The sequence below is a fragment of the Myotis daubentonii genome, chromosome 3 (genome assembly GCF_963259705.1).
Source record: "Myotis daubentonii chromosome 3, mMyoDau2.1, whole genome shotgun sequence".
NCBI classification, from domain to species: domain Eukaryota; kingdom Metazoa; phylum Chordata; class Mammalia; order Chiroptera; family Vespertilionidae; genus Myotis; species Myotis daubentonii.
Genome location: NC_081842.1, coordinates 130,705,504 through 130,993,861, shown reverse-complemented (window position 1 = coordinate 130,993,861; position 288,358 = coordinate 130,705,504). Strand labels below are relative to the sequence as shown.

The following is a 288,358-nucleotide window of genomic DNA, read 5'->3' as shown; positions in this document are numbered from 1 at the left end:
TGTGAGAACCTTTAGTCAGTGGTTCTCAACCTTCCTAATGCCGTGACCCTTTAACACAGTTTCTCATGTTGTGGTGACTCCCAACCATAAAATTATGTTCGTTGCTACTTTATAACTGTAATTTTGCTACTGTTATGAATCGTAATGTAAATATCTGATATGCAGGATGTATTTTCATTGTTACAAATTGAACATAATTAAAGCATAGTGATTAATCACAAAAACAATATGTAATTATATATGTGTTTTCCGATGGTCTTAGGCGACCCCTGTGAAAGGGTCGTTCGACCCCCAAAGGGGTCGCGACCCACAGGTTGAGAACCCCTGCTTTAGGTGAAGAAGCAAAGGCTAATTTAAATGACATAGTAAACAATCTAACACTAAAGTTCAGAACCCTAGGATTGCACAGGAGGAAGAAATCACAGAGGCTGAAACAGTTTATTCCCTTTCCCAGGAGGCTTCATGGAAGAGGCAGGTGGGAGAGATGAGTGGAATGTAATTGGACAGGAAAGAGGCAGAAACATTATGGAGCCTCTTTTGAATGCCATACTCTCTGACAGTAGCTCCACGTGCATAATCTCATTAATCCTGCAGAACAGACATTTGCATCCCGGTTTAAATATGAGAATAAGAAGGATTGGGGACATTAAGTAGCTTGCTCAGGTTTGTACAACTAGCCAGTTGCTATTAAGTAGTTAAGACTACTGACTCTGAATTCCAGGCCGTTTTGGATTTGAATCCCATCTCCTATACTGACTGGTGTGATTCATTTCTTTGTGATTCAGCTTTTTCACATGTAAACTGGGGGAAATCATAACAGCTACCTCATAGGTGTAGTGTGATGAAGAACTACTTACTGAGACAAAGAAACTAACATTCTTTCTGATATACTGTAGCTATTCAATAAATGTATATATAATATGTGTGTGTGTACATAGAAATTGAGAGAGAGAATTTGACTGAGATTCACACCTACGTTTTGTCTGACTCCAAAATTTATACTTTTTTTTGCTTGTATTACCCTGCAGAGAGTGCAGGTAGAAAATTCCAGACAGAATTAAGAACAAACATTTTGTCTGCTAAAGAAAGGTAAAGCCTTCTTCGTGCTGAAGTAGGGTTGGGTTGGTGAAGTAATGAAAAAGTGATTGGATAAAAGCAGAGGGAAGTCAATTATTCGGGGCAGAGGACTTGAAACTAGATGCCATAGGGACCCGGAGAGCCAGCTGGTTTGTGGAGGGGCAGGGGGTGGGGGAGGGGTGGGAAGATGAAAGTGCTGCCCTAAGCATGTATGGGGTAAGGGTGGGGTGTGGGAAGCCAGCTTGGGAAGCTGCCAGTGAAGAGTGAGGTAATGTCCTGCACTGGGGGGAATAATGAAGAGTCAAAGAAAGGACACATCGGGGGAGGCTGGTACTGGCGGCCCCACCTCCTGGGTGGTCAGAGCTGCCTTAGCTGCTAGCAGACTCTGCCCGTGACTGATGCCCCAGTGCCCTGGTTTCTCCACTGTAGGCCTTAAACTACAATTGGGGTGGCACTGGTTAGCAAAATTATACAGGTTTCAGGTGCACAATTCTACAACACATCATCTGTACACTGTATTGTGTGTTCACCACCTCAAGTCAAGTCTCCATCCATCACCATTTATACCCCCAAACCTCCTCCACCTCCTGCCACCCTCTCCCCTCGGCTATCACCACACTGTTGTCCGTGTCCATGAGATTTTCTCTTTTTACAGTAAACTTTAACTAAAAATGATTATGTCTTCATGAAAAGAAGAACTTAATAATGTTTTATTCTAGATAAATCACAAAATAAAATGAGTGAGAAAATATAGTGTACCAGAGAGTCTCTTACAGCGTAATATTTTGGCTTAAGCAAGCCTCACATACTTTTTATTTTATTTATTTTATTTTATTATTTTATTTTATTTTATTTATTTTATTTTATTTTAATGGGGTGGGGTGGGGGGGTGGTGGTAGAAGCCTCACATACTTTTTAAATGCCTACCTGTAATTTACTAAAGACTTAGGAAATTGACTACTCAAAAGACTTGACATTTCTGATTGTACATCCCATTTTCTAATACAGTAATACCAATGTAGACTGCTGGTTATATATACAGATTATTGTTATATTCAACCAGTCACTGGAATAAAGGAATTGTAATAACAATAGTAATAGTTATATCAAGTTAGGAAAGAGTATATCATAATTAAGAATATGGAATTGGAACCAAATTTGGTAGTACCCATAAACCTTTAGTGGTTCCAGTTGGTTTGTTCATGTAACCCATATTGTTTTTTTCATCTTGTTTGTTTTGCTCTGTTAGGTGTTAGGGGTTGAGTCCTGACCTTACTCCTCACTAGCTAAATAAACTTAGCATGTTACTTTAACTTCTCTAACTCTCAGCTTTCTCATTTGGTTGCCACAAAAGCTAGACTGGATAATATTTGTATCATACAGTATTGGTACATTTAAAATGCTCAGGCCTGGCTGGTGTGGCTCGGTAATTAAGTATTGTCCTATGAACCAAGAGGTCACAGTTCAATTCCCGGTCAGGGCATATGCCCGGGTTATGGGCCCGGTCCCCAGTGTGGGGGGGTTCCGGAGGCAACTGATCAATGATTCTCTCTCATCATTGGTATATCTATCTTTCACTCCCTTTCCCTTCTGCTCTGTAAAATAAAAATTAAAAATATATTTTTTAAAATACTCAGTAAATATTAGTACTTAAAGTTGTATCATACATTATCCTATATAATAAAGTGGTAATATACAAATTGACCATCACGCCCTCACACAAGATGGCCACCCCCATGTGGTCAAAGATGGCCACCACAAGATGGCCAGCAGGGGATGGCAATTAGGAGTGACCAGACCAGCAGGGGAGGGTAGTTAGGGGCAACCAGGCCCGCAGGGGAGGACAGTTGGGGGGGGACCACACCTGCAGGGGAGAGCAGTTAGGGGCAACCAGGACGGCAGTGGAGCTGTTAGGCATCGATCAGGCTGGCAGGGGAGTGGTTAGGGGGTGATCAGGCTGGCAGGCAGAAGCAATTAGGAGCAATCAGGCAGGCAAGCAGGCAGGCAGGCGAGCGGTTAGGAGCCAGCAGTCCCAGATTGGAGAGGGTGCAGGCTGGGCTGAGGAATACACCCCAGTGCACAAATTTCATGCACCGGGCCTCTAGTAGTTTATAAAAAATAAACTTGCTCACATATTTATTTCATTTGAACCTGTCAGTCCTGTGAAGTAGGCAGGAAAGGTGTTCTCATCTGACATTAAAAACTGAAGTTGAAAGAGGTGGTAAGTAACTTAACCAAAGTTAACAAATGGCAAATCAAGGACTCAAAGTCTGGTGCTCTTTCCTTGAGATTTTTCAGCTGCACATATCAAAACCAAGACGGTGGTAAGGAGCTCTGGCTTTTGTGAATTTGAGAGCAGGTCCCTGATAGCAGTGTTTCCTAGTGCCAGCCCAGACATGATAACAGTTTTCCAGTCTGTGTCATTCAGATTGTCAGGCTAGATGGGGAAATGAGAAATGAGGGCCCGTTCAGTGAGTTTTAATAGAGTTAAATTTATTCAACTTAAAGGACTGCCTTTTACTCTAAGGTTATAGTTTTCTTACTCTTTGGAGTTAACATATTCTTATGAAATGAGGACAGAACAGTTATTTTTTTTGTTAACACCCCGAGTTGATGTAATAGAACTTTGACAAATCACAACTCTAGTGTGATTTCATTATTTTATGTATTAAAGTTTAAGTTTACAGTGTTATTTAGTTTATCTCTTTAAAGCCATAAAACTAGGCCCTTGGATTTTTACACAATTTTGGTTTTTCTCTCTATTTTTTATTATCCAGGTCACTGATTTTTAGGTCTTGGCAGAAGTCACAGCCATTTTGAGAATCTGATAACTATGGATTCCTCTCACTACCTCAAACCCCCAGAAAGCACATACACAAATAATGATTGCTACAAATTGAGTAATTCACAAACTGGACGGTACCTAAAGACCTCAGGTGGTTCTGTTGGCAGCAGCAAGAACATCCCCAGGTGTGTTCGACTGGTGGGCTCAGACCACAACCTCAGTACCTGAGTTCTGACTAGGAGAGAATTCAGAGCCAAGACTCAAACTCTTTAGAAAGTCACAGAGGTAGAAGTAATTTGTAGAAGAAATGGGCTTAGAAATCAAGTTACAGAGGCAAAGGAAGGGCCCTTGGAGCTTAGAAGTGAGAAAGGTCAAGGTGATGCGCCTGGCGGGAGGAGGAAGGGAGGGGAAAGGCCCAGTGCTTCCTGGGGGAGAGTGCGCTGGATCCTCCTCCCTCCTGAGCGTGGTTAGGGTGGAAATCTTAGGGGAGGTCCCGGGGGAGGATCTCAATAGAATATTCATCCGCTTTCTAGGGGTGTCCTTTCAGGGTCTAGGTCTCCACTGATGGATTGTTGGCACCAGGGCAGGGGGTCATTATTCAGTGCAGCTGGTCCTGAGGTCAGCTGTGGTGTCGATTCTCTGGTTTGCTGGGCCTGGAGCTGAAATGCAACTGAGACCTAGATGTTCTCTCTAGGGAGGAAAGGTCAGGGGATCCAAAACAAGAGATCAGTGATAAGCTAGGGGAGAAAAGGTCACCCGGGGATGAGGTCCCGCCCTACAATTGTCCATTGCTGAGCATCTGGGGCTTTTCACCCTGGCGATCTTCTATTCCTGGCCCGTTGGCCTTGCTCTGCCTACCACAGTTCTAGTTGTTTGTTCATGTAGCCCAGTTTGTTTGTTTTTTTTCATCTTGTTTTGCTCTGTTAGGTATTGGGGCTTATCCAGGGGAGATTGGTTTTACAAGAGACTATGTGGAAGGGCCAGTGTCAGAACCCAATGTTTATTTGGAGGGTCCTACACCTTGTTAGGTTTTTCAGCTAAAACTGGCATTTGATGGACGATTGTAAAATATTTTTAGAATATATTATCTTGGCAAGGGATGGGGAATGAGGACTCATACAATTGGTGGTGAGAGTATAAATTGATGTAACTTTTTCAGAGGGCAACTGGAAATATCTATCAACATTTAAAATGCACATACTTGTATTTGTATCTTGAGACATGTATACAAATATCTTTGTTGGAGCTTTTCATATATGGGCAAACTACTAGAAACACATAAATATCTATCAATATGGAACTGGTTAAATAAATTATGGTATAGTCAAGATGGAATACTGTGAAGCCATGAAAAAGGATGGAGTAGCACTATTTATGACCAAATGGAATGATCTCCAAGACAGATCATTATGTGGAAATTCATTTGTAAAGGAGGAAGTGCACACAGACGTGGGCGTGGGTATTTCTGGAGCACACACCAGCAGCTGGTAGTAATGGCTGGCTTGGAGGTGGGGACTGGGGGGACAGGGGTGTGCAGTAGGAGAGATACTACTTTTTCTATTTATTATGATGCCTAAATAATTTTAATCAGGTCCTTGTACTATGTGTTTGATTTCTTTAAAAGCTAGTTTTAAAAAAATAATTTATGATAAAAATTACTATGCAATATGAGAAAAAGAGGTGAGATGACATTTAGATTAAACTGCCTAACTGAAAGGGGATGATACAAAATGAACAGACTTTCCTTTTTGCCTGTTCTCTAATGTGAGAACAAGGGGGCACCTGATGGAGTTAAGAACTGGTAAGTGAATAAATCAAAGGAAATAGTTTTTCACACAGTATGTGGCCAGTCTAAGGAATTTACCGCCACAGGCAGTCCTAGAATCAAATATTGTGGCTGGAATTTTTTTCTTTTTTGGAAGTCTGGTCACTTATGTCCAGTCATAACATTTGTAGTTATGCAAGAAAAGATAAGGATAATCAAATCTGATGTACAGGATGTAAGCTGATCATTGCAAAGGAAGGAATTTCTGCCCAACTCCTTTCTTTTTTGGCTTCTTCCAATGCCTCAGAATAACATTACACAATGAGCTAGGTCCGCTTTGAAGCATGGACAGTACTTCCTCTGAATCATTAGGTATTATTCATGGCCCAGGGAAGAATTCCAGAGCTGCCTGGGCAGCAAAGCTCTTACATCTTTTTTTGCACCCAGAGTGATGGCCCCTTCAGTTCCAACTTAAGCATTTTGGCAGGTCGGCCCTCCTGCTGAGGCACCACTCCCGCCATTACCAGGAAAGAACACGTTCAAAGGGAAATAATGGGTTTCAGTTCTTCCCCGTGGAGCCTGGGATCTTGTATAAGCAACAAACCCTAGATGATTGAGGGAGGGACTGACTAGATATTCAGGAAACAATTCATACTTTTTTCTCTCTCCTTCTTTGGCTCCAACTAGTAATGAATCCCTCCACTAGGGGGTAGACTGAAGACATAAGCCAGTGCTTACCCATCTCATTGAGCCCCATTTATAGGCTTAACATTACTTATTTTTTTAAATATATTTTATTGATTTTTTACAGAGAGGAGGGGAGAGGGATGGAGAGTTAGAAACATCGATGAGAGAGAAACATCGATCAGCTGCCTCCTGCACACCCCCCACTGGGGATGTGCCCGCAACCAAGGTACATGCCCTTGACCGGAATCGAACCTGGGACCCTTGAGTCCGCAGGCTGACTGACACTCTATCCGCTGAGCCAAACCAGGGCCAGGCTTAACATTATTACTGGTCATGTTTACCCACATGAGAAATACCTCACTCATGCTCTTCTTATGCTTAAAGATCAAGAGTAGAATGTATCAAATTGAACTGGATTCGAGCAAGTAAATGAGTATAGAATAGTATACTATGTCACTATGAGCAAGGTAAGTCACACTAAACAAAATCCACTGAGAAGTGACTCCATTCTGCCCTTCCTGTGGGATCAGATCAAGGCAACCTTAGTGTCCAACCACAGGAATGAGAGCACCCTCCATTAAAGGGATTTCTCCCACATTATGGAATCCAGTAGCAGGCAGCTGGGTTTGTTAAAGGTGCAGGACAAATGCGCTTCCCTTTTTCAGTGTTTTGCTCTGTAGAGCCTTTTCTATCAGCCAGCAGCTGGATGGCACGCAGAAAGCACAGTGACCCAGGCCATTCTGGTGCCAGACACAGGGACGTGCAGCTAGCGTTCCCCACAGACAGGATTCAAAACAGTGGGTCCTCCAAACTCTCTAAGGAAGGAGAAAGTTTGTTTCTATCATTGTTATTTGGCTGAATTACATGCTAGAAAGTTCCAGCTGAACTTTTGAAAAACATCCCTCATTACATTTCTTACAAGGTTATGTGCCACCTAACAACCAGGATACGTTCTGAGAAATTCATCATTAGGTGATTTCTTCGTTGTGTGAACATCATGGAGTGCGCTTACACACACTGAGATGGAACAACCTACTGCACACCTAGGCTACATGGTATAGCCTATTGCCCTGTAGGAGAAGACAGGTAAGTTTTCCTCTGCCCCTCTGGGTTGTTGGCTGAAACATCCTTGTAATAAATGACAGATTAACGCCAGAGAAACAGACCAAATAACATATTGACCTCCTGTATACCAGGAAAACTGAGTAACTTGTTAAAATGACAGAAGCCACCATCTTAAATACCATCTTCAGCTGAAAAACAGATGATATGGGGGTGGGGACAGTCAATTGTGAGAGGCTGCCAGAAAAGAAAAGCACACTATAACAAAGGTACATTTGTTATGCAGGTTTAAATCCTTGTCTTTTGCTTTGATGAGTTCCTAGAGATAAGGTCATCCGCTTCTTCCTGGTAGAGTGAGAGAGACTCCCTTACAAAGGAGATTCCCTGACAAGCCTAAGTGTCTTTTACAAGGGTAATCTTGATTTTCAGAGCTTCTCCCGTGTTTTCTGTTTCTTAAAATTAACCACCCTCAAATAATCCTCATACCACATAGACAAATTTTATTCCCTACAGCTCGTAGACAGGAGACCTGTAGAGCATGTTACTATATTGAATACTGTAGGCAATCATAACACAATGGTATTTATGTGATGCATTGTACTACCATGTCATGAGGACTATGGCATCACTAGGCAATAGGAATTTTTTAGCTCCATTATCATCTTAGGGATCACTGTCTCATATGTGGTCCTTTGTTGATTGAAATGCCATTATATGGCACATGAATATTATTCCTTTTGTTGCTATAGAAACCCACTGGCACCGTGTGCAATCTCAACTTCCAACACTGTTAGGGGACCCATTCCATGTCCAGTGTTGTCCAGTAGAACTTTCTGTGGTGATGGAAAAGTTCTGTATCTGTGCTGCCCGATAGGGAAGCCACATGTGACCACGGAGCACTTGGAATGCAGACTGTGCGACTGAGGAACTGAATGTACAATAGGATTTGATTTTAATTCACTATAAACAACAATGCCATTTGAGCTTTAGCATTTCTTTTGTCCTCAGCCCATTTTGACATTAGCATCCCAGCAAATATACAGAAGTGATGTAGCCATTTTCTCCCTTCCTAGGCAGAGCACTAGCTTTATGTTTTCTCATTGAGATTTGAAAGCAAGGCCCTAGCCGGGTAGCTCAGTTGGTTAGAGCACCATCCAGATATGCCAAGATTGTGGGTTCAATCCCCAGTCAGGGAACATACAAGAATCAACCAATGAGTGCATCAATGAGTGGAACAACAAATCGATGTTTCTATCTATCTGTCTGTCTCTCTTAAAAATCAATGAATTTAAAGATTTAAAAGCAATAAGATATCACTTTTCTGTTTCCAAATAGTTTTAGGAAAAATAGTAAGTCTTGTCACCATGCAAAGGCTATAGTTTTCACTCAGATCCTGACATGAGGCCTGCACTCATACCTAATACCTGAATGGCAACCTCAACAAAAACAATCGTGAAACCTCTTTTGCTAAATGGAATAACCTTGAGTAAAAATCTGAAAATCTAATGCTTGCATAGCCAAGATCAACATGGGGTACTGGGAAATTCCATCAGTATGCCAAGCAACTTCTTGGCAGCAGGGACCATATCTTTTATCTGTTTTCTTAGTTCCTAGCAGAAATGTTGATAAGTACTTCTGAAATGAGTGACTTAGTATGTGAATGGACAAATTAATATGGCTCAGAAGCGATGCTAACAACATAGCAAAGAAGTCTCCTATTAAAGCACTGAGTATGTATCTTTATTAGCAGGTGTGTTATAGAAACACACAATACAAGTAATAATGTGTTGGACTCATGGAACAACTAATATAAAGACTGCAAACTCATCTACAACTAGATAAAGAACTCCAAAGAATAAAAGGTATCCTACATTTATAAAATCTATGAGTCCAGAAAAAAAATGTCCACTTTCCACAGAATTTTTACTTCTACTTGACTTTATTTTTTTACAATGGCCTTCACCTCTTCCTGGCATTCCCTTTCATCTTGACCTGCTTTTTACCACTGCACTGACAGACATGGCTGCCTCCCTCCCATTACTCCTGCCCAATTTTTCCGTTACTGTGGTCAGGTGTGTGAAGTTACTTTGTCAACTAAATCACAGGGTCATTCCTTTTGCAGATAGAACAAGAGCCTGACTTTTCTGCTTTCACAGGATAACCTCAACTTTCCCTCGTCCCTGTCTGCTTTCTTCCTCGTTCTCATCCAGAGAGGTCATCAGTTTCTCCCCTGGTCAGCCCATCTCTGCCTTCAAGCCTTTGCTTTCAAGTTGTACCTGATATCCTATCATCTCAAGTGCTCCAGCCTCATTTCCTTCTTTCTTATTTTATTTTTTAAATGAATTAAAAAAATATTTTAATTGATTTTAGAGAGCAGGGAAAGGGGAGAGAGAGAGAGAGAGAGAGAGAGAGAGAGAGAGAGAGAGAGAGAGAGAAACATCAGTGTAAAAGAGAAACATCAATCGGCTGCTTCCTGCACACACCTACTGGGGATCCAGCCCAAAACCCAGGCCTGTCCCCTGACTGGGAATTGAACCAGCGACATTTTGGTGCATTGGACGACACTCATCCACCTGAGCCACACCAGCCAGGGACAGCTTTATTTTCTTCTTAGGAACAAAACATACTTGAAATCCTAACTCATGTACAAGCTTTCTCAATCAACAAAATCAGTGTGTTAAGGAAGAAAACTCAGAGCTCTAGGAAGTATGATAACTGATTTAAAATGTACTTGTGCCACTAGCTGGCTACATGATGTTGGGTAAGTTACTCACCCTGCCTAGGGTCACTACTACCTCTGTAAATGAAGAGATGACCCAAGTGATCCCTCCACATACTAAAATCTGTGGGATTAGGTGCACATTTGCTTCCTACTTCCTGTCAGAGCCCACAATAATGATATGCTCTCTATCAATTAATACTGCAAATATATTCTGTAATGAATTAGAAATAATTGTGTACTTAATTTATATGAAATGTATGATCTCCACTGCTATACTCTCAGCATATTACCATGAATGTATGTGTATTTAATTTGTGATGGTAATTAAACTTTTATGGGCACATTTGCTTCTGTTAATGGCAGACTTAGTCAATTCAGATCAACCCTCCTCAGAGAACAATTTTTTTAATTGGTTGAATACATGAGGCGCTAATAGGTTAGTGAATAATTATAGTGCCAAGATCTGGGAAAATAAAGAATTACAGAGAAGGAAGCATTTGGGCACTTTTCATTAGAAAGTGGTAGCTGAGAGACTGAAAGCTGAGCAGAGTGTTTGACAAGCTCATAGGCATAGGGCACCAGAAACTGAGCTTGGGGTGAGGTACGCAGGCTGGCGTATCTCAACAACATGGATCTGAAAGGCTACCACAGTAGTAAGAGTGGACAGAAATAGACCATCCTTCACATACATTGTAAATCATCCGTGAATTGACTCAGTCTCCGCTTGGATGAAGGTCACTGAGATTGCTAGTGTCCCTAGATGTCTGTACAGAGCAAACATATATTCCACTTTGGAGGAATATAGCATCATCCTAGGCCTTAACTCTCTGCAGATTTTCATATACAATGTCTATAACTCAATCTAATATAATCATGCCCAGGGAGTTAAGATAATGTGATTAATTCCTAAGAGAAACAATAACAGAATGGACTCTCTGGGGATCTAGATAATAGCATTATCTTACACAGACTTTAAAATAATTGATTAGTATAGTATTTAAAGAAATAAGATAGGGTTTATAGCACATTAGATACAGCTGAAGCAAGAACTAGTGAAGTGAAAGAAAAATCTTAAAATAATATCCAGAATAAAGCATGGAAAAATAAAGGTTTAGAAAATACAGAGGAGAGCAGGGAATATCATAAAAAATATAACATGTGAGTCTGAAATCCTGGAAGGAACGGAAAAAGAAAAGAAGACAGAGGAAATATATGAAGAGATAATGGCTGAGCATTTTTCAAAACTAATAAAAGACATGCCCAGCCAGTGTTGCTCAGTGGTTGAGCATCGATCTGTGAACCAGGAAGTCGTACATGCCCAGGTTCAGGCTCAATCCCCAGTAGGGGGTGGGCGTACAGGAGGCAGCTGATGGATGATTCTCATCATTTTTTCTGTCTTTCCCTCTTCCTTCCTCTCTGAAATCAATACATATATATATATTTTTAAATTGATAAAAGACATAAAGCATAGATTGCAAAATCATAAACCTCAGGTTAGATAAATATAAAGAAAAATTATAGTACAATTTTACTGAAAAATGAAGAGAAAGAGAAAAATCTTTATAGCAACCCAAAGGAGGAGCTGATTATCCTCAAAGGATCAACAATAAGACTAATAACTAACTTCTTTACAGAAATAAAAGACAGAAGAATTACCCCGTGTCAGTGTGGCTCAGTTGGTTGGAGCATTTGTCCCGTTTTGTTTTGTTTTGTTTTGTTTTAAAGAAGAAGAAAATCTCCAACTTTGGAATTCCATGCCCAACAAAGGAAATAACACATTTTCAAATGAACAACTTAGAGAATTCATCACAAACAGACCCCAAATAAAGGAAACACCAAATTTTTACTAACCCTCTTGATCCCTTCTAGGTTTCAAGCCCACAACCCGGGCATGTGGCCTTACTGGGCATGTGCCTTGACCAGAAATGCTCAACCACCGAGCCACACTGGCTGGGAAATGTTCTCTCTTTTTTCTTTTTTTCACAACGAGTGTTTTTCAAGCAAAAGAAAATGATTCCAATTCCATAGAGATGGAGGAAGAAATGAAGAGCAAAGAAATGGAGTAAATAAATGTGTAAATGAATAAATGTTCTTTATAAAGTGATATTAATGCTATTATTTTGGGGAGTTAAAAACACATAGAAAGATTTTTGAACATCTCAACAACCAAGAAGGGTATAAATGAAATTATTCCAAGGTCTCTTGAATTTAAAGCAAAGGTATTAATGATATTAGCTTTTGAAAATCAGCACATGTTGTAATCCCTGCTGCTAAAAGAATAGTGAAAGAATTAGAAACTTCCAGATTAACGGGGAAAAAGTATTTTAAAATATTGAGTCAATTCCCAAGAAGGCAAAAAAGAAAGGGGCGAGTCCCTACATTTGGCCCACACTAACGGGAGGGAATTACACCAGGGCATAAATACCTTTGACAGAACCTCGGGGGCCTCTTAGAGGCTGCCTACCACAGTGATTAATCTTTCACAAACTCTCCCAAGATAAATACAAGAAGGAGCACATCACAATGTGTTTTAGGGATCAGCATAAATTTGACACCAAATTCTGACAAGGATGTTACTAGAAAGAAAATTGTAAGCGAGGTTTTCATGAGCACAGATACAAAAACTAAATAAAATATTAACAAATCGCATGTAGCATATAGTAAGAGAATAATACATCACAACTAAGTTGGGTTACCCCAGCAATTCAAGGTTAGATTAACATTTGAATGTCATTACTGTAACAGTATAAAGATTCCAGAAATAGACCCATGTTTATTTATACAATTGATTACTGAACAGGGTTATATAGACAATTGATCACAGAGCTGTGGGAAAAGGACAGTGGTTCTGGGTGAGTTGAATATCAATATGGAAAAATAGAAGTTGGCCTTTACCGCCATGCCATGAAAAAAATTAATTCTAGGTGGACACAGATTCAAATGTGAAAGGTAAAACGACAAAGCCTCTAGAACAGTGGTTCTCAACCTGTGGGTCGCAACCCCTTTGGGGGTCAAACGACCCTTTCACAGGGGTCGCCTAAGACCATCGGAAAACACATATAATTACATATTGTTTTTGTGATTAATCACTATGCTTTAATTATGTTCAATTTGTAACAATGAAATTGGGGGTCACCACAACATGAGGAACTGTATTAAAGGGTCGCGGCATTAGGAAGGTTGAGAACCACTGCTCTAGAAAATAACTTCAGAGCATATCTTTGCACAGAGAAAGATTTCTCACACAGGACACTAAAAGCTTTGACCACAAATGACAAAATTAACATCTTGATCTTCTTTAAAATTCGAAATTGTTGCCCTAGCCCAGTGGTCGGCAAACTACGGCTCCTTGAGTGTGGCTCTTCAACAAAATACCATGTGCGGGCACGCACGTACAGTGAGATTGAAACTTCGTGGCCACACTCAAGGGGCCAAAGGGCCGCATGTGGCTCTCGAGCCGTAGTTTGTCGACCACTGCCCTAGCTAGTTTGGCTCAGTGGGTAGAGTGTCAGCCTGCAGACTGAAAGGTCCCAGGTTCGATTCTGGTCAAGGGCATGTACCTCCGTTGCAGGCTTGATCCCTGGCCCTGGTCAGGGTACATGTGGGAGACAACCAATTGATGTATCTCTCTCACATCGATGTTTCTCTCACTCTCTCTCTCTAAAAGTCAATGGGAAAATATCCTTGGATGAGGATTACCTAGAAAAAAACTTGGAAATTAAGAAAGTGGAAAGGTAAGCCACAGAATGGGAGAATGTGCTTATAACATCTATAACAGTGGTTCTCAACCTTCTTAATGCTGTGACCCTTTTATACAGTTCCTCATGTTGTGGTGACCCCCAATTTCATTGTTACAAATTGAACATAATTAAAGCATAGTGATTAATCACAAAAACAATATGTAATTATATATGTGTTTTCTGATGGTCTTAGGCAACCCCCAAAGGGGTCGCGACCCACAGGTTGAGAACTGCTGACCTATAACAAAAGATTTATAGCTAAACAAATTATTAAGAAAAAGCCATAAAGCCCAACAGAAAACTTGGGCAACCAATTTGACTAGTCAGCTCATAAAAGAGAATATTCACTTGTCCAGTAAACATATGAAAAGGTGCTCAATCACATTAGTCATGAGTAAATGCAGATTAAACCACAATGCAGTGCTATGATACACACACCAGAATGGCTGCAATTTTAAAGATTGACAGTACCAAGTGTTGGTCAGATGTGAAGCAATGGAAATTTATATAGTGTGAGTGGGAATATAAACTGGCACATTTTGGGAAAAGTTGGGCATTATCTACAAAAGCCGAACATGATTTTTCAAAGATCTAGCGAGCCTACTCCCAGCAGAAATGTGTGCCCATGTGTACCATGAGACATATACAAGACTATTTATAAGAGCCCCAAATTGGAAAGAACCATATCCATCAGCAGCCAGAATGGATAAATTGTGGTATGTCTATATACTGGAATATTTTACAGGCCCCTCTCCTCAGTGAACTAACTCAGCTACATACAATAATATGGATGAATCTCACAAATATAATGTTGAGCAAAACAAGATAGATAAAAAAAATTATATATTGTATGTGATTCCATTTATATAATGTTCGAAACAGTAAAACTAATATCTGGTGGTGATAGAACTCAAAATATGGTTATTTTTGAAGTGATTGGGAGAAGACTTAAGGTGGGATTTCTAGGGTGTTAGTTATTTTCTAATTCTTGACCCCTGATATTTATCCTATATAATAAAACCCTAATATGCAAATAGACTGAACGGTGGAACGACCGGTCACTATGACACACACTGACCACCAGGGGGCAGATGCTCAATTCAGGAGCTGCCCCCAGCCCACAGGTCCCAGGCCAGCCAAGGTGGGTGCCAGTGGGGGGGGCCCCCAATTGCCCCACCGGTCACCCCATAGATTGGCCCTGATTGCTGGTCAGGCCTAGGGACCCTACCCATGCACGAATTCCGTGCACCAGGCCTCTAGTATAGGAATATTCTCCCTGGATGATTCATTGGGCTGTACACTTTTTTGAAAGATAAAGATTATGTGTAGCCGAAACCGGTTTGGCTCAGTGGATAGAGTGTCGGCCTGTGGACTGAAAGGTACCAGGTTCGAGTCCGGTCAAGGGCATGTACCTGGGTTGCGGGCACATCCCCAGTAGGAGATGTGCAGGAGGCGGCTGATCGATGTTTCTCTCTCATCGATGTTTCTAACTCTCTATCTCTCTCCCTTCCTCTCTGTAAAAAATCAATAAAATATATTTTAAAAAAAAAAGATTATGTATATTTAAATGAGGACTTTATCATGTACTGAACTCTAGGCTAAAGACTAGAAATAGAAAGGTGAATTGGAGACAGTGCCTGGCTTCCAGGAATTTGGAGTCTAACTGTTGACAATGACTTATAGACAAATTGCTGTAACACAGTAATCTGCTAAGTGCCATCAAGGATCAATATACAGAATAAGATTAGGACCAGTTTTGCCTCATAAGATTAGGATTGATTTCTCTTAAAGAGTCAATATGCAAATTAGGTCTTAAAGTATGACTGGCCTTTGACAAACGAGGAAGATGGTTCGGGTTCTAGGAAGAAAGTGCATGAACATGAGGGAAGTTTAAAAGTACAGATATGTTCACTCAGCCACTAAAAAGATAAGAAAAGAAACAATCCTTACTCAATAGTGTTGCATTAGCGCTGAAGCTGATGACAAAGCGGCCCCAGGCATGAGTGAAAATAGAATCGAGGGAGAAATTTTACTTGTTAATCTTCAGCTCCATGCTTGGATCTTAGATATTCTTTAGAGTGCACTTCTTTTATGTATCTGGTAGTAGCCAAGCACCAATAGAGTATATGTTGATATTAAACCTTGTGCCTGTCTTTAGGGCTGTCCGCGCCTGCTGTCCAGATGCTCATGCTTCCCAGCGCGCAGCACAAACACACATCTCCATGGTTTCCTCTCTGCTCACACCACCACTGCTCACCCACGTGCAAGCCGGAACGTACCCTACCAATTCTCCAGTGGACAAGCAACTCCACTGAACTGATATTTCAGAGAATCCCTAGGTCCCCTGCTGTGGCCTCTGCTGTGCACGGGACACAGGCCTGTCTCTGTTGATGCATCGTCTCATGTGCATGTCGTCGTCCCCTTTGCCTACCACAATGGCTGACACCCCATGAGTGCTGAACAAATGCTTGTTGAAACCACATTAAATAAAACCCAGGTGGTAAGTGGCCCCAGTAGAGCAGCTGTGGATCAGGAGAGCTTATCTTCAGCCCGTTAGGGTGTGTACTGCCCAGGGGACCATTCATCATCCAAGTGAAGACACTAGGAACATGAAAAAAGGTGTTATTAGCACATGTGCCAGGGCAAACCCAGGTCTTCTGGAGGAAGCTCGGAAATATGGCCACTCTCGTATAACTCTGTCAACACAGGATTATTGCAAGTTGCCTCTGAGTTACCTAAGCAGTCCCATCCCTCCTGTGATCCCAATCCCATGTGACCTGGGAGTGTCTGGTATACATAGCACCACTCTGAGAGGGAGGAGGTTCCGGATGAGAGTAGGCTTCCACCCCCCATTTCCTCCAGAATCCCCATGTGATACAGCAGTATTCATGGCTGAGCTCTCATGTGGGCCCTCCAGTTCCTGTGCAATCACCCAAGCCTGGTGTCTGGCCAGGTGTGACCCATGCAGATGTGAGGGTCACTAGGTTCCTGTGGCCAGCATTTAGTTTGCAGCATTCTGCTGTTTGCAGGGATACACGTGTGTGAGGTACAACACGCTCTCACTCTCCCTGTGCTTCTGCCTCAGATACACAACCTCCCAGCACAAGGTTTCCATGCTGCTCCTCTGACTAAGGGGAAAGCTCACCATTTGTGTCTCATGGCAGGCACTTCCAGGCCCCAGCCAGGAGGGGTTCCCTGATGGCCTGGAGATAAGTTCAGGAGACAAATGTCTTGGTAGACTGGAGACTTCCTACAATATGGAGTCTGACAAAGGGGGAGATGAATGACAAAGATATAAATTTGCAATTAAAGAAAACAGTACCCCCAGCACCAAAAAATACTTTCCATGCTATGTAAGTAATACGTAAACATTGCAGCTGATTACCACTTGATAAACTATTAACTTCCCCCTTCTTTGATAGGAAGGCTGTGCAGTGAGATAAAGCAGGGGCGCGCTACGGAGGACAAACATCTCGGCATCCAACAAACTGCAAATTGTTTCTTTTTTTTTGTTGTTTTCAAGACTGGTTGCTATTTCCTCCGTGACTCCTGTTTATTAACGCGTTGACTCATCTAGAGTCCAGCGCCCTGTTTGCACACCAGAGAGATGGACTTGCACATCTGCCAAGTGGAGTCCGAGGGGGAGATAACAGCCAGCGACAACAATGGTCTTCCTCAGTCTGTCGGCCAAAAACTCTTGGCAGAGTGGGCTGAGCATAACTTATCATCACTGCCCCGAAAGATCTGAGGTTCTGGAAGCAGAGTGGGTGTTTGCCAGACAGAGATAACGGGCAGGATGCGACGGAGAGCCAGACGCGCACTCTGGAAGTCAGGGCTACACCTGGCAGGCGCTGAAAAGGAAAATGGGATGAAGCAGCCAATTAGCACATGGTTTCCTGGTTGCCCAGTCCTTGCTGTCAACACAAGCAAATGTTCTTAAGTGAGAGGACTGAGTTTGTCCTGGGTCGTGTAAAGAATACTTAATGGTTTGTGCCACAGGCAAGAATTCCTATAGCTATGGTTTTCTTTTTAATCCTCACCCAAGGCCATGTTTTTATTAAACTTTAGAGAGAGAGGAAGGGGTGAGGTGGAAAAAGAGAGAGAGAGAGAGAGAGAGAGAAAGAGAGAAACATTGATCAGTTACCTCCCAGGGATTGAACCTACAACCTAGGCATGTACCCTGACTGGAAATTGAACCCACAACCTTTTGTTGTACAGGACGATGCTCCAACCAACTGAACCACCTGGCCTGGACCCATAGCTGTAATTTTTTAAAGAATGTTTTAAATTGTAGTTGACATCAGGTGTATGTTAATGCCCTCTTGGTCCATCATGTTGTAGCAAATGGGAAGATTCCATTTTTTTAATATGTACCACATCTTCTTTATCCTCTTGTCTATTGATGGATACTTAGGTTGCTTCCATGTATTGGGTATTGTAAATAATTATTGTAAATAATATTGCAATGAATATGGGTATGCATATCTCTTTTTGAATTAGTGTTTTTCAATGTCTTTGGATAAATACCCAGAAGTGGGATTGCTGGGTGATATGGTAGTTCTATATTTAATTATTTGAAGAATCTTCATAGGTGTGATTTTAATCTTTTTGATTTATTTTTAAATTTTCATGTATTTTAGAGTAAGGTGGGGGAAGGAGAAAGAGAGAGAGAGAGAGAGAGAGAGAGAGAGAGAGAGAGAGAGAAATTTGTTGTTCCACTTATTTATACATTCATTAGTTGATTCTTGTATGTGCCCTGACTAGGGATCAAACATACAACCTTGGCATTCCGGGCCTACACTCTACCAACTGAACTACTCTGCTAGGGCTAGGTGTGATTTTTATTTATTTATTTTTATTAATGCAAGCAACCCTTCTTGAAGAAAGGATCTGTTCGTTTTCAGTTGCTCTTGTTAAAAACCACACGACTGTGTGCTGAGGTGAGGGTTTCATAGTCTTATAAATCATGTTCTCAATTGTTGACATATCCTTCGTTCTCAAAGGATGGCTCTCTAACCGAGAGGCGGTTGAATATATCTGAGACTTGACCTGCTTATTCTGAGCCATCTGAACAGCATCTGAAACAAGTATTAACTGCTCTCCTCGCCAAACATGCCTGAAGATGCATGGATGACGCACAGGGCTTTGTGGGCTTCTTCAACTCAGCCATTCGATGCATGAGACAGTTTCCGCTGTAAATTTGTGATGCAAATGTCCTTCATTGTCTCATAGAATGCTTTAGAATAATGGCTGAAACAACAACAAAGGAATGAGTGTTTTTGCAGTAAGTTCAGTCAATACTACACTATAAATTACTTAAACTATAAAGCCTCACACAAGTCCTGTACAGCATGTTGGTGTTAACAACCACCGTCACCTTGAGGGCCATGGAGGACAAGGAAGCTGAGTTCTGTTTCATAATTTTTCAAAGTCACAGAATTTGTTCTTCAACAGTGACTCAGAGCAGATGTCAAGGCTTGCTGAGTATTGGAATTTTGATACATAATAGATATTTACATAGTGATTTAAGATTCTGTCATGAATGCTCCCAAGTCAAAGCTAAGTAAGTTAATTGTGTGTCAATACAGTACATTCCCCCCTCACCTTATACATACTCCCACTCTGACAGTTATAAACTACTCAGTATCATCCCCAGAAGTATTTATCAGGCATCTATCATATTATTGTGCTAAGTCACCTAAAAAAAAAAAAAAACAACCCTCCAGATTTTACTTTTTCTTACTATGTGGCTGGGCTTGTTTTTATATGTTGATCATTCCAATTCTCTGAAGAGAGAGGTCTCAGCAGAATGTCTTACCTCAACAGAAGCCAGGTTTACTGCCCATCATACACATATTTTCAGTGAGGTTTTGGCGAGTGAAGGCGAGGCTTAGCTCTGGATTGCTCAGGCTTGGGTGAAGGCCACAGCCTCCTGTCATTAGTCTCTTGTGATGAGCCATCTGATCTCAATCATTGCCAGTTCCTTGCACTGCGCAGTTCACTAATTTAATACCGAGAACTCAAAGAAATTTCAAGGTCAGAGAGGCATAAAATGACTTACTTGTTATGGGGGGATCTTCAGGCACAGAGCCCTAAACACAGAATTCTGAATTGTGTGGCTCTGCCTCCCATGGGTCGGCCATCTGGAAGGCAGGTGGGCAGCCCACAGTGTCCGGGAGCCCGCGGGCTGTCTCCTGAGCCTCCTCCACAGAGCAGGACAGACCTAGTGGTGACAATACCTGCTCGCTCCATGGGAAGCCTGCAGTTTATGTGTATACATGTGAGACAAAGCTGATTTCTGTCTATGTACACTGTATTAATGTATGATTGGTGAAGAATTATTTTCCAAAATTCAGTTAATGTGGGAAAATTAGTCTTTTTTAATTTTTCAGAATGCTTACTGTGGAATAATCTAGGCCCCTGTCTTATCTCAACCACTTTACCCCCAATCTAGACATTTTATTACAAACAGTTATGTTTTGAGACAGTAATATTCTAGAACAGATAGCTGATTAAAGAAAAAGTGATTTTATTGAACACATTTAGGAAAAATCATCTGAAATTTAAAGAGAAGCAAAGACAATCTTAATTACTACAATATCACCATATTTTTTCAATTCTAAGATGCATATTATTTTTTACATGTTACATTTTCTGAACTGGATAGTATGTTACAAAACATATCTATATTTAATGTGGTAGTATTAATTTCCTTCCCCATCTTCCCCCCAAATCAGTGGCATCATAGAATTATAGAAATGAAGAGGTCAGGAAATAGCAGAGGTAAATTTTTCCACATTTCCTCAATCTGTAATTTTCCATATTAAAGTTTAAAGAGCCAGTGTTTTTCTCTTTGATTAAGTGATTGTCCTTAAAGCAGTAGCCCACAGGATGGTGGTCATCCTACTCTATATTTCTTGGGTAAAATGTAAGCAAAATTATTACCCACTAGAGGCCCAGTGCATGAAATTTGTGAAGGGGGGGTCCCTCAGCCTGGCCTGCACCCTCTCCAACCCAGGACCTCTTGGGGGATGTCTGACTGCCAGTTTAGGCCCGTTCCCACAGTAATATGGGACTGCTGGCTCCTAACTGCTCACCTGCCTGCCTGCCTGATCACCCCTAACCACTCTTCCTGCCTGCCTGATCGCCCCTAACTGCCTCTGCCTCAGCCCTGCTGCCACAACTCTGTCCAGAAGGACATCCGGAATGACATCCGGAAGGTTGTTTGGCTATCCAGTCTAATTAGCATATTATGCTTTTATTATTGTAGATTATGATATTTAGAATTCCTTATTTACTCAGAATGGTGAGAAATAAAATATAAAATGTGTGTAATACATGTGTCCATACTGCAGGCAATGTGTAAATGCTACATTTCCACCCCAAGCGGGTGTCCTGCAACTCAGTTCTGACACCAGCCACCTGGAGTTGGGGGTCACACTCCACAGGTGTCAGGGCTCAGTCTCACAGACTGCTGGTGTTTCAGATACCAGCCGAAAGTCTCAGGGCACCCCCATTTCTGACTGAATGGTTATAACTTTAAGGTTCCCATGCCCCTCTCAAGTTTGATAACTTGTAAGAGTAACTCATAGAACTCAGGAAAGCACCATGCTTATGATTGCAATTTTATTATAATGGATACAAATCATGAGCGGCCAAATAGGAGAGATGTACAGGGCCAGGTCTGAAGGGTGTGGAGACAGTGCTTCCATGTCTTACTTTGTGGAAGCAGGGGGTGCCTCCTGGCACATCATGTGTTCACCAACCAGGAAGCTCCACTGGGCCTCAGTGTCCAGAGTGTTTACTGAGATTTCATTGCTACTTAGGGTTGACTAAATCATTGGCCCCGGGATTGAACTCAGTCTTCAGTGCCCCTCCCTGGAGCTTGGGCTGGTCCAAAATTCCAACCCTCTAATCACAAGGCTGGCCTTTTTGCTGACCATCCCCCATCCTGGAGCATCTGGGTCTACCCTGAGTCATCTTATTAGCATAACAAAGACACCTGTCACTCTGGAAATTCCAAAGGTTTTTGAAGCTCTGTGCCAGAAACAGGGAACCAAGACCAGATACAGTGTCCATCATGCCAGGGGCCATAATGCAGATTTTATGTGAGGTTTTTATTTGTGTCTGATGCTTACCTTCCTGCTGGCTTGCTCACAGACTGCTGAGCCTCTGCAGGATGTCTTGCTGCCATCTGCAGTTCAGAAAATTCAAAATTATGCTCGGCTTCATTCACCCAAATTAGCTTGCCCTAATTTTCCATAATGATTCATAGAAACCACTGTCCTCCTGGACTTCAAAGCTCCACTTCTCAGATCCATCCTTGACTTTCTCCTGTTACCAAAATTTCCGGTAAATCTTGTCTGACCACATTATTTAGATCACTTTCCAGCCTTTCTCAACCTAGGCCTTCTGATAACGTGTTGAAAAAAACCCAAAAGCAAACAAGGTGGCTAAAATCCAGATAACATTAAACTCCATACCAGCGGTTCTCAACCTGTGGGTCACGACCCCTTTGGGGGTCGAAGGACCCTTTCATAGGGGTCGCCTAAGACCATCGGAAAACACACATATAATTACATATTGTTTTTGTGATTAATCATTATGCTTTAATTATGGTCAATTTGTAACAATGAAAATACATCCTGCATATCAGATATTTACATGACGATTCATAACAGTAGCAAAATTACAGTTATGAAATAGCAACGAAAATAATTTTATGGTTGGGGGTCACCAAACATGAGGAACTGTATTAAAGGGTCGCGGCATTAGGAAGGTTGAGAACCACTGCTCTGCACACTTCTTTACTTTGTTCATCCTTCCAGAGATTCTCGTATGTTCCCGCTGGTTGAGAATTTCTGGGCTGGATTATAGTTGAATCACAAATATGATTTGGTCATCCTCAGCCTTTCTGGAACAAAGATCATCAGTATTTCCAGAGAGCCTGTTCCCTGTGCCCTTGAAGGCACTTCACCCGATACCTTGCAATGCCGGTCTTGGGATTTAAACCTAAGCTAGGACTGGGTATCTTGGGCATGGCGGGGAGAGCTGGCAGACATTAGGTGATTACAGGTTGCAAACAAGCTAATATTCTTTTTCCTTTTCTCTTCTTTTCCTTGCTATCCTATTCTATAGACCCCACAAATCAAAATTCCCTGACCCACTTCTTTAGTGCATCCATTCACTCATTTGACCCTTCACGTAGTCATTCATTCAATAGCCTCTTGAGCGCCTCCTCTAGGCCCGGCACTGTGGCAGCGCCAGGATAGAGCAGTGGTTACGAAAGCACAGGCCCTGCCTCTGGAATCCCAGTCTAGGGGCAGGAACAACAGGCACGTAAACATATACAAGATCACTTCAGATTGTGTACGCGCTGTGGAAATAATATTAAATAAGCTAAGGTGACAGGCTGGGTGTTCAGAGAAGCCCTTTCTGAGGAAGCAGCATTTCCGCCAAACCCTGAATGACTGAGGCTTTGTCCCTCTCCTGCTTCCCAGCGGCAGCCAGGGGTTCACCTTTATTCCCATCTACAGGGGAGGAGAAGGGAGAATTCTAGGGTCACCCTGCATGGAAGCCAGGGGTATGCGGGCCTTGAGAACATGGGATTTAGAGACAAATAGGACCACAAAGGACCATTTGATCTTAACTCTGAAATGAGAGAAAGGGAACCAAAGTTTGTTCAGCTTGAGTTTGCTCTTAGTTCACACCAGGGAAACCCTCTTTCCGGAGAAAACCCTCGCATCCTTTTCTGAAAGTTCAGTGCGAGAAAACCGCATGGTCAAGTCGCTGTGTCCTCCTGCCTTGCTTCCCATAGTGTCCCCCTAAAGGCCTCGAGGGGCCCATATTGGTTTCTTGCTGCAGTGAGAGCTCAGGAATGAACCTCTCTTCTTCTGCTCTTTTAGATTCCGTGGCTCGCTTTCTCCCTCTCCTCCCTCCACTGGCTCCATAAATAAACCTTCCTTCTGTGTATTTAGGGTCGTGAGCGAGTCTATTTTCACAGCACACAAGGTCACAGTCAGCCTGAGGGCCCCCCTTGAGGAGTCCTGCACTCAGGAGTCTTGGTGGGGAGCGCACCTCTAGGGAGTACTGCCAACAGGCACGGCAGTGACAGTGAAATGTGCAGAATGTTTGTGGGTAGGGAGCACTCAGCAGGCATATGTTGCCTTTTCAGAGGCAGGCAACCCCTGGATGACTGAATGCCTTGTTATGAAGTCATGCAAGGAGGAAAAAAATCACTTTTGGACTGAAACCAACTGTGGGAACTTTCAACACTAAAGGCAACTTTCTCAGATATTTTATAAGTAGCTCTGTTTTATATCCAGCTTAAAGATAGCTTTTGTTATAGTTCTTAATTGTAACTCATTTGAAATACAGCTATATCAATTTCTAGTCATCTACTTGGATTCATTGGAACAATGATATGTTTAATCCACATGAATGTAATAGATTATAAAATACTTTGTGTACACACTTGTGTCTGAAATGTCTGGAAACTCATCTTGGCTTCCTATGCCTTTTCCCCCACCTAGCTCACACTCACTGTGCTCCCCACCACACTGGGCCATCACCTTGTATGGCCTGGTAAGAATATCCCTCCCTACCTCCCTCTCTCATTCTGTTCTCTGAGAAATAAAAGTGGAAAGAAACAAATTAAAAGTGCTCTCACTGGTGTTTCCTAGGGATAAGCTGGGGTTCTTTACAGATGTTTCACCTGCTAACTGCTGCTACGCCGATGGCTCCACCCAGTGTGAACCACAGGGGAAGAGAAAGTCAACAGAACACTGAGCTATACTACAGCCGGTTTTGTAAAGACTTCTTTAACGATCAGGAATAGCTGGCTCGTGGATAATTAAATTAAAAGTGGCCCAGAGAGAGCAATACTGCATTCAAGAGGATAACTAGTATCAGTGCAGGGAGTGGAAACAAACAAGCCAGCAATTCCCAAGGCCTCTCTATCCACAGGGCCTTAAGCCTCCGAAAACCCAGAGGCCTCTGGGATTCATTAGCTCCCGAAGCTCTGTTCCGGTATTGAACAGCTCTAGCAGATGCTTCTTTCTTTTATGGAGATGAAATTTCTCTCTGTCCCCTGGGGGAATAGTTGTGTCTCTTAGAGGGCATACAGAATAGGCCCAATTTTTCTTTGGCTTGAGAACACCATTCTGCTTATCGCTAGGTTAAACGCATTGATCTAATAGTAGTTTTCATACGAAGTTTTTTCAGTCCCCTCACCAGCCTCCTTTTCCCCTTCTGAATTCTTCCCAATTTCTCTCTGTCTCTCTTGTGCTGTTATGCTCTAAACCTCTTCTTTCAGTGTCCTCTCGCTTCTTGCTTTAATCTCGCCCTTCCCTTCCACCATGAACTCTTCTGGCCCCTTTTCCTCTGATGAAACTCTGGGGTATCCATTAGATGTTATGGCTCTCCTCCTTTTATAAAAACCACCACTTGTATTCCTAAAAGCATTGATGACATGTATGTGCAAATTGGAATACATATTCTTGGTGTAATTGGTAATTCATATGTATTTTTATATATTTTTATTGATTTGATATATATAAATATATGTATATATATATATATATATATATATATATATATATATATATATATATATAGAGAGAGAGAGAGAGAGAGAGAGAGAGAGAGAGAGAGAAACATCGATGAGAATCATTGATCAACCTCCTACTGGGGATTGAGCCCCAAACCTGGCCATGTGCCCTGACCAGAAGTCCAACTGTGACCTGGTTCCTGGATCAATGCTCAACCACTGAGCCACACCGACTGGGCAATAATTCATATGTGTTATTCTCTGTGTTTTCATACCCAGGAAAAGCAGTCTATAGCATAGTTGTCCTTCCAGACAGAACTTGCATAAATGTCCTATGATACACTAATGGTATTCTATGTTTATATTCAGTGCTCTTTGATTTGTTTTATATTCACTGCTCTGAAAGCTTTACATGGATATCCTCATGTAATTCAACCCTCACAAATGTACCAGATAGATGAAGCTAAGGCCTAGACCCAACACCTAGCTTGCCCAAGGCTCCACAGCTGCTATGGGAGAGCCAGGATTCAAATCCACCTTCACAACCACTGTGATATCCTGCAACCACCTCTGTGCTCTTTGACATGGTGTCTAACATAAATGCTTGTTGAATTACTAATAATAAAATTAATCAAAACCTACCTGCTTTCCAACTTTGCCCATTTTGAGTGTTCATCGGAATGGTTTTCAGCCAGGGATGGGGAAATACCTGCCGAGGGCCATACAAAGTTATCAACTTCAAAACTAGCCTGCTGTATTTGGTCAAACACTGAATTAACTCACCCCAACGCCTTGGCAGGGCCAGACCAAATGATTTTGGGGCCTTATTCAGCCCTCAGGCCAGTTTCCCACCCCTGTCAAAGACTCCCAAGTGTTTTTTAAGTCAATTCTCTGGGTAAAGATCTAATGATTTGGCTGCATTGGGCCACACATTTATTTTTTCAGGCTTATTCTCTTTTTTTAATTGTTTTATTGCTTAAAGTATTACAAAGAGTATTACATATGTCTCCTTTTTTCCCCCACCCTTGACAATCCCCTGGCCTCCCTTACCCCCCAGTGTCTTATGTCCATTGTCATGCTTATTCTTTTAACAAGGTTTGCAGTGTAATTATCACAAACACATCAAAATTGTATAAATGTGTTTTCTACTAGATGAACTGTAACAGCGTGCCTGCTTTTTGTGTTTTTTAAAATAATAAAGTTTATTGAGGTATAATTTACATACAATAAAATGTGTACATGTAATCATTTGATGACTATGACAAAAATATAAATCCATGTTAACCCCATACCAATCAAGGTATAGAACATTTCCATTAAATCATAGAGTTGCCTTGTGCCTCTTTTTACAACTGGTCTCCTCTTTTCCCCACCCAAAGGCAACCAATAATCTAATTTTCTCACTAGATCTGTCTTCTATCCCTAGAACATCACATAAATAGAATCATATATACATAAATGGTATCTTTTATAACTGGCTTCTTTCACTCAGCCCACTGATTTGAGAACCATTAATGTTGTCCTGTTCATTCCTTTTTATTGTTGAGTAGCATTTTATTTTATGAATGTGCCACACTGTTTATCCATTCACTCACTGATAGACATTTGAGTTATTTCTACTTTTTGGCTAATATGAATAAAGTTGTAAAAATATTCATAGACAAGTTTTTTGGTGGGCATATAATTTAATTTCCTTTTTGTGAAAACCTAGCTCAAGTGTGAAATGTCTGCTTAACTGCCAAACTGTTTTCCAAAGTGGTTGTATCATTTCATAATCTCGCCAGTAGTATACGAGAGTTTCAGTTGCTCCACATCTTTGTCAACACTTGGTATTGGTAGATGTTTTATTTTTAGTCCTTGTAGGGGGTGGATAATGTTTCTCTTTCTGGTTTTAAGTTGCATTTTCCAGAGGACTAATGATGTTGAGTATCTTTTCATGTTATTTTTGGTCATTTTAGGGGGAGGAAGTATCTCTCCTTTTAGTCGTGTGTGTGTGTGTGTGTGTGTGTGTGTGTGTATGTGTGTGTGTGTTGTTTGACTCATTAGTGACTAGTAAGAGTTCTTTATATTCTAGATATGTCCTTTGTCAGATTTATTTGCTATAAATATTTTCTCCTGGTTTGTGGTTTGCCTTTTTTATTTTCTCAACAGTATATTTTGTTTCATTTTATTTTTGCATTAACATGTTTTCATTTGAATTGAAAAACAATCATACCTTTTAAAGTAAAAGAAGTCTCATTTGACATTTATTTTATTTTGTTTTTTTATGAATAGGATTGACTCTGCCAATTAGATTATCTGATAGGCATTTTCTGAAAACGGACTAAACCTAAATCAACAGTTCAAAAGGTCTTTTCTCCCCAGTTTTATTGAGATATAATGGGCACATAAGTTTGAAGTTTGCAAAGTGTTTATTTGACATGTTTATAAATTATGAAATGATTATCACAGTAGTATTAGCTACCACCTCCATCCTGTCACCTAGTAACCACTTTCTTTTTTCTGATATTACATTTAAGATGTTAGCAACACCCAAGTATATGATGTAGTATTATTAGCTACTAGAGGCCCATTGCACGAAATTCATGCACGAGGTGGGGGAGGGGTGTACCTCAGCCCAGCCTGCACCCTCTCCAATCTGTAACATCCCTCTCACAATCCAGGACTGCTGGCTCCTAACCGCTCGCCTGCCTGCCTGCCTGATTGCCCCTAACTGCCTCTACCTGCCTGCCTGATCTTCCCTAACTGCCTCTGCCGCCCCTGCTAGCCTGATCGCCCCAACTGCCTTCCCCTGCCGGCCTGATTGCCCCCTAACTGCTTGCTCCCCGACACTGGCCTGATCTCACCCCTAACTGCTTGCTCCCTTGCCAGCCTGATTGCCCCTAACCACCTCTGCCTTGGCCCCCGCCACCGTGGTTTTGTCTGGAAGGAAGTCAGACGTCTGGACGATGTCCAGTCAACCCGGTCTAATTAGCATATTACCTTTTTATTAGTATAGATTATCACCATGCTGTACATTAGACCTTCAAACTTATAACTAGAAATCTGTGCTTTTTAAAACAATATCTCCCTATTGCCCCTATCACACAACACTTGGTAATCACCACTCTGCTCTGTTTGTCTGAGTTTGTCTTTTTTAGATTTCATATGCAACTGATATCATGCACTGTCTTTCTCTGTCTGACTTATTTCATTTAGCATAATGCCCTCAAGGTCCATTCAAGTTGTTGTAAGTGGCAGGATTTTCTTCTTTGATGTGACTGAATAATATTCCATTGTACATCCAGTCATCCATATCTTGGCTATTGTGAGTAATGGTGCATTGGACATGGGAGTGCAGATATCTCTAGAGATTCTGGTTTCAATTCCTTTGGACATATATAGCCAGAAGTGGGATTACTGGATCATATTGTAGTTCTATTTTTAATTTTTTGAGGAGCCTTCTTACTGTGTTCTATAGCAGCTATACCAATTAGCATTCCCATCAACAATGTATTAGGATTTCCTTTTTTCCACATCCTTTCCAACATTTGTTATTTCATGTCTTTTTGATGATAGCTATTCTAAAATGTTTAAAAAGCTAAATCCCTGCAGTTTTGATTTATGTTTTTCTGATGATTAGTGATGTTAAGCATCTTTTCATATACTAGTTCACCATTTATATGTCTTCTTTAGAAAACTTTATTTAGTTCTGCCCATTTTTAAATTGAGTTATTAGATTTTTTGCTATTGAGTTGTATGATTTATTTATATATTTTGGATATTCACTTCTTATCAAATATGAGATCTATAATCATTTCTCCCATTGTGTAGGTAACCTTTTCATTAAGATGATTGTTCCCTTTGCTGTACAGAAGTTTTTTAGTTTGATGTAGTCTCACTTATTTTTACTTTTATTGCTTGTGCTTTTGCTATCATATCCAGGAATTGCTGCCAAGACTAATGTCAAGGAGATTTTACTCTGTTTTCTTCTAGGAGTTTTATGTTTTCAGATCTTAAATGTAAGTCTTTAGTCCATTTTGAGTTCATTTTTTGTGTGGGACATATGATAGGGGCTGAAGTATAATTGGTGTTACATAAACTGCATATGTTTAAGGTATACAGTTTGATGAGTTTTGACATGTATAAACCATTGAAACCATAATCACAGTAAAAAAAATAAAGATTGTCATCAGCCCCAAAATAACGGTTACTTTTGAAAAACAAAAAATTATTTAAATTAAATTTATTGTGGTGGCATTGATTAATAAAATTACATAGGTTTCAATGATACATCATCTGTATATTGCATTGTGTGCCCACCACCCTAAGTCATATTTTTCTATCACCATATATTTGGCCTCCTTTACCCTTTACTACTCCCCCACCCCCTTCTCTCTGGTAACCATCATACTGTTTTATATATCTATGAGTTTTTGTGTGTTCGTTTTCTTGTTTGCTCATTTGTTGCTTTCAGTTTTATAAATGGTGCAGGAAAAATTGAAGGCCACATGCAAAAGAGTGAAACTAGACTACTGTTTTTTCTCACATACAAAAATTAACTGAAAATAGTCAAAGGCCTAAATATAAGACCTAAAACAATAAATTACATCAAAGAAAACATAAGTACTAAGCTTATGGGCCTTCATTTTAGAAAGGATTTTAAGAATTTGACCCCCAAAGACAAGGGAAGTAAAGGCAAATATCAATTAACGAGACTCTATCAAATTAAAAAGCTTCTGCACAGCAAAAGAAACTGCCAACAGAACAAAAAGGCAACCAACTGAATGGGAGTCTGTATTTTCAAACGTTTTTAATTTTGAAATTTAATTTATCAAATTTTTATTTTACGATGAGTTATTTTTATGTTCTTTTTAGAAATCTGTGAAAATTTTTGCCTAAGAAAACAAAACTTTTCTCCTATATTTTCTTCTAGAAATTTTGCATTCTTAGCCTGTACACTTAGGTCACAGAACAACCTTAAATTAATTTTTATTTTTACCCTACATGGATATCTAGTTGTTCAAACACCATTTGTTGAAAATGCTGTTTTTGCCCCATTGAACTCCTTTGTGACTTTGTCAAAAATTGACCATATATATGTGAATTCATTTCTGGACTCTATTTTATTCCACTGATCTACCTGTCTATCCTTACAATAATACCACACAGTCTTAATTACGGTAGCTTCATATTGAGTCTTCAAATCAGAGTATAAAGGTCTCTAACCTTTTCAAAATTATCTTAGCTCTTCTCTATTCTTTCATTTCTATATAAATTTTTTAACACATATTTTTTATTGATTTCAGAGAGAAAGGGAGAGGAAGAGAGATATAGAAATATCAATGAGAATTATTGATTGGCTGCCTTCTGCACACTCCCTACTAGGGATCAAGCCTACAACATGGGCATGTGCCCTAACCAAGAATTGAACTGTGATCTCCTGGTTCATAGATAAATGCCCAACCACTGAGCCACATGGCCAGGCATTTCTATTTAAATTTTAGAATGAGCTCATTAGTTTCTCAGAAGAAAGTCAGCTGGAATTATATTGGGGATTATGTTGACTCTATAGATCAATTTGGGAATGATTGCTATCTTAAAATATTCTATGGGCATGGTATATCTCTTTTACTTAAACCATCTCATTTATTTATTTAAATCTTTAAGTTTTTTCTAGTAGTATTTTGTGAATTTCAGTGAAGGGGTCTTGCATATCTTTTGTTAAGCTTATTCCTATTTTTATAGTTTTTTATCTTATTTTACTTTTATTTAGTGCTTTGTAGATAAAGCTAGATTTATTTCTTCTTTTTAAAAAATGTTTCAGTTGCCATTGACATTAAGTATTATTTTATATTAGTTTCAGGTGTACAGCATAGTGGTTAGACATTCACATAATTTATGAACTCATCTCCCTGTAATTCTAGTACCTACCTGGCATCATACAGTTATTACAATATTAATGACTACTAGTAACTAGAGGCCCAGTGCACATATTCGTGCACTGGTGGGGTCCCTCGGCCTGGCCTGCACTCTCTTATAATCTGGGACCCCTTGGGTGATGTCAGACTGCCACTTTTGGCCTGGTCGCCACAGGCCAGGCTGAGGGACCCCACCAGTGCACAACTCCCATGCACTGGGCCAGTTTCACCTGATCCCCACAGGCCAGGCCCAGGGACACCCCCCCCCCCCCACCGAGTGCATGAATTTTGTGCACCGGGCCTCTAGTTGGTTTATAAAATGAAATGAAACTGATTTCTGGATATTTATTTTGTATTCTACTATTTTACTGAATTCATTTATCAGTTCTAGTAATGTTTTGGTAGAGTCTTTAGGGTTTTCCATATATAGTATCACATCATCTGCAAATAATGAGTTTTACTTCTTCCTTTCCAATTTGGATGCCTTTTATTTATTTTTTCTTGTCTGATTGTTGTGGCTGGAACTTCCAGTACTATACTGAATAAGAGTGGCAAAAGTAGAGATCCCTGTCTTGTTCCTGATCTTAAGGGAAAGGCTTTTAGTTTGTTGCCTGTTGAGTGTGATGTTGGCTATGGGTTTATCATATATAGCCTTTATTATGTTGAGGTATGTTTCCTTAATTCCCACTTTGCTGAGAGTGTTTATCAAAAATGGGTGCTGAATTTTATCAAGTGCATTTTTGCTTCTATTGATATGATAATGTGATTTTTTCTTTTCTTTTCTTAATCTTCAGCTGAGGACATGGAGAGAGAGAGAGAGAGAGAGAGAGGGAGAGACTTTGATGTAAGAGAGAAACATCAATTGGCTGCCTGTCATACAATTCCCAATAGGGAATCGAACTGGCAACCTTTTGGTACAACAAAACATTCAACATATAAAAGGCTTATGATCTAACCTAATTATTCTGCCTTATTTATTAAAAGTTTTATATAATGGGTTGGCTAAAATAGAATTAGTGTTTTTCCTTAAGTTATATACCTAATACACTCTCTTACACAATTGTTTCAATTGCTAGGCTTGTTCTCTATGTAATTAACTATTTGAGAGTTTTTTTAATCCTTATACATAAATTAATAGTTTTCACAGACATTATTAATTACAGTATTTTATTCTTGCATAACGAACATACATTTATATATTAGCTGACTGATAGAATTTTAACCCAGAAAAAAAAAAGTTTTACTTTCATTAAATGAGTATTCAAATTTTACTAAAAAAAGCCTAGGTCAGTGATGGCGAACCTTTTGCGCTCGGCGTGTCAGCATTTTGAAAAGCCCTAACTTAACTCTAGTGCCATGTCACATATAGAAATTTTTTGATATTTGCAACCATAGTAAAACAAAGTATGGTTTTTTGATATTTATTTTATATATTTAAATGCCATTTGACAAAGAAAAATCAACCAAAAAAATGAGTTTGCATGTCACCTCTGACATGTGTGTCATAGGTTCGCCATCACTGGCCTAGGCGGTCCTCATGCTATCATGTCATGATGCCGTCATGCTGTCATAAGATGGCTGCGGGCACAGCGGAGGTGGGCCCAGCAGAGGCCGCTCCATGTGGCTTCCGCCAGGGTTCCCACAGCCCTGCACCTGCCGTGGAGGCGGGACCCCCGGCTCCGGCCTACCTCTTTGGGACAATCCATCGTGGAGCCCCGGATGGATGGGTGGGGCCTACCTCTTTGGGGCGATCAATCGCGGGGTTCCTGTACTGTGAGAGGGCACAGGCCAAGCTGGGGGACCCTCCCCCGTAAGTGCATGAATTTCATGCACTGTGCCAGCACAGCCAAGGGTTCAGTGAGCCTGAGGAGGGGCGGTGAAGGATTAAAGAAAAGACAAAGAGAATATAGCTGAGGCTTTGTGGATCTCCTGTGCCTGGATGAGGACACAGAGAAGGATCCAGCCAGCAAGCTGAGGCTTTATTTTATAGTCAGAGAAAAACAAGGTAGTGGTCAACATAGTTACAATGTTCTTGTGAGTTTCACTTCTTTTGGCAGCACTTGCTGCATCTCCCACAGCCCATTAGCTACCCAGGAAGGATCTAGGGGGCGGCCATAAGGTCAAGCTTAATTATGCTAAGAGAGCTCTGCCCACTAAGCTGGGACTTGTTTGTGGCTCTGCCACAGGTCATCTGAGGCTTAACTCTAGAGCCGCTCCCTACACCAGGCCTCTAGTATTAACAATAAATTGGACTGGCATGTCTTAGCATAAATTGATGTTTAGAAATTAGAGTCACATGGTCATTGATCATTCTCAAGGTAAGGTAAGGAAGACTGGAAATAAAGTATAATTCAGCCAACTGGACTTCCCTTTGCCCAAGGGCAAAGCTGAAGTAGAACAGCAGATCTGTGCCATTTTGAAAGCTGCAGCTGAAATTTGGCACATCATAATATTTACTTACATTTTTTTTCTAAGTAATTATTTACGGTGTTATATTCTGCTTTACCACTTGTTATTTTGAAGAATGTTCTTTTGAAGAATTTCTAAATAGTTCTTTTTATTTTATTTTAATTTTTAAAAATATATCTTTATTGATTTCGGAGAGGAAGGGAAAGAGATAAAAACATCAATGATAAGAGAAAATAGTTGATCGGCTGCCTCCTGCACACTCCCTGCTGGGGATTGAGCCCACAACCCAGGCATGTGCCCTTGACAGGAATTGAAATGGGGGCCTTTCAGTCCACAGGCCGAAGTTCTATCCACTGAGCCAAACTGGCTAGGGCAGTGATGGCGAACCTATGACACGCGTGTCAGAAGTGGCACACGAACTCATTTTTTTGGTTGATTTTTCTTTGTTAAATGGCATTTAAATATGTAAAATAAATATCAAAAATATAAGTCTTTGTTTTACTATGGTTGCAAATATCAAAAAATTTCTATATGTGACACAGCGCCAGAGTTAAGTTAGGGTTTTTCAAAATGCTGACACGCTGAGCTCAAAAGGTTCGCCATCACTCGGCTGGGGCAATAGTTCTTTTTTAACCAAAAGTTTTTTTACTTTGTAATTTTATCATATCATGATAAAATATGCATACTTTTACCTATGATTCATTTTTATATTTTATATATTTCTTATGGATTTGATCTGTTTTCATCTTATAAATTGAGCTGTCTAGGCTAATAGAAGTACGTTAAAATGTTTTACAATAATAGGTTTTGTAAAATTTTCTGTGTATTAAAAAATATATATTTCTATTGATTTTTAGAGAGAGAGAGTAAGGGAGAAAGAGGAGGGGGAAAAAGAGAAAATTGATGTGAGAACGGAATATCGAACAACTGTCTCCTGCACACCCCCCCCAGCAGGCATTGGGCCAGCATCCTGGGCAATCAGCAACCTTTTGGTGTATGGGATGATGCTCAAGCAAGGTTTAGCTTCTGTGTATTTTTTAAAACAAATTTTTCTATGTACGTTTTGATACTGTTATTCATGTATAAAAAGTTCATTCCACTGTTTTCTACCTATGTTACATGCAAGTTGCTTGAATTCTCTGAGCTTTAGTTCCCTCTTTTGTAACCTAGGGTGGGAAGGCTCACTTTTCTGTAGTATTTGTTGGAGAATTAAATAAAATAATTTGTGTAATGGGAAAGTGCACATTTAATACATCTTCTTTGTGTATTATGCATTTTATCAATGGCATTGTTTGTTGGCTGATGCATTTTGAGTTTTACCTGAGATCAAATTAATATCATTATCCCTGTTTTCTTTTGGTTTTAGTATGCCTGCAATATCATTCCCTATTGTTTTGTTTTATTTTTCTAATGTGGTAAGATATTCAAAATATGAAATGTACCATTTTACCCTTTTTGAAGAGTATAAATCATTGGTTTAAGTACATTCACATTTTGTGCAGCCACCAATCACCACCACCTGTTCCAGAACTTTTCATCTTCCCAAGCAGGAACTGTCCCTATTAAACACTAGCTCACCACTCTTCTCTCCATTCAGCCCCTGGGAACCTTTGTTCTACTTTCTGTAGCTATGAATTTGCCTCTTCTAGGTATCTCATACAAGTGAAATCATACAGTACTTGTCTTTTTGTGCTTATTTCACTTAGCATGATGTTTTTAGGGGTCATCCATGATGTAGCATATATCAAATTTTTATTTCTTTTTATAGAGGAACTAGGGGCCCAGTGCACGAATTCATACACCTTGAAAGAAACTGTGAGCTGTGAGGCTGTGGTGGGCACAGGGGCGGGTCTCAGCCCATCCTCCGCCCCCCACCCGGCCCCTCCCACCGCAGCCCCCTGTCCACTGTCTGCTGGCAGCCCCACTCCTGCCACTGCCGCTCCCTTGCGCTGACAGTGCTAGCCCCGCTCACACCCACTGACAGCGCAGAGCGATTGGGGCCAGCGCCAGCAGCGGGTGCAAGCGGTGCCTACTGCCCCGATCACTCCTCAGGAGCCGGGGGAGGTGGAGAAGCCCTCAGAGGTGATCAGAGTGGGCAGCTGCTGCTCGCACCCACTGATGGCACCGATGGGTGCCCCGCCTTGGTCTGGGACCCCTGCTTATCTGCTCCACCATCCGGCTACGACCAACACCCACCATGTTCCGCACTCTGTCACCTGCTGCCATTGCCCACCATGTTCCATGCACACCCCCTGGTGGTCAGCGCACATCATAGTGATCGGTTGTTCGCTTGTTCAGTTGTTCTGCCGTTCCGTCTATTTGCATATTAGCCTTTTATTATATAGGAACAGGATAATATTTTATTATATTTATACTAGAGGCCCAGTGTTTTTGTGCACTCGGGGTTGGGAGAGGAGGTCCCTCAGCCTGGCCTGTGCCCTCTCACAGTCTGGGACCCATCAGGAGATAATGACCTGCTGGCTTAGGCCTGCTCCCGGGTGGCAGAGGGCAGGCCCAATCCCTAGGTGCAGCCCCTGGTCGGGCTCAGAGCAGGGCCAATTGGGGAGTGGGGGCACCGCCCCCTGTCATGCACAGAGCAGGGCGGATTGGGAGGTTGCGATGCCACCCTCAGTCACGCTCAGGGTAGGGCCGATTGGGGGGTTGGGGCACCGCCCCCTGTCACACTCAAGGCAGGGTCCATAGGGAGGTTGCAGCGCCACTCCTGTCATGCACAGAGCAGGGCCCATCAGGGGGGTTGGGGCTCTGTACCCTGTCACACACAGAGCAGGGCCGATCAGAGGGTTGGGGCTCCGCACCCTGTCACACTGATCCCGGTGCTGGGAGGCCTCGCTGCTCTGCTGATCCCAGGGCCAGGACGCCTCTCGGCTCCCCTGATCCCTGGCCTGGAGGCCTCTCGGCTGCTGATAACCATGGCCTGTAGGCCTCTCGGCTCCGCTGATCACCGGGGCTGGGAGGCCTCTCGGCTCCGCTGATCACCGGGGCTGGGAGGCCTCTTGGCTCCGCTGATCGCGGGGCCTCCGACTCCGCTGATCACGGCGCCAGGAGCGGGCCGGGAGGCCTCTCGGCTGATCACCGGGGCCGGGAGGCCTCTGGACTCCACTGATCACCGGGGCTGGGAGGCCTCTCGACTCCGCTGATCACCTGGGCTGGGAGGCCTCTCGGATCCACTGATCACTGGGGCGGGAGGCCTCCGACTCCGCTGATCACCGGGCCGGGAGGCCTCTCGGCTCGGATGATAACCGGGGCTGGGGGGCCTCTAGGCTCCGCTGATCGTGGGGCCGGGAGGCCTCTCGACTCTGCTGATCCCAGGCCCTGAGGCCTCTCTGCCCTGCTGCTTCAGGGCTGTTTGGCTTCGCTCTGCTTGGAGCCTGAGTATGCAAATTAACCGCCATCTTTTAGCTTCTATAATTGAAACAATGTATCTTTTGGAGTTGTTGCTTCAGGAGCTCAGAGCCCCGCAGCTGCAGGGATCCTTGACTTTCTCCATCGCTGGGGCAACCAAGCCTCCTATTCTCAGCTGCCTGGCTGCCAGCCGCCATCTTGGCTGACAGTTAATTTGCATATCTCACTGATTAGCCAATGAAAAAGGTATCGGTTGTACGCCAATTACCATTTTTCTCTTTTATTAGTATAGGATTTTGTTTATCCATTCAATGTACACTTGGGTTCTTTCCACCTTTTGGCTTATTGTGAATTATGCTGCTATGAACACTAGTGCACAAGTATCTATTTGAGTCCCTGCTTTCAATTTTTGGGGTGTCTACCTAGAAGTTGAATTGCTGGATCATATAAATTTCTAGGTTTAGCTTTTTGAGGAACTGCCAAACCCTCCCCAGTAGCTGCTCCATACTTTTTATTTTTACCAGTAATGTATGGATCTGTTTTAGTTGTATCTCTTATAAGTGGTATGTAGCTGGCTTTTACTTTTTGTCCCCAACCTTTCTTTGATCTTAACTATACCAGTAATTTGGCAGGTATATAATCTTCTTACTTTATTAGGGCTTGCCTTTAATGTTTAAAAAGTTATTCTCTAGTCTCTATTTTCTGCCTCTAAAGTTTGTGATATTTTTTTAAACCTTTTATTTTTTAAAAATTTGAGATTTTAAAGATGCTTTTTGACCTACCCTCCTGCCTACAACTCTGTTTAGGATTGAAATATAAATTATTTTTGCTTCTTCGTTATTGCTATATGTACTTTCACCTCAAATCCAACCTTCTTTAATATAATCAGGAGTTTGAAATTGAGATTACTATTATTTTATAGTTTTTATAGGTATATTCATGTTAATTTTCACATTTGCCTTGAGTTTAGCAACCATTTTTTTTGTGACAGTGTTTTCCACAACTCTGTCTTTAACTGCCTTGGTGCTTACAGCTAATGCTTTTGGTCTCTAGTTTTCATCTTTTTTTTATTGTTTTATCTCTTAGTCAACTAGACTATACTTCCAAGTAATTATTTTCAAGAGGGAGTGAGTATGATGCATGTTTAAATCAGAGGTAGCTTTACCATGACACTCATAAATTTAAGCTTCAAGTCTTCTCACTTGTAGTGCCCTCCCAATACTCCGTCCCTTAAAGTTGAATTCGTAACGCTACATGTTTTAAAGAAGTTCCCCCAATTGTTTTAATTTTATGTCATTTATTAAATATATTTTTATTGATTTCAAAGAGGATGGGAGAAGGAGAGAGAGATAGAAACATCAATTATGAGAGAGAATCATTGATCGGCTGATTCCTGCAGGTCCGTACTGGGGATGGAGCCTACAACCTGGGCATGTGCCTTGACCAGGAATCAAACCATGACCTCCTCGTTCATAGGTTGATTCTCAACCACTGAGGCACACAGGCTGGGCCCAATTGTTTTAACTGTAGATTCCACAAAGCCTGGATCTGCCTCTGAGTCTTATTCATTAATCGCTGAGTATATTCATCTGTTGCTTTCACGTGGGAGATTTAGAGAGCTAAAATTAAAAAAGACAAAAACCCACAATCAAAAATATTTTTAATATATATTTTTTATTGGCTTCAGAGAGGAAGGGAGAGGGAGAGAGAGATAGAAACATCAATGATGAGAGAGGACCATTGATTGGCTGTCTCCGGCACTCCACTGGGGATCGAGCCCCAACCGGGCATGTGCCCTTGAATGGGGACCCTTCAGTCCGCAGGCCTACCCTCTGAGAGGGTTAACTTGAAATGCAGGCAGGTAGGGCAGGGGTCCAGTGGAAAACAAAGGCAGGTGAGACATAGCAGGGGCAGACATGGCAGTTTGAGCAGCCTAACTACAGGAACCAACCAAGCAGAAATAATAAAATGTTTTTGGACACAGAGCGGGAGGCATGGGAAACCAAGGAAGGGCCTGCAGTAAACAAGATGTAAGAATGCACAGAAACAGAAAAGTTCAGGATAGGAACCGAGAAAGAACACATAGAGACAGGGAAAGTTTAGGTCCACTGCTGGGCAGAAACAATGGAGGGAATTAATCAGGTGACGACCCAGGTAGACACAGAGCAGGCTTGTAGCAAATATATACCCCTGGACTACAAGGCTTTGACGGGCAGCCCACCATTGGGTCCCCCTCCCCTTGTGGGGAGTCTGAATCTGCTTGTAATAAATTTTCCACACTTTTGCTTAAATCTTGTGCTCCGCGCAGCTCATTCTTTGGCATTGCGAGACACGACCCTGGGGAATACACCTCAGCTCACCATTCCAGTTATCATATCCACTGAGCCAAACCAGCCAGGGCGAAACCCATCAAATTTTTAAATATATTCTGGGAAATATATATTTTATATCTGGAATCCATGTGAGTTTTTTTTATTCTTATAATTCAAAAATTTTGCTACACTATGCCACCCCACCACCACCACCAGTCCTAGCCCTGGGCTTTTTCTTTCCGTTGTTATTCTTTCTAAAGGATTGTAGAAAGACAGCCGTGGGTTCAGAATGGGAGACTTCATTCTGGCTGTCTGAAGTAGAAGAACCAAAGAGCTTTTGGCCAGTTTTTAGAGTCTACTTTTCTATTCCAAGTTTCAGTCAGTAGGATAGGGATGACATTTTGGCCTATCTTCCAAATATGGCAGAGCTGCCATCACTATAAGGAGCATGGCTTATTTTTTTCAGTCTAGCTCCACAAGGCTTATAATTTGTTGCAAGATCAGCCAGACCATTTTCTTAAATAACAGTTTTATTGACATATAATTCACATATCATATGACTCACCCCTTTAAAGTGTACAATTCAATGTTTTTTGTATATTCACAGATACGTGCAACCACCACCACAATCAATTTTAGAGCATTTTCATCATATCAATAAGAAACCCCACACCCCTTAGCTATCACCCCTATCCATTCAATCCCCCATCCCTAAGCAACCACTAATCTACTTTCTGCATCTATGGATTTGCTTATTTTGGAATTTTATATACATTATATCATGTAACACGAAGTCTTTTGTTATTGACTTCTTTAGCATAATGTTTTTGAGGTTCATTCATATTGTAGAATGTATCAGTACTTCATTCCTTTTTTGGCCAAATAACATTCCATTGTATGAATATTACCACATTTTTTTTATCCATTCTTCAGTTGGTAGACATTTGGGGTGGTTTTCCCCTTTTTCACTACTCTGAATAATGCTGATACAAGTTTTTATAGACATACTAGAGGCCCAGTGCACGAAATTCGTGCACGGGTGTGTGTGTGTCCCTCAGCCCAGCCTGCACCCTCTCCAATCTGGGACCCCTCAAGGGATGTCCGACTGCCTGTTTAGGTCCAATCCTAAACAGGCAGTTGGACATCCCTCCCACAGTCTGGGACTGCTGGCTCCCAACCACTCACCTGCCTGCCTGCCTGATTGCCCCTAACCACTCCTCTGCCAGCCTGATCAACGCCTAACTGCTCCTCTGCCAGCCCAATTGCCCTTAACTGTCCTCCCCTGCAGGCCTGGGTCCCCCGCAACTGTCCTCCCCTATAGGGCCTGGTCACCCCCAACTGCCCTTCCCTGCAGGCCTGATTGCCCCAACTACCCTCCCTTTCAGGCCTTGCCCCCCCCCCCCAACTGTCCTCCCCTGCTGGCCTGATAGCCCACAACTTCTCTACCCTGCCGGCCATCTTGTGGCCACATGGGGCGGCCATCTTGTGTGTTGGAGTGATGATCAATTTGCATATTACTCTTTTATTAGATAGGATGTTTTCACTTCTCTTGGATAGACACCAATGTGTGGGATTTCAGAGCTATATTCTAAATCTATGTTTAACCATTTGTTTTCCAAAGTAGCTGTACCATTTTACATTTGAACACACAGTTTAGAAGATTTCTGATTTCTTCACATCGTCATCAGCACTTTTTTAAAAAAATATATTTTATTGATTTTTCACAGAAAGGAAGGGAGAGAGATAGAGAGAGTTAGAAACATCGATGAGAAAGAAACATCGATCAGCTTTCTCTTGCACATCCCCCACTAGGGATGTGCCCGCAACCCAGGTACATGCCCTTGACCGGAATCGAACCCGGGACCTCTCAGTCCGCAGGCTGACGCTCTATCCACTGAGCCAAACCGGTTTCGGCGTCATCAGCACTTTTATCTGACTTTTGTTTATGGAGATTCTGTGGGTGAGAAGTTGTATCTCTTTGTGGTTTTGATTTCATTTCCCTGATGACCAGTGATGTGCAGCATCTTCACAATTGTTTATTGGCCATTTGTATATTTTCTCTGGAGAAATGTCTAGTCCAGCTGTGGGCAAACTACGGCCTGTTTGAAATGAATAAAACTAAAAAAAAAAAAAAAAAAAAGACTATACCCTTTTATGTAATGATGTTTACTTTGAATTTATATTAGTTCACACAAACACTCCATCCATGCTTTTGTTCCGGCCCTCCGGTCCAGTTTAAGAATCCATTGTGGCCCTTGAGTCAAAAAGTTTGCCCACCCCTGGTCTAGTCACATACACTGCCCACTTTTAAATTGGATTGTCTTTTAATTGAGTTATAAGAGTTCTTTCTATATTCTAGATACTAGTCTCTTATTAAACATGTGATTGAAAATATTTTCTCCCATTCTGTGTGTCAGATTTTCACCTTCTTGATATTTGCCGTGGCTGACGGATGAACAGATTACTCCGACACAGTTTGACTGTGGGGGAGAGGGCTAAGGGACGGCCTGACTGACAGCAGCCAGGCAGCCTCAATTACCTGCCTCATTAGCCTTTTATTGGAATTTTTATCTTTAGATACAATCAGGAGGGAGAGTAATCTTGGGAGGACACATGTGTATACATTGTCCTCTACACAAGAGTGTCCAGGGATTAAGCATAAGGATTCCAATAAATACCCGGGGGTCTGCATGTGCAGGCTTGTTTGGTAAGGTCAAGGAATAACTAGGGGCACCGCCTTCGACACTCCCCTAAGTTGGAATTCCGATAAACAGGGCAGGCGGCCTTCCACACACTTCCCTTTTATCAGAATGCCCTCCTTACAAACTTTCCAACCAAGTCTCGTGTGCTCCCCAACAGATATTGTCATTTGAAGTTTTTTATTTTGATGAAATCCTATTTACCTATTTTTTCTTTTGTTGCTTGTGTTCTTGGTGTCCTACCTAAGAACCATTGCCTAATTAGAGGTCATGAAGATTGAAGCCTATGCTTTCCTCTAAGAGTTTTAATTGTAGTTCATACATTGAGGTCTTTGGTCCATTTTGAGTTAGTATTTCTATGTAGTGTGAGGTAAGGGTCCAACATCAATTTTTTGCATGTGGAAATCCAGCTGTCCTGGTACCATTTGTTGAAAAAAACTATTCTTTTTATATTGAACTAGGGGCCCAGTGCACGAAGATTTGTGCACGGGGTCGGGGGTCCCTCAGCTGGACCTGCACCTTTGCCAATCTGTGAGCCCTCAGGGGAGCCCTCTCCAATCCGGGAGTTTCTGTCTGTCTTGCAATCATATGAACGAATTGTCTGAGACCCCCACCCAGTTTGGTTTGTTGCTCACAGAATAATAGAGGCTTTTTTTTTTTTTTTCTTTGCTTCATTGGTGGAGATTTCCTGGAAGTTTTGGGATATCTTCCCTTTAATTTTTCCTAGACACTCTGATTTTACTTATGTCTCTCGCCTTTGCTTTCCCTCCATCCCCCACTGCAACAGTAATTAGCTCTAGGCTCACTTTGCTCTAGTGTCTAGGAGATCCGTCTGCCACCAGAACTATGATTCCCAGCATTCCTGGTGCTCCAGTGCTCTGGGCTTCCGCTCCTGTCCTGGGGCTGCCATCAGAACTACTATTCCTAGAATTCCTGGTGCTCCCCACACTGGGAGCAACCTAGGGAGCCACAGCCCCCCAAGCCTCCGGCTCTCCTGCTCTGCTCTCCGCCCGGTGACCGAGGGAGCCACATCCCCCCAAGATGCTGGCTCTCCTGCTTTTGCTCTCCGCCCATCTTTGTCGGGTTAATTTGCTTATTCACCCCGATTGGCTGGTGAGCATAACGAAGGGATGATCAATTTACATGTTTCTCTTTTATTATGTAGGATTGACTTGGAATCTTTGTCAAAAATGAATTGACCTTAAATATAAGGGGCTATTCTGGGATCTCTATTTTGTTCAATTGATCCATATGTACAATCTTATGCCAGTACCACACAGTGTTGATTTCTGCAACTTTGTAATAATTTTATAAGTATAATAATCAGGAAATATTAGTCTTTCAACTTTCTTCTTCTTTTTCAAGATTGCCTGGCTGTTTGGGTCCCTCAAAATTCCATATGAACTTTAGGACCACTTTGCCTATTTTTGCAGTAAAGCCAGCTGCAATTTTAATAAAAGTGCATTCAGTCTGTACATAATTTGAGGAGTATTTCCACTTTACCACTATTACATTTTCCAGTCCATGAACATAGATCTTTTTCCATGCATTTATCTTTTTAAATTTCTTTCAGCAATGATTTCATTTTTGTTCGTTTGTTTGTTTGTTTTTGTTAATCCTCACTCAAGGATATTTTTTCCATTGATCTTCAGAAACAGTGGAAGGGAAAGGGGAGAGAGGAGGGAGAGAGAAACTTCAATGTGAGAGAGACATGTTGATTGGTTGCCTCCTGCACTACAGAAGCAGAAGCAGTTCATGTTATCTAAATTACAGTTTTGGGGTCTCCAGAACACTGAGTCAACAGGGACACGTTAACTGGAGCCCTCTGACCTTGGGATAACTGTGCTGTCCTTCCCAGGTAAAGGAAAATGTGCTTTCTAAGACCAGTATGACCACAACCAATGGGATAATCACAGTACAATCAATAGGGTATTCAATTGAATGGGGTGATTTATAAAATTCAGAAAATCAAAATAACTTTTCTATTGTTAAACAAAGCAAATAAGTACAGAAGCCAAACAGCAGGGTTAAAGTTAAACTATAGTTTCTACCTGAGATGATTGCTACCATACTTCAGTTTTTGTTATTTAGTGACTTTTTTGAACTAAATCTGTAAATTCTATATTCTTTGTTGTGTGTGGTCATTGAAATCTCCTTTTGGTTGGTTTATTGGACAAGTACATAATGATTGGACACACATTTTCTTACACACCTGAAACTATTAAGCCTCTCATTCTTTGCTGAGAGTTTCTGTGTGCATGTGGGGCATGCCGTCAACATGCAGACAAGCAGTTGACAACTCTGCCTTCGCCTCCACTTCTTGCTTGCATAGAGCTCCCAAGTTATTCAGAAGCAAGTGCTCAGTTCTTGACTGAGCATGCACACAGTCTTCTAGAGTCCCGGGAATTAGTTGGAGATTTTTGTAATTCCCTTTGGACATCTCATTCTCCAGCTTTTCCTTAGGTGTTTATGTCAAGCTGTTGTTTGCCCTACCAGTTACCGCCACTTCAGGCAGCTGTGATATTAAACAATAGCCACTGATTTTTTTCAGCAATTGCTCTGGCTTGTGGGTGGGGAAAGGGAAGGAAGCTGTTTACATTTGGTGAGCTCTGAGTCAGATCAAATGAAGGCACTCTGTGAGTGAGGTTTTCCAAGGAACTTCCAGGTATATCCAATAATGACTATTCTCTAGGAATGGGACTTTGGAGGAGCCCCAACCCCATCTGCTTCCTCCAGTGGCTGCAGGCTTCGGATTTTCACTGTGTTTGTGGGGTTGTTGGTTTGCAAGGCTATTGCAGAGGCTAGTAGAGAGGGTTGGGTATATGGCATGCTAAAATAACTCAAAATTTGCTATTGTAACTAAAATTCAAGCTTTAAAATAGGCTTCTTAGATCACTGCAAGCATTTAGTTAATTTCCAGAGTTTGGAAAAATGGATTTGGACAAATTTGGGGTGTTCTCACTGCTTTTATAGAGGGAGATGATTTTCAGAGATTTTTACTTCAGCACTCCCACCCATGTCACCTCTTTTAAAATCAGCCCTAGCTGGTTTGGCTCAGTGGATAGAGCGTCGGCCTGTGGACCAAAGTGTCCTGGGTTTGATTCTGGTCAAGGGCATGTACCTTGGTTGCAGGCTCCTCCCAGGCCTGATTCCTGGTCGGGGCTTGTGCAGGAGGCAACCTATTGATGTGTTTCTCTCACATCGATATTTCTCTCTGTCTTGCTCTCTCTCTTCCACTCTCTTTAAAAAATCAATGGAAAAATATCCTCAGGTGAGGATTAAAAAACAACAACACCTCTAATCAGATTATTTCCCAACATCCTTAATATCTTTCTAAAGGCTTCTTTTTACAGTTCAAATGTCAATCCCTGTGCAGGTCTATTGGGTTCTGCATGTTTGCCTCTCCTGCCCCTCTTACCTCACACCCTATTGCTCTCAGTTCTCTCACTACACGGCCACTCTGTCCTTTTCTCCCTTCCTTGAATATACCAGTCTGGTTCCTTCAGCTCATTCACCTCCTCGTAGAGGCTGTGCCTTCCCCACCCCGCCCTCACCGTCTTCATCACATCACCCTGGTTTGCTTTGTCTATGACATTTAGCACTATCGGAAAAGGCCTTGTACTTTCTTTATTGTACATTTGCTCTCTCCCTCACTAGACTGTGAACCCAAAGCCCTGTCTGCCTTCTTCTCTGCCACATCCCACTGCTTAGACAATGTTAGGTATTTACTGTTGAATAAATTAAAAGCTAAATCCTCAGTTTACAGGAAACAAAAAGAGACCTACTGCAGTTCTATTTTATTATTATTATTATTATTATTATTATTATTATTATTATTATTTTCATCCTCACCTGAGGATATTTTTCCACTGATTTTTAGAAAGAGTATAAGAGAGAGGGAAAGACAGAGAGAAACATCAATGTGAAAGAAACACATCAGTTGGTTGCCTCCTGCCCACGCCCTGAACAGAGCCTGGGCCTGGGAGGAGCCTGCAACCAAGATATGTGCCCTTGACCAGAATTGAACCTGGGACTCTTTGGTCTGCAGGACGACACTCTATCCACTGAACCAAACCAGCTAGGGCCCTACTGCTGTTCTTAAAGGGGATTAAAACTTTGCTTTTCTCCCCTAAAATTTCTAAAATTTCTCAAATCTGTCTTCTGGCTGTCAAAATAAAGTTAATAAGCTTTCTCTTTAAGGACAGTTTTTATAATTGTGTTATAAAACTAGTTATAGTCTACATTAATTATGCCCAATATACATTATTTTTTTAAAATAATTCTATATTATTGAAAGTATTACATATGTTCCCCCTTCCCCCCCATTAATCCCCTCCCCAATACATATTCTTAATCTCTTTTTATCTGGGCCTCATATCATCTGTTTATGTTAGAATTCAACTCTGTGTGTTACATAATTCCAAAGATTATTTTCCTTCCCGTAACACTACAAGAATATCACAGAAAATTCTGAAGAATTTGAGTCCCTAAAGTAGAAACCATAAGATATGAAAAGAAATTAAACTATAATAAGCTATGATTGTAAATTAGGCTCTTTGGGATGTGAATTTATTCTTCATTCTATCACTTAATATACTTAGTGCTAAATTATTCCCCCAGAATTCTTGTTTACTATAAGAAAACTCTCCACCTTTCCCTGTCATTTTTATGTTTTAGAACCATTTTTCCTCTTATGGAACTCTTTGCAGAGATGAAATGTCTGACATTATTGTGAGTCCTTTATTAGTATCCTAGTGGTGAGGATACCGAGGTGTGGCCCGATGACTCACTCTGTGTAACTAACTCTCATCTGCCCAGGAACTGAGCCATATCCATAAATGTAAGAGACCCAGCACCAGATGTCAAAAGGCAGTGTTTACTCAGGAAAGGAAATATGTCATTGAGTGATTAACTCCAAAAAGCAATGGCTAAACTTTTCAATCATCCGAATTCATATTAAAATGCCACTTTTCCTCTTTCCTTTGTAGTCAAGATTACTTACTAGACACTTGGGTTTTCAATGAGAAAACAGCCTGGGCACCTGTTCACATCAGCAGTTTCCTTTTTATGGTCAGTCTGTAAAATTAGCCTGGGAAATTCTGCGGTTAATAATTTCCTGCTCTGAGACGAGTTTTTGGACCTTCCCGGAATTGACCTGGGTGGGTGCCACTCAGGCAAACACTCCTGGAGCCAGGAGTACCTGTACACGTGGAAGGTGCGGGAAGCCAGAGCCACAGGGCAGAGGTGGCCCAGGCTGGTTGTAGGAAACTTTCATTTGTGGAACATTGGCCTCCCAAAGCTTTACTGTTTAAAAAGGAGACCAAACGGTAGCCCTGTCCTTCCATTGTGGATGAGTTGCAGGATGTTTCATCAACTTGGCACACACAGGGCTTTGGAGGCCCTGGCAAACTTGCTTGGTTGGTTGCAGCATGATGCTAACAGAATCTAAGGATGCCATCTGATTCCTCTCAGGTAGTTTCTTGGTTCAGGGAAAGAGAATCAAACTCAAGGCCACAAGCATTACCTTTGACCATTCACCTCAATCAAACCATTTAAATTCTGTTCACAATTATGTTCCTTGTTCCATAGGAGATAATGGGGAATTGCTTGTAGAAGTCACTTTCTAAATGCTATCCTCTTGGGTCGTCCAAGTTCCAAGTTTATTTCTAAAGAGAAATGTTTCTTAATGTGGAGGAAGGTATTTTAAAAACTACATAAACAGAAAATTAAACAGATTGCATGAAACATTTACACATTTTTTAGCTTGTTTATTTAACCAATATAGAGTATGTGCTTGGAATCAGATCCTAAGAATACAAAAGCCAGTAAGAAATAATTCCTGCCATCAAAAAACTTACAATGTAATTAATACCCAGTTCTGGTTATTTGGAATATATGAACTTCTGGGGAGGAAAACAGTACTATGAGGTCACATGGAATTCAAAAAATTCTGACACAGTTCTAAAAGTAAGCTTTTCATTTTTCTTCTTCTTAAAAACATCAAACCTATTTCTCTTGAGGTTGTAAAATATTTTTAAAATTTTATTTTTGATAATATGTACATATAATAATATACAACCATGCAGCATCTTTTCAACCAATGATGGACCACATAGACAATGGTGGTTCTATAAGATTATAAAGGAACTGAAAAATTCCTATCGCCTAGTGATGTAGCCGCTCTGACACCGTCATAGCGCAGCGTCACTCATGTGTTTGTGGTGCAAGTCATATGAAAGCATAGATATAGTTACGTAACACTTGATAATGATGATAAACTGTATGTTACTAATTTATGTGTTTACTATACTATGCTTTCATCATTATTTTGGAGGGTAGTCTTTCTACTTATAAAAAGAAATGTTTGTTGTAAACAGTGGGCTGTGTTACGACAGCAGCCTCATACATCTCATGCATCATTAGCTCTTATGCTTGATTAATCTCATGTTGGTTTCATGAATTTAGTGTAGCCTAAGTGCACAGTGTTTATGAAGTCTGCAGTAGTGCACAGTGATGTCCTGGGTCTTCCCATTCACTCCCTCCCTCCCTCCCTCCCTCCCTCCCCCACACAGAGCAACTTCCAATCCTGTCAGCTCCATTCATAAGTGCCCCATATAGGTGAACTATGATCTTTTATACGGCTTTTCCCAGTACCTTTTCTATGTTTAGATATGTTTTGATACACAAACACTTACCGTTGTGGTACAGTTGCCTGCAGCAAAGGAAACTAACACGCTGTACAGGTGTGCAGCCTAAGAGCAATCGGCTCTATCATAGAGCCCAGGTGTGCAGCAGGCTATCCATCTAGGTCCGTGGAAGTGCACTCTGTGATGTTTGCACAGAGAAACTGCCTCATGTCACATTTCTCAAAAAGTAGCCTCATCATTAAGCAGCACATGACTTGATACAAATTAGGTCCAGGCACGTTTAAAAAAGAATCTAAGTTGAGTATCCTATTTAAGAATATAGTTCTGGGAGCTGTAATTTTTATTAGTTTTTCAATCTTACATATTCACTGTAGAAAATTTAGAATATGCAAACCAAAAAGAAGAAAATAGAAAATAAATTATCCATAATCTAATCACACAGATATAACTAGATACTACTCAGATATATGTTTCAGAGTATGTCATTTAACCTTTTGTTATGTAGACAATAATAAACATGTATTCTGTCTATAACAATAATTAAAATCTTAGCATACTGCTAAGCCTACCCATGCAGTATCTCATTTAATAAAGAGGCCCAGGTTCTGCATATGCTCTGTGGCAGCTTTTAGTTTAATATATTGCGTGATACTTGTCTTTTCACTAAATATTCCAGTAAGGCATCATTTTAAGTGGTGGCTGCATGGTGTTTTAACCACAGATGCATTTAATGAAATTAAAAAATTTTTTTGAACGTTTTTGCTTTTATAATAAATGCAAGTGATGAGCATGTATTGTTTATAATAGCAAACAAGATGAAACAAAACCCACAAGCAAGAAAACATTTTGTAACCTCCAAGTTTATTTCCTTAGTATAAATTCTTAGAAATCATTCTGAAAACAAGTGCTTGAGCAAAATTAAGTCTTTTTATAGATATTGCCAAAAGAATATATCTTCTGAAATCAGTATCTATATTTCCAGAGCATAATGGACTTAATGGTAAGCTGATATTTTCCCATAACGTAAACAGTTATTCATCTAAGGCACACAGTGAACTATGCCACTCCTCTTGGGCGGTTCCTTCAGCAGCAGCAGCCTGTCAGTTACCAGGAACTCACCTGACTGGCAAAAACCTTGGGACATTTATTGGGCTCATGGCACCTATTTATAACACGGGGAGGTGATGCAATTGCCTTCCTTTCAGCTCAAATGAATGAATGTAAGTAAGTTTGTGTAAGTTTAAAAGTCTAAAGAAGGATTTTATAGGTTAAAACCTACACTGCAACTTTTTTTTATAGCCTCTTCCTATTACCATAACCTCCAAGTCCTAAGACAAGTAGCTGAAGAATTATCAAGAAAGATTAGAAGGAGGGGTAAATCTAGCCCAGCAATGTGGTCCTATTTGACCTTGTCTATCAGAGCTGAGGATTTATACCCTTTCAGGCTATGCACATCTTGAAACATACAGCATCCACCATCAGCCCTAGGAAAGTCCCTGGAAGGTTCTACATGCTCTCAACATTGGCACCATAGAGATTGCTTAGATCCCCTGTATGTTCTTGTCAATGTCCTACAACAATTGAGAAGTACAAAGATCATAGGTATGTGCGTAGCAAATAGTGGGGACCTTAGGAGGTCAATTCTAATACACCCTTCACACAAAAGGAGAGTTATTCGTCTTTTAAAAGTCCAAAGAAATTGCCAGTTTTTGGCTAAATATTGGAGAACTATGAAAATTCCACCTAAGGAGACAAAAAGAATAACAGTGGCCAGGCAAATTTGACCTCAAACCTTTCCCCAACTCACGTGCTTCCCAGTTCCCTCATTGGTTTGGATTTGATTGTGAGACATTCTCTGTGGTGTCATTTGGTACCCTATTTGTGACTTCATTTTGTCCCATAGAGAAAATGATGTAATGTAATTGGAAACTTAAAAAAAATATGTTTTCTCACATAAATACCAAGCATATAAGTTAAAAAACAAAACCCTAGTTGTTTGAGTCTCTTCCCCTGACCCAACAAAACAAACCCATGTGTGGATTCTACAAAAAAAGAAATTAACTGGTAAATGAATGGTAACAGCAGTTCCTTCTTTGCCAAATCAAACTATAAAAAATTAGTTATATATCAGCTGCACAGCAGTGGGCTTATCACTAGTTTGAGATATCCCACCATATTTCCTGTGTTAGTTTAGAAGGTGGGGAAGGAGTTGCATATTTACTTTGGTCTGCTGTGGGTGCTAGTTGAAAGTTCTATTTTGTTCCACATTACATTTCCTGCAAGTCATTTATAATGGGCTTCCTGAGTACATACTCTACCTACACATTTCAAAGAAGCACTTAGAATCAGCCTGGAATAGTTTTATAGGGAACAGCATTTTTAAGGCTAAAAGAACTTCTTATACATGAATGTTACATTCAATTAGTGTCATTTGACAAGTTTGTGATCTAAAAAATGATATTTTTTTTTGCCTTGCAGTAGAAATAAAGTTACGAATGTAATTTAAAGTAGGATTTTTGTTTGTTTGTTTTGGTAGAGTTACCTGGGCCCAAGGGAATATAATTCCTGGTATAATATTTTAAGTCTCAATATTATACACTGAGTTATAAATATTGATGCTGCTTTTCAAACAGGTTTTCAGTCTAAAGTATTACTTTTTGAAATTTGCCTAATCCTTAAGTATGATTTTTTAGTTTTCATATCATATGTTGGAATATATCCTCAATCTTATAAGGGAAGTTAATGATGATAAAATAAGCAGAAACTTATTATCTCACTAACTTTCAAAAAAAGAGCTGCATTCCATAAAACGAGATATGTCTGATGTGAAACCTATCAAAATGTAATGTAGATTCAGCTATTGTATTTAGTATTTAGCATTATCTTTCACTGGATTCAGTGGCCTTAAACTTACTGTTGTTTATAGCATATACACAGGGGTGGGCAAAAGTAAATTTACAGTTGTGAATATGCAAAACAGTTTATTTTTGTATTGTTATTTATTAACTATTATATTATTTATTATTAACCTAGTTTGCCAACCCCTGTATACATATATGTATATACATACATAAAATTCTTAAAATTGGGCACATTTTTTAAAGAGAACTGATTTTTATATACTCAACAAGAACATTTATTACTCATGTCCCAAATATTTATTATATGCCAAGCCCTTAGAAATAATTGTTTTCTGTTCGAAATGATAGTAACTGTGAAAAAGTCTTCATTGTGCTCTTTTCAAGGGCAATTAAGCAATAAAATGGCACTTATAGTTGCTTTAGTTACGGATGGAGGCTTCCATTTTATAAGCCATCTTACGCAAAGTTTTTATAATAGCAGAACATGTTTCATATAGGATTTCTAAATTCTTTATTACTTATTTTGGCCCTGTGTTTATTTGTGATGTGTGTGTGTGTGTGTGTGTGTGTATGTGATGTGTGTATATGTGGTGAGCATGTATGTATGTATGTGTGTGTATACACACATGTGCACATGTCTTGCTTTTCCTTCAGCTCCTTCATTTCCCCCACCAGTTCTCCATTGTGTGGCTTGGATTATGTGAAATTATATGCCTTTGAACATACCCAGTGGTGTTGCAAAATGCTTACTCATGACAGTTCTCCCTTCTCTGAAGGATTTTTCTTTCAAAGTCACTCTGTAAAAGATGTCTGTACTTGGCTATATTAAAACTAGGACTTTGCCCGGCTGGAGTGGCTCAGCAGTTGAGCATCGACCTATGAATCAGGAGGTCATGGTTCAATTCCAGGTCAAGGCACATGCCAGGTTGTGGGCTCGATCCCCAGTGTGGGACAGGTGGGAGCAGCCGATCAATAATTCTCTTTCATCATTGATGTTTCTCTCTCTCTCTCCCTCTCCCTTCCTCTCTGAAATTAATAAAAATATATTTTAAAAAACAAACAAACTAGGACTTCCAAGAGACACTTGGGTAGCTGAAAGATTAGAACTTATAAGTGGAGGCAGGGGTGGCACCAGGGCGGGCCGGAAGGCGTGGCCGGCCGCCTCGCCCAGGAACAGCACCACACGCTCCTCCTCGCAGTCCCGGCTGTGCTGCAGGACGCACAGGCTGTCGCTCACCTCCTCGAAGGCCTCCACTGGCTCTCCCTGGAGTGTATCCCTTGCTGGCAGCACTTGTGTGAAAGCGCTCATTCTCCCAGGTGACATCTCCAGGCACAGGAGGTGGGGTGGTGTGTGCTGCCTGCTCCTCGGTGCTGCTTCTCACAGGGAAAAGGAGAAGTAAACTAGAAGCAGCTTTCCCACCAAGCAAAGGCCCTTTTCTCCATTTAAAATAGAAGAAAGAGGACCTGAACAGACACTTCTCCCAAGAAAACATACAAATGGCCCACAGATACCGGAAAAGATGCTCGACATCCCTAGCTATTAAGGAAAATCAAATCAAAACTACAATGAGACACTACCTCACACCTGTTGGAATGGCTATGACCAAGACAAGTAATTACAAGTGTTGGAGAGGTTGTGAGAAAAAGGAACCCTCACTGCTAGTGCCACTATGGAAAACTGTATGGAGGCTCCTCAAAAAATTAAGAATAGAGTTACCTTGTAAAGGCAGGTGCTATGCTGAGCTCCAGTGTGTACTTGTGGCCAGGGAGTCCCGTGAAGAGAAAACCAAGATGAGAAGTGGATTTGCTTGGGAGGACTGTTGCTTTATCTCGTTGGAATAGAATAAAGTAATGAGCATGTGTTAATAGATTGCTTGCAATATTTTAAAAACTCAAAGAGTATAGAAATAGACTATGGTATTTTTAAAAAGGAATAATTTACCAGTTATAGGAATTTAATGTAGAAGTAACTAATTTGTTTTTCTCTTTGACCATAGGCCCATGATCCTTCATTATTTAGAAATTTAAAAAGCATTGAAAACAAAGAATTTTTTACAGAAGTTTTCAGCAAACTTATTTGATGGCAAAACACAACCTGAAATAATGTTAGGTTAGTCCTTATGTAATCTTTTACTTATACGTTTTTGTAAATGTACACACTGATAACATGCCACATAATACAAGAACCATTTTAACTTTTGGAAATCTGAAAAATTCTGATGTAACTGGAATGGTGTGCCTGAATATACATATTAAATTCATGAATAAAACAAATACTCCTGTGGCTCTTTATAGAGATTTAGTCAGTATAAACCCCAGTGCCTCAGACTGGTAACTTTTTTGAGGGCCTAATTCAATACAACATATGTTTACTGAATTGGTACTTTGAGGGGACTATCAAGATTAAAAGAAGTGATTGCTGCCCTTAAAAATTGGCATTATAGTGAGGAACGCACTTCCACTGAAGTTTAGCATAATTACATTGCAATCCATGCTGTAACAGGACTATAATCAGAGAGCAGAGACAGATGAGCCCCAGGACCTCTGTGGGAGGCAGAGTCTGGACATTTGGGGGAGGGTGAGAGGGGGGACTGTCTAAAGTCCTGATATTTTCATTCCTTTTTCTTTCTAAGTAATGCTTTGTGTTGTTAACATCCTTTCTGTGAGACCCAAGAGGACCAATGGAATTGGCATTCCCAAAACGTCCCGAGGGTGAGGAGACACACTGAAAGTGTGAACATTGGGAGATGGCAACCCAGCCATTTAGAATGATTAGCATTGTCAAGAGTCTTCCTAACCAGAGGTGGCGCTGTTGCAGAGGGGATGTCTCATCCAGATGTGGGGTTCAGGAATTATAATTGTCCTGGAAAGGGTAATGTTAAAGCCCCCGCTTCTTTGGTGGTTAATACTGAAATACATTGATTCTAAAGCCCCAGAAAGAGTAGTGGGTAGTGGAGAAAGAAACTGATTATTAAAACATGACTAAAACGTAATTAAAAACAGCTTTTCCACTAAATCCTAAAAGTGCTAGACCAAGCCCGGAGAGTGAGTAAATGAGAGACGTCAGGATTTTTTCCTCCAAAGCCTCATTTGTGTCAAAGGTACCTTATGGTTCTGGTGCCATTTGTTCCTTTGACATTGCCCCCTCTTCTTTGAATTCCACTGTTATAATTGCCAGCATGCAGTTCTATAATGTGGATATAATAGCACATCCAGAATGACAGTGGGCCTAGAGCTGCAGGCAGAGCAGCTCGGATCATGGAATGAAGGTGTGCGCCCTTCCGTGGGAGAGACCCTGCCATAGACAGGTGCCCAGCATTCCATCCGACGCAGAGCAGCTGCGAGCTCGGCGCGGAGGAAACACTCTCCTTTTGACCTGTGACAACGTCAGCATCTATGTGGCATGTCTGAGCTCTGGCGGCCTGACCGAAAAGCCCTAGTGATGAGCATCGTAGAAGGGAAAAGTGCATGAGGACGAAGAGCACAATAGCATATGCAGTCATTTAAACCTCAGCCTCCAGAGCCCAGGTTGTGCAAGCTCCCATGGAAAAGGGCTCTAAAAGGCACGTAACTCCATGCAGAGGGGGCTGCTGATCACGGCTCTGGGGACAGTGACTGGCTTGTTGGCATGGTCATAATTTCATTGTAGTGGCAGTTGCCAAACCCAGGGAGAAAATGGAGAAGAGAATAATCTTTATGGTATTATTTCCTCTCAGACACACAAAACTTGTCCACCTACTTGGCTTTGTATTCCTCTTAGTGTATGCCATCCACTGGCTGTCAAACTCATAAGATTTGTGGGTGGCAAGGTGATGTCATCTGTATTCAGCAGCTTGTAGTAATTTCCACTCCCAGCCCTGCTCAAAAGTTGAGATTATTGCAGTAAATGGGATCTGAGCTTACAGAGGAAAGCCTCACTTTTCTTTTCCATTGAAATTGCAATACTTTTCTCTTTAGCAGGATGACAATTGTGCTGTCACCAACATTACATCATGCTATCTCCCTTGAAATGGCATCATCTGAGCGTGTGAGCACAGCTGTGAAAACAACACATACTTTCCTGTGAGCTTTGTAAACCCTCAAGGCACACATTAATTAATGTGCATTTTTAAAGTACAGTAATATCACCAATGTAATGTCAGAGGTATGGCTGCTGCGAATGAGTCACAAGCAAGATTCAGGAGCTCAGAAGGCCTGGAGAGATGAGGCCTGGGCGCTGGGCCTGGGACCGGCAATGGAGGTCAGGCCTGGGCCTTGCTCGAGTGTGGAGGCATGCTCCTCAGAGCCCAGTGAGAAGCCAGCCATCTGTCATACAAATTCACCCCCAGACCTCTAGGTGTAGAGTCACCTCTGTCACCAAATGATCATCAAAAGGGGGACCCGGTGATAATTTCATATTCTGGAGACATTACTGCCCAGCTATCAAAATCTGGAGGGTCAAGTGCCTTTCATCTAGTGACCCCAAATCTGAGAAGCATCAACAAACTGAACAAATGTACAGTCAGTGGATGTTGTCAGGCAGCACTGCAAAGCCAAAGGGTTCTTGGTGTTGGAGTAAACTTCAGCTGGTAAGATGCTATGCTGATGGGCAGGAGAGGATGAGAAATGACTGGATGTGGGTTGAAATGTGAACCCACAAATGGCAAAAACAGCCTAACTCCGAGTAAATGCCCACCTTGAGGTTACCAGCAATGACTTCAGCTCTTCTCGCTGTAAGAAGTGCCCTCCTGACAGTCACAGACGCCATGAGTTGTGAGCAGTGCGGAGGTGGAGGGGTCTCTGCTCACACCTGGCACTGTGGCTGGGGCTCTCTTGGTAACTTTACTTAGCCTCTTGATTATCAGCCTTGTCATCCTTGGCTGTGCCAGAAAGTGTGGAGAGGAAAACAGAAGGAAGTTCGCCATGACGGCAGCATGGTGCCTCCTTCAGTGAGCTGTGCAAGGACAGGCTGAGCCCTCAGGTCAGCAGGCTCCATCGCCGGGACGCACGTGTCCCTCCACAATGGAAGGATACTCTGAGGCTCAGGCTCACCAAGTGAAGGGTAGACTTGGATGGTGTGTGCGTGGCTAGAGCCACTGTAACAAAATTCCACAGGCAGGAGGGCTTTCACAGCAGACATTTACATCCCACAGTTCTGAGGCTGCACGTTCCAGACCAACGAGCTGGCAGGTTAGTTTCTTCTGAGGCCTCTCTCCTGGGCTCGCAGATGCCTGTCTCTTCCCCGTGTCCTCACATGGCCTTCCCTCGGCGTGTGTCTGTGCCCTCATCTCCTCTAAGGACACCAGCCCTGGTAGAGGGGGGCCCACAAATGACCTCACTTGAACTTCATCACCTCTTTAAAGTTCTCAGTAACTTAGTCCCATTCTGAGGTACTGAGGTGAGGGCTTCAACATGAGTTTGAGGGGTTGGGGTGCACAAGTCAGCTCATTCATAACGGACACTCTGAGTCTGCACCTCCCACCAGCCAACCTCAGTCATGCTATTGGCCCGACCGGACAGGATGACAGAGGTGTAACGAGGAGGGACACTCCAGAGCCTCAAAGCTGGGACCATTCGGACTTGGTTTTAGAGCTCTCCTGCTGTGAGCCTTTTTTCTTTCCACTTAAAAATCAGCCTTTATTGTCTTATGCAAGGGACAAAGTTTAGATCTGCTATGGAAACTTTTTTTCTCGGAAGAGAGTGGATTTCTTCCTTCACTTCTTCCAAAATATGTTTCCAGGGTGCAGGGCGTTTCTTAAAATCCATATGAGGTCCTCATTATTGTGTCTGTTTTGCAGACACTTTGCCAGCAAGTCCTTGGCAGAGACAGTCCTATAACTCAGAAATTCCAGACTCGGCAAGCCCAGGGACACAGATGTAAGCAGTTGCCATGCCGACACTCTGCCTGACTGTGCGTAGCAACACCACACACCTAGGAACACCCGGGGCTCTTAGTCCGTCAGATAGGAGAGGGAGGATGCCACTGGGTGTGTTGGGATTTGGCTGGAACAACCGCAGTAACACCACTCTGTTTATGAAAAATGCAAAGAGATTTTTAATGGAGCACAAAAGTTAGTTACATCACTGGGGTTTGCCCATCATTAAATGCATTTAGTTTATTTTATATTATGTCTGACCCACATGTGTGAGGCTGTGGATTCTTCCATGTTTAGTAAAACACTGGCCAAGAAGGCACAACTGACTAAATACTCGATATTCAAGACCTAATTTTTAATGTTGGTCAAAAGGTACACGCTTTCACATTTATCCCATTATCTGTAAGCATGATGACCGAAGGCCTTAATGCAGTTTTAAAGTGTCTTAAATTTTGATCTTTTTTGCATACATAGAATTAAAAACAGGAAAAACAGAAAATAATGACATCTCCAGAAGAAATTAAATTTAGACTAAAATACTTTAAAAGGAGATTTTATTTCTATGAAGATATAATTTTACTAAAAATTTAAAAAGAGAAGTAGATGAAAATGTATTTGTGTATTTTTTAAAAATGTCTCTCAAAGTTTTCCATAAGGTTCTCTGTTTATAAACAACTTTAAAATTAATTTCATTGCCTTACATGCCAGAAATTTTGACTCAGAAAAAGGAAATTTGGATATGCTCATTAAATAAAGTAGGTCTATTGACTGAGGCATTATTCTTTGGAAGTTAAGAGGAGTAAACTGATGTTCTTTGGACACAAATGAGTGATGAGTCATTTTTTTTTCACAGATGGGTGCTAATTCACTTTGAATTGATGTACATGTAAGTGTTTCAATGCTACTAAATCAGCTATTTATAAAATAAAGCACAGCAAGGGCTGAGGAGTCTTTCATTGGAGATTGAAGACATTAACTTTCACTTCAACTTTTCAATTCAAAGCAAACAAATTCATAAGTAGATTCTCTTTAATCATGAAGACAAGGTCTAATTTGCAGTATATTTAATCTATAATGCAAAAAGAGAATGACAACTCTAACTTCTCAACTTCAGAAGGGCCATGTTGTTTAAAAGCAAAGGAAGGGAAGAAAACCCTGCTTTAATCCCCACGCCTAAGTTAAGTATGATTTTATTTAAAAAATTCTGGAACAGCTATAGACTGAATATTCATATTCCCCCGAATTTTACTAGCTGGAATCCTAACCCGCAACGTGATGGTGTTGGGAGGTGGGCCTTTGGAAGATGATTGGGTCCTGAGAGCGGAGCCCTCAGGAATGGGATCTGTGTCCTAATAAACGAAATCCCAGAGAGTGGCCTTGCCCCTTGCGCCGTGTGTGGACACAATGAGAAGACTGCTGTCCGTCAACGAGGAAGCAGGCTCTCACCAGACACCAAATCTGCCAGCGCCTTGATCTTGGACGTCCTAGCGTCCAGAATTGGGAGAAATACATTTCTGTTGTTTTCAAGCCGCCCAGGCTGTGGTGCTCTGTCCCAGTAGCCCAAATGGACGGGAGCTTTCAGGTAAAGAGGCTTGGCTTTTGCATGCAATTTCATTCATCCGTAACCAATTCCTAAATAATAATCTAAGAAATACAAAATTGGGAAAAACATCATTTACACAGAAAACAGAAAGCACATCATCAAAAAGGCAGAAATTAATCCCTCTTCACAGACATGGCATGACCTCCTAGGAAGGTCAAGTCCTGGTCCCCAGGAGTCTCTGGGCTGGGAGGGCTGTGTTCAGGAGGAAAAGGTGGGCGTGACTAGCCTGGAACATGCCCTGTGAAGTCTGGCTGGTGTGTGGACTATTGGCATCACCCAGGACGGTCAGCCTGGACTCAGACATCAGGCTGCTGTCATAAGTGAAGAACAGGGTTCTAGCTCTGGCAGCAAAGTTTCCCAACATGTAAAGGGGTGATATGCAGCCTGGTGAAGTTGGGCTGGCTGGAGACCTCAAAGAAGGAACCACTTCACTGAACAAGAGGCTGGTAGCTGTGGGAGCAGCGCCCCTGGATGGTGGCCAATCTTTGTTGACACAGTAACAGTCGAATACAAAAATTGAGCTGAAGAGACAGATATTCGTGTGGCGGCTTGGAGGCCTAGGAAGCCTGGTGCCAGGCAGAAGGGCTTCAATACAGATAGTAGAGCAATTGCAGAGGCCAAACTCCCTAATCTAGCCTGTGGCTCCAATGCTTTTTTTGCTATCTTCAGACTAGATCACTGGATTAGCAACAATCACTAAGCAAGAATAAAGCTAGTATGGTGTCTCTAGAAAGATTACCATGAAATCCTACTAGTAAGAGCCAGAGAAAGTGTATATTTTTGAAAAATATTTGTGGCAATAAACAATGAATTTCCCACAGTATATGCTCTTTACTCACAAGAACATTCAAGAAATATGCTCTTTATACCTTTTTTCCTATTTTGCATTATTTTTTACATTATGGTATATTTATGTGTGTGTGTATACACACACACACACACACACACACACATTTTGGGGACTCTATCTCTATCTATACACACACACACACATTTTGGGGACTCTATCTCTATCTATACACACACACACACACACACACACACATATGTTTTGAAGCTCTGATATTATGTGCTTAATTCTAAAACATTCTTCAACACCTCATTTCTTTCTCTTTATGGTTCGCTTCCATCTCAGTGTCACATTATTGACACCTCATCTTACAGTTCATCTAATTTTACAGAGAGCATAATTTCTTGAATGTTATTGAGAGTTGACTGCTTTGTCTCTTGGCTTGGTTGGTTTTATCTTGTTTGTGTGTGTGTCTTGTAATTTTTTAACTGAATGTTGGACATCATGTATAGAATAATCAACATTGAGGTAAATAGTATTTATATCTATAAATGAGCACACCTCTTCTGTTAGGCCATTAGTATTGGAGGTTGAGTAAATCTGCCATTAGTATCAGAAGTTGAGGTGGATTTGAATTTTGTTGTTGTTATGGTTACCTTCAGTGCACCACTGGCTTCAATTTCTCTAGCATTACCTTGTGTTTAGGATGGGGGTTAGGGCTCCAAGTGTTTTCCTCAATATTCCTGCTCCACCCTCAACTTTCAGTCTTTTCTCGGTACCAAAGAGGAGGAGGTCTCTCTCCAGGCTCTTACCCCCGCCCCATAAGCAGACTTCTCATTTATTATTTGGTGTTTGCTAGCCTGGTGGTGGGGAGGGGGAAAGAATGGGTCTTTGTTTTCCCAGTCCAGCTTTGGTCTTAGGCAGATCCACTCCTTTCCTTGTAATAACCACTATTGCAGTTTGGTACATATAATGGTTTGAATTTTGAAAAGCAGGGAAGTATAGCATGAGCAAAGGAGGGAAAGAGTTGAAAATGAATGCAACATCTAGCAAGAGCAGTAAGGAAACCAGCCTGCCCAGCAGAGTAGAGATGCAGAGATGAGTGATTCAGTTAGAACAACAGCCTGTGCACCGGAGGGTCATGGGTTCGATTCCTAGTTAAGGGCATGTACCTGGGTTGCAGGTTCAATCCCTGCCCCTAGTCAGGGCACATGCCGTAGGCAACCAATTGATGTGTCTCTCTCACATCGATGTTTCTCTCTCTCTCTCTCTCTCTCTCTCTCTCTCTCTCTCTCTCTCTCTCCCTTTCCCTCTTCCCCTTCCCTTCCACTCTCTCTAAAAATCAGTGGAAAAAAATATCCTAACTCCTCAGGTGAGGATTAAAAAAATAATAATAATTGTTTCATTAATTTAGCCAGCTTAAATTCCCTGGTCAAGTATAATAATTTCTCCCCTACATACAATCTTCTCTGTTGCCTCTCTCTGCCTTTGCTACTTCACTTGGCTAAATCCAACACTTTGCCTACTCTGTGGCAATATCACACAATAGAACATAGCTGGAGAAAAACAAAGTATGTCACAGTGACTTCAAGTAGGCCATCAAAGCCACCAGGTAATCATACCTGCCCTGGTGCATTCACCCTCTCCTTTTCTAGACCGCTATTGCAGACCTTTCCTCCCCTCCCCAAACTCCAATCTTCTTCCCCCGTCTCCAGTCTTAGCACATGTTATTGCTTCCCATTATGACGACAAAATGGAAGCAACTAGAAAAAGACCGATATAACCTCCTACCACCAACTACATCTACCCACCTCTCTGGATCTATGCTCACCCACTGTGCCTGCCCTCTCTCTCTCTCTCTCTCTCTCTTTTTTAAATTAAATCTTTATTTTTCAGATTATTACAGTTTTTCCTTTTTCCCCCTATAGCTCCCCTCCACCCGGTTCCCACCCCCACTCTACCCTCACCTCCCCCCCACTGTCCTCATCCATAGGTGCACGATTTTTGTTCAGTCTCTTCCCGCATCCCCCACACCCCTTTCCCCCCCCAAGAATAATCAGTCCACTCCCTTTCTATGCCCCTGATTCTATTATAATCACCAGTTTATTCTGTTCATCAGATTATTTACTCACTTGATTTTTAGATTCACTTGTTAATAGATGTGTATTTGTTGTTCATAATTTGTATCTTTACCTTTTTCTTCTTCTTCCCCTTCTTAAAGGATACCTTTCAGCATTTTATATAATACTGGTTTAGTGGTGATGAACTCCTTTAGCTTTTTCTTATCTGTGAAGCTCTTTATCTGGCCTTCAATTCTGAATCATAGCTTTTCTGGATAAAGTAATCTTGGTTGTAGGTTCTTGGTATTCATCACTTTGAATATTTCTTGCCACTCCCTTCTGGCCTGCAAAGTTTCTGTTGAGAAATCAGCTGACAGTTGAATGGGTACTCCCTTGTAGGTAACTGACTGTTTTTCTCTTGCTGCTATTAAGATTCTCTCTTTGTCTTTTGCTCTAGGCATTTTAATGACGATGTGTCTTGGTGTGGTCCTCTTTGGATTCCTTTTGTTTGGGGTTCTCTGTGCTTCCTGGACTTGGAAGTCTATTTCTTTCACCAGGTAGGGGAAGTTTTCTGTCATTATTTCTTCAAATAGGTTTTCAATATCTTGCTCTCTCTCTTCTTCTGGCACCCCGATAATTCGGATGTTGGTAGCTTGAAGCTGTCCCAGATGCTCCTTACACTATCTTCGTATTTTTGGATTCTTTTTTCATTTTGCTTTTCCGGTTGGGTGTTTTTTGCTTCTTTGCATTTCAAATCTTTGACTTGATTCTTGCAATCCTCTAGTCTGCTGTTGGAACTCTGTATAATATTCTTTATTTCAGTCAGTGTATGCTTAATTTCTAGTTGGTCCTTTATCACAACTTCGAAGGTCTCATTAGATTTCTTGTAGATCTCATTAAGTTTATTGGCAGTTTCTAGAGAATTCTTGAAAAACCTTATAACCGCAGTTTTGAACTCTATATCCAGTAGTTTGCTTTCCTCCATTTCTGTCATTTGTGTCCTTTTTCTTTGTCTCTGCATTTTTTATGCTTCCCTGTGTTGATAAAGTGGTTTTCTGTGCTAAGTGTCCTCTAGGGCCCAGTGGTTCAGCCTCCCCAATTACCTGAGGAGGACACTCTTGGATGCACCCTCTTGTGGTCTTTGTGCACAGCCTTGTTGTAGTTAAGCCTTGATTGTTGTAGGTATCACTGGGAGGAATTGACCTCCAGGCCAATTGGCTGTGAGAATCAGCTGTGTCTGCAGTGGGAGAACTTCTGTGCTGGAGACACCCCTCCGGAGCAAGACTTGCTTCAGTGGGGCTTTGGTGCTCACTGAGTCTGCCCCCTGAGTGTGTCCTTTATGGTTCCATGGAGCTGCAATCTGGATGGTCCTACTCTGACCACCGGGCACACTGGCTCCTGGATCTCTAAGGAGGTGCTAATCTAGCCTCTGCCTGAGGCTATCCAGCAGGAGCCAGCTGTGAAGCAATGCAAGTTGCCCTGGGGCCTTGGGCCAGCTGCAGTTTGTTAGATAATTATCAGATTGCAAAGGGCCAGGCCTTTCATATGCAAAAACCTCCCTCCATGGCTTGGGTGGGGCGCGGTCCCAGAGGGTCAACAGGGTGGAGCAAGCAGCTACGGCTGCTCTCAGTCCTGCCCTCAGTGTCCCGGCAATCACTGCAAGCACCTCTGAGAGAAAGCTGCCCTTGAGTTCCCACCGATGCCAGACAGTCCAGTTTCTCCTGTATGAGTCTGGGTCCCCAGAGACTCACCCGGAACTGGAGCTCAGAGTTTGAGACTCACTCCCGATTGAAAAAGACAACCGTGTCCTCAGCCGCCAGCCCTCTCGGCATGTGACTCTGTACCTCTGTATTTTACTTCCACACCGTAACTCCTCTGAGTCACGTTATGCTTTTCTCTTTCCTTCTAGTTATAGAATTTCCATTCATCCAGCCTTCCTGTGGTTCTGGATGATGTCTGTTCCGTCTTTAATTGTATTTTTGAAGTGGTTGTGCGAGGCAGCAATCTCCGGTGTTTACCTATGCCGCCATCTTGGTTTTGGCTCTGCCCTCTCTTATTATAGACAACTGTCCCTGCTCCTGAGGCCAGACAACCTCTCCTCCTATGTACCTAGTGACATCCCCCATGCTCACGCAGGACATAGCCCCAGAAAGCCTCCCTTCTCTCTCCTGCCACATCAATGTTTTCTTCTTTTCTGGATCAGCCTCATCAGCCTAGAAATGTGCTGATTTGTTTTTTCCTATTAAAAAAAGAAGCCACCCTCTTGGCTACATTCTCCCCTCTCATTTCTGTTGCATCCCTTGCCTTTTCTTGACAAGAGAAGTTCCTGGACATGTTGTTTATACTCATTGTTTCCAATTCCTTTCTCTCTGTCCCTCTTGAAACCACTTCAATCAGATTGTTACTGCTGTGTGTGCACCCAGACCACCATGATCAAGGTCACTGGTGATCTACACATTGCCAAATCCAGAGGTCAGTGTTAATGCTCATCACACCTGACCTGTCAGTAGGATGATGGGACACATTGGAGAGTGAATGGGGCGCTAGTAATGATTGCACCAAGTCCATAGGTATAAACTAGCATAGCCCAGGCCAAACCAAGATGTATCAGCACATTTGAAGTAACTGCTCACCCTTTCCTTGGAAACATTTCTGCTCTTAGCCTTCAGGGCTGCAATTATCAAGTTGTCCTCCTACCTCCCTGACTGTTCTTTGTCAGCCTCTTTTTTCTGTCCCTCCCCATCTTCTGGTCTTCTAAACAGTGAGGTGCCTAGGGCTCAGCCCTTGGATCTATTCTCGTCTCTACTCTCACTCAAACATTCATCTGATCCTATCTCATGGCTTTAAGTACCATCCACATGCCAATGACTCTCAAATTTATCTCTGGACCACACCTCTGCCTAGAATTCAAATATCCCACTGCCTACTCTGTGTATCTAAAGACACCTCCAATTGAATATGTGTAAAAAAAATAACCCCCCACATGTGTTTCCCATCAAAATTAACGACATCTCAGTCCTCCCTCTTGCTCTGGCTAAAAACCTCAAAGTCATCATTTATGCCCTTCTTTCTCTCTCAGCCCTCATTTGCTCAGCCAGCAAACCCTGTTGGCATTTACATCAAAACAGATCTGGAATCTGACCACTTCTCATTGCCCTGCTGCTTCCAACCTAGCGTGAGTCATCAGCATCTTCGGCTGAGATATGGTAATAGCTCCCTAATTGGCCTGCTCCTAACAGGACTTCTATGCCTGCACCCTTGGCGTTCCTCAGTACAGCTTTCGGAGCAATGCTGTTGAAATGGAAGTCAGAACCATCATGTTCCTGCTGAAAACCCTCCCACGATTTCCCTGCTCATCTATAAAAGCCAGTGTTCTCACTCTGAACTGCCTCCCTCTGTGCCCATTATCTCTGACCACCTCGTCTCATACCCCTTCATCCGTTCCACTGAGTCCTTTGCGGTTCCTGTTCCTTCAGCCGGGATCCCCTTCCTCCAAATATTCACATTTGCTGCTTCCTCACTTCCCTTACATCTGTACTCAAAAACCCGGATGAGCCCTTCTTAAAATCCAGTCCCATCGGGACCCCACACTTCCTGTCTCCTACCACTGACCAGCGTGGCATAGGTCTTCTGTATCCTGTCTGTTGTCTCTTTCTCCAGCGAGAATTAAAGTTCCAATATAGCAGGGTTTGTTTGTTTGTTTGTTTGTTTTTGCCTATTTCAATTGTTGCTGAATCTCCAGCACCTAGAATTTTGCTTGACACAAACTAGGCACTGACACATACCTGAGTGAATTTCCTAGTAACTAAGTACATGAAATGGAGGAGGGGACGTCGCAGCTATTGCAAGTGAAAGCAGACAATTATCTTCCCACCGGAAATATTCCTTAACTGTAATAAAGCCTTTTGCAAACTGTTCTTCAGAGCAATAATGACACAAGATGTACCTGGAACAAAAAGGAGTCTATGATCAGATCAGTTGGAAAACACTGCATATGATGCTTTTAGAGATTCCTAGGGTGCATTCACATATGAAAATCTCTGCGAAGTCTTTTGGCAAATAAACACATCTTTTCTTTCCTGCCCGCATGCCAGCTTCATCTGGCCATTCTCTTAGGCTCCCAGCTTCTTCGAACGCCTTTCCTGTGTTTGCAGGGCTTCCCACATCATATCCCCAAGTTAGAACTAGAGTGCAGATCACTCAGCCCTAATATGGTGGGGTTTCCATTGGAAGCCACCTTTGTGAAGCAGGTGTCATGTGACATCCATTCCTGCAAGGGTGGTGGCAGGGCAGAAGCTGTAGCGGTCACATCGGGTGGCCTGCAGCAGAGGTGGGCTAGGCCAAGTTTGCACCCAAAGGTGGTAGCAATGGCACCTTGATCTGAGCAGTATTATGGCATAATTTGGACATTATTCCTGACTGTTTTGTCTTGTTTTAACCCAGTGTCCTGTACACATGTTTGAGTCTTAAGGGCCTTTTCTTAAGAAAATACCTATTAACTTGCAGGGACATCAGCATCCCTTCGGTGTGTGCTCCACATTGTGCTCTGAGAGTCCTGCAGTGCCCCTGCTCAGGAACCCCAGGAGCAGAGGCCGACTGTGCACCGGGTAATACCAGTGCTTGTCAGCTCTAGGAGCCAGGCCAGGGCAGCCGTACTCCTCTCTGTACCCAGCGGACTGCCAACTACAGCCAGCGTAGAGAACCACTCAGGTAGGTAAACCATTATCCTGGATTCTGGATTTGGAAGTGTTCTGGGATTCAGGTGGCCATTAAGAGCTGGCCTCTAGGCACCACAAGAGAAGCTTGTCCTCATGCTCATAGGAACATCGCAGGCCATGGCCAAGGCCATCAACGCCAGCTAGCATGGCCAAGAGAAGGGTGGAGCTGCTGAATGAGTGAGTGGCCTTCACCCTCGGTGGGAGGACTGCTCTCCTGTTCTCAAACCGGGTGCTGACCGGCAAGCTTCTGCATCAGCACATTGGCCCCTCACCGAGAGGGTCTGTGGGAGGATGGCCCTAATAGCCTTCAGCACATGAGGCCTGGGAGACTGACAGGTGAGAAGGAGCATAAGAGTCAGCATGTGCGAGGACTAAGTGAGCCACTGTGAGGAAAGCAAGGGCCAGCTACCTGTGGACTTTGAGAAACAGCACAGTTTTCAGCTTAGTGGTCACAGTACATTCAGCAGAGGAGCTCTTCCTACTTTCCCTGGCATGGAGCTCACATGGATTTGGAAGACTGATCTCCCCCAACTGAATCTAGTATGCTACAGTGTGCTTTCTTGTGCTTATTGTTTAGGAGGAAGTGGACAGTGTTGTCCAAGGAAGTTGTGTGGGTAGTTATCGAATTCCCATTAGCCATTTTAAAACACTGATGATAGCTCTGTGGCTCGGGGTGACTTCAGGCTGGGAAGTCGCTCCAGTCTTTCCCTTTACATGTTCTCTGATGAGAGCAGCCCTCCAGCTCCGCCCTCTTTCTCAACAATCACGTTGAACAGTTACAAAAGCTCACGAGGAAGTATGGTTTCTCTCCTTGTAGACACCTTTTTGACAGGATGCAAACGTGTGCAGTGCCTGCCTAAAGCAGCACCGCCAGACCAACAATAGGTCAGGACGCACCTGTTAAAGCGGCTCAGATGGTGGCAGTTGGGTTTCTGTATGAACAAGTTCTGCAGGGCTCTCTTCCCCAAATGACACACACCGGCGTTCATTTTACCTTCAGCGAATGCCAGGGTTTGCCCAGTCACTAGCAGTTCCTCCCAGTTTGGTGACCATTGTGTTCACTGGGCTGAGGACAGCTTACACACAGGAGGCTTTGCCTTATTTGCTGGGGCCAGGGCTGTAATCGGCAGGGCTCTTGGTCAAGGAAGCCACTATCTAAAGGCAAACAAATGTGACTTTTCATCGATTCCTTCGTGTATTCATTCAACAGCCTACACTAGACACCGTGTTTACACACCTCGCCCCATGGCGTCTAGAGTGGAAGCCTGACACTAACCAAAAATTACACAAACAAGTGACTCTTCAGTTCAGGGGTACGAGAGAAAGGACAATATGGCAGCACCTTGGGGGCAGGGAGCTGAACCCTGCCGGGGGTTAGAAAAGTCTTCCCTGAGAAAGTTCACTGTTGTGCAATTTAACTTCTCTGTCTTCAGGCTGTGGCTCTAGCAGGGGCACTGGTAGCTGCTGTCATACAAAGCCACAGGTCTGACCCTCTGAGCCTGGGACTTGAGAGGAAGGTGAGCACAGCCAGTGGTGGGGCTGCGGGGGGAGAATGCTGAGCGGTTTGGGGGCATTTTTGTGGATAGACCATCCAGGAAAGGCAGGACTGTGACTGATGCAGAGGAGGGGAATGTCATTCCCAGCAAAGGGAACAACCAAGACTAAGTCACTGAGTCTTAGTGTAACCGTGGAGAGAGATTTGGGTAGAAAAATGGGCTCCTTCACCCAACACTTGTTGAGCATCTACTCTGTGCCAGGAGTTTGGGTTCCAGGAGATAGTGATGAATATGACAGGTATGTGTGGCCTTCATGGAGCTCACCAATGGAGAAGGCCCATTAACTAACTTAACACACAAATCTGCAACAAAACAGCATCAAATTGGGAAAGAAGTCGTGCGGTGGTGCAGCGATGGGGAGAGCACAGTGGGCAGAAGGAGGCTGCTCCAGAGAGATGCTTGGGGAAGGTGTCCCTGAGGAGGTGATGTGGAGGCAGGAGGCCTGAGGGCACAAGGAGGCCAGTCACAGGGGAAGACAAGAGAGGGAGCAAGCCCTGGGCACTGTAGGTGCAAAGGAGGGAAACATGTGGAGGGTACTAAGAATCATCCGAAATGGCTAGAACCTAGGTGAGCCGGGCTAGCGGTGCAGGAGGAGATTGTGTCATTCCCGAATGCCCCAGAAAGTCAAGGCAAAGAGCTGGGATTTTATTCAAGGTGACAAGGAAGCCACTGAAGGACATTAAGTGAAAAAGGAGGTGATTCAATTCTAGCTGCTATCGGAAGAACAGATGGGAGGGACACATGGATGGTAACATAGCAATTAGGAGACTATTTCAGATGACACAACGACAAGGGATATGGCAGTAGTGGAAGCAATCAGTCGGCTGGAGTTGGGTTTCAGAAATGAAAATGATTGAGCTTGCTGTTGTGGGGTGGGGGCTGGACTCAGGATTGAGACACAGCAATAAAAATAAAGGGGAACAAAGGACGTAACCAGTGTTTCTGCTTTGAGCAAGCAGCAGCCATTTACAGAGGTGGAGAAACTGAAGGACAAGCAGATTGCTGTGGGGAATCACAAGTTTGGCATTGGCTACACCTGTAAGATAAAGAAGTGGTGATACCAGGTAGATAGAGAAAGACTTCAGCTGGTAATATCAATTTTGGAGTCATCATATATAGACAGTGTCTAAAGCAGCCGTGGGCAAACTACGGCCCGCGGGCCGGATCCGGCCCATTTGAAATGAATAAAACTAAAAAAAAAAAAAAAGACCATACCCTTTTATGTAATGATGTTTACTTTGAATTTATATTAGTTCACACAAACACTCCATCCATGCTTTTGTTCCGGCCCAGTTTAAGAACCCATTGTGGCCCTCGAGTCAAAAAGTTTGCCCACCCCTGGTCTAAAGCCATAGCTATGAATGAGATCACTTAGGGAGTGAGTGTAGAGAGAAGAAAAGTGGGTTGGAGACTAAGCCCTAAGAAACTTACGTCTAGAAGTTAGGTTGAGGAGTGAGGAGTAAGGTAGGGGCAAATCTGAGAAGCTGAGGCTAGTGTTAATACAGATGCAGGTCTATAGGGGGCCAGTATTAACTGTGTTGAAGCTGCCAAGAAGTCTGGGAGATGAGGAGAGCAAAGTATTCTTCTGACTTGCCAATGTAGACATCTTTGGTGATGGGTGTATGGTGGGCATGGGAACCAGAATGGCATGTGCTAAAGAATTAATGGAAAGTGAAATGCAGATAATTCTTGTGAAAGGGTGAGGACTACGCCCTCCACCTTGCCCCAGGGTAAGGGCTATGCCCTCCATCTTACCTTGGCCATGTGCTCAGCAAGGTTTCTTCCCGGAAGCCAAGCCTCTGCTAGCCACACCCAGGACTTCTTTAAACTAACCAATGACAATCAAAGGAAGTTGCCATAGATATGACCACATCCTGTGAAACAAGACACCGACTTGTGCCTGGCCAATCGGCAGGGCCCACAGTCCTTTCTCCTCCCCTAACCCCAACCCCCTATAAAACCTCTCTCCACACAGAGTTTTCTCTCTCGGCCACTTGGCTTGCCCTTGTGTAGGTGAGTGTGGTGGACGGGGAGCTCAAGCTAGCTTGAAATGAAGGACTCTTTGCTTTTGCATCGGACTCGCTGGCTCCCTGGTGGGCCCTTGGGAATCTTGAAATCTGGGCACGGCATTTTGGGGGCTCGTCCAGGATTCCCAGGACCATCGAGGGACCCCTGATCCGAAGAGTCTGACTGACCGCGGTAGGTGTGTGTCGTTGTGTGTCGTTGTGTGTTCTGTTCTGTTCTGTGTGAGCTCATTTCTGGAATCTGTAAGTGCCTGAGGGGGTCTAGGCGGACGCGCCGTGAAAGACCACAGGCGGGGGAGAGTTGGAAGACGTTCTGCTCCCCAGGAGGGAAGAGTATGCCCCTCACCCCAGGAGGGATGGATATGCCTCTCACGAGGGATGAGTATGCCCCTGGCAGATTTGAGACGAGGCGGGTCGTTCCTGCCGGTTTGGCGTAACGCCATCGTCTAGTTGCTTCCATGGAGTTGGAAGGCTGTATTTTCGGGCCCTGTTTAGTGTTCTGTGTTTGTACTGGACGGACGTTATGGGATGGACTCAGACTGCTCCTTTGGGTATTGTGATTGATCATTTCAAGGAGATTGGGGGAGACTTTAGAGCTCCCTCAGGAATTGGGAAGTTGTTAGGAATTGAATGGATTGTTTAAACTCTGAATGAATGTCTGGTGAAAGTGTGTGAATGTGGAGGGAGGGGGCCTGCCTTCTCCCCTCCTTTGTGTGGCTATCTGAGTATGCCTAGTATGAAGTCTAGATGATAGAAGTTAATCTATTAATTGAAAATGCCTTATATTTTATTTGAAATGTATCCTTAAATGTAAAAGTATTGATTTGAAAAATGCTAAGTATTTAATTTTCTACCTAAGATTTAAAGCTCTGAAAGTTTAAGGTCTTTTTTCTTGCCGTTAAAAAGTTTAAAGCTACACCTTTTTTTAGTGGAGGGAGGGGTAGACACGCCCTTTCCCTAGCAGGCAGGTAATCCAATTCCCGCCAGCAGCCATCTTAGGAATGTTAGTTTGCATTTAAATGGCTACACCTTTTGCTAGCCGACCTTCCCAGAAAAGGTCAAGCAGCCAAAAGGTGGCTCCTTTGAAATCAGCTTTCCACCAGTAGTCCCTAGACAGAAAAAACATGGTTTAAAGTTCTGCAATATAATGTTGGCCATCTATCTTTTAGGGGTTTTGGTTTGCTCTTCCCTTGTTTATTGTGAGAATGAGGAAATCATCTTTTCTGTCAGAGAACAGTTTAGACAGCCACAATGTTGAGCTGCCTGACTTGGCAGCTGCCATGTTGGCCACATGGCATGCCGTGCCCCTGGGGGCCGCCATCTTGGAACAGCAAAGGCCCCTCCCTCTGACTTAGGATGGGATTTCAGGGGTGGAGTTTTAAGGCGGAGTTTTACTAAGGAAATGCAGATGGGGCAGAAAGTGTGCCTGCCTCTCAGATTTATTTAATACTATTTTAAAGAAGATATCTTTAATGCTTAATAAATCAGCAATCACGGTCTTAATATAATTTTAGTGATATGATAGACCAATGTTTTGAGCAGTTGGCTTTATAAGGGCCGACAATAGAGCTCGTATTTCTTAAAGGGCTTGTAGGTAGAGAATTGAAAAGCTTTTACAAATTCATAAATGCATCCGGGATTTCTGTGAACATGTAAAGGGAAAAGGCCAGTTTAAAAACGAGTTCGCATAGTTTTGAGCTGAACTTGACCTTTTGCTGTGTACAGAATAAAAACTGGAGACTGTTTTGGCCTTAAAAATGGCGGAGATGAACCTGACAAAGAAATACAGGCTGGTTTCCCAAGGCGACTTAAAGTAGCTCTTTTGAAATTTCCCGCCCTGAGGCAAGTACCACCAGGAAGTTGATAGTCAAGTTTACATGTGAATAGTTATGGGTTTGCTTCTCGAATTCCCCAGCAGGAAAATTGTGACCATTTTGAAATTTAGCAGCTATGCCAGGATAGCAGTAATCCAATTTCTAAAGTAAAGTACAATTATTTCAGGTAGAAACTGTGGTTTAAAAGTTCTAACTACCTGGAAAGCATGGCCTTTTTATGATAGGAGGAAAAAGAAATATTAAATGAATGGTAAACCAGTGAACTGGGACTGGTCACTGATGGTGGATTGTGAGAAGGGCTGGACGTGGCCTAACTTCTCCTCTCTTGGTACCCCTGAAACGTCAGAGGGTACTTCTGGCCTTGGTTTTCCAATGTGTTTACATTGAATGGTTTTTTCCTTCCTCTTTAACTTTTGGGGGATTGTGTGAATGGATTACTGATGTAGATTATCAAGAATCTCTAAGGGACTTGTCCTGTATCTGGAGGAATGGCTTCTAGATGGTATTCACCATCTCTGGGACTTCCGGAGGGAAGTCAAAACTCGGACTGGCTAAGGGTTCGAATCTGGCCTATCTTTTAAAAAGGTAGAAAAGAAGCATTCCTAGGCAGTTTTCTACTGCCTCTGTTCAGGGACTTGTTCTGTATCTCACACAACTGAAACTGATTTGTTGGTATTTTGTGGTATAAATGTGGCATGCACCTCAAAGTTCTTAATGGGGAATGTATCTAGTTATCGTGTCTACTTAGTCTTGATTTCCTTGTTCAATATGAGTACCATTTCTATCTGGATGAGACATAGGTCAAGAATTCTGTCCTGGGATGTGGGAAAGGGAGGCCCCCACATCTGTTCCTGTCAGGCCCCCATCAGGGGACTTGGGCGATGTTCCTGTTATCTGCTCAAGATCCCAAGACTGTAAAGAGGGCTCCAGAGGGTGCACGAGGACATTTGGCCGCGCCATCTACGAGACCGGCCCAACCCCAACTCCTCATCAGCACAGACCAGGAGATTGGGTCTACTGCCAGGAGACCCTCAAGCCATGTTGGAAGGGTCCCTACACTGTGGTGCTGACGACCTCCACCGCTCTCAAGGTAGATGGCGTCGCGACCTGGGTCCATCCGGAAAGACTTCATCACCAAATGGAGCATCAATCGAGATCAACGCAACCCGCTCAAGCACAAGCTATGGCGTGCTCGACCTGCCTGATGCCGGTAACATGACTCGCGATCACTCCTGTCACCAGGAGCCCCCACAATACTGTGTAATACACTTAGATAATGCCTGCATCTTCATGGACATGGCTCCAAAGAGACAAGGAGAATTTATAGGATCACATGTTTAATAGCAGAAGATTTGGCTGCCTAAAGTGGCCATGATATTTCATTATATTGATATGTTATATTAACCTTTGATTCTTTTGCAGGTTTTGAATGTATGTTGGCTGTCCTGGAAGGGAGCTGTGTGGGGTGACCCCCAAAAGTAAAGGGTGTCTAGCTGCCAAGAGGGCAGGTGCCCAACTGGGCAGGGAAGGGTGCCTATCAGGTTTTGGTCTCTGTTGAGAGACAGCTAACAGTTGGTAGCCTGTAATACTGTCTTGCAGGCCTGAGTCACCATGCCCATGTAAGGGGTAGTAAAGCTGGAAAAAGCCTGTTTAGAATAGAAGGTCTGAGGCATGGTTATGCATAGAAAGAAGGTTTTATACCAACAGTTACTATTTTGTTTTAAATCCATGAAAAGGAATTAGCAAGGAAAGTCAGAAAATCTTAGAGTAGATCAGTATGTTTTTCTCCTTATGTAATTCCTCCAAAATCTGGCAATGCTAAGTAAGTACATTTCTTTGCATATATCCAATAAGACTAATTCCTAATACTGGTTTTATTAATGGAAAACTTTGACTGGAGTATCATGTTTTAAAGAGCCCTGTCTGAACTCTAAAGACTTGAAACCGCTAAGAATGCCACGAAGAAAGCCTAGTATCCTGCTTGGGAGCCCTGAAGATGGCTGGCGCTGGAGTGTCAGGCCCATGCCCTACCATCACTGGCGGTTGGTAAGAGTAGAAGGGGAGCAGTAAAGATGCCTCTGCATCCCTGGGGAACCCCCACACACTCTGGGCCGCAACAAGTAGGAGGGCTACTGAGATGGGCCTTAAAGCCTGGAGCGTGGGCTCAGGTGGAGTTGCTACAGGTGAGGGATTCACCTAACTCAGCAGATACTGCAGGCAAGCCTGATGGCAGCTGGATGGCTTGGCTTCCTGGCCCTACAGGGCACATTAAGGTTCAACCATGAAATTCCAGCAAAGGTAGTCAGTTACCATTCTTGTTGTGTTTATGCAAACATCAGGACAATAGATAAATTAATCTTGATTTGGCTTTTTGATAGCCATGGAGGAATTTTAAGAAGAAAAATCCTATTTCAATAGAAGTTGTTAAATCTAAAATGGTTTCTTTCCCTTCCACTGGACCATTTGTTAAGCTTATAGGGATAGTTCAGTTGATAGTTCTGTGTGCCCAGTATGGGCCTCTAGCAACGGTGGAATAGAAATGCAGTCCATCTCATGATTGAGCCGGAAGTTCCAAGACAAAGGGGGGAATGAAAGGGCGAGGACTACGCTCTCCACCTTGCCCCAGGGTAAGGGCTACGCTGTCCATCTTGCCCCAGGGTAAGGGCTACGTCCTCCATCTTGCCCCAGGGTAAGGGCTATGCCCTCCATCTTACCTTGGCCATGTGCTCAGCAAGGCTTCTTCCCGGAAGCCAAGCCTCTGCTAGCCACACCCAGGACTTCTTTAAACTAACCAATGACAATCAAAGGAAGTCGCCATAGATATGACCACATCCTGTGTAGCAAGACACCGACTTGTGCCTGGCCAATCGGCAGGGCCCACAGTCCTTTCTCCTCCCCTTACCCCAACCCCCTATAAAACCTCTCTCCACACAGAGTTTTCTCTCTCGGCTACTTGGCTTGCCATTGTGTAGGTGAGTGTGGTGGATGGGGAGCTCAAGCTAGCTTGAAATGAAGGACTCTTTGCTTTTGCATCGGACTCGCTGGCTCCCTGGTGGGCCCTTGGGAATCTTGAAATCTGGGCACGACACTTGAAAGATTTTGCTATGAAGGGAAACTAAAGAATTGGGATAGCCCTGGCCAGCGTGGCTCAGTTGGTTGGAGTGTCATCCTGCACACCAAAAGGTGGCGGGTTTGGTTCCTGGTTAGGGCACACACCCAGGTTGCGGGGCCCAGGCACATGTGGGAGGCAACCAACCGATGTTTCTCCCTCACATCAATGTTTCTCTCTCTCCTCCCTCCCTCATGTCCTCTCTCTCTGAAAGTAATAAAATACAATACAAAGAATTGGGATAGTGGCTGGGGCATCATGAGGTCAAGGGGCTTTAAAAACATTTAAGTTAGTGAAGTATGGTAGCAATCATCTCAGGTAGAAACTATAGTTTAACTTTAACCCTGCTGTTTGACTTCTGTACTTATTTGCTTTGTTTAATAATAGAAAAGTTATTTTAATTTTCTGAATTATATAAATCACCCCATTCGATTAAATACCCTATTGATTGTACTGTGAATATCCCATTGGTTGTGGTCATACTGGTCTTAGAAAGCACATTTTCCTTTACCTGGGAAGGACAGCACAGTTATCCCAAGGTCAGAGGGCTCCAGTTAACGTGTCCCTGTTGACTCAGTGATCCAAAAACTATGATTTAGATAACATGCTGCTTCTGCTTCTGTAAACCTTTTTTTTATTTTCAAACCAGGCTCCTCATTCCAGACCCAAGGGCTATAGATAATGTGTTACTGTCAATTCAGTGAACCGGAGACCCAAAACTATAATTTAGATAACATGCTGCTTCTGCTTCTGTAAACTGCTTTTTTGCAAATCAGTTTCCTCATTCCAAACCTTGGGATGTAATCAATACCTTTGTGATCTTTGCCTATATAAATCTGGTGTTGCAGCCATCTTATCATTATGAGATTTGGGAGAGCAAAATGCCCCCTTATAGTCCCGGATTGCAATAAATATGACTCTTTAATTCGACTTCTTGAAGCATCCTTGTGTGATTCGCAGGGTACATTACAACATTAGGAGATACAAAAAGTATGTTTGTTCAAAGATGGACACGATCCAATAGAGAGCAGTTGAAATTAGTGCAGGAGAGAGAGCAGAGGGAGAGAGGTCTTTGAGCTGAGATGGTGTATGAGTTTCCCATGCCTGCCATAACGAACTACCACGAACTGTGGGACTTAAAACACACATTTATTCTCTTCCAGTTCTGGAGGTCAGAAGTTCAAATATAGTTTCACTGGACTAAAGTCAAATTATCAGTAGGGCCAAAGGCCCCTCTGGAAGCCCTAGGGAAGAATCTGTATCTTCGTTTTTTTCCAGCTTCTGAGTTGCATTCACAGGCTCATTGTCCCTTCCTCCATCTTCCGAAAGCAGTGAAGCATCTTCAAACCTCTCTCTTCTCTGGTCACACCGTCTGCTCATCCACAGTCAAGTTTCCTCGGCCTCTTTATTATAAGGACACTCGTGATTACACGTAGGGCCTATCCAGATACCCAGGATAATCCCCCACCTGGAAATCTTTCCTCTTTAATTACCCCCACAAAGTCTCCTTTGTCCTATAATGTCCCACTCAGAGGTTCCAGGGATTAGGACCGGGAATGGCTCTAAAACACCGCTGGAGGACTGGCCTTGCTAGGAGGAGGATAATTTCTATCCGTGTAACCAGAGGAAGAGGGGGAAGAGGCTCGTGCAGGGCTGTACAGATTTGGTGGTGAAAAGATGAGGGAGGGCATGCTTTTTGGCTTTAATTTCTGAGAGAATTATGAGGTCATATTGACAGCTGAGAGGGATGATGACTGAAGGAGAGTGGAGAGGGGATTGCATACAGTGGAAAAACAAACTAACTTTTAGGCTTTTCAGCATCACTGCAGGAGAGCATGGCAAGGTAGTCAGGTATGAGGATGAGAATCCATGGGATGTAATTTGATCAGGAGGCAAGGGAAGGTGAGACTGTGAGATGGTGGGATTGGCAGCTCACAGGTCATGATGAATGGATACTGAGCAAAGTGAACTGTAAGTGCAAGAGGTATTGGGCAGAGTTGGATGCCTTTAATCAGGATTTTGGAGACAGTGCAGTTTCTGGTGATGCCAAGTTCTAGGGTTTCCTTTTTTGGAGGGAGTCTCTGAAGGACAAATAGATGACCATCACCTAGATGTTGAAGACATCAGGAATGAAGACAGGAAAGGGTGGCCCGGAAGCAAAGTCTTCAGTAAATGGGGTGCCAGTGGGGGGAGTGACCTGGAAGAAGTTAGATGATGAACGTAGATAGATGACAGGGACCAGAAGAGCAGTAAATGCCACACCTAATGGCATCAATTAAATGGGAGCTGGGGGTTGGCCAGCAGGTGAAGAAATGGTTAGGGAGGAGCAACGGGGAGCAGGAAAGCTACCTTCTGCATTTCCTGGCTCTAAGGAACTCAGGTGTGAAAGAGTAGTTAACAGTTAGAGGGCTCCTATGTTTCTACATTTGTACGAAGGAAAGAAGTGGATGCAATAAGAATGTGTGCTAATCTTTTGTTGGAATTTCCCAACATCACAGTGGAATGGTTTGGGAAGTATGAGATTTGCGGGAGGATAGAGATGAGAGTCTGGCAATAGGTTAATGGAGAGGATCCCTGGATGTTTAGTAGTGAGTTTTATAAGGACACAAAACACATGGAATCACATCACAGAGTGCTGGAAGCTAATTCCAGCAGGGCATGATAAATGCAATAAGTTTTCAAAAGGTTGATGGGCTTCTATATTCAGCAGGGCTGAATCATATTACCTGTTGCTGGAATAGCAGAAAGCATTTCCTCAAACCTGAAGATCTACATGTTATTACCTGCTGCTGGCCAAACAGCTGAACAGCTGTAGGCATTTCCCCAAACCTGAAGATACATATGACTGCCTGCTGCCAGACAGCTGAGGGCAGTTCCCCCAACCTGACAATGCCTACTGTATACCAAGCTTACCTTTCGGTATGTATATCTGCTTTGCTATAGGCCAGAAAGCCCTGGGTCCGGAGATTCAGGGAGAACTTGGTTACTGTATCTAAGACTCCTCTGGCTCCCCCATGTATTCCAAATTTATATTTCTAGTCTCTTTATTAATTTACACGCAGCCCCTTTTCCAGATTCCTGAACCCTTCTAGAAGCTGAGAAAGACCCTGGCAACAGAGGACCTTGAGAATGTGTCTTACCTTGAGGTTGGGGTGTTGAGCAGCAAACTATCATGGTCAAAGGCAAGCTTGAGGAAAATTAATCTTGAAGAAAAGAGGTCCTTCCTTAGAAAGTTATTGCAACAGGCCAGTATTAAAGGTTCAGGGAATAAATTTTGAGAATACTGGAAGAAATGATAGCTCTAAGAAATGTGCTTGGTTTGAATTATAGCAGATAAGGGAAATGAGAGAGCGAGTGGGAAATGGTTCTCATGTTTCAAGCTTAAGTGGGGAGGAGAATAGGTTTTGAATGGAAAGTAATGGTTTTGGTATTGGGCAAATCATGGCTAAAGGTTCAGCGGTGGCTGAACCTGAGGCTGGAGACCTGTAATGACGGGTGAGTCAGTGGTCTCTTCCCCTGATGCCAGGCCTGGAGTCACTGCCTCCAGTTTCCCAGACTGAGGATAATCAAGGGCCAAGCAGGATCCAGGAAGCTAACCATGGATTGTCTCTAATTTAGTTTCAGACCCCAGGGCAGGGTCTGAGCCTTCAGTTACCACAGGCAATAAGGGCTGTGAGGTGTGAACTGTGAGGTGCCCAAGACCGGGGGATGCCTTTCAGCCATTTCACATCAGCCATTTCACAAGGGACAAGGTTCGGCCAGCGTAGGGATGCTGTCATTCATCTTTATAACTCTCCTACACCACGACGTAGGGCACAGTAAGACACACCAGCTGGTCTTGTGAGGAGGAGGCCTGCAGGACTTGTCTCCGAGAGGCAGCTCTGACTTTCCTCCCTATTCTCCCCCAAGTTAAGGCAGGGCAGGGATAACAGCAAGGATTCCATCACACCTTTGAGCTCAGACTCAGAATCACAGTCTCGCCAAACATTTGACTCATTCAGGTGCACACCCCACCCACTTTTGCTCAATTTCCCACATTCCGCTGACAGTCATCTCTTTTCTTCCCTTTGCCCAAAAGGCCGGGTCTCTGTATGCCAAGATTAACCGAGGCTGACATTCCCTGGGTGGCATTCCTGCCTGGTCTCCGACACTCCAACATTCACCCTCTGAGCAGAGGGGGCACTGCCTGGGTCTGGGGAAGCGCAGGGGCCCGGTGGGACTAACCCGCACCGTCGCGGGAAGTGCCGATGGCCTGGCACGTAGACCTCACCCGGGCACCAGGACCCCCACCTCTCCCGCCCCCGCTCTCGGCGCTGCGGGCGCGCGCACTCAGTCTGGGGCGGGCGCGCCGAGCGGGGCGGGGCGGGGCGGGCGAGGAAGGGGCGCGGCTTCGGTGGGCGGCGCGCGGGGCAGTCGGCAGCGGGGGCGCCGCGGAGGGGACCGGCCGCCGCGATAGGAACGTGCCAGCCCCGCCGCGATGCCCGCGCGCCCCGGACGCCTCTTCCCCGCGCGGCCCCGACTGCTGGCCCCGGCCGCGCTGCTGCTGCTGCTGTTCGGCCATGGCGGCGGCGGGCGCTGGGGCGCCAGGGCCCAGGTGCCGGGCGCGGCGGCGGATGAGCCCTCCGCGGTGTTCGGGGGGGACCCGGAGGACCCGCACACCAAGCACCTGTACTCGGCCGACATGTTCACGCACGGGATCCGGAGCGCCGCGCACTTCGTCATGTTCTTCGCGCCCTGGTAACTGGACGCGCCGTCTCCTCTGGCCCCGCCGGCGCGGGCCGAGCCCCCCAAACCCCGCAATCTGCGCTCCCGGAGCGGCGCTGGGCCGGGGCCTGGGGGCGCGGGGACCCCGGCGGGCCGCGGGGCGGGCCGGGGCGCTCGCGGCTGACGTGGCGCCGGGCGGCCGGGCGGTGCAGGAGGGGGCGGTCCCCGACCCGGGAGCCCGGAATAGGCCGTCCCTCCCCTGCCCAGGGCCCCCTCCCCCAGTCCCTGGACGCGGCCAGGGGAAGGGCACTCGTGGACCTTTGGGGCTGCTGGAAGCCTAGGGGCACCCCTCAGTCCCCTGCCCCAAACTTGCTGCGCCCGCCGGAGGCGGAGGCCTGACGGAGCGGCGGGACCGGGGCCACGTGCGGCGGCCAATGGCAACCGGGGGTCCCGCCGCGGACTCTGCACGCGCCGCAGGGCTAATCGTCTGCCTGAGGGTTTAATGGGAAAATAAGAACTCACAGAGGTGTGAATTCCTACTTTGTGTGCTCCTAGGGTGGGAAGGGTGGCCCAGGCAGAAGAGAGTTCCTGTGCCGCCCCGAGCCGCGAGACTAGTGCGAATTCTGGGGACGCCCCCGCAGCTCCAGTGGATGGCTGTGCTCTTGTGACCGGAGCCCACTGGCCCTCCGCTCAAGGCTGTCTTCTGGCTCCTCCCCTCTGCTCTCTTGGGGCCTGCTCATCCAGAAAGTGTGAGATGGCAGAACTCACCGCGTAGGAAGGACGCTACCTCTTGCCGTGGTTCTGGGGCAGGGGCTACCCTCAGAGACCCCTACCCTGGGAGTTGTCCTAGCGAAGGACTTCCTGTCATTCACACCGGCACAGGTGGCGTTTTTCTTCCCGGATGCCGCAGTGACGGGAAGTCCTCACGGGGCAGAGCAGAAAGCTAGTGTTTGGGCACAAGGCAGTTTGCAGGCTTTATTGCAGAATTTGGCCTCCTTCCCCAGTGTGGGGGAGAAGCTCATTGAGATGTGGGAAAGGGATGTAAGAAGGAACAGAGAGAAGATGCCTAAGAAAAACGGCCTATTCAGAAATTTTGCTGGCGAAGTTGGAGGAACTTTTTCCCCTTTCTCGACATATTCAAGTTATTACTGGGTTTTATTCAGTTTAGTTGGAGTTAAATCAACTTTCGGGGGCGGGTTTGAGTCACAGCTATCGTGTATTAACAGTGTTTCAAGTTCCCAAGAACCAACTGACTTGGATTTTTAGAACCACTGTGGTATAGAAAAATACATAAAATAATTATTCAGTATTAATAGTTACTTTGGGAAGGAGTATTCTTAGAGTAACTATTTCAATTATGTACAATACTTAATTGGAGCTAATTCCAGTGGAATAAATCTCTCTCTATTTTCTGTTTATTTTTTTGAAGAAAAAAAACTACGCAGACATAATAAGTCCATGCATGGAATGGACTTTTAATTTTGGAGAATCTGTAATACTCACCAGCTAGTCCTGGACTGAGTGAGGGAGAAGACTGGCAAATTTGAGCTCTTGTTATTAAGTAAATTGTTTTTTCATTTATGTGGTTTATAATCTTTTAGGTGGATGCCCCCAGAAAAAGTAACTTCAAGTTTTTTTTGTTTTTTTTTTAAGGACTAACCTTTCTTTTTTAAAAAATATTTTTTATTGACTTCAGAGAGGAAGAGAGAGGGAGAGAGAGATCATTGAGAGATGAGAGAGAATCATTGATGGCTGCCTCCTGCACGTCCCCCACTGGGGATGGAGCCTGCAACCTGGGCATGTGCCCTTGACGAATCGAACCTGGGACCCTTCAATCCACAGGCTGACACTCTATCCACTTAGCTATACCAGCTAAGGCAAAGTTTTTATTTTGCTTCTGAATAGTCTACTACAAAATATTTAAACAGATATGTGGGGTTTTCTATGATGACATTTAAAAGTTACACTTTAACAGCAGATTGGAACTCAGATAGAATATGCAGTGGGTTCTCCCCAATCCCTCATCTCATTCCAGTTTCAGTTTCTGTGGGATACTGGAAGCCCACATGTGATTTGAGATCAGGGGTACCCTGCAGAGAAAACATTGATCTTTGTATTTTTGCTCTGCACTTGACAGATATAGGGTAGCCCTGCTGTAGATTTTGTGCTAGTATCTTCTGTATGGCTGGTTTGCAGGTCACACTAAACCTGGTGGTGATGGCGAGGTGAAGGTTGGGGCCACCTCCTTGTGAAGACCAGGTAGCTTTGCTCTGCTGCATGGCCACAAGACGCCTTCTGAATGCAGCTGCTGTCTCAGAGGTTCATGCTGTAGCCAGAAGGGTCCCAAACCAGAAGTGCTAACTACATGGCACCCGTGGATCTATCACTGAGAAATTGCCGAACACTTAAGTATACCACAAGCATGTGCTAGATACTGGGAACACAGCTGTGAAAGGGATAATGCTGTCGTCCCGGCCCTTTTACTACATATACATAGATATAATTCCCTCACAATTATCTTTCAGAAAAGAGGGAATCATATTGTTTTGGAATATCTTATAAAGCAGGGATTCTCTTAGCTGCCCAAGAAAGAGCTGCTTAGGGAAGATACATTGGCTTAAGCACACTTTTTTTTGTGCTACCTTTAGGTATGTATTATAGAGATAATCTGTCAGGAAAGAAGAGACATTATCTTATTGAGAAATTATTTTGAGGATAAGCAAGCATCCTCAAAGCATTAAAGATCACTTTAGAAAGCAGCACAGCAAGCAGTTACACTGTAGATGTCATGCATGCACACTTAGCAGGTGAATGGGGAAAAAAGTACCATGTGCTGTAATGACTGTGCTAGAAGCTTGAGATAAAGTTTCTAGAATTCAGTCATGGCCCTGCAGACAGCAGACAATAAAGAAGATCAGCTATATGACAATAGACTTAGTTGATGGGAAAGATGCTGATACTGTTACGACATGTAAAGAACAGCACAAAGCAATAATTCCAAGTTAACATCATTTTAAATGATCGGTGATTTAAAAATATCTGTAGTTAAATTCATACAACGACTATTATAAGCATACATTTGATTACATCAAATTTAGAAGTGTGAGTGGACACAAACTTTTTTAAAGCTTCTCATTGGAGAGTATGCAGAATTGACTTAATTTTGGGGCAGGCTTGCATTTGCAGATATTGGGTATATGGTACAGGAGACCTGACTAAATAATAACGGGGCAATTATAGCAAAAAGTGCGAAGCTGCACCTGTAGAGGAAGAGAAGAGAATGGGCACCAAATAGCCTGAGAAGTCAGGGCTGGAGGAAGTGACACCTGAACTAAACCTGAAGGGCAAACAGCAATTAGCTAGGTCAGGGGTCGGCAAACTCATTAGTCAAATATCAACAGTACAATGATTGAAATTTCTTTTGAGAGCCAAATTTTTTAAGCTTAAACTACATAGGTAGGTACATTGTTATTAACTTAATTAGGGTACTCCTAAGGCTTAGGAAGAGCCACACTCAAGGGGCCAAAGGGCCGCATGTGGCTCGCGAGCCGCAGTTTGCCGACCATGGAGCTAGGTGGGTTTAGGGAGGAAGTGTTAGAGCGCATGTAGTGATTCCAGGGCAAGCCAGGCTCTGGCCCTTTCAGAAAACTGCAGATACTGCAGTGTAGTACAGGGGGAGACTGCAAGGGAAGGAGGCAGCTGGGGCACAGAGGTGAGGGGGGAGGTCAGTAGGGGCACCTCAAGGAGGACCTAGCACAGTACCTTGCTAAATTTGGATGTCATGATAAGAACCCTGCAGGGACTTTCAGGGGGGTGGGTTGTAAGCAGGGGAGTGAGGTTTTGTACTGATTGTGAGCTAACCCATCTCTGTTGTTGTGTAAAGAAGGGATCCTAGAGCCCCATTGCCCTGTGGAAATGGCTGAAGGGGGGCGAGGGCTGGGCATCCTCTGACCCTGCACTCAGCACACTTGTTACTCTCACCTTGTTGTAGGTGTGGGCACTGCCAGCGGCTGCAGCCTACTTGGAACGAACTGGGAGACAAGTACAACAGCATGGAAGATGCCAAAATCTACGTGGCTAAAGTGGACTGCACGGCCAGCTCAGACGTGTGCTCCGAGCAGGGGGTGCGAGGATACCCCACGTAAGTGGGAAGGGCACATGCTTCCCGTATCTTCCAGGTTTCCACTCCTTTTGGCCAGCTGCCTTTGGCCAAAGAAAGCCCAAGTTACATTTTTGGTACCTTCCTGTGTAGTTCTGAGGCATGAGGGGCTGCTAAATTTAAGCAGGCAGTCCCTGTTGTTAGGAAAGATGATATTTAACACCAGGTCTATATTAGGTGTCTTTTTGTACCTTCTATGGAAAAAGCCTTTGATTAATCAGTGTTGGGTTTTCCTGTTTATAGGAACATGTGTTTTCAAGATAAAAGTGATGATCTCTATGAGGTCCTGTCATGTTTGATGTTCACGAGGACATTACACAATTGAGTACAAATTTTGTCATCAATTTAGTATTGATTTTTGATCACTCTGTTATTCCTAACCATCTTCCTAGAGTATTTCCCATGTGACGAGCACAAGGCTATTTCTTTTGGACAGAAAGGTAACAAAGTGGGATACAGTGGTTCTGACAAGGAACATGACTTCCTCTCTTGACAGTTAAAAGGGTTTTTTGGTTTTAAGAAACTGAAACTGGCTTAATAAACAACAGATTCATTAGTAAGCTGTGAGGGAAGCTCTGAGACTCAGCTCCAAAGATTTGGGGGCCTGTTTTTGTGGGTCTCCCTTAAGATGTCTTTACCTCCTGGCTCTGTGTCTCCGCTGCCAGGTGGACTTGGCCCACCACTCACTGGCCCAGCTTAGACGGGTGTTCATTCCGGGAACAGTCTTGTGGCCAGAGAGGCAGGATCTCGCAGGAAAACAGCAGCCCCATTCAGACCACACGGCAGTGGAGAGCCCTTCTCCAAAAAAGGGAAGGTGCTGTTTCCAGGAGGACGGCGGGGGGATTGGCTGTTGCAGCCCCAGAAATGCTTGTTCACATTGATGGGTTAAGGAAAGTCTGTCTAAAACCTGAGCTTATCTCCCAACCTGAGAGTCAGGATGGAAACGCGGAAGGAACTCTGGGCTGGAACCTAGAAGCCAGGGTTGAATCCCAGCTCTACCATCTAGTTATCGTGTAACTCTGGCCACACTGGTTAACTTCTGAGTCTAAAGTAGGACACTGAGACTCACCCCACCCCCCTGAACATTGTTATGAAATAGCATGTGTGCAAACACCATTCTGAGCATACCCAGCAAATGTTAGGTTTCCCCTCACATTTGGAAATTTGGCATTTCCACATAGGACTCTGGAATTCTTGGTCTTTGGTGAATGCTCGCTAATCTAAATGCCATAGTTCAAGTCTGCATCAAGTCAGGTCAAATAGAGATAAAACTTCCCACCATGTGTACCTACCTAAAGGCACCAGTGTCCTGTGCATCATCACATTGCATTTAATGTAAACTCTGCTGGGATGGAGTGTCCCAAAGAAGCGGTCACTGACTCATGGGAGCAGGAGAGGAGATGGATGCTCACTTATTTGAGAGCCTGTGACTGCAAAGTGCAGGGGCCGCAGAGATGGTTGACTGTGGTGGCCACTCTTAAACAGCTGGCCATCTGTGGCCATGTGGCTGTTTGCACTACCAACCATGCCACAGGGAAGGCGAAACAACAGGAGCTGTCACAGGGCTGAGAGGGCGCACAGTAGGGGCAGCAGAGAGGGGAGTAGAGGTTCCACCTGGACTTGACTATATGAGCTATCTGTCTGCAACGCTCTTCACAGATTTTAAAAGATCCATGTTGGATCATGTGTCCAACATTATTAAGAATATAAGGTCTCCCAGATAAAACCATGCACTGGTTTTGTGTTGAAAAAAAGGTAAAGTGAGTTTACACTATGCCAGATGTGATTTGGGAAGGACCTTGCATGCCCATGACACAAAGGTGCCTGGGGAGAGTTTTGTTTCATTGAAGGCAGGAGGCAGATGTGTTGCATAAAATGTAGTCGCAGGAGGGCGTTCATAGGTTACCTGTTGAGCTTTTACTTCCTCTAACATGGTCCTCATCTCATAGAGATGTTGCAGGGCCTGAATCGGATAGCGGATGTCAACGCCTGAGCGTGGGGTGTGTGTGTTGGTACATCTGCTTTGTGTCATTCTTCCTGGCCCCTGTGACTGGAGGCGAGGATGGGAGAGGGAGGCATTGAGTTCTCGTGCCCCTGCAGGTGGCTGGCTGTGCCCAGGAAAGTGTTGAGGTCCTCCTGTGGAGCCGGAAAATAACCTTCATCACCTGGGAGAACGTGAGCAGGGGCAGGGCTGAAAGAGGCTCCTAGGGCTGCCGTAACAGAGTGCCACAAGCTGCTGGTTGAAAAGAACAGACATTTATTCTCAGTTCTGGAGGCCAGCAGCACAAAATCAAGGCATCAGCAGGGCCATGCTCCCTCGGAACCTGTCAGGAAAGCCTACTTGCCTCTTCCCTGCTTCTGGGTGTTTGCTAACAATCTTTGGTGTTCCTTGGCGTGTAGACGCATCCCTCCAGTCCTCCATCTTCACGTGGCCTTCTCTCTCTCTGTCCAAATTTCTCCTTTTCATAAGCACACAGTCATAGTAAATGAGAGCTCACCCTATAAGCCTCAGTTTAACTTACCTCCGTAAAAATCCCCTTTCTACATAAGGCCACGTTCACAGGTACTGCGGTTAGGACTGCAACAGATCTGATTTGGGAGACACAGTTCAGTCCATAGCACTATCTCATTGCTTGTAGCAGAACTTTTGTCACATTGTTTTCCACAGTGACCCATAAATTTGCTCCCCGACAGTCTCCTTGAAAAAAAAATAGATTACCGAAACTCCCAAATGCCCATTTGGAGGTCGGTGGTAGCAGAACAGTTTGGTCTTGTACCCTGCGGCTCTCTCTCCCTCCACAGTGAGAATTGAAGTCAGACTGAAAAGTCTGGGGAGGAAGCTCTAATTTTATTCCGAGGCTCTATGGACTTTAGGAAGAAACTCAGACTTGGGCAGGCAGAGAAGTTTTCAGTCCATCAAGAAGAGATTTTTAAAAAGTGCTTATTTTGTTTTTGCTCAAAGCACACCACGTTGGGAAAATATCACAGGTTGGGTTTTACTGATTTTTAAAATTAGCAAAGAAATGGGGAATGAGTTTGACAACGCCTGGTCCTTTCTGATATTTGAGGATCCTGAAGCTCTTTGGAGAGAGATGCTTGGAAGGGAGAAGGGAGGTGGAGAGGACAGTAGCATCTTCTAGTTCTCTGGGCCAAGCACATGTTTCCAGAGCTTTATATGGTCCCAGGCGTGGGTCTGGGCATTCTTTTCTTCTTCTTCTTTTTTAAAATTATTGTTTAAGTATTACATATAGTATTACATATGTCTCCCTTTTTCCCCATTGGCCACCCCCCAGCACATTCCCTCACCCCCCTAGTATCTGTGTCCATTGGTTATGTTTATATGCATGCATACATGTCCTTTGATTGATCTCTTACTCCCCTCCCTCCCCTGCCTTCCCTCTGAAGATTGACGGTCTGTTCAATGCTTCTCTGTCTCTGGATGTATTTTTGTTCATCAGTTTATGTTGTTCATTATATTTCACAAATGAGTGAGATCGTGTGATATTTTTCTTTCTCCGACTGGCTTATTTCGCTTAGCGTAATGTTCTCCAGGTCCATCCGTGCTGTTGCAAATGGTAAGAGTTATTTCTTTTCTTTTTTTTTTTAAAAAATATATTTTTATTGATTTCAGAGAGGAAGGGAGAGGGAGAGATAGAAACATCAATGATGAGAGAGAAGCATTGATCGGCTGCCTTTTGCACACATGTGCCCTTGGCCGGAATTGAACCCGGATCCTTCAATCTGCAGGCTGACACTCTATCCACAGAGCCAAACTGGCTAGGGCTGAGTTCTTTCTTTTTTACAGCAGCGTATTCTTTTTTTTAAATATATTTTATTGATTTTTTACAGAGAGGAAGGCAGAGAGATAGGGAGTTAGAAATATCAATGAGAGAGAAACATCGATTAGCTGCCTCCTGCACATCTCCTACTGGGGATGTGCCCGCAACCCAGGTACATGCCCTTGACTGGAATCGAACCCGGGACCTTTCAGTCCGCAGGCCGATGCTCTATCTACTGAGCCAAACTGGTTTCGGCCAGCAGCGTATTCTTAATTGTGAAATCATACTTTGGAGTTGCTTACATTGCTAAACTTCAGGAAGTCACAGGCATACTGGCCAAATCTAGTTAGATTTCGGCTTTTTGTTATGGTTGTAAAAGTGTAAGCTGCTGAGGAAGTGGCATGAATATTCTTTATTGGAGGCACACTAGGAAAGTCACCTAAGCCCATCGCAGGATCTTAGCTTCTGGGTGAGGCCATTAAGCCTGTTTTAATGTAAAGATTTACTGCAGCCAATGACTTCATTTTAAGTCATTTGGGGAGGTAGCTAGTCAAACCCACAGTTCTGATCGCTGCACATCTTACATTTTGACACTGCGTTTTGGGCATCTGCTAACAAACTCCAGGTGCATGCTGTAGAATGTAAGGGGTGTTTCAGATGAGTAGGCTTGCCAAAAAAGGCCTGTCTGTGTATTTTTCTGTCAGTAGCCACATTTCCCCCTCCGTCCTTGATACCTTCTACTAATTCTGTCAATAGAAGAATTAATCCTGCCCCCTCCTTCCTTGACACCTTCTACCAAGTGTTATCACGAGCATGCTTTCCCATGACCGGTGGCATGATACAGGGTCTGGAAGCATTAACTTGAGCCTCTGGCAATGTCTTTTGCTCACCTCTGAAGGAATGCTCCATACTCTGTCTGCAGATCTCTTCAGAGGCTAATATGTGTAGAAAAAAGAAAAGATTCCTTCTCTGTGGGGAAGTGAGTAACCACCGGCCATTGTCAAGGTTGTTCTTACACCTGGATGCTCATGCTTTGTAAGTCAAGGAGCTGTCACGGCAGCCTGGGAATACAGTGCTGTTTCTACTACAGTTCTCATTTTAAAAAATATGAAAAAGCAGGACATGCAACTACTAACGCTGGGAAGGATGGCAAACCCCTGGCAGGGAAAGCTTGAGAGCTCTGCACAAGCGAACACCTGCAGCCTGGGGTTTAAGTCACAGCTTTGGGCTTGATGTATCCACCTCAGCTTTATTTTTCTTGAATAAAATATAAAACTTTAAAAACTATAGGATTAAATGAATATATCATCTCCTAGATTATTTTTTTTTCTTTGCAAGTTTCATCAGAGAGTGGCAGATACTGCCTGGCTGTAGCCCACTGATCACTCACTTCCTGGCTGCCTCCCTAAACCATCTTGCTCCCTGATATGACTGACGGTGCTTTTTGCTCCGAGCAGTTTGGAGTGCTTTAAAAATCTGCTGTAATCCTGTGTTCTCCTTTCAGCTTGAAGCTGTTCAAGCCTGGTCAGGAAGCTGTGAAATACCAAGGTCCCCGGGACTTCCAGGCGTTGGAAAACTGGATGCTGCAGACACTGAACGAGGAGCCTGCCGTGAGTGCACAGAGGGCTCCCTCCCTCTCTTTCTTCCTACATTTTGGGGTAATAAAGAGGCCGGTTTAGGTGAAAAGTTAAGGATACTATTTTGAGACTACTTTTCACTTTTTTAGGACTCATTGATATAAGATTAACTTTTTTTCCTTCTCAAATTTTTTTATTGTGTTAAAAAACACAACAAAAAATGTACCATCTTCACTGTTTTAAGTGTACAGTTTAATGGCATTAAATACATTCATCATGTGCAAAAATCACCACCATCCTTCTCCAAAACTGTCTTCATCTCTAAGATGGAAACTCTGTACAATTAAACACTTAACTCCCCAACCCCCTCCCCCCAGCTCCTGGCAACCACCACTCTACTGTTTGTCTCTATGTTTTTAACTCTAAGTACCTTATGTAAAAGGGAAAAGATTAACTTTTAACAAACTTTTTATTATGGAAATATTCAAGCATGTACAAAAGTAGAAAGAAGAGTCTAGTGCCGTGATGTCCAACCCGTGTGCTGCAAGAATTTTTAAAACATGCAATAGCTGACTCTCCCAGTAGTTAGCTATGTGTGCCACGAGATGAAAAAGGTTGAAAATCGCTGGTCTAGTGAATGATGTCTCAGTGATGAGGAGTGTAATGAAGATGGTCCCCTGTGCCCATCCCTTGCTTCAACAAGTATCCCAGAGTGTGAATCCTTCCTTTTCTTCTCAACCCTCAGTCCGTAAGATGTTGCTGGCTTTGCTGATATTGTAACTTAATACTCTTAAAACTTTTAGTGTCTTAATTTCCTCCATACACTAAGGGTAATATCAGGAAGTTGTGGAAACTGGATGATTTCTGAGATATTTTTAAAAGACATTGCTGTGTGTAGAATGTTACTTACTAAAAAACATTTACAGTACTCTCCTCTTCGACGTTGGGAGTCTTAATTTTTTTATGAGTCATTATGATTGTAAATCATTCTTTACGTGTCCCTTCGAGCATGGTGCTGACTACTCAGTCCTCAGAGGCTCAGGGACCTTGGTGGTCTGTGGTGTTGTATTGGTGAGGGACTGGAAAGGTGGCCGGTATTCCCATCTGGATGTTTTTGATGAAAAATTTTAAGAGCAGCCTAAGTCTTTGAATGTGATTTCAATTTAAACACTTAACTTAGACTACTTTATTGTATCAGATAGGTGTTCACAGACTTAAAGGTTGTTTGTGCTCATGTGCGATTCCAGTCTTTGGGGGGCTCAGCTGCCACTGCTGTCATTTTCCAGGGTGTCTGTGTGGTCCTTCATGATGTGTCCCTTCAAGTGCGGTGCCAACTGTCAATCCCCAGAGGCTCGGGGGACTTTGGTGCCTCCTACGTGCACCTGTATCTCACATTTTATAGTCTATGAGTATATGGTGAAGAATGCTGGAATGCGGCATTGAATAAGTTGACCAGAGGCTTGTCTAATTTAAGTAACATGGGAAACCACAAACCTCACAGAGAGTAATTTGCATCTCCATCTTGGCAAGAGAGCTGGGTGAGCCAGGTGCGACTTTCATGTAGCTTTTAGCTTCAGATTGTTTTCTTTTGTGAGAATGTTCTCTGATGGGAGGAAGCTAATTTTAGAGAGGAGTTAATAGTTTCGAAAAGACTTTTAAAATAAACTTCTCACACAACATAACCCACAGTCTTCTACGTTGATGTTATTTAAGAAACCCGCAGCCAGTATCAGGATGGCAGAGAGGCTCATCTGTGGGCCAGTGAGCATCCCGTTCATGGAGGACAGCCATGTGCAGGCTGGGAGGGCCGTGCGTGGGGCCAGGGCCAGGCTCAGCGTAGATGTCCTGAGAAGCAGCGTCTTGTCTCAGTGTGGGAGGGCACGGTGCATGGAATCCACCCATCACCACCCTAGAATCACAGTTAACCCACTGGCCATATCTTAGTGCCTCAGAGCAATAGGGATCTCAGCCAACTGCTAGAAACAATGACTGTTCTTCCGGTAGAAGAGCTCATATATTCAAACTTTATATTGCACTCTGAAAACCTTTTCAGTTTGAACTTTGCTGTTTATTGTAAACAAGTTTTTTTAAAGTTGTTATCTGTATTTATATCTATGTAACTTTGATATATACATTTTTATATTTAGACAGGATAAATTTAGATTTTTCCTCTGAGTGTATGGCAATATTAAAGAAACTCAAAGAGAAGAAAACCTACCATTTCTTACAGTCTGCCCCAAATTTTACATTTCCGTGTTTACATCTGTATTAAACAGTTATAGTCATATAAACATAGTTCTTTTCATGAATGATCTTCTTATATAGTGATATTGTTTTATACTGATCACATATCATGACAATGGATATTTAGTTATTTATAATTTTCTGTCATCAGAAGTGCTGTAAGGAACATGTTTATGAAGGACATTTTTTTCTACCTCTCAGGAATGTGTTTAGAATATATTCCCAGACATAAAATAGCAAGACAAAAAATAAATAAATAAATAAATAAATAAATAAATAAAAGCAAGACCACTTTTATGGCTCTTGATCAATATTGGCAGATTGTTTTCTTAAGAATCTAGAGTGGGAAAAAGATGGTAGCTGGCAGGACGGAGGTGCGGGAGAGGGTGTGAGTGAGTGAGCGGGTGAAAGGGGAGTGTGTGGATGTGTGTGGTGTGGGTGTGAGTGAGGGACAGTTAGATCCTGCAGGAGTATCAGGGGCTGGCAGACCAGGCTCTCCTGGATGGGGAGCCCCTGCCATCATTGCAGGCACTACCTGGGCTGCTGGGTTCGGGCACGGAGCCCACACCATATTGAAGGGGAGAACAGCATCCTCTAGGACAGCCGTGGGCAAACTATGGCCCGTGGGCCGGATCCGGCCCGTTTGTGAAATGAATAAAACTATTGAAAAAAAAAGACCGTACCCTTTTATGTAATGATGTTTACTTTGAATTTATATTAGTTCACACAAACACTCCATCCATGCTTTTGTTCCGGCCCTCTGGTCCAGTTTAAGAACCCATTGTGGCCCTCGAGTCAAAAAGTTTGCCCTCCCCTGCTCTAGGAACTCATCATCACCATCACCCAGACTGGCCTTGGACACTGCTCAGGACCCTGCAGCCACACCAGCCAAAGTCCTGTTGCCTGGCCTGCATGCAGACTTGCAGACCTTAGGACGTCCACTTCCAAGGGTACATGGCTCCCACATCAGTAAGTGGGACTTCCCTGCCCTGGCTACCAACCTCCAGACACTGCAGTCGTGCTGAACCAGCATGCACGGGGTCCACTCCCTGCCCTGGCAGGTGGCTTCCCAGTGCTTCTGGGAGCTGCCCCGGATGCGTGTGCATCCAACTAAAGGTGCACGGCTCCTGTAGCAAAAACTCGGACTTACCCCGTGCTGGCTGCCAACCTTTGGACACCACAGTCACACTGAACCAACGCACATGGGGCCCCCTGACTCCCCGTCCTGGCAGGTGGCTTCCTGGTGCCTCTGGGAGCTGTTTGTGGGCACACAGGCATTCAACCAAGGGCACACGGCCCCTGTAGCAAAAACTCAGACTTCCCCCTCCCCAGTGCCAGCCCACAGACACCACAGTTGTGCTGCACAATCGCGTGGGCCCCCCTAGCCCGCCGCCTCAGCAGGCAGCTCCCGGTGCCTCTGTGAACCACTGCAAGGCAAAAGCATACCCAACCAAGGGCGCAGGGCTCCTGCAGCAGAAGCTGGATCTTGCACCTCTCCGGCTGCCAGCATCCGGTCTCCATGGTCGCACCGCTCCAGCACGCAGGCTCCCTGAGCCCACTGCCCCAGCGGACAGCTCCTGGGTGACTCTGTAAGCCACTGCTGGTTACGTGCATACCCAACCAAGGGTGCACTGCTCACGAATCAGAAACTGGGACTTCCCCCTCCCCGGCATCTGGACACCACAATACGCCACAATCGCGCCGCTCCAGCGTGTGGTCTCCAGGAGCACACAGCCCTGGCAGACAGCTCCTGGGCCCCTCTGAGAGCTGCCACTGGGCATGTGCCTCCCCAACCAAGGGCCCACGGCCCCCTCTGTAGGATCGATGACTTCTCCCTCCCGCCTGCCTGCTCTGGACATGGTGAGTTACTGAGGACTCGCCTCCTCGGACAAGGTCACATGGCTTCAGCCACAGACACCGAGACTCCCACATCTCCAGCTGCTGGCTCCTGGACCCCCTCGTGATTTTCAGAGGGAAATCACTTGGGCCAGAGTTCCACTGCCTCAACTGCAGACTATGGGACAACTGCTCCCCATGGTCACAGGCTCTGGGACCTCATAGTGAATTGCAGAGTGACGCTACCTCAGCAAGAATCACACAACACTGGCCAAAGTTACAGTACCTGAGCTGCAGGCCCCAAGACACCTTCTTCCCGGGCCATGGACTCCAGGAAATCACAGTGAACATATACCAATGAGACCTCAGACAACCCTTTCCATAAGAGCCGGAACCACTATCACATCCACAACAGCTTGCACAACGAAACCGGGGGTAAGTCACATTGCCAGACAATCTGTGGCGTGACTTTATCCACGAATGAGAAATCAACGTTCAAAACCCAATTACAACAGAAGAACCTAAATAGCACAAGTAGGGGGCTCCACTAGATCACCAAGCCCAGGGGATCCGAGAGACTGCACCACTGAGTCCCAAAAATCACCAACTACGTAGAAACACCCCCAAAAGAATCTGGATAGCAAAAACAGTTGGATCTAAGACAATTAAAACAATACAGCAAAAAATGGGGAGACAAAAAAACACACCAATACCCAAAGGAAAAAAAAGGGAATCACCAGAAAAAGAATTAAATGAAATTGAGGCAAGTAACTGGACAGAGAAAGAATTCAGAGTAATGGTTATAAGGATGCTTAAACGTCTGGAAGATAAAGACACACAATTCTATGAGAGTTATAAGGAGCTGAATGATTATGTCACCAACATGAGAAGGAATCAAGAGGAGATGAAGAATGACATAGCTGCAATAAAGAACACAATGGAAGGCTTCAACAGTAGAGTAGTAGAAGCTGAGGACCACATCATTGAGCTACAAGACAAGGTAGAAAAAAAACACGCAAACACAGCAACAACTGGAAAGAAAATTTAAAAAGTAGGAGAGCCTAAGAGAGCTTTGAGACAACATGAAATGAAACAACATTCACACAATAGGCATACCAGAAGGAGAGGAAACAGAACAAGGAATAGAAAACCTGTTTGAAGAAATAATAACAGGAAACTTTCCTGATGTTGGGAAGAAAAAAGCCACACAAGTCCAAGAAGCACATAGAGTCCCAAATAAGATGAACCCATAAAGACCAACACCAAGACGCATCATAAATTGGCAAACATCAACAACAAAGCAAGAATCCTAAAGGCTGCTAGAGATAGACAGACAGTTACCTACAAGGGATCTCCCATTAGACTGTCAAATGATTTATTAACAGAAACTCATCAGGCCAGAAGGGAATGGAATGAAATATACAAAGTGATGCAAAGAAAGGGAGGGAATCCAAGAATACTATACCCAGCAAAGCTCTCATTCAAAATTGAAGGTGAAATCAGGAGCTTCACAGACAAAAAAGGGATAAGGGAGTTTATCACCACCAAGCCAGCAATGCAAGAAATGCTAAAGGGACTGCTGTAAATAGAAGAAACAGAAAGGGAAGAAGGAACACAGGCATAAAGAATAAAAATGGTGACTAACAAGTACTTATCAATAATAACCTTAAATGTAAATGGATTAAATGCTCCAATCAAAAGACATAGGATAGCTGAATGGATAAGAAAACATGACCCTTATATTTGCTATCTACAAGAGACCCACCTCAGAACAAAGGACTCACACAGACTGATAGTGAAGGAATGGAAAAAAATTTTCAGGCAAATGGAAATAAAAAAAAAAAAAGCTGGAGTAGCAATACTTATATCTGACAAAATAGACCTCAAAGTGAAGGCCATAACAAGAGATAAAGAGAGCCACTTAATAATACTAAAGGGAACAATTAAACAAGAAGGAATAACTATGGTAAACATATATGCACCCAATATAGGAACACCCAAATACATAAAAAAAAAAAAAACCTGGAAGATATCAAGGGAGAGATCGACAGCAATACAATCATAGTAGGGGACTTTAATACCCCGTTGACACCACTGGATAAATCATCTAACAAAAAAATCAGCAAAGAAACAGCAATCCTAAATGACTCACTAGAGCAGATGGACTTAATCAACATCTTCAGAATATTTCACCCCAAAGCTACAAAATATACATTCTTCTCAAGTGTACATGGGACATTTTCAAAGATAGACCACATACTAGGACACAGGCAAAGTCTCTTCAAATTCAAGAAGATAGAAATCATATGAAGCATCTTCTCTGATCACAATGGCATAAAATTAAAAATCAACTACAATAAAAACATTGAAAAAACAAACACTTGGAGGCTAAATAGCATGCTATTAAACAGTGATTGGCTTACCAAAGAGATCAAAGAAGAAATTAAAAACATTCTGGAAACAAATGACAATGAAAACACAAAAACCCAAAATCTGTGGGACACAGTGAAAGCAGTCCTGAGAGGGAAATTCATAGCTCTACAGGCCTACCTCAAAAAAACAAGAAAAAATGGTAATAAATTATCTAACCCTGCAACTTAAAGAATTAGGAGGAGAGAAACAAGAAAAGTCCAGAGTAAGCCAAAGGAAGGAAATACTAAAGATCAGAGCAGAAATAAGTGACATAGATTCAAAAAACAAAACAATACAAAAGATCAATGAAACCAAGAGCTGGTTCATTGAAAGGATAAACAAGATCAATGAACCTCTATCCAGGCTCACCAAGAAACAAAGGAAGAGGACCCAAATAAACAAAATCAGAAATGAAAGAGGTAAAGTAACAACCAACCCCACAGACATACAAAGGATTGTAAATAAATACTACGAACAACTCCCCTCTAACAAACTGAACAACCTCAACGGAATGGACATATTCCTACAAAAATAAAAGCTTCCAAAACTCAGTTAGGAAAGATAAAAAAACACACCTGAATAGCCAATAACTACGGATGAAATTGAAATAGTAATCGAAAAACTTCATTCAAACAAAAGCCCTGGACCAGATGGCTTCATGGGGCAGTTTTACCAAATATTCAAAGAAGAACTAAAATCTATCCTTCTTAGACTATTCTAAAATATTCAAGAGGAAGGCACACTTCCAAGTTCTTTCTATGAAGCCAGCATTGTCCTAATCCCAAAACCAGATAAGGACACTGCAAAGAAAGAGAATTATAAGCCAATACCCCTGATGAACATAGATGCTAAAATCCTCAAAAAAATTCTTGCAAATCGGATCCAGCAATACATTAGAAAGATCATACACCATGACTAAGTGGGATTTATTCCAGGGATGCTAGCCTGGTACAATATCCGCAAAACAATAAATGTGATGCATCACATAAACAAATTGAGAGACAAAAATCATATAGTCATATCAATTGATGCAGAAAAAGCATTTGACAAAATCCATCCTTTCCAGATAAAAACTCTCAGCAAAGTGGGAATAGAGGGATCATGCCTCAATGTAATAAAAGCCTTATATGATTAACCTACAGCCAACATATTCAATGGGCAAAAACTAAAACCATTTCCCCTAAGAACAGGAACAAGACAAGGATGCCCACTCCTGTTCAACATAGTACTGGAAGTGCTAGCCATAGCGATCAGACAAGAAGAAGAAATAAAAGGCATCCAAATTGGAAAAGAAGAAGTAACATTGTCATTATTCGCAGATGACATGATATTGTACAAAGAAAACCCTAAAGATTCCATCAAAAAACCACTAGATTTAATAAATGAATTTGGCAATGTAGAAGGATACAAAATTAACACCCAGAAACCTATGGCCTTTTTACACACCAATAATGAACTCACAGAAAGAGAAACTAAAAAAACCCAATTTACCATTGCAACAAAAAAGTTAAGATACCTAAGAATGAATTTAACCAAGGAGGTAAAGGACCTGTACTCAGAAAATGACAGGATGTTGAAAAAAGCAATAGAGGAAGACATAAACAAGTGGAAGAATATACAGTGTTGCCCTAGCCAGTTTGGCTCAGTGGATAGAGCATCGGCCTGCGGACTGAAGGGTCCCAGGTATGATTTTAGTCAAGGGCATGTACCTTGGTTGCGGGCACATCCCCAGTAGGGGGTGTGCAGCAGGAGGCAGCTGATCAATGTTTCTCATCAATGTTTCTAACTCTATTCCTCTCCCTTCCTCTCTGTAAAAAAAATCAATAAAAATAAGAAAAGAATATGCCGTGTTCATGGATTGGTAGAATCAACATCATTAAAATGTCCATACTGCCCAAAGCAATCTATACATTCAATGCAATCCCCATTAAATTATCAACGGCATACTTCAAAGACCTAGAACAAACTCTCCAAAAATTCATCTGGAATAAAAAAAGACCCCAAAAAGCTGCAGCAATCTTGAGAAAAAAGAACAATGTTGGAGGGATCACAATACATATGTAATATGTAATATATCAAGCTATATTATAATGCCACTGTTCTCAAAACTGCCTGGTACTGGCACATGAACAGACCTATAGACCAATGGAACAGAACAGGGAACCTAGAAATCGACCCAAGCCATTATGCTCAATTAATATTTGACAAATGAGGCAAGAGCATACAATGGAGTCAAGACAGTCTCTTCAATAAATGGTGTTGGGAAAACTGGACAGATACTTGCAAAAAAATGAAACTAGACCACCAACTTACACCATACACAAAAATAAACTCAAAACAGATAAAGGACTTAAACATAAGATGAGAAACCATAAAAATCTTAGGAGAATCCATAGGCAGCAATATAGCAGACATATGTTTACCGATACAGCTCCTAGGGCAATGGAAACTAAAGAGAAAATAAACAAATGGGACTACATCAAAATAAAAAGCTTCTGCACAGCAAAAGAAACCATCAACAAAACAAGAAAGCCCACTGCATGGGAGAACATATTTGCCAATGTTATCTCCGATAAGGGTTTAATCTCCAAAATTTATAGGGAACTCATACCACTTAACAAAAGGAAGATAAACAATTCAATCAAATAATGGGCAAAGGATCTAAATAGACACTTTTCGAAAGGACATACAGAAGGCCAAGAGACATGAAAACATTAGCTCAAAGTCACTAATCATTCGAGAGATGCAAATCAAAACGACAATGCGGTACCATCTCTCACCTGTCACAATGGCTGCCATCAGCAAATCAACAAATGACAAGTGCTGGCTAGGATGCAGAGAAAAAGGAACCCTTGTGCACTGCTGGTCGGAATGCAGACTGGTGAAGCCACTGTGGAGAACAGTATGGAGTTTCCTCGAAAAACTAAAAATGGAACTCCCATTTGACCCAGTGATCCCACTTCTAGGAATATATCCCAAGAAAACAGAAACACTAATCAGAAAGGATATTTGCACCCCTATGTTCATAGCAGCACAATTTACAATAGCTAAGATTTGGAAACAGCCTAAGTGCCCATCAGCAGATGAGTAGATTAGAACAGTGGTTGCCAACTTTTCGGTCCTCGCGGACCACCAGTTGGCAACTGCTGGAATAGAAAACTGTGGCACATCTACACAATGGAATACTATGCTGCTGTAAAATAGGAATTCTTACCATTTGCAACAGCATGGATGGAATAGGAGAGCATTATGTTAAGTGAAATAAGCCAGTTAGAGAAAGATAAACATCACATGATCCCACTCATTTGTGGAATATAATCAACATCATAAACTGATGAATAAAAATAGATACAGAGACAAAGAAGCATCGAACAGATTGTCAAACTTCAGCAGGAAGGCTGGGGAGAGTTTTGGCGGGGAGGGGTAAGAGATCAACCAAATGACTTGTATGCATGCATATAAGCATAACGAATGGACAAAAGAATAAATAAATTTTAAAAAAAGAATCTAGAGTGGACCCATTTCTGTGACCTACTGTGGTGTTCCCCAGTGGTAGGACTGCACTGGTGACTGCCATAGAGCACAGGAAGGGGTCATGCCCCCTAGTGCCATAAATATCATTTTAATACTGAGAGCCCTTTGAACACCTTATAGCAGCATACAGAGTGTTTTGTTTCACCTGTTGGACTCACTGACTGTTCACTGGGCCGTCATTCTCTTGGGCTCCTCTGGTGGGTACTTAGCACTTGGAAGTTTTGACAAACCAGTAGCAGAAAGGAAAACTTCATGAGGTTTATGATTACAGCTCAGGACACCTTTGAGCTGTCAGCACTTTTAAAGCTTTCAGTGACTGAACTTGGGTATTCTCTTTAATAGAAATATGAACTGCCACACAATTGAGTAATACCCAGGTGTTGACAGCAAAATGGTATTTCAGTGATCTTGTCTTCATCGCAGCTATACTGGCCTCAAAAATTGACCAATTTAGAATTGTGTAGTAAGTAGTAGGGTAACTGCATAGTTACACACCTTGGTGTCTGCTCAGGTACTGGCAGAAGTGTCTTTTTTTAAAAAAAAAAAAAGTTTGTTGATTGATTTTAGAGAGAAACATCAATTTGTTGTTCCACTTCTTTATGCATTCATTGATTGATGCTTGTATGTGCCCTGACCAGGGATTGAACCTGCTACCTCGGCATATTGGGATGATGCTCTAACCAACTGAGCTACCCGGCCAGGGCAGGAGCGTCTTTCTTAAAAACCGACTTCTTGATGGGAGAAGATTTTACTTTGGGTGGCATACATGCAATACACAGATCTTATAACATAGAAACCCTCACCTGAAATTTGTATGATCGTATTAACCAATGTCACCCCAATAAATTTAATTTAATAAAAGGGGGGGGGGAGCCACTTCTTGTACCTTTGTTGTGTTCTGTCCCAAATTTAGTCATGTGAGTTAAAAGTACAGCTCCTGTTTGCCCTGTGGTTTTTCTCTTTGTTGCTTTGATTCATCTCAATTTACTTTCTCATCACCTACTTTTCTCTTTTATGAGTCCTTCAGAGTTTTAACTTCCTTCCCAGTTTTTTGTTTTTTATTTTTTACTGTTTGTGTGAATCAATGTCCATTCTTTCCTCGTGGTTTTTCATTCTCAATTTTGTCCATTTTGCTCTCTTTGTGCCTTTAGGTAGCCTTTCCTTCAGATCAGAAATTTTATTTGTGTTCTGTGTGAAATCTCACATCCCATTTCAAAGAACAGAGCAGAGTCCTTCAGGCTGACTGCTCTGTGTGGTTGGGTTTGGGAGCGCAAAAGACAGGGGGTGGGTTTGGCTGTCACCTGCTTCCCGAGGGGCTTCTGACTCGGAGGGGAGTCCTGCGCTGGCCTCCCCCCACACGGCGGCATCCCACACAGGTTCAAGGTGGCCAGGTGAGAAAGGCGATCTGCAGGAGGCTCTAGACCAGTGGTTCTCAACCTTCTGGCCCTTTAAATACAGTTCCTCATGTTGTGACCCAACCATAAAATTATTTTCGTTGCTACTTCATAACTGTAATGTTGCTACTGTTATGAATCGTAATCTAAATATCTGATATGCAGGATGGTCTTAGGCGACTCCTGTGAAAGGCTCGTTCGACTGCCAAAGGGGTCGCGACCCACAGGTTGAGAACCGCTGCTCTAGACAGACACAGGTCACCTCCTTGATGGCTCTCACTAAGTCTTCACAGACAACTCAGTGATTATATTTTTGTTTCTTCCTATTAGACACCAGAGCCAGAACCAGAACCGCCCAGGGCCCCTGAGCTTAAGCAGGGGCTGTATGAGCTCTCAGCGAGCAACTTTGAGCTGCACGTCGCACAAGGTATGGCAGGCGGATCTTATGGGCGTTCACAGTGGGATGCACCCTCTCAGAAACACTGACCATTTGTTACCCCTTCACTTGCTGGGCTTGTCCTTGCCACCTGAGGCCTCATAGAAAGCAGCATCTGGGACACTAACCAGTGAACTGCCACGCGGCCAAAAAGGAAACCATCCCCATTTCTTCCGTATGCGCTGGAGTAGTTATGAATTTAAGTTACCATAATTTTCGTTACAAACCCAGAGATGTCACTAACGAGTCTGATTTTAAAATTGGGCGACCAGAGTCGATATGCGAGGTTTGCGGCTATAGATGTGGGTGGCGTGTGGGGAAGGTCCGCCACTTGCATCTATTGGTGCTTATGGTATACAGAGGGTTATGTAAGGATTTCTCTCTTCAGGGACCATTAGCATCATTGTTTAATGCTCTTCCCCTTGGAAATTCCTCCTTTGGTCTCTGTCCTTAAATCAGAGTTTTAATGCTAAGCTAAGGCCTTAGGTGAGGGAATTTGGAGCTCACAGATTGTGAGTGACACAATTCCTACACTAGCTGGACAGTGCATCCTTGAACAAGAAAGTGTGTTTATATTCACGTTAATCATATACTTATTGACCTGAGCCAGAAATAAAACTTTCTCTTATCTGCCCTGACCAGGTGGCTTAGTTAGTTGGAGCATTGCCCCATGCACTGGAAGGTTGGGTTCGATCCCCGGTCAGGGCACATACCTAGGTTGTGGGTTCGATCCCCAGTCGGGGTGTGTACAGAAGGCAACTGATCGAGGTATCTCTCTCTCTTCAATGTTTCTCTCTCTGTCTCCCTTCCTCCCTCTCTAAAATCAGTTTTAGAAAAACCCCACAACTTTTTCTTACCTGTTTAAACTAGAATTTAGTTTATTTAGTGGAACTATTATAACATGTGAGTCAGAGTTCTTCACACTTAAAATCTTTTCTTAGACATATCTTGTTTTTGAAAGTGGCCTCCTAAATATGGAGATGATCTGTGTACAATTTCTGATGTTAATAATGTAAGTCCTCCTTTCTTCACACACTTCAGAAGAGTTGGCTCAGCAGTGAATGACTCGCCAAATCCATTCTCAAATGCTGCCATGGAGAGAAATCCTCCCCTAAGACTGGGTTGGAAATGTTGTGAAAGGGGCTTAAAATCGCATCTGGCCTAGTGACTTCGTGCTGTGGGGAGTCAGCCCCTGACTCAGTGCTAAATAACTTCCCCAAACCACTGAAGGTGAAAGGAACTGGTGCCTTCAGCTGTTTCCACTTTCCTTGGAGATGGCTATTTGTGCAAGCCCCCTGACAGTGCAGCTTTGAGGGGTTTCCCTGCAGGGGGTTCACTTTAACCTGAGACCAGCTTGGGCTCCCTGCAGGATGTGTTCCCCAAGTCACCTTGTTGGAGACCCTTTCCAGCAGCCAGCCTGGTCCCTCACTCTGCAAGCCATTGCTGAAGGCAGCCTTTGAGGATGCCGCCTGTGCTGCTGGCCTGAGGGTCTCCAGCCTCTGGTCTTACACCTTCCGGGGGACACTCAGATGGGTCCCTGGGCGTCCTCTCCATCTCACCACCCAGTGTCAGCACCAGAGCTGTCTGGAGAGATGGGTTCAGCCTGGAAGCTAATTTACTAATCTTTTGAAGCCAGTTTTTCACCATTTCCTTCAAACGCATCATTGCCATAGTGATGAGGCGCTGCTGTGAGCGATGACGTGGCCAGGCCACAGTTTAGCATTCATTGGCTCGTTTTCTCCCTGGCCGCAGCCTGATTTCAGTTTGATCTCAGCCCAGGATGATCAAGGTAGCACAGCCTAGGAAAACATCTTTTGTGACTAAATAATGAAGTTTGAGGATCTGATTTTTTTCCTTCTAGTCAGGAGAGTAATATTCAGTTTTTTAAACCTACTTTATTGTGAAATAAAACACAGATACAGGGAACAAATGTAAGGCTTAGTGATTTGTTATAAAATGGTCACCCTGTAACCATTTTTCAGTTCAACACAAGCTTCGCTGTCCCCATCCCAGTCACAGCCCCCCGAGGAGACACTGTCCTGACTTTTATGGAAACCACTCCTTGCTTTTCTTTACGGTTTCATCACCCAAGTGAGTGCTCCTAGATGCTATAGTTTAGTTTGGTCTTTTAAAAATATATCTCACTCAATTCTGTTTAATCTACATGTACCCCCAACATCTATTTTTCTTCCTAACATTCAGTTTGCTCATCACATAGATGGTTTGACCTGTAGAGTCCCTACAGTGTGGCCTTCACTGACTGTCTCCCCACAGTGTGGCCTTCACTGACTGTCTCCCCACAGTGTGGTCTTCACTGACTGTCTCCCCACAGTGTGGCCTTCACTGACTGTCTCCCCACAGTGTGGCCTTCACTGACTGTCTCCCCATAGTGTGGCCTTCACTGACTGTCTCCCCACAGTGTGGCCTTCACTGACTGTCTCCCCACAGTGTGGCCTTCACTGACTGTCTCCCCACAGTGTGGCCTTCACTGACTGTCTCCCCACAGTGTGGTCTTCACTGACTGTCTCCCTACAGTGTGGCCTTCACTGACTGTCTCCCCACGGTGTGGCCTTCGCTGACTGTCTCCCCACAGTGTGGCCTTCGCTGACTGTCTCCCCACAGTGTGGCTTAATGTGTCCCTGATCTCTCTATTCCCTGTGAACTGCTACTTGGATTGAGAGACATTAGCAGTTTTCGTTTGATGTTTTTGGGGGGTTGGGCAAGACTTCATAGCTGCTGAGTCTCTCTCTGATGTCACAGCCTAACAGTCACTGCCTAGAGGCGCTCATTTATTCTGGATACCAAATGCTGTTGCTCTGATTCAAGCATCCTGTCTCCATTTGTTGTTGTTAATCCTCACCGGAGGATGTTTTTCCATTGATTTTTTTTTTTTTTTAGAGTGGAATGGAGGGGGAGAGGTAGAGAGAGAGAAACATTGATGTGAGAGAGACACATCAATTGGTTGTCTCCCATATGCATCCCGACTGGGGACTGGGATTGAGTCTGCAACCGAGGTATGTGCCCTTGCTGGAATTGAACCCAAGACCCTTCCGTCTGAGGACCGATGATCTAACCCCTGAGCAACTGGCTAGGGCTTGCCTTATTTTTTTACCAAGAGAAACTTGCCTGGCTTATCAGTTGGTTATGCACGATAGGGTAAATCCTGATTCTTTCCCTTTATTTCCAGTTTTTCAAATAATAAGTTAGTTCCCTATTGTCTTCCAAAGGTGACAGATTAGTTTCTGCTTTGAGGATCGTTATGAACTCGTAGATGCAGACATTTTTGATGGAGAGTCACTTTTTACCAGTTAAACGGTTCATACTGGACTGAGCTTTGCAAGAGGACAAAAATGAGAGGCTTCCATTCCATCTCTGGTTAGGTGTTATGTAAATTACACTCCCTCTCCCCCTGTCTTTCCCGGCTCCCACGGAAGGCAACCACTTCATCAAGTTCTTCGCTCCATGGTGCGGTCACTGCAAAGCGCTGGCCCCGACCTGGGAGCAGCTGGCCCTGGGCCTCGAACATTCCGAAACTGTCAAGATTGGCAAGGTAAGCACAGCCCTTATTAAACTGGAAATAGACCGCTTTGGCTGGATTAATTAGCAGAGGAGCCCATTATTCATTCTGTGTGCGAAGTCGCAGACTTGATTTATGATTTCCATTTAGTGTGCCCCTTGATCATTCATTTCACCTTCACAGATGGCAGCCTGGTTTCGAGTGTGCTGGCTTTTCCACAGCCCAGAGATAAATTATGGCTTTGGCTCCTTTGTTTATTTTGAAGCGATGGCCAATTCAGAATTGGCAGCCCCTGAGCCCTTTCTGCAAAGATAGGGGCAGCGCCTTGGAGAATGTTCCCTGGACGTACTTGGACGCCGTCCACATTCGATCTCACCCAGGAGCTCTTTGCTGGAGGACCCTCCGAGCTCACACAGGCACCCGGGGACCCTCCGTGGGGAGCCCAGCTGCTCTGCTGCCTGGAACTCCTCCCAGCTTTTCCCACTTTGCGCAGAGCAGCCAGGAGTGATGTCTAACAACTTCCGTGTAACTGGATTTTCTCGAAATATTAGCCACTTCTGCGCCATCAGGCATTTTTAATCTCATCCATCCTCTGGCACCCAGCAGACCATCCCTGCCTGGGCTTCTGCTAATAAAAATCTCCTTGTCTACATTGCCAGGGGCCAATTTGTATACAGAAGTAATGCTGTGTCCAGGAACTATAGTTAATAAGATAGTCTGCTCAACAAGGTGAGATGTCAGAAGCATAAATTTGGGCATCAGATAGACCTAGCTGGCCAACCTGGGCAACTTTATGCCTCGTTCTTCCTCTCAGTGAGACAGATGAGGTCTAACCGATAGTCCTGAGGATGGAAGTGAAGAGCTTAGCACGGTGCTTGGCACGGAGCAGTGGCTAGTAAATTGTAATAGTTGTTGTTAGTTCAGTGGATTTTTCAGTGTTGCCTGCAACACTTTCAATAATACCTCCTAGAATGTATGGGTGTGATTACAATTTTATATTTATTGAACATTTCATGGAAGTCACTATAAAGTGATCTTCTTGTCCTCTGTCTCCTATGCCTTGTATCCTTACTCTGTGTTTTGAACTTTGATGGGAGATTATTTTGTTTTCAGTTTATGCCACTAGAGCAGACACAGTCTAAGTGACTGTGCTGTGGTCCTTCATCCCTGGGCGTACGAGTGCCTGGGTAAGACTGGGCTCAGAGCACGCACCCCGCCCGCCCGATGTCAGTCTGCAGCGTCCTGTGCTTCAGTCCAGCACTTTTAACTGCTCTCTGATTTCAGTTCTTTGTTAACGTAGCATTTCCAGCTGCCTTTATCGACACAGTGAGGAACAACTTGGTCCCTCAAGCTGATTTTAATACCAGTAGAAACGAAAGAAGTGACTTAGGATAAAATGTTTCATGAAAATGTTGATAAGGAGAATCTTATGAACATTTAAATGACAAAAAATCTGAAGAGCTGTGATAGTTGGTAAATTGAGTTTATAGAATTAGGGACATAGTCTAAATTTAATTGGACATCTTTTCAGTTTTATCTTTATCATATTCCAGGGACTTCTATTTGCAGTTGACTACTTGCTCCTTTTTAATTTTAAAACTCCATAAGTTTGAACTGAGAATGTATAAGCTGGCTGCCATTGTGACTGGTGGGCGTCCGTCACCGACGCCAGGCCTGCCCCTCCCTTGGGGTCAGGCCAGGCTGCCCTTCTCCACTGATTAACCTGCTCAAGGTATTGCTCTCTGAAAGTGCCGTTTTCAGTGAGCAACATCCCTCATGTCTCTAAAGTGAATGTGGTCACCCTGCTCCCTTGGCTCAGGTGTCTTTGGGGCCGCGTCTGCAGGGAAGGCCGCAGAAACTGCAGCCTGCTGGCCCAGAGGCTGCAGGTCAGGGGCGTTAGAATTTTTCTTTTTAAAGAAACCCCGAGGGCCATCGTCATTTTTGTCAGGACGGCTCACAGGTGCTGACTGGACGGTGGTCTTGTCTTGCAGGTGGACTGCACGCAGCACCACGAGCTCTGCTCCGGGAACCAGGTCCGAGGCTATCCCACGCTCCTCTGGTTCCAGGATGGCAAAAAGGTGCGTATTTGGGTCTTAGCCACAGTGGGCTGAGCTGTCGGGTGCTAAGCAGCCATGCGGATTGCCAGAATGGACGGTTTGGGCACCGGTTTAAAAGATACATGTAATGGAACAAAAATGCCTTTCTCTTAACTGATAAGATTTGGGTAGTGGGAAAAACTGCCAGTTGTTGTACTATTTTGAAACCTTTCATTTGGCTCAGGTGGTTACTAGAGTAACCCGAATCCACCGTCCTGGGTAACTGAGCTCTGGCCGTGGCCTCTGAGCAGGGTCCATGTGCCCTCGTTAAGGTTCCCGTTCCCGTCCCCGCCCCGGCTGATGGGCAGCCTCGCAGAGCGCCTGCGGCTGGCAGCCAGGCTGTGCTACGCAGCTCTGCAGAGGACAGGGCTGTGAAGCTCTCACCAGAGCTAACCCCTCGGCTTATCATCCGCGCTCTCCCATTTAGATCCGAGCCTGCAGGCACCGCACAGCTCACACAACCAGGGAAAGGCGTCTGACGGCAGGGTCCTGGTGGGCGAGGGCTCACAGGAGGTTTGAGTGGCTCAGGCACTTCAGTGTACTAACTCGGCCGTGTTTCTGTGTGGCCCTTATCTGGACAGGTGGACCAGTACAAGGGAAAGCGGGATCTGGACTCGCTGAGAGAGTATGTGGAACTGCAGCTCCAGAGTGCGGACCGCGGCACCCCAGAGACCACCCCACCCGTGGAGGCCCCAGTGGGTGCTGCAGAGCCTGAGGCCGACAAGGTGGGTGCCTGGGCGCCCAGCACCGCCCGCAGAGGGCGTTCTCTGGTGCTGGGGACACAGGACATGTGAGGACAGTGCTGAGCCATTCAGATGGCTGGTTACAGCTGACTTTTCAACATGAAACATGTTCTTTGACTATGTTTACATGTTTGTAAGGGGCAAACAGCAACATGGATGTGAGGAAAATCCCGAGATGGAGTTGAGATCTCTGGGAACCTCCTCCCTTTGATTCAGTTATCACTGTACTTGAGGGTATTCGCTCTGAAAGCTTGTCTGCTGCCTCGTGGGCCCACTGTCTGTTCATTTCCACAACGTGCTGCAGGCATCGTACTGTAGCCTGTGGCTTATAAAGGCCATGAACGCTGGATAGCAGGACAGCTGTGTGCTGGAATTGAAGGCGGGTGGCTGGAGGACATGAATTTGCTTAGGCGGTCTCTGACTCACTGAGGGCATCTTCATTCTCAGGCTTTAGAGTCATTTGTTCTGTGATTATCAAGCCCTTGTTATGTTTCAGGCACTGTCCTGGGCCACCAGGAAGCAAAAGCAAGACCATGCTGCTGGCTGTGCCGACTGTGGGTCTGGGGGGGCGCGCATGAGAGCACATGCATGCAGGTATCGCAGGGGCTCTGAGAGTGTGCAGGGCTGGCCAGTCACTGTGTGAGAGGAGGGGGCTGATAGGCAAGAAGTGTCATTGGAGAGGTGACAGGTGAATGGTGTTTGCTGGAGAGGTGGGGAAGGCATGCCTGGGGGAGGAAGAGTGTGAGCAGCAGCATTGCGCTGGGGCCAGTGGGCATTGCTTTGGCTGCAGGGTGAGGTAAAGAGGGGGGCAAAGGGTGCGGCCAGATGCAGAGGGAAAGAGTGGGGGTGGGGAGAGCTGGTTTGCAGAGGACTTTGTTGACCAGCCAAGGATTTTGAGTTTATTTATAGGGATCCAATGGAAGGTTTGCGTTTTAGAAAGATGACTGGCAACGGCTTGTATGAAGGAGATGGAAAACTGGTGTATTAGGTCATAAAAGAAGATGAGACCCCAAACGGAGGCTGACAGTGGGATGGAGGGCAGGAGTGCCGCCAGCACAGGGACTCCAGCTCTGAGCAGTTAGGACAGTGGGGTCTGCGCTGCCGCAGTTCCTGGCATAGCCGGTGGACGATGGCACCAAGCATGAGCAAGGGGCCCTGGGAGGGGTGTGGAGATGCCATCAGTTTTCAAGGTGTCGCTTTTCAAGGCTGTGTGGTGATAACTGTGGACAGTGTATCAGTCTGGAGCTAAAGCAGGCCATCCGCACTACGTCTATGTGTCTGGAGCTTTAGGTAGAAGCTATTGCCGAAGTCATGGGTTAGAATGAGATTTAAGGCGACTCAAAATAGTGTGGGGTTTTTTTATTTCCAGGAAAACAATGCTTGGATTTCCTAGCAAAGAGCCGTAAGGTCTGTCTGTCAACATATTTCCAAAGCAGAATACGTAATGTTGCTACTTCAGTTCACACGACTGTACTTCATAGCATGCCAGGTCTTACCTGGGACGTGGGGACACGGGGCAAAGGGAGGGGCGGGGTGCCCGTGCTCCCGGGGATAGGGCAGCGAGCCAGATGTGCCTGAACGCTCCCCGGTAACTCTCCAGCCCTCAGCATTTACAGCAGAGGTCACGGCGCGCTGGAGCCATCTGTCCCTGGGCCCCAGTTGTTTGGAATTGAAAAAAGCCAGTAGAAACCCCTACCCATCCTCTCAGGGTTGGGGAGAAGGGGCCTCTTCGTCCCCACAGCCCATCCCTTAGTTGGACTCTTGCAGGTTGGGTGTTAGTTAAAAGTTGAAGTTTTGGTTTAAGAAGTAAACAAATGATTTTGTAGTTGTTATGACCACATATGTTAGAGGAGTGTGTGTGTCATGGTGGTTAGAAAGGTCATCCCAAATTGAGTATAATTATATACTATGGATGTTTTCATCAAATACAGAGCGGCTTCTATTTATAATGAAGTTTTCCACCATTAAGTGGGCCTTTCAGTGAGTGTGGCGTCCTGTTTCTGGACATAAAGAAAGATGGCAGTGTTCTACAATGCCCCTGGCACTCGGCGCCTCCCGTCACCGACAGGCTTACTTGAGGCCAGACTCAAGCGGCGCAGCCCTGGTACCTTCAGCCACATGATAAATCACCCATATTCGTGCTCTCCTGAGAGAATCGCAGATGTATTTTTGGAGAAACAGGAGACGTGGTCCTCTAAAGAGCTGTCACGGTAGAGTCACTTTGGAGCAGACTGCACCGTGCAGCCGGAGCTCAGAGGAGCAGCTTTTACATTTACTTTGAATTTAAAAATGGAAAGAAGCCTGGTATAGGTAAAGCACATCGTTGCCTGTGCTTTTGTAACTGTTTGTAAGGTCCCTCTATGACATAGAGGAAGTCATTATTAATGAATCCCTGTGATAGAGAGTGTGGAGTCAGTGAGAGGAGCCACGGGTACAGACTTCAGGAGGCCCCGTAAGGGGTGACTGGGCTCTGGTCAGTGTGGGAGGCTCCGAGGCAGGGAGGTCTGATTCAAGCCCTGTCCACCTAAAGCTGACTGGTCCACACTCCCGGGCCCTGGGGAACAGCAGCTGCCCCGCACCCACCCTGGGCTGGGGTGGGGGGAGGAAGGTAGCGAGCACTGCACTGTCCTGTCACCTCCTCGAGGCGTCTCGTGGGCTCAGGATCCATGGATCTGTGATGAACCTCTGCCCTTCAGAGGCCACTGCTCTACCCTTTTGTGTCGTTTGTGAAATGCAGGTTGTGTAGGTAGTTTTGTGTGACCTTGGAGTAGGCATAACAGCATTCAAAATTATTGGTTTGTCTTTCTGCAATCCCAAAGCATTATTCCCTGTGCTGTAAGTGATGTATTTCACTGTGGCTTTTCCACCCCTGAAGGGCGCTGTGTTGGCACTCACGGAAAATAACTTTGATGACACCATTGCAGAAGGAATAACCTTCATCAAGTTTTATGCTCCATGGTAAGTGGCTCCTTAATTAGAAACTACTTTTCCTAGTGCACTTCAGTCCCTTCGTATTTTTCAGCTCATTAGCCAACCCTCCAGGCTCATCCTGGGGCTCTGTTGTAGGAAATAAGGAAATGTCATCTTTATGCTCCTGTGTTCAGGTATGTTCCAGTTTGGTGGTATTCATGACCATTTATGGAAAATTGGGTTAATTTATTTTATAGTTTGGTCTGCTTTTCCGAAAACATAATGGAGGAGAACTATGGTGGTCATATAGGACTTAAGTTGTGGTGCCTGTGTGCCTCGCCAAATAGATGGCTTGTTTTGGTTCCATAACCCATAAACATCTTGATGTACTTCTGCTCCTTAGTCTATTTTATTTATTTATTTTAAATCCTTTGTTGTTGAAAGTTTTACATATGTCTCCTTTTCCCCCATCGACCTTTCCCCGCCCCCACCCCCTGTTGTCTCTGTCCATCGGTCATGCTCATGTGCGTGGATACAAGTCCTCTCTTTTAGATGCCATGGAGAAACCCAGCTGAAATCCGAGCCTTTCCTGCCACACGGTGCTCAGGGACCAGGCAGACAGGGACTGTGTACGGGTTTGGGGACAAAGCACCTGTGTGGGGGGAGGACGAGAGGCCCAGAACTTCCCTGAACTACTGTAGCTCTGGGTGTTCTTTAATTCCTTGAAACGTAGCAGTAAAACGGAAGGAAATGAAACACTGCATTTGGGAATGCAGGGTGCTGGGAGTGCCCGTTCCGTATTTAAAAGCAGACAGGAAAGGTCACCACATGCCATTTTGCTCTTTAGTTTGTTTCATTTCGGATATTCGTGAAAAACCGTAATAGCAGAGATAAAAGTTAATGCGCCCTGCCTGGTTGGCTCTATTGGTTGGAGTGTTGTCTGGGCACCGAAGGGTCTCAGGTTCAATTCCTGGTCAGGGCACATACTTAGGTTGAGGGTTCGATCCCCAGTCGGGTGGATATGGGAGACAACGGATTGATGTTTCTGACATCCATGTTTCTCTCTCACCCTCTCCCTTCCTATCTAAAATCAGTAAAAAATATATATATATCCTCAGATGAGGATAAAAAAGAAAAGGTTTTGAGCACATGACTTGTACTGTTTTAATTCTTAAAAAATAGAAATGCTAGCCCAAGCCAGTTTGGCTCAGTGGATAGAGCATTGGCCTGCGGCCTGAAGCGTCCCAGGCTCAATTCCGGTCAGGGGCACATGCCTGGGTTGTGGGCTCGATCCCCAGTCAGGGGCGTGCAGGAGGCAGCTGATCAATGATTCTCTCTTATCACTGATGTTTCTATTTCTCTCTCTCCCTCTCCTTTCCTCTCTGAAGTCAATAAAAATGTTATATATATATATATATAAAAGAAACACTAGTAAATAATGCCTTTAAAACTATTTTCTATTTTTTTAAAAAAAGAAAGCTATATAGATCAGGTTTGAAGACAGCGGCTCCCCTTTTATTGCAGGGGAGCAGTTCTTGTAGTCAGAAAAGGGACACAGGAGTTTTGAATGATTTAGTGCTCACACCACATCACCGAAGCTTGAGGGGAGCTGTGAGGTTGTTTTGAAATGTTGAGACCATAAGCAGTCAAATCTAAAATGCTTTTAGCGTTCAAGTGACTAAAAAAGCAACGACGTTTGGAGTCCATTTTGTTCCCTGTTCGTTTCCTCCTGTTCACGATGCATTCGTAAACCAGTTGGCCCGATGTACGGATCAGGGACCTGGTTTCAAAACCCAGACTTGTTTTCACACCAGCTTGTTTCCATCAGGTTATCCAGGAGTCTGCTTCCGGCGGACTTTGCCGTCTTTGTTTAGGGGGAGGAGGAAGAGAATGGGAGAATTTGGTGTTTTATAAACTTCTGGGCCATTGTTGACAGCCTCATAGATAAATAAGGCTTGGCAGCGAAATGTCGGCGAGGGACCTCAACCTGGGACTTTAACAAAGCGGTCACTATTCCATTTCCAGGTGTGGCCACTGTAAGAATCTGGCTCCTACCTGGGAAGAGCTCTCTAAAAGGGAATTCCCTGGCTTGGCAGAGGTCAAGGTCGCCGAAGTGGACTGTACTGCTGAGCGCAGCATCTGCAGCAAGTACTCGGTGGGTACCTGTGGGTGAGAACACTTCCGGGGACGCCGGGTATCGGAGCTGATCCCGCGTGGAGCTGGAATGTGGTATCGTTGTCTCAGCCAGGATAACGCACTGCCCTCCTCCCTCAAGAAAGTGCGCTGCCTGTGTCCTTTTAAGGTGTTTTCATTTTTTACTTTGAAAAGGAGGAGATGCTGTGAGAGAAAGGCTTTCTCCCTGTTACAGGGGGCGGGAAGGGGGAGCGGGTCTCGGCCTTGCTTCTGGGCAGTAACTGAGACTCCACCCTGGGGAGCGGGGTACCCCTGAATGCACATTCTCACTGACAGTCAGCTGGCTTGTAGTCTTCATCAGAGATAACGAAGTGGCTTTTTATTTTTTTACCTATGCCAGCATTCTGAAGTCGATGGCTGAATAAGGCAACATTGGAATGTAGACTTCCTCCTGAGAGGGCATCCCCACCAGCCAGTCCTGCACTTGGATTGGTCCTTTAGCTGTTGCCTCCTTCCGAGCTGCTGGCACCATCTAACAGCCTACACGATTTGTGATTTGTACTGTTCTTTCGGTTGCTTTCCTAAAATACTTTTGAGGCTTCTGATATTTATCACCTCATCAGATTGAGAATAGATGACATTCTTTTTTTTTTTATCATTGGAAAATGCAGGCATTTTTTTGTGCCTTAAAATTCTCAAAAGAGGAAAGAGGTGAGCTACAGCTGAAAAATATATCTCCTTGAGGGTTTCGCTGCTACTCAGTATAGCCTGGGCACTATGGAAAGCTGGTCATAAACCCAGCCTCAGGCCCCATGCGGACTCCACCTGGCCCAGGGGCGCATGCACCAGGCAAGGACTGGGAGGCTCCACTCCGGGGAGGCATCCCTTTGACACTAATCGAGGATGTAATTTTGGATTGGAAGCTGAATAAATAGCCCCACGGCTTTGCTTGCTGAACTAGCTGGTACTTTTTAAATGGAAATTTAACCATAGACTTTCCTGGCCACAACAGGAGGTGTTTTTCTGGCTTTATTTAAGTATTTTGTATATGATTCAGACCAGTTTTCAAACTGAATTTCCTCTTTACAGGTACGAGGCTACCCCACATTGTTGCTTTTCCGTGGAGGCAAGAGAGTCAGCGAGCACAATGGAGGCAGGGACCTTGACTCGTTGCAATCCTTTGTGCTGCGCCAGGCGAAAGACGAACTATAAAAGCGCAGGTGACGCCGCCCTCCTGCGGGCTCCGGGACTGAGTGGAGGAGCACGCCGTGCAGACCTCGGGGAGTTTCAGGTGGTGGTTCCTCAGAAAGCTGTCTGTACTGAACTGGTGGTGTCTTCTGTGTGTGTGTGTTAGCCAACACACTCTACAGAATTTTTATTACGTTTCTCTAAGTAAATATGATCCCTTTGCAAACTAAGTATTTTCAGTGGCAATCTATCATCCCCTTTAACCTTCTCTTGAGGGAATCTAAATGGTTTCCTTTGAGACTAAAACAGTTGAGGAAAAGCGAATCGCTGGACTATTTTTGGCTCCTGAGTGACTCTGGTGAAACCATCATCCAAAGCACAGTTTTGAACTGCCCACAAGTCTGGAAAGGTAGTCGCATGGCGTACTGTCATTCCTCTGATCTCAAGGTCACAGCTAATCATGTGGTTGGTCTGTATCTTGGAGCAGATTTAAAAACAAACCCCCGCACCTCTGGAAGGCGCCTTACCAGCCACTCCTGGATTTTGTTTCTGTTAGTACTTCCCGCATCGCGAGAGGTTTGCCGTAACGAAAGCAGCGGTACTTTTGGCGTGTGCCATAATCTTACGTGTGTGTCGCTGTCTGTCAGATCCGTTACTGCTGTTCGAGGGATACTTCTGCCTGTTTCTCCTGGGTGAAAGGTTCATTAGTTATGTTAACATTAAGTCAGGATCCACGTGAAGATTTTTAAGATTTTAAGTCCATGTTTAAGATTTGCTTTCTCCTGTGGAAAATGTGGGCCTGGAAAGTGCCACGAGGCTTGTCCTGACTGTTCTGTTAACTCCTAGGAAGATCCCGGTGGTATCTGTCACCTGGGGAAAGGACTAGATGAGCAGGTCCGGTATCGGGCCAGGGGACTTCGGCAGCCCTGCTACAGGGCCCTAACAAGGCCGTTTCAGTTCTGCTCCTCGGTAGTCCTAGGCCAGGGGTGGGGAACGTCCTGCCCGAGGGCCGTCTAAAGGCCTGAGAAGTCATTAGGTCTGGCCCTGCCACGGCCTCAGGGGTGAGTTAATGTAATGTTTGACCAGATATAGCAGGCTACTTCTTAAGTTGAGAATTTTGTATGGCCTGTGAATGGTGTTATAAATAACCAGATGGCCCTTGGCCGAAAAAAAGGTTCCCCATCCCCGTTAAAGGCTCTGTACATCATCTGCCTTCATGGAGATTGCCCCTCTGCTGTCTGAGGAGTGGGATTAACTATACCTAAAGACCAAAGAAGGAAGTAGGCGGGGCTGAGTCAGAGCTGAAGTAGGCTGTGTTACCATCAATGCTAATGCTCTTATAAGCTCTTACAATTCATGCCTCTCTAGTTATTAAACATTTTTACCATCGCCCTTGGAAGTAACCATAGAACTAGGCTCCCTGTATGTTCTTTGCCATCAAGTTACCTTTCATAACAACCCCTCTGTCTACCACTCTCACCCCGCCTCCCGTGCTTGGGGGAGCCAGTCACTTGACAAAGTAACTGGTGGTAAGAATCTTAGACACAAGAAGCATCTGCTGTCTGCAGCAGATGACAACAGAGCAGGATCTCGACCAGCCTCTGCCTTAAGGAAATCTTTATTAATTGTGTGTGGATCACAGATGTTCTTGTTAAAAAACCAACTTTGCAGGAGAAGCACAGTCCTCACGAGTGGCTTCCGCTTTGCAGCTTTGCATCACGAGTCTTGTATTGAAAGAAAAGCAAAGTGGTACAATTTGTTTACACTCTGATACTTTCTAAATAAACTCTTTTTAAAAAAAAAAAAAAAAAAAAAGCCTGGTCTTTCCTTAAATGTTACAGCAAAACAGATATAAAATAGACAATAAATTATAGTTTATATTTACAAAAAAGCTGTAAGTGCAAACAGTTATAGATCATACATGTATTATTTAATCAGCTTAATATGAAATTGGTTTCCTAGTATATGATTGTGAGAAAGACATTTAAAAAATATTCTAAAATTAATCTGAGTCTTACTTTCTACAAGAGAAAACTGATTTCGATTCATCAACAGCATGGCCATCCAAACCCATTCCTAAAGGCTAGCGCCCCTCGCTCAGTTTATGTCCGTTGTTGGTTCTCACCTGTGACACGGAATGCTGTACAGAAAAGGGCAAGACCGGTTTTACTGAAGTAGATGAGATATGAGAGCCAGCGTTCCTGAAGTTACTGTGCTTTCAGAGCCGTTCCGAACAGGAGGAGGTGCAGCACTGCTTTCACCTGTCACCTGGGTGCCGTGGTGGCCACTGAGGATGCCCCACCCCGTGGCTCCCCTCAGAGCACCAGCCTTCTGCTGGTGGTGCTCGCAAAGGAAACCGCAAATGGGGGAGGACTGACGTGTGGAAATCACATGGTTTGTTTTAACTGAAATCTATTTTCACACCAACAGAACGCCAGCACAAACAGGTAACAGCAGTTACTGGACAAAAGGCACTTCCACGTGGCCTTGATTAAAACTGGCCTTCCTGGGAATGAAATCCTTGAATAGAGGCATTCCCCCCACCCCCCATTTCTGTTAAGTGTAGATCTATTTTTGAGAAACATTCTAAATTGGCTGATACTTCAGCCAAGAATACTTACACTTCTCTAAAATTATTTTCCCTGTTTACTCAATAATACCACAAATAGCTTGATAGAAAGCTAAAACTAATTTTGGTGGGCTTTTATGGGGGAAGAGGGACCCTTCAAAGTTCTGTTTCTGCAATGTCCAGATTCCATACTACAGACATTCAGATAGCCTCCTACAGACCAACTACTCACGTTATTTACTACGTGGGCAAATCATTACTGAGCCCCTTTAGCGTCTTCCTTGGGCAGTAAGGCACCAACCGGCAAGAGATGGTTTCAAAGTCATCATCCCACTTTCACTGCGTCAGTGTGCTGCTTAAGGCAGGTGTAAGCTAGGAGTCCAAGGCAGTACCTCTGACCCCAGCAACCAGTTTCAAGTTAGTGGCATCCACAAGCTCTTACAACCATATTCCTGTATTTCTTCAAGATAACATTGGAGTTGTCATCAAAGTAAAGAACTGAGATGGCATTTAGTTTAGTTGGCGCACAGCACGGTTTAGGGACATACTCAGGATTCATAAGGTGAACCTGTTCCAAAACAGAAGGAGGAAATGGTTCCATCAGAAATGACCTGGTCTTGGCTTACTCCTACCTATGCAGTGACAAAAGGCTCTGAGAGCTCACCAGTGTCTGGACGATCGCATGGTTCGTGGCATTCATATGTGCGTTGAGTGGGAAGGAGCATTCTCCGTCACAGTAATTGGCAGCATAGCCCTTGGGTGCAATGATCCAGTCCTTAATTTAAAAAAGCAAAAGCAAGCAACAAAGAGACGATTAACATACACTCCTTACATCATCTGTGCTCTCAGTAATCCTGTGAGAAAAATTACTCCCATGGACAGCTAAGGAGACAGATGCAGGGAGGTCAGTTTCACAGGCTCCTGTGTACCTTCATGGGAAGAACCATCTCAGTCCTAAAGCTCAAGATCTTGGATGATGGCTGCTGCCATGAAGATGAGAAGGGCCCACTGAGAAAGGAACTTTGTCCCCCTTGTACCAAGAACTCACCTGCCATCCCAGGTCTTGGAAGCTCACATAAAGCTCATGCTTCCTGCAGGCTGTTTTTAACTCACTGCTGTTGTAATCTGTTGGAAAAGATAAAAACATTAACTCATTCATTCCATCACCAGGCACTGTATTAGGCTCAGGATAGCAGTGCACAAGGCCTCGGCAAGACACAAATTTGGTCACCAAACAGCTCCATCAGGTTTCCGGTAGCTTGGGTGTTTTACACACTCTGTCTTGTCCACTCTGGGTTTAGTGCTGGGCACACTTGCAAACGATATATTGACCTGAATGGAATCTTTTAAGCAACAGATGTTTGTTGTGACCCCCTGATGTGTGCAAGGTCTATGAAGGGGGTGTTCCAAGATGCCCCAAACACTCTGGACTCCTGATATGGAAGACATCATATTTGCAGTAAAAGACAACTATCCCAGGCAGTATTTGCTATATTTCTAACAGGAAGAGTCTTGAAGTTGTACAGGGGTTTTAAAGATAGCTGCTGGGCCAGGGAAGTATCCTGAAGGAAGTATAATGAGCAGGCCCTGACCCGGAGGCCCAGGAGTGGGGGAGAGAGGGAGACGCTGCAGCAGAGGCCATCCTCATCGGCACTGTCCTCCCGCCTCTCTGCATTTAACCTGCATTTAAGCAACAACTCCTAAGCCAGTAGTGCCAGTGAGATCTGCTGCTGTGTATATGCCCCTGTGTGCAATTCAGGAGCTACCAGTCTGGCTTAACCTAATCATTGGCAAGAGGAATGGCAATGCCCTGATTCATTAGGCCAGTGGTCGGCAAACTGTGGCTCGGGAGCCACATGCGGCTCTTTGGCCCCTTGAGTGTGGCTCTTCCTAAGCCTGAGGAGTACCCTAATTAAGTTAATAACAATGTACCTACCTATATAGTTTAAGTTTAAAAAATTTGGCTCTCAAAAGAAATTTCAATCATTGTACTGTTGATATTTGGCTTTGTTGACTAATGAGTTTGCTGACCACTGCATTAGGCCAATTGTAGCGCTCTTGTGTGACATGCCCTTGGCTAGGCACATGGTAAAAAGGAAGATAGGTTAGACAACACTTTTGTCCTCCAGGAACTTAGAGAATCAAAAGGGTAGTGTGAGACATGTACAAGTTCAGGGTGGGAATGAGGGGAAAGAGAGCAGTTCTATTGGAATGAGTTTAAAGATGTGAAGAGTCAATGGACATAATGTTAGCGAAACTTGATCTTGATTGACTTAGAACACTAACCAAACATTCGAATTTTCTACCAGAGGTATTAGGTAAATCTTTAAAAGTTTTTTTTTTTTGTCAGGGAGTGACACGTTCAGAGCTGGAATTCTAAAGGATAGATCTGATGATAGTGGTGTTTGAGAGTTCCAGAGAGGGGAGAGGGATGAAAGGTAAGAAGACTTGGGAGAAAAGCTCTTAATCTACAATGAACTTTGATGAATACGAGAGCCTGGGGCCATTTGCATGCTACCTCTTTTTTATCACATGAGCCAATAAATTACCTGAATACTTAAAGTCTGTCTGAACTGAGTGTTCTGTTACTTGCACCCCTGGACCTCCTGGCCCTGAAGCAGAACTCAACATGCAGATTTCATGATTTTATAAGAGAAAGAGACGAACAGTACCAACTCAGCCCAGCGACCTATCCTGGGAGGATAGACAGGCTATCTTCTGTAGTGGTTTCTAGTTCTAAGTTTATTCATTCTCCTCACCTGCCTTCTTCACCTCACAGAACCACTCTCGCTGTAAGTTAAAGTACCTGGTAGAAGTGAATGCAAAACCACACTGGAGGGAATTTTTCACAAGGCAGGACACCATGGACTCTCTCAGTAAAAATAAGCACACACCAACACCACAAAACAAGACAAATTCCTCCTGTTGAAAATAATCTCTCAATGAAAAGAATTAACCACACAAAGAAATAAGGTATCCTGAGAGAGAGTTGGAGTGCAAGATAGAAAATATAGGATCCCAGAGATTCAGGCAAGAGTAGTCTCTGAATGTGGTTACAGAAAATGAATATCTAAAATAATGAAAGAGTTAAGAAACAGAACTGTAAAGCAAGATAACAGGGAAAAGAACAGGTGAATTTGAAACAGAGCCAAATAAAATATAAAAACCACTATCCCTGAAAACAACAAAAGGGATGAGCTAAACATCAGATTAGATATAACTGAAGTGAGAATTAAAGAATTGATCAATATTTGAAGAAACTTGCCAAAATAAAGCCGAGTCAGATGGCCAGAAAATACATCTATCTGTAAAGAGATGTGGAAGATAGAATAAAAAGTCGAACATTATTTCTAGTAGAAACCTCTGAGGAGACTAATGAGGAGAACTAATAGTTGCAGGCATAAATACCTATGAATTTTCTAAAAAAGTATGCCTTTCTGAAAAAGGCAAACTTCTTTAAATTGAGAAGGCACAAATGAGTCCTAAGCAAAGTAAGTAAATTCCTATCTAACGATATCTGGTGAAACTAGTATATCAAACACATAAATTCTTAAAAGCAACACTGAGATGAATATAAAATTATCTACAAAGGAACACAAAGTAGATAGCAAATTTCTCAACAGAAATAGAGAACATAAAAAATACCAAAAATTATGCCATCAAACTAGAATTCCATACCCAGCTATAGAAGCCATCTATTGTTTGGCTACACAGGTTCCAAGAACACTTATCATTTGGGGAAATTCCTAGGTAGTTAGGAATCAAGGTCCCATTTCCAACCACAGATAGCTACTGTATTTGTCCCCTGGCAGTTAGAGTATAGCCTCCTGACTTCATCAACCGAATGCACCCACTTTTGAGAGAGTGACTCAAAGGGGAAACTAAGAATGGGTGACATGGCAGCAAGTGTTCAGGGTGCTGGCCCCAGTGATAGCATTCAAACCACAATGTCCCCATGACCAGGTCCAAGCTAGACCTTGATTTTAAGTTTGGTTCTCCAGCCTCGTTGGTTGGATGAGTTCCCTGATACATGTAAATTATTTTTCACTTTAAGTAAATTAGAGTTTGCTTCTATTCCAAGTAATCAAGAGCCCTGAGTAGCTAAATTATTATCCATAGAGAATAGGGAACACAGGGTGGAGTGGGACCATTATTTCATATAGGATTGGTGAGCTCATCCTTCTGTTGGAGTATCTCTTAAGCAGAGACCTGAAGAAACGTTGAGGGTGGGGCATGAGTCTATCTGAGGGAAGAATAATTCGTACAGCAGGAATGACAAATGTGAAAGCCCCGAGGAAGTACCCGCTTGGCATATTCCAGGAACATCTGATGGAGACTGCTATGTGTTTATTAAAAACCCATCTATCTACCCCTGGGGCGCAGAGCTATTTGACATTCCCAACTGCAGTTAGGTGTGGTCATGCGGCTGAGTTCTGCCCATAAATCTGGAGAGAAGGGAGGTAGGTATGTCGCTCCCAGGCCTGGCCTCCTAAACTTGCCTGCAGCCCTCCACTTGCTCTTCCTTCTCCTGCCAGCTACAGGCAAGAGTCAGTCTTCCGAAGACTCTATGGTCCGGGTCCTGCTGTAACCTTGAAGGTGTCCTATGTTAGATAAGTTATATGATCCCCCTACTTATAGTCTCAGCCTGGAATGTCCCCTGCCCAAACTCATTTGGCCTGTGTCCCCCAACATAAACTTCCTCTAAAAGACCTTCTCTGTGCTGGGGACCATGATCACCCCAAAATCAAACCTGGAATTGTTAGCCATGTGAAAGGCAGGGATTTCTAGGCCAGCTTTCCTTCCCAGGTCAGTGAATAGGCAGTGAAATATAATAAAGAATATATCTGGTCTTGACAACAGCATGGATGGACCTGGAGAGCATTATGCTAAGCGAAATAAGCCAGTCAGAGAAGGATAAGTATCACATGATCTCACTCATTTGTGGGATACAATGAATAACATGAATTGATGAACAAAAATAGATTCAGAGACATAGAATCATCGAACAGACCGTCAAATCTCAGAGGGAAGGCGGGTGTGGAAGGTGGGGGTGGGAGGGCAGTGTTGAGAGGGTAAGAGATCCACCGACGAACTGGTATGCATATAAGCATAACCAATGAACACAGACAATGGGGGGGCGGGGCAGGCTGAGAGAGGACAATGGGGGGAGGAACATATGTAATATTTTCAACAATAATTTTTAAAAAAAGAATATATCTGGTCTTTGTCCTGGTTCCTGGCACAAAGCTATGAAAACCATGGAATTTCTTAATTGATAATTCCAATATATGATGGTTCCTAGATAGCTTCAGGATAGGGGCTGGTCACCAGAAAGACTAACCACGTGATTAGAGGGTTGGGCCAGCCTGACCTCCATGGAGGGAGACTGGATAACATGGCCAAGGATTTAATCAATCATGCATAGCAATGAGACCCACATAAAAACTCTGGACACTGAAGCTCTGTGGAACTTTTGGGTTGACAAACAGAATGGCATGCTGGGAGAGAGAACCTCCCAGGTTCCATGAGGAGAGGACATGGACCCCTCCTCTCCCGCCCCTCCTCCTCCCACGCTGGAAAGCTTGCTCTATGCAGCTCTTTCTCGTGTGCATCCTTTATAATAAAACTGTGATCCTAAGTACTAGGTGTACTGGTTAATAATGCGGATTTTTTTCAATAGATGGAGTTACACATATGTTGATATATATGTGATTTGATATGTATGCTATTTTGTTGTAGTGACCAGCTTTAAAACTTCATATGTCAAATTTGCTGAAGTTGTTAACATCATAGATATTTTCATGCTTAAAAATGTCAAATTTCATGCCAAAAAAAGAGCATTTGCGGGAACTTTTAATTCATTACTTTATTTTGAAGAAAAGTGCTGCTGAATACTTCAGGAAGCTTATGGTGAACATGCTCCATCTCAAGATACTTGTGAACGCTGGTTTAAACGCTTTCAAAGTGATGATTTCTATGTGAAAGACAAAGAACGTCCAGGTCAACCGAAAAAGTTTGAAGACCAACAATTACAAGCATTATTGGATGAAGATGCATGTCAAACTCAAAAACAACTTGCAGAAAGATTAAACGTTGCTCAGCAAACAATTCTGATAGTTTACAAGCAATGGGAAAGATTTTAAAGTAATTTTGCGTCATGATGATGAACCATCACACACTTCAAAACCAGTTAAAGACACGTTAAAAGATCTTGCCTGGGAAGCAGTAACCCACCGCTGTATTCACCAGACCCTGCTCCTTCAGATTACCACTTGTTCCGATGGATGGCACACACACTTTCTGAGCAGCACTTCAAAACGTACAAAGAAATGGAATATTGGGTCTCTGAATGGTTTGCCTCTAAACAAGAAAAGTTCTATTGGGACGGTATCCACAAATTACCTGAAAGATGGGGAAAATGTGTAGCTAGCAATGGACATTACTTTGAATAAAGCACTTTTGATGTTTCTCTTGAAATTATCGTGTTTTCTTTGATTACGAAATCTGACATTATTAACCGGTACACCTAGTATAGTGCTTTCCTGAGTTCTGTGTTATCCCAGTGAATTATCAAATCTAAAGGGGGGGAGGTGGTCATGGGAACCCGAGTTTGTAGCCAAGTCAGACATAATTGGCAGGCTAGGGACCCCATTTGCAGCTGGCATCTAAAGTGAGAGCGGTCTTGTTGGGGACCTTACCCTTGAACTTGTGGGTCTGGGTCAGTTCCAGGGGGTTGGTGTGATGACTGAATTGGATTGCAGGACACCTAGTGCTGTCAGCACCAAGACAGGGACGACTTCTGCACGTCTGGATTCCCAGTGTCTCCAGCAGCCAGAAGCACGGAGATGGAGTGAAAAGCTCCACTTCTGCCCCCACCAGTCCTCACTGTCTGAACCTCCTGCTCACTCACTCCATGCTCAACAAAGAGGACTTTCTCCATAAGAACAGTTGGAACAGTTGTTTCTTTTAGAGCCAGATGCTGTGCTGGCATTTTGTTGATAAGTAACAATGGAGGTGTGTGGTGGTGGTGGTGGTGGTGGGGGGGGGGCGGGGGAGAGGAATTGGGCTCCTGTTTTTCTTCCTACAGACACACTCAGTCCAGACTTAAGTTTCCTTATAACTCCATGTTAAGTGCTGGCAGAGGATGTATAAATATTTGTGAAGGTCAATTCTCCTCAAAATACTTGTCTTCTGCTCAGGGCCAGGACCCCGAGTTCCACAGTGGAATGACACGGCCATGCCTTGTTTTGTTTGTAGGGATTCACAGATTGCAGAGAAACACCCTCCCCTCTCCTTGATATGTGGTTAGATGGATGGTCTGGATAGAGCCAGTGAAAATTATGCAGTTAAAATTGAACAGGCACATAGCTAGCCACTCCAGTGGGATAAAGGAAGGCAGCACAGCTTTGTCCAAATGGCTCACCAATCAAGGGAAGGGCCGAGAAGAGAAGGCCTAGAGCTGAAGAGATGCAAACCCACTAACCAGAGCAACAGAGCAGAGGCTGGCATGCCATCCCCGGGCAGCAGTCCTTGGTCTGACTCGAGGGCTGCCTGTTTCTGATTCACGAGAACCACCAGGGAGGGAGTCTGAGCCCCATCCAGACCTGCATGTCAGAGTGACCAGGAATGGGTCCCCTGCTGCCCGGGTGAGTCTGCGGACTCCAGACCTTGAGATGAGAGGCTCACACAGGTGCAGCGTCAGCCCATGCCCACGCTCTGTCCCAACTGCACGTTCCCGGGCGCAGCTACGGTGAAGGTCGGTCTTGGTTCTGAGAGAAATTTTCAGGGGATCTGGCTCTTTCAAAGTGGAACATGAAAAGCGAAATCTGGCTCTCTAATCATTCCATGTGGTTCCTTGGCCTAAGAGTGGAAGGCAGGGCAAGTGCCACCAACCCCACTGGGAGTCTGGCCCAGCCAGACCAGGCCCAAGACGGTCATCCAGAGTAACCTGGACAAGCAGGGCCCAGCCATAGGTGGGCTTGGGCAACACGCTCTTAGGTGACCAGGTACAAAATATACCAGCCATGAAAACCCAGGGTAAGCTCCTCCACCACCAGAGGCAGGCGGCTGCTAGTGCACGCGGAGCAGGAGGGAAACAGTCTCCCCCACAGACCTTCCCGCTTCCCATTCATCAGAAGCATCTTCCTCGCCCTCAGCAGCACCGCCTCCCAGCGCCACTTCATAACCGGCTCCAGCAGGGAAAGCTTCGGAGACCAGAGACCGCTTCAGACCTCAATCTTTGCTCTTGTTTCCAAATAAACATTACAAACATTTAAACGGAGTTTAAATTGGTTTCATCTCATAGGAAGCTTCAGAGCTGCAACCGGGGAAGGTGAGAAACATTAAAGTTCCAAGACACGCCTGCCCGGTCACCCTAGGGAAGGCCTTTCAGCAGGAGCTCCGCGCTCCGCGATGGGAAAGGCACGGGGACTGCCAGGCGGACCACACGGTCCCTCTCGGGAAGAAGGGAAGTAGAAGAGAGTGGGCGAGAGGGCCAGGCTGCAGCGCCCGAAGTGTGTCTTTATTAAGTCTATTCTTCCAGGACTTTGCCAAGAGGGGGTTGCATCTCCCCCAGCCGTCTGAACGATGAAACCAGTGGTACCGACACACAGAAGTACCGTGTCCATTGCTACTGGTCAAACTGGTAACCAGTGTCTTCCATTTCCCACTGTGGCATCAGCTGACTCAGTGGCTGTGCCATCATTCTCCCCAGCCTTGCCTGTGTCCTTATGATCTGTGACTCCGGGTTACCTGGGGGCCGGGGACACCCGGAGGTGCTGGGAGGCGAGCGCAAAATGAGCTGCTCGCAGATGCGTCTTCCTGGCGTCCGGCTGACGGCAGGAGGGTGTGGTGATCAGGCATCTTGTCCTTGCACTGCAGACACCTGAACGCCCACATCTGAGAATCCTGCTTGGAGGGTGGGGACGGGGATCAGTCACATCTGGTGGGCGGCCCCAGGGGCCGATGCTGCAGCTCCCAGCACACAGAGCTCGTCACAAATCCCTGTGTGCATCCTCATTCCCATCTTCTGGCCCCTCCTAGGCCACCTTGTCCCCTCTGTTTCCTTTGTGCGTTCCACGCAGGCTATGGCTGAGAGACGGTCTTCTCGTTCTGGCTGGGAGCTCTTTCTTCTCAGTTCCATTGGTGACCCTGGCCCTGTGGTCGTTCTTCCCTATGATGGCTGGGCCCATGTGACAATGGGGGCCACCCCACAAGCCCCACTCAGCTCAGGCAAGCAGGACACTGCAGGGAGCATTTCTCTAATTCAGTGCGGGGAGGGCAGGGTGCTCTGACTGCTGCGTGCACCGCTGGCCTGCCACCTCCTCACAGCGTCTCGGTCCCCAGGCAGCGGCCACGTACACTGCATGTTTGCCTCCACCCCAAACACGAGGGGCACATCCCACAGCCTTAAGAGGACATCGGGGTCAATTCCATCTGCACTCCCAGTATCTGGCCCTGGAAAGCCACACATGCAGGAGCCATGTGCTAGGAGAGCCTGGGCGTTGCCGGTTTATTTCTGAGGCGGAATCACTTAGTGCACTGAACGGCAGGCTTCCCTTGCACGAAAGACCAGGAGGGTCTTAGGGCAATGAGCCCTGGATGTGAAGGGCGATGATACTGATGTACAGGGCAGGTGACATGCGGGGAGGCTGTGTGGCCAGCTTGAGGGGCACCATCGCAGCAGAGTCTGGACCGTGCACGCACCACCTGAGGACCCCAGGGAGGTGGCTGCACCTGAGCCACAGCAGCTCAAGCCCAGCCCCGGTCCCGGGGATCCAGGCAGCCCACCCACTTTCCTTTCCAACCCCAACAGCGGAGGAGGAGAGAGAAACCACAGGAGGAGGAAGGACATGGAGAGGGGAAAGGCAGAAAAGAAACAAAGGCAGGGCAACCATCCAAAATTAGGTGAGAGGGCAGAAGGGCGAGGCGTGGGCAGGCGGCGCCTCTCCTGCTGGGGCTCCTGCAGAGGGGCTCCTGGCTGGTGGGCTGACCACAGGCCTCGCCGCTGCGGCCGGCCACTGTCCCTGCTCAGCAGGACGCACGCTCAGCCGGGGAGAAGCTGGCAGGGCAGGCGCCGGGGACAGAGTGGCAGGGTCCACACTGTCTTTCCTGAGCTCAGGCTGACATCTTCCCAGAGGAAACTTGTTTGTCAGAGTGAGCAACTCCCTCCCACTTCCCTTCTCTCCTAGGATGCCAAGGGGGAGGACAACAGCGGCTGTTAAAATGGCACCTCTGTCTTCAGTGGTCTGGCCGCTCTTCCCATATCCCCGGCCTTATCAGCCCGTCTTATCCATAACAAGTCTCTGGCTCCCACAGACCACGATCAACACAGCCATTGAGAACATGCTGGAAGGAGCCCAGCTCCTGAGCTCCGGCACAGCAGGCCGCAGGGGGACCGCCAGGATCTCGATTTCCAGTGTCTGTAACCTCATGAAGTGTTGGGGTGGGCGGGGGGGAGCTTTATTTTCAGAATCTAGATTTTGTTTACGGCCTGGATGGTAGCACGAGACACCAGCCCAGCCCTATTCTTCTGCGGCTCCAGGACGCCAAGGTCTCAGGAGATCCCATTCTGTGGGGCACCTGGGCCTCCCCTCAGGCTTTGTCTTGAGTGCAAAAGACTACGGAGCTAAGTTTTGTGAAAATAGACAAATACTTCCCTTGAACACTAAGCTTTAAGACCCCCTGTGCTCCGAGCACCTCTGTTCCCATCAGTTCCTAGACTGAGTCTCAAGCCCCCCGGACCCTACAGGAGCAGCGACAGCTGGTGAATTACTGGCAGCACCTGTCCACGCCTTGTTATTAACGCCGTTATTCAGCACAGCTGCCATCAGCACCTTCGGAAGGGTGAGCCCAGGGACAGGACACCCTTCCAGGTGGTTTCTCTCCCTGATAACTACTATCCTAAGGCACTTCATGGCCAAGGAGAGTCAGTATTACACATATGGCATCTGAAATTATTCTAACGTTCAGACCACCAGTGCCATACCTGTGCTCCATAGCGGTGGAGAATTAAGATTTGATTTCATTCAGAAAACTCTTAACAAGCCTCTACTTTTTGACTGAGATAGTTGGAAGCCTAGCTGCAAGGCCTAAAATTTTAATTTAAAATCAAAATGACAAATTAAAATGCCCCCTCCTTTGAAGAATTATAAATAGTCCATTCTTCCCAAGCTTTGGTGGCCATCCCACGGAAGCCAAGGATGACCTCGTGGGAACACCTGCTGGGAACTAAAAGGCCACATATGCACTGACCTGTAAGAATGAGACCCCCTAGTCTGTGGACTGGAGTGCCCTGAAATGCACAGCAAAAAATTTCATAGTCATAATAAAGTGCCCAAGCTGTTGCTTGAATTCTGGTTACCTGTCTTATCTGGAAGCAACTGAATCCTCTCAATTGGGAAGTTCAAGGGATAGAAGATACGAATTATCAACAAGGTCAAATAAGTATATCTAAATGCACCAGAGCCACATTTTCCCCAGGACCTTAAAGACACATGCCTGGAAAGAGATGGAAAGAGAACTGACTGTCAGAAATGCTAACAGGTAGCTTTTGAAGAACTCATTCCAAAGGAGAGACAGGGTCTTGAGAAGTTGCTGGTTCATAGGTGGTTGGCAGACCTGGGTGGTGGCAACATAAACATCAAGGATGAAAGAGGTCTAAAACTCATCTAATTCAATTTCACATGAATTGTTAAAAGTGGCAGAAAATGTTTCCAAACTACCATTGCCAACAGAAAGAGCAATTGTGAGGCACACTGTTGGCAGCCGGCTGGTTGACCTGGCAGAAAACCTCACACTCACCAGCTGACTTGAAATCCCATTAACTACCCCCTCCCCAAAGATATCTTGGAAATAAGCTAGATCAGTATCTAGAATCACCACATGGGACCCCCACCCCCACCCCAAGGCCATTTGTTTACGGCCCTCATAATGGATTAGCCAGGTGTGTCACAGTCCCCAGAAGACAAAATAGTGAACCCCAAGAGAAAGAGATTATATAAGAGGGGGAAGGCAGCAAGTAGAAAGAGATACCAAAAGAAGCCAAAGAGTGCAAGGCACATGAGACCAGCAGGCTGGTCGACACGGAGGCTGGAAAGGAATTGCCAGATTTACCAGAATCCCCAGTGGGCTACACAGCCTGGCTCAGACCTCCCCTCAGGCTTTGTAAAAATGATAGATGACACTGTCCAGATGATATTTGAGCCCACTGCAGACGTGCCACACAGCAAACACCATCTCTCATTTGGAGCAGACAGCTTACAGAGCAGCCAGGGCAAGTGAAAACCTTCCAGGATGACTTCGATCCAAACCCACTGTTGGGTGCGTGTGTTTGGAAAGTCCAGCTTAAAGGCCGAGTATAGATGTGAGAGCAGATTTTGGTGGGCAGTAGGGAGGAGGCGGATGGAGCGCCTGGCTTTTCCCTTGTGGACTGGTCCTGCCGTCTCAGGCATCTGCAGCTCAGTCTCAAAAACAGGCACATATTTCCCTGCCATGTTTCACTCTGAGGACAGGCAATTCAGTGAATTCTGTTGACTTCTTTGCCCAGACGCAGGACGTTCTCTAGCGGGCTTCGCCTGGCGGTGTTGTGCAGTGGAGAAATGTTAATTCCCTGGGAGCACTCTGTGGAAGAAGGGGGGCAGCAGAGGCAAAGTAATCTCTTCCTTCAACCTCCTGAAAGATTTACAAGGGGAAAGGCCTGCCTGGAGTCACACCAGAGGCCACAGCTTTTCGTCTCCGCAGCATCTGCCTGGGTCACGAAGGCCCAGCAACATCTGGCCCCACCGCGGCCTGGAAAGGAAGCAAAACTGGTTGGCCCATTTCTCAGGGTAGCAGGCCATCTTCCTGGAATTCCCTTCTCCAAGAGCAACCTCCTCTTCTGCATGTCCACTCCCTGCACAGCACGGATAAATAAGGAAGAGTGAGCCAAGTATGGCCTCACATGAGCCATTTCTCACACCAACTTGAGAGGGTCTCTGAAGATAGTGAGATGTAAGGAGGATCCTTGGTAGGAATACTTTCTTGGTGGGGGGTGTCTGGCCTTTTACACAGCTGAGGCCAGAGGTATCTGTAATGAGCTCTTTGCCTTAGTACTGCTGGAAGGAGCAAAGCAAATCGGAAAGTCCTGGGCTGGGAGGTGGGGGGGGGGGGGGTAGGAAGACCAAGAAGAAAACTAGATATACTTGTATCTTATTGTGAAATAGATAAGCTTTAATATTCATATTTAATTTAAAGTCACCAAATTGAAAAAAACAAAGTTGAAAGAAACTTCGGAAAATAAAATTGGGTGACACTGCTAAAACCAAAATCTAAGACAACATGTTTTCCCAATTTAAAAAAATTCCAGTGTGTACTGGGGCGCGGAGGGGGTGTTGAATAAATCAAGTGAAATTTTAATTTTAAAAGCAATCAACATTTCAAGAGCTGCCTTCATGTCTGAGGTCCCAGTACCAAAGTGACCACGTTCATTAATGAACAGAGGCCGCCCAGCATCGTGCCCAGAGGAAAAGCGAGATTTTCCTTCCATTCGGCAGGCTGCCCCTTTCTTCTTTCTTCTTCTTCTTTTATAAACCTCAACCCTGACTGTTTCTAGTGGTAAACACAGGAACACCCATGCTGTGCAACGCTTCCAAGGAACACCAGGATGACAAGAGGCAAAATGTCACATCACACTGGGTGGTGGATCCTCAAGTTCCACATCCATGTCACTGGTCAGAGAAATGGCTGATGAAGTCAGAACATACGCTGCAGACACTTCCTTCCTGCGGGCACTTGGGGAAGCTGCATGAACTCTTTCTGGCCACCGGAGATGGCATTTGTAAACAGTCACCCGGAGGAATGAAAGCACCTTCCAGAAGTATTTTACGTGCTTTCTGAGGGTCCTAACCTAGGCCCTGACAGCCTGCTTCCTACAACTGGATACAACTCATCGTCGAGTGCTATTATGAGCCAGATCAGATGCTCCTCATTTAATCCCAGCCAGTCTGCCGGGTAGTAGCCATCCCTGCTGCACAGACGAGTAACTGAAGCGGAAATGGATGAAGCTTCTCCAAGGTCACAGAGCAGTAACAAGGGAAGCAGGTTCTCGGACTGGAAAGCCCACCGCACATCTTTCACTTTCTGCTGGATTCTCACACGGTTTAAACAGCCGAAGAAAACCCAGAAGGTGCAGCTCGGGCTTTAGAGTGAGATGCATCTGCGCGCGAACTGAACAGTCACTCGCTCTGTGAGGCACCACGCCTGCGCCCCCTCCTTCGGGTCCCGATGAGTGGACTTCCGTGCCACTTCCTAACAAAGCACCGCACGGGAGGGACCGTTTCTGAAGAACCGGGGAATGGACACGCAAGCAGAGGGAGCTACTTTCTCTCTCTCTCTCTCTCTCTCTCTCTCTCTCTCTCTCTCTCTCTCTCTCCCTTTGAACCTCCCTGGTCAGGGCAGGATGGGGTTGGCCCCATTACTTAGCTCCCGGGGTAAGCACATGGCCCCAGCCTGGCTTTCTGGGGTGTCACCGTGAAAGAGATGATCTTGGAACTACTGGTTGCCTTTCTTACCACCACGGAGAGGGAGTCTCTCTGAGAATGCTGCCAACAAAGTAGAGAAAGAGAGATTCTTCTGAGCCCCTGGAGGCAGCCATGCCTGAGGCTAGAAGCCCTGAACATCCGGGTTAAATGAACCAATCAAACCTGGCACATGGGGCAGCCAAGGGCACTGACAAATACAAGTCCATCTGATACAAATGTATGAAGCTTGTTTCCATCCCGCAACCTCCCAGGCATAATGCACCTGGGAGAAAACCTGGGATCTTTCTGTGAGTGAAAAAGGAGCCGGAGAAATCTTACCAAACAGGATGCTTTTCTGGAAAAACAGACACTCAGGATGCCTGCAGGCTGCAGACTCCATCTTTGGGTAATAGCCTTCCCGCCGTGGCCCTAGATCATTGGTGACAATGACGAGGCAGCGGCAGGCCTTTGTATTTGCCGTGCAGAAGCTGTGCAGATATGAAACCGTCCGCACGTCCTTGCTCTCACTGAGGCCCGAGAGCCAACAAAGAAAAAGACTTCACCCACCCACACCTACCTGAAGCGCCGGAGAGCCGGGACACGTCCTGGGCCTGGGTGGAGCGGTTGCGACTCTGCTGGCGCCGCCGACCGCCGGCTGACCGCGTGGTGCGCACGTGGGCCTCACTCACTTTGAAGAAAGCCACCATGAAAGGCTGCTTGTCATACGGGCCGTCTCTGCCCACCAGGCCTGCAGCTCGGGGGTTGATGCTGAGTCCTTGAAGGCAAACCAAAGCACACCCCTCTTTATTCCATGCAAACTTACTCCTGCAGCTGCATAATGGATCCTTCCCGGCCTCCCAGGGACTCCACATAAAGAATGCGGCTGAGGGGAAAGCATGTGTATTCTTGGATCTCTGGTGGCACTCTCTGGATGGACAAAATCAACACCCTCCTTCCAGCCCTAGCTGGTGTTGCTCAGTGGTTAGAGCATCAGCCCTCACACCAAAGGGTTGAGGGTTTAATTCCCCGTCGAGGGCACAAACCTGGGTTACGGCTTCGATCCCTAGCCCAGGTCAGGGTGCATGCAGAAAGCAATAGATCAACTTGTCTCTCTCACATCTCTCTCATTTCTGCTAGTCCTTTTCCTTCATATTCATTCTTTCTTTCTGACCATATTTATCCCAACCAGTGAGGTGACTTCAACGCACAGAGCAAGCCCACTCTGAGGGCCGTAAGGGGCCCTGGAGCTGCTGAACTTGGGTGCTGCAGGAGAAGGGGTGCTGGGAGGGGTAGACAGGGTCAGGATTTAGCCTATGCTCCCATCTTTCTTTCTCTCAACATCATCCACCTGCCTTGCCTCTGAGTGCTCGCCTCCCATTGTTTCTCTCGGAACCTGGACCACCTACGCGTCTCCGAGTCCTTCCAGGGGAAGGTTTTGCTATTTAATAGCAGTTACGAGGAAACAGTAAAGGAAGTCATCGTGAGCTGAGGACTGGGCTGTAAACCACGGTTCCCTCATAACAGTTGAAGAGGAAATGAATGGCAGCGGCTGTTGGCCTGGTTTTGGCAAGCTTACCATCCCGAGTCACCACGCTCAGCTGAAGCCCCATGTTGTGCTGTGGGGTCACGACCCACAGATTGCTAGTGGCCGTGATGTCAAATTCCAGCCAGCCTTCTTCCAAGGCCCACACCACGCGGGTGTCCAGCAGAAAGAGGTCAGAGTCTCTGAAAGAAAGAAGAGGTGGCGCTGTGAATGGCCGACTGTCCCCTCAGCTCACGCTCACCCTGTCCTGCCTGGTGTCACAACAAAAGATGCCGGAGTCAGATCGGGTCCCGCGGAAAGCAGTGCCCAGCGACCTGCCGCGGCTCTGGCGGGCGTGGCACCACAGCGGGCAGGTGCTGACACGCGGAGAGATGACTGTGCCAGGGCCCTGCAGAGAAACGGGCTTTCTCTGAAGATGGCAGGGCCCCTCAGCTTCACCCACAGCCTCGCTACGATGCTCACGCAAATCTCTAGTGGGATTAGGACAAATGACAGACAGATAGATAGGGTCATATTGTTCCTCACTTAATGGCTAATGAACTCTAGAAGGAGAGAAAGTCGGGGGTGGGGGGGAGGAGGCAGTGAGGAAAAGGATTAAGAAAATATTAAAATCGGGATCAATATGAGCTTTCACAAAGTTGTGCTTTGCTTATTTTCTTTTTAACATTAAGATCTGACAATCTTCACGTTGAAATGAGGAGAAACCAGGAGCCACATCATATTTCTGAATAATCACCGGTTCTTTTCCTTTAATTAAGGTATTTGCATGGTCTATGGTGAGTGTCAAGTCCTCTCTCGTCAGGACTGTGTGATGTGGGTGTATGTTGAGTGATTTTAAAGTTTATCCCAGCACAGCTGTGAGCCAGGCTGGGTTCTTTGAGGCAAACTTGTCGAGTCCATTCCTTCCATTGGGCTCCACAGGGAATATTTTTATACTTTTTACAGTTTTCAACTAACATAACCCTAGGGGTTGTGGGAAGACGGAGTGAGGGTTTCTTCCTGCTCGCCCACATGTCATGGTAGAGCAGTGCCAGGGGACGGTCCCCTTCGTGCTGCAAGGACACTGAGTCTGAGCCCGGAATGCTCGTGACAGGGAGGGGGCGTGTTTTGGTCATGGAAAGATTTAAGTTCCCTGGTGCTGGCAATATTTTGCCGAAATATCTTAGAGCCGTGGTCAGCAAACCACGGCTCACGAGCCACATGCGGCTCTTTGGCCCCTTGAGTGTGGCTCTTCCACAAAATACCACGTGCGAGTGCGCACATATAGTGCGATTGAAACTTCATGGCCCGTATGCAGAAGTCGGTATTTTGTGGAAGAGCCAGTATTTTGTGGAAGAGCCATATTCAAGGGGCCAAAGAGCCGCATGTGTCTCGCGAGCCGCAGTTTGCTGACCACTGCCTTAGAGGATAGAAAATTACTGGAATTAAATATTAAATTTAAGACGAGCATGTCAATACTAATGAAGTACATTTAAATCAGTGATAAAGTCTTTCCATATACTTTACTTTCCTCAGTCGTTAGGACAATCCCGAAAGCTCGGGAGAACATTGCTATCCCCATTTTACAGCTGGGGAAACTGAGGCTCAGAGGTGAGGTTAGGGTCATGCGGCCAAGATCAAAAACTGGTAAGTGAAAGAACTAGCCAGTGAAAAGAATGTGGACTCAGTTTCCCATAATGACATCCTGCCTTCTGAGATTACCCAAGACAACCTGTGACAAGTGAATACAATTTATCGCTATTCTTTTGAATATCTGTGAGGCCCATGAAACATCCGAGTTAAGAATTTTAGATTTCTCAGAGGGGAAACTATTTTTCCTGTTTACATGGCTTAGAGTTAGAAGAAAACGCTATTGTCATCTTCTCCAAGCTCAAAACAGTAGGTACAGCTAAAAGTAGTTTACTCAGCTGCTGAACGGAGTCTGCAGGGGGCACATTCAGGCCTGCCATCTTTAAAGCGCTCTCCTACCCGCATGTGTCACACCCCTGCTGACAAATCACCCCCCTTCCCCGTTACTGAGGTAACTGTGAGCAGGGAGATGGGGTGTCCATGGAAAACAGCAAGAGGGGATGGCAAGTCCAAAGCTTTGAAGTTCAGATGCAAGAAGACATAAATCCTGCTCTGGAAGGTCTGAGAAGCCCTTGTCCAGCAATAACAGCCCTATGGACAGTTCTGTGGGAGGAGCAGCCTGGGCCCGAGGAGGCACAGGACAGATGCTCCTCAGAGCGGCACCCTCGAATGAAGATGCTGTGGGAATTTCGGGCGTGAGGCTGCCCCTGAGGCAAAGAGCATCAGTGCGTGGGCCATTGCCACAGGTCCCTTGTTGCTACTTACAGAGCTTCAATGATACACACAACGTTTAAGCTCTTGTAACAAAGACGGAGAAATATACAAGAGCAAGTGGGGGGTGGCACAGAAGGCCAGCTTCCAAAAACAGGTGAGAGAAAGCAGAGAAAAGGAAAAAAGAGAAGGGCATGGGTTGAAGAGGGTGGACATGAATCAAAAGCTAAACATGGGAAGAATGTTGCTAAAAAGAAAGATAATAATTACCATGTGGAAGAAATTAAATGTCCAGGGAGAGTGGACTCAGAGAGCCCAAGTGTCTATCTTGTCTCTGCTCCTAAGAATTCCTGTTTCTGCCGCTCCCCTGGCTGCATAGTAAGGACAAGGCCGTCCTCACTGCGTAAGAGCCCCGTGGGGTTCAGGGGTTCATGAACCTGGTCCAGCAGCTGAGGGCAGGGAGAAAACCCTGCTCACTGGCAGTCAGACAGTTTCAGATTTAGATGATTAAATCCGGGACACTGAGGAAGGGAGGTGAGGTAGAGCATGGACTTAAGATAACTGGACTAAGTGGAGAGAGAAACAACAAATATTTCCTGTGCTTTCTATACACACGTATGCGCCAAGAGCCTCTCTATTCCGTGGGAAGCCTGGAGAGGCGGGTCCTGTAGCTGACGGCACGGAGCCTAGAGAGGGTAAGTGTATTAAGGTCACAGGTATTAAGTGGGCTGACCAGGAGTGAAAGTCAGAGCCCGGACTCTTAGCCACCACATTTCTCAAAAGCAGTCAAGAAATGTCCAAGGCACAGGTTGAAATGACTGAGCAAAGGCTCAGAGTAAGGTAAGGGGTCACAATGTACTGCACGTAAATGCCAAAGTCGGGTGGAAACAGAAAACACATGAATGTACTCAGGGCTGGCACAGGATCCTATCAGGGTAGGGAGAGGAAGCGGGGAAGTGTGTGAGAGGGATCCGAGAGGGACTGCCCAGTCTCGCCCTATCCCTGCTCCTAGGCAGGACACTCTCGATGAGACTGAGCCCACCACTGACACGCAGTCACACAGACATGGTGAGGAACTTTCAGAATCACAGCTTTAAGAAACAACTGCACTGGCTCACCCTCAATGCTTCCAATAGCTCAGGTATTTAAGAGCCACGATTTATGGCAAGTCAATGAAACGGTTCTGGTCTGACCCACATCTATTTACTTTTCTTCAGTGACACATGGCTTTCTTAGTCTACCGCCTCTGTGAAAAGTGTAGCCTCGAGCAAGATGCACCTGAGTTCCCTGTGTGAAAAACAAGGATGCCCCTCTACAGGCTTGAGGTCTGTTATTCCCATCTAAAATATAGTCGCCTCCCAACAGAGTCCTAGGGTCTGGCCAATCTGACCACAGCTGGATTATTTGGACCCTCCCACTGAATGACAGACACTCAATTGAGCATATTATAAAAGAAGATGCTGAAACAAGATAGAGATATAATTTTGAATGAATTTATTGCCTGTTTTGTTCGCAACCAACTCATAGACCCATGTTTCATGGTGAATATGCATTCCATATTTAAGGATACAACAGTATTATTCTCAATGTGATCCCAACTCAAGGACATGAGTTTCCTCATATTGTGATCATCCTGGACAAATGAAACTCTCAACAATGGACCACACATGATTGATCTCATCCAAGCCACTCATTAGACTTTTAGAATTAGTGTTTGTGGATGAGGTCAACCATGTGTGGTCCATCCCATCGCACAGCCTCCAAGGCACCTATCCTTGTCAGTGATATTCCAACCGGCCATGGAGCAGACGGCACTAGGGGCAAACACAGTGGGTTTCTCTCCTTTGCCCTTGAAGAAGGTCAGGGGCATCTCAGTTCCTGATTTTGACTTTTTCTGACAAATGCTATCCATCAGAGTCACACTGCCCTGGATAAAGTACAACTGTGCTTACTACTAGCCACTTCTGTAGGAAAATGTTCTTCATAAATGGAATTTATAGGTTTGAAGCAAGCAGATTTTTGAAATATGTGATAAGATGAGTCTGTGGTTTGTTCCTTTACTTCTTCATAACATATTCCTTTGCCATTTATGGGTCTGGACTTAATGTCAAATTAAGATACAAAACAACATTCATACATTGGTGAATTAACTTTATGCAATAATAAAAATTCAATTTTCAAATTGGATGAAAGTCAAAGGAGTCAATCATTTTAGAAAATTAGACAGTAAAACAAAGATTTGTATTTTTTCCTTATGCATATATCATATGCAGAGGATTATGTTTAAAATTTTACCACAAAAAGACAGAAAAGAAGTAGGATTTGAAAAGATAACGCTACAACTCAGATAAACTACTACTACGACTACTCACACACACAGATTTGAGTAACATAGGTGAATAGACATTATCTATAATAATAAAAGTATAATATGCTAATTAGACCAGACAGCTGAACAACCTTCTGGACGTCCTTCCGGATGAAGCCAGGGCTGCGATGAATTCTGTGCATCGGGCCTCTAGTTACTATATAATCAGATAAGTTCTCATTGATTTTATGCCACTTGACATTACCCAAATTTCATCTCAAGGACTAGCATGGCATGAAGAGAAGGTTCAAATATCAAAGGGACATTTTATCTTCAACAAAACAATAAAAATCACTTTGCTGTCAGAATATTAACATAGCAAGCCCATACATGGTGTTTACTACATTACTGTACTAAGTGCTCTCACATATGTTAACTCCTCACAACCACCATAAAAGGTAAATCATATTAACACCATCACAGGTGGGCAGATAAGGGAACGGAGGAACAGAGAGGTTAAGTAGTTTGCTCATGGTCATACAACCAGTAAGTATAGAGCTGGGGTTTGAAACCAATCTATTTGGCTCAAATGTTACATATGGTCTTAGCTGTCATAGCAGCCATTCTCCAGTTTAGCCTGCATTGGAACCCCCTGGAAGCCTGTCAACACACAGACTGCCAGGCCCACCCCAGAGTTTCTGGGGTGGGACCTGAGAATTTGCATTTCTAACAGGTTCCAGCTGATGCTGATGCTGCTGGGCTGAGGACCACACTTGCACAGCCTCTGACCTACAGCATACCCCCCCTCTCTTATATATGGGTAGTTTTACCTTTACCTGCTTTTTAGACATAAGGTTCAAAGCTATCTGCTGTCGAGATTTCTTGCTCCTCTCCTTAAACAGTGCAAAGCAAACATGGATTGCTCCGCAAGTAACTGTCTGTCTTATGGACTGACCTTACCCTCAGGGAGTTATCAACATAAACTAATCATTGGAATCACAGGTAAGACCAAGTTCAAGGCAGCAGTAATATGAGAAGGCTTGCTTCTATGTGTCTAAGACAGGGAGAGAGCAGAAGGTAGAAGATTATTTTATACTAGGGGCCCAGTGCATGAATTCATGCACCTTGAAAGGAACTGTGGGCAGCAAGGCTGTGGTAGGCACAGGGGCGGGTCATGGCCCATCCTCCGTGCCCCTGTCTGGCCCCTCCTGCTGCAGCCCCAGTCCCCTGTCTGCCGGCAGTCCTGCACCCGCTGACAGTGTGGAGCAATTGGGGCCAGCACCAGCAGCAGGTATAAGCGGGGCTGTCGCCAGCAGCAGGTGTGAGAGGTGGCTGCCAGTCCCAATCTCCCCTCAGGAGCAGGAGGAGGTGGAGAAGCCCTGATGCCGCTTGCACCTGCTGATGGCGCCAAGTGATTGGGGCTGGCGCCAGGCGCTGATAGTGGGTGCAAGCGGTGGCTCCAGTGCCTGCAGCAGGTGTGAGCGCCGGGCAGGACTGTGGTGCACGAGAGCAAAGAATTTTCAGTAACCACCAGAGGCTCACCCCGATCATAGCGACTGGCGCCCTGCCTTGGTCTGGAGCCCTACTCACCTGCTCCACCATCCCACCATGGCCAACGCCTGCCATGTTCCGCGCATGCCCCCTGGTGGTCAACGAACGTCATAGTGACCAGTTGTTCAGTTTTTCCACTGTTTGGTCTATTTGCATATTAGCCTTTTATTACATAGGATAAATTCATGGCTACCTAACCTGTCTTCTTTGGCCACGTAAAGAAATGATGTTCGGGTACACTCCAACATGCCCTGGTGACCGCACACAGATTAAACAAGGAGTTCTGCACCTTTTATACAAATCTTACATGTTTTAGTTCTCATCACAATCCTACATTTCCATATCCTTATCCAATAGGGGGAAATAAAGCAGCAACAATACTGTTAATTTGTGATATTTTAAAAAGATGTTTCACAAAATAAGCTTAACTACTACCATGGCCTGCCTCCCACAGCCCTGGCCATCCTGGCAAGAAGGTGCTTACACCAAAGCAATCCATTCCTGGGAATGAATAATGTAGAAGGCATAGTTTCCAGAAATAAAAACCTATTTCCTTTTCTCTTTCATGTTTACCAAGTGGATAAGCAGTTCCCAAACAAGAGTTTCCTCTGCCCACCACACCCTGACGTCTCCTCGCTCCCAAATTTAAGCATTCTTTTGAGTATATGCAATTCTTTATGACAACTTTAATTCCTCTCTGTGACATACTTTTCTATTCTGTGCCTTTACAAAGAACAGAAAATACATAGGCTGAGGAACAAGGTTTGGCAGCTTCTTAAGCCTTTACTTGTTACAATTCAGGCAGATCATTCTAAGTATAAATAATATGCACCTCACTAAAAAGATAAAACTAACTAGTTACATAACCCAAGCTGTGGGTCAGTTGTATTCTCCCTTTTTCAGGGGCAAAGGAACAAATACTGAAAAGTTCAATGCTTGCCTGAGGCCCACACTGAGTGCGCCAGAGATGACCAAGTCAGCAGTAAGATTTCAGGAGTCCCTGAGGATCATACCTGTGAAAGCCAGACACAGAAAGAGAAACAGGTGTGGCTGCACATGGTGATAAAAGGCTTTGATTTTCTCCTACCAGACCACAATGGTGTCCTCCTATCCTGGCTTTCTCAAATTTGCCCTTCTCTTCAAAACAGAAAATAGTCTCAGATATCTCACGTTTATCTCAGTGATGATAAAAGTCCACTCACTTCACTTCAGCAGGCAGCACTGAACATCCAACAGAATTCATAGAGCAATCAGTCTATAAAAAATGCCTCTCCAAGGAAACCATCCTCTGAGATCCTGGAACTGGATCAACTACTGGGTTCAGGTCTTGTTTTCAGAACTACACTATTTGGTTAATGAATCAAATGTCAACATTTGTGAGGATTTATTATAAAGACTTCCAAGTAAAAATATGATACTTCAGAGATGTATGCTTCTGACTACGATGTATCAAACTAACACTCCCACTAAGAATAAGTTTAAAAAAAAAAAACCTGTTTGAAGTTATCTTAGAGCAACTAACACTACCAATATTTGATGAGTCAAGATCTTTGAAAGAAGGGAAATGCATGAAGGTAAGCCCTGTATTTGCTGTTGCCTTTTCATCTTAAAGCACTTGTTAACTCCTTGCATGAGGCATAGATGGCAAACATAAAGGAACAGCAGCCTAGAGTTTGGAGCAATGTCACTGGCTGGGACCACTGAGTGTAAGGCAGCTAGGACTTGAAGGGCTAAGGTCCCAAAGGAAAGGAGCTGCATAGAAGTGAGCTCATAAATGTGATCTCATAGAATTTTGGGTTCACTTCCTCTAGGACCTTGGCTCTTCAAGTTCTGGCTGAGTTGAACTCCAGTATTTTGCCAAATACTAGGCTGTGTATGCATGGAGTAAGAAGCTGAGAAAACAAGCAAAAAAAAAATGCTTAGAGCATAAAAAGCAAAGCAGACTTTTTGGCAGCATTACAATGCTGGGGAGTTAAACATTAGAGTTCAGAGCCCACCAAGGAAGATGGGCCTTGGTAAACAGCCTTGACCTTCAGCTGAGACCTCTACAGGGCTAACTTCTAGGAGAGAGAGAAAACCAGAAACAGATGAACCTCAACACATCCTGAAACCTAGCCTCAACTTTGACAAAAAGGACAAGGTAATCTGCTTGTATTTTGTCTGCTTTCTAGAAGAAAATAAAATTCAGTCTGGAAGATAACAGTATCTAGGACCATTTTTCATAAATAATGTCAAGAATTTAATTTTAAAAATTATCAGACATCATAGGAAATAAAACCAAATGAGGAAAAATCAAGGGAACAAACAGATAATGGAAACAGATCAATAGGTGATCCAGATAATAGAGTTAATCAGAAACAACTTTTGAATCTGCCTTATAAAAAGAGGATAATAAATTACAAGTAGGGCCTGTTCCAGGGATGTGAGTTTGGTTTAACATCTGAAAGCCTTTAATGCAATATACCACATTAACACTAGCAAGGAGAAAAATCATATAATTATCTCCAAAAATTCAGGAAATATATTTTTTTATTTTATTAATTAAATCTTTATTGTTCAGATTATTACATTTGTTCCGCTTCTTTCCCCCCATAACTCCCCTCCACCCAGTTCCCGCCCCACCCTCCTCCCTCCCTCCCCACCCACTGTCCTCAGCCATAGGTGCACGATTTTTGTCCAGTCTCTTCCCACATCCCCCTAACCCCTTTCCCCCCCAAGAATAGCCAGTCCACTCCCTTTCTATGCCCCTGATTCTATTATAATTACCAGTTCAATCTGTTCATCAGATTATTCACTTGATTTTCAGATTCACTTGTTGATAGATGTGTATTTGTTGTTCATAATTTGTATCTTTACCTTTTTCTTCTTCTTCCTCTTCTTAAAGGATACCTTTCAGCATTTCATATAAAACTGGTTTGGTGGTGATGAACTTCTTTAGCTTTTTCTTATCTGTGAAGCTCTTTATCTGACCTTCAATTCTGAATGATAGCTTTGCTGGATAAAGTAATCTTGGTTGTAGGTTCTTGGCATTCATCACTTTGAATATTTCTTGCCACTCCCTTCTGGCCTGCAAAGTTTCTGTGGAGAAATCAGCTGACAGTCGTATGGGTATTCCCTTGTAGGTAACTGACTTTCTTTCTCTTGCTGCTTTTAAGATTCTCTCTTTGTCTTTTGCTCTTGGCATGATTTGTCTTGTGTGGTCCTCTTTGGATTCCTTTTGTTTGGGGTTCTCTGCACTTCCTGGACTTGTAAGTCTATTTCTTTCACCAGGTAGGGGAAGTTTTCTGTCATTATTTCTTCAATAGGTTTTCAATATCTTGCTCTCTCTCTTCTTCTGGCACCCCTATAATTCGGATGTTGGTACGCTTGAAGCTGTCCCAGAGGCTCCTTACACTATCTTCGTATTTTTGGTTTCTTTTTTCATTTTGCTTTTCTGGTTGGGTGTTTTTTGCTTCTTCGTATTTCAAATCGTTGACTTGATTCTTGCAATCCTCTAGTCTGCTGTTGGGAGTCTGTATAATCTTTATTTCAGTCAGTGTATGCTTAATTTCTAGTTGGTCCTTTATCACAACCTCGAGGGTCTCATTAGATTTCTTGTAGATCTCATTAAGTTTATCAGCAGTTTCTAGAAAATTCTTGAAAAACCTTATAACCGCGGTTTTGAACTCTATATCCAGTAGCTTGCTTTCCTCCATTTCTGTCATTTGTGTCCTTTTTCTTGTCTCTGCATTTTTTATGCTTCCCGGTGTTGATAAAGTGATTTTCTGGGCTGAGTGTCCTCTAGGGCCCAATGGTTCAGCCTCCCCAATTACCTGAGGTGGACACTCTTGGTGCACCCCCTTGTGGGCTTTGCGCACAGTCTTGTTGTAGTTAAGCCTTGATTGTTGTAGTTATCACTGGGAGGAATTGACCTCCAGGCAAATTGGCTGTGAGAATCAGCTGTGTCTGCAGTGGGAGAACTTCTGTGCTGGAGACACCCCTCTGGGGCAAGACTTGCTTCAATGGGGCTTTGGTGCTCACTGAGTCTGCCCCCTGAGTGTGTCCTTTATGGTTCCACGGAGCTGCAATCTGGATGGTCCCACTCTGACCTCTGGGTACACTGGCTCCTGGATCTCTAGGGAGGTGCTAATCTAGCCTTTGCCTGAGGCTATCCAGCAAAAGCCTCCCTGCAGGGCTTGGGCGGGATGGGTCCCACAGGATCAACAGGGCAGGGCTAACAGTTATGGCTGCTTTCAGTCCAGCCTCAGAGGCTCTGCTTCTCAGTGTCCCGGTAATCGCTGCAAGCCCCTCAGAGAGAAAGCTGCCCTTGAGTTCCAACCGATGCCAGACAGTCTCGCTTCTCCCGTATGAGTCTGGGTCCCTAGAGACTCGCCTGGAACTGGAGCTCAGAGCCTGAGACTCCCTCCCAATTGAAAACGACAACTGCGCCCTCAGCCGCCAGCCCTCTCTTCATGCACCTCCGCACCTTAGTATTTTACTTCCGCACTGCGCCTCCTCTGAGTCTTGGTATGCTTTTCTCTTTCCTTCTAGTTGTAGAATTTCCACTCAGCCAGCCTTCCTGTGGTTCTGGATGATGTCCGTTCCATCTTTTAGTTGTATTTTTGAAGTGGTTGTGTGAGGCAGCAAACTCCGGTGTTTACCTATGCTGCCATCTTGGTTTCTCCCCCAGGAAAATTTTTTGATAAAATTTCACACTAATTTCTAATTTTAAAGAAACCTCTTAACTAGGAATAGAGAAGAATTTCCTTAACCTAATAAAGAGTATCTATAAGAATGTTTATAGAAAACATCATCCTTGATAGTAAATTATTAAATCTTCCCTCCTCCACCCATAGATTAGATATCTGACAGGGATTTCCAATCTGAGGTTAAAAATCTGAGAGAAATTCAACATTGTACTGGATGTCCAGCTAGCACAACAAAACAAGAAAAAAACGATAAGAAATACAAAGGAAGAAATAAGACTGATACTTATAAATGACATGATTATCCCATATAATAAAAGCTTAATAGGCTAAGTGTCCAACCCTTCATTCAACCATTTGACCAGTTGCTATCATGCGCACTGACCACCAGGGGGCAGATGCTCCAACCAGTAGGTTAGCTTGCTGCTGGGGTCTAGCCGATGGGGACTGGGAAAGATGGGCCAGACACACCTTAGACCCTTCTGTGGTCCCTCCCTGGCCCCGATTGTGCACCGGTGGGACCCCTCGGCCTGGCATGCACCCTCTTGCAATCCGGGACCCCTTTGGGGGATGCTGGAGAGCTGGTTTTGGCCCGATCCCCACAGGCCAGGCTGAGGGACCCTACCAGCGCACAAATCCATGCACTGGGCTTCTAGTATTTATGGAATTTCCAAACTATTGCTCAGAAAAATTATTAGAATTTATATGTGAATTTGCAAGGTTGCTGAATAAAAGAACAATATACAAATTCAATTGTATTTCTAAATGTGAGCAAAAAACAATTAGACAGTGAAATTTTAAAAAGCTAATAATGCCATTTATAATATCATATAAAACTTACACACCTGGACTAATTCTAATAAAAAATATTCAAGAAACAAAACCACCAAATATTGATAAGTTAAAGACAGCCTAAGTAAATACAATATTCTTGGATTGGAACACTCAATATTGGTAAGAGTTAATTTCTCCGAAATTGATGGGCTTCTGAAATTCCAATCAGAAGCCCATCAATTTTATTTTGTGGAAATTGAAATGCCTATTTCACAATTTATATGGGAATGCAAAGGTCTATAAATAGCCAAGAAAATCTCAAGGAATAAAATTGTAGAATGTACACACCAGACATGAAGCCTTCTTTAAAAACTAAAAGAACTAAGAGTACAGTATTGGTGGAAGAAGAGAAAAATTAACCAATGGAACAGAATAAAGATCCCAGAAATAGACCCACACATATGTGATCACCTGATTCAGGACAAAGATACCACTGAAATAAACGGAAAACAACATGTATTTTCAGTAAGTGCTACTAGACCAATTAGGTTATTCTACTCTTACACAGCCGGTATATCTAATCAACTTCAATAGCTCAAATATCTGCTACTGTAGTTTAGTTCATTCTGCTGAGCTAAGCACATCCATATCCCATTGCCTCCTGGGCATCCCTACCACGACTCAAACATGTCCAAACCACACCTTATCTCCATTCCTCTTCCTGACTTATTCTTGTGGTGCCTAGTTCTCTGTGAGTAGTTCAGAGTAGCATATCAATCTAACCATTCTGAGAAAATGTGTACTGGCCCTTTGACAGTTATTTTCTCTCCTTGGACAATTATATTCTATCTGCAAAATAGGTCAGAATTGGTGAATTTTGTCAAATATTTAGTTTAAGCAATAACTCAGTGTGGTCTTTTTTCAGGACCCTGGGCTGGCTCTGGGCTGTCCTAAGGAAATCTTTCTCAGTTTGAAAACCAACTCTCCAGCAGCACTGCCTTGTTTCCTAGATTCAGAGATGCGTTTCTTCACTTCCTAAGGATTCTGAAATTAGGATAAAACATACAGGGCTAGCAAAGTAGGTTTACAGTTGTTCGTATGGAAAATAAAACAATAATTAACAAATAGTAATAGAAGAATCAACTCTTTGTTTCACATACTCACAACTGTAAACTCCTTTTGCCCCACCTTGTAGGAACCAAAGTTAAAAAAGTATATATAAAAAAAACACTTTGCCTATTTGCAAACAGAGGAGTAAGTTATGATACTGCTTATACCAGGAATAATGAATTTTAAACTTGGTAATTATTTCTTCTTTAAATGCACCATAGATAGAATATGAAAAGTTATCAGCCCTAACCAGTTTGGCTCAGTGGATAGAGCATCAACCCAAGGACTGAAGGGTCCCAGGTTTGATTCCAGTCAAGGGCAGATACCTTGGTTGCAGGCTCTATCCTCAGCCCCAGTTGGGGCGTGTGCGGGAGGCAGCAGGTCGATCAATCGATGTGTCTCTCTCACATCGATGTCTCTCTCTCTCTCTGTCTCTCCCCCCACACCTACAACTCTGTTTAAAAATCAATGGAAAAATATCCTCGGGTGAGGAGTAACACACACAAAAACAAAAAAACAAAAAAAAAAAGGAAAGGAAAGTTATCATATACACAAAAGATAGACTATCACTGCTAAGCAATACAATCACCAAAACAAATGGAACAGAACATGGTATTTCAAAACTAGCAGAGGCAAATGCAGCCAATTCATGGACCAATAGGACCCTCTTTCAGACACTGAACGTGCTCCTCTGTTAAAATTTCTGGCTGGCTCTCAGGAGATGCTCTTTGACTTCTAAGTACACAAAACCAATTAAAACCAGTAAACGTATGTCTTTTAGCCAAATAAGAAATGTACACCAACGTGGTATTTTTTAAAGGCCTCAGAATTGTCTTATGAATCTAAAGGTGCCATAGAAGTAAAGATCATGATACATCTTATGACAAGCAACATGCTACCATGATGCTACTATATATGAGTAGGAAAGGTCAACATTATTCAGAGTGTCTAGGTATGAAGTCAGCTTAGTATGTGTGAGATGCAGAAGACAATGGTGAAGTAAATGGACTAATGTATAATACTGTGAATAAGTACAAATACTTCTGTATACATTTATTCTAGTCTTCCTTCCCCTACATACCCCTCCTCTAGAAAAGCTCCTAATAGATCAATGCTTGGTCAATAGATCAACAAAGGTTTGCAAAGGTTTTCCATAGGAAGGTCTTGAAGGTCAATGTACCAGGGCCTGAATTCTAAAACACATTTTCACCTCCAAGAGAACTGTCTCAGTTGCTATCCAAACAGAAGCATCCTTGGATGTTCCCATCAAGCCAAGGAGATGGAGATGTGGAGCATGCCCGTAGGAGACTGCTTACCGCTTTCTGGCATTTTACCTTTATCTTGGGACTGTCCTCACATCATCGGGCTGACTTTTGGGAAGCATAGCAGACAAGTTTAGGCATAATTTGGACTTGGCAAAATTCCTATGTTCCACGTTTCATTCTCTAATAGGTAATACGCCTGTCCTGCTTAACTGATGGGCTCATGGTTAAATCCTAATGAGGGAATATATGAGAAGGTCTTTTCCAAACTCTAACTACTATGTAAATGCCAATTTTTACCAGTGTCATCATAAAAACATACTGATTTATAACACCAGATGTTAACACCAAACTCATCTTAAAGTGTAAACTGCACACCATAGCACAGGGCACATTTACAAACCAAGTACAAAGGCACCCTGGACTCCTCTGGTTTAGCTGTCACTCTCCTGGGGGGTTAATCCCACTCTGCTCTATGGGTTGCTTAGACCTTTTCAGGACTTAGATTCCATCTCAGAGCTTATCCTCAGGTTTTGAATAAAGTACCACATGTTTCCCTGTTCTTACTCAAAGCACCATCTGAACAAGTAATCCCTTTTTTGACTTACCTGGTTTAATGATTTCTTATCAGTCTGAGGACTATGTTTCTGTATCGATCACAGCAGTGACTTAGCTTCCAGGAATCTTCCCTGACCCTCCCTGGGCCGGGCCTCCTAGCTGCCCTTTACACCAGGAAGCCCAACACATGGCTTATTCTGCCTCAGCTGTGTATATGAGGGCATTGAAACACCTGCCTTTCTTTTTTCTTTTGCAAGGAAGCCAACTATTTTGCAACACACACACTTTTTAAAGTAAGTTAATCCATCAAGTACTACAAATTTCACTGGAACACAGATTAGACAAATAAGTTTCTTTACAAGTCTGGAGACTTGTTTTCGGCCAAGACACCCCAGTCATAGGCTTAACTCTGAGGCCCCTGCAAGAACATGAGGGGACAGCAGGAGGCCTGGCCCCTGGCCCACCCATAAGAAAAGAAAATATCCTCCTGGCCAAGCGGAACCCTTCAAAAGCATGAAATTCTCCCAATTTCCCCAGTATCTTCCCTTTTCCTATACATAAAAATTAAACACACCCAGTCACGTAATATCTCCATCCTAGAAGGCGGAGGAACTGCAACTCCACTCTGACAGAGTCACCAAAGGTTGGGGCAGTTGGGGATTTTGTTTTCCAAACTCACTGCTGGCCCCGAGGAGGTATGACACCACCATCTGAAGCACAAGGCAGCTGCTCATTTTTGGCTGAAGTTCAATATAAACCTTACAAATGGTCTGCTAGCTCTCTTTTTAAAAATAATAATTAAAAAAGAATTTTATAGTCACAAAACCCACAATCTAGTGTTTTCACTATAAAGCTCTTCCTGGAGGCCAGAGAACGCCATGTATTCTAACAAAGTTCTGAGCCAAAAAGGTACCAGGAGGTTATTTCCACCAGAAAAATATAACGGGACAGATAATGAGGCAGGTTAAAAATCAACAGCTCAAGCAGTTCCAAAGACTCACTGAATACCAATTCTCCCTGAAGTATCAAAAGATGAAAATCCGGCAACAAATAGTTTACTTTTCAAAAGAGGCCCTTAGCAGTTAAGTCATCGAGTATGCTTTTATTTAGGAGTGAAAATAAGACATCAACAAACTTCCCATTCATTCTGAAATTTTGGTTAGTTATAAAGAGACCACAATGACTATATTTTACTTATTATTTAACCATTCCAGTAAGAATTCACATACAGCCATCAGTGTGTATGTTCAACACCATGATGGTCCTCCAAACCTGGCAAGTGTCCTTCCTTCTTCCTTATTTATTTCCCTCCTTAGAGATTTGAATATGCAGTAGGGCCAAATGTTGAATGGTGTTCTCAAAACTAAAATAAACCTTTTATGGGACAAGTTAACATTTGTTATTATTTTGGTGTGCATATTTGTGACAGATCCGCACACAGATTTACAATTTCAGGATAAATTAAAGTCTTTTCCTAAACCTTTGGACATTCTTAGGAAGTCAATAGAGCTCCAAGAACTGGAGCAAGAATGTGCACTTAGTTTATAAAGCCAAAGCTAGCAAGTCCCTCATACAGCCTGTAAGTGTGGGGTTCCCTACCCATCTGCATTCTCTTCCTTCCACTTTTATCTTCGTATCTGATTCGCTGGTCCCACCTCATGCACACTGAAAAGTCTACAGCATCGCTAATCTACTGTGCACCAGCACTCCACCCTCTCCAAACTACTAAACTGATCCCTAAATATGAAGCAAAATTCAAGGTCGTTGGTTTGTTTTCTGTGTGCTATAGGTTTGAACTAACTGCTGTAATGCTTCACTTTTTAGCCCTTCCTCTAAATATCACTCCATGGAAGTCTTTTTTCTTTCATTGCTAGGAAGGCCCATGAATGTATTTGTAGTTATTTTATAAAATGACTTGGCCTCACTTCAGAAAATCAGAGTAATGCAAACACAGGGGGAAAAAAAGTCCATATTCCCTGTATCCAAATGATAAAAAATACGTTACACACACACACACACACACACACACACTCATTTACTCAAAGACATATCATGCATATGTATAATATATGTGTATGCACAAATACGTAGCCTTTTTTTCACTTGAATTAGTATCATTTGTAAGCATCCTTACATAATTTCCATGTGTGAATTTATTTTAGCCACCCTCCCCCATCATACAAAGCAGGGTCTAAACAACAGTGGGAAACATTTTATCCCCAATAAGTCATATGTTTTCCGATCACAAAGGATTCTTAGTAAATACCGTCTAGTGGCTTACTTGAGAAAGGAAAACCATTTGGAAAGTCTTCAACTTAACAGCAAAAAATCTTCCTGCTGGCTAAACACTACCATTTAGAACACGCCCCTCATCATGCTCATGGACAAGCCCTGAACTCGGATCACCTACCACAGACATACTCGAAGTTATACGATGACAGGGTGAGAAACGGGGGCCAGCCCCACCCTTGGGCTTCCTTGAGCCTTCATACCTGTGCTGATGCTCCTGTAAGACTTGATAAATGCTGATAAGAAAAGTTTGGTTTTTAAAACTCCCCACAACACAGTCCTTGTAGATTCGGAATTCTGCAGCCGTCACCGCCTCACCCTCAGGAATCTGGGATAAGTTGAACTTGAACTCTTTGTGGTGTCGCTGGCGAGGGGAGAACTCCTTGTCGTACTCCACTATAAGATTAAACAAGAGAGAGTGACAACTATTGTTACTTGACTAGGTGCCACAGGCTCAGCTCAAAAGAAAGTCTCCCATTTTAATTCATAAGTGGATTACAGGTTACCAATGGCTCATAGAGGATTGAGGTGATGGAGAGAACATTGGCTAGGCTGTCAGGCAGACTGGGATTAAAATCCTTCATTTTACCCAAGGATTAAATAAAATGCTTACATTTTCTTTCATTTAAATACTTTAAATACTTAGTCTCACTAAGTTGCATGAAAGCAAGCTATTTAAACTCTTGGCTTCTTCACAGGGAAGTTGTGAGAATTAAGAAAACAATAACACATCAGGTGGTCCTGGCCCTGATCCCCACTCACCACCCCCCACCCCGCCTTCCTGTGGCTCTGCCCCTCAGACCATCAGCAGTGGACAGGACGGGTAGCCCTGAGCCTGCCTTAGGCATCGATCGTGCTGTGGGGAGGACAGTGAGCAACGCATTTGCCTAGGCCTGAAGCTCCACGTGTCCTCAAGTTGTGCCTGCTGCTCAGTGGAAGTTTTTGTTGAAGGGTTTAGGGTAAAGCTTCATGGAAAATGCTGCTCTGATAACGTTCACTGCCCTCCCTGTGCAGGTGGACCCTGCGCGCTGTGAACGGCTGGAGTCTCCATTTAATCTGCACATAGAACCAAAGTATGAAAACAAAGATGAGGAAGCCAATCACTAATGGGCAACTTGCTATTTTCCAATGCTGTTTCTTCACATTGGGAAAGGATGGAGTCTAAAACCTGTTTGTGTGTTTTTTTAATGAAATCTTTTCCCTGCTTGAAGAGAAGCCAAATTATGAAAAACTGCAACTACTAATTATCATTTTCAGTCAGCTTTCAGATGTCTGAGTGGAGTTTGTGTGAGAGAAATGGTATCAACCTCAGATGCTTAACCCATGATCCTTATAAAGAAAAATAGAGCACCCCCTTCCCACCGTGAACCCTCGCTCTCTCCCCAGAGTTCAGAAACCGTCTGCCCTGCTGTTCCTGTGAGTTCTTTTCTGAATGGCAACACAGTAAAATCTCATGAGCAAAGTAATCCTTTATGACAAGGTTTTCCCAAGGGCTTGTGGGTAGAAAAAAAAAAATCAAATTATTTGCCACCTCTGACTGCCCACTTTCTCCCACGTGTGTTGTTCTCCATAATCACCAGAGAAAAGCTTTGGAGATTTAGCTTCTTTTTTAAAAAAGCTAATAACTCTTTATAAGAACCTAAGACCTTGATGGCATTTGCAGAAGCTAAGGAAAGGTAAGCCATCTGTAGGTATGAGGTTTTAAATAAAGAATTTTTGAAATTGCCCTGTGACTATGCAACAAATCCTTTAGATTCAAGTTCTCTCTCTTTTTTCTTTAATTTTTGGGGTTAATAAAAGGACAAGTTTTGGCTTATGTAAGAGCTTGAATATAAGTAAAAAAAGGTCTAACCAGAAAGTAAACCATAGTTTAGTCCCAACAAGAGAGCAGGTTTTCTAATTAGTGGCTAAGCATGAAAAGCAATATTGTTGGGGAGTTCACCCGAGGCCACCCACACATGACGGTGTATCACTTTCCCCTAAAACTGATCTGCCTTTTAAGTTTGATATGTTATCATCAGTGGTTAAAAAGGGAATCGAATCTGATTTCCCAAAGAGACTTTCTAAAAAATAGTCGCACAGCTTTTCTAAGGGCCTTTTGGGTGCTTAAATTTTAATGTCACTAAATGAAAAAATATTTTTAAGATTCACTTGAAAGAGAATGCTTAAGAATTTCTAAAAGAAGTCTTTCAATTGCTCTTAATATAAACAATTAGAAAGAAAAATATAGATAGTAAAGAAAGATAGAAGATAGTAATAAGATATTTCAGTTAAGGAGGAGAGAAAGGGACAGAAATGTCAATAAATGAGAAATGTGGTAGCTAGTCTTTGGAGAGATGCACCACCTCCTTGTATTCATAGCCTTGGGTGGTCTCCCTGCTCTGGGCTGGCCCTGTGACCATCTTTGGACCAACAAAATGCAGCAATGGTGGTGCTGAGTGACTTTCTATGCTAGGATGTAAGTTTTAAACTTTCTTCCATTTATGTTTCTTGGAATGCTTGAGTGAGGAGAGATAGCCACAATGTACAAAGTCCAGCTACTCTGGAACTTCCATGCTGTGAGGAAGCCCAAGCTAGCCATGTAGAGAAGCTGTGTGGTGCATGGAGAGATAAAGGAAAGGGGAGAGGGGAGGGAGGGAAGAGCCCAGTCAGTCTAGAAAGCCTTAGCTGAGGCACCAGACATGTTGTAAAGGTGCCATCTGAGAGGTCCAATGCAGTGGAACCTTTGGATGATTCATACCCCAGCCACCATCTGACTACAACTGCATGAGAGACCTCGAGAGAGAACCACCCAGTCGAACTTAGTCATTTCACAAGAATGTGAGACTAAAGCATTATTGTTTTACGTCACTTTGTCTTGGGTGACTTGTTAATACAAGAAGGAAGGGAGGACAGGAAAGGATAAGACAGGAAGATCAAGAGAAAAGGGAAACCTGACCTTGCTAGGAAAGAGAGAAATTGCATGATATTCTTAAGGATAAGGATTTCAAAATGCTGGGAGTCAACATCTATATATATGTAAAAGCCTAAGCGACCTGTCAACCAGTAGCTATGATGCACACTGACCACCAGGGGGCAGACGTTCAACACAGGAGCTGCCCCCTGGTAGTCAGTGCGCTCCCACGGCAGGACTGCTGCTCAGCTGACTGACAGGCACCAGATGCCAGGCTCACAGCTGGCAAGAGCAGCTGCTGCGACACAGCCTCTCCTGCCTCCGCAGCAGCACTACTGAGTGGCAGTAAAGGCAGGCACTGCAGGGCCGGGATGAGCGGGAGCTGCGCAGCACCTGCCCGGGCTTGGCTTTCTCCCTAGCTGTATGTACTACTACATCCCCTGAGGGGTCCCGGATTGTGAGAGGGCGCAGGCCAGGCTGAGGGACCCCACTGGTGCACAAATTCATGCACCAAGCCTCTAGTGCAGCGGTTCTCAACCTGTGGGTCGCGACCCCTTTGGCGGTCAAACAACCCTTTCACAGGGGTCGCCTAAGACCATCCTACATATCAGATATTTACATTACGATTCATAACAGTAGCAACATTACAGTTATGAAGTAGCAACGAAAATAATTTTATGGTTGGGTCACAACATGAGGAACTGTATTTAAAGGGCCAGAAGGTTGTGAACCACTGCTCTAGTGTATGATTAAGAAGGAATCCTGGCAAATGCTTACAGACACATGTGAAGGGAGAGATAAAGAATCTAAAAATGAGAAAACAGAAGAATAGTAGTTCAAAGCCTTCATTTTATTATAATGTGAATTAGAACTCATTGCTTTATGTGTGCATTTTCTCATTTCTCCTCTACCAAGACATTATCTTGAAGCACTCCGAACTTCTGCTTTTTCTTTATCCTTCTCTGCCCCATGAGTCTCTGGTTGCTATCCATTAGCTTTTACTAGTAAGTTCTTTCACCCAAACCCTTCACTCTGCTGTTTTCCGATCCCTTTCCTCTCCTCATGCCTTTTAGCTAGAAGTAGGACTACCTTCCTCACTCTCCCCAAAGCATCTCAGCCACCAGTCACTGGAGTTTGCTTGAAATTCCTGTTTTCTCCCCCAATTTTTTTTGCCTCCAATTGAATATATTAATGTATTTTGTTAATGTCTCAGAGGTATACAAAAAACTAAGCACAATTAGGTCACTTACCCACACATGCATTTGAAGACCACAATGGTGAAATAGTAATATTTCTAGTGAGCTTAGTATTCCCCCTTCAAGCTGTATGATTCTGAACTCCTTAAATTTCAGAGAGTTCACGAAGTCTGAGAGAGGACTGAGCTCTGAATTCAGTGCTCACTACCTATTTTGCAGCCTCTAGCATTTGGCTTTTCAACAGTGCTGCCACTTGTGGTAAACAATTAAGTGGTAGCTAAGAGTGTTGATGAAGTGTCAAACTGCCAAGCTGGTTTCAGATTCCAGCTCCCTTTCCTCTTACTTAATGTGATGCTGAGCAAGATATTAGTCAAATTTCCAGTTACCAGTTAAATGGGAATAATAACATTTCTGAAGATTATGTATGGCAATCTATACAAAATAGTCAATGGTAAAGGAAGTGCTCAATAAATGTTACTTGTAATTATCATTAGCTGATATTTGAGAATCTGGTTCCTCTGAGCTTAGATTATATTGTTGCTGACTAATTCAAATTTATTCATGAGTCTGTAGATAGGGCTGATTAACTTCTGCTAAATTAGCTTTTTTAATTAGAGATTCATTCTGTGAAAAGGGCAGTAAGTGAAATCACCATATTGAGTATCATCAGCCATGGTGTTTGGCTAATGGATACAGTTGTGTGTTCTCTGAGGCAATAATTGCTAGAATTTTTCATTTCAAGGGCTAGTGAAAATATGTTTAATGGTGGTGACCTTACACAAGGTCACCTACTTTCTCTGTTTACTATTTGTAAGTACAATAAAACAAGATAAAAAACTATTCTCTTTGATTTTATGATTTGATTCCTAAAGGTCCTTCTAACACCAATTTTTTTAAAAAAGGACATAATTGAAGAATACAAGAAATAGTTGAAATTTTAATTTAGCTTTATAAAACTAACCCTATTCTTTCTTTTTGTCTCAGACTATATCATTTGAAATTTCAGACCAGGTCCAGACCTTTGGCCAACATGTAGGGCCACAGTACTATGGAATAAAAGTTAAGATTTAAAAATGTAAATTATGTACTATACATACAAAAAATATAGGTAATTTATGGAGGTAACAAAGCACAATAATAAGCACCAAGAGAACCAGCACTCAACTTAAAAACTGCCACCTGACCAATACCATGGTAATCCTCCCTGATGCCACCAATGGTAACTCGTATCAGAATAGTGTCTAGAGAGAAACCAAGATGGTGGCATAGGTAAACACTGGAAATTGCTGCCTCACACAACCACTTCAAAAATACAACTAAAAGACAAAACAGACATCATCCAGAACCACAGGAAGGCTGGCTGAGTGGAAATTCTACAACTAGAAGGAAAGAGAAAAGCACACTGAGACTCAGAGGAGGTGCGGAAGTAAAGTGCAGAGGTATGGAGGCGCACATGGAAAGGGCTGGCAACTGAGGACACCGTTGTCTTTTTCAATTGGGAGGGAGTTTCAAGCTCCCGACTGCTCTGAACTCCAGTTCCAGGCGAGTCTCTGGGGACCCAGACTCATACGGGGAGAAACTGGAATGTTTGGCATCGGTTGGAACTTGAGGGTGGCTTTCTCTCAGAGGTGCTTGCAGCGATTACCGGGACACTGAGACACAGGGCCTCTTAGGGTAGGACTGAGGAGCAGCCATAGCTGCTTGCTCCGCCCTGTTGATCCCCTGAGACCCTGCCCCACCCAAGCTGTGTGCAAAGGCTTTTGCATATAAAAGGCCTGGCCCTTTGCAATCTGAAAATTACCTAACAAACTGCAGCTGGGTCAGAGAGACCCAGAACATCCAAAAGAAGGCCCAAGGCCCCACAGCAGCTTGCATTGCTTCACAGCTGGGCCTCATCTGGGCACCACTAAACCCCAAACAAAGAAGAAGAATCTGCAGATCTCTCCATAGCTCCTGCTGAGTAGCCTCAGGAAGAGGCTAAATTAGCACCTCCTTAGAGATCCAAGAGCCAATATGCCCAGTGGTCAGAGTGGGACCATTCAGATTACAACTCCTCAGATCCATAAGGGACACACTCATGGGGCAGACTCAGTGAGTACCAAAGCCCCACTGAAGCAAGTCTTGCCCCAGAAGGGTGTCTCCAGCACAGAAGTTCTCGCACTGCAGACACAGGTGATTCTTACAGCTAATTGGCCTGGAGGTCAATTCCTCCCAGTGATACCAACAACAATCTAGGCTTAACTACAACAACACTGTCCACAAAGCCCACAAAGGGGTGCACCAAGAGTGTCCACCTCAGGTAATTGGGGAGGCTGAGCCACTGGGCCCTATAGGACACCTAGCACAGAAAGCCACTCTTTCAACACAGGGAAGCAGCCAAAATGCAGAGACAAAGAAACAGGTCACAAATGACAGAAATGGAGGAAAGCAAACTACTGGATATAGAGTTCAAAACCACACTTCTAAGGTTTTTCAAGAATTTTCTAGAAACCGCTGATAAATTTTGTGAGACCCTCAAGAAATCTAGTGAGACCCTCGATGCTATGAAAAAGGACTAACTAGAAATTAAGCATACACTGACTGAAATAAAGAATATTATACAGAGTTCCAACAGCAGACAAGAGGATCCCAAGAATCAAGTCAAAGATTTGAAATATGAAGAGGCAAAAATTACCCAACCAGAAAAACAAAAAGAAAAAAGAATCCAAAAATATGAAGATAGTGTAAGGAGCCTCTGGGACTACTTCAAGTGTACCAACATCCGAATTATTGGGATGCCAGAAGAAGAGAGAGAGCAAGATATTGAAAACCTATTTGAAGAAATAATGACAGAAAACTTCCCCTACCTGGTGAACGAAATAGATTTATAAGTCCAGGAAGTGCAGAGAACCCCAAACAAAAGGAACCCAAAGAGGACCACACCAAGACACATCATAATTAAAATGCCAAGAGCAAAAGACAAAGAGAGAATCTTAAAAGCAGCAAGAGAAAGAAAGTCAGTTACCTACAAGGGAGTACCCATACGACTGTCAGCTGATTTCTCAACAGAAACTATGCAGACCAGAAGGGAGTGGCAAGAAATATTCAAAGTGATGAATACCAAGAACCTACAACCAAGATTACTTTATCCAGCAAAACTATCATTCAGAATTGAAGGTCAGATAAAGAGCTTCACAGATAAGAAAAAGCTAAAGGAGTTCATCACCACCAAACCAGTATTATATGAAATGCTGAAAGGTATTCTTTAAGAAGAGGAAGAAGAAGAAAAAGATAAAGATACAAATTATGAACAACAAATACACATCTATCAACAAGTGAATCTAAAAATCAAGTGAATAAATAATCTGATGAACAGAATAAACTAGTGATTATAATAGAATCAGGGGCATAGAAAGGGAGTGGATTGACTATTCTCAGGGGCGGGGGGAAAGGGGTGTGGAGGGTGCAGGAAGAGACTGGACAAAAATCGTACACCTATGGATGAGGACAGTGGAAGGGGGGTAAGGGCAGAGGGTGGGGTGGGAACTGGGCGGAGGGGAGCTATGGGGGGGAAAAAGAGGAACAACTGTAATAATCTGAACAATAAAGATTTAATTAAAAAAAAGAATAGTGTCTAACATCCCTTTGCCTTTTAAAAACTAACAGTTTTACTATGTATATGTGCTACTAAATCATAGAGTGTTTAGTTTTTCTTTTATCCCTTAAAGCCATCTCTCAGCCATGATGGAAGTATTACATGGAAAATATAGGCATGGTCACAGCTAAGAGTGAAGGTATACTAGGCGGACGACCACACTATCTTTTGTGGGTAAGACATGGCTGCTCTGCAGGCAGTGGGTGACAAGTCCTCTCCTTCAACTCTACCTCATATAGATCTATTAAAAACATGGGCACTTTCTCAACAAGTGTTGGTAAGGATGTGAGGGAAGTGCATTGCTGGAGGGAATGTAAAATGGTACAGCTGCTATGGAAAACAGTGTGGCAATTCCTTAAAAAATTAAACATAGAATTACCATTTGATTCAGCAATTCCACTTCTGGGTATTTATCCCAAAAAAGTGAAAGTAGGGACTCAAGCAGATATTTCACACCCATGTTCATAGCAGCATTGTTTACAAAAGCCAAAAAAGGTGGAGGCAACTCAAGTAACCATTGGCAGATGAATGGATAAACAACATGAACTAGTAGCATATACATACAATGTAATATTATTCAGCCCTAAAAACAAATGAAATTCTGACATATGCTACAACATGGATAATTCTTGAAGACATTATGCTAAATGAAAAAAGCCACAAAGACAGAATGTAGAATTGTGGTTGCCAGGGGAGTACTTGTTTAATAGGTGCAGAGTTTCAGTTTCGGAAGATGAAAAAGTTCTGGAGATGGATGGTGGTGATGATTTAACAAGAATGTGAATACATTTAATGCCATAGAACTGTACACTTAAAAATTGCTAAAGTGGTAAATTTTGTTATGCATATTATACTAGAACTAGAGGCCCGGTGCACAAAAATTTGTGCACTCGGGGTTGGGAGAGGAGGTCCCTCAGCCTGGCCTGTGCCCTCGCACAGTCTGGGACCCATCAGGAGATAAGGACCTGCTGGTTTAGGCCTGCTCCCGGGTGGCAGAGGGCAGGCCTAATCCTAGGTGTAACCCCTGGTCGGGCTCAGAGCAGGGCCCATTGGGGAGTTGGGGCGCCTTCCCCTGTCATGCACAGAGCAGGGCGGATTGGGAGGTTGCGATGCCACCCTCAGTCATGCTCAGGGTAGGGCCGATTGGGGGGTGGGGCACCACCCCCTGTCACACTCAAGGCAGGGTCCATAGGGAGGTTGCAGCGCCACTCCTGTCATGCACAGAGCAGGACCGATCAGAGGGTTGGGGCTCCGCACCCTGTCACACTGATCCCGGTGCTGGGGAGCCTCGCTGCTCCGCTGATCCCAGGGCCAGGACGCCTCTCGGCTCCCCTGATCCCTGGCCCGGAGGCCTCTCGGCTCCGCTGATCACCGGGGCCAGGAGGCCTCTCGGCTGATCACTGGGCCGGGAGGCCTCCGACTCCGCTGATCACCGGGGCCGGGAGGCCTCTCGACTCCGCTGATCACCGGGGCCGGGGGGCCGGGAGGCCTCTCGGCTCTGCTGATCACTGGGGCCAGGAGGCCTCTCGGCTCCGCTGATCACCGGGGCCGGGAGGCCTCTCGGCTCCGCTGATCACCGGGGCCAGGAGGCCTCTCAGCTGATCACTGGGCCGGGAGGCCTCTGGACTCCACTGATCACCGGGGCCGGGAGGCCTCTCGGCTCCGCTGATCACCGGGGCCGGGAGGCCTCTCGGCTCCGCTGATTTCGGGCCGGGAGGCCTCTCAACTCTGCTGATCCCAGGCCCTGAGGCCTCTCTGCCCTGCTGCTTCAGGGCTGTTTGGCTTCGCTCTGCTTGGAGCCTGAGTATGCAAATTAACCGCCATCTTTTAGCTTCTATAACTGAAACATTGTATCTTTTGGAGTTGTTGCTTCAGGAGCTCAGAGCCCTGCAGCTGCGGGGATCCTTGACTTTCTCCATCACTGGGGCAACCAAGCCTCCTATTCTCAGCTGCCTGGCTGCCAGCCGCCATCTTGGTTGACAGTTAATTTGCATATCTCGCTGATTAGCCAATGAAAAGGTATCGGTTGTACGCCAATTACCATTTTTCTCTTTTATTAGTATAGGATAAAAGACTAACCAAAAGCTGGACATTTTCTTATACAATCACAATGCATGATCACACCTAAGTCAAAATAATTTATATATATATATATATATATATTATTGAGTTTTTACAGAGAGGAAGGGAGAGGGATAGACAGTTAGAAACATCGATGAGAGAGAAACATCGATCAGCTGCCTCCTGCACACCCCCTACTGGGGATGTGCCCGCAACCAAGGTACATGCCCTTGACCGGAATCAAACCTGGGACCTTTCAGTCCACAGGCCGACGCTCTATCCACTGAGCCAAACCATCCAGGGCAAAAATAATTCTTCATTGTCCTCTAATACTCAATTGATAATCAATTTACTCAAATACCTACAAAACTCTTTCCAAATTTGGTTTATTGGAATCAAGAACCAAATGGAGTTCACTCGTTACACTTGGTTGTTCGGTCTCTTAAGTTTCTTCTAAACTAGCAAACCAGAAATAGAAAAAACTCCAATAACCTGATAATGAATCTATACAAAAACCCTAGAGCTAACAATATTCTTAATGGTGATACATTTGAACCACTTCCTTTAAAATCAGGAAAAGATGAGATGCTCATTTTCAGTCTCATATGTGAGTCCAATTCAATACCACTAAGATTAAATGATAGAAAAGGAAGAGACACATTACAAATTGTGGGACCTAACAAAAAAGCTTAGCAGATTGCCTCCTTGACAGTCTCATTGAGTTCAGGCTGCTACAACAAAAATACTACAGACAGGGTGCTTAAACAACACACAATTATTTCTCACAATTCTGGAGGCTGGAAGGCCCGTAGGATCAGGGAGCTAGCACGGCCAGGTTCGTGGGGAGACCCTCTTTCTTTTATGTCCCCTCAGCCTTCCTTGCTGCATGCATGACGGAGTGTGAGCTCCAATCTCTTTCTCTTCCTATAAGGATGCTAATTCCATAATGGAGCCCTACCCTCATTATGTCATCTGGACTTAATCATCTTCCAAAGGCCCTATCTCCAAATACCATCTCATTGCGGATTAAAGTTCCAACACTATGAATTATGGGGGGGGACACAAATACACGATTCATAACAGTGACCTTAAAGTGTCACATCATTTGTTCTGCTGCATTTTTATTTTATGGTTTGGAATTTTTGTGTTTGTGTTCAAAAGTGACACTGGTGATGGTCTCATCTCATACAGTATTATTAGTTTTAAGTTATACTTCTTGCTTTTGGAATAAGTTCCTTTGGAGAAAATTTTTAATTATCCATTCATTCATTTTCCTGTAAACATATAAAGATATTCAAGCTCGCTCTTTCTTTCTTTCTTTCTTTCTTTCTTTCTTTCTTTCTTTCTTTCTTCTTCTTTCTTTCTTTCTTTCTTCCTTCCTTCCTTCCTTCCTTCCTTCCTTCCTTCCTTCCTTCCTTCCTTCCTTCCTTCCTTCCTTCCTTCCTTCCTCCCTCCCTCCCTCCCTCCCTCCCTCCCTCCTTTCTTCTTTCTTTCTTTCTTTCTTTCTTTCTTTCTTTCTTTCTTTCTTTCTTTCTTTCTTTCTTTCTTTCTTTCTTTCTTTCTTTCTTTCTTTCTTTCTTTCTTTCTTTCTTTCTTTCTTTCTTTCTTTCTTTCTTCTTTCTTTCTTTCCTTCTTTCTTTTGTTGACACTATTACAGATGCCCCCCCATCTCCCCTTCCTTTGCCTACCTCTACCCAGGTCCTGCCCCACCCACAGGCCTTTACCACACTGTCATCTGTGTCCATGAGTTATGCATATAAGTCAGTGTGCATTTTCTAAAAGTTTGTCAATTTAGTTAAAATTTTCAAATTTATTACCATAAAGTTTTTCAGAGTATTCTATTTTTTAATCTCTGTTCTACCTATAGTTTTTCTATTCTAATATTTGTTGTTGTTATTGTTTTATTAATCCTCAGCTGAGGATATTTTTTCCATGCTTTTCAGAGAGAGTGGAAGGGAGGGAGGGAGGAGGGGAGAGAGGGAGAGAGAGAGAGAGAGAGAGAGAGAGAGAGAGAGAGAGAGAGCGAGCGCGCGCAACTGAGGGGAAGGGAAGGAACTTGCAATCCAGGTACGTGTCCTTGACTGGGGATCGAACCCATGACCCTTCAGTGTGCAGGCCAATCCTCTAAACACTGAGCAACATAGGCCAGGGCTAATTCTAATATTTTTACTTGTGGATTCCTTTTTTCTTGATTCATCTTATTGGAGGTAATTTTCTGTTTTCTCTCTCTATTGTTTAATTTTATTCTAATAAAGATATATTTTTTAAAAAGTCTTTATTACATATGCCCTCTTCCCCCCCCCCCATTGACCGCCTCCAATCCCCCTCTGCCCCTCGCCCCAGGCCTTTAGCACCCTATTCTCTGTGTCCATGGCAATAAAGATATTTTAATAGAGGTATTTTCTGAATATCATCCCACAAAGTCTGAATTATTTCAATTACAGTTGTCTAGAGAAAAATAAAGATACTATCTATTTTAACTACAAATATAAAATAGAAAAGAAAGAGGAGATAGGGAAGAAAAAGAATAGAATAATCTCTCTATTTGATACATTTAAGAGTAGTCACATATTCATTATTTTTCACTAACTGGATTCATTCAATATTTAATTCAAATTCTACATTTTCCAAATGCTTCATGCTTCTCCTTATAGTTACACATCAAAGTTGAAAAATTTGAAACTCTTTCTTTTAATTGCCATTCCATCAGCTACTGTAAACAAGTGTTCATGCCATGGCACACGTTTATTTAATTTTAGGCAACAAGAAGAGTTCTGGCTGGCCTTCCAAGGGCTGTGCCCACGGCAGGCTCTTGACTTTATGTTGCAAGCAACACCACTAACTTGTATATGAGATACTCAATTGAACTCTCCAACTCACGTTTTAAACACAGGGAGATGACAGACTACCCTCCAGGATTCACTAAATGTTTCTAAATACTTGTATTCATGTCCTATAAAAATCACAAATATCAAGAAGAATCTATTTTCCTGGCTGCCATGCTCCAAGTGACATTTTTCTAAACTTTATTTTTTATTTAAAATAATTATACAGTTCCACAGGTAGCTTCAAAACATAGTAGAATGGATTAAGGAAATAGAGAGAGCCCATGTAACGTATTATATAACCCTAAGAACACTGGCATTATACTTTAACCACACACCATACTCTGCTTTCACCATTTTTTACATGCTTTTTGGTATGTGTATATATAATTCTATGACATTTTATCACATGTATAGATTCCTATAACCTCCACCACAATTCAGAAACACTGTGCAAAGCCACTCCTTGGTAACTCCTTGGGCCTACCCTTTTATCCAAATGGCTTTTCAAACTAGACCCAGCTCCTACCTTATAAAGAGCTTTAGGACAACAATAAGTGACAATGTATCTTGTTAATAATAAGGGTTAATCAAGTCATTTTTTTTTATTTTTAAAAACTCATTTTAGAACCATTCTGACATCCAAACACAGGTGTTAACATCAGTCAGGTTGGGAAGAAGCTCAATAGCTACAACCATACATGTCTGACAATGGAAATAAGTCATAGGCCTCAGCTAACGAGAGGGTACACTCAGCACCTTAATAAACGTGTCTTGAGGAAAGACTGAAACGGAGTAACTGCAGCCTTGACAGAGTTTCATTAACATCAAATAACCACATTTGTGCCTACCTATACGACTGTTACAAAGAAGCAATCAGACCACATTTAGTGAAAATCAATATATACAATGTGCAATGAAGAAAAAGTTTAACATCTTCATTCAAAACTCATAGGTAGGACAGCCCAGAGAGAAATATAGACTCACCTACAGTCTGATTCCAACGGGAGAGCAATAATGGGCAGAATGCCCTCCCTGACTGAGAGAATATATTCGTTATCCCAGACTATCCATTTCTCTGTAGATGACCCTGTGTCTCTCACTGATTGTATAACACCTCGGTCCTTGGTGTGCTGGAGCTTCCCTGTGTGCTTTTTATTCAGTCTGCCCAGATACATGGTACTTCGTGAATCTGTGGATTCCTATCTTTCATCAGTTCTGGAAAATTCTGAGTCATTAGTTCATCAATGAGGGCCTCTTCTCCATTCTCTTTAGTGTGTCCTTTAAGAATGACAATTAGATGAGTATTAGACTTTCTTGTTCTAATTTCCATGTCTCTCTTAACTGCTTTTTTATATCATTGATCTCCTTGTCTCTTGGCTGGGCAGTTTATTTAGGTCTATGGATAAGTTCACCAATTCCTTCTTCAGCTGGAAGGCATGTTTTAAGAGCCATCTATTAGTTTGTCATTTTGGTGACTTTAAAAAAAATTCCAATAGCTCCATTTGTTGTTGCTGTGTGGCCACTTGGTCACTGTACTCTTTGTGCATTTCCTATGTAGTTGTCTTACATTTTCTCTTACTTGGTGCCTGCTTCTTAATATGTAAAATCCTTGGGGGAACTTAATCTGCATAATTTCCATCCCATCTCTCTGATGGCTTTCATTTTGGTGGTTTATTTATTTCCTTGTGGGTTTGGAGATTTTAAAGTAATTTTTGATTGAAAATAATCTTGGATGTTTAAATTGGTGTTGCTTTTCTCCCCTCAAAAGATGTTTGCTTTTGTGAGGAACACGACCAACCTGGAACCACTTATGTCCCATTGAGGACCCTGGCTTAATTCGGGAACCTCTGGAGCAGCCTGCCCACAGGCCTGGACCTGGAGTTGGTCTCATGATCTGCAGTCGTGTTGGTATTTGCACTCACAGAAACCTGGCTTTTATGTTTGTTTGCTCAAGTCGCACGCCCAGGGAAGTCCTCAGAGATGGCCCCGAGTCCCTGACATTCATGCTGTAGACATACTTGCTCCTGTTTATCCTGGATCTAGTCATATGTCAGCAGGAGGGCCTTACAGATGATCTGGTCTACAATCCTTCCAGAATTTGAAGGCTTTATTTTATCATGTGTGTTTAGAAAATAACATTTGGAGCACGTTCCTCTTAACTCCTAAAGATATTATAAAACTCGCCTCATGTTTGAAGACTTTGCAAACATTTTCATCTGTTTCTCAGAGTAGTCCCCGAAGATAGGTAAAGCAAATATTACCATTCTCATACCAATGGAATTTGAGTCCAAAAGAAGTTAAGGGGCTGTCCTATGCCACTTACTTTTATGAATTCAACTATATTTTTATGCATCAGCCTTTCACAATTCCACACCCAGCTCATTGCTCTCCTTAAGGGATGTGTTTCTCTTACTGCTGGGTAGAGCTCTTCATCCAGATGCCGCTCGTGTTTTTGAAGCCACGTGTACAAAATGGAACTCACCACCTCCCCCTTAACTACTTGCCCCTGTAGCTACAACTCTGCCCATCTGGTCACTCCAGACTGGACAATTAATCGCCAACTCCTGTTGACTGTACCTTCCAGAACTGCACTGTCCAACACAATAGTCACTAGCCACGTGCAATTATTTAAATGTAAACTGATGAAAAATGAAAGTTCAGTTCCTCAGGCGCACTAGCTACATTTGAAGTATTCAGGAGCCACATATGACTGGTGGGTAATAGATACATCATTTAGACTTCCATCATTAGAGAATATTCTATTGGATAGCTTCTGTTCTAAAAAATTCTCTAACCCACCCGGTCCTGCCCCTCCACGACCAATGTCCTTGTGCAGAGCCTAGTCCTGCTGCCTCCAGTTTTGCCTCTTGTCCATCCATTCTCCATTCTGCAGCTAGTAGCACGGTTACAAATCTGACCTTGTAACTTGTCTGAGAGCCTCCAATCCTTTTCCCCCAATCGCCTTCCCGCCTCATTCCTCACCTTTTCCCACCTTGAATGATACTCTTGGGAGACATGAAACTGCTGTTTTTCCAACCACACTCCCCAGGACCTCAGGCCTTTGCCTACTGATATATTCTCCTTGCCCTTTAAAAGGCGTTTCCCTCCTTCACCTCCAGGATGAAGCCCGTGTACAGACCCCAGTTCTGAAGCAGCAGCACTACAGGCTCAGAATACCAATTACAGATGGCTTTGCACTCTGAGTTCAGGATGCAGACCCCAAGCATGTTAAATTTTAAAAAGCAGAGTAAAGAAATTAATCCGCTCAAATGACTTCAATTATACTCAAGCCATATCCCAAGGTTATCACATACAAGAAAGATGAAATAAAATTTTAAATTACATCTTTAATTTAGAGAAACAGACCTCTGACTCTCTCTTTTATTCTTTTTTATTAAGGTGAAGTGACATTTACATATTAAAATTAACCATTTTATAGTGAACAATTTAGTGGTATTTAGTACATATACAATATTGTGAAACCACCACCTCTATCTGGTTCTAAAGTACTTTCACCGCTTGAAAAGAAAACTGCACACCCATTAAGCAGTATTTCCCCATTCTCTCGTCCCCCCAGGTCCTGGAAACCCACAATCCATCTCTCCGTATTTGCATATTGAGGATATCTCATATGAATGGAATCATACAATCTTTTGTAACTTGTTTCATTCACTTAGCATGTTTTCAAGGTTCATCATTAGCGCTAGCATGTATCAGTACTTCATATCTATTTATGGCTATGTGATAGTCTATTGTATGTACACACCACATTTTGTTTATCCATTCATCCACTGATGAACATTTAGACTGTTGTCAACATTTGGCTGTTATAAATAGTGCTTCTATCAACATGCATGTACATGTATTCAAATGCTTGTTTTCAATTTATCTGAGTATACGAGGTGCGGCAAAAGTTTACACTTGCTCATATGAAAAAAATCTATAAAAATAAAAGCATCATATGCTAATTAGACTGGACATCCTTCCAGATGACCTTCCGGATGAAGCTGGGGCTGCGAGAGAAGCCCGGGTCCCGGGTGCCAGAGGGAAGCCGGTGCCGGCAGCCAGGGGAAGGAAAGCCTACTCTTGCATGAATTTCGTGCATCGGGCCTCTACTAATATAATAATTAATAAATAATAATAATAATAATACAATAATAAAATTTGTTTCACAGTCACAACTGTAAACCTACTTTTGCTCCACCCTGTATATCTTAATCATTCTCTTTTGTTTTTCCTTGTCTCTCCTTCTCAGCTTCTGATTCCCCAGAGTTACTGTGAGAGAGAATGATAATTATCCATCAGAGTTTAATCGCCCTGTCCTAAACATAGGGCGATCAGCTAAGCCCCCTCCTCAAGGCCAGGCTATGCAAGACATCTGAACACAAAGAGGCTGGAGAATGAATGAGTGTTGAACGTGCCCAGGACAGGCTCTGGCACATAGTAGGTTTGCAATAAATGTTTGCTGAGTCCGCTTATAAACAAGGCTAACCCAGGGGAATTGCAGAAGATACCTCCAGAAGAAGCAATCGACAGATGCTGTAGACCAAAAGTCAAAAGGGGAAAAGGATACCTCCGAGGTCGACATGGTAGGGAGGGTGACAAGGGAGAATGGAAATCAAGTACTGATGAGAGATAGCTTCTTGCCAGGAGAAATCCTGGGAACGTTGAAAAGAGAGGAACCCTAATCAAATGGCTATTGTTCCCTCTGTTGAAAGTCAGGAGTCTAGTAAGCAGGAAAGAGCGCAGGAGCAATAGGCTGGGGATGTGAGGTCATAGGCAGCAACCGCTCTTTCAGCCCCGTCAAGTTACTTAACTGTTCGCTTTCTCTTACATCATCTACAGCAGAACCTTTTGAGCTCGGCGTGTCAGCATTTTGAAAAACCCTAACTTAACTCTGCTGCCATGTCACATATAGAAATTTTTTGATATTTGCAACCATAGTAAAACAAAGATTTATATTTTTGATATTTATTTTATATATTTAAATGCCATTTAACAAAGAAATATCAACCAAAAAAATGAGTTCGCATGTCACCTCTGACACGCGTGTCATAGGTTCACCATCACTGATCTACAGAGTGGACGTGACATCTGAAAACAAAGGTAATATTACTTCATCATGTGTCAGAATGTGACAGCAATAACCATTTATTATGGATTCTGCCTGTGTTTACTGATTTGGTGACCAGCCTCATGTAAAGGCTCTGTGAATACTGCTAGGGCTACAAAGTGCCAGACGATGCATCTTTTTATTCAGAGCATTACTTGCAAGACCACTACCATCAGGGATTTCCTTCATATACACCCTTACCTGTCAATAAATCCTACCGCTTCCATCAAAACTTCTGCAGAGACACAGAGAGAGCAAGAGCATGAAAAAACCCACAAACTGAAAAATCAGTCCTTAAATAATTGGGGATTGAACTATGTTAGGCAACAGTTTCTCTCGTTGGGTGGCAGCTTAAATAAACACTAAATCCTGCCTTTCTCCACAGTGGTCTTTTGACCATGACAATGGAGCTATTTGGTTTAATGAAACATTCAGGTTCTAAAACTTAAAAGTAACTGACAGGCCAACTCCCTGCTTTGGTTCCCAGCGTTACCGGGGTTTCATATTCCTATCAAGTTACACTGCATCAGATGACCTGTTATTATTTTCGGCACAGAAGTGAGCATGCCAAACACGGGACATGGGGCGAGTCCTTTCTCATGATCTCTGCCAACCTCTCCTCCACGTGATTGGTCCAGGGTGGCCTGACCACTGGGGAGGCAGGGCCAGCACTCATCCCTCCTCAGGGACATCTGCACCTGGCCCTCCCTCCTCAGCTCAGCAGCACACCAGTGGCCACAGAAAAAGAAAATGCAGGTGGTGTTATTGCTGAGGCTGGAACTCCCCTAGAAAATACACCCCATCAGAGCAGGACATTTTGTCTTGTTCCCTTATGCGCCACAAGTGCCTAAACAGTGCCTGATGTGAAGTGGTGCCCAGGACTTGTTTGCTGAATGCCTAAGTGATGGGGCCACACTTCTCAAGCAGTGGCGGGCCTGGCCTGGCCTGGCCTCAGCAAAGGACAGACACGTGACCCTTTCTTGGGCAAACTGAGACCTGCAGTTCTAAACCAAGATGTGATCACAGCTGCGGAGGCGTGGGCAGGAGCCCCGCAGTTTGAGAGACTGGACACCGCCACCGCGGGAGGCACGACCTCTCCGCAGCACAGCCCTGGGCCACGAACACACAAACATAGGAAAGGGCCATTCCTTTCCTTTAATAGGCAAAACTTGGATCCCCACATCCTTGCAAAAACACAACAAAATGCTTCTCTCTGGACTGTTCTTAGACAACATCTTTCCTTTTCTGGGGCAACAAGCCCTCGTGGTCTCTTTTGAGCAATGACTCTACTAGTATATTTAGCCCTGCCTGGTTCGAAGTGTTCACAGGCAGTGCTTCCGAAGTTAACAGCACTCATCGAGAGTAAGCATTTGCGTGTATGAATTGAAAAGCAAAAAAGAATAACAGCAAACACCAAAAACCCAACAAAAAGCTTATAAGAATGGGAAACATACTGCCTTAGAACTCCCATCTTCCTGCTCCTATTATTAAAAAAATAAACAAATCACGTAACTTCTGAGTTAACTGAATAGTCTCAGGTGAACAACATAATTCCTTGGGCAGTTTTATCCATAAGACTGAAATGGACTCCAATCCATCAAAGTGCTTTGGGGTGCTCTTATGTCTGGATGATGACGACGGGCAGCATAAAGTGAGAAAGACAGAACTAAGCTGGGAAACAGTCAAGTGTGACAGATTTGTGGCATGCACTTACTTGTATTTCTCATTTGGTTCTGATTTACTAATTAACAAATGGGGCAAGAAAAACACATTTGGGTTGAGTTGGAACCTTATGCTCTCACAACTCATCTCCACTTCCTGGAGCCTTCAGTGAAGTAATAATTTTGGATTTGTCTCTCTGTAGTAATCTCCATGTCTAACATGGCCTTGTCATTTCAGTGCAGGATGGAGTGCAGGAGAAACCAGGCTGGGGAAGAGAGCTCTCATCCAAGTCTACTGAGGGAGGGCAGGGGGAGGCAAAGGAGCAACAAAGTGACCAGCCAAAGGTTTCTCAGTTACTCTCTCTCCCTCTTCTAATTCAAAACATTAGACTTTATTATTGGTGCAGCACCAGAGAACACATTCTTTGCTCTGGTGATTCACTTCATTTTCCTGAGAACACAATGGAGAGAGTATCTCAGTGTAAAGTTACTGATTTGCCTCTAGATTCAGTCCAAGCTAAACTGCTCACTTCACATTTTGTTTTCCCTGAAGCGCAGCAGGTCCACATGGTGGGTGAGTCCACAGGGCGGGTGGCTCTCCCTGCCAAGTCACAAGATCTTGGTTCTTTCAGGATCTCAAATCACAGATGGATGAGGCCAGCAAACAGGCTTGGCAAAAACGGGCTTGGGAAAGAAGCGAGGAGAGCCGTGCAGTGGGTGGGAAATCGCCAAGGACATTTGCCCTTGGTTTTCAGATTCACACAGGACTGTGATTTATTTGGACCAACATTTCAGCCTCTTTAGGGCACTGAAATGAACAAAAGTCATGTTTCACAGAACAAAAAGGGACAGGTGAGAGGAAATAAGTGGAAAGGGGCTGCCTGAGGATCCCACATAAGTCAGGATGACAAGTCTAGTTCCCTCTTAATGGGCAATTGTCCTAACTCTCTGTCCTCTCCACACAGGTGGCTGTGTAGCCCGTGCATGGGTGGTACAGTCGTACGCCTACCTTGGATCTTCCACACCAGGCTTTCCCTGGACTTCTCTCTTCCTGTCTGGTATTGGCAATAATCAGTCAAACTGAGTCAAAAACAGAGTAGGAATGAGAAAAATCAGGGATAATTATTTAAACTATCTTTGATCACTAGTGCCTTCCCCACAAAACCTTCCACCAAAGCAATTAGCAATCAGTGCAGTTAATGGACTGAATTTTAATCTTTCACTTTTTAGAGCCTTCAAATGCCTAGAAGTTGGCAGTAAGGAGCCCAGTGCAAAATAAACCATGAATGAAATAATGAGCCCTCAGATAATTCAAACCCCAGGCTGACAAAAGGCATTTGCATAGGCCCCTCCAGATGTGGGACCCTTCCAGCCTCCTGAACTTGGCTGCATCCTGAGGATTAGAAAGCCACCTGGGAGATACATGGGCCACATGGGAGAGTAAGACCAAGAGACAATGAATGTGAACGCTACCACAGAAAGGATTTGACTCCACTGGAAGTGACCTGCCGCAAAACAGAAAAAGAAACTGTAGCCTTACAGACCTTGTAAATCAAGAAGGAAGTCCAGGCAACTGGACTTGGAAATAGAGAGATACCAACATATAATAATACAGCACAGCCACTACCAACTGGCCCCAAACCTCCCCGAATAGTCCAGAAGGACCCAGGATACCTGAGTCCACCCCATCTCTGAGCTCCTCCTCAGTCCTGTCCCAGGTGGAGAGCCTCGTGACTGTGACCAGGCAGAGCCAAGATGGGACGGGAAGTATGAACCGTCCCTGCAGAATGTCAGAGCTACGTAAAAGCTTGTTAGGGACCCTGCCTCAAACAAAATGCTGATAGGGAAGAAAGAGGAGACTGGAGAACGTTGTCTGGGATAGGTGGCCACTGGATTATGGTAGACGGAGTCTGTGATATCCACGTGGTTAGAAGCAGAGACTTTGTCTCTTAAAACCACTAAAGTTTTAAAAGTTATCAGCACATATGGCCAGATTTTATCATAACCTGACAATGTCAACAAAGGCCAGTAAAAGAATCTAGAAGGCAGGACTGTGGGTTAAAGGTGCACATTTCCAATGGTGCAACGAAGGTGTGGATCCCAAGACCAAATGCCTGGGATTCACTGGAAGATTCTCCTGCATGTCCCAGCTCCATCCACAAGGAGCTAATGGTGTCACATAGGTAAGCACCTCCATTTTTCACCTTTTCCCACCTCAGTTTAATGATTTTAGAGAAAGAGAGAGAAACATTGATCCATTTCCTCCTGTATGCACCCCAAATAGGGGTTGAACACCCAACTTGGGTATGTGCCCTGACTGGGAATTGAACCCTCAACCTTTTGGTGCATAGGATGATGCTCCAACCAACAGAGCCACCCTGCCAGGGCCCATTTCAGTTTCTTTATTGGAAAAGTACTGAAAATACCAACACATCCCACCTGAAAGTAAGGTGTGATGCTAGTCACCAGTACTGACAACAGAATTGAAATATACATGCTTCAAAAGAGGCCAACACCCAATACTCACCTGAGAAAAATCACTAAATTCGACAAATACTTACTAAACATCTATTATCTACAAAGCATGCGAATAAACCTTTGGCATTATCAGATCATCTTCTATATAGCTCCCATTTACACATGAAATAATTTTAAAGGTCATTAATAGGTTTTTAAAGATATACACTACATAGGATCTTGCTGATTAATTGGATATTCAGTGAAGGCTTTTCACACCCGCTCCACATCCTTGCAATAAATTGAAAGATTGCACAACAATAACTTACTAACTTCCTTCCTCTGTTGTTTACCAATAAGAAAGGATCAATAAATGCCCACAGTCAGTTAAATGTCTACAGGTTTGACAGAGGGGAGAGGAGCCTGCAGCAGTGGCATCACTGCTTAGAAGACTCGCAGGGCCACAGGGAGAAGGCACCTCCTATCCCCTGACTCTCGCTCAAAAGTGATGTGCAAAGAGCACCAGGAGTGCTATCCAGTCAGGCAGTCAGTCACGGCCTTTAGCTGACAGCATCGTTATTATATCATATTTGAATTCTTTCTCTGAGCTTAGAGTCACACCTGCCTCCAGGATACCAGCAAACCCTGCCTGCTCCATCATCAATGACCAGCAGACTCCATGTGCTCGCCACCTCCACAGCCATCATCTGTTATCTGAACTACTGCAGTGGCCGCCTGATTGGTCTTTCCAACCCCACTTTGCTCCTACAGCCTGTTCTCTCCACAGTGGCCACAATGATCCTGACAAATGTAAGCCAGATGATGTCATCCCCAGTATATGACTCTCTCATGCCCTATCTCTCAGAGCAGAAACCTTTCCGGAACGTAACTCAGAATCTGTAGGGTGGTTACCTGAAGCCCTGACTTATTCTCTGGCTTGCTCTCTACCCTCACTTCATGCCATTGAATAAGTTTTCAGTAGGGCGATCCTGTGAACCCCCCAAGCGCCGTCGCCACAGGAACTGTGCACCTGCTGCTTCCCCAGCAGAGGCGGCCTGACCCCGACAGCCATGCAGCTCCCTCTCTCCCTTCTCATATCTGCCTGCTCATCAAAGGCCTCCCTCAGAGAAGCCTTCCCTTTCTGTCCCCTTAAAATGCATTTCATTGATCGCTGCATTTGTCACCAACTGACGTTATACTGACTATTAATTTTTTATCAGCCCCCTTCACTAGAATGCATGTTCATCAGGGCAAGACATTTGTCTTGTGCATTTTTATATCCCATGTGCCCAGAGCTGTGCATGACACATGGTGGATGGGCAATACTTCTTTTGAATGAATGAGTAACCTCCTAGATTTTACTTTCTTCATTGGCTATATGGAGGTAATGAAAACTCCTCTGCCTCCTAGAGCAATTCAGTGCTTGCGTGAGATGAGAGATGGGACGCATTTTGAAAGGTATAAAGTGCAATATTCTGTAAGTGAGAGAAAGGTATTACGATTTTCTTTTTGCCCACCTGCCTTAGAACAAAGCAGAGTCAGTAACTCAGTCAGCATCACCTCCTTCAATGAGCTGCAGATAGTCAGTGACTACGTCATGGTGGTGCCTGAAACTTAATTTTTTTTCCTGTGGAAAACGAAAATTGGGGAGAATATAAGGTAAAATGACATAAGGTACTAAATGTCTTAGAGAAGTTGAGCCTTTCTGCTGTAATATGCAAATTCCTTATTGAGAAACTTAAAAATGAGTCAAGGCCAGAAAGAAGGAGGAGGCAAACAGCACCGATCCACTGCGCGCGGAGGCCCCGGGGGTTCCAGAACCTGGAGGAACCCTGGCTGCAGACTCCGGCACATCAGAGACCTTATGAATGCTGGCTCGGATGACTCGGGAGCTCAGCTTTTGAAAGTCACACCACAAAAGTCCCATTTTACTTCATTTTGCACAGCTGTTCCCAGAGGAGTGGTAACAGGAGGGAGAATCTAAAAGTTGATGAGAAAGGAGTGCACAGGGGTTGGCAGCGCAGGAGGAAGAGGGAGGGGAACCCTGTGACCTCAGAATGGGATGGACCTGAGGGATGGGAGGAGGGTGTTTCCACACGCTCTCAGGATGGAAATAAACCCCACAGAAATAGGTCAGCACGCAGCGGGGGCCTCAGGCTGTGACCTGGTGCGAAAAGAGGTGTGGTCCTGGGCTCCAGGTGTTGGAGGTAGCAGGCGGAGAAGAAAAGCTTCCTGGCCCTGCACTGCACAAGGCAGACAGAGGGAAAGCGCCCCTGTTCTGCAGACTGCCCCCCTGTCAAATGCCAGGACCCCTAAAGAGTCCTTTCCACAGTCTAGGCCCTGGTCTAGAGAGTGTGCAGTTGAAATCCATAACCTTAAGCCCTTTGTTAGGTTAAACCTCATTCCCTGCAACTCTTCCTCCTCACATTCCAAACAGCCAAAGCCCCCTTACAGATCCCTCTTTACTGTGCCTCATGTAGCACATTCTCAGAAAGTAGAGAATAGCCTGTTTAAATAAGAATATATTAAACACTGATTGTGCCAGATAGTTTGCAATGTGATGGACACATACTATCTTACTCAGTCTTCATAATACCCACATGGGTAGTCACCGTTATTGTAGCCATTGCATGTGTGGGAAACAGGCTCTCAAAGAGGAAAGTAGCCTGCTCAAGGTCATGCGATTGATCGGGTCAGATTTGGGACTTGACTGCAAAACCCACACAGTAACCATTGCCACAGTGCCTGCAGGCAGCCAGGGAAAGGTTCTGGGAGCACACCGATGGCAGAAGAGCTATAATGAGCACAATGCAAGAACCCTAGACTCAACCTTGAGTTCTTCCACTTGGCTAGAAGCTGGCCCTCCGCTGGGGCTGGGGTGGTCAGAGTCCCAAACCTCACAGATCCTGGCTCCAACGGGCAGATGTGGATGGAGGAGCAAGGCAGAGACTTCCGGAAAGCCTGGGTGTCCTGTTCAGCTCAAGAAGGCAGAGGTTTCCCTGGAATTAAGGAACCTCTGGAGCAACATCCCACAACAGGCAGGATACTGTTCAATGGGACAAAGGTCCTGGGGAAAATTAAAGGTAAAGAAAGAGCAAATTAGCCCGGCTGCAATGGCTCAGTGGTTGAGCATCGACCTATGAACCAGGAGCTCATGGTTGGATTCCCGGTCAGGGCACATGCCTGGGTGGCAGGCTTCATCCCCAGTGGTATGGGACATGCAGGAGGCAGCCAATCAGTGGTTCTCTCTCAACATTGATATTTCTATCTCTCTCTCCCTCTCCTTTCTTCTATGAAATCAATAAAAAGATATTTAAAAAATTTTAAAGTACACCACTTAAGTGGACCACAAATGTCCCCAATTTCACCAACTCTTAACTAATTTCCCAAAGAAGGTGTTAAAATGCTCTCAGATAACTAGAAACATAGTTGGAATGCCTCTTTCCATCTAATAAACATATTGTTCTCTGTAGTCCAATTAATGGTAACTTTGCTACTGAAAAAAAACAAAAAACGTGCAGTTTCTGTTTCTGGTTGAAAATCACAGAATTACCTCAACTCCAGCTGGAAGATGGAAAAACAACATTTAGGATTGAAAGACTGTCTTCATTTGTATGCTGAGTTTTGGAAGAATATTATAATTATAAGAAAATAAAAAGGGTTCCTGGAACAGATCCTAATTCATTCCCATGATGGGCTCATTCTGATCTTGTAACATTGCTGAGACCTTCTCCATAAAGCCTAGGCCAGGGGTGGGCAAACTTTTTGACTCGAGGGCCACAATGGGTTCTTAAACTGGACTGGAGGGCCGGAACAAAAGCATGGATGGAGTGTTTGTGTGAACTAATATAAATTCAAAGTAAACATCATTACATAAAAGGGTACGGTCTTTTTTTTTTTTTTTTAAGTTTTATTCATTTCAAATGGGCCGGATCCGGCCCGCGGGCCATAGTTTGCCCATGGCTGGCCTAGGCCCTACACCCCTTTCTCTTTCTTCCTTTCTCTCTCCTACTTTCCCCTTTTCACTTCTCCCTCTGCCTAATTATTTAAGTTTGCCAACTTCAAATGTAAAGAACAGCTAAATCTAAAGATCTGATGTAAAAATTACTATTGTTAGGCATGCAATCACTAAAACATTAGCATATGTTAAAGATGAATCTTTTTTGTTGTTTAGAGAGAGGGCTAAAGGGAAGGGGAAGAGAGAGAGGGGACATTAATGTGAGAGAGAAACATCGACTGGTTGCCTCTAGTACATGCCCCAACCAGGAATAGAACCCTCAACTTTTCTGTGCACAGGATGGCGCTCCAACTGAGCCACACCTGCCAGCGCAAGATGAATCTTTAAATAAGATGTACAGTGACCATTTATCTTGGTTTTCACAAGACTAAAGGATTTTCCAGGGCACAGAGAAAAACTGGATAGTCCCAGACAAACTAGGACAAGTTGAACACCCTACTGCCATACAGTATCTAGTTCAATGAAACCTTGGACTCTAGAAGATGCCAGATTCGAGATCACACAGGTACACAAGTGTATGTCTGCACACACACTAGTCACACACAGTCACTGGTACTCACACACACACACACACACACACACACAGAATTACATACACACATGCCTACATATGGTCTTGGTCACAGCTGGTCCCATTCTTTCCCTTATTTTCCTCTGCAGCCAATTCTCACAATTCACCTTGTCATCATGTTGTTCCCTCTAATTATGCGCGTTCTTATGTCTTTCATCTGGTTGGACATGGACAAGGAACATCCCTCTCTGAAATCTGAGAAGACCAGCTTGTCAATTTCATGTTTTTAGAAAATGCAATCATCAGCTCATTAAGAGGTTCTCCTTCCCCAGACTGTGGTGGCCTTTCCCCTTTTTATGATATTCACACATCTACAAATGACCCCTGACCCAGCAGACCCTGACCGTTGTATGTGCCGAGGTCCTGAAGGTCACGAGCAGCTGCATTCTGTTCACGATGGGGACCCACGATGTGGAGCAGGGCTCTGGGACCCCAAGCCCTGATGAGGTACCCTCCAGGGGCCCCGCCCAGCCAGCAAGAGCACTTGCCTGCCGGCTGGCAGCGATTAGGGTGTGATCGTACACAGTTTGTCTATGAATGGAAACCTCTTCAAGCACCGGTGACAGTACAGAACTCTCTCCAGTGTGTATGTTGACAATGAGCAACTGACATAAAGATGTCAGTTATTGCCTCCAGCTGCAAGCAAGTTGGGGAAAATTACAATTACAAGTGCGGAAATATTCCACAAGTGGTGGTACTGAGTTAAGTAACAGGGTTCTACAGGGAGTATTACAGATTCCAAAATCTCTTCTATTTCTTCCCCAAATGCCCTTCAGTCAAATATAAAATGTCCCGAAAGCATAAAGTGAACACAATGCTGTCACTCTTGACTTACATGAAGAGGAAGCGTGTAGGAACACTATTTTATTCTTCTATGGCAGTGAGATTATGAAATCCCAGAAGCTTCCCTGGCTCTAATTTGTATTCATTTGCTTAATTTTGATCTACTGCAATTCTTTGTGCTTTGGAAATTCTGAGAAAAAAACAGCAGAACGAAAACAGTCTAAGCCATAGATTTGGTCTATTTAATGCTTTTCATAAATTTTTCAAGGAAACAGTCCAGTTATAAATGTGCGAAAAACACACACGAAAGAAACCAAAGACCAATGTGCGGGCATGGAGACATGACCTAAATGCATCACCTGCTGCCCACAACAGGCGGGGACTAGCTGGCTGAGTAACGTGAGGCAGGCGCTGGACACTCTGGACCTGATTTCCTCACTTCGCGATGGGAGGTGGCTGGACGAGATGATTCCCAAAGCCCATGCACCCCAACGCTGCATTCCTGTCATTACAGGAGGTGTTTGGGATAATCTGATATTCTAGTCAGCTAAAGGTTACAGAAATTTTAAAAACACTTCTAATTCGGCTTTAAAGCATGAGACAGCTTCCTGCCTTAATAAATATACTACAACACGTCATTCCTAAAGGCCCAGGCGCCTGCAGGCTGCCAACACTGGAGGCCACTGAGAAAGGCAGGTGAGGAGGAAACAGTGTCTTCCCGCTGAAAGAACCCTGAAGACAGGCGGACCCGAGGATCAAAGCAGGTGCCTATCTCCCCTTTTCTTACCAGAAAAAAAAAGGTTAAGAATCAAATCAGCTCACTGACATATCCAGAAGCACTTTACAAAGTTCAAAGGCCAGGCCTTATTTTCAAACTAGAGGAAGTCCCTGGCCAAGGACTACCTAAATGTTTTCTCCAGAGTGAGAGTTGGTTTCTCTAGAGTGGACATGGTGGTGGGGAGGTGGGGGGGGGGGGGGCGGCTAAATCTTGGATTGCCTTTGTTTTTGAGGTTGTCTTTTTCTGCTCTAAGAACAGTTCAGAATAATAGACAATCCTGATTAACGGAAGGATCTGATTTGAGTAATTGAAGCATTGCCAAAATAAAAAGGCCAATCAGCTAATAACCAGTATTCGACATATTGGAGCAATAACTTTGTGCTTATATAGCACTCTATAGCATTTTCCCTTAATGTTATGGTGAATTTTCTTTTTTAACTTAATCTATAACCCCTGTAGTAAAACCTGGTACTGCCCTGACCGGTTTGGCTCAGTGGATAGAGCATCGGCCTGCTGACTGAAAGGTCCCAGGTTCGATTCCAGTCAAGGGCATGTACCTTGGTTGCGGGCACATCCCCAGTAGGGGGTATGCAGGAGGCAGCTCATCGATGTTTCTCTCTCATCGATGTTTTTGGTTCTCTATCCCTCTCCCTTCCTCTCTGTAAAAAATCAATAAAATATATATTTTTTAAAAAATCAATAAACTATATAAAAACACACAAAAAAAACCTGGTACTAGTGGAAAAAGTAAAACCAAAAACCACCACCACCAAAACAGATGAACTATAGCTGTGATGTGCTAATGCTCTGTAATGGAGTTGAGTTAGTCCTCCTGGTTTAATTAGTCTAAAACAAGGGTCAGCACGAACAGAAAACCTAATCATGGATGGGACTTTAACCTAGACATCCCACCGAGAAAGATGCTCTCACACTTTGCTTTAACCTCATCTCTTCCCCCCACCCCCAACCCAAGTTATCATGGCTGAATGTATTAACACTTTCCTAATTATGAATTTTACTTTGGGCTAGAATCCAAAGTCATACCAGTAGAAAAGCACATGCTTAGACAGATCTGGGTTTAAATTAAGCTCTATCACTTATCAATTAGTGTGCTGTCTAAGAGCCATTTCACCTCTGAGTTGCTTACTTGCCCTTTAAGATGGGGAAACATCTATTCTTTGGGTTGTTGAGAGGACACAGGCACTGCAGAAATGGAAACTTCATTCTCTTTCCCCAACTCTTCTACTTATTTCTCTCATTTCCTACTCTTTCTTCTTCCTTTCTCCGTATATTTGTCAGGAAAACATACACACAAGCCTTCCTAGCTATCTTCCATCCTACTAATGGATGGCTTTGCATCCTCGAGGGCAGGACTTCCTTAGGGCCTCACTGTGGGAGATATTCTAACGTAGAAGCATAGTCCCATCCTGAAGTGTCACAGGGCAGACTGTAACCATTTGCCCTCAAGCACAGCTTAAACCATATCAATACACAAATGATTTGTAAAACAGCCCTGCCAAGTACTTGGTTTCAGCCAGAACTATTATTTCTGTACTACTGTGTTCTATTTCCTCTTGTTCTATTTTTGTATTAGGAAGTCCAGCAAGTGGAGACAAAGGAAACTGTTAATACTAAGCACATCTCTGGCGATTAATTGTAACAGGAATGAAGTAAGCCATTTTCCTCCATTCTTAAAGGCCCTATTATAGTGTGTAATCTCTATTTTAAAAATTTTAATGTTAATCTATGATTCAACTATATGACTCTTCCGTGATCATTTAAAACTTTAAAATGTTTTCATTATAATGTATTTTTAACCAAGGCATTAGCCGTGCTATTGCTACCATTAACTCTTAACAGAAAAAGTAATAATAGCTACTATTTACTGAACATTTATTACGTGCCAAGCAGTGAGCGGTTCTTTACAGACCACTAATTCATTCTTTGCAATGCCCAGTATTACCCAAATTTACCGATGAGAAACATGCCCTGTTATCGGTGTCAGAGCCGGGACTGAAGCCCAGCAAGTGCTCGTAACCCCTCTGCTATTCTGCATGCAGACAGGGAGCTGCCACTGGCCCCAAATATCCCCCCACTCCTCAGTGTTTTGGTGCCATGGCACCTGGTGGACACCTGCTTCCAGGAAGTGTTCTGAGTAAAGGCTCTAATTGCTTGACAAGAGAAAAGCAAGACTGACACCTTGATTAAACCCCAGGAGTTCTTGAGCTTATAGGGAGGGATAGAACCCCAGAATGGGAAGAACCGTCTTGCAACAGGTGGCTTAGGAGCTTGGCATCACATACTTTAAATATTTTCTTTAAATTTTTGATAAGCTCATTATATACCCAAAACAGGCTAACAGAGACCAGTTATTGCCAGTTGAAGAAGCCAAGGTACTAAGAGATCAAGCCACATTCTCTTTAAGAACAGACTGGGCCTCCTGACCCTCAGACCTCTACCTTTCTCCTCCCGTGGCCCGAAGAAAAAGTGAGATAGTGTGTGAGGAAGAGAAAGGTAAAGAGAGAGACCCTGTGATTGCTAGTGAAGAATTCAGATATGGTGAAAAGGGATAAGGTTAAGAGGATATGTGTACTTTATGTGAAACAATAAAAAAATACTGAAATAAAATTAAAGTCAGAAGCCAGTGAACAACAGAAAGACAGAAATGGGGGGGGGGGCGTGTGTGGAATAAATGCTACCTTAAGGATGAAAAAAAGTTAAGGTTTTGACATTTGGCTGTGGTAGGAAAATTCCTAAAATGATCCCTACAATTTCTCACCCTAATCCCTAGGACTGTAAGTAGGACGAGCTATCATGCCCTGATTATGCTATATTACATGGTAAAGGGGATTCTGCAGATGTCATTAAGGTTACTAATCAGTTGACTTTAAGTTAATCAAAGGGGAGATTATCCATTTGGGCCTGATCCAGGCCTAGGAGCTCTTCAAAAGCAGAGTTTTCTCTGGCTGTCAGAAAAGGAAATAAATGAGATTCCAGGCAGGAGATGCCATTGCTGGCTGTGAAGATGGAGAGGAACCTCCTGTGAGGAATGTAGATAGCTTCTAGAATACCTTGATTTTTGCCTCCTCGTGAGACCCTGAGCCAAGCTCCCCCACCCCCCCACTTCTTATCTAAAGAACAGTGAGCTAACAAATGGACATTGGTTTAAGCCAGTGGTTCTCAACCTTGGCTGTACATGAGAACCACCTGGGAATCTTTTTAAAATCCTGATTTCTGGGCCTCATCTTCCGGAAATTCTGTTTCTTTGTTACAAATGTTGTGGCCTAACCCCATAACAAAGAAACAGAATTTCCGGAGGATGAGGCCCAGAAATCAGGATTTTAAAAAGATTCCCAGGTGATTCTAATGTGCAGCCAAGGTTGAGAACCACTGATTTAAGCCCTTAAGTTTATGATAACTTGGTATGTAGCACTAAAAAAAATGAATACACTGGCTGACCTGGATTCAAATCTTAGCTTTGTCCTGTCATCAATTTGTGATCTTGGGCAAGTGACTTAATCTCTTTGTCTCCCCGCCTGTAAATGGAGATAACGCACCCCAGGAAATCAGTGGGAGGACTGAATTAGCCGTGCTGGTCCTGGCACCTGTGTTGGTCCTGGCACCTGGAAACTACCTGTTGCTTGCCAGGAAGAATCAAAATAACTGGAGTCCCCTAGCTGGCCACCAGGTGGTGCCACCAAACAAGAACAGCTGGGTTTTCATTCTGAATCCCTGGGTGGAGTAGAGAAAAGGAAGCAACAGAGGGGCAGCAGGAGTGGAGTCATTGTCTAGCTGGCTGTTTATACAGCCACTGTTTATAACCCAGGTGTTCGGAATCAAGGGAGCTCCAAAGACAAATCACAGAGAGACGCGATGGAATATCTGAGGGTGCTTTAAAATATATTTTTACGTAATGATTTACTTAAAACCCATGAGGTAGTTTATATCATCAAACCATACCGCAGAATAAAAAGAAGTAAGGAAACTGGGTTAGAGAAAAGAAAACAAACCAGGGATATACAAACTGCATGGCATTAAGGTCTGGCCTCGCTAAGGATGATTTCTGACCTTCCCGGCAATCACAGAAAACGAGGCGGCATGGCCGGTGACGCCACTCACTGGAAACAGTTGGTCAGCAGAAGCCCCGGAGGGACCCCCAGGCAGGTCCTCACAAGTGGGGCCCCAGGTCACATTGTGAAAGACGAGTTGTTAGAAACACACCACAGACACTTCCATTTCTTTCTCCATGTATTTCCCATCTTTTGCATATTTTAAATTCAATTTTAGTCTTTTTCTTCATGATGTGCACAGGTTTGTGAAGAATAGCTTTTTGTCATATTTGTTGTCTATCATGTTTGCAACAATAATGCCACAGGGTCAACATCATGAATGCATTTGTTTAATTTTGTTTATATTTTCACATAAATGAGTTTAAAATGTTTATGTCTAATATATAGGCATATATTTCCTTGCATATATGCGTAAAGAATATATACATGTACCATATGTTATACAATTATCTATTACCTTATGGCTAGAATGCATTTTTCCATTAGTGACCAGTTAAATAATCACCTATATTTTCTTCTAGTTGGTAATGGCTTAATTTTGTAAGTTTATCTGTTGCCTAAATAGTACTGATTTTTAAACTGCACCTGAGGTTCAGGCCATTGTTCGTAGAAACTGGGATGAATAGTGTTCTTTAAGCAAATGAAAGGAAACTTTTTCCTAGACTGAAAGTTTCAGATGGATACTTGCTGTCCGGAATGAATTCACTATCTGTCCTGAGAACAAGCAAACAGATTCAGTTATTTTCTTTCCCTAAAGTCCTTCCATTTTCTCAATCCAATTACAACACAGCTCTATCAAAGTCTGTAGAATGTACCAAGCCTTGATCTAACTCAACCCTAACCCAAAACAACTAAATCCATGTTGAATTTGGAATGGCCGTCCTTGGTTCGCGCCCTCCCCTCCCCCACGCCCTGCCCTGTTTTCCCCGCTGGAGCACCTGCCTGTGTTGACACAGGCTCAGATCAGAGGCACTACCCTGGTCTTTTCGAGCCATTTGCAGAGCAGAAAGTGTTATGTGTACATTTTTCACTTAGTTCAGAATCCCAATTTAAAAACAAAAACATAAATATTTTCAACACCGGGGGCTTTGACTGCCAAGAGAAAGAGGTGCTTCCATTTCAGAGGTTGCCCGTAGTGTCTCAGGTCTGCGAGAGTTGAGCGGGAAAAGTGACACCGAGGGAACAGAGAACCCGCGTGAAGTTAATAAAAGGGGAAACGATGTTGGTGAGACAATGATGAGGCCTGGAATTAATTAGGGCAAATTCTATCCGTGTTCCACGTGCAAAACTCCTCCTATTACAGTCAAATGAAATAGCAGAGAAGACTAGGACCTGGACGGCGGCCGGATTTCCGAACACGGAGTGCTTTACAAACAGTCTCCCTCATCAGTGGCTGCAGGTAGACGGCGGGTCGGAAACTGCCAGCTGAGAAGCTTCTCTCAAGGGGTCACAGGTTGGCCCCGACAGGGCGCCCATCCCTGTGGCAACTAGTTACCAGGCCAACAGTTATCCTATAGATCAGACCTTCCTCCCAAATATTCCCTTCCCACATCTCTCTCACTATTGATTTCTTCCTCCTGTCATTTTATCCCTCAAGCAAACGTTTCCCCCTCCATGACCTGCCACATACCCTGATTTTGGCCCCTGTGGGTCTCCATACCCCTGGGATGCTTGCTTCTGGAACTCAACCCTCAAGACCCTCAGTGTGTGCCCCTACAGGAGGGGATGTCCTGCATTTCTGGGGACAAGTAACCTCTCATGTACTTTGAGCTTTCCCTTCTCTCAAGAATAAATATATTTTCACATTTTATAAACACTTTCAGTACGATATAATGAGTAAAACTATTTAAAATATTTTTATTGATTTCAGAGAGGAAGGGAGAGCGAGCGCGAGAGAGAAACATCAATGATGAGAGACCATCATTGACCAACTGCCTCCTGCATGCCCCTACTGGGGATCGAGCCTGCAACCCGGGCATGTGCCCTGAGTGGGAATCCAACTGTGACCTTCTGGTTCATAGGTCGATGCTCAACCACGGAGCCACACAAGCTGGGCTAATGAGTGCAACCATTAAGTATAATGAGTCCTTCAGAAAATAATCTTCCTAACAGATCCTCTGCATATTTTCACGCTTCATAAGCTTCCAGTTTGTAGCATTAGAGGAAGAAAGATCTAAGACAAATAGAAACACTGAGCTACCCAAGAACAGGGACTTTCAATTTCTTGTATTTGTTGTTTTAGTCATTAAATGCAGTTCCAGGGGCTGGAACCAAGTCCATGCTCCCAGAAGATGGTGCAGTAGAGCCTTCATCCGAGGGAAGTGTGTGCCCTGCGCTGGGCTATGCCACCTGCTGCCTCTGTAGTCCCGGGCACTGTACCTGCACTAAGCTTCCCGGGCCATGGTGTGCCCAGCTGTAAACTTAGGATATTCTCTAATAATCCTTGGAGCTTTATGAATTCCATTATGCTGGTTTTTAAATTTCGGGTGTAACAACTTGAGTGGCACCATTTTGCTATGCATGGATAAGATGAACTACTCAGCATGGAGAAAACGTTTAATTCTTATTCTTCAGTGAGCCAAATAAATGTACAGGGTGGGGCAGAAGATGGTTTATAATTGCTCATATGAAAAATAATACTATAATTAATAAATGTCAATACAAATATAAGCTCTGTGTTTTGCTTACTCACAACTGTGTTTTGCTTACTCACTACCTTTGCACCACCCTGTATATATATTTCCATTAGTATATACAATTAACCAAGAAAGTTAGCTCAAACTTTGGGAATTTTTAGAGAAGTATACATAAATATCCATATATATTTAAAATGACTTGAAAACTTTGAGCTAATTCTTCTATCTTTATACATAGTAAGTAGCCAACACATATAGTACTTGCTTAGTGAACAAATGCATGAATAAGTGATCTCACAGTGGAAGAAATTTTGGAAAAGTAATACAATAGATATTCATGATCAGATTCAGTTGTTTTATCTTTGATAATGTTTTATTGCCCTAGAAGACTTACTGAGCTGAGTGCAGCATAAATTCTAACACTGTTCACAAACTGGGCTTTAAACCCTAAAGTAACAACAAATAACATTTGCAGCAATCACCGTGTCAGTCTATTTTACAGAGTCTGGACACTTCCACTGAATGGTGGTGGGTGGAATGAGGTTAATGGTCGGGAGTATCTCCTGGATTAAATGTTTTCTGGCATTTCTCAGAAAAGGAGAGCAGTTAGTCTGCATTTAATTTTTAAACCGCATTTCATCCCTTTCCGCCCCTACAGAGCCACACACAGGAAAAATATCCTGCTGCTCATGCTACGCATTCTTTTTCCAATTCTTCTGGGCTGCGCTTCCATTTCTGTTGAGAACAGCTAATCTTTCACAAACCTGGACTGCGTGCAAGAGGCCCATCTCCCACATCTCCAATCACAAAAACATAAATAAGGCCTGAACACCATTAACCCCTGAACAACAGCTCTTCTTTGGCCAGGGGCCCAAGGAAGGTTCCGGAAACATATGATAGCTATTTCCCTCTCATTCCAATGAGTTTATTACAGGTTGCAAACAGCTACCAGAGATCAACTCAAATACACTCAAGCCAAAAGTTTTTAGAGGATGTTTAAGCCATCACTATTAAATCTTTATCAACACAGACATGAAAAGGGATCCATTTCTGCACTGTACACCCACTAGCAGAAGCGGGGCCCTTGCCAGAGCCCTGTATTGGGGAAATTAGCGCTAAGTTCTCCTTATGATCACAAGTTCTCAGGAGTCTCAAGGCTCAGAAGTGCTAACAGGAAGCGGGTGCTTCTGGTCACAGCAGTTGAACATTTGCCTGATTTGCTTTTTCAAGAAAAATAGAACCTGGCAACTTTGGTACCTGTTGGAAAGGAATGGAGGAGGGTATTCAAGGACCATCCAAATCTTCTTTAGACCTCTCGTGTCCCAAGGATAAATGCAAAGTTTAAAATGGGCAATTCAGAACGCACAGTCTTGAGAAGTTAACTGAAGCACAGAAATTCCAGCAACTGGTTTTGATAAGTTTGCTATGTACCCCCGCCCCCGACCCCAGTCCCAGAGGCACTGAGCAGTCTCTGGTCAATGAAAGGTGCATGGTTAGTAGGTCTGTTTCACAAATGCTCTGCATCCATCTATCAGCAGATGTGCAGATTTACAGAAGTTTGTCTTCTACCAATCAAAGCAGAAGCTGACTTTAATTATAAGTGCAGTCAATCCTGTATATGCATACTTATTTTCTTCTATTTTAACATTTGAAGACTTTGTTAGTAACACAAAAAACTGGGGGATCATTCACAGGTATGGGGGCATAGCAGGGCTGCACCCCCGCCTGTCCTCAGTAGCACGGGCAGTGTGATGGAGGAAGAAGGCAGTTTGCTCTCTTAGGGCAGTTTGAGTGGTGACTGCCTCTCCCCAACTTCCTACATAGCAAGGGTTCTCAACCTCAGCATGCATCAGAATCACCTGGACGGTCAGTTAGAATACAAACCACTGTGCCCTACCTCTAGAGCAGAGGTTCTCAACCTTGGCTGCACATTAGAATCACCTGGGAATCATTTTAAAATCCTGATTTCTGGGCCTCATCCACCAGAAATTCTGTTTCTTTGTTATGGGGTGGGGCCACAACATTAGTAACAAAGATACAGAATTTCCAGAGGATGAGGCCCAGAAATCAGGATTTTAAAAAGATTCCCAGGTGATTCTAAAGTGCAGCCAAGGTTGAGAACCACTGCCCTAGAACCGTGGTTGGCAAACTGCGGCTCGCGAGCCACATGCGGCTCTTTGGCCCCTTGAGTGTGGCTCTTCCACAAAATACCATGTGTGGACGCACACGTACAGTGCGATTGAAACTTCGTGGCCCATGCACAGAAGTCGGTATTTTGTGGAAGAGCCACACTCAAGGGGCCAAAGAGCCGCAGTTTGCCAACCACTGCCCTAGAGTGTCCGATTCAGTAGGCCTGTGGTGGGGTCCAAAGTGTGCATGTCTAAACAGTTCCCAGGAGGTGCTGGGCTGCTCATTTGTAGACAGCACTTTGAGAAACACTGTGAAGTGCATTCAAGGGTGGGGATGGAACAGGAGACAAGACTCCCGCGCAGCATCGTTCTCTCCCCACCTAGAGCCACCAGCAGAGCTTCACACGGGAGGGTGAGCGCTGCTGTCTGTCTGTAAGAGTGAGCGCAGAGTCAGCACTGAAGCAGGACATGCTAGAACGAGATGGTTAGAGAGTTGTGAATTACTGAAATGGGATGGCACACACAGCCTCTTGTCATGGTTATTGTGAGACTAGGGACAACTTTTAATTCAACGGTATGATCTAAACTGAAGAGGGAGGGTTACCCAATCCATTCCCATCCTGTGATACACGAAGTTCTTCCTTTTCTACCTGCTTAGTCACACTAGATTAATCAGCCTCTTGAAAAAAAGCAAGAAGCTTTAATTCTAAGCTGTAATTAAACAATACTTAGCAATTTAATCACAGTTTCATAAGATAGACTGTTAAGTGGAAAATATTAATTTCATTCGGCTGTAAAATACTTAGAGTACTCCAACTCAAAGAAAGAAAAGAATAATGAAGGAAAGGCCACACTAAAATTTCTCTGTGGACTACTCTGACACACTCCCTTTAGTTAAATAACTTTCCCTGTCACTTGTCAGGACCAGTAAAAAATATGTTTTTTAGAGTCAGAGAAAACATCAGGAGCCAATGGAGTTCATTTGTACAACCACAAGAGCCAAACACTCGCAAGTAAAACATCTGGGAAGAGGAAGGACAAGGTAACAATTTACACATGAGAAAAGCTACATGGATTTTCACAGTGAGAACTTAAAGGATCGTAAAGATGCTTGTACACAAGGGAGCCATCTAGTTAGCAGTTCTAGAAACGGGGCTTCGGGGTGTAGTGTGCAGGCTGCCTATCCAGGCTACGAAGTGACCACTGTAATAGAGATCAATGTCATCAAGCCAGGTGGATAGCAATGGGTGCGTCACCCTCATCTGAAGATCCTGCTCCCCCGTGTGAGAGGAAGGGGGCGGGGGTCCTCAGGGTGCCAGGAATACCGGAAGCAGCTCTGGCCTCAGGCTCCCTTTGCCCCTGGGAGGCTGGCACCAAGTGGTTAACTTGGAGTGTTAAGCAGGCTTTGTAGAAAACGCATTAGATGTTAATCTCCTAAAAAGCCCTCAACCTCACTGCTGACCCCACATCCCTGAGAGCAGCGACCCTGTACGTGGGAGGCTGCATTCCTCCCAGTGGGCGCTTCCCACTGTACCAGTGATGAGACGAAACGTGACTGCAGTCATGTGCCATTCCCACCGGAGAGAAACAGAATCCCGGGCCTTCAGGGTGACCTCGCTGAGGGTGGGAACCCTCATCAAGACATTTTCTAGATTGTGGAGTAATTAAGATTTCAATGGCTTTGTGACTTATGTGCTAGAATATTTTATTATCTCCACTGACCCTCAGAAGGCTCTTCACGAGGCTTTATTTGGCCTTACATGGTCCTACAATGAATGCTCTTCTAAATCTGAAAAGTTCTTGAACCAAATATTGACACTGTTTGTTGTCCCCCGTTATAATGAAATACATGTTCCTTGATTCACATTCATTCCTGTAACTTGAAACCTCTACCGAATTCTAATGGGGATAGATCTGGTTTCCTTCCAGCGTACCTGATGCATTTATACAATTAAAATTCCACCCATCTGAAACCATTAAAAGAAGGCAGCAGGAGAGGTTTGATTCTTTAAATGAACCTGACAGTGTCTGGAATTATAAAGATACAGCAAAGATCATAATCTTGTATGTGTTGAATAGGTACAGGTCACTTCACATGCCTGTGTGGCAGGGGGCAGCTTTGTAATCCAAAAGATAACATTTATGAACTGCACATCATGGAAGGTATTGAATGTGAGCTCAGGGATTACTGTGGGCCCACAGGAAGGATGACAGATGAAGTGACCATCAAAGCTCATTTATGTGGGACTTAGATGGGACTCCACAGCCTCAGTCTCACCCTGTGTCTGCTGGATCTGACCGACTCTCTAGACCAGCGGTTCTCAACCTGTGGGTCATGACCCCTCTGGCGGTCGAAGGACCCTTTCACAGGGGTCGCCTAAGAGGAACTGTATTTAAAGGGTCAGAAGGTTGAGAACCACTGCTCTACCAGTGGTCGGCAAACTCATTAGTCAACAGAGCCAAATATCAACAGTACAATGATTGAAATTTCTTTTGAGAGCCAAATTTTTTAAACTTAAACTATATAGGTAGGTACATTGTTATTAACTTAATTAGGGTATTCCTAAGGCTTAGGAAGAGCCACACTCAAGGGGCCAAAGAGCCGCATGTGGCTCGTGAGCCGCAGTTTGCCGACCACAGCAGACTAACGATTTTCAACTGGCATGCCGCAAGAATCTTTAAAACATGCAATACCTGACTACTTAGGGGCGCTGACCTCTTTTCCCTTAGATTGTCAAATAAAAAAAATGACAACAGCCAAAACAGCAATAGCCATCTCGTGTGAACGAATCAAAATTGTACCTGGTTTTTTTCTTGTCAGATCAGCAAAAAATATATATTTTTGGTGTGCCACAGAATTTTAGTAATTGGTTTTTAGGTGCCATGAAATGAAAAAAGGTTGAAAATAAAAAGTTAAAATGGGCAAAAAAAAAAAAATTACAGCAGATCAATGACAGTATTAGGTAAGTAATGTTGTATTTTGAACAATAAAAGTGCTTTGAAGTTAATACTAAGTTGCTTTCTATGAAAGATTTTATCCCTCTGGCAACCTGAAAGTGAGTTTACAATCATTAGGCTGGTGGAGACGGGGAACAGCATTTAGTGTCTATTTTTTAGACACTAAAAGTCAGTCACAGAAAAAAATGGAAAATATTTTTAAAGCACCAAGTCCAGTCATGGAAATCCCCTAATTTAAACCAATCCAGTACAAATGTGTCCATACAGGTCTAATAAAGTTCACGCATGCTCTTTCTCTCTGACACCAGGTAGGTAACCTACTAACCAGCCTTCTTTGTTTTTAGAACAGAAGCTGCTTGAAGGAAAGAAGAACATGCTTATTTGTGTATTTCCCAAACACAACAGAGTAACTGGCGTAGGGAAAACACTAAGTGTTTGAATTAATGAATTTTCCAATAATATGGAAAGAGAATAAGAGACTTCCAGTATTACCCATGTATCTTTGGATTCTAAAATCCTTTCCCCCCATTGAAGTTTGGTTGAATGTGAACTCAATCACTTAAATAAAGGACTTGGATAACTCCTGATAGTCATAGAGCTGTCTGAAAATTATGCCTAGCCTTCACTATGTATAAGACCAGGACCCCACTGAATAATTAAAAAAAAAAAAAAAAAGGAAAAGAGTGTTGAAAACCAGTTTTCATGGCAAGATGGCTAGTGGCAAAAGGGTTAGGTTTTGTTTGTTTTTTTAGATTTGCAGTGTTTTAAGTGGGAGATCACGAAATGATCAGAGTAAGGGTTAAAACCAAAAGAAAGTTAATAACATCCTCCTCCGCCCTTTAGTTTCTCACTTCTTACTTAAACCTCTGCTTTAATTTTCTACCTCAGGGGCTGTTTAGTTTGGGCTGCTATAACAAAAATACCATAGACTGGGTGGCCTATGGACAACAGAAATTTATTTCTCACAGCTCTGAAGGGAAATCCAAGGCCAAGACATCAGGTAACAGGTGAGAGCAAATTTCCTGATTCACCTGACAGCATCTTTTCAAAGTGTCCTCACATAGCAGAAGGAGGAAGCAAGCTCTTTAGTGCCTTCTATAAGGGGCACTAATCCCATTCATGAGGGCTCCACCCACATGACCTCATCCATTCCTGATTACCTCCCAAAGGCCCCACCCCCAAACACCATCACATTAGGATGTAAGGTTTCAACATATGAATTTTGTGAGGACACAAGCAATTGGTCTATAACAGGGGTGGGCAACCCCTGGCACACGTGCCAAACATGGCACTCCAGTAACTTTTGCTGGCACACGAAACCCTCTCTTATAATCTTCCATTTACAATTTTTGTGAACATTTGAATGACTTAAATGTTAAGTTACAAGGAACTGGCAAGACACTTGATGTTATGTTTGGTTACATAAAGGCTTTTGAAAAGAAACTGGATGTCTTTAAGAGGGATGTGGATGGTGAGAGATTTAGATATTTCCCAAACCTCAAGAGGCACATCAAAGACCTCCCAAAAGATGACAGAACAGACTGTCAAAGCCGTCAAAAGCTGTTTTTAAACATCATCGAGTCAACTATTGAGCAGTTTTTCTTAAGATTTGCGAAATTCAGAGAACTGGAAGAGACAGCAAAATTCATGAGGTTTCCAGACAGCATGAAACTGGAGGAACTAAACTTACAAATGTTTTCATGGATAGACATGGCTGACTTTGAAATGAAGTTGATTGAATTTCAGAATAGCTCAATTTGGAAGCAGAAATTTATTGACCTTAGAGTTGACTTTGAAAACATTGAAAAAAAGTGATTAGAAACAGGAGTACCAGAGAGAAGTGTCAAAAACAAACTATTGAGGACTTGGAATGCCATTCCAGAAAATTTTTTCTGTTTAAAAAACTTTGCAACAGCGTTACTCTCCATGTTTTCATCCACATACGTTTGTGAATCTTTGTTCTCAGTGATGAATTTTGTTAAGTCTTGTAATAGGAGTAGCCTGACGGATGAAAGTAGTAGCTCGTGCATATCTCTAAAGGTCACGAAATATAAACCTGATGTAAAATCTCTGTCATCAGTGATGCAGCAGCAAAAGTCCCACTGATAATATCAAATGGAGTCATAAAGTTTTCTGTTGGACTATCAGTGTACATGTATACATTAAAAAATAAATGTATTTTTCACCATCATATACTGTGTTTTTGTCGCTCAAATGAATTTTATTATTTCTTCAAGGTTCTTCACATACATACAACTTAAGAGATATCAAGTAGGCGTAACATGTTCTCAAAAAATTAGGGTTGGCACTCAGAAGAATTTTGAGTCAGAGATTTTGCTGGTTTTGGCACACACTCACAAAAAGGTTGCCCACCCCTGGTCTATAACAATGACTTTGCATCTAACTCATAGTTGAGCTAATCCTAAAGAGGAAATGCTGCCCACCAATGAGCATTGACCTATGAACAAGATTAGATTCCCAGGAATTGGTTGGATTCCCGATTGCGACACATGCCCAGGTTGCAGGAGGTGCCAGTTTTTTAGCTTGGCATTTAGGCTCTCTATTAAACAGGTCACCCACCCTATTCTAAACATTGCCCTCTTTTATAATGCTCCAATTTACTCCCTCATATCTAGCAGTAAATTCCTTATTGTTTCCTGCATATTTTTCTCTTATTATTTTATTTATTTTTTTTAAATATATTTTTATTGATTTCAGAGAGGAAGGGAAAGGGAGAGAAAAATAGAAATATCAATGATGAGAGAGAATCATTGATCGGCTGCCTACTGTACACCCCCTACTGGGGATTGAGCCTACAACCCGGGCATGTGCCCTTGACCGGAATTAAACCCCGGACCCTTCACTCCGCAGGCTGACGCTCAATCCACTGAGCCAAACTGTCCAAGGCTCTCTTATTAATTTAGATTCATTGTGGGGCACCAACTTTACGTGTCACAAAGTGATCTTATCTTGGGATACGAAAAGGGGTATACCATGTGGTTCCTCAGTTCAGAACCCTCATTTCAGGAGGGGAAAATGCAATTGTATTGATTACAATAGTACTTGGTACACTGATTCTAAGTTGCCACTGTTTTAAGATGCTACTGATTATAAGACAGTATTCTCATTTATGCAACTGCTAAAATGGATGAAAGCAGTGACAACTATGATATACTATCAACTGTTATGCACAACCTAACTTCAGAAGTAAAATTTGGGGAAAACTGTGCATCTTGAAATTAATGAAATATAATGGTATTCATAAGATACAAAGGGTTAGTGGAGAAGGGAGATCAATTTGGGCTGGGAAAACTATGAAAGAAAGGCACCATGAGGGGATGACATGTTAACTGAACTTTGAAGGGTGTGAGTTTTCTGGAGATGGAGATGATGGCATGGATGAAGGCTCAGGTAGGTGAGTGCAGGGAGTAGAGGTTGATGTTAGGTTGGAACTTAATTTATGTGAAGGGAAAAAATGAAAAACGAAACAAGCTGAAGGACACTGAATGCCAACTGGAAGGCAGTGGGGAGTCCCTGAGGATTAGGGGTAGCAACCCATAGAGACCACTAATCTCATAGTGGTATCTAGGATTACATCACAACTGCATTCAATCACTTCAATGGATACCAGTTAGAACAAATCCAAACCGTTTTCCAAGAAATCCAAAGCCCTGAATGATCTGGCCACTGCCTCTCTCCACAGCCGAATCCACCTCTCCCCTCAACCATGATCTCACCACACCTGAACCAGCCGGAGTCAGCCACCGAGGGGCATTTGTACCTGCTGATCCCTTTGCCTATGATGGTCTTCCCTGGCTCCTCACAAGGCAGGTCCTTCCCATTCTTCAGTTCTCTACACAATTTCTCAGATGGAGGGACCTGCCCTGGCTGGCCCCATCCAAAATCTGTCATTTTCTCTTTCAACCCTTTATATTCCTCTTTCCTAGCACCCATCATAGCTCAAGGTGATTTTATTTATATTCTCTTCACTTGATTTTAGTTTGTCTCCCTCCTTAGAAAGAAAGGATCATCAGTGTAGGGACCATGTCTCTCTTATCTTCTGTGTATCTCAGCACCTGGCAGTGTCTAGCATGAAGGAGGCACTCGATGAGTATCTGTTGAATGAATAAGTGAGTGCTCAGCCCACTCCTCCCCTACAGTATGTGCTCTAAGCCAGAATGCCAGGGGGTGGGGTGGGGGGTGGGGGCAGGCCTATTCAGTCTCCATCTGGAAAGATGAAAAAACCACTATGATGCCTCATTGTCAGGTGACAATTCAAAAGAGAAGTCTCAGTCCATTCAAGGCCACTGGCACCTCTCTCTCCTTTTAGCAACCTACTCAGAAGAAGCATATGTTACCGATGGTTGCACCTCTGTGGGTCAGGTCACTGCCCTGTTCTTCCCCCTCGCTGATGGGAGGTCTAAATCAAGCTTATCAGTGTTCTTCTAACTCAGGCAGGCCACAAATTCAGGGTCACGCTGAATCTTATGCCTATTCCATTATTCTGACTACCATATGAGAAGCTCCTTGCTCATGAATATTACAACTCCTGGAAACCAGGGTTCAAGAAGATTAACTATCAGGGCCATCCTTAGTCTCTGGACAATACTCTTCCATATGAATCGATAGCATGCAGGAGGACAGAGACATGTCTGTTTAATTCACCACTGTATCACTAGTGCCAAGAACACGAGGTGCTCAATTAATATTTGTTGATTGAGTGAATAAAAACTTCCAATAAGGCATTCCTCCCACTGGGTGTAATCAATCACAATTTTCTTTTAAATCCAAAGTATCTGTAAACCATAGAGCTTTTTCTGTAATAACTAATGATTTTAAGAGAGAAGCTGAATTAGGTAGTAAATTAACTGGCTCACATAAGGTTCTCATTCAAGCTGAAGATCTCCTGAGCATTCCTCCAAATGGCGTCTAAATGGCCTGTTGGCAGGTTCTCTGTGTGCAGGAAGCTGTTGGGAATTTGACCTCTGGATCTCTGCCTGGCTAAGGGCACTCCACATCTCCCCAACAGAAAGGTCCTTCTACAGACTTTTGGGCAGTGCATCTGCATCCCTGACCTAGATTGAGCTGGCCTTATTCATCGGTTCTACCACAGGACCGTCTGCATCACATCTTGCCAGACATCAGTCAAGCCACTGCTTCTGCCAAAGAGAACCGCGTCTGCTGTGTGTGCTGCGGCTCCAGAGCCCACCACCCCCTGCCTAAGTTCTGCATAAACCTCGTGGGCATACAGAGGCATCTGCATTCACGCTGCATTCTGTAAGCCACTGGAGCTCCCCGCCCACCCGTGTGGCACACATCTCCCAACTGGGAGGGAAATGTGGAGGGAAAATAGTTCCTCTGACGTGACTCTATTATCCGCACAGACCTCTTTAGTCCCTGAGCTGTTTCCTGAAAACACCTGAGGTCCTGAGGTTTGCCAAGCCTGCCGGCGAAGCATGACTTGGCAGCATCCCATTGTCCTGGGCCTCAGCATTTGATCACTGGGATCTCAGAACTCAGTGTTGACCAGAGGAAATGATTTCCTGTTCACTGGGGTTTACTCTTAAGGACGTATTCAGATCCAGCCTGGCAGGGTCTAGCCCGAGCGTCAGTCACTACAGGTGCTTCTCTATCGAGTTTCTCAGTGCGTCACTGCCCAGCGATGAAGAGCTGGGTTTGAGTCCAACGGTATCAGGTAATGCCAAAAATAAGAGGACTGGGTCTTTAAGAAAACAATAAACAAAACAGTTTGGAAATTCTGCAAGGAAGTTTTTCAGAGGATACTATTTAAGTTAATAAATGCCCTATTAAAAGTTAATGCTAAGCCACCAGAATGAAGGAATGTTACTTATTTGCATGGGAGAGATCATCAATTTAGGAATGTTGTACTTCATCATCTTTGCCTTCATTACTACATTCCAAAAACAGAGACACGTTTCTTCTTCCAAATTAAGTGGCCAAATGAGAACAACCTCAATCCTGAAAAGCTGATGTACAGCTCCTTCCAGACTGAGGCAAGATGATCCTTTTCTCTGAAACTGAAATAGACAAGGTTGGGATAGACCAGCTCAACTGATTGGAGTCAAAGCTAAGGTCAAGGATTTGGGGCCCGCCTTGGCTTTATTTTATGGCCACAACCTAAACACCTCAACCAGACCAGTTCAAGGTAAAGAATCACTGGCACTAGAAAATGTGGACTGAATGTAATTGTTAAAATTAAGTTTTATTGAACCAATTTGATAAGGTGTTTATAAAATAAAGTTATTCCAATAAACACTTCCACTATGCTGCTAAGTGTGGAAACAAAGTGAAAATAAAGGAACCTCAAAATAACTACATAAATATACCTTTACCCACAAGCCCTAAAGCACAAGAAAACTTATTTAGTTAGGAGGGGGAGTTACTACCAAACTCATAGAACTTGGTGAGAAGAAAACCAAGAGACCCCACCCTCCCAATATGGTTAAACTGGGCTTTGCAGAACTGAGGGCCCAGGGAGCAGGGCAGAGGCAGAGCTTCTACAAGATATAAATGTTAGAGAGTCTGTGAGACATGTGGGCTACGGAGGCAATGTCCACTATATGGGGAAATGTGAGGTCAAACGTAATATGTTATGAACATTATTACCTACAAAGTTTTCCACTGGAATTATGTGACTCTACAAGATAATTTTTAAGTCTATATTTAAAAGCTCTCTCCTTAAGAGTTCAAAGAATGTTCATATTTATTGCCTCATTTGTCTCTACTACTTGTGACGTAGGAAAGATAAGGATTATCCCATTTTGTAGCCTTTATCTGAGATAAAGGATAACAGTAATGTGACTTGTTTGGAGGTGGTTGTGAGGAGGGAGGAAATCATATGGTAAGGTGGCTACTTTTATTTTTAAAAAAAATATATTTTATTGATTTTTACAGAGAGGAAGGGAGAGGGACAGAGAGTTAGAAACATCGATGAGAGAGAAACATCGATCAGCTGCCTTCAGCACACTCCCCACTGGGTATGTGCCCGCAACTAAGGTATATGCCCTTGACCAGAATCGAACCTGGGACCTTTCAGTCCCCAGGCCGATGCTCCATCCACTGAGCCAAACTGGCCAGGGCAAGGTGGCTACTTTTAGATCTCACATACACACACACAAACACACTCCTCTTCCTTTATTGTAGTAACAATAGGATAAGGAATACTGATAAGGATAACATAAAGAACAGAAAAACTCAAAAAGCATCACGTACTACAAGCATGTCACACTCAAAGGCTAACACGGGCCAAATAAACAAGATTTAAGTTTATGTGGTCCGCAAAAAAACAAAAGCTTCAATTTTCATAGAAACGTAGGTTTATTTCGATAGAGACATGCTGAATACAAAGGGCTGAAATAAATGAGTAATCATTAACATAAAATAATAGAACATCTTAATAAAAATTAATATTTTTTTCTTGAACATTAACTTATCAGACACTAAATAACTGCACAAATTATTAAGTGTAATGCAAATAAACCTATTTTTCTTGTTCTCCAAAAGCAATAATTTCCTGTTGCACATACCAAACAAGTCAGTACAAGACTAATGACGTGGCAATTGGTTGCTAAAATATTCACTGCTAATATTAGTGGAGAGAAATGGTGCACCTGCGCATAAGGCACGTAAGGAAAATGAATGCAACACGATTATAGTAATCAGTCATTAGTGAACATTGTAATTCATTATTAATAACTAGAGGCCCGGTGCACGCACCAGTGGGGTCCCTCAGCCTGGTCTGCAGGATTGGGCCGAAACCAGCTCTCCAACATCCCCTGAGGGGTCCCAGATTGCAAGAGGGAGCAGGCCAGGCCAAAGGACCCCACGGGTGCACAATCAGGGCCAGGGAGGGATGCAAGAGGTTGGCTAGCTGAGCAGGGACCACGGGAGGGCTCCAGGGCATGTCCGGTCCATCTAGCTCAGTCCTGATCGACCAGACCCCAGCAGCAAGCTAACCTACTGGTCAGAGCATCTGCCCCCTGGTGGTCAGTGCACATCATAGCGACTGGTTGACCAGTTGACTGTCTGCCCCCTGGTGGTTAGTGCACATCATAGCAAGTGGTTGAGCAGCCTGAGCATATTACACTTTGATTGGTTGAACAGCCGACCAGTCAACCAGACACTTAGCATATTAGGCTTTTATTATATAGGATTATGTATAACAGGATATTGTAAAAATTAAGTTATGAAATTTTTATTAAAATGTTTCTTACATACTGTTATATTGGCTGGGCCACAAAAATGTTCATTGTAGGTCGCATGCAGCCCACAGGTTGCGAGTTTGACATGCTTGATGTACTAGAACCTCATCAATTCAAGACTTCATTAATTTGGAATGTCTGCTTCCTTGTTGGCACCTGACCCTTCACCATTTGCACATCAATATATAAGCAAAGGGTTCCTTGAGCAAATGGAAATAACACCTATGTAAAAAAACAAGTTCAATTGCTAATGGGGGTGGGAATTAAAATCAAAGCTCCTTTCAAGTTTTACAAATTATAAGATTACTAGAGGCCTGGTGTACAAAATTCCTGCACTTGGGGTGGGGGTCCCTCAGCCTGGCCTGTGCCCTCTCACAGTCCAGAAGCCCTCAGGGGATGTCCGACTGCCATTGCTGCACTTGCCAGCTGTGAGCCCGGCTCAGGGATTCTGGCTGTGGGAGTGCACTAACCACCAGGGGGCAGCTCCTGCATTGAATGTCTGCCCCCCTGGTGGTCAGAGCACATCATAGTGACCGGTAGTTCCACCGTTCAGTCAATTTTCACACTAGCCTTTTATTATATAGGATACTAGAGGCCCGGTGCACAAATTTTGTGCACTGTGGGGCGGGCTGTCCCTCAGCCCAGCCTGCACCCTCTCCAATCTGGGACCCTTCGGGGGATGTCTGACTGCTGGCTCCCAACCAGCAGTCAGACATCCCTCACACAATCTGGGACTGCTGGCTCCCAACAGCTCGGCTACCTGCCTGCCTGATTGCCCCTAACCATTTCTGCCTGCCAGCCTGATCACCCCCTAACCCAGCAGTGTTCAACCTTGGCTACACATTAGAATCACCTGGGAATCTTTTTAAAATCCTGATTTCTGAGCCTCATCCTCCAGAAATTCTGTTTCTTTGTTACTAATGTTGTGGCCCCACCCCATAACAAAGAAACAGAATTTCCAGAGGATGAGGCCCAGAAATCAGAATTTTAAAAAGATTCTCAGGTGATTCTAATGTGCAGCCAAGGTTGAGAACCACTGCTAACCACTCCCCTGCCAGCCTGATTGATGCCTAACTGCTCCCCTGCCAGCCTGATTGCCTCCAAATGCCCTCCCCCGCCAGCCTGGTTGCCCCCAACTGCTCTCCCCTGTAGGCCTGGTCCCCTGCAACCACCCTCCCGTGATGGCCTGGTCACCCCCAATTGCCCTTCCCTGCAGGCCTGGTCACCCCCAATTGCCCTCTCCTGCTGACCCGGTCACCCCTAACTGCCCTCCACTGCAGGCCCAGTTGCCCCCAACTGCCCTCCCCTTCCAGCCTGGTCCCCCCAACTGCCCTCCCCTGCCGGCCATCTTGTGGTGGCCATCTTGTGACCACAAGGGGGTGGCCATCTTTGACCACATGGAGGTGGCCATCATGTGCAAGGGCATGATGGCCAATTTGCATATTACCTCTTTATTATATAGAATGTTTTTAAGCCCTCTAGACATTATACTTTTTTAAAAAAACAACAACAAATCACTAAAAGTCAGGAAAGATAAGTTTGGGCTGGTGCTGTTGTCAACTATAAATCAAGCTGATTGGTTGGAATGGCTGACTAACTCATTACCAGTTACTGGTATTTTAAAGTAATGGTTTCATGATTATGGGGTGTTGACACTGGAAGAGACCTTACAATTCATATTGGTCTATCCTCATTTACAGGGGGGAAATCTGAGGCCCAGAGAGTTAAGTAACTTGTGCAATGACATTCAGCTAGAATCAAATAGCCTTTCTTCAGAAACAACAACAGAACTTTAATCTTGTCAATTATTTCAACAGGCCTTCCCTGAATTAACCCATGTTACCGGCAGTTTTCTGAATTCTCTTTATATACACTTACTGGTTTAGCATCTGACCCTGACCCCCTGCTTTGATTGGCTGAGACTTGGTGACCATTGAAAAGCCACAATGTAAATAATCCTTGAAATGGATAATTGAAAATTGAGTGTAGTAATTTTAACAAATTAGCTTGGCACTCAGGCCTTTAGAATGAGGTTATTCTGTTGAATAAGCTGCTCTCTCCTTTCTGCCTCCTTTGGAGTCCTTGCCAGATTTCACCATGCAAAACCTTGGAATTCGCAGTAGCCGAAGTTTGCATGCTCTGTGTTGGAAAGTTCGAGTAAGCTTGTCACTCTTAGGCTACTGACCAATTAAAATCAGTACATGATGTGGTGAGAGAAAGTGAGTGAGTGAGGTCAAGAGGTAATAATTAAAAATGATGTAATGAGATGATCCAATCTCCCCAGGCCTGCCAGAAAGCTCATTGGTGACCACGTTCCTGGTTTCCCTGTATCACTCTGGTGTCTGGCCATGTAATCTGTGAAATAAAGCCAGTGCTCATTTTAGCTGGGGTTTCTTGGGTTCCTGAGCTGAGGCTAGTCATTATAATGTCTGAATCTAAGGGGGTTACTTAATAGATCATCTTCCTTAGGCTACATGTGATGTGAGGGCCAAGGTCTACTTAGGAACCTTTTCTGCTAACAAGTGCATGATGTGTCCTTGTACTCCCACGCCCAGCCCAGTGTGTGGCACACGGCGGGGCTCAGTGCATAAATGTGAAAGGAACATCTGCATCCTCACCCTCAAGATGAATGGGATTGAAAACACAGACTGCCAAGAACATGAGCACATGGAACATGTGGAACATAAACACTAAACTGGTCTTTTGCTTGCTTCCAACAATGATACGGAGTATTTGCTGAGACATGTGTGCACCCTGAACCAGGAGAGAACCAGACTGGAAGGAGGTCATCTAGTACCAGCTCCAAGAAGCTGTGTGACTGGGAACAGGGACTTGACCTCCTTGGACCTCAGGTTTTCATCTGTAAAGTGAAGAAAATGACTTAGATAGTCTCTGCTAAGAACTGATTGTTTGTGTTCCCCAAAATTCATGTTGAAATCCTAACTCCCAAAGTGATGGTATAGGAGGCAGCCCTTCGGGAGGTGATTGGGTTATGAGGATGGAGCCCTCTTAAATGAGATCAGTGCCCTTATAAAGAGACCCTAGATCCCTGCCCTCTCCTGCCATGGGAGGGTACAGTGAAAAGACAGCTGTCTATGAACCAGGAAGCAGACTTTCTCCAGATTTCAAATCTGCCGGTGACTTGATCCTTGACTTCCCAGCCTTCAGAACTGCAAGGAATAAATTTCTGTTGTTTATAAGACACCCTGTCTAGAGTTGTTGACAGCCCAAATAGACCAAACAATCCCTGTGATTCCTGCTGCAGCCAGAGTCCTCAGCCATCTGGTCTTACACCAGGTTCTCATGGCAAGGACTTCGCTGACGTGGCCTCAAGGTATAGCTTGTGCCCTTAATTACTAGTATAAGGAAGCTAATGGACTCTGGAGAAATAAATGTACTCTGTAACATAGGGTGATTTTTGTTGTTATTAAATTCAAGATTTGGTCTCCTTTGTACTTCATGCAACCAAATGAGGCAACTAATTCAGACACTACCAGAGAGATTCTAGAGGCATATTTAGCTTCAAGGAAAGAATGATAGAGAAGCACAAGACCCACAATATAATGGCAAACAGAAGTCACCCTATCCCCAGGGAAGGATGGACCAATTGACATGTCTGACTTTTTCAACTGCTAGTTTCTACATTTCTCAAAGCGTCATGATGGAACAAATTAACAGAGAAGTTCACTTAGAAAAGAAAGAAAGAAAGAAAGAAAGAAAGAAAGAAAGAAAGAAAGAAAGAAAGAAAGAAAGAAAGAAAGAAAGAAGGAAAGAAGGAAGGAAGGAAGGAAGGAAGGAAGGAAGGAAGGAAAGAAAGAAAGAAAGAAAGAAAGAAAGAAAGAAAGAAAGAAAGAAAGAAAGAAAGAAAGAAAGAAAGAAAAGTAGAGAGAAAAAAATATATATATTTTACTTTGGGGTTCTTTAAAGTTTGCATCAATCCACGTTTTTGTTGCTGTTATTAATAAAATTGAAGTCTAAGAGATGAACCAAGCAATCTCCTGGCACATGGAACTTACTACTCATGCAGCTTGTACTCCAAGAAAGAGATTTACAGACCCAGTGAGAAAAATAAATCAAAGGTACGCTTGTGAATAATGTCCAATTAGAACAGTGGTGTGATGACATGTTGCCATTTGAAGTTTGATGGTTTATTACTCCCTCTCAACACCCACTCTTGTTTCTCACCTAAAACACAATTTCACATTGAAATAATTTATAAGCATCAATTTGCCAAGGTCGATTGCTAACCTTAACTTTTCACTCAATGAATTCTTAGGTGCTTATTAGGATTAAAATACATCACCTCTTAGAATATTAGTTCCTTAGCTTTATATGCCAAGAGAAAGTTGAAGCAACTATATACTTCATTGCTTGGGATTTGTAACAGCCAGGGTTTTGGAGGATGGATGAAAGAGGGGGTGCTGCCTGTGTTAGATTTATTGTGGAGACTGAACTTAGGGACACATTAAATAGAGCATACATTTGAAAATAAGCACCACCTGCAATTTCCAGTGTGTCATCTCCACAAAGAGTATGATGATGTATATTTGTTGTAGTTACTGCAAAGTTTCCTATTGCTTTACCAAATTGTCCTCATTATTGGATTTATTAGTCTACACTGACACATAGTATGAATAGGTAGAACTTAAGGAAGTATTCTTTGAAGAGAACACTTAGGTCCAGCATTTTATAATTTAAATTGATAAATAATAAAAAATTAATCTCAACTCACATGACAAAAGAAATTACTTGGAGTTCTGTTTATGACCCAAGACTGTGCTCTTATCTGGAAAACAGAACCAATTACCCAGAAAGATTTGGATAGTTATGAATTGAGAATAAGATTATTTCATTGAAATATTTCACTAACTTACAAAATATATAATTATATTCAATTGTGAATCCAACAACCTTCTTTAATTTAAAAAGTTTGCTATTAATTTGCTGATAGAGTAAATATTATATAAAATAGGAATAAACCCCATTATATATTGATTATATTAAGAGTAAAGCAGTAAAAAGAAAACAATATTATTTTGTAAGTATTAGTTTTTCTGGCAAAATTAAAACTTCTTCACTATGAATTCTAGGCTCCATAAAAGTTAAGACATTTGGCACACACACACATTTTTTTTTTTCTCTAGACAAACTGTCCATGATAGAACTAAGAATTTAGGAAAAATTAGCTAAGCTGTTCTGGCATCAAGACAAACCCAGAACTAATATTCCTACACATGAGGAAGGGAGACATGTTACTTAGCATGCCTTCATGCAACAATGTGGGAACCAGGTGAAAATAACATGGTTTTTCTGGCAGGCACAGAAGGAACTTTCCTGCAGCAGAACCAAAGCCCGTGGAGCCCAGTGGGCTTGGCCCCCCCCCTCCCCCCCGCTCCCCCCCCCTCACCAGTGAGCTCCCATTGGCAACCCAGAGGGCACTCTTCCGTCTTCTTCAAAGACCTCTGCAGAATGTGATCTTATTGACCCCACCCTTTCCTCCCTGAATGCTTGCCTCCTTTTGTCTTGAGATCCCATGCATTTCTGGTTCTGCTTAGTACCCTTCCCAGGATCTGCTTCTTCTATTTGCATCCTTCTCTATCCCAGGAACTGCTTTATCTCCCTGCCAGGTCTTTGCCCTGGGCAATCACATCCATCCTATGGTGGTAACCATTATTCCGTGCTGTAGACCCCAAATCCAACACGTCTGGTCTTGGCCTTTCTTACAAATTGCAGACCTGAGTCCAATTGCAGATATGATATTTCTCAAACTCTACATATTTCAAACTGGACTCATAATCTTTCCCCCAAAACCCACTGTTCCTCCTCCTGATAATTAATTTTGTGTGTCAACTCAACTGGCCACGAAGTACCCAGAGTATACACTGCTCCTGTGTGTGTCTGGATGAGATTAGCATTTGAACTTGTGGACTCTGTAAAGCCGATTGCTCTTCCCAGTGTGGGTGGGCCTCAGCCAATCTGTTCACAAACTAAATAGAGCAAAAGGTGGAGGCAGAGGAAATCCACCCTTTCCCCCTGCTTGAGTGAGGTGGCACATCTCATCTTCTCCTGACCTCAGACCAGCTTCCCTGGGTCTCGAGCTTGCAGATCATGGGGCTTCTCAGCCTCCATTTATTCTCAGCCAATTAAATTCCTCATAATAAATTGCCTTTAACTTACATATAATATAAATTGAGTATATATTTCTTATATATAACTTTGACATATATAATATACAAATGTACATAAACTATATAAACCTCAGGTGTATGTATACATACATTGTGTGTGTGTGTGTGTGTGTGTGTGTGTGTGTGTGTATCTCCTATTGGTTCAGTTTCTCTGGAGAACCTTGAGTAATACACGCCTCATTCTTTCATTTAGAGGCATTACTTCTCACCCACATACCCAACACAGGTGTATGGAATTATCTTCAATGCCTCACTCCCCACCATCCCTTTCCCTTTCCAGTTAGTACTGAGTCCCACCAATTTGATTTCCTGTGTCCCTTGAATTTGTCTCCTGCTCTCCATCTACACTGTCACTACCCCAGCCCAGCCCCTCATCTCTCTGCTAGACAATATGATAGCTTCCCATCTTCCAGTAGCGCATCTAAAACACATCTGGCCACATCACTCCTGATTAAATTCCTTCAACGACCTGTCATCGCCCACAGGGTTGAATCTAAGTGGCATCACAATAAACTAGCTTTCTGTAGCCAGGACCTTGCCTCCTGGTCCAGTGGCATCACTCTAAGTTGGAGATGCCTGAACTAACGAGGCTGTCGGACAACCTATAACCTCATCTTTTCAGCCTGAAATGCCCACCACCACCACATCCACCACATCATCTTTTTGGGCCAACTCCTTCCTTAAGACTTGACTCCATCCTTGGGAAACCTGTAATGACCACTTCAGACTGGGCCAGGGTCCTTCCAACTAATGTATTATTTCCCCATGCCCCTTCCCATTTTTTGACCCTTTCCCATTTGGGAGACCAGGTATTGGTTGACACAAGTCAACCCATTATTTCACTAAAAAAATCATTGCAGCAGAACAAGAGAACAAAACAGCCCAACTTTTGGTTTTTCAGTGTCAAAAGTCTGGAACCTTCCATAAACAATAGTTTTCACAGATCATGTGCTGAACCAGGTGTAGCTTCTCCACTCTTTCCAAGACACCAAAAGGAAATCTCCAGGTCAGGGGGCAGCAAAGAGCAAGAGAGAAGGGCAACAAGCAAGGCACCGACGTGGGCCTCTGAGGATGAGCGGCCCCTTCAGCAGCGCTCCGGGATGAGAACGACAGAACTTTCAGACAGGTCTGGAGGCCAGACCTTTGTTTCCACCTGGAGCTCTGGGTGACAACCCCCACAGAGACTCCCAGCAGCAGGGGGCAGAGGCAGCAGATGAGAAAGGGCTGCATGGGTAACTGGGAGAGTCACAGGCATTTCCTGCAGGTCCCAGAGAGAGTGGGAGAACAGCAATATTTCCCCCATGTGCTTGACAATGGAATCAGCTGGGATGTACGGGGCAGCTCTGCAAAGGCCTCGCAGTGAGAGAGCAGTGTGTTGGCCCAGGCTAGATGGCTGGGCCTCCGGTGGAACCACAGACTATCCGCAGACCTCAGGTGGACTGAGGACAGTGCAGGGACCAGGTGAGAAAATCTACATCCCAGGAGGCATTCCTGGAAAGATTACAATGGAGGACGGATATCCGCCCCTCGCCTCTGTGAACACCCCAGGAATGAGATGCAACCCCACAGAGGAGGACTACTAAGATTTAACTGAGAAAATGAAAGTGATTGAGCTTTTCTGGCATTAACTCTATTAAGTTTCTGCCATTGGCTTAAGTGGGGAATGAAAGGCAAACTAATTTATGGAAAAATAAAGAAATTATACATTTTAAAACCCCAAAGTATGTGACCTGAAGTGTATAATGGCCACATAATGGAAAATCTTGTAACATTTTTGAGCACATGATATATTGTAGATAATAATTAGTGGTTATTGTTATGAGTCTCTAGAGTATGAGAATATTTAGCAGCAAAGTGACTGATCTTTTCTTAATTTTTCTCTTTTGCGGTTTTGTTGGCTGTTGTTGGATCCAGGCCTAGGCTCCAGTAAATCTTGGAATGTTAGTAGCATGGCATATTGAAACGCTGTTCATTTCCTGCAACTACCCACTGCATCAAATGTCATTTCTTACTGGTACCACGCCGTTGAGATGTTGCTTCCCATGGACCATCTATGAAAACGTTCATTCACTCCTACATATGTATGTATGAATGTGTGTGTGTGTGTGTGTGTGTGTGTATGAGTGTGAATGTGTCTGTCTAGTTTTCCTATTTTGTGCAGGCATTAGGTTAGGAGGACAACACACAGAGCCTGCCCACAGTCCGGCCGAGGACACAGGTGAGTGCACAGTCCATGTTAACACAGTTGGACTCTGTGTTAGGAGATGTGTGCTGTGGGAACTGTGATGGTTGGTTTTATGTATCAACTCAGCTGAGTTACAGCATCCACTTATTTGCTCTGATAGCAGTCTAGGTGCTGCTGTGAAGGTGTTTGGTAAATGTGGTCAATATCTGCAGGCAGCTGGCTGTAAGTAAAGGAGATGGCCCTTGAGCATGGGGGTAGGGTGGCATACCCAATTAGTTGAAGGCCTTCAAAGCAGACACAGAGGTTTCCCAGGAAAGAAGGAATTCTGCTTCAAGACTGCAGCTTTCACGCCTGCCTGAGTGTGCAGCCTGCTGACCTGCTACTCAGATTTGGAACTGTTAGTCCCCACAACGGGATGAGGCAATTCCTTAAACTAAGCCTCTATCCATCTATCCATACACCTATCCATCCAGCCCATCTATCTGCCCATCCTACTGGTGCTGCGGCTCTGACTGATACCCGTTCTTGTGAAGTGAAAGAAACCTTCCAGGGACTGATGTCTAGAGAAGAGGTGAAGAATAAAAACACGTAGGCAGATGTGAACGATGTGATCTGTGTGGAACATATTAAGGAGGTAGAACGGATATGGTTTGGCAATTGAAATGGGTAGGTGGGGGACAAGAGAAGAGAAAAAATCAGAGGTAATGCCCTTTTTGCTGGTTTAGGAAGCTGAGTACTCGGTGATGCCATTTACTGGACAGAGAACACAGAAAGAGTGGTGGGCTTGGGGGACACGAAGAAGTAAGTTTCCTATATGTTGAATTTAAAAGGACCCTGGGCTTCTCGCTTCCCTCCTTCTCCCCACCTGCCCCACCAGTTCTCTCTCCTGGCCCTGCCCCCTTGTTTCACTCCCTCCATCCTTCTCCTCATCCCCCTCTTTTTCCTCCCAGGGTCTCCTTGCTTCTCACTTCCTGACCCTGCCTCCGGCTTCTCATTCCCCTCCCTCCCCTCTTTCTTTTCCCATACTTGCCCCCTTGCTTTTCCCTCCTGGCCCACCCCTCTCTGCTCACCACCTTCCAATCTTCTGGCTTCCCTATCGCTCTCCTGACCTGCTGGAAAAACAAAGTAAAGTAAAATAAAATAAAATAAAATAAAATAAAATAACTCTGGGACTTTCAAGTAGTGATTTTGAGAGAGCAGTGAGAGAGAAGCATGAGAGAGAGAGAGAGAGAGAGAGCGAGAGAGAGAGAGAGCGAGAATGAATTAGTTCTGGATTAGAAATACAGACTTAACAGACAACTTGAAGGCCTGGGAGGGAGGAGAGGCACAGAGGACAGAGGGCCAGGGGCTGAGGCTGAAGAGCTCTAACATTTACTTGGTCTGCAAAGATGACAGAGAGAGGCAGGGAGCCAGGCACCGAAGAGGAAAACTACGGGTGGGGCAGCACAGAAGCCAGGGAAGATGATGCTTCCCAGAGGAGCAGAGAGGAAGCACAGAGACATCACAGAGCTGTCTCACTGACTGGCGGGGGCGAAGGTAAACACGTGGGAGACAGATACTGTGTCCACTGCAGAATTGTCCAAGGTGCATGAAGTCAGTCAATAATCTGAGAACAAGACGTGATTCTATTTGTTCCTGGGGTACTGTAAAACTCACACAATTTTAACAGAGAAAATCAGACTTTGCCACCCTCTTGTGCAAATAACCAGGCCCCTCCATTCTTGGATGGGGAAAGGCAGGCAGGGGTGGTGGGCGAGGGAGAGAGAAGGGAGGAAGTGTGAGTGCTAACAGCACTTTCAGGAATTTTGTCTGGGCAGGGAGGCAGGAGACAGAGTATGTGCTCAAGGAGGAGGCGGTCAAGGGAGGTTTCCGGTGGTAGACAGACAGACAGACAGAGGTGAGCATGTGTAAGTAAGGGCTCAGGGGTGGGGACTGCAGAAGGCCGGGACTAGGCCTGTGAAGGAAAAGAAGATCAGTAGATGGAGGAGGCGGCAGAGCTGGAACTGGCAGGACAGGAGTGAGCGCCCGTCCATGGGACAAGCAGAAAGGAGGACAGATGCTCCTGGTGGAGGGAAAACCTCCAGGAAGACATCTTTGGAAGTTCAGTGGCCTCTCACGTGCACTGGGAGAGGAGCTCAGTGGTTTTGTTTCATTGTCTTCTTTTTACTGCCACGGCCTCAAGAACCATGATGAACAATGATGAACCATGATGACCCAACAACACCACGGACTTACACTCTGGGAGAACGAAGGGTCCACATGAAGAAAATACAACAAATTTGAATAAACATACACACACACACACACACACACACGCGCGCGCGCCTGTAAACCAGCTGTGTGTGTGTGTGCGTGCCTGAGCCAATATCAAAACAGTGGCACAGGCTCAGAAACCTGGCTGTAGCAATTGGTGAAACAGGAGGCTCCTGGGACACTGGAGAACTGAAGAAAAGGACCGGCCCCAGTAATAACTCAACAAACGCCGAGGGATGCGGAGCACTGGAAACCCGGAGAAATCAGAACAGTCCCCGCTCCCAGACAGTCAGCGGGTGTGAAGAGCTGCGGCCTCGGGTCCAGTGTAGACTGGCCAGGTCATCAGGGTTACAGAGCCTTCTTAATCTTGAAAAGATAGGAGTGTCATTTTGGAAGGCCAGCCAGGGAGAGTCTCCGAAGAAACCCCACCAGCTGGGAAATGCTCACCAGCCCAGAGCACTTCCAGAAGGGACGTTGTCAGGACACTCTGCCCTGGCCTCTCGGGAGCACGCTGCCCCTCCTCCATGCTGCCTGGCCGTCCCCCCTCTAACACTATCTACACATTCTCAACTCAAGGGTCCATGTGAACTACAGTCCCACGGGTCACATTCTTCCTTGCATTTTTCTACCTATTTTTAAACTTCCATCTGCTCTTCAGTTACTTTAATTTTATTTTTCACAGTTTCTTTGGAGATGCTCTTCCTTGACCTCTCCCTCTACACTATGCCTGAGTCATGCATGCAGACTCAGTGACCTCCCAAAGGGGGTCCCAAACCCCTGGGGAGTGGCAGAGATATTAAAGTAGATTACATTTCCAGAACCTCCGTTTCCATATGAATTCTTTCCTAAAATGGATTAGCCTGGTTCTCCCCTTCTACCTCCCTTTCCTTCTTTCCCTGAATCTCAAAGCACATTGACACTGAGTGCAAAATAAGAGGAGTAATTCCAGAATGCATTCCTAAGGCAGAGAGCCCTGGGGAGCAAAGCACAGAAAACTTCGCTTTGAAACGAATGGAGATATGACCTAATGAGTGGGGGGAGGGAGCAAGGGCCTTATTTCTATTAGTTGACAAATCCATGGCAAGGCCCCTGCCTTTCTGATCTCTATATATTTTTAGAGTTTCAATTCAGAAGTCAGATGGTTGGTTCGAAACAAATGAAAAAACACAGTGACCACTTCTGATTTGCTTGATTTGTTTTATGTTGAGGACTGGTTCTGTCACCATTCATTTTATGGGTAATGGTGAACATTTTCCAAATATAAAAATCCATAACTTGAACATTTTGATGAAAAATATTTAAAGCACATACACAGTGCTGCAATTGATAGAAGATTGTACCTTTAAAACTATTCAAATTTATTTAAAAATATTTAATTACTGGCTTAAAAATGTATGAAGGGGTCAATAGTTGTTTAGTGTATACATGGAAGACAGTATTTGGGGCACATGACTAACCCTTTCCCCATTTTGCACCATGTACAATAGTATACCTTTGTGTTTCTTCTCCCAAGGTGAAGTTACTCAGAGTATATATGGAGTCTAGCTGGAAAGCCTGACGCATGACCTCCAGTTCTTTCCATAGTAGATGCAAATGATGCTCCTTGTTTCTCTAGTGCCTTCAACTGATTGCTACTGAGTCTCTGTCCAAGAATACTCCGAGTTCTAAATCCAATTTATTGAGCTCTGTGAAAATGCTGCCAAAGACTCCATCTTAGTCCACTGATTGAATAAATATACTCCAGACTTGTGCAAAGACTGCCCCAAAACAAGGGGCTGAACCATTCTTTTGTTGTTGTTGTTAATCCTCACCCAAGGATATTTTTCCATTAATCTTTAGAGAGAGTGGAAAAGAGGGAGGGAGGGAGGGAGGGAGGGAGGGAGAGAGAGAGAGAGAGAGAGAGAGAGAGAGAGAGAGAGAGAGAGAGAGAGAGAGAGAAACATCAACATGAGAGAAACACATAAACTTTGACCATGTCCTTGACCGGAATCAAACCTGAGAACCTTCATTCTGCAGACTGATGCTCTATCCACTGAGCCAAACCAGCTAGAGTTGGGCTGAACCATTCTTGTAACTGAACATTACTCATCAGTTTCTGTTATTTCTAACAGGTCACATTTATCAAATGTGGTGTGAAGCTATACTTGAAACAGGCACCCCAGACTGATAAATTCTTATCAAAATGACTTGATTTTTAAAAAAATCATCTCACCATAGTCAATAATGACCAAAAGGTGAGTATATCATGCCAAATATAAATGTGAGCCCACCAATCAATAAAAAGGAAGGAGAGCACTAGAGGGAAATGCCAAGCTCAAGTGATTTATAGGATTCTGGGTATGAAATCTTGTTATTACTATAATGAAACTAATAAACATTCCATAGGAGTTGAGAAATACAAATTCCAGAAAAGTTTTAACAGTGCCTAACATTTACTAAATGGAGAGTCTTCATTCCAAACTAACACACAAATATGCCAAGTGTGGCCTTGACCCTTCAGACAGAGCAGCCATGGCTGAGAAAAGCGACTCAATTGCACACTAGGCAAAGCTAATGGCCCATGGGTATGCTAACAGGGTTGCAAACAAACAGATCCCTGCCCCAAGTGGAGTCTGACAGATTCCTCTTAGAGCTCTCTCGAAGCCTGCAACAATCCATCTGTCAAAAAAGTGCATGAATGGGAAAAATCCAGCAGCCAGGCCAGGGACTGTGTTGCAAGTGTCTAAGATTTTTGAGAGCTGGCCAAACATGCCTTTATGGATTGTTTTCACTCTCTTGGCTCTGCAGCACCCCATCCCTAAATACTTGATAACTATTTTAGAGGTGAAACTCCGTTTCAGACAGTGACTCATTTAGGCTTTTCTAGAAAAAATCATGTATGTTTTTCAGCTCAGATGGTGTATTTGCATATGTAAAACTGGCAACAGAACAAATAAACACTTTTACTTTTTTCTAAGAGCTGAAAACACTTAGCCATTCAAGGTCTGATTTCCCAAACTCCTTACTTCTGTTTCCTCCCCGATGCTACCCACTCCCACTGGACTTTTACTTCTACCCAATGTCTTTATCAAAGGATTTGTGGAAAGGAATCAAAAGCAGACTGGACTCAAACCAGTCAAGTTAGCTCCATATGGCAGCTCTAGGGAAAGGGTTCATGGTGAAAACCATGACCAAGATTTGGGGATGACTTGTGGATCTTAATGATTCCTGTTTTTCCTACCTCGAAAGGTCAGGCATGATTAACAGCCGGTTACTGGTGGAGTGTGAAGTGGGACAGACTGTTAATTTGGTGGACCCTCAAGAAAATCTTTCCCTTTGACCCCTAAATGGGATCACCTGCATGGGGCTTTTCTACGTGATGCTCGGAGTGAGCATTACAAATTATAAACCACTGCTTTTCCTTCTACTTTCTGGGTTGTCTCATAAAAGTTTAGGTAGTGCTTGCTAGTCCCTGGGGGCTATCTTTTCTAGGCTGATTTGAATGTACAGAGTTTTGATACACATACACAAACCTACTTCTAACTCACAGAACAGCAACCTGCTAAGTCAATGGCCTGCCTATAGTAACAGGTGCTGGTTGGGAGCATGGCATAGAATGTGAGGGCTTTCACTGAGGGAGCATTGCCAAGGATGTGAGCTGAAAGGTTTCCGGAGGGATTTTACTTAAGAAAGAAAAAAAAAGAAAAAAAAAGGGAAAAACAGACTAAAGAAGGGAAAAGCAGCTGTTTGGAAATAAACTGTAAAACATCTGTAGCACACGACCAGAACTGTCTAAGTATAAGCAGGAAATTTTAAAGGGACCTCATTTTTCAGAAACAATATTCCAACTACGTAGCAGACACCGAAGGCAATCAAACCTTTGAAGTGCGCCCAGCAGGAAAGAGAAAAGGTGCGCCTCGATGTGCTATCAGGGGACAGTCCAGTCTGCCTGGCAGCCACTGAACACAATTGGCCTCCACCACACCCAGCCACGGAGAAGGGGAGACTCAGAGGAAACAACTTCTGGAGCTTACAGAACCCAACCCACGTGGACCTGCTCTCTGTCCGGGGCAGCGGGCTCTGCTCCGTGCACTTTCAGGACTAGGGCCCGTGAGTTAGGAAGGAGAGGGACTCTGCACAGTGCCCTTGCCTTCATCTGCATCACTGCAACAGCATTCAGAAATCCTTTCTAAAAAATCAAGGTTCAAGGGTCTAAGTAGCTCAATTTATTTTTCAGTAACTAAGTTACCAGAAACTTGTAGCGTGGCTGTATTTATTTTCTGGAGGAGGCTCCAAGTTGGCAAAAGGGACCTTGGAAGGACATATTTCTTCACGTTCTCTTGATCTCAGTGTGTGGAGATTCGCTTAACAGCTGTTCTATGTACAAGTGTTTTTTCAGCCACGTCCTCCCTCTCCATAAACAGACTTTTTTTGAGGCAAAAGAGGCTTGTTTGCAAGACACAACAAAATACTAGGCTGCTTCTCATGCTTCTTCCAGCAGCAGACACGCTACAAATTTAAGATCGTGTTGCACTCCTTCATAGTCCCTCGAATAGGCTAAGATGAAATTGGAGTTGAAACAAAAGATGCTCCCTCTCCTACTGTGTCGGCTAATACAGCCTTTCCCCAGTTTATTGCCTCTCAAAAAAGAAAATCTTGGAAAATCATAATAAACACACCATTTTTACTAAGTGACAATTCTGAAAACTTTTCTCACTTACTAAGGAAGCTAGTAACAAGCAAAGTCGTGACACACAAAAAGAAAGAGAAACCAGCAAATTAACCATTACTCTCCCAGCCAGATATATATACATATATATATATATATGAATGTGCATATATATATATATATATATATATATATATATATATATATATACACATTTTAACATTTATTTGAAGAGTGCTAAACTCAATACACATGTTATCTCTTTCCCTCTCTAGCATTGGTGGGTAGGAGACAAGCATTATTTTTATAAAGACTGAGAGTGGGTCATCACAAAAAGCTAACTGGTATACCATCACAATCTTAACCATCGACAGTCCTCCTCTAGCTGCCTGAACCAGCTGTCTAGTGTGGAAATATGATTTGTCCAGAACTCATCCAAACTTCCTTGTCTCCATGACTACTCTTCTTGGTTTGACAGTAAAGTATTAGTTATCCCTTGCTAAGGAGGTGGCAGATGGTTGCAGGGATTTTCTTTCCCTGGACTGAAAAGCCCACCTCAGACTGTAATACACACAAAGCCCTCATTCACCTGCTCAGCACACTGGGGGCCCCAGGAAGGAGGAACGGGCTCTGTGACTGGCAATCCCAAGGCAGGAGGCAGCGGTCGCTGTGGGGACAACTGGTCCCTCCTCCCCTCAGCTGCTCCTATAAGCTCAGGGTTGGCTAACTGCGAAGGAAGATGACTTCTTACACTTCTTTCAAGATCAACTTACTACACTTCCTTCTCTATTGTGTTAGATCTTCCCCCATGGTCATATCAAACACTACCATCTAAAATTCAAAGAATTTTCTAAGAAAAATTGTATTTTGCCAAATGTGTTAATGTCAAAAGTAAAGGAACTCTGGAAAAAATATTTGAGTTGATGCATGAATGTTAAAAAATTCATCCTGGCAGAGAAAAGCTTTATTTTGCAATAACACTCTGAACACTTACTATCTCATGATTTGAACATGTACTCGGACAAATACACAACAGACCATCAAGTTATATTTGAAGATGGTCAATTCATTTCAAGAGAGACTGGCTCTAAAGATGTCAAACTTTCATATTTCTTTTTAAAAATGAGATAGATTTAGATAAGGAAGGGGAGGTATAAGAAGATGAGTCATAAAATAATAATGAAAAGCAAAGAATGTCAACAATCACAAAAGGAAACTGAGAAGAGGGAGGCATTTTAGGTTTCCATGCACAAATCACAGTAGGGAGGTTAGAAATAAAGGCATCCTACATTTTATGTAATATACAAAATGATTTCCTCAAATTGCTAAAGAATGTTTATATCCACTTACCTAACAATAAAAAATATTGAACTTAAAAAAGAAAAAAAAAATGAGAGTGAGTAAAAATGGAAAGAAGTAATTTTCTTTTTAAAAAATGTATTTATCTTTATTGTTGAGAATATTACAGGTGTCCTCCCCCTTTTATGCCCCATTGCCCCCCTCCACCTAGTTTCTGTCCTGCCCCAGACATTAACCAAATAAATCTATGTAAAGAAAATAAATGTCAGAGGCATCAAATAAAAATAATTAAGACTTTTCCAACTAGAAAAATGGAACATTAGAAAGAATCCGAGAACCAAGATGGCGGCATAGGTTAACGCCGGAGTTTGCTGCTTTGAACAACTACTTCAAAAGTGAAACCAAAAAACGGAAGGGACATCACCCAGAACCACAGGAACGCTGGCTGAGTGGAAGTCCTACAACTAGGAGGAAAGAGAAACGCACACGGACACTCAGAGGAGGCGCAGTGCTGAAGTCAAATTCTGAGGTGCGGAGTGCGCGGAGTGGGGCTGGCGGCGGAGGGCGCGGTTGTTGTTTTCAATCGGGAGGGAGTCGCAGACTCTGAGCACCAGATCCGGGCGAGTCTTTAGGGACCCAGACTCAAACGGGAGAAGCGGGACTGTCTGGCTTCGGTCAGAGCGAGTGCAGCTTTCTCTCCCAGCTTTGCAGCGGGTGCTGGGACTCAGAGAGGCAGAGCCCCTGGGGACAGGACTGAGAGCCGCCATAACTGCTCTCTACGGCCCAACCTGTTGATCCTGTGTGACCCGCCCCGCCCAAGCCCTGCACAGAGGCATTTGCCGGATAGCCTCAGGCAAAGGCTAGATTAGCACCTCCCTAGAGGACAGAAGTTCTCTCACTGCTGACACAGCTGATTCTCATAGCCACTTGGCCTGGAGGTCAAACCCTCCCTGGAATTAGCTACAACAATCAAGATTTAACTATAAGACTGCAAACAAAGACCACTAGGGGGTGCACCAAGGAAGCATAACAAAATGCGGAGACAAAGAAACAGGACAAAATTGTCAATGGAAGATATAGAGTTCAGAACCACACTTTTAAGGTCTCTCAAGAACTGTTTAGAAGCTGCCGATAAACTTAATGAGATCTACACGAAAACTAATAAGACCCTCGATCTTATATTGGGGAACCAACTAGAAATTAAGCATACACAGACTGAAATAACGAATATTATACAGACGCCCGACAGCAGACCAGAGGAGCGCAAGAATCAAGTCAATGATTTGAAATGCGAGGAAGCAAAAAACATCCAACCGGAAAAGCAAAATGAAAAAAGAATCCAAAAATGCGAGGATAGTGTAAGGAGCCTCTGGGACAGCTTCAAGCGTACCAACATCAGAATTATAGGGGTGCCAGAAGATGAGAGAGAGCAAGATATTGAAAACCTATTTGAAGAAATAATGACAGAAAACTTCCCCCACCTGGTGAAAGAAATTGACTTAGAGGTCCAGGAAGTGCAGAGAACCCCAAACAAAAGGAATCCAAAGAGGACCACACCAAGACACATCATAATTAAAATGCCAAGAGCAAAAGACAAAGAGAGAATCTTAAGAGCAGCAAGAGAAAGAAACTCAGTTACCTACAAGGGAATACCCATACGACTGTCAGCTGATTTCTCAACAGAAACTTTGCAGGCCAGAAGGGAGTGGCAAGAAATATTCAAAGTGATGAATACTAAGAACCTACAACCAAGATTACTTTATCCAGCAAAGCTATCATTCAGAATTGAAGGTCAGATAAAGAGCTTCACAGATAAGGAAAAGCTAAAGGAGTTCATCACCACCAAACCAGTATTATATGAAATGCTGAAAGGTATCCTTTAAGAAGAGGAAGAGGAAGAAAAAGGTAAAGATACAAATTATGAACAACAAATATGCATCTATCAACAAGTGAATCTAAGAATCAAGTGAATAAATAATCTGATGAACAGAATGAACTGTTGATTATAATACAATCAGGGTCATAGAAAGGGAATGGACTGACTATTCTTGGGGGGAAAGGGGTGTGGGAGATGTGGGAAGAGACTGGACAAAAATCGTGCACCTATGGATGAGGACAGTGGGTGGGGAGTGAGGGCGGAGGGTGGGGCGGGAACTGGGAGGAGGGGAGTTATGGGGGGGAAAAAAAAGAGGAACAAATGTAATAATCTGAACAATAAAGATTTAATTAAAAAATTAAAAAAAAGAAAGAATCCAAAAAAATATACACCATAGAGAATAGATACATCAACTGTTTTGAGAATTTTACGTTATCTCACTTAATTTTCATAATAATTTCTGAGGAAAATATTTGCATTTTATATTCTCAATCATTTATTCTCTCTCTCATAGCATCAACTACCCCCTTCAACTAGCTCACTCCAGGATAATTTAACCACACTCAAATCTCTCCCACTGTGACCACACATGTAGCCTCTGCCTCTATTCTCTCCAGTGCACACCTTTTCCTCTCCCTTTCATGGCCAGATTTCATGAAAGTCGTCTAGATTCTATGTCATCATTTCCTTACCTTTGATTCTTACCCTCACCCATCCCAATTTGACTTTTGCCTAAATCTCTCCACCAAATGAATCTGAGTAATCAATGACCTCCACATTGTGAAATTCAATGGACAATTTTCAGTTCTCAGGTTCATTTTTTGGGTCTCTCTACAGTATCTGTTAATCACACCCTCCTTCTTCACATGTCCTCTCCTCAATGCTCCTGGCTTTTTTCCTGTCTCCCTGGGCTGCTCCTTCCCAGTTTCTTTTGCAGGCTCCATCCTGGGCCCTCTTTTCTCTCACTCTGTCCTCTTTCCCTGGGCAAGTTCATCTACGCCCATTGCTCCAGTCACTTTGCACACACTGATGGCGCCAAAATGGCTCCAAGTTCTGTCTACCCCGCCTATGTTCTTCAGACTCCAGAGCTCTATAAACCAATGCCCGCTCAACAAGTCCCGGCCTGGCTCAGACACGTCAAACTCAACATGATCATGACTAAAATTGTAATCTACTCCCCACCAACTTCCAGAGTTCACTATCTTCATGAGTGACATTCCCTCTGCCCAGGTCTGCAGGCCAGAAACCTGTGCATCCTTCTCTACACCCCTCACTTACTTCTTTGTGCCTCATCCACCTCCAGGTCCTGTCCATTTACCTCCTAAATCTCTCTCAACTTCATCTCCTCTTCAGTCACCATTTCCTAACCCAGCTACTAAAAAATACTTCCTAAATGGTCTCCCCATCCACTCCCCACTTTCCATTCTGTCTGTCCTCTATACCAGGGGTGGGCAACCCCTGGCACGCGTGCCAAACATGGCACACCAGTAACTTTTGCTGGCACGCGAAACCCTCTCTTATAATCTTCCATTTACAATTTTTTTCTTAATATCAACTTTTTTATTTTTCAGATAAATTCAGTGTAGGTGCATCTTAGATAAATAAATAATTTTACATAACAAGTTATCTTAAAGACCGTAGACATGGATTGACGAGAGAGGGGAAGAGCAATTTCTATGCCTCTGCCTTAACTCTCCCTACCTTCCTAGATCTGACCAGTGTTTTGGTTTCATCCACATACGCTTGTGAATCTTTGTTCTCAGTGATGAATTTTGTTAAGTCTTGTAATAGGAGTAGCCTGACGGATGAAAGTAGTAGCTCGTGCATATCTCTGAAGGTCACGAAATATAAACCTGATGTAAAATCTCTGTCATCAGTGATGCAGCAACAAAAGTCCCACTGATAATATCAAATGGAGTCATAAAGTTTTCTGTCGGACTATCAGTGTACATGTACACATTAAAAAATAAATGTATTTTTCATCATCATATACTGTGTTTTTGTCGCTCGAATGAATTTTATTATTTCTTCAAGGTTCTTTACATACGTACACCTTAAGAGATATCAAGTAGGCGTAACATGTTCTCAAAAAAAATTAGGGTTGGCACTCAGAAGAAATTTGAGTCAGAGATTTTGCTGGTTTTGGCACGCACTCACAAAAAGGTTGCCCACCCCTGCTCTATACCAACCATAGTGATTTTTTTCCCAAATGTATATTTGATCAAGTCATTCCCCATCACCAGTCACTAAAAACCTTTAATTATTTCCCATTTCTCTTGGGATAAAATCTCAATGACACCCTGCAAGACCTTGCACTTACCATCCCATCTTTCAGTTCGTTAAATGTTCCATACTCCCCGGTGTGACCTGTGACCAAGAACCACTTATTCTAGGATATCTTCCCAGACCTCCCAGCCTTGGTTAATAGCGGTTGCTCCTTCAGAGCACTTGCCTCAGTTGTCATTATATTCAGTACTATAATTACCTGATTGATACCCACATCTGTTTTTATTTAATTGTACCCCATGCAGAGTTCCTAGCACTTAATAGGCACTCAATACACATCTAATGAATGAATGAATGAGTAACAGTTAAATAACATACTAAGTCAGTAGGTGACAGAATTAGGATTTGGAGCCAAACCTACCAAACACTAAAAGTCATGCTCTTCGCACTACACCATACTGCCTCCCACAGCAAATGCTTTCAGTGTGCTTACTGGGTATTGATCTATACAGATAAAGTGACAGCAAACTAGCTCACAAAGCCTTGGTCCACATCTCCAATGAGCATGTCATGATGCAGCCAGAGATGGCTTGTGAAGGAGCATAGCTTTTGCCACTTCAGCACATCACTTAAGCTTTCTGTGCCTGTGTCCTCATTTGTAGAGTGGTATTAAGAGCAACAATATTGATTTTGATGAGGATTAAATAGAACGCAAATAGTCTCCTGACTATTGATTACTAAGCTTTGGACTAGAAGGGTCTACAAGAAGCAGTGAAGGTGTCTGGGCAAACGAAACCTGCATCATCACATAATACATTACATTGTTTGGATTAGAAAGCTGCTAGAAGAGACAGGTTAAAAATATAATTGTCTCACTCCCATTTAACGAGTACTTATTGATCCCTTACTAAGTAAAAGCTGTTTGGAACATAAAAGACTGATTTGGATTCATTCAAGGATTAAAGAAGACTAAGTTTGAACGGTCTTCCTTACTTTTTAAAAAAGAATTAGAAATGCCCCTTTGGTGGTGGACAGTCTGGTACGAGCAACATGCACCAGGAGATGGAGAATTAAACTGGTCACAGAAACAACACAAGGGCAAGAACATCTCGATTCTCCAGTATAAGCCATGACAAGTTAGCACTTCAGTTCCACAGAAGCAGCAGCACAGGAATTTCTGGGTATGTGCACTGTCTATGTTCTACTTAATGCAAACACACACCCAACCACATACAACCTATGCAGGAGGCAGATCAAGGTGAAGCAGAGCTGCAGATTGGTTTCCCAAAGGCAGCCTGTGGTTTCAGGGGGGAAAAAGACCTTACGCACCCGCTCTCACCAGAGGCCACCGAAAGACAGCGAGCACTAAGGAGAGACAGTAAAGCTGTTTCTACCCCTCTCTCCTGGACCTCAGATGGCCCCTCCTTGCTGTTTAAGTATCCTGCCCCCTTTGGTGTCCCCATCTCTAAAACAGGAATAATGGCCTCACAAGAACACATTGCAAATGGTGTGAACTACTGCACCTGAGAACACTTCAGAAAATATAAAGCTCTATGTAGGGGTCGTAACATTTTTATTATCATTTTTAATAAGTACACTTTTTGCAAATTAAAAGCCCATTGGAGGTTAAATCCACCCAGGTGAGGAGTAATACCTTGAGCATCCCCCAGAGGGCACCGTGGCCACTAAGCACTTTGGAGGCCACACTTGAATGCAGTGCCTGGTTACTTGGGCACCCTCCACAAACACCTGCTCTGCTATAACCTGGGAGGTAGGGCAAGCACACGGATCTTCCTATCCTGCTCCTCAGTGGGACGCATAGGACCCAGAGCTGCCCAGATAATACACCACCAGCACCGGAGTCAGGAAACACTACTCCCCAAGAAGCATAGGCCAAATCACGAACATCTGAATGCCTACTTGTTTGAAGCACTGGACTGTGAACTTGGGGAAAAACAAAGAAGTTGGACAGTCCCTACCCTCAGAATGTTCATACTCTTGTTGGAGAAATAATATGCAAATAGAGAAAAAGATAATCAGTGAGATAAGAAGATGATTAAATACAAAATGGACAAAAGGGAGAATAAAAACAATAGTTGGCCCTAGCCGGTTTGGCTCAGTGGATAGAGCATTGGCCTGTGGACTCAAGGGCCCTGGGTTCAATTCCGGTCAAGGGCACGTACCCGGATTGCGGGCTCGGTCCCCAGTGGAGGGTGTGCAGGAAGCAGCCAATCAATGATTCTCTCTTATCACTGATGTTTCTATCTCTTTCTCCCTCTCCCTTCTTCTCTGAAATCAACAAAAATATATTTTAAAAAAATAGATGGGGCCCTACTGAGTGGGCAGGATCAAGGCCAGATGGCATAACAGGGGAAAGTCTGGCATCCCAGACTCAAGGCAAACTCTGACACACTGTTCAGTGAATTTGGGAGGTTACTTCGTAGATCAGGCTCCACTAAAATATCCATGGGTTAAGACCAGATCATCTCAAACTCTTTTCTAGGTCTGATGTTATTAAGGCTGTAATATCAGTTCCACTTTCTCTACTTCTTTCAAGTGTTTCCTGTCCCTCATTTAAAGAAACTTGTAAATGTACAGGCATAGCTCCCTGGTGGCTTATCTATAGAGAGGCAGAATCCTCTAGTAACCAAGGGGCAGGATCTGGAGGCGAACACACCTGGACTCTGCCCTTGCTGCCTGTGTGACCTTGAGCATGGCCCTGAGCTTCTTGAAAACCTCAGTCTCCTTATCTCTAAAATGGGGATAACATCAAATACCAAGAGTAAATCGAATAGCACATTTCTTACATAGCCAGCACTCAGTACATGTTAGCTGTTAATGGTGTTTGTGGTTTTAGGTTACACACACACACACACACACACACACACACACACACACACATCTATTTCCCTATAGTGCATTTATTCTCTCTGTACTCCCACTACTTTCAGATGAGAATGCCTGAAAGACACATCACAACCTATATAATAAAGAGGTAATACACAAATTGACCATCACGTCCTCGCACAAGATGGCAGCCCCCATGTGGTTACAAGATGGCCATGCTCATGTCATCACAAGATGGCCACCAGGGGAGGGAAGTTGTGGGTGAGAGGGCAGTTGGGGGCAACCAGGTCAGCTGGGGAGGGAAGTTGGGGGCAACTAGGTTGGCAGGGGAGGGAATTTGGAGGCGACCGGGCCTGCAGGGGAGGGAGGGCAGTTGCGGGGGACCAGGCCTGCAGGGGAGGACAGTTAGGGGTGACCAGGCTGGCAGGGGAGGGCAGTTGGGGGCAACCGGGCTGGCAGGAAAGCAGTTAGGCATTGATCAGGCTGGCAGGGGAGTGGTTAGGGAGTGATCAGGCCGGCAGGCAGATGCGGTTAGGGGCAATCAGGCAGGCAGGCAGGCCAGCGGTTGGGAGCCAGCGGTCCCACAGGGATCGGGCCTAAACTGGCAGTTGGACATCCCCCAAGGGGTCCCAGATTGGAGAGGGTGCAGGCTGGGTTGAGGGGCACCCCTCCACCCCTCAGTGCACAAATTTCGTGCACCAGGCCCCTAGTCTTCTATAACACAGTTTCCCAACAGAATTTCCTGTTGTGCTTAAAGGCCAGCCAACAGCTAGTCAACAGGTATTTAAGATCATTTCCAAATGGCACACTTCCCCTGTCTGCGGAGATGCACCTCTGAACAGGAGCATGTGACCAGACTTCTGAACTAACAGGTAATGTTCTTTATATAAAAGTTATTAGCACTCATTTTGGAGAAGGAGGAAAAACAGAAAGGCAAAACCACCACTATTTAATGTTCTGTAAGCCAAAGAAAACACTAACATATACAGCCACGCCTCGGGCGGGGGCCCCTGAGAGCCACCTCCGAGAAGGTCAGCCCAGAGCGGTTCCAGCTCTAAATAGAAAGGTGTGTTTGCATAGAGAACTAATTTGGTAGTTCTCATGTGTTTACTAGGGCTTTCTGCTTTACTTTCAGCTCCCCCCCACCTCCCCGTTTATTAGAAAAGTAACGATGCCAGGAAGACACAGATCTTTATTAGGCGCATGTGTTTATTTTGTTTTATTTTAATAGTGATCTACATTCCTCCCTCTCCTCCCAGATTCAATTCCCCCCACCTCCCTTCCCAAACCTGCAAATGCCAGAGTCTTCTGAGAAACAAAGCACTTCCTCTGGGAGCTGTGTTCCCTCTGCCTCTGCGCATCTCCCATCAGCAGGAGGTGTGCTGCAGCGGGAGGGGCAGGCCCTTCAACACGGCCACTCTCTGGAGCTTCGGGGCTTTAAACAGGCTCTTATACAGCAAGTATTCATGTACACTTGTACAATTTTTTTTTAAACCACGACGTGTAACAATGTATCCTGTCCACTCTCTCTCAACTTGATGGCTGCCTATTTGAAGAATGTGTGTGTGTGTGTGTGTGTAGGTGTGCATGCCTGTGAATTGCACACACAGTGACAGTGTTAATGGTCTGGTGGCTGAAATGCACGCGGGGCCTTGTGCCAGCCCCAGGCCGATCTGGCCAACTCAGCAAGCTTCTCTGTCCTCCTTCACCCCACGTGTACCCTGACCCAGAAGATGCCGCCAGTTTGGAGGATGACTTTCTCAGGTGGAAGATATCCTTCTTTGGTCAAGGGCACAGGAAATGTCCCACTTCCCTGCAAGCCCTGAGGTGAGGCTGTCATATACAAAGCCCAGAGCCATTCTCCCCAGCTTCACAGCACAGACAGTCTGATGATGACCTCCTCAGATTGTGGTCTTGACCTTATAAGAAAAAGTGTGGGACTAGATATTCCAGTGCCGACCAAATTATATCCCTAAGGACTGATTGTCACCCTACTATAAGTTGCTGTATTTTTGTTTTTTACTTCTTCTTCCCTTCTCTTCACTCCTACTCTCATAAGGTTAAACTAGGGTACAGTCTTGAGGGGATTTCCATATGAATACGATGTTAATGTAACATTAAAAGAGTATTAAGTAATGTTATCTAAATATATTGTACTTAATATGCTTTTGTCAACAACCAATAATAAACTTGGGGAATGAAGCATAACAACACATTTGGGGGAACAGGCCACTCTGGGGAAACAACCCTAATGACCAAATGTTTGCCTGACACCGTGAGGTTCTTCCTCCCAAAAGACTGGGCACGGGCAGGGGACTCCCAGACTAAATAAACAGGAGAGTTCCCTGGGCACCACCCTTTTTCCTGGGGACCCAAGAAAGCAAGCTGTAATTCTAAAAGTTGTCACCAAGGCCATTCTTGGAACGGAGGAGAGAGAAGTTCTCTGGCCCAGACATATCCAGCTTAGCTAAAGGTCCATCATTTCTTTAACACTCATGACACATTTTAAACATTCATGTGAACTGCCAATATGTCCCACAATATATCCATGCTTAAATAAAGAAATAATGTCTGTATCGCTAGGGAAAACCGAGCGTCCAGGAAGACGTGCGGTGTTAATCCCGTACACCTTACGATTCCACCAAAGATCCATCCTCCTGAAAAGCAGCAGGTGGAGAGAACCCTAGACGGCAGTTGGAAGATGTGAGCTCCATTCCAGGCCCTGACACTAGGCCTCTGTGGGACCATGGGCCAGTCACAGCATAAGCTCTGTGGTGGTTGATTTGATGTGTCAACTGGACAGGACCAGGGGGTGCCGGATTCAGTCAAACACTGTCCTGGGTGTGTCTGTGAGGGTACATTTAGGTGAGACAGACATTGACATCAGTAGACTGAGTAAAGCAGATTGTCCTCCCTAATGCTGGTGGGCCTCACCCAACAAGATAAAGGCCTGAATAGAACAAAAGATTGCGTCTCCTCCAAGCAAGGGAGAGCTCTCCTGCCCAGTGTCTTTGAACTAGAACATGAGCCCTTCCTGCTGATGAACTGGGACCTTGGCGCCTCCTGGTTCTACGGCAGCTTCCAGGCTTTGGACTTGAATTGGGACATTGTTTCTGCAGATTTTGGGCTTGCCAGCTTCCATAATCACATGAGCCAAGTCCTTATAATAAATCTCTCTCTCTACATATGCACATCCTGTTGGTTCTATTTCTATGGAGAACCCTGACTAATACAAGCTCTAAATCTCCACCACCTATAAAGTATTATAATAGAAATTAAAACATGTCCAATGCTTTTCACTGCCCCTCTCCCCCACCCAAATTCTAAAAGTAATTGGCACTGACTTATTAGACACATTTCCCTCCTTCCTTCTTCCAGTTTATATAGTCTTAAAGTTAGTATTACTGGGGTGGGAGGAAACTCGATGATTTATAAAAAAAAATACATTTTTTAGAATTTCACAATGCTGCTTAATGTAAAATGATTTTAAGTCTTGCAGTAGATAAATCTTTTAAACTGCTTGGAATCCTTTTTTTAAGAAAGTGCGTTTATTAATGCTATCACAATGGTTCAGCACACGGCTGGAAAATGGCAAAATAGAATAACTGTTCAGGTCACATGCACTGGCATCTCTCTCCCCACCGGCACCCTCATGATGCAGGCACTAGATAACTAAGTCATCATTCAGCCGGCAGGCCCTGCAGAGGGAGGGAGGTGGCTCAACTCTTACTGAGAAAGTGTTATGAACTCCCCATCTTATAATTACCCCTGACACCTCTCCCTCTGCCACGAAGGCAGTGATGGGCAGAACTACTTCTCACTCCAGTGCCCTCCAGTTGCCCTTGGTTTTCAGTTTAATCTAAACTCACCAGGGAAATCCAGGATAATTTATTTTTGACCCACACCCACTAGGATGTGCTCGCTGGTCAGAACTGACACTTATTCTCTACCTTGTCCTCTGGCCTAGAGGATGAAGAGCTTTGTCCATTCTTCCTCCGCTAGCATAGTACCTAGTGCATAAGAAACACCCAGTAAGTACCTGTAAAATGGGTAAATGAATGAATAAACGTAGAGAGCAGTACTTCAAATAGTGGAACTTTCCATAGTATGAACTTGATTTTGACAGCCTTCTGGCAATTACAGTGAGAACAATTACAGCACTTTCTTCCATGGGTCTCAAACCCTCGGCTCATGACAATAACAAGGAATGAATAATCTCATGGGATGCAGGGAACGCACGAAGGGCACACTGTACAGGGTCCTGTGAGGGCAAGAGTGGATTGGGGCCAACCGCAACGCCTGTAAGCTGCAGGTAGAATTCAGACCAGTGAGAACTCTGCTTGTCATCCGAGCGGGTTGGGGGAGTCATCCGCCTCCCAATCTGGACTCCCGGGCACGGGCATATCCCACCTAGTGTGTGCCATGGATCCGCTCCTCAACTGCCCACGGGCAAATCCGGCAAACCAACGCTATCGGGGGGCAGCCACAGTGGATAAATGACAGATTGAGACATTTAACGCCAGGAAGGACTCCAGTACCATCTATTTAACCCCTGTCATTCCTCAGATATGAAAACAAGGCCAAGAGTTCTTAAAGAACTCCACCGGAGTTTAAGATTCCAGAGCGAGGATTTAAACCCAGCTCTTCTGGTCTTGAGTCCAGCGTGTTTCCTAGGACACCACTCTGCCTGGGCCTTGCTCGAGCCTGAGACCTGTCACTGAAGCTTTTAACACAAATGTTTTGAAATCCTTTTAAGAAATTCTTGGAAACATCTGCTTACATTCTTTCAAGTTGTCAGAGGATCCAGAACAGAACAACAGCGGAACCCACGTGCAACCCATCCGACCACACGCAGAGGGTCCCGATGTCTCCCTGCCTGCCGCAGTCACTCGTCAGCACTGGGCCATCAGCCACTAACCTGAGCGGTAACACCAGCACCCCCACCCCCGTCTGCACAGAAAACTATGACTGAACTCTGCTGTTACTGAAAAACAGCTTCACTGACGGGACCCGGGAGAGGCAAGGTGGCAGGATCCATCCCAGGACCACTCCCTGCTCCTTCCACATGCTCCGCACGCAGCACAGACATCCACTAAGCAAGACCCCAGCCCAGGGGGCCTTAAGTGGAGTTTAGTTCTTGCCCCAATACCTTGGAACTGCTTTTCTTTGGGTGGGAAATATGGAAGGGGAGATATAGTTTTCAGGTTTTGCTGTTGCAAACCTGTATATTGTTGTCAATTGCTTCATCCAATTCGCTCAAACCATTTACAGACATGACTTCATAGCTTTTCAACAAGTCTAAATTTATTTCAAAGTAAAAAGCTAAAAAGTAAAATCTTAAAAAGGAATGAGGGGAGGCAGGAAGAAAATAAGGGAGAAGAGGAGGAGGGAGGGCGGGAACAGTCCCAGGAGGGCAGAGCCTGGCTCCTTTGCATCCCAGGGGCGAGTACTCGGGTCCTCAGTGACGCAGCCCAGTAGTCAGGGTGCAGTTGTCAGTAACAAAAACTGACCGAGCAACTTGAAGCAGAAAGATCTTAATTTGGGCAATTAGGTGCTTATAACATTGGAGGAAGAGCTGGGGGCACGAGATCTGGGCTGGGCCTCCAAGAATGAGACCAGGCCTCTCAAAAGAGCTGTCAGTCAGAAAGCCCTGCCCAAGCTGGCCTGGGGCACACAGGCCCCCTCAGCCGCCACCCAGGCAACAGGGACCTGCTGCTGGATGCTCGCTCTGAGGGAGGGCACACTGCACTTGCGAGATCAGCACCAGCCAGCAAGTGGGTGCCTCGAACACCTGCCTCCAACCCTCTCAAGTCGGTTCCAACTTCGGTTCCTCCACGGTATATTTAACTGGGGGGATGCAATCCCATCTTGAACTGGGATGGCGGGCACTGTGTCTGGGAAATGGCACTTTAGCCTCCCTGCTCCTGCAGCACAGCAAGGCACACCAGGAGGAGAGCACAGCAGATGCTGGCCATGCCAACGTGCTGCACATCCTACCTCTACCCACCACCAGAGAAAGCCCTTCTTCTACAGAGCAAGGGCCTCACCAGGCGGAGCTGGGGGTTCCTCCTCACTCTGAACCATCCCTTTTTAGAGGATCCAGCTCAAGTCCAAACCCTCCTTCAAGTTAGCCAGACCCACAAGAAAAGGCTCCAAAGAATAGGTTCCAAAGAATATACCTCGGTGGCCAACAGGTACATGAAAACTGTTCAACATCACTAAACATCAAGGAAATGCAACTCAACACCACAGAGAGAGATCACCACATCTTTTAGAATGACTTTCATTTTTAAAAATATATAAATTTATTGATTTCAGAGAGAAGGGAGAGGGTGAGAGAGATAGGAACATCAATGATGAGAGAGAATCATTAATTGGCTACCTCCTGCATGGCCCACAGTGGGGATTGAGCCCACAATCCGGACATGTGCCCTGACCAGGAATCAAATCTATGACCTCCTGGTTCATAGGTTGATGCTCAATCACTGAGCTATGCCAGCTGGGCAGAATGACTGTTAATTTTTAAAAGATAGGAAATAACAAGTTTTAGTGAGAATGTGGAAAAAAGGGAATTCTTGTGCACTGCTGGTGGGAATGTAATTTGGTGCAGCCACTATGGAAAACAGTATGGACATTCCTCAAAATTAACAACAGAACTACCACATGACCCAGCAATTCCACTTCTGAATACACATCTTAAGGAAATGAAAACACTATCTTGAAAAGATGTTTGCAAATCATGTCTATTGCAACATTATTTATAGTAGCCAAGACATGGAAACAAACGAAGTATCCACCAATGGGCAAACAGATATAGAAAATGTAGAGTATGCACACACACGCACACACACGCACACACACACACACACACACACACACACACAGAGAGAGAGAGAGAGAGAGAGAGAGAGAGAGAGAGAGAGAGAGAGAGGAATCTTATTCAGCCATAAAAAGAAAGCCTGCCATTTGTGATATTGATGGACATTGAGGGTATTATGCTAAGTGAAATAAGTCAGAGAGAAAGACAAATACTGCATGATCTCACTTATATGTAGAATCTAAAATCAAACAAACAAAACTTAAGAAAACCTCATAGATACAGAGAACATATTGGTGGTTGCCAGAGGTGTGCAGATGTGTGGGGACATGGCAAATGGGTGAAGGGGGTCAGATGGTACAAACTTTGGGGAAAACTTTTGGTACAAAGTTTTGGGGCTGTAATGTACAACATCGTAGCAAACAAAAAACATTAGCCACATGGCAACCTTGCTAGAGTCAATGGGGGACCAGATCCCGGCACCCGGCACCCAGCCTAAGCCACTTTCTGCCTAGGTGGAGCCCGAAGACCAGTTTGAGGCCTGTCCTCGTGTAGGCCCTGTCCATGCCCGACTGCCTCCAAGATACCGAGATGGCTCTGTGCCGTTTTTGAGACGGGATTCCTGCTCTACTCCCTCCCTCCAGAATTCCTGCAACTGCTGTGCTTTCCTGGACCCATTTACTTCAGTTGGATTCCTGCCACTGGCCACCAAGTAAACAGGCAGCTCTGGGCTTGCATCCTGGCTCTGTCACGGCCAGCTGAGTGAACCTAAACGAGGCACTACAACTCTCTGCGCCAGAGTTGTCTAACGTGTAAAATGACGAATCTCGTACCACCCAAAGATGGAAAAGGATGAAATGAGACTAGGTAGGCCCATAGTGAGCACCCAAATCATTCTCATTCTTTGACGGGGTTTGTTCACTGTCTACTGCTTTTTTCCACCTTTCTTCCTCCATGTGCTTGGGGATGACCAGTGCGCACCTGACATCGGCTGCCCACTCCCTGGATGGTCGTTGCCTGCCTGCCGCTGAGCAACATCCTGATCTGCAGCCTCTTCCCAGGGACCCTTCTGAGCGTGCTTGTTTTCAACCACATTGAGTCAGAGTGAGACATAATGAAATACGGGGGTCTGCAGAAGAGTCACATTTTTTTAATGAGATGAATTTGGGTCTATTCCCGTCTCTCACCTACTTGCATTTTGCTATGATTTCTTGGGTGGAAAGGAGAGTCAGAATGGAAGCTAGCAAGCTGAGCACCATCTCTGCCACAGACCTGGAGGAGCCGCCCAAAGCCTGATGCTCTGTGCGCCACGTGTATCTCATTAAAAACAGCTTCTTCAGAGAACCTTATTCTAGTCTGTAAGACCTTTGGTGACATCCAGGCATTACCACTAATTGCCATGCACTCCCCAAACTTGCTCAGGGCCAGCCCTCCCCTGGGCCAGCAAGGCTGGAATGACATAGGCCCCTCTGGAAATAACAGAGGTGATGGTCAAAAGATTCGGGGCTCCTGGCCCTTTCGTATATTCCAACTAGTAAATATGGCACTACCTAAAAATTCCAAGTAGGCTCAAGAAAAGGGGAATCTGTCCCATTAACTCTAGCCCAAATATGAAGATCGAAAGTAGGGTAACAAATACAGGGAAATTCCAAAGGACCCACTCAGCTGCCTCAGAAAAAGTCACCTGAGCATAGATTAATGACACTAGAAGGCTCATCTTAGCATTATCTAATATTTAAATTTTTAAATCCTATGCTTAAGTTTCCCATTGTTCACATTTCTCTTTATCCCTATTCTTTTTAGACACTATGGCTTTAGGATGATGCTCTTTTGAAAGTCTACAAATGCATATACATATTAATGAAAATAGAACTCTGATACACATGCTAAAGTTATTTGAATAGTTTACATATTCATTAGGAGCCTATGTTTATGCATGGTATAGGCCTGTGGCAAAATTTGGCTTACCCACCCTTTCCCTGTTCCTGATTTTATCTGTAGGATACCTTCCACAGTGATCTCTGCTTTTCTGTTACTCCCTCAAGTGACCACATTCTGCCCGACCACATTCACTAGGAAAATGCATTGCGATGAATGAACACGATTAATAGCAGATGTTCTGTTCTCCTGTTCCTTCCCTAACTCCCACTGGAATATGGGAAGTCATCTGGCTTTGCCAAAAATGCCATAAACAACAGTAAAACTTGGTCTACTGGGCTGCATACATGTGTGCACATGGAGATGAAGGGCCAAGGAGGTTACCCGGGGTTTCCTGTGCACCACATGAGAGCACGTGCCAAATGGAAACCACGGCAACAGTATCAGGCATCAGGTGAAAACAGAATCTTGGTTTATCTAAGTATCTTCCTCCTGTCATTTTCCTGACTGTAAACAGCACATAAGGGCTATAGTGAGGCATCCGCTCCAAGAATCTCAAAATAAGAGAAAAATGTCCTTGAAAAATGATATTTTAAAATCAACCAGTAGTGAATCCAACTAAACCACCATAAAGAGAAAGACTGACTCCCGAGCTTACAAGGCATGAGCATGATCAGATCAAAATGTTCTATAAACTATCTGAAGAAAGGATGCAAGAATGTGCTGATCAGAGACAGGCATTGGGAGTGCTGTCACCTGCTGGTCATTGAGCCTTAGAAAAGGACGGTCCATAAATGATGACAGACAGGTTTACTCAAGCACTGTCCAGAGTTAGGGCATCCTTAGCCTCGGGAACTGGGTGCAGAACCCTGACTTTAGAAGCCTCATTCACTCTTGCATTCTAGATCCGGTTCTGCCAGGGACATAGACCAAATGACTTGCAGTAAAAGGAATGACTGATGTGCAGTTTCAGGCTTCTACTGTGCAGTCTGCTAAGCCACCACTCCCTGTGACACCCTCAGTCCCCCATCCAAAATCTTCAGTAAAACCTAGCCCTGAGAGGCAAGATTGCATGACTATAAAAAGCCTCAGAACAGACTCTGGCCCTGACTGGTGTGGCTCAGTTGGTTGTTCATCTTCCCATGCACAGAAAGGTCACAGGTTTGATAACCAGTCAGGGCACATGCCCAGTTGTGGGCTCAATCCCCAGTAGGGGGCGTGCCAGAGGCAGTCGATCAATGTTTTGCTGTCACACTGATGTTTCTCTCTCTCCCTCTCACTTCCAATTTCTCTAAAAATCAACAAAAAATCTCTAAAACAAAAAACAGACCCTGGGGCTAGAATGCCTGGGCTCATTATCTGCCTCTATCACCTAACTTACTGCTTCTTCCAGGAAAAGTTATATAATTTCTTTGCCTCAGCTTCCTCATCCAAAACAAACAGGGAGAACATATAAGTTCTGTATATGTATGGCATTATTATGAGGGAGGGATGATTCAACTCAGTGCAGCACAAAACCTCTAGGCACAGAAGGAGACGCCCAGAAGCTGTGGCCAGCAGAACCACATAAACACCAAGGCAGCAGAACACCGGAAGACACAGTGGGACTCAATGCAATCAGGTCGAGAGCTTAAGGAGCTGGAAGAGCCCAGCTGACGTCTGGATTACACCAATAGTAATGAACATTCATGGAACAATTACCATGTGCCAGATACTTATCTGTTTTTCTGCAGAGGTTCAACTTGGTTGACCAGTATGGTTTGAAAAGAATTGTATCAAAGAGAAAGCGGGGGAATCACAAGAGAAAGAGGGCCTCATTCTCACTCCTGTTATGCAAAGACATAAAATCTAAGTTATACCCAGTCTTGATTTTCCAACAAGACAAGGAATCAACAATGATCTCATAGAATTCTACTCGGGCTCCAGAATACTGAAGGTCAATGACCACCAGGGATAGTGATGAACATTTAAAAAACAATGATGCCCGGGCCTCATCCCCGGAGATGGAATCCCTTGGTAGGCGAGCCCCGGGCATCAGGATGTTAAGCTTTTCAGTTTGTTGTAATGTGCAGTCCAGGCTGAGAACCACAGCTATAATGGATTTTAATCTATTTCCACATAGGTTGTTCCCAAACTTTCCTAATAATAGAGATCACCTGGAATAATTGTTGGTTATATAGATTCCCCAGGCCCCTTCCCTAGGACTCCTGAGTTAGTAAGTCTGTGATGGGGCCCAGGAATCGGCATGTTTGCAAACATCCCAGGTGGTGTATATCATCAAGGAGGTTCAGAAAACACTGTCACCTTTAGGAAAAGGTGTGGGCAATATCATCAAATCAACAAAGATGGATAAGTTGAGAATAATGACTCTAAGTATACATGTTGGTATCCATGATTCCATAATCTCTCCTTTGGAGTTTTGTTCCAGTCCCAACCTATGTCCAGACCTCAGCCAACAGACAAAACATGGGGAAAAAAATCCCCCATTCTGTAGATACTTGATATTTCTTCAGTAGGCCACCAGCCCAGAGAGAGGAGAACCAATTGTTACCTGTGGTTTCTGTTATTCCTTAAGGGATCTTTTTTCACTATTATTCAAACCAAATCACCAGGACCTAGTATTTAACAATGATGTAAGCCACATACACATCACTGAATAAGCACTTAGATGTCAATTCACTTGAAAGTATGTTCAACCGCTTAAAAACAGGATGTGGCTTATTTTTTTTAAATGTTTTATGCTGTATTATTTAAACTGTCCCATGCTTTAAAAAAAGGCAGAAAACTTCCCAAGTTCATTCTTTAAGTTCTCACTATAAGTAGCTATATACCCACTTATATATGGACTAGAGGCCCGGTGTACAAAAATTTGTGCACTCAAGGGGTCCCTCAGCCCAGCCTATGCCCTCTTGCAGTCTGGGACCCCTTGGAGGATTTCTACCTGCTGGCTTAGGCCCGCTCCCTGGGGGACTGGGCCCAAGATGGCAGTCAGACATCCCTCTGGCAGCCCAGCAGCCCTCGGGGGATGTCCACTTACCAGCAGGGAGCAGACCTAAGCTGCAGTTGGACATCCTTAGTGCTTCTGAGGAGGTGGGAGAGGCTCCCGCCACCACCGCTGTGCTGGCAGCTGTCATCCTGGCTTGTGGCTGAGCAGAGCTCTCCCTGTGGGAGCGCACTGACCACCAGGGGACAGTTCCTGCATTGAGCATCTGCCCCCTGGTGGTCAGTGTGTGTCATAGTGACCAGTCATTCCCAGTCGTTCTGCTGTTAGGGTCAATTTGCATATTACCCTTTTATTATATAGGATAGAGGCCTGGTGCACGGGTGGGGGCCGGCTGGTTTGCCCTGAAGGGTGTCCCGGATCAGGGTGGAGGTCCCGCTGGGGTACCTGGCCAGCCTGGGTGAGGGGCTGATGGCTGTTTGCAGCTGGTGGCCACGGCCAGCTGAAAGCAGGTATCTGGGGTTTATTTATCTTCTATAATTGAAACTTTGCTGCCTTGAGTGGAGCTCAGAGCTGGCCGTGGCAGGCGGGAAGCTTGGCTCCCTCATCACTGAGGCAAGCAAGCCTTCTGCTTGCTCCAGCTCTGTGGCTGCTGGCCACCATCTTGGTTGGGTTAATTTGCATATAGTCGCTCTGATTGGCTGGTGGGTGTGGCTTAAGGCATAGCAAAGGTATGGCCAATTTGCATGTTTGTCTTTTATTAGTGTAGATAAGGATAGAAAAAATAAAATAAAAGGAAATGTATAGCAATCTCATTTGATCATATCTGAAGATCCTAAAATAGTCTATTAAAATAAGTGTAGCCCTGGATGGAATTGCTCAGTGGTTAGAGAGTCAGCTTGTACACTGAAGGGTTGGGTCTCAGGTTTGATTTCCCATCAAGGGCACATACCTGGGTTGCAGGTTCGATCTTCCACTGCGGTCTGGGAGTGTGTAGGATGCAACCAATTGATGTGTCTCTTTCACACCAATGTTTCTCTCTCCGTCTCTCTCTTTCCTTCCTCCCTCCCTCCCACTCTCTCTAAAAATCAATGGAAAAAATATCCTCAGTGAGGATTAACAACAACAAAATAACAACAGTAGTACATAATAAGAGTTTATTCTAGGATGCAAGAATGATTCAACATTAGAAAATTGGTTTACAAAGTCACTACTCAAGGATGCCCATTGTTGCTATTATTAAATATTTTACAGTAATACAATACTATTGATTGCCAGAGGGAGGGGATAGGAGAGATAGAAGAGGGTAAAGAGGGGACAAATGGTGATGGAAGGAGACTTGACATGGGGTGGTAAACACAAAATACAATATACAGGTGATGTATTGTAGAACTGTATACCTGATACCTATATAATTTTATTAACCAATGTTACCCCAACAAATTTAACTAAAAAAATAGTCATAAACATTATGTATGAGTATAAACTCATATACTGGGCACCTGAACTTTTCTTAAAGCTAGAAAAAAAAATGTTTAGGAATAAATGAAATAGTGTATTTATATTGATAAGTAAATTTATGAAACTCACAATTGTAACTAGCATAAGTAGAAATAGTATATAAAACCTAAAATAAAAACTATTTTTAGGACCTCTCAGAAGTCCTAGGTAATGAAAAATGAGAAAAAGACAGGAATATTGTAAGTAAAGTACAAATTTATCTTTATTTGCAGATGGTTTGATGGTCTACTTCAAAAATCCAAACTCGACCTCTTTACATTTTTTTTCTTGAGTTAAAAAAAATTGTAATATAAATTAAATTAAATTTTACAAATAATAATAATATTTTTCCAAATATGTTTTCCCCTAACATCCCAGAACTCTATGGCAACTACCTTAAGTATTTTCCCATACTTGATTTCTTTGTGACCCTACCAGATAAAATCTTTCAAGTTTTAAATTCAAAGGCCAGAAAATGCAAAAACAAATAAACACCCTGCAGAGGTCATGTTAATCGAGCTGTGAAAGTCACATACACCTCCGCTTAACTTGAACCCAACTCAGCACATCTGCATGAGCCCATGGCTCTCAAACTCCTGCGAGCTGGAATCAGCAGGGGTGTCTCTACAAGACCCTATGACTAGCTCCGCCCCAGACACCAGGACTGAATTAGGACTGCTAAAACCGGGCATCATGTTCATACATGCTCTGCAGGGGATCTGAATGCAGACCAAAGTTTGGAAACCCTTGCTTAAGTAGTCCTCAGGTTGCTCATCATTTTGCCACGTCTGGGATAGGAAGAGCTGGTCAGCAGAGTTTGCTTTGTTGTTTCCAACAACTAGCTCAGTTCCCTCCCCCACAAACAGCCTCTTTTCTAATTCAGAAATGACCTGGAACATTTGAGTACTTGTTTGCCTTCGTTCTGTTTTTCCTACCTGCATTCCTGTACTAACACATTATGTACTTACTAAATAAGCTTGGGTTTGGGGGAAGTGCGTCCCCTTTAGAACTGTCTTATCTAGTCAGTACAGTAATGCTTTCATCGTATTTACTGACCACCTGCTGTGCAGGCACTGTGGAGTAGCAGCAATGAATAAGGCCCCTCCCCTGAGTTCACAGTTTACAATGTGCTAGAAAAGGACACAAATCACCATAACACATGACAGATCATGAGGAGCAGTGATGAGCACCAGAAAGGCACCAGGAAAGTGTTATGGAGTTTGACAGAGAGAGAAATACTCCTTCCCCCCACAAAAATGATGAGGCAGGAAAAGGTAGGCAATCCAAGGAGAGGGCTGAAATAAGAAAGAGGAGACCCCAGGCAACTGAGCAGGATCCAGAGGGGTGACAAGGTGATACCAGAGTGGGTGGGCGACTACCTTTTTTTTTTAATCCTCACCTGAGGATATTTTTTTCATTGCTTTTTAGAGAGAATGGAAAAGAGAGGGAAAGACAGAGAGAAATATCAATGTGAGAGAAACACATCGATTGATTGCCTCATGCATGAGCCCCGACCAGGGCCCGTGCCAGGGAGGAGCCTGCAACTGAGGTACGTGCCCTTGACCGGAATCGAACCTGGGACCCTTCAGTCCGAAAGCCGATGCTCTAGCCACTGAACCAACCCAGCCAGGGCTAAGTGACTACTTTTCAGAGGAGCCACGATTGGCAAGAACAGAGGAAAATGGGAATGCTGAGCACATTTTTCAAGGAGGCGGAGGTGAGGCCTTCCAAGAACTGGAGACCAGGTTCAGATGCAGGTGGCCAAGACCAGGTGCAAAGAGAGCAGAACCCACAGCAAATGTTGAGGTGTCTGGAGAAACCCAGGGGTCCCAGCCCTGACTGAGGTAGGGTACCAAATGCAAGTGAAACAAGGAATTGTCACTTCTGGTTTGGGTTTGGCACGTAAGGATCCTGGAAGTCATCAGTCCATCCTCACAACAAGTAACAACTAAACCAACTGAAAATGAGCAACTCTCCTTGGATGTTTCAGAGAACGGAGGTCACAGGGCACGCCACCAGCCCACAAACCAGAGAGGCCGCTAGGCAGATACGAAGAATCACAATTCAGCAGAGCAGAAACCCAAGAGCAAAAGCCTCTATGAAAACTTGTTGGAGGCTCAGTGTGGACAAGTCTGAGAAATAAAAACTCTAGGGGGACCCCCTACCTTTGTGAGTTTTACCTTTTTCAGGTCCTCACAATGAAGATCAGAGAAAAATCCCACCATACGCCTTAGACAGAAGGAGGAGCAGTAGCCACGTTGAAACATACCCGAGCACTGTTCTTAACAGGCCTGCACTCACAAGAAACTGCTTCACTGGAGCCTACAGAACCTGGGAAAGGAGATACCTGACTCAAGTCCCTCTAGCCATCCTGTCCCTTCTAAGTGGGGGGAACTGGGAGGCACTGGTGGGGGCCACAGCCCAGGGCCACAGGCTCACCAGGACTCTGGATGCTTCTCTCCCTCACAACCTCAACACCACATTACCAAGGCTCAGTTGCTGATGGTCCTTAGCCAGTACACCATGTCTATCTTTCAACAACAAAAGATTACAAGGCATTCTAATAGACAAAAAAATAAATAAATAAATAAATAAATAAAACCAGGTTGCAGATACAGAGCAAGCCTTGGCACCAGACTCTGCTATAGCAGGGATATTGGCATTATGAGATCAAGAAATGAAAATAACTATGATTGTCAAGTGCAGCAGACTTGCCAGCTGGTACCTAACTAGAATGGTTTCTGGCCTGAATACACTAGCAGTGTTACATTCTCACCGAAGGTAACAAAGAGTTTTGTATCTTGGAGAAGACAGTGAGAACTGAGTTTCCTGAGCTCCCCCTACCCCCACCCCTTTCCCCCACCACCTACTGAACCAAATCTCCAAGGTGGGACTAAGAACTCCACACTTTGCAAAGCGACCCGGCACCCTGGTGATCAGGCAGTTTGGGAATAACTGCTCTGCACCCAAAGAAACCACCCCAGAGCCTTGCTTTATGACACCGCAGATAGAAATAAATGACTTCATTGGAAGTTTACTACCTTCTATAATAAGAACAATAAACATAAAAACATCTTCAAACTACTATGCTATTTCCATACCCTTTTGGTTTGTTCTTTACTGGGGCATTTGTAATTGGCTTTTTTTTTTTTTTTTTTTTGCTCTTGATTGACTTTTAAAACAAAATAGTCTTCAAAATGGGGCTGTAAGTTTACCAATAGGATAGGGATGGTTCCTAAAATATCTCCATACATAGAACCCTGAAAAGTTTCCTGTAAGAGGATATGCCTTCAAAATATGTACTGAGTTTATTTAATTGTGTGCATTATTCTAAAGGCAGCAAATCTACATTTAGACACAAGGAAACAGTCTACTGTTACATACCTTCTAAGTAATGACTTCTAACAGCCCATTTTATTGAGCTCCTCATTACAGATAGATTGCAAAGCCACTCAGGAAATCTGCAGATGAAATATGATCCTCAAAATTCTCCACAGGATCTTCCTTTCTTCTGCATAAATAAAACAGCTGAAAGTGCACACTAAATGCAGAAAAGAATCGCCCACTTAAAAGTTGTGAAGTCCTTGTCAAGGCATCAAATTTACTGTGGGAGGCAGAAGAGTGGCCCACGTCCCAATCCCTGCAACCGGGAAATATGTTACCTTCTGTGTCCAAACTAATTCTGTGGCTGTGATTAGTTAAGGATTTTGAAATGGGGAGCTTGTCCTGGTTTTGTGGGTGTGATTTTACAAGGCACACTAATAGAAAAAAATTATCCAGCTGGGCCCAATGTAACCACAAGGGCTGTTACAAGGGAAAGAGGGAGGCTGGAGAGTCAGAGAGGAAAATGTAATAAAGAAGAGTGAGAGTTAGAGATTTGAAGATGCGATGCTGCTGGATGCGAACATGGAGGAAGGGCCACAAGCCAAGGAATGCAGGCGGCCCCTAGAAGCTGGAAAAGGTAGGGAAATGGATTTTCCCCCTGGGGTTTCTTGAGGAAACAGCCTGCCTAACACCTTGAAGCTAACCCAGTGAGAACCATGCCAGACCTCCTACCTACAGAACTGCAAGAAAATAAGCTTGTGTTGCTCTAAGTCGCCAATCTTGTGGTAATTTGTTACCACAGCAACAGGAAACACAGTTGGCACCTTCCAGCAGGTGCTGAAAGGGAGTCAGGTCAGTGAGCTGATGGAAGAACAGGAATCGGTACCTTGGGAGGTACTGATGAAGACAAGTTGAGGGTGTACTTGCTTACTGCATGCTTGGATGCACTTACACATCGCATTCTTGTTAAGGAAGGGAGAGATCACAGAACAAAGTTCACCTAACTGAACCACGCAAGGACTGACCAACCAAGCTGCTTGTTTGGGGGGGGACGATTCTTTTTCTCTGAACCTGTAATGGCGAGAGCTGATGCAATTATCCCGTCCTTCCTACAATCCTGAGAAGCAGGTAAAGCAATGAATACAGTTGAATGAATTGGGTTCCCCCTCTGGGAAACTAGGTGAGTCTTTTTGAGAAAATAAACCCACAACCCCAGACATCCCTGTGCCAACCAACTAACGTAACCAATCAGGAGGGAGATGCATAAGCCAATCACTGAGGCAGCCAAGGTTCACTGGTCCATTCCAGGAACATTTTCTACGCCACCGTCTGTTAGAACACAGTCTAATAATGAAAGAGAATGAGCTGCATCCCAGTGAGAGTGAAACGGCATTGTATGTGCGTGACTAAACCTTCAGGAAGATGGAGCTCGCAGCACCTCCCTTTCGAGTGTCCAGTTGGCCTCTGCAGTGTGTACGCAGCATCGGTCTCCACAAAACCAGCCCTGAAACACCAAGTGATCAGTCTTAATTCCAGGGAACTGTTAGAGAATAAGACTGAATTTGCATGCTGGAGGGGACTCGAGTTATTCACGGCAAATATTTTTAAAGTTCAATCTGTAATATCTCTTTTTTTAAAAAGAGTCACATTATCTGTATTTACAGTATCCATACAAGTGAAATTCCAGAGTTTGATTTGTTGTGCAATGGCTTCATGATATCTCTTTAAAAGCAAGAGCGAGGACAGTAGCTCACTGAAAACATTACTGCAAGTAGGGAAGGAGAGGAAGATCCTGGGAATGGGACAAAATTCAAACTTTTTATCACAAGTCTCCTACTACTGAGAGAAGACTTGTTCTTGAGGTCAACGAATTCCTTCACACAGTAAGTATTTAACAAATGTCTATTAAATAAAGGAAGGCATGATTAGAACCCTCCAACTGCCAACTGCCCAGCTGGTAAGATCTCCATGCACAAATTAAACCCCTTGTTGACCTCACTCTCATAGTCCCCTGGGCTTCCCTACTTCTGTGGCTACTGCCCTGGACGCTGCAGTTCCAGCAGTAAGGACTGTGGGGGCATCTAGACAGTGAGGCAGAAATCTGACCTCCACTTCATGCCTCATAATAGACAACTGTCTTGCAAAGGGCTGTCCCATCATAACAGCACACTCTCCATACATCACAGATCTCATACCGTAAACCTATGTTTTGGCAGGAAACGGGAAAGAAACAGGATTGTGGTCCAAGACTTATTCTTAGTGGGAAGAGCTATAAATACAGGCTGCTGGGCCTATGAATTTCTAACATCTTTTTCTCAAAGTTGCAGATTATTTTAAAATAAGAATAAGTGCAGATAGATAAAAGTCCCCTTCCATCACTTCCAGAAAGGACAGCTAAGTGCTTCTATATTAAACAGGTTTGATCTGAGGAAAGCAGATGACATTTCACACCCTCTTCCCTCCACAGCCTTCCCACACTAATCATTCTAAATACTTTAACTGCCTCAGCTGAAAATGCAGAATCACCTCTCCTCACACCAGCTGATCCTGGGATACACAGCAAATACCCGGTCCCAGCGCTGCTCCTCCACAGCCCTGCCCCATAACTTCTCTCCCCTGCTGTGGTCCCTCTGGCAGGGCACAGCTGTTTCTTCCCCCCACCATTTCTGAGGACAGATCCTTCACTCAACAGCTGTGTTTGTTTACAGGACTAGAAGTGAACACGGGATGCACACACTTGATCCAGCAGAGTTTTTCTTTTGGCAACTCCTCCTCCAGACTACACAATATATGCAACCTTGGAGTCCAGTTATACTTGGCCACCGGTGTGAGCCACGAAGGTGGGCAGCAAAAGTCACCATGTAGGGGGACCTCGCATTGTTTGCTCCACATCCTATACACAGACAGATATAGGTTTTCCCTTTAAGTAGGGCCAGGAGCCCACACCTGCATGTCCATCTGAACCTACCATTTCCTTACAACAGAGGGACAGGGTCCCCACTTGTCAGACACAAGAGGATGGATTGCGCAGTAGGTAGCCCTGCGAGTCTCTCAGAGGTTCTGCCCAGGCATGATAGAGCCAACCTCCCAGTCAGACAGTTTCTTGTCTGGCGGACTGTCTCCGTAGCAAATGGCTCCTTGGAAGAAACCCACTAGGGCCCCTTCTTTTTAAATAGTGTTGTAAAGGGCTGAGAGGTAAAAGTCTGGGACACAAAAGAAAATGCAGATGTTTTCTTGAAACCTTTTCTGTTCAGAAAAATACTTTTTGTTTTTGTTGTGTGTTTTTTTTTTATTCCCATAAGAGTGCTCCCTCAGCGTTTTAAAGTTAAATCATCTAGAAGAGGGTCATTATCTTCTGCAAAAATACAGACTGTAATCATTCCTCTTTTTCTGAAATGAACACTTCCAGCCCTCTTGTTTCAAGGAAAAGGGGGGTCTCATGCCTTCCTTCTTTTGAGATCTCTCTTATGTTACTCCTCCCAGGGGTGGGCTGCTGAGAGTGGCAGCTGAAAACATTGGTGAACTTTTTCCAAGTTCGAAATTCGCTTCTGAGATGTATGCTTTATACTTCAAAACACAGATGTCTAAAGGCCGATGTATTTCTCCAAGACTCCGGAATCCACAGCAGTACCTGCAAGCAATGTGGGTGCAAACTTGCGCAGGAGCTGGAGGTTGGGTGGCAAGCACGGCCACATTTTATGGGTTGTGGGCACGTCTCACTGTTGTTAAAAGGCCTCTCCTCCAGACGCCCATGATACTGGAATTGCACATTTGTGTTGCCAAGCCGCTTAAACACCATGCTGACCATCAGGATTTCCTCTATCATCTTACTACTTATCCCGGAAAGGAGACATGCAAAAACACGAACCAGAGCAATGTTGTGATAGGTCCACTGGAAAAGCATTTAAAATGTGTGGTCAGACACTCAGCCATGCACACTGAGTTGTATCTTTTTATTAAATCAGAACATAAGTTTCATTATAGACTAGAGGCCTGGTGCACGACATTCCTGCACTGGGGGGGGGGGTGTTCCCCCTCAGTCAGAAGCTGGGCTCACTGCTCCTTAGTGCTGCCTCGGAGGCAGGAGAGGCTCCCACCACCGCTGCTGTGCTCACCAGCCATGAGCCCGGCTTCTGGCTGAGCAGCGCTCCCGCTGGTGGTCAGTGTGCGTCATAGCGACAAGTTGTTCAGCTATTTGGTCAATTTGCATATTAGGGTTTTATTATTTAGGATGCTATAATGCTTAGAGATAAAAAGAATATTTAGTAAACCATGGGTTAAGAGCAAGCTTACATTTCTATCGTGTTTATTGACTATACTCAACTAGCATGTAGAACATATGTATGTCGTACCTTTTTGTTACATATTTATCTTAACTCCCCTGATACGCTGTAAACTCCAAGAGGGTAAGGACTACTGCATAAGGGTTTGGATCCCTGACAGAGCACCTTAGCAAAAGTAGGTGCCCAGTAATACTCAGTAAGATCGCTCATTATTAAAGCAAACCTCAAAGTCTGAATGAAATGTCAACCCTGGAAGTCACTGGCTAGGCCTGGACCTGCACGTCCTTTGAAAAATAACACATTACATTTTATTAACACATGGATACTCACATCTTAATGAAGATACAACCGCTTTCCTATACCAAATCCAAGGCAAGACAGTGTCCATGTCCTCCAGGAGGTGGCAGACATATAGGGGCAGTGAAAAGTTAACAAATGACAACTGAGCCACCAGGAAGTGCAAGTAACAAGCTTCAGGGAGAGGTAGTTGAGTCTACTCAAAAGAGGTCGGTAAAGACTTTATCGAAGGAGCCACAACTTGAGATGGGCCTTAAAGCTTGGCTACAAGAAAAAAAAAAATAGAGCCAGCATCAGTGGTACTGATCCCTACCTCAGAGGGTGAGAACCCAGAGATGGAGACACAGGCAGCACTCCTGCCTCACCGCTTCAGTGGGTGTGGCTGTGTCCCGGGCTCTGGCTCAACCCATTCTCCCACCCTTGCTGCCTCCACTAAACAGCAACCATGAATGGGCTTGGGTTTCCCCTAAGCCATACTGGAATATCCGATGCTATTAATTGATCACACTGAGAATATTACAGAATATCATATGTCCTTCTCATTCTTACAGAAAGAGAGGTGCACTTGGAATTCTATGTTAAAATAATATACTGTGCTCCTTATGTCTACTGCCCAATTATATTACATTGGAACACTCTACTGGAAAAGTAACTATAATGACCAGCCAAGTGCTGAAGGGCATAATGTTTTGATTGTCAAACAGGTTGTACATGATGCAAATATATGACTTAAGAAGTGATTTCACAAACATTTTGGTAACAGTAATCTGACTCATAAGCTCCAATGCAGTCTCATAAAACAGCTGTGTGTATAAGTAATCCAAAGATGGTCCTTCAGAAATGTTACAGAGGAAAGCATAAAATGAGAGGAGAAAGTTGGAATCTTGAAGAGAATATTGGTTCACCTTGTAACTTTAATGTTCAACATAAGGTGGGGCCAACTCGACTGCAAACAAAATGTGCCATTTGCACTCAGGTCTGCTGTCATTGCTGATCCAGGGAGAAAAATATATATGTATAAGCTTGTATTACTTTACAAAATTAACTAACCACAGCACTAGGAAAAGAAAACTCACTAGGGAGGCCCCATAAGATAATTCTGATTTCACCAAGAACTCATTGATCCACTCAAGACTTTTACTTTGATTTTTAGATTTTACTCACCAGTCATCTTTTTTACATTTTGAAACACTGTGATCCAGGAGAGGTAAGTGATTTGACCAAAAGCACCCAGTGAGTGCTCCTCTCTCCACTCTGAGTCACTTCTTTTAACCCACAAACAGATGGAAAAACATACTCAGGATAAAGGCCAAATAAGCTACAATTCTGCATTTTCTGTTTCAATGTCACTAGTCTTAGCTTATCACACCAGCTCAAAAAAATTCTGAAAAAAGAACTTAAAAATAAGAATGGAGCCGAAACCGGTTTGGCTCAGTGGATAGAGCGTCAGCCTGTGGACTGAAGGGTCCCAGGTTCGATTCCGGTCAAGGGCATGTACCTGGGTTGCAGGCACATCCCCAGTAGGAGATGTGCAGGAGGCAGCTGATCGATGTTTCTCTCTCGTCGATGTTTCTAGCTCTCTAGCTCTCTCCCTTCCTCTCTGTAAAAAATCAATAAAATATATTTTAAAAAAAAGAATGGAATCAGCATGAGTTTAAAATTTATTTCTTTGTTCTTTTACTTCACTCAAGCTCTTAAAATCTGATTTGTTTAATCCCATACAACGAGTCCTTTGTTTAAAATTCAAGGCAAGAGTTGAGGGTAAGAAGGGCCTTAAAGAGCATGTGTTTTACTGATTAGGCCAATGGTATCTAGAAAGGTTAAGTGACTCCTACGTCAGCAACTAGTTAGTGGCAAAAGCAAGACTAGAAACAAAGTGTTGTGGATGTCAGCATGTACAGTGGTGGCTGAGGGCCTCAGAAGAAAGCTGACTTCTAGCTGCATATAGCTTGCATTTTTTTCACCCATGCTCTGACATGTACCCCCTATTTTGAGCTACCCAAGGAACCATCTGGCAAAATTCACACCTGATAGCATTATTCTGTGGTGATATATGACCTTCCTAGGGACACAGGTTCCTAGTAAGATTGACTATATTACTAGTGTTGAGAGCACTCCCATGGTCATGAGGAACTTAAAGAACATCTGACTTCAAGGAATACCTTCTGAGTCCCAAAACCAGCAGTGAGATTGATGTTCTGAAAAAGGAAATCCTTCCTTGTACCACTTAACCAGTCAGAAGCTAATTCAATGATTATCATGTGCCAGGTTCTGCTTGAAGACACCGGGAATAAGCCAGTCCCTGCTCTTAGAGCTCTGGTCTAGGGGAAGCACTGAGAAGTAAGCAGACCACTCATGTTGGTCCGACATGAGACCCCTCTACTCCACCAAACCACAGATGCACCTGTGTACACGGTGAGTAAACAGAGAAGGAATCATTGGCTCCACCTCTTGTAGTACTTGTGGGCACGTAAAAGGTGGGTGGAGGGTTGTGGTTACGTCAAAGAAAAGACTGTACACCAAAATTGCTAGGCACAGCCTGGCTACATTTTTCTAATGTGTCAGGTTTGGCAACTGGCCTCCTGTGACCAAGTCTAAAGCATCCTAATGCTTCACCTTTAGCCACTTCCACCACAGCTATTCAAAAAAAGTCAAAATTAACACACAAGACCACAAAGTACCATAGAGAAGACAGAGCTTTTGTTCATCTTGTTTTAAATAGGCTTGGTTGCAAACCATAATTGTCAGTACTGTATGGCCATTTTCCAAACACAAACCTAGTAAGGTCCTGCAAGGACCCGGTAGAAACCCAGATGAATTTCTTGGTCTTTAGAAAATGCTTGGTGGTGAGTATTTAGCCAATATTCCAGATTCTGCCAGTAATTTCTAGCCTTGAGTGAGAATCTTTGTTTCTTTATTCAGCTCCCTGCCTAGGTAGTGGGAATATCACTTATCTACTGTGGTGGCTACTCAACTGGCATTCACAATTGCAATATGAATTCAAAGAGATGCTGGCACCTGCACAGATTATCGTCTTTCCAGAAAGAAGCTGAGATAGAACTCTGAGAGGTGATTTGTGAAGCATTTGTGAAAAACATTACATATTTGGTTTGTGTTTTCCCCGTGCATGAGCATTTTTCTCTGAACAGAAAGAACAGTTTGCCAGATTCCGTTTCTCATCTGCAGAACTCTGATCTAGAAAAGGAGTCACTTCTCAGGAAATGTGTCACAAAGGAAACTTAAGAAGATAATTTGAGGCAGGATTCAAAGCAGGATTCGACTTTCAGAGAGTCACCATTTTAGCAGGGTAGGGGGTGTGGAAAGAATGAAGAAAAATGCTAAATGAGATTTTCTCCCTGCTCTGCAGTGCAGTGAGCTTTCAAAGGGCCAGAATACAAGAATATTTATGAAGATGAAGCTTTGGGTGCATTATGTAATGATGAAAGAACACCAATGGATTGCTGAGTAGGATGGAAAGACATAAGGGAAGAGATCTGGAAATGCAGGCAGAATCTCTAAAACTAGTCTTGTTTCAACATAAAGAATTCCTTATCAAGAATCTATATCCTATCTAATAATAGAGAAACATGGTAATTAACTGTAACTTCACTACCCTTCCCATTGGATAATCAGCGAGATATGCAAATTAACTGCCAACCAAGAAGATGGCGGCCTGCAGCCAGGCAGCTGAAGCAAACAGGAGGCTTGCTTGCTCCAGTGATGGAGGAAGCCAAGGTTCCCCGCCTGCTGCTGCCGGTCTCTGAGCTTGCAGTCTAAGAAACAATGTTGCAATTATAGAAGCTAAACAATCTCCAGAAACCTGCTTTCAGCTGTCAGAGCTGGAGTGAGCAGGACCGCAACAATGTTACAATTATAGAACCCAAACAAACCCAGATAACTGCTTTCAGCAGCTGAGGTCTCAGAGCTGGAGCTGAGCCTCAGAGCTAAAGCCGGCTCTCAGCTCCAGTGACAGCCATAGAAGGTAAATAAATCCCAGAATTAGAAAAAAGAAAAAAGAAAAAAAGGAGAGGTTGGGAGCTTCAGTCACCTGCCAGACTGAAAACAGCCCTCAGCCCCTCACCTAGACGGGCCAGGCACCCAAGCAGGACCCCCACCCTGAAGGGGGTGTGACCAGCTGCAAACAGCCATCATCCCCTCATCCAGGCTGGCCAGGCACCCAAGCAGGACCCCCACCCTGATCCGGGACACCCTTCAGGGCAAACCAGTTGGCCCCACCCATGTACCAGGCCTCTATCCTATATAGTAAAAGGGTAATATGCAAACTGATCCTAACAGCAGAACGACTGGGAATGACTGGTCACTATGACAAACACTGACCACCAGGGGGCAGACGCTCAATGCAGGAGCTTCCCTCTGGTGGTCAGGGTGCTCTCACATGGGAAGAGCTCTGCTCAGCCACAAGCCAGGCTGATGGCTGCCAGTACAGCGGTGGTAGTGGGAGCCTCTCCTGCCTCCTCAGCAGCACTAAGGATGTCCGACTGCAGTTTAGGCCTGCTCCCCGCTGACAAGTGGACATCCCCCAAGGGCTGCCAGGCTGCCAGAGGGATGTCTGATTGCCATCTTAGGTCCAATCCCCTGGGGAGCGGGCCTAAGCCAGCAGGTAGTCATCCCCTGAGGGGGTCCCAGACTGCGAGAGGGCACAGGCCGAGCTGAGGGACCCCCCCCCCCCCGCCGAGTGCACAAATTTTTGTGCACTGGGCCTCTAGTGTGTATATATATATATATGTGGCTAATATGCTAAGTGTCCCTCCGACCCTCCAAGCAGTTGCTATGATGCGCACTGACCACCAGGAGGCAGACGCTCAATGTAGGAGCTGCCGTGATGTGTACTGGCTATTTATAGAGAAATGGCACTGTGGACCTGGTGCCGATAAAGCAACACTTGGCTTCCCCGAAGTGGGACACAGACCCCGCCACCACCCCTGAGCGACAGCCCACCAAATCGCAGCCAATGCTGCTGAGACCCCATGGCACAAAATGCAGCCCACAGCCCAGCCCGGAAATGGTCACTGTGAATGCCAGGTAATGATGTCACATAGCAACACCCAGCTTCCTCTCCCTAGTTTCTAGCCTCCTTGCAGTTTCTTCAGCCCAGGAACACGACTGGCTTTATAGCCAGGTGCAAACATTTTACACTTTAACCAAATGTCTGTGAAGTGTTTTCCTGTGCCTCATCTCATTTGATCCTCACAGAAGTCTTGGAGTAGGTAGATAGGAGACTCAGTGGAATCCTATTTTCTTTTCATTAGCCAGAAAACGGAGATTTAGAAAGCTAAGAAACTTGACCCGACTGAAAAGAAGAAATGGTGGACCTTGAAAATGACTTCAGGTTTTCTCACTGTGCAGAATATAGTCAAATACTGCTGCAGTTAAATATTTTACCCTTTGTTCTCCCTGTGTGATCTATAATAATAATCTACTTCATGTTGATATCTACTGCTGTGTTGCTGACAAGTACCTGAAAGAGAAGTTGGAGTGCTTCACTGGGCTGGAAAAAGTTTAGCTAAATCAGGAAGCAGGTCTAATTAAGCAAGTTTATTTTATATATATAAAAGGCTAAGTTGACTTGCGCATGCATGATACATATAAAGCTCTCGCTGGTGTCAATTGCACATGTGTGTATCCATCTGTCATTGTCGATCGTGAATTTGATTGACACTTCTATTATAGAGAAAGGGCAAATAGCAGTATTAAAATACTTCTTCTAATTAATTTCCTTTTGATGTGCACAAATCCATGCACTGGGACACTAGTAATAATATAAGTTCCTTTTTCTCTGGGGGAGAATGAAGGAATCAGAGACATTTCATAGCTTCAAGGGATAAAAGAAACTTAGGAGATTTACAGCTGTCATACACATTGGATTGGATAGTATCACCCCAAAATTCAGACCTCGGAATGTGACCTTTTTGAACATATGGTCTTTGCAGATGTAATTAGTTAAGATGAGGTCATCCTGGAGTAAGGTGGGCCCTTAATCCAATATGATTGCTGTCCTTATAAGGAGATGTGAAGAGACACAAAAACAGACGTAGTGAGAGTGCCATGTGATGACAGAGCAGAGGCTGGAGTGATGCTTCCACAAATCAAGGAATGCCAAGAACTGACAGTAAGAGCAAAAGCTAAGAGAAAAGCACGGAACAGATTCTTTCCTAGAGCCTTCAAAGAGAGCACAACTCTGCTGATACCTTCATCTCAGACTTTTAGCCCTCCAAACTGTGAAAGTACACTTCTTCTATTTAAAGTGTGATACTTTATTATGGATGATCTAGGATATTAATACACCATACTATGCATTTTACAAATGAAATAATATAACTTGTGTGATCTTTAATTTTATTTTTTTAAAATATATATATTTTTTATTGTTTTTAGAGAGAGAGGAAGAGATAAGGAAATATAGAGAGAAATATCTATGGGCTACCTCCCACATGTCCCCTACTAGGTATCGAGCCTGCAATCTGGGTATGTGCCCTGACTGGGAATTAAACAAGTGACCTTTTGGGTCATGGGTCGATGCTCAACCACTGAACTACACCGGCCAGACTAATTTTACTTTTTTATACCACACAATGGAACTCTTCTGTCCATAAAGGATTAACTATTATGGAATTTCCCTCCCACCATAAAACACTTAGAAAGCCAAATAAAAGTTATGAAACAAATAATGTGAATCCTACAATAGCCCCAGATCACTGTCTGGAGAGAGTGTTTAAGAGTGGGGGACCAAAGAGAGCCCAATAATCTCACTGAGTTCAGGAAATAAAGACTGGGGTTTGAGGAGTCCAGGATAGCTAAATTTACAGGGCTGAATACCAGAATAGAAGGAGCTACGCAGAGAATGGGAGCTCCAAAGATTTGCAAAGCGGTTTTCTCTAGTCTTTTTTTTAAATCCTCACCTGAGGATATTTGTTTTCCATTGATTTCTAGAGAGTGGGAGGGAAGCGGGGGTGGGGGGAGGGAGAGAGAGAGAGAAACATCGATTTGAGAGAGACACATCAATTGGTTGCCTCCCACACATGCCTCTACTGGGGCTGGGGAACCTGCAACCAAGGTACATGCCCTTGACTGGGAATCGAACCATCAAACCTGCAGCCAACACTCTAACCACTTAGCAACCAGCCAGGGCTCTAGTCTTTAGTTGAGTTCTAAACTGCTTGCATATGAGGAAAACCTCCAATGCAGGGAAAGAACTATGAGAAAGCAGTAAGGGGAAAAAAGACAACCATAAATGACCAGTGCTCAAACAAGGTTGGGGAGAGTTGTGTGCCCAAGAACCAGAGTGTAGACACTTGATGATATACTAGAGGCCAGGTGCATGAATTCATGCATGGGTGGGGTCCCTAAGGTTGACTGGCAATAGGAGCCGATTGGGGTGGCTGGCCGGCTAGGGGGAGGAACCATGGGAGGTTGGCCCCAGCAGCAAGCTAACCAATAGCAGATTCCACAAGGAATCATGCTCCCTCTTCCCTCCTGTCTGAGTCCAGGGTATGGTGAACCAGATTCGGGGCTGTCAGGGTCCCAGCAGCAAACTAACCAATGGCCAATTCCATGATGAATCAGGTTCCCTCCTCCCTCCTGTCTGGGTCTGGGGTGCAGGTGAGCCAGATTTGGGGCTGTCAGGACCCCAGCAACAAGCTAAGGCACAGCCAATTCCATGAGGAATCAGGCTCCCTCCTCCCTCCTGTCTGGATCCGGAGGGCAGGTGAATCAGATTTGGGGCTGTCAGGGCCCCAGCAGCAAGGTCTGGGTCAGTGTGAGTCATAGCTACTGGCCAGTCATCAAGTTGTTCCGGTCATTCGGTCCGCTTAGGCATCTATCTATCTATCTATCTATCTATCTATCTATACTAATAAAAGAGAAAAATGGTAATTGGCGCACGACGATACCCTTTTCATTGGCTAATCAGGGCTATATGCAAATTAACTGCCAACTAAGATTGGCAGTTAACTGCCAACAAGATGGTGGTTAATTTGCATATGTAGGCACAATGCAGGGAGGCCAAAGGGAAAGCAGGAAGAAGCCCCCTGCCACTGACAGTGATCGGAAACCCAGAGGGGAGCTAAGAGCTGGGGGGCAGGGCAAAGGCGGCCCTGGGGCCGTCTTTGCCCTGCCCCCCAGCCATGATCGGAGAATCAGGCGCCTTTGCCGCCTTGGCCAGTGATAGCAGGAAGTAGGGGTGGAGCCAGCGATGGGAGCTGGACACAGTCGAAGCTGGCAGTCCCGGGAGCTAGGGGTCCCTTGCCTGGGCCTAAAGCGGAGCCCGCGATCGTGGGGCCGCTGCAGCTGCGGGTCCCCGCTGCCCGAGCCGGACGCCTCAGCCAGAGGCGTTAGGCTTGGGCAGGGGCAGAGCCTGCAACCACGGGGAGCTAGGGGTCCCCTGCCCAGGCCTGACACCTCTGCCAGAGGCCTCAGGCCTGGTCAAGGGGCCGATCCGGTGATTGGTGATCGGAGGGTGATGAGGGTCAACTCCTCTGGCCGAGGCATCAGGCCTGGGCGGGGGGCTGAGCCAGGGATTGGGGGGATATGATGGTCCCCTTGCCCAGGCCTGAAGCCTGGGTCAGAGGGGTTAGGCTTGGGCGGGGGGTGGAGCAAGCGATCAGAGGGAGATGGGGGTCCCCTGCCCAGGCATGATTCCTGGGCCAGAGGCCTCAGGCCTGGGTGGGGGCCAGAGCCAGTGATCGGGGGGAGATGGGGGTCCCCTGTCCAAGCCTGACACCTCTGGCAGAGGCGTCAGGCCTGGGCAAGGGGCCGATCAGATGATCAGAGTGTGATGGGGCTCTACGCCTCTGGCTGAGGCATCAGGCCTGGGCAGGGGGCAGAGCCAGCAATCGGAGGGGTCTGGGGGTCCCCTGCCCAGGCCTGATGCCTGGGCCAGAGGCATCAGGCCTGGGCTGGGGGCAGAACCAGTGATGGGGGGAAATGAGGGTCCCCTGCCCAGGCCTGACACCTCTGTCAGAGGCGTCAGGCCTGGGCAAGGGGCCGATCCTGCGATTGGAGGGTGATGGGGGTCAACACCTGAGGGCTCCCAGTATGTGAGAGGGGGCAGGCTGGGCTGAGGGACACTCCCCGCCCCCCCCCCCCATATATATATATATATATATATATATATATATATATATATATATATGGAGTGCTGGGTAGAATCCTCAAAGAAAAATGAGCTTTAGTAGTCAGGTAAACTATTTCTAAAATCAAGATATCTCTGGATCCACCAAAACAAGGCTTAAAATCAAACAAACCTTAAAAGAATCCAAAAAAACAGATCTGCAAGTTATTTAACTGTACGCCAGAGTAAAATCTAACTTTCCTTAAAGGAATATAACAAAATCCAGCACACAGCACCAATTAAAAAAATTAGGCAGTATGCAAAGATATGTAACTTATAACCAAAAGAAAAATCAATTAATAGAAGCAGACTCAGAAATGAAAGAGATAATAAAATCAGTAGCTATTATAAATAGCTATTATAAATCTTCAAAATATGCTCAAAGATCCAAAGAAAAACATCAGTATAAATATATAGAACATCAGGAAACAAATGGAAGTTATAAAATATGCAAATAAACCTTTTAGAAATCAAATAAAAAGACACTAGATGAGGTTAATAGCAGCTTAGATGCTGAACAAGAAAATATTAGTGAAGGTGAAGCCATAGCAATAAAAATTATGCCAAATGCAATAGCACAGAAAGAAGAAAAGACTGAAAATAAATGAATAGGGTTTGGTGAGCTGTGGAATAATATAAAGCAGTCCAGCATTTCTGTAACTTGAGTACCAGAAGGAGGGGGAAAAAAAGACTGAAAAGTGATTTGAAGAAGTAATGGCCAAATTTTCTGAATTTGAAAAAAATCTATAAACTTACAGATCCAAGAAACTCAAAGAATTCCAAAATAAAAGAAACATAAAATAACACCAAGGCACATGAAAATAAATCGTGATAAAGTGAAAAGTCTTAAAAATCAGCCAGATGAAAGAAGACACATTATGAACAGAGGAACAAAGATGAAAATAATAGCAGATTTCTCATCAGGCCATTCAGGGTAGAAGTCAATAAAAGAATATCTTTAAAGTGCAGAGAGAGAAATATGCCATCAACCTAGAATTATAATTTGGAAAAATTAAAAATCAAAAGTGAAACCTTTCAAAAATGGAGATAGAGTTTTTTTCTGACAAATAAAAACTGAGAGAACTTATTACCTTTAAACCTGTATTACAGGAAAGGTTAAAAAATGTTCTTCAAGCAGAATGAAAATGATTGTAGGTGGAAATGTAGATTGACTTGAAAGAACAAACAACACGAGAAATTGTAAATATGCATATAAATATAAAAGACTTCTCATTTTCAATTTCTTTAAAACATAATTGGCTGCTCAAAACAAACAAAAAAATAACAAGAAAGCATTAAGGGGGTTGTTACATATGAAGAAGTAAAATGTATGACAACAATAGTACAAAGGAAGGGGAAAACTGAAGTATGCTTTGTAAAAGTATTACACTGTATGTGAAGTGGTAAAACATTATTTAAAGGTGACTGTGATAAATTCAATATGCATACTATAAAACCTAGCACAACTACTAAAAATAATATATATATGTGTGTGTGTGTGTGTGTGTATGTGTGTGTATATATATATATATATATATATATATATATATATATATCCTAAGCAACTGGCTGACCGGCCAACTGGCCAACCGGTAGCTATGATCTATGATGCACACTGACCACCAAGGGGCAGACGTTCAACACAGGAGCTGCTGTGGTTCTCGGGTGATGCATCTGGAACCAGAGAGGAGGGAGCCCGATTCTGGGGTGCATCACCCGAGAACTGCCCTCTTGCAATCAGGGACCCCTCAGGGGATGTCAGAGAGCTGATTTCGGCCTGATCCCTACTGGCCAGGCCAAGGGACCCCACCAGTACACAAATCTGTGCACCGGGCCTCTAACCCATTGGCTCCCCATTTCTGGTCTGACTCCCCACCGGGCCTCTAGCCCATTGCAGAGGTCATGGGTCTGGCCCTTACAGAAACTTTTCGACTCGATTAGCTAAATGATGAGATGTGCAGGACCTGACGTCTGGCACCTGCGCCAGCCTATCTGCTTAATATTGATTTCCTGTGGAGGCAGTGAATTTTCCTGCTACCACTCTTGGCTGGGAAACTGGCTGCAGCTTCCCTCCTTCCTGGTAGATAGTAGTGCCAGCCAGCAACCTCCAGCGGGTAACCTCCAGAAAGGAAGGAGGCAAAGGAGCAGCTCAGGTGGGAAGGAGGTTCCCACTGCCACAGGACTTTGCCTGGGCGGAAGGGCCTGGGCGGGAGCCTGACATTGAGCAGGGTCCTGCCCTAGGTGGACCAGATTCCAGGCTAAGTAAATCCTGTTTGCTAGATAACTGCATTTTGCAGCTAAATGCCCACAAGTCATCAGTTACCACCAAACTTAGGGTAAAGTGAGATGAAAGAAGCGAGACAGATAGAGACAGTGACATAATATTTGGAGAAGAGAGGAGGGAGCCTGATTCCGGGGTGTGTCACCTGAGAACCACATTCTCAAAACCAGGGACCCCTCGGGGGATGTTGGAGAGCCAGTTTCATCCAATCCCTGCAGGCCAGGCCAAGAACTGTACTGGGCCTCTAGTCAACACTAATAAAAGAGAAAAATGGTAATTGGCGTACGAGCTACCCTTTTCATTGGCTAATCAGGGCTATATGCAAATTAACTGCCAACTGAGATGGCAGTTAACTGCCAACAAGATGGTGGTTAATTTGCATATGTAGGCACAATGCAGGGAGGCCAAAGGGAAAGCAGGAAGAAGCCCCCTGCCACTGACAGTGATCGGAAACCCAGGGGGGAGCTAAGAGCTGGGGGGCAGGGCCAAGGCGGCCCTGGGGCCGCCTTGGCCCTGCCCCCCAGCCATGATCAGAGAATCAGGTGCCTTTTCCGCCCTGGCCAGTGATAGCAGGAAGTAGGGGTGGAGCCAGCGATGGGAGCTGGGCACGGTCTGGTCGAAGCTGGCAGTCCCAGGAGCTAGGGGTCCCTTGCCTAGGCCTAAAGCGAAGCCCAGGATCATGGGGCCCCTGCAGCTGCGGGTCCCCGCTGCCCGGGCGAACGCCTCAGCCAGAGGTATCAGGCCTGGGCAAGGGGCCGATCCTGCGATTGGAGGGTGATGGGGGTCAACGCCTGAGGGCTCCCAGTATGTGAGAGGGGGCAGGCTGGGCTGAGGGACACTCCCCCCCCACACACACCCAGTGCACGGGGATCAGCGGAGCCGCGAGGCCTCCCGGCACCGGCATCAGTGTGACAGGGGGCAGTGCCCAAACCCCCTGAACCCCCTGATCGCCCTGCAGCTCTGTGTGCGACAGGGGGCGGGGCCACAACCTCCCTATCTGCCCTGCTCTGTTCAGGACAGGGGAAGGCGCCCCAACCCCCTGATCAGCCCTGCTCTGTGCCTGATAGGGGGGAGCTGCCCAACCCCCTGATCGCTCTGCGGCTCTGTGTGTGACAGGGTGCAGTGCCCCAACCCCCTGATCGGCCCTGCTCTGTGTGTGACAGGGTGTGGTGCCCCAACCCCCTCCCCCCCCTGCCCCCCCCAACGGGTCCTGCTCTGTGTGTGAGGGGGTAGAGCCATAACCTCCCCTTCGGCCTTGCCCTGAGTGTGAGAGTGGCGGAGCCCCAACCCCTCTGATTGGCCCTGCTCTGTGCGTGACAGGGGGTTGCACCGCAACCTCCCCATCGACCCTGCCTTGAGTGTGACAGGGGGCGGTGCCCCAATCCCCCAATCGGCCCTACCCTGAGCGTGACTGAGGGTGGCATCGCAACCTCCTGATCCTCCCTGCTCTGTGCATGACATGGGGCGGTGCCCCAACTCCCCAAATGGCCCTGCTCTGAGCCCGACCAGGGGCTGCACCTAGGGATTGGGCCTGCCCTCTGCCACCCGGGAGCAGGCCTAAGCCAGCAGGTCGTTATCTCCCGAGGGTTCCCAGACTGGGAGAGGGCACAGGCCGGGCTGAGTGATCCCCCTCCCTCCCCGAGTGCACAAATTTTTGTGCACCAGGCCTCTAGTAATATATAAAGATTTAGGCCTGGCCAGGTTGCTCAATTGGTTAGAGCATTGTCCTGAGACACTAACGTTGCAGGTTCAATTCCTGGTCAGGGCACATACAAGAACCAACCAACGAATGCATAAAAAAGTGAAACAACAAATCTCTCTCTCTCTCTCTCTCTCTCAAATCAATCAATAGATATTTTTTTAAAATAAATAAATATATATAAAGGTTTAAACCATAATGGAGATAAAACAAAATCATAAAAAATATACAATTAATAAACAATACAAAGAAGCAAAAAGAACAAAGAACAGGTAGGACAAGATGAATATAAATAGAAAGATGGTAGATTTAAACTCAACAATGTTAATAATCATATTAAATGTAAATGGTCTAAACACTGCTATTAAAAGGCAAAGATTGCCAGATAATTAAAAAACAAACAAACAAACAAAGAAGATCTAACTACATGATATTTACAAGAAATGCACTTTATATATAAAGACACAGATATGTTAAAAGTAAAAGGTTGGAAAATCTACACCACTTAAAGCCTATTTACAAAAAAAGAAAAAAGAAAAAGGAAGATCTTAGTTATCATTTTGGTATTCAGAATTTTATTCTGTAGATTTCTGGGCAAAGTCTGAATGTCACTGGCAGCATGATTCTCTCCCCTACCTGATCTCCCCAAAAGAAACTCAAGCTTTGTGAATATGGGCATTTCTGAAACAAAGATAGCCCTGCTCTGCTAGATTTGTGAAAAAGGAAGGCTGTGAACTGGGATCAGTGTCTCTCAAACTTTAATGTGCCTGTGAATCACCTAGAGGTGTTATAAGTATGGGATTCTGAATCAAAAGATACAGGGTTGGGCCTGAGAGAATGCATTTGTAACCAGCTCCCTAGTGAGGCAGACCACACTTTTAGTAGCAAGGAATGAGAACCCTCTCCCCCAAACAATACATAAGGCTCATTTTAACCAGGAATAATTTTTTCCACCAAATCTGATTTTTTTTTTTAATTCCTCTTGTGTCCTCTCCCCTCTCTAGAGAAAATGCCGAGAAAAGGTCAATGAGTGAGTGGAGCAAGGTTACTTAATATGGAAGAAACAGGGCTTGCCCTTGACCATTTGACCAAGTAGCAGGTATTTGATCGAGGTGAGGACTGCCTTTAAAAACCATTACTTAAAATGTTCTGAAACTTTTTTTAATGCCTAAAATTACTTTGGACACAGACCAGTATTTTTTTTTTTTTAACAACAGCAGTGCTCTTACCATATATGTGAAATCTTAAAAATGAGGCTGGTTCTGTGCTTAATATTAGCTGCTTCTGCAGCATGATAGACTATGACTCCTGGCTGACTCCACTTCTAAATCCCTGAGCTACCTGTAGGTGTTTATTATGCCCAGCAGATAACACTCTGGTACTACCATAGCCCTACAGAAGAAGCTAATAAGTAAAGAGAAAAATACAAAGGGCAAAATGTAAGGGGGAAAACCATGTGAGCAATACTTCATGCAGCCATGCTGTGCACCCATTTAAATTACAACCCATAGCTCTGAAAGGATGACTGTATTCAGAACCATAAAAATACTAGAGGCTCGATGCACAAATTTGTGCACCAATTGGGGTCCCTCGGCCTGGCCTGCGGGATCAGGCTAAAACCAACTCTCCGACATCCCCCAAGAGGTCCCGGATTGCAAGAGGGCACAGGCCAGGCTGAGAGGCCGAGGAGGGACGTGGGAGGTTGGAAAGCTGGGGAGGGACTGTGGGAGGGCTCCAGGGTGTGTCTGGCCTGCCTCCCTCAGTCCCAATGGGCCAGACCCAAACAGCAAGCTAACCTACTGGTTGGAACATCTGCCCCCTGGTGATCAGTGCACATCATAGCAAGCAGTTGAGCGGCTTTAGCATATCATTAGCATATTACGCTTTGATTGGTCGACTGGATGACTGGATGACTGGACACTTAGCATATTAGGCTTTCATTATATAGGATTCTGCACTTTGAGGGTAAAGACTTTTGTTCACCTTCATCTTCCTCATCCCCAAAAGGCCATTTCCATCCAGGAAAGCTCAGTGATGGAACGCTAAAAGCACTTTCTTAAAATCATTGCCTCCTAACATGAAACATTATATAATATTAAAATTTTATCCATTGAAAAAAGAGGGAAAGCTATCTTGGATTTCATAATACTATAATTCACACTTAAAACAGCAGATAATTCCAACTCCAATTTCATTTCTATTAGGACTTAAAGACTCCTGTCAGATTTATGGAATGACTTTAGACTTTCCGAATTAATTCATCAAGCAGGAGAGGTGGAGAGTAAGAGCCCTAATATATGTCAGGAAACCAGCCTGGAATTAAAAGTTGAGTAATTCATATTCAGGTCCTAGATTTGTATGGCTCTAGAACAGAAACCAGAAAACTATAGACCATGAGCCAGCTACCTAGTTTTGTAAAAAAGTTTAATTTAAATAACGCAACTCCCATTCATTGAAGGACTGCTTCTGTACATCTGCAGCAGAGTTGAGTGATCGTGACAAAACCATGCCTGCAAGTCAAAAATATTTACTACCTGGCCCTTTAAGAAAAAGTTTTTCAACCCCAGCTCTAGAAGAATGGGCAAGGACCAAGAAGTTTTAAGGAGGTGGCAAATTATTTTACTGAGCAGAAAGCTATCAACTAGAACAGGACAACATTTAAATGATGTATCCTTGTGAATTAGTGGGTTTCCTAAAGCTGGAAGGGTTTAAGCAGCTTTTAGATGACTGCCCCCCTCTTAGAACTGTGGGATCAGGAATGCATGTACCACTCAAAGGGCTGCCTTCTTATTTATTTATTTATTTATTTATTTATTTATTTATTTATTTATTTTATTTTTAAAATCTTTATTGTTGAAATATTACATATGTCCCCCTTTTTTCCCCATCAGCCCCCTCCATCCTATCCCTGCCCTCAGCCCCAGGCCCTCACCATCGAAGGGCTGCTTTCTTAAATGACTTCTGAGATTCTGCATCATTCTAGGCTATCAATTGCAGAGGTCCACATTAAGAGTTTTGGAAAAATAGTCTCACTTGACTCATAAATAAAAAATTTTACCTTATAGCTAAGAAAATCTAAAGAAAACATGCATCTTGTAAAGGAAAACCCTGGGTATCTCCTGGTGGCCAGTTTGTCTGTAATTGGACAGAAGCCATGTTTAATTCTGTGACCATTATAGCTCTTAACATGCTATGATTGCTCCACAGAGATTTGTAACTGTAATTTAATGATGTCTCTGTGTCATCCAGATTGCCCAATCCTTCTGCGATCTCACTCTTGGGCAGAGAATGTATGTGTCAGTCCAATTATATATTCTTTTAGAAGAACAGTAAGTATTGTTTTCTAGAAACCCAGGTGAGTGGGTGAATGGAGAAATAAGGTAAGGTTTAAAAAGTCAAAGATTCATCATTGTTTTTCACTTCTTAGCCAAGTTGCTTTTATAATATAACAACTTTAGAGGGGTGTTTTTGGTAGGGTTTTTGTGTGTGTGTGTTTTTTCAGTTTCTAATGAAAGAGTTTGAAATGTCAACTACATCCTAGTGAGGGAGCCTCGTAAGACTGGTCTGGGCTCCCTTCCTCTGCCAGAGGAACACACTTTGCAGTGTTCAGGCCAATTCTTTCTTTGACCAATTTGGCAGTGTAACTGCTGGGCTTGCAGGTAGTAGAGCAAGCGCACTCAGTAAAATGTTCCTTTTTTATGGTGTTGGCTTTCACCTACATATCAGCAGGAGGCAATACCACTTGGTCAAGTCTGCCTTTAAGCTACATCAAAGGCGCTGAGTTTAATGTGGCTGAGTACAGCAGGATCCAACAACATTCGAAGATTTGGGTGATAGCCAAGGACAAGTAGGTTAAGAATTTTAGCTCTGGCTCTAGAGTAAGAGTGACTTAGGCAGAATCCTGACATGGGTCCACCCCCCATCGCAGCTAATAGGGTTCAAGAAGAGACTCAAGGTGGAGAGAATTAGAGACCGGACACCATAGAACTGGGGCAGAAGTGTAGTCGAGCTAGGAGGTTACCTGACATTTAACCTCAAAGTGTTTGAAACCATGGAAACCAGGTTTTAAAAAAATAGTAGCCATGTTATTAAAATCTTATCATCTATTAAGTCTCTCTTTCAAATAAAGAATGTTCACTTTGTTTTTGAAAATAGAGAATTTAAAAAATCAAAGAGGTTTTGATTTTTTTTTTTTAATTTCAAATTCCAGAACCAGCTGGAAAAATCTCAAGATACATCTAGTGGAGGTCCTTATACTTATCCTATCTAATAATAGACAAACATGGCAATTGACCATACCTTCGCTACACCTCCCATTGGCTAATCAGCAAGATATGCAAATTAACCCAACCAAGATGGTGGCCAGCAGCCACGCAGCTGAAGCGAGCAGTAGGCTTGCTTGCTCCAGTGATGGAGGAAGCCAAGGTTCAATGCTTGCCGCGGCCTGGCTCTGAGCTCCGAAAGCAACAAAGTTTCAATTATAGAAGCTAAACAAACCCCAGATACCTGCATTCAGCAGGCCGTGGCCTCAGAGCTGGAGCGAGCAGAAGCCCGGTTCTCAGCTCCAGTGACAGCAACAAAGTTTCAATTATAGAAGGTAAATAAATCCCAGAATAAAAAAAAGAAAGAAAAAAAGGAGAGGCTGGGAGTTTCAGTTACCCGCCAGCCTGAAAACAGCCCTCAGTCCTTCACCCAGACTGGCCAGGCATCTCAGTGGGGACCCCCTCCCTAAAGGGGGTGTGGCCAGCCTGAAAACAGCCATCAGCCCCTCACCCAGGCTGGCCAGGCACCCAAGCGGGACCCCCACCCTGATCCGGGACACCATTCAGGGCAAACCAGCTGGCCCCCACCCATGCACCAGGCCTCTATCCTATATAGCAAAAGGGTAATATGCAAACTGACCCTAACAGCAGAAAGACTGGGAATGACTGGTCACTATGACACACACTGACCACCAGGGGGCAGATGCTCAATGCAGGAGCTATCCTCTGGTGGTCAGTGTGCTCCCACATGGGGGAGCTCTGCTCAGCCACAAGCCAGGCTGATGGCTGCCAGTACAGCGGTGGTAGTGGGAGCCTCTCTTGCCTCCTCAGCAGCACTAAGGATGTCCGACTACAGTTTAGGTCTGCTCCCCGCTGGCAAGTGGACATCCCCCAAGGGCTGCCGGGCTGCCAGAGGGATGTCTGATTGCCATCTTAGGCCAAATCCCCTGGGGAGCAGGCCTAAGCCAGCAGGTGGTCATCCCCCGAGGGGTCCCAGACTGTAAGAGGGCACAGGCTGGGCTGAGGGACCCCTCCCCCCTGAGTACACAAATTTTTGTGCACCAGGCCTCTAGTGTAGTTCATAATTTTGAATTAAGCATCAAAAAGACAGGTAGGACATAACCAAGCCATCCAATAAAAAATAGTAAGTTATTGTAAAAGCCACTGTGAAAAACCTCAAGCTCACTCACTGCACTGTACAATTTTAGAAACTCTAAAGAAGAAAATGTCTGCTCAAACTTCCAGTTTCATAGCCCCTCTGTCTCCTGGTTCTGCCCTCATCACTCCCTAATTGATATACCCCAAGTCCATGTCTATCGTCGTGCCTGCTCCACTCCAACAGTCCTGTGTATCTACACTCCAGCCTCTCCTAAAAACCTGCTGCTAGATGAATGGCCTGTATATTTTAGTATCCTTGGCATCTGGCACATTATAGACACTTCAGTGTTTAACTGGATGGATATACAAATGGCACTGACAGTAGGAAAAGTGCCCTCAACATACATGATATCTACTCTTCTTGCCCCATTCTTGCCTGTTACCATAACTCGTGCCTTTGCTTCTGCTAGTCTTATCATCTGGAGTGCACTACTCCTTGCCTCTTCAAAACCAACTACCTTTTGAGAAAGTGCTTTTCAAAGTCTGGTCCATGAACCACTTGATTAAAAGCCATATAGGATGCTCCTTAAAATGCATATTCTTTGATACCATAGCAGACATACTGAATCAAAACCTCTGGGAGGGAATCCCAGGATTGTGAATTTTAAATAAACTCCTCAAATGATTCTGATATCCATTATCCACAAACCACACTCTAATGTCAAGCCAAAGCTGCTTCAGAGTTAATCAAGCAGGTGACGTCACATTGTCCAATCCGTACTGGGGACTGTATATGATACATAACCAGTTGGCAAAAGATTCCAGCCTTACACGCATGGTGATGTAACACAGGGTACAAGCCATTTCTTTAGAAAAGAGTCCTGAAGGCATGGCCATAAAGGTAGGTCTGGGACCTATTGGCTCCCATGACAACAGGCAACTGTCTTCTTGACAATTTATTATTGATCTTGGGTGGTAATTTGTTTGCGCTCCTTCTGAAAATAGATCTGAGACAATTTACAGAAAAATAGTTTTACAGAATAAACGTAAAGCAATGTGGAACTAGGAATGAAAGGAAAATAGGGCAAAAATAAGATAAGGTTAATAGAGACAAATAAATAACCATTCAATAAATTAGAGGTAATTTTGAATTTCCTAGAATGGACGCATGATTATTTACACTATTCACAACATAAAACAAAAGTTGGTTAGGAAAAAAAATCTTGAATGTCCCTGATACTGACAATTTGAGATAAGTACCACTTCACGTTCTGAAAAGCATATCAATAACATAGAATAACCTATTCTCACCCCTCCCCCTTGAAGGTGCAGTGGTTCACCATTAGCTACCTTTGTAGATGAAACACACAGTAGTCAGTTAACATCTACAGGAAAGTCCTCAGCACTCACCCTGAAGGAGAGAAAACCAGTGGCATCAATGTGGGAGCTCAAAGGGGCAGTACTACAGATTTTCCATATTTTACTAGGGTACCTCACTTGGCTAAATGATGTGAACATTTCCAAAAAATTTTTGAACAGATTCATCCTCTATTGATTCCAGAAATAGGAGGTCATCATAACACAGCAGCTCACTGCAATCCTAGCAACTAGGACCATCACGGGATGCAAGACAATTACAGGACTATGGGAACTATGGGACTTTGCAATTCCAAAACTATAGGCCTATGGCATTGGAATATTTCTCAGTACATGATGATTATTTGGATATTGACAATGAATCTTGGGTCATTCAGCTTGGGCAAGCTTAATAATGCCACAGTCTCCAGCTAGTCAGAAGGCATTGAGCTTATTCACAGGGTGTTTGGGTTTCACACAACTGGTATAGCCACCAAACAGCCTATTTTATTTTATCTTATGCTGATATAGTGCTTTTGCTTTACAAATTCTCTCATAAACATTCTCTCCTGAAGTTCTAGAGAGTACGGGATGTGTAAGTGCATTCCAAAAGGACGTAATAAATATGTACTATATGGATTTTCCAGTTTTCTTTTCTGATGGTTTTCTATCCTCGGCATAAGAAGGTGATATGTGAAATAGTATGACAGGCAAAGAAAATGGAGATTTGTTTGTAAATGGCTCCTTATTGCAAGCAAATCCAACAATAGCTTATAATTATCACACTTAAGATGTACCAAACACTAGGCTAAAGTCGTAGCATAGTATCTCAATCCTCACAACCACCCTAATAACTAAATGCAATTATTATTTCCTGTTTTTCAGAAGATAGAACTGGAGCACAGAGAGGACAACGGCCCCACAAGTAAGGCTAATTCCTAATTCCAGCTGGGGGGTGGGGCGGAGCTCTCTCTCTCTCTCTCTCTCTCACACACACACACACACACACACACACACACACACTACTGTCACAGGTGTGGGCTGGCCCATGGAGTGGATACAATGAAGCTGAACTTCAATCTGTGCAGTTCAGCTGGGCTGATTGACCTGTGAACAAGGTAGTTCACTGCTGAAGTCTCATGAGCCAGTGAGTTTCAAAGACGGAAACATTCTCTGCACCTTGACCACAATTCAAACTCACAAATGGGTGTTCTTAGCTGTAAGGAGAACGAGGGAGAGAGTTCCAGGAAGACCAGGTTAAGTCTATTTAATTGTCTATTCCTGGCCGCCTCCACACTGCTACCGAAACGTCTTACGAAAGCATACATCAGGCATGCCCCAGCCCTACTGACAAGCTGGAAATAGTTCCTCGCAGCCCACACAATAAAGTTCAAATTCTTTAGAATAATGTCAATATCCCTCACAATCTGGTCTCAGCCTGTCTCCCCAAACTTCTCACTGGCTGAGTTCCACACCATCGCTGCGACCCACCGCCGGGACCCACTGTCCATGGCTGCAGCACGCCAGGCCTGCCCTTGCCCAAAGCCCCATCGCCACTCCCCTCCTGTGCTCCTTGGTCAGGAACGCCTCTGCTTCCACATCCAGTGGCAGAAATCCCACTCTTCTTTCTACACCAGCCTGAATGCCACATCCGCCCATAAAGCACACTCCCTGATGCTGCCAATTTCTGTCTCTACCTCTATCATAGACACCACCATATTCTGCGGTCAGGGTTGGTGTCCACACATCTGCCTTCTCTCGATTCAGCAACCACATCTCTCCCCCACTTTTGTCATCAGAGCTTAGCCTGGTGCCTTAGAACAGCTCCAGAAACACTGGACCACCTAATTAGCCCTGCTATTCCTAAGACTGAAGACATCCTGAGTTCAAGGAACCTTTTCCTCAGGATGTGTTGCCCAGTGCCTTGGTTTCCATTTGATTACAGGCACACTGTCACGGTATCTTCCAGAATGTAAAACGATGCAACAATAGAACCCACATACCTTTGTTTTCAGATGCTATTTGTAATCCCTTTGTAAACAGATCATTTTTGCATTCTGTGGAGGGTCTACAGATATTCACTGTCAAATCTTTCAGTTTTTGTTTATGTTTGAAAAATTTCACAATAAATGTTGGCAAAAATTAAAAGATGAATCACCACCCATCTGGGGTGGCTCAGTGGTTGAGCATCAACCCATGAACCAAGAGGTCACAGTTGGATTCCCGGTCAGGGCACATGCTCGGGTTGTGTGCTCAATCCCCCATCATATACAGAAGGCAGTGATCAAAGTTTCTCTCTCATCAATATTTCTGTCTCTCTACCCTTCTCCCTTCCTCTCTCTCTAAAATCAATAAAAACACATTTAAAATAAAAGATGAATCACAACTTGGGCTTTGCTTCCTCAAGGTGTGGAAATAAATCACAATATTTACAGGAGTTGACATGGAAGAAGCCAAGAATTCATTCTGGAATAGTAAGCGAAAAGCACTTAGGTAAGAGTTTGGTAAAACATGTTTGCTGCCCAGTAGGAAAAAGCATGTACCATAGTTGACCTTAGGGAATCATGGAAATAAATTCCTCATTCCAGGGAAATGTTCTGGTGACACATTTTATTTTTGTAGTGTTAACAGGGCTATCCCGGTTGTCTCTGTGGTTTCAGTGATGTAAGGTGGCACTTCAGAGGTTTCGATTCTGAGCTCAGCTTCCTATGAGCCATGCCGAAAGCACCAGAAGGACCTTGAAAATGTAATGCCCAATCAGAGAGACAGAGATCAAGGGCATGAGAGTGAGCAAGCATTTCTACCCTGAAAACAAAGGATGACCCATTTGTTTCAGAAAAGAGTGTCATCCAACACTGAGTGAGAGAAGTGCTGTCTTTAGATGGACAATTGTGATCCTAAAAAGATCCAGCCAAATGGAAACAAAATAACACTAATGAAAGGCGATATTACAATAGCCAGGACACCTTACCCTTATAAGTCATGAGTAATGTGACATTACTCACTATTACTTGTTCCTAAATATGGCCAAAACACACACAAAAAACACAAAACAATCAATTAACCAAGATGTGAAAACAACCCAGTGTCTTCCATTGATGGATGAATGGCTAAGAAAATGTGGCATACACACAGTGGAGTATTATTCAGTCTTAAGAAAGAAGGAAGTCCCGCCATTTGGGACAACATGGATGAACCTGGAGGACATTGTGCTCAATGCGATAAGCCAGACACAGAAAGACAAACAATATATGATCTCACTTATATGTAGAATCTAAAATTAGTCAAATTCATGGAAGCAAAGAGCAGAATGGTGGTTGCAAGGCTTGGGGGGAGCAGGGAGGGAGAAATGGGAAGATGTTGGTCAAAGTGTACAAAGTTTTAGTTATGCAAGATGAGTGAGTTCTGGAGATACAATGTACAGCAATGTGAATATAATTAACAATACTGTATTATAGACTTGAAATTTGCTAACATGGTAAATCTTAAGTGTTCTCAAAATTAAAAGGAAGGAAGGAAAGAAGGAAGGAAGGAAGAAATTAGTAACTATGTGAGGTGATGGATATGTTAATTAGCTTGATTGTGGTGATATTTCACAATATATCAAATCATGATGTACAACTTAAATATATACAATTTCTATTTGTCAATTACATCTGAATAAAGTTTAAAAAGAAAAAAAACAATAAACTACTTATTTGGGGTTAGGGTCATAAAAAGAGTATATACTGTATAATATATCTTCCTTTATATCTACATATATTTAAAAAGTATATGAGACTTACAAATATGAGCCTCAAATTATTTTGATATTTCCCTTGGCTACAGCCTTGCAGTTCGTCAAATAAAATGTGAAAGAGAACTAGATTTGCTACTTCTGTGGCCGGTACCAACTCCACCTCTCTCCCTTTCCTCCATGCTAAGCCTAATATATATATCCTGGAAATGAACGTGTTTATGTCTTGCATACTCCGGTAGGGAGAACAAAATTTAAGTGGGATAGGGGAAAAGAAAAAACAAGCTCTCTGTCCCAGGACCTATCTGTCTCATTATACATAATTTAAGTAGTGAAGAGTTGTTTAATTTTAAACAACTTTTATAACACTCTATAAAAAGAGAAACATCACATCTCGTAGGTGCTTACCCTCAGCTGACATTTTTTCCAACCTATTTGGACACACTGGTGCCCACTTAAGCAGTCACTCTGGATCGGCTGCTCGGAGTTTAATTCTGCCTGATTCATTTCACCAATGGTCTGGAAATACAGTGAGGCAATAATGCACGTCTGTTCCGGGCACCCAACCAAGAGACCACCCCTCCCTGGCCAGACCACGCTGCTCCTGGGTAGGGGTATCTCAACCCTGCCCAGGGCTTTGATCTGTTTTCAGTTTTTAAATGCTCCCTGTTGCCTAGTGGGGAGCTAAGCGACTTTGCTTCAATAGACATTATGTCACCCCCTCAGCCCTTATGTAAACAGAATGTCTAACACCTTCACCACGTAAGCCAAGCCAGCAGGCCTAAAGTAGAGGCTGACAAGATAAGTATTTTGCGTCGGCACCTGCAGGAGGAGTCGTGCCTCCTCTCATGCAAGCTTTCTGCGCGGCACAGCCAGGACATTTAAATTTAGACTTTGCAGCACTCCTTTCTGACTCCTATTAATACTTATTAAAGTCATCATGACATCAGATAGAGGGAAAATAATATTTCTTCTTCCTGAGGCCTTCTTTTCCAAAACCATCTAGAGTCACAGAACATAAAACCCTGAAAGGAGAAGGCAATGTCTCTTTTTATAAGCACTGCGGCGAATGGAAGTTAATAAGCATTCCTCATTTCTGCACTGTGTTTCACAACTTATAATTCTCTCATTGAAATGCTTGATGGTATTAATGACGAGACAAAGAAGACAACACACAAATTTTATTTTATTTTCGAGAAACTGAGTATCAACCAAATAAGGCAGCATGCTAGGTTTTGGGGAAGAGGGAGGTGTCATGATAAACAAAGTACTACATGACAGAGCAGCAGAGAAGTCAGTGCTGAAGGTGATGGTCCCAAATCCACACAGCTGCTGGGTGGCAGAGCCAACACTGGAACTCAGCGCTCCCAACTCCTTCCTCTAAGAAGCCTCATGAGCTTGTCTGCACATTACATCTGAAATGAGAATGCCACTCTACTGTTCTGCTCTAGGGAAAGTCATGAGGGAGGCCCCGAGTGTTCTCCCGAAGAGTCACGGCACCTGGTAAGCAAATTTCAGAAAGGCTTCCTTGATAAGATGGCCTTTGAGCTGGGGTTTAAAGAGCAGACAGAGCTGAGAACGTGAGAGAGGGCAACTGCACAATGTAATGGGAGAAATCGTGAGAAAAGGCCTGAAGAAGGAAATCATGGAGCAGTTAGTTGGCTGAATGATATGTATACAAAGAGCAGTGGAGGAGCTGAAATTGAAAGGGAGTGGAAGTTGGATGGCATCTCGGCTTTAGTCAATAGGCCATAAGGATCCAATGAAGATGATGGACGAGGGATAACAGATCACATCTGTGCTACAGAAAACGGAGCTGGTGTGGATGCAAGGGCAGACTGGCAGTAGACGAGATCGGCATAGAAGTCAAGGCCAAGAACATAAAGCCCTCATCTACGGAACCTAGGAAGGAGATGGAGGAAAAAAAGATGGGAATGATTTACTAGATATGGGTGTGAGGGCAGAGATTGAGACTGAACCTGAGTAACGAGCACCCTGGTTCTCAAACCTTAGTTACCACTCTCATCTCCAAGTGCGTTTGTTAAAATGGAGATTGCCCATACCAGGTCCCGTCGGGAGGGTCCAAGAAGCTGCACGTGAATAAATAGGCTAGATCTGTGCTCACCAGCAAACTGTGAAGCTGGCCAGCAATGAAGTAAGTCCAGAAATAGAGACTACCTTTACAATGTTGCAGCAATTTGACTGATAATTTTATATCAATGGAGTCTAATAATTAAACATTGAGGCTTGATTTCATGTGCACTTTGTGTGTTTTTTCCATTTCACTTTTCTAGCAATTCATTTTTAGTGAATTTTACCAAAGTATGGGTCCACAGAAATTAAAATATTTGCACAAAGACAGTTTGAGAAGCACTGCACTCCCTATATGAATACATGGCTTAGTAAAAGAGAGGAAAACGTATGTTCAGAACCGAGAGACCTCCCTGTAGCAGACATTTGGCCTCCTGAATACACCAGCTGCTGGCTTCCCCACCACCATGGTCCACTCAGCCATAACCAAACCATCAAGCCTCTAAGGGGGTTCACTCGAAAGACTGGACCTGCCCATCACCATGTCCTATGGCTACATATTATCTCCTCACTCTTGTGCTAGACATGCTCCCTCACTCCAAACCCATGGCTATCTCAGCTCCACGTATAGGTCTAGTGCCTCATGCCAAACGATCTGAATTGTTTTGCTGTTTTTTAAGAAATATATCAAAACTCAGCAGCAGTCTGTGGTATAGAAAAACAAAAAACTAAAAGTAAGCAAACAGCATTATACAAGCTAAGGAGAGAATTTCTTAGAAAGACTGTACAGCCTGGGGAAAAGGAATTAAGCCTTGCAAAGAGGAGGAGGAAGACTTAGGACACAGCCATCAGTTGCTTCTGATAAGAATTTCAGCAGAGTGATGCAGACAGAGGTAGGACAGCAAGGAGAGAGGATGGAGTGGGTGGAAAGGAGAGAGCAGCTCCCCTGTGTGAACTTCACAAAACTGTTTTATTATGTGACTGGGTGTTATTTGGAATAGTAACACTACTCTAAATAATAATTTTCTCCAAATTCTCCCCTATCTTACTATCCACTGATGGTTAATGTAAACTAGAAGCTATAGAAGTCTCAGTTTTTGCCTTGCTGATAATCCTTCCTATATAATAAAAGGCTAATATGCAAATAGATCCAACGGTGGAACAACCGGAACAACCGAATAATGGGTCGCTATGACGTGCGCTGACCACCGGGGGCGTGTGAAGGACGTGGGGGGCGCTGGCCGTGGCGGGATGGTGGAGCAGGTGAACCGGGTCATCAGACCAAGGCGGTCACTGTCATCAGGGTAAGCCTCTGGTGGTTACTGAAAACTCTTTGCTTCCACGGGCCACGGTCCCACTTGGCGCTCACACCTGCTGCCAGCACTAGCCCCACTTGCACCCGCTGCCAGCACTGGAGTCACCACTCACACCCACTGCCAGCGCCAGCCCCACTCGTGCCTGCTGCCAGTGCCCAGCACCAGTCCAGATCACTCGGGACATTAGCGAGTGCAAGTGGTGGCTGCTGGCCCTGATCACTCATGAGGGCTTCTCCACCTCCCCCTGCTCCTGAGGGGTGATTGGGGCAGCAGCTGCCACTTGCACCCGCTGACAGCACCAACCCTGCTCACACTCACTGCTGGTACCAGCCCCAATTGCTCAGCGCCGTCAGCGGGTGAGAGCAGGGCCAGCACTGTCAGTGCATGGGAGCTGTCAGCGCATGGGAGCAGTGGTGGCAGGAGTGGGGCTGCTGGCAGACAGGGGACCGGGAGGCTGCAGCAAGAGGGGCCAGGCAAGGACATGGAGAATGGGCCGAGACCCACCCCTGTGCCCACTGCAGCCTCGATGCCCACAGTTCCTTTCAAGGTGCATGAATTAGTGCACTGGGTCCCTAGTCTGTCTGTCTATCTATCTATCTATCTATCTATCTATCTATCTATCTATCTACCTACCTATCATCTATCTATATAAAGAGCCAGGGTCCATAATATCCACAACAACCCAAGGCTCGACTGAACACCAGAAGTCAGTGCTGGGTTGCCGTGGGGACCCAGTACTGACTGCCGAGGGGGCTGCGGATCAGGCCTGGAGAGAGGCCTGCAAAGAGAGAGGCAGGGTCTCTCCATCAGATCCGCAGCCTCCATCAGATCAGCCATTGCCTCTCTCTTTCTCTCCGGGCTTCCCCAGCAGCTGCGCCTCTGTTTCTCTTTGGGCCTCCAAGGGGGCTGCTGATCAGTCCCACCTCTTTGATCAGGCCCAGAGATAGGCCCAGCGACACTGACTGGCATAGAAACCGACCAATCAGAACCTAATCTGGGTGAACTGTGAAGGCAGAACCTAAGGTGGGGGCTGATGAAGGGTTTTAAGGGCAACAGCTGTTTGGTGTAAGGTGTAAGAAAGTGGTTCCATTTTTTCATGACTGGTTTGGCAGTATAGTGCATATGGCTGGCTATCAGTCCAGATATAGGGATTACGTGATTTTGTCTGCCAAGAGCATCTCCTCCTGCTGAAAAAGGCTTTCCCCCCATTTAAGCAATCCTATCCTATATAATCTATCTATACTAATAAAAGGGTAACATGCTTAGACCGGGTCGACCAGCCATCTTCCAGATGTCCGACTTCTTTCCGGACAAAACCATGGTGGTGGGGGCTGAGGCAGAGGTAGTTAGGGGTGATCAGGCTGGCAGGGGAGGGCAGTTAGGGGTGATCAGGCAGGCAGGCAGGCAGATGAGCAGTTAGGAGCCAGCAGTCCCAGATTGTGAGAGGGATGTCCAACTGCCAGTTTAGGCCCAATCCCTGTCCCCCAAGGGGTCCCTGATTGGAGAGGGTGCAGGCTGGGCTGAGGGAACCACTCCCACGCCCCGTGAACAAATTTCATGCACTGGGCCACTAGTCTGATATAATAAAGAGGTAAGATGCAAATTGTCCCTCATGCTGTAACGCTGTCACAAGATGGCAGTGTGCACAGCAGGGGCAGGGCAGTGGGGGTGGGGCCAGCAGCCACTCCACACTGCTTCCACCGGGGATCCTGCGGCCCCGTGGGGGTACGGGGTCCTGGCAGCTGCTTCGCATGACTTCTGCCAGGGTTTCCACAGCCTCGTGTGCACACTGCAGGGGTGTGGCCAGGCTGCACATAGCCTGGAAGCGGGGCATCGGGGTGGCGCCCTTTGAGCCCTGGCTCCCTCCTAGTACAGTCTAGCCATGTGGGGCGGGACTCTGGGACTCGGGGCGGTGCCATGGCACAGTGGGGCAGAGAGGGGTCCCAGGTCTTGAATGATTTCACGCAACGGGTCACTAGTATATATAAAAGCCTAAGTGACCGGCCGGCCAGCCAGTAGCTATGACACACGATGACCACCAGGGGGCAGATGCTCAATGCAGGAGCTGCCGAGAGACAGCAACTTTGCAGAGTGCCCTCTCGCACTCTGGGACCCCTCAGGGGATGTCGGACTGCTGGTTCTGGCCCAATCCCCGCAGGCCAGGCCGAGGGACCACACCTGCTGGAGGGACCCCACTCACTCCGCAGACGCCCTTCGAGCCCCGGCTCCCCCCAGTTGCAGCTAGCTGGGGAGGGACCACAGGAGGCTGACTCCAGGCCATGTCTGGCCCATCTCACCCAGTCCCGCCACGCTGGCCACCTTCTAATTACTCTCCTTTCAATGTGCATGGATCCATGCACTGGGCCTCTAGTACAGAATAAGTGACATCAGTCATTCTTTAAGGCAAAGGCCATAAAAATATGCAATACTTATGTTTTCTTGCAAAAAAATGCAGAACATTTGGAGAAGGATAAGCACAGGGGGGAAAGTTGAGGGTAAATTGGAGTCTAGTTTCACACATTTTTGGATTTCTGCCCTACCTAAATTGCCAGAATTTAAAACAGAAACATAGGAAAGCATCTTTGCAATTTTTCCAGAAGGATCATATCTTTTAAACTTGATTACTACAAGATGCCAATAGGATCAAGAACAACCCCCAAATGCCCCGATGCTTGATCTCAAAATTAGAAAAGATATCTGCCTATTTTCATTTTTATTTCCTAAAAATAAATATGGGAGGTGAGATACAGGATAAAGGCTAGTCATTACTGCAAAGAGCAGGCCTGAGCTGAGTTCAATGATCCAAGAGAACCATTCACAAACATCTTCAGCTAACTCCCTTCTCAAAGATATTTAGCCTGTATAAGATAAAAGTGTAAAGAGCAATGGCATCGATGAAAGATGGGAATTTTTGCTGCACTTCCTGTGTGTTAAGACTGATCCTTTCATTCCCTGACTTGGACAACTGTTTAAAAGAATAGCTCTGGATATGTTCACTAACTTGACTGTGGCGATGGTTCCACAGGTACAGATACATGTTAAAGCTTATTATGGTATACACTTTATTTTTTCCCCCCATGTTGTAGGTCGATTACACGTCAAGAAAGCTGTTTTAAAAAACAATCACTCAGAGATACACCACAGGGAACACTCCTAGAACCAATTTCTGAGCATCATCCAGTCTGGGGTTTCTCTACTGTGTTCCAGGGAATTGACAGGCTGGAGCAATCAGGGTCCCACCAAGGAAAAAGAAAGCCCTGCAAGTGTTCACAACAGAGGGAATTTAACACAGGGAGTGGGTGGCAGAGCAGTGGGAGAGCTAGGCAGCCAACCAGGTCTTTTAACATGACCCACAGATGAACAACAGCAGGAAGCCCCCTCCACCAGCAGGAAGGAGGGAGAGCCTGGGGCCACAGCGGAAGGTGGAACAGGGTGGTCCTTGCAGGGAGAGCTGGAGCTACAGAAGCCAGAAGCAGCTGGAAGTGCAGCCTCCTGGGGAAGGGTCAGGAGGGGATCTGGGGGCAGAGGCCTGGGTCTGACACAGGGTGTTTCAGAAGAAAGGGGTTACACAGTAAAAGTAAGTTTAAAAACACACATGATTAAAACAAGTTAGGAAACCTCTTTACCACTGGGTTTGTCAGGGCTTTAATATGCTAATAGACTTGTAAATCTCAAAGAGAGAAATATAACACCAAGTGCTTCTGTGATCTTCTTTTACGGAGCATGTTGGAGAGGTAGTGTCCCATGAAACACTATTTGGAAAATGCAATACTCGCATTTTACAGACAAGGAAATTTGGTTAAGTGGCTTGAACAAGATATTATAAAAACAGATAATACTGAGAGTAGAGGCAAGCTTCCAGAATCTTAACCAAGTGCTCTTTCCCCAACTCTGTAATAGGCCTTAGGCACTTCCTAGCTCCATCAAGAAAACCAGGTACTTAACCATTCTTGTGCGTAAGGAGTCATTTTGGTGCCAGCTCCATGGAATGAGCACAATCTGTTCTGTTAAATTAAGGACAACCAAGGCACTATGGCAAAAGAACAAATGCAGAAGAGGTAATAAATGCCATGGAGTTGCCAAGTTTATTAATGGGAAGACACAAAGAGAAGAGGGAAGGGAAAAGCAAGAGTAAAAGAAGGAAACGAACCTCCTCCACTGAGGATCACCTGCACCCCTGCAGCTATGCTGGCATCCACATCTTCTCCTAACTGCACATGTGTGTGTAGAACAACGGGGTCAAACAACCTCAATGATGTAGATGCAATGACCAAGGTGACAGATTTGCGGGACTAATTCCCTAAGCCAGTGGAAAGGGATCATGCCCTACATAAACCCTATAAACACACCAAGGCCTGCTCCATGGTCCTCTGGGAGAAACACAACGCTCCCAAGTATCTTCGGCTTAAGCTCCTATGTCCTCCTCCTCAGTCTTACCCTCCAATTCACTTTGGGCTCAGGTAACTACCCCTCCTGCCAAAGAGGTGGTTAAGCACAGCACATACTAAGTCAGATGTTATGAAACAAAGCTGCATTCCTCAGGCCCACTGAAACTGCCACAGCCCCAAGCTCTTCCCTCTTTTTTGAGGTTTCATCTTTGCAGGGGGTAGGGGATGATAAGAGTTGCCCTAAGTTATCTAACTGAAATTCAGTGAGAAAATACCCCAATAAAACAGATAGTTGACAGGGAGAATTCATGAAATGTCTCACGTGTACAGTATTTGTAAAGAAATGCTCATAAGTTCCCCAATTACCTCAAATGCATTGCGAGCTGTTTGTTCAATCGCACTCTTTGGAGTTACCATGTTACTTGTTTATATTAGAGCATTTTCTCATTTATTTACCATTAATCTGAGTAGCCCTTTTTCATAGAAAACAGCTCAAAGCTAATGAGTCTAATCTGCATGTCACTCTGGATTTATGAAGTCTCTATTAATTTAGTTTTAATCTGATCTTTTAAAGTCTCCTGATCCTGCCTTTAGGGCCAGTAAAAGATATTTTTGTGAGTTTCACAATCCAAAACTCACACAAAGTTTTAATATGCATTTTCATAGGGGAAAGAAAACTAACCCCTCCCTTACCACCCCACCCCCAAATTTCAATAATTTACAAGCACAGAATTCCTATAATTCTTATTCATTCTTCAGGCTTCTTTTTTTTAACCCCCCAAATCCTGCCGAGCATGGATCAAACAGGGCACAAGCCAGGGAGAAATTTAATCGCTCATATCTCTGCCTGAGGGATTGTCTAGGTACTATGGTGACAGACACCTCACTGAAAGCATGTGGAAGAAAAAAAGATTTTTAAACTCCTAGGAGGGAAAGGAGGGAGGGAGAGGAAGGGAGAGAGGGAGAGGGAGGGAGGGGGGGTGAGAGAGAAGGAGCAAGAGAGACTGATTTCTAATGGACTCGGTGTCAACAAGGAGAAGAGAAGCACAATACAAGGCGTACATATTCAATCCAAATTACCTATTTATACACCAATGTGGTAAAAACCAGAAACAAAATATTATTCAACAAAGGTATTTTATTTCTATTCCCCCAAATTTTGAATTTTAAGACTTGTATTGATTTGTTTTTCTGGTTAAAGGTGCAGCTTCTCCATAGAGGATTTTTAGGTAGGAAACTACTTGTATACTATAATGACGGATACATGTCATTACACATTTGTCCAAATCCATAGGATCCCCACACCAAGAGTGAACTGTAACATAAACCATGGACTTTGGGCGATGATGACACATTAATGTAGATTCATCAATTGTAACAAAAGTACCACTCAGGGTGAGGATGTTGCTAGGGAGAGAGGCTCTTGGTTTCAGGGCAGGCAGTATATGGGAAATGGCTGTACCTTTCACTCAATTTTGTGGCGGACCTAAAATTGTTCTAGTAAAAAAAAAAAAAAAAAAAAAAGTTTTTTAAAGCACAGCTTCTCTGTTGTTAATCTATTCTGATATGGCTGTTCAAATAAAATCTGAAAAAAAATCCCACAAAGGCAAGTAAAACTTTTAGTGCTTAATTTTATAGTTTACAAAGCTCTGTTTTTAGAATGGTGTATTTAAATGTAATTCATATATATATATATATATATATATATATATATATATATTTTTTTTTTTTTTTTAAGGGAGAGAAATTACTGGTCTCAGAGATTAAGCCAGGCCAATTATAAAAATCTCCGGGCCTAATCAGCACATAAAATGGCTCACACCAATGATATGGTTAGTTCATGCTCTGCTGATACACAAATCAGAATTTTTTGCCATGTTCATGTACAGGAAACCAACAAGACTGTAAACACAGGAACAACAATCAACAAACGCAGATGTTTAAGGCTGGAAGTCACATTCTGGACAAGGTGAAAAGGGTAAGTGGCAGAAGAGTCATAATAAGGACGGTGGCGGATATCTGAGGTCAGCATGGAGAGGGCACGGCTCTGCTTGGGGCAGTTTGCTGCCTGCTGTGAAGCCTCTACACTCCTCCCCCACCCCACCAGGCTCCTGATGATGAGAAAACAATCTGAACGTAAAACCAGCACTGTGGAGCAAGGATGTTTCAGGCCTAGGATAATCCCAATCTATCCAGCAGGATCAGTAATCAAGGGCGTGTGCCCATGAACCTGAAAGTCAGGAAGGCTCTCCCACTCAGAACCAGAACCTCATTCTGCAAAAATGTTTGAAGGGGAGTCTTCAACCCAGTCATCTGGGACTGAGTTAGAGATAACAAGACCGTGGGGATCTATCAAGGAATGACCTGATGTAATTTAGATATCATCTCTATTATGGACCCAATCTCTTTAATAATAGACATGGGAAGGGCAGGAAGAGAATCGGTGCCTGCGGACATCAGAGGAACAATGCCACTCAGAGCAACGTGGTTTTCAACTCACTTTCAGAGCTGAAAACAATTCTTTGGGGTCAACAGTCCTTCCACATACTAAACAAGGGGATATTTATAGATATGCATAGCTTTTTCTTTTTTAAAAGCACAGTCCTGGAAGAGAATGCTATTCACTAATAGAAAGATATTTGGTCATCCCCAGCTTTTACCCAAGGCTGGGCTCTTGCCTGCTTTTGTCATTTCTCCGAAATTATTCACTTATGTGGACCAACACTCCCGGGGCCCTGTTCCCCTGATGCATTAGGATCTCTTTCTAGTGGTTGTCCTTCAGTGTTAGGATACAGCAGCAGTGAAGAGGGAATGATCCTGAATAAACATAACACATTTAACTGCAGAGATTAGATGATATGCAAGAACCTTGAAAGCTCTAACTTCTCTGATCTATGAATAATACAAATTGACCAATAATTTCAAACTTCCTATCAATGACAGAGAAAGCACAACGTAAGAATGGGTTGTCTCGCCCCAGCAGTTTGGCTCAGTTGGTTGAGCATAGTCCCATGTACCAAGAGGTCACTGGTTCAATTCCTGGTCAGGGCACCTGCTCAGGTTGTGAGCTCAATCCCGGGTGGGGAGTGTGCTGGAGGCAGCTGATCAATGTTTCTCTCTCATAGATGTTTTTCTCTCTCTCCCTCTCCTTCCTCTCTCTCTGTAAAATCAATAAAAATATATATTTTTAAAAAATGGTAGGCAGGTTTCCCCAGAAAAACAATGTTATGGAAGGTAGCTGTGACCCCAGCCAGTTCTAGAGTCTAACTTTATCCATAAAGGTGCTGAAATACTATATAGTTACTGTGGGGAGGGAAATGTAGAGGACAATAATTTCAAAATACTATTAATGAAACAAAAAGAAATCCATCAACTTCAGTGAACTACAATGCCATGTGTTTCTAATGCCTGTGGTAAAAGATTAGCAGGTATAACTCTGAGGTTCTGAGAATTTCTGGCATTCTCAAAAACTTTAGAAGTTAATAGCTCTGGTTCTTTAGTAACTCAATTTTTTTTTTTTACTAAAAAAGGAATGATTTTCCTGCGCTTTGATACAATGTCACCAGTTCCATATATTCCTGGTGAGACTGGGGCCATTTTCTGATTCTCAAGTGTCCAGAGGGCAAGTGTTGGGAAAGGGATGGAGCCAGGGTGTTGACGAAGAGGTGAAGAGATTATGAGAGGAAAAACACGTTTGAATAAAAGCAACTTCACTGTGATGAAAACAGAGAAAGGACAACAGAAAGCACAAGCTCTTTAAGGGGAACACGGAAGTAGAGAAGACGGCAGCTGTCCCCCATCCCTGGGTAACCCGAGTGGTGGTTGGGTTGAGCAATGGTCTCAGGAAGGATAGGACAGAAAGGTTAATGTGTAATAGCTGTGTCTACATGCATGGGGACCTTGCAAACTGTTCATGTCTTAGGAAGCTTCTATACTGATTTCTACTCCTTTTACTCAGATTCTTATGGAAGCTTCTAATCAGGAACACAATTATCTGATTAAAATATTGTCTACTTTCCTTCCCACTGCTGGAAGTGCCAAAGGTGATGTCACTAAAATTCAGACAAAAGGATTGGGAGAGAGATGGGGAGATGGGGGGTGGGAGGGAGGAAGGAGGCATAATATGATTCAGAATTTTTAAATTAAGAAAAAACTGTAACTGGTTTATATTAAGTTAAGGGGAAAATAAGCACTACATGGACTAATTTATTTTTAAATACAGATTGGAAAGCAGATAGAGTGGATGATTAACTTGTGAAAAGATTGCAGAAAGCTGGTTAATTATCCAAGAACCAAGAAATATTACCCTCTTCATTTCCCTTTTCTAACTCAGCTTTTAAATAGATAAGGGAGAGCAAAGATAACAGAGCCATTATCTTTAAGAGTTTGCTATACTACCTTTGATATTTAATGTTCACCCACCTACCCACTCCCTCCCCACCCCCAAATTCAAGTAAAATATTAATGTGAAACCCAACATTTAAAGTAGCTAGAGTCTGGTTGCGGGCTTGATCCCCAGTGTGGGGCGTGCAGGAGACAGCCAATCAAATATTCTCTCTCATCATTGATGTTTCCATCTCTCTCTCCCTCTCCCTTCCTCTCTGGAATCAATAAAAATATCCTAAATAAATAAATAAAGTAGCTAAACTCTGAACACATAGTGATGAGAAAGAGTTATTACATGCTGAGTCAAGTGCTGAGCCTTAGGGGTTTTCTTCCCTTTACACACTGTGTTATACGACTGAGGATCTTTTGTCTGTGCAAACTGGAGGTAAGCGTTTAAGTAGAGGAACTGAGCATGATTCAGCATATTTAAAAAGGATTTATACCCATTCTTAGAAGGACAACCAGAGGAAACACCATCTGAGGTCTAAACAATGATATCTGCTTGCCCTTTGATCTGAGTTTAAGAACACTTTGTACAACTTTTTTGTTGAAATACCACTGAATTTCACCATTTACTATTTTAAATCTCTTTAGGAGAAAATCTACTGCTTTTTTGAACCACACTCTCCAAACTATTTTTTGCTGTGAGTAGTTTGCAGGCATGGGTTCATTTGCTGCTAACAAAAATCTTCCTTCATAAGTACAGACAGCTTAAATGAAAAATAATTCCACTGATACTATGTTTATGAGAAAAAGACAGTACAGTGTATCTGGTTACACATACAAGTAGGGAGTATTCCCATTTTTCTTCTAATTTATGTTTCCCAAGAGTAATACTTTCAGAAGATTGCCAGTATTTTTAGAATAAGTTTCTTATTACTTGTACTAATACATACTGATTCCCTTTTCTGAGCATAATTTGAGTTTTTATTTCAATTTATCCTAGCATCTGGAGATCAACATCTCATTAATTCAAAATAAATAAATGAAATCTGAAATGCAGATTTAAAGAAACCTTTGCACTGGTCTCAAATGTAATGCATATTACAAATTAATAATACATATGGATAACTAATACAAAACAGGTCTATTAATAAAGCATTATGATATACATCAAATACCATGAAATCTCAATATCCTAAATGTCTTCACTTACTTGCAGGTATAGCATTCTAAATGATTACCCAGATTAGTAAAATATAAATTTTAAATGGGAAATATGCCCATGTTTTCATCAATTCAATTTTCATAAAGCACCTCTTATGTGCTCGGCATTATGTAAGGAACTTAGGTTACAATAATAGATAAGCCTGGTTGCCTTTTGAGGCTGATATCCTCCAGGGGTGACAAATAAATGAGTAAGCAAATTTAAAAAGACAAAAATATACTCCTTGTGATAAGTGCAACCAAGGAAATAAACAGGGCGCTGTGATGGTAAAGAAGTGTGTGTGGGGGGGGGGGGGGGCAGCACTCATTTCTATGGAGTAGTTGGAGAAGGCTTCTCTCAGAAGGTGAATTTTAAGCTAAGACCTGAAGGATATTTCAGGATACTTCTCCAAGGTCACCAAATTGGCAGCCTTGTTTATTAGGCTGCCAAGACATTTTTAGCATTAGAAAACAAGTAGAAAATGCCATCTGTGGCCCTGATTGAATGCAGGTTTACGAGTACACCAGCTTCGCGGGCACTCTGCACACCAGCCAGTTACCACTGAGGAGGTTACACACCCCCAGGCTGCTCAGCTGTGGTGGGTTTAAAACAGTCAGCATAAACAACAGGAGCTGGTCCAATGACGAGAGGAACTTATCCTGTTGATTCATACTTCCTGATAGCCACTCTAGCTAACAAGGATCGGGGCTTTCAAGTGTGTCTCATGAGTAAATTATTCCTCAGCCCCAAGGGAAATGATGTTTACAACTATATAACACTTTCCCTTATACTTTCAGCTTATAACTTACCTAACTCGGTGGGTGTAAGAGTGCTTTAAAACACAGAGCTGTGACATGGATCTTTCTGTAGATTCTTTAATAGACTAATCATGTAATGCAGCTAACATGCCATTGACACAGATTAGGAAATCTGTGAAATTATCCCAGCATCCTTATTTAGAGAATCCACATTGCTAAGCAATTACTTTCTTCAACAGAACTGTCCTGCTCAGGGTCATTTAACCTCTCATTATGAAATCCCCTTTCTTACTACTAAATGGATTAAGATGAAATAGAATTGCTTGACTGGCAGGGGCATGGCTTTGTGACTTGAATTCCACTTACTTGGAAAGGGTTTTCTCCTCTAAGTACCCAGGGGAGTCCAGAGCTGGACCTATGATTAGTAGTTATAACTTGCAGTCAGAAAGCCCAGGGGTTTGATAGGAGGGGCTTGGGGCAAAGTTCCCTGCCCAGGAATCTTTTTCAGTTCTATATCAGCTGGGGTGGGGTTTGGAGGGTGAAATTAACACTAGTATTGTTGCATTCTCTTGAATTTTAAAGTTTTCAGTGGTATTTTTTTTCATCTTTATGAAACACTCCTTTATGAAAAATGAAAGCATCCCTAGGGAGATACTATGTTAAACCATCACTTTAGCAGGATTAGTTGGCAACCAATGTCAAGCAGTGTGACTCAGAAGCAATGTGTACCTGTCGACCAGGAAAGGTCAGAAAAGCAAGGGAGGAGAATTTCAGAGGTCATTAAACACAGTAAATGTCACCATACTTTACAAACTTGCCTCAGGCCAACTCTCCCAATTTCAAATACCATCTAAGAGGCAGTGGTTCCCAAACATTGGAATCACCTGGGGATCTTTAAAAATGCTAATACCTGGTGGCTTCCACCACAGGCATTCAGATTTAATTGACATGAGTCCCACTGGGTGTCTGGATTTTTGAAAAAAACGCAGCTGATTTAAAGGTGTAGCAACATTTGGGAGCTACTAACATAAGGAAGCACTGCTCTTAATCACTTACTGGGATTATTTATTGATTTCCTTCAGACATCAGAAATCTCCTAGGCTAGTGCTTGTTGACTACCATAGCATATTAGAAAAGTCTAAGGCACTTAAAAAAAAAAAAAAGACACCAGAGACCACTCTCAAAGACTCTGACTTCATTGCTTGGAGGAGAAGGCCAGCATGCCTTAGTTCTGTAAGTGTCCTGGGGTGATGCTAATGAGCAGCCAAAATTGACAAATTGACAATCATGGTCCAAGCCCAGGAACTGTTTTCCTGGAGACTACAATGGGATTCCCTGCTTCCACTTGGTCCAGATTGGGACGATCCACAGAGGAAATAAAACATTTCCCCAAGGCAGTCCGGGGAAACTTGGGGGGGCGGGGAACGGTGAGGGAGAGGGCAAGTGGTGGAATTTACTAAGCCAGAAGAAACAGAGTTGTTAGAATAAGGAATAGCGCTTGTCCTCTGCACCCCCTCCCGAAACTTGATTGACTGGCAGGAGAATTTCCTTAGAATGCTTCCTGGAAGTAGCTCAACCTTGGATTCGGTTCCAATAAATTGTGAAAATGCCTGTCCAATCAGAACCCCTGGCACTGCAAGTAGCAAGATTGGCAGGCCTTGAGCCTCCACTCCCTGAGAGATTCTGTTTCATGAATTTCCCAGGAGGATTTCTACACCACTTGGATGCCAATCATTCTTCTTCACTCTCCTTCCTCTCCCTCCCTTCACCCTCATTCTTCCCTTCTTTCCCCCAAACTCAGCGGAGTTCAGAATCATCCCATAGATATACTTGTAAACAAATCGCCGAAGTATTTTGCATGGTAATCATTCAAGTAAATAATGTCCTTAAATGACGGACCTAGGTCTTTGACGTGGCTTGGCGATGTGCCTGCTACTTTGGCAAGTAAGTGTCTGCTAACCCACTCACAGCCATGCGTCCCACGGGAAAGAAGTCCGCGGAGATGCACCTCACGGGCCGCTGCACCCACCTCGCAGGCTGCCACACCCACCTCACCGCCTGCCACACCCACCTCACCGCCTGCCACACCCACTCCGGGCGTGGCTACTGCACCCCCAGTTCTCCCCGCCGGGAACGCGTCCCCACCATCCCTTTGTGTACTCTAAGTTGAGTCAGCTTATGAATGAAGAGGAGCACAAATTGAAGGGATTGACTGGGGGAATGGGGGGAGCCTTTACACCGTTCTCATTTACAGATGAAAAACCTGGGGTGGGGGTGAGGGGAGGCTCTGTAACTCCGTCCGGGTTTGCCACAGAACATTTGTGGCGCAGCCCGATTTAGCCGCCCTTAAATTTCCATTCTGTTGCCTGGCAACCGGTTCAGACCAGCTCAGCGTCCAGCCCGGGCCCCTAACCCGCACCCTTTCTCTGCCCGTTGACTAGAAGTTCATTCCTTGGGGCACTGGCCGGAGGCCTGTGAGCAAGGTTCCTGGATTGGTTTCCCCAGCTGGGCTCCCGATCCAACCCCAAACCCGCGCCAGCCCTTCCGGGCGGGACTAGCGCGCCTTCCGCTGTCCTTTTAGGCACCATCCTCAGCCACCCGCCTCCCCAGGTTCCGTGGATACCACTTAACACAATCACGTCAAGTTTCCAAAGTTCTCAGCTGCTGTCGGAGTCCCTAAACGTCCCAGTGGGAAAACTAACACTCAGCGCGTTAAGGGTATATTAAAAAAAAAAAATAGAAGGGGAAAGAGTGTCGGAGAGCCTTCTCCTCCCAGCTGGTTACAGTCGGGCCAGGCTTCTCTGCCACCGTCTAGTTACCGTGGCCCGAGCCCGGCACTCGGGGGGAAAGCGCGGAGCGTGCTCCGGGCGCCGCCTCCCGCGGCCGCAGAGTGCAACGCGGCCCGGCGCCGGGGACCGCAGGTGCCGCCCACGGCCGCGCAGGTGGCCGGAGCGCAGCCCGCCCGTCCTCGCGTCACCGCCTCGCCAGCCCGGACTCGCGCCCCCAGGGCCCCCCCACCCCACCCTCTCCCCGGCACTGTCCCGCGCCCGGGAAACTGGAAAGGGGGGATTATCGTACGCTACCCCAGTTCCTTACCCAGGTTCACAAAGCTCATGACCATGTCCGCGTCGTTGAGGAAGGCGCTGTCCTGCGCGCTGGTCAGTGGGGACGTGCCGCTGCCGCCAAGTCCCGGAGCCAGCAGGCTCTTGCGGTTGACGGGGTGCGCAGCTCCGGGGGGCGGCTGCCTGGGCTGGGACGCGCCGGCTCCTCTCCGGGGCCAGGGCTGCCGCCTCTCCTCGCCCGACGGCCAGTCCTCGTCCTCGTCGTTAGACAAGGCGTTGTACAGATCCAGCATGAAGAGGGGCGCGGACTTTAGCCGCCCGGGAGGGGGCTCCCCGCGAGGCTGCTGCTGCGGGAGCGCAGGAGGCGGCGGCTGCTGGAGGCCATGCAAGGGCCGGGGCCGGTGAGGGAGCCCCAACACCGAGAGAATCTCCTTCTGCATCTCCCGCTTCTCGTGTGTCTTGAGCCGGCGATAGAGGAAACCCGAGGAGGAGGACGGCGGCGGCTGCTCCGCGTGGCCCGGACTCCCGCCAGCCCCCAGCAGCGCACCCCCGCCGGTGGCGGCGGCGGCCGGCAGGGGCGGCCGGAGCGACGGGGGCCCGCAGCAGCTGCACAGCAGCCCCCACCACCAGCACAGCCACTGCGCCCTCCGCCCCAGCCCCGGCATCCCTGCCCGGCCGGGCTGGCCCCGTGGGCCCCGCGAGGCGTGGAGCAGCGGAGCGAGGCCGGAGCGCGGCCGCTGTGGCCCTTGGCGTGAACAGCCCCCGCCACCTCTCGGCGGGCTCGCTTCCCCTTCCTGGCCCTCAGTCCTTATCTCTCATGGTCCACTGGGGCGCCCCCAGTTGCCCAGGATGCAGGGGAGGCGTAGGGGGCCGGAGAACCGCACTCCCGCGCTGGTCTCTAGAAGCGCAAGGTCCAGGCCAGGTGCGTCCGAGTCCAGGCTGCTCTGCAGCCGGCGCCCTTGACCCCGGGCAGGTCACCACGGGGTCGCTCTCGGGCCGCCTCGCTGCCCGCGCACGTGCGCCGTCCCGCGCCCTCCTGGGTGGCTGAGTGGGTCCCGGGTCGGCGGGGGAGTGGGACCGCTCACCAGCTGGGGGAAATGCCAGGCAGCATCCCCGCGCAAGCTTTCCCGGTCTCGCTCAGCCGCCGTGAAGTTTATCCCGCCGTAGGGCCCGGGCTGTGGCGACCAGGAGTCCGGGGACGCCAATCTTCTCCGCGAGGCTTAACTCCCTTCTCGCTCACAAACTCCTCGCCCCTCCGCCCTCGGGCACTGTCGCTTCCCCACAAAATCTCCCGGCGCAGCTCGACTCCCCAAGCGGGGGCGTCAAGAATCTTCCTTTCCGCTCAGTGCTCTCCCGGCTGCCCTGCAAACCCCGCTCACAAAAGGGATAGGAGGGAAGGGGGCCGATGCTCGGAGCAGTGGACGCGGCGTCCGAGACGCAATTCGCAGTCTCCCGCCTCTCGGCGCTGCGCTCTCCGCAGCAGCCAACGTGGGCTTTCTGGTGCGCCTCTCGCTCAGGTACGGCACTCCAGCCCCCGGGACTCCCCGCCCTCCCGGGAAACGGACAGGCGGGCAGCCAATGGAGAGGCTCGTCTCTCCGGTATTTAAATAGACCCGCCCCCTTCTTTCACCCTCCCTCTCCCCCGGGGCGTCGCCTGGGCGGCGCGTAGGTTTCAAGTACACAGACAGTTCTTAGAGGCACCCAGGGAGCTGCGAAGTAGCAAAGGCAAAGGCGTCATCACTGGTAAGAATGATCTGATCAACATCCCCAATGCGAATCATACAAAGCGCCTCAATGGATGCTTTAACCGCATAAAAGTAAAATCAGCTGTTAAGTCAATGCCGGATTGGGGAAGAACAGAAAAGTGATAGTTTTCCCATTCCTTTCTTAGTTTCTCATATTGATGTATAATATAGGCGTCTAGTGGACACGTGGCTTTCAAAGGCAGCTGCTGCAAGTAGGGACACACCCTTCCAGAAGCTGCTCACAAACTGGCCGCTGAGCAGGCCAAATGTAAGCCAGACTCGGCGTCTGGAAGGTTGGGGGCCAAATATTTTGACTTATCTCTTCATTTGGATTTTGGCTTGGCTTCTTAAGCTAGCACCCAAAAGGAAGAGGGTGTGATCAGATAAAATAATTAAAATGCCACTCACTAGCTTCTTGAAAATGCGTCTTCGGTTTGTTAACATTGCATTTTAATATATTGAAATGCAATAGATGCAAGATACATTATGCAAGATAAATAAAACTCGAGGCGAGGTGGTAAAGCTAATTCCAGTTCCCACTCTGGACAGGAGCTAGAGCCCTGAAACTCAGATTGAGCATTAGACAAGATCAAGTATGTAAAACACATGTTCTACTTTCATGGCAGGTACCACCATCTGCCATTCAGGATGTAAATTTATTTGTACTTATACTATCCAAGAATGTTCAAAAACCTATGGATCCTAGCAACTTCACCTAAAACATTAGGATCTTTTACCCGGTGAAACATGTGTGGCTTAAGAAACAAAAACTGCCATTTGCTGGACCTAGCAGCCTTAGTTCAATAGTCCAAGGCATTTGAGAGCCAGAATACGGGATCCGTGGACTTAATGAGATCCTGGGGTTTCTGCTGATCCAGAGCTTATAAGCATTTTTATCTTATTTCAATGAATCTGTTTTGCATGGGTAAGGGTCTTTACCTCAGAGCATCCAATCATCCATTGGGTCACACTTTCTCCTTCTGTCTGGGCCCAGACACAGTGGTCATTTAGGACCGGCTTTAATTCTACAGATGTCCCATAGCCACTGACCTCAGGCAAGGCAATTTCAACAGCACTGGAGGCCAGTATTTACTATCTGCAGGGGTTCTTTCATCTGAAAAGAGAAGACATCACTACTTGGTCTGGGATGCCAGGACTCTTAGAATTCAAGAGCCTACATCACACCTCTCTCTGTATGGGACTTATTATGAGCATAAAATTATTGCAGTGCATAAAATCACAGTAGCAAGATTTCTGATCAGAAAGTCTGAAATCTCTAAGTATATGTAGGCTTCCTGCCAAGGTCCTCTTTTCTCAAACTTAGTCACACCTTCTTTTCAAGACTTCTAGTGAGACACAAGCGGAGTACAAGTAGTTCCAACCTATAAGGGCAGTGGGGAAATCACTAGAAAAACTGTAAATGTCTGATCATCTAGGTAGGGCTATGCAGTTTAAAACACATCTACATGCACCTTTAGTAAATGCATATATGATCTAGTAGAGAAGAGAGAGAGAGAGAGAGAGAGAGAGAGAGAGAGAGAGAGAGAGAGAGAGACTCTTCCCATTTTCTTAGATACTTGGTAAGAGGTAAATGGGCCTGTATGACATGGGTCTAAAATGGCACTTAGTGATTTATTTTCAGTTAAACATCGGAGCAGCAACCCTGATTCAGGTCTTCCATGGTCGCCCCTTCCTCGCCAAGATGGTATCTCAGTTCTTGTATAATGCTAGAAAAGGTGCGGGGCAGGGGGGGGGGGGGGCTGATGATGAACACAAGAGCACATAACTCTGTGAACAGCCAGGAAAAAATGTGTGAAGTGAATTATGACAATGATCATAAGGACAATGACATTCAACTGAAGGCCACAAAAGAGGGTGTGCTCTTCTCACGTCCCCACCATTCCCAGCATGTGCCCATGACTGTCAGAAAACACTCAGAAACGCCCTTTGTTCCACTGGGGGCAAAGGGGATAAAGAGATGTGGTTCTAAAATTTTAATAACCTCAAAATTGGGACCACTGCTTTTCCAAGCCAATTGGAACTTCCGGTAGATAAGGAACCCCTAACCACCACCTCATGCATGCCCTGCTTCTGTGACCCATTCCCATCACACCCCTCACTCTCCCCAAAAGTCTTAGGACAGAGAACTGGACAAAGTCCAGCTGTGATTCAGGACGGGTGGCATGAAGGGAGAGAACAGGTCTGGCTTTGGAGTCTGCTGGAATGTGTGAACCAAACGGACTGTAGAAAAATTAGAGGTAACTTCGCCCCCTGCAGGACATCCAAAGATTGTCGCCCCTTCCTCTGTGCGCTGGATAAGCTTCATTAAATTCTCTGTGCTTGTCTCCAAAACATCTGGGTGGAAAGAGGAGGAATTCAGTCAAGAAGCCGGATGTGGGACTTAATCCATATCACACATCTGGTTGCTTGGCTGATATTTCATGCAGATGGCTGTCAGTTTTCTGGAAATATTGCCTGTCTCACTCTTGCCCCCTTAAGGAAAGAGTGAAGAACCTTCACTCTAAAGCACAGGTTTGTCCCATGCTTTTGGTGAAAATAGGGGTTAGGGTGAGAGTCCTGTACCCAAATGTTCATTAGTGCACAGGGTAATTCACACAACACATTCTCTAAAGCAGCAGTTATTCTTGTTCCTTTTATATTATGAGGGTTTCTATTATACCTTTATAACACAGATGACCAAAAAATTTGTCTTCAAAATATACTGTTTATTAATTTGATATGTTAAATATTCTATATTTTAATTTTAATTGTATTACTAGCAATAAACTGCATTGAAGTCTTTGATTTTATACTAAAACATATCTTGGCCCCTTTCAACAGACTTTCTTGAAGATGTAAGTAGCTGATTTTAGATTAAGTTAACATATAATTGTTATACCTACTAGTATTCTGCTCTTGTGTCAAAAAGCCTGAGGTCTGGTCGCCTTGAATCCTTGGGAAACTCACTTAAAATTACTGCAGTTTTATCTTTAATATTAATGTAAGGAGTTGGGTATTTCTTAATATTAATTTCTAAATATAATATTTTGCTCACATTTTAAAAATATCAATTTGGAGTGGAGTGAAAAGGAAATATGTTAAGCAAATGTTTGTAGAGTATGAGAAATGAAAATTTGAGAGTTACATAAATATTGCTTCTGAAAGCTACACCTGTAAGACAGCCTTCAAAATACACGCCCCATCCAAAAGCCTGTGGTAACATTCACATTCACTCACACTTTCCTTCACTGTCAACCATTCAAAAATGCTGGGCATTCACACTTCAAAATATCATGTGAGCCATCATATTTTCCTACTCGTGAAGGACATCTGGTGGCAAAGTGAAAAACTAATGCATAAACCTGTTTCCAGAGGTTTTTTCCACACTACAACCCACAGAGCAAATCTGTTGCTGGTGTGTGCTTTCAACTGTTCACACAAGCTCATCTGAGGGATTAGGCTGTCTATTAAAATGGAGTCTTTAGAAACAGCCAGATGATTGGTCTTTAAATGTTTCATTGTATATTGGCATATGAGACTAAGTCTTAATTATGTTTTTACTGAGCAAAACAATGCTAACACATTTCCATGACCTACTCTACTGTCCCTGAAGAGCTTTATTCCAATAGGTCACTGGGTCCTTAGCTGCACTGGGCAACACCTGAAGCTTCACAGCCTGTGCTGGCCTCTAAACATCATTCTGTGGCCCCCTTTGCATCCCATGTCCTGGACATGTCTCTTGTGTGTCAACTAAGAGGTTCCATGAAAATATGACATGATCATGCTGCCAATCCTTAACTAGCAGAGTATAGCAGCAGCGGGTGGCGAGGCAGGGAAACCACACTGACTGGATAAACTCATGTTAAAATGGAAATCAAGGTCATCTTTTAAAGAGGAAGAAAATGTCTGAGATGTTTATCAAAGGAAAGACAAACGTTGATACTAATTACCCAGTATGCATTCATTTATTCAGCATCTATTTAAATGCCTACTGTGTGCCAGCCAGTGTTCTATGTTTTTGGATACCAAAGAGTCAATGATCCCTGCCCTCATAGATTCCAGAAAGAGGATATTGACAATAAACAAAATAACTAAGAAAATATATGGTGATAGGCAGAATATTGTCCCCCATACTTTTGTGCCCACGTGTTACACACCTGTGAACATGTTACATTAC

At 44.2% G+C, this 288,358-nt stretch overlaps 2 protein-coding genes across 3 annotated transcripts; one reads left to right on the top strand and one right to left on the bottom strand.

Moving 5' to 3' along the window:
- The first annotated feature begins 79,516 nt into the window (after positions 1–79,516).
- On the top strand, positions 79,517–115,604 carry TXNDC5 (thioredoxin domain containing 5). 2 transcript variants are annotated; one of them, XM_059688575.1, is made up of 10 exons: positions 79,519–79,864; positions 83,823–83,972; positions 89,274–89,379; positions 101,097–101,193; positions 104,637–104,752; positions 106,711–106,797; positions 107,397–107,540; positions 110,434–110,516; positions 112,494–112,623; positions 113,691–114,019. In XM_059688575.1, exons 1-10 carry the CDS (start codon positions 79,605–79,607, stop codon positions 113,811–113,813), a joined length of 1,296 nt encoding a protein of 431 aa, XP_059544558.1. In that variant the 5' UTR covers positions 79,519–79,604; the 3' UTR covers positions 113,814–114,019. The 2 variants fall into 2 exon arrangements, with proteins under 2 accessions (XP_059544556.1, XP_059544558.1); XM_059688573.1 differs by lacking the exon at positions 112,494–112,623 and having other exon boundaries at positions 79,517–79,864; positions 113,691–115,604.
- Positions 115,605–116,277: 673 nt separating this feature from the next.
- Positions 116,278–283,956, bottom strand: BMP6 (bone morphogenetic protein 6). The gene is made up of 7 exons (XM_059688572.1): positions 282,471–283,956; positions 149,420–149,612; positions 132,433–132,581; positions 131,434–131,631; positions 117,407–117,483; positions 117,023–117,133; positions 116,278–116,926 (listed from the first exon to the last, which is right to left on the bottom strand). Exons 1-7 carry the CDS (start codon positions 283,099–283,101, stop codon positions 116,777–116,779), a joined length of 1,509 nt encoding a protein of 502 aa, XP_059544555.1. The 5' UTR covers positions 283,102–283,956; the 3' UTR covers positions 116,278–116,776.
- Between the last annotated feature and the right edge of the window lie 4,402 nt (positions 283,957–288,358).

What these genes read in the sequence shown, in the direction of transcription:
- TXNDC5 (XM_059688573.1), top strand. Translation starts at nt 79,605, where the DNA reads ATGCCCGCGCGCCCCGGACGCCTCTTCCCCGCGCGGCCCCGACTGCTG. An exon ending in TGAGCTGCACGTCGCACAAG is followed by an intron (nt 101,194 to 104,636) that starts GTATGGCAGGCG and finishes CTCCCACGGAAG; the next exon opens with GCAACCACTTCATCAAGTTC. An exon ending in ATCAAGTTTTATGCTCCATG is followed by an intron (nt 110,517 to 113,690) that starts GTAAGTGGCTCC and finishes TCCTCTTTACAG; the next exon opens with GTACGAGGCTACCCCACATT.
- BMP6 (XM_059688572.1), bottom strand. Translation starts at nt 283,101, where the DNA reads ATGCCGGGGCTGGGGCGGAGGGCGCAGTGGCTGTGCTGGTGGTGGGGG. An exon ending in TCCAAGACCTGGGATGGCAG is followed by an intron (nt 117,134 to 117,406) that starts GTGAGTTCTTGG and finishes TTTTAAATTAAG; the next exon opens with GACTGGATCATTGCACCCAA. An exon ending in ATGCGATCGTCCAGACACTG is followed by an intron (nt 116,927 to 117,022) that starts GTGAGCTCTCAG and finishes GTTTTGGAACAG; the next exon opens with GTTCACCTTATGAATCCTGA.